Here is a 230770-nt window from a genome sequence, read left to right as displayed (position 1 = left end):
GTGAAGGTTTACATGACCTTTAGCAATAGGAAACCTCACAGATCTAGAACCTTTGTGCAGTAAAAGCAGCTAGCTTTAACAGTTGGCCTTTTAAAAGGACGCAGTAAGGTCAGTTTGGGTTTCGAGGAACAAGACTCTTACAGAACCCAGAAACAGCAGGAACGTTCAGTCCCTTGGGAACTCGTGTGGCTTGTTCTCATTCAGAGCTGGCCTTTTGCGTGTTTCCAGCCCCAGTGCAGCAGCAGTGCCACAGCCAGCGAGAACTCAAGAGCGAGAAGCTGGTGTTACTGCCAGAAACGCGGAGTGCTTGGGTCGCTTTCCTGGCTGCCCCTGTGGCCCAACAGAGGTGGAAAAGGGAAGCGGGGGCCCAGCGGGGCGACGGCGCAGCGCAGGTAGAGGTGGATGCCACCTTCAGGGATGGGCCTGGCGGCTGGGTGGCCGGCTGTTTTCTACGGGTGAGGTGCGCTGGGAGCAGCAGGCCGAGGAAGAGCGAGGAACCCGTGAAGGATGCTTCATGAGGTGTTCTGTACGGCCTCGGGGCCTCCTCGCCCGCCGTGCCATCTTCATCCCTTTGCCCCAACGCCCTGCTGCTCTCCGAGCCCCTCGAGGCCCCTCTCACCCAGGGCGCTGGAGCCCCGCATGCTCCATGCCGTTTCAACGGCGGGGTGCAGGGCCGTGAGGGGGGCACCCCACCCCTCAGCCCGGGCGGCGGGGGCGGGGGTGTCTGTCTGTGCGTGTGTCTGTGCGTGTGTCTGTGCGTGCCTCTCGCGCCGCAGCGGGAGGCCCCCCCGGACCGCGTGGGACTCCGTCTCCCCTCCCCGCCGCCCGGGGCGGGGCGGCAGGCGCGGGCCGCGGGCGGGGAGTGACGGCGCATGCGCCGCTCCCGGGGGGCGGTGGGGCGCGGGCTGCGCGTGCGCAGCCCCTCCCCGAGCGGGCAGCCGGGGGCGCTAGGACCCGCCCTGCCCGCGCGCCGCCGCCGGCGGGCGATAAAGGTCTCGCGGCGGAGCTCTGACGTCACGGCGAGTTAATTTTAAACCCGGACAAGATGGCGGAAAGGGACGCGGCGCGGCGCGCGGGTCCGGCCCGCCAACGGCCCGACCCGGCAGGTAACGCGCGCCCCTGGGCGGGCGGCGGCCGCGAGCCGGCGGCGGGGCCGCCCGCGGGGCCCCCGCGGGAGGCGCGGGGCCGGGCGGCGGGACCGGGCGGCGGGACCTGTTCGGCGGGCGGCGCCGGGGGAGGCCCCGGTGTCTCCCCCCTCCTCAAAATGGCGGGGGCGGCCGCCAGCCCCGACGCCTGCCCCTCGAGGGGCGGCGGGGGAGCCGGCGCGGCGGCCCCTCCGCTCGGCCCGCGGCTCGCTGCCGAGCGGGGTCACCCCGCTCTCCCTGCGCGGGCAGGGCCTCCCGCCGTGCGGACGGCGGCCCATACCGGAGCGGGGGCGGCCGGTGACCTTATTCCGCGCTGCGGCGTGGCCGAGCCAGCCCGCCGCCCGGCCGTGTGTACATCACGTGGGGAGCGGGGGGTGCGGGCCGGAATGCGGCTGGGGCCGCCCGGCGGGGCCCCCGCCTGGCAGGCTCCCGCGGCCGGGGCGAGGCAGCCCGGAGGGTGCCCGCTTCCTCGGAGCCGCCTCCACCTGCGACGGGAGCGGCACCGGACAGCTCGGGGAAGGAGGGGCGCTGACCCACGTTGGCCCGTCCCCCGTACGGACCCGGTGCGCTCCACCGTCAGTGCTGCTCCTGCTTGTAATATATCCTCTGGTGGTGATGGGACATGTCTCTGGCTTGGTGTTTAGCCTCGGATGTGCTGGAGTCTGCGCAGTATGTTTTTTTTTTAATAAGGTTATTTTTTAAGAAGAGCTTAAAAGCTGAGAACTTGTAACCCTCTCTCCGCCATGCTCCGCGTGAGGACTGCACTGACTCGAACACTAAGTTGAGTCTCCTGAGGTTTTTAGCACTGCACTAGGACGCTGAACTATTTTAGCATCTTTGTTGTATAACTCTCACTTAATTTGAAAGCAGAACGATTGGACTGGGCACGATTAAACAAAATCTAGCAGATGTCGTGTGCCATTATTGGTTTCAGTTGCTTCAATTGCTTCATTTGCAAGCCAACTAGACTGGGAAATCTAACCGTGCTATAAACTGACAGGTGTGGAGTGGATACTCTACTGACTTTTTTTTTTTTAATAGGGAGGAAAAGGCAATGCTTCTGAGCATGTGGAAATATTTGATTGTGTTTGGCAGCATTGCGATTTTAATAATTTAAGAGTCCTGAGATTGAAATTGAGAATATGATACCGCTTTACTGCTTGGGTACTGGTTTCTTCCCCGCCCCCCAACACTGCTGAATTTTCTTTGATGGTTCTCTGTGTTTTCACCACTATGTAGTTTAACAATCTCAAAGCATTAGATCATTGCATAACTTTATCAGGGTCATAAAAGTGCCAGCACACCTGTAATAAATGGCCTTCAAGGTAGCTGTGTCATCACTAGTGGTGGAAACATGTGCCATGTCACTCTTAAGTTGCTTGTGTGCTTTAGGCATGGAACAACTTAACTGATAGGGTCTGCCTGTACAGCTATGGATGATCCGTGCCTGCCTGCAGAGGAGCTTTCTGTGCAATGAAATAAAGCAGAATGGTACATTGGAATAGTTACAAGAACAGAAATGTAAGAACAGAGGCCTATAACTCCTCCTGTACCATTACTAAGTGTTGCTTAACAGCTGTTTTGTTCTAGCTTACCCTAAAGTCACTAATGATGTTGCAGCTCCTCCTCAAATAATAGCCATAGCTGTGCTGTTTCAACTAGAATTCTTTTGAAAGCAGGGAGTGGGGTTGAGGAAGGCTGTATTCTTTCCTTTTCATGTTTACCTGCCTGCACCTTAAAGACATTTCTGAAGTAGTTCTAGCACAGAACAGTTTTACTTGAACTATCATAAAAACATTGCTTTAAATACAACAGTCTCTCCTAGTTTAGGAGGCCAAGCAGCTCTTGTTTGTGTTGGATGGACAGGAATGCTTGAGCCAAGTCTTGCAGGAGTGCTGATACTTCTTAGGTACCTTGTGCCAACTGCAGTCCCTGTGTTTTGGTTAAATATCAGTGATTAATGTTTGCTTACTGACTATACTAATAAAGTACCACTGACTGGAGCAAGATACTATGATAGAAGAGGGATCGTTTTCTCTTCTTGTCCTAATAAGAACAGGGACACTATTTCAAGCTGGCTCGACTGGGTAAGAGCGGGTCTGTTGGAGGGGAGGAGGGCTGGGGATTTTCCTCCGATGTAATAGAAGAGCACTTATCTCCTGATGGCAGTATGATGTCCTCTCTGACTTTGAGTTTTGCCCAACTGCAAAAACAAATGTAATAAGCAGACGGAAATGCAGGTAAATTAAATTCTGTGTTGTTCTTGTTTTGGTAGTGAACCGCAGTGCTGTTAGTCTCCAGCACAGGCTGGATCTCAGGTTTCGCTTCAGCACTGTGATAAAACTAGTTTTAACTTTGTGCCTGTTGTAAGTAGACTGTTGTACATCTTAGCACAGTCTGTAAAAGTTTCTGACTGTTCCAAGGACTTTCATAAGGAAAACTGCCAAGTTTCCCTTAAATCTAACTTTTCTATGTAAGGTGAAGTTTGAAGTTGCTTTTGTTCCTGCACTGCAGTCATGAACAAGCCCTGTCCTGGGGATGATTTTTGATATCCTGGCATGGTAGTCTTTGAATGGGAAGTTTTGAACTTTAAAATCAGACTGAATTGTTTCCTTGTTTTTACTGTTGCTGCATGCTGTGCCTACAATGTGATCTGCAAGCTGCCAGTTTGAGTGCGGTTTTCCAACTGTTTGCTAAATCCTGCATTAACTTCTCAGACTTACTATACCAATCATTAGTATTTTTTTAAGGTTTTGTCTTTAATCTCAAACACAAAGTGAACAAGGCACAAAAATATTTTCTGAGCTTTAGCATAGGCAGGCCTGCTGTATTTGTCATTTGTAAACAATTGGAAGTTTTCAGAAGTACTTGTATACACTAGTTCTTAAGCCTTTACTCTTATTGGAGAATGACTGGGTCTCTTTCTCAAAACATTTTCAGCAAACTGAACTTCTTGAGATGTTCTGGTGGAAAGATGGAAGTAGCTTTCCTTATTTTTGGAAGGTTGTTCTTCACATGAAGACTATTGTCTTATCCTATAGCTGATTTTGAGGTCATAGTGCTGCGTAGGGAGTTGATTTACATGAATACATTTGTGGGGTTGGGATTTGTATCTGAAACACCAGAACAAACAGATGAGCAAGTTTGAAATATGTGTGAAAACATCGCTCAGATTGATGTCTGCTATTTCAGTTAGCTGCAAAGAAATGAGTGATATCTATTAGGACAAGGATTATAATCAAGTAATTTCTAGCAGCAAATTAATACATAATAGGGACTAATGTTCTGAGAGCATTAGTAGCTAACTTGTCTGGCCTTTAACTTTATTTCCAAAATGTATTAATTTATTTTGTGTAGCATTCATTTCCAGGAAAGCAAGATTTTATGTGCTTGCTAAGCATACTTTTTGAAACACATTCAATACAAAAGTCAGTGTAACTCAGAAGGCATTTAAATTTGGAAGTTGATCCTCTGCCCACTTAAGAAACTTGGAATGAAATTGGAGGGATTTGAAGATGTCTTTCCTCCCTCACTGTTAATTCTTATTTGACTTGAATTTATCTCAACTAAGACTTGAAGGTAACACCCATTGTATTCTGTAGCTGTACAAACAAGTTACTGGGAGATGATCTAGGGTATAAATGAATGCCAGGCAAGTAACTACCTGTCCGTGTTTAACTGGAGTGCTCACTCTGCAGCAAAGCCAGGAGCTTACCCTCCCCCTTTGCATTTGGGAGGGAGTGTACGTATGCCATTATAGTGCCATAGCTGGTAAATTCACTTAATGAATTACCTCCATAGCAGGTTGTTCACGCACTTAGATATCCTGAAGCTATCTAGTTAGTTTGCCTGGAGTCTACCACTGAGAATTCCAGCTGCTCCATGGAGATGTTGCTCCTTGAGGTAACAAGGCTAGTTTGTATCTCATTCTAGTGTGAGAATAGTAGATCTTTGTGCTCAGTATGATCTGTGAAGCTAAATAAGTCTCTTCTCCCTTTCCCGTTAAATAAACAGAAAAAATAGCTGTGCTAATTTTATCATGGTTAGTAGCTGGCTCCCCTTTAAGGCTGGAAAAACTTAAAGCAGAATGTTTGACGCCAAAGATGGCATTATTGAGCCACGTAGCATCCAAGGCAGTCTGACAAAAGTTAACTGAGTGAACACAGGTAAGCTGGGTATTGGAATTCCTCTTTGATGCTGGCTTGATGAACTCATGAACAGGGCTAATATGAAATCAAATATAATGTGGAAGAGAAGCCCATTTAGGCCTCTGCAGAAATGATTTATGAAAGACCAGCTTCTTTTAAAAGAATTGTCATGCTCTTCTGTATTCTGGAGGAATAGATAAGAGAACTATCACAGCTGTAAGACTGCACGAAGTGCCTTTTGGGAAAGAACTCAGCTTACAGCTCGGTTACTGGGCCTCTATTTACGGCTTGTGTACGGTATGAGGGATATTCTGATATACTTTTGCTAGGAGGGGAGATGTCTCATCTGATTTTTTTTTTTTTTCTTGTGCTAGATGTATTTCCAGCTTTATTTTCAGTGCAGACAATGAGCAAATGACTGATCGCCTTTTCAGCCCTACATACCAGTGATTTCTGCATGGCAAAGTGGGGTTTGTGTGCTGCTGCAAGTCTTGGTGGGTTTCTCTTAAAAGACAGGAATAGAAGCCAAAACCTGGAAGGCAGTGGAGTTGGAGCCTTAAACTAATAAAATGTTGTACACATTACAGACATGGAGTGTAGAATGTGATTTCCAGTAAATTGATATTTGAGAGTAGAAGTTAATTTGCTCTTATGCAGTTGTTGCTCAAGTGAGATCAGAATCAGGTTCCAGCCTGTAGTTAGTGTCAAATCATAATACATTTCTTTCACCATCACCTTAGAGATAGTCATGTTGAATTTGTAAGTTTTTATTGGTCTCAGTAAAATCTTTGAAGTGTCTTTTGAGCAATGTGTTGTATTCCAGGACAGCAAGGCTTTTTTTTTTTTTAAACTTGGATTGAAAATTATAGAAACCTGTTGGAGAACGTGTCGACTACTTGTACTGACATGTTAGAACTACTTCTTGTATGTTGTGTGTACTTGGAAAAGTTGTTCTCACCTCTTATCTTCTCAAACAGGGTGGTGCTGCTGAGTGGAAGAATAAGTGCAGTTATTTTAACTGTCTCTGTAAGGCCAATCCTATGATACCACTGCCTGCAAACTTGCATGCTGTGTCTTATTCCCCTCTTCAACACTTTCTGCATTTTCAGCTCCTCAGGTAAATGTAAGAAAGGGTCTTCTGGCTTTTTCTTGTGGCTCTTCATTTATCTTGGTCTGCGTAGTGTGATCTACTCAGGGAACCTTAAATAATTGGGAAAGGAAAGGTACCATCTCTATCCTCTGCCTAATATGGAAATCATCACAGTGCTGATTTCAGGGGAGGATCAGTCACTCGAAGTACATGAACTGCTAGGCATGGAGGCAGAAGCTTGGCTTCCTTTAATGTATTGCTTAGACATAGAATGGTAGTGAAAATGACTGCTGTAGAAACTCAGGTTAAGGTTCTTGATATAACCAAATCACTTTCTTAAAACAAGAAGTTATCTTGCTTTTAAGAGAAATAATTTCTTAAATGCTTCATAATTCTAACTAATACTAAGGAATTGTTCTTGTTAATAACAGCAGTGTGATTCTAAACATGGCCTTAAAGCTGCCCTCAAGGCAGTTCTCTTCCAAGCAACAACGTCTTAGGCTTGTCATGGGGATAAGGGAGGGAGTGCAGTACAAAATACTTAAAAGGAAATCTTTCTAAATGCTAGTATGTCATACTTCTTAGTACAGTAATTGTTTGCAAAAGTGCACCAAGTAATGCTTGTGGGGTTTAGGCACAGAACTGGGGTATTTTCTAGAGCTAATAGTACTGTAGAAATAAGTAGCTACTGAAAACTTATCACATGTTATGCTCTGAGATTTAGAAGGAAAAAAAAATATTTTTTTAAAAAATAAAATAATGGTGGTAGGAGCGTTAAGAAATACAACTTCTGCTATTAAGCTTAATTTTTTCAATGGGAAAATGAACGCACTGCCCACTATGACCATTTAGATAGCAGATGCAATTAAATACTTGTGGAACTTTCAGATGCTACTAGGAATCCTGCTTGTTTGAGAAGACCCTTAAAATGCAATCTGGTGCTTTGAACGAGGTTGGAAGTTGGCTTGTGATAGACTGAATGTTATTCTTAGAGTCTCAGTTGAAGTACTTTGAGTTGCAGACATATCACTATTTCCTTAATCAAATATCAAACTGAGCTGTTCTGTAGTCTAAACTGTTGTTGACTTCTTATTTCTGTAGTGCATTAGAACTGACTAGATTAAGCTTTTGTGAGCTTTAAAGAGCAGCATACTGCTATCTATCTCTGTTTGGGTTCATCTTCTAAACCTAGGCTTCTCTCCCCAGTGTTTGTCCTCTATACACTGTAAGGAAAGATTTCATGGATCCACAGAATGAGGGCAATAAATATGATCTACAAAGACTAAACTGTTGGTTGGAGGGGGATGTTAAACATACAGTCTTCAGACAGTTGTATTTCCCTCTTCCTTCTCCAGCTGAGTGAAAGACAGATATTAAACCATTTGTAGTCTCAGCATATGGTAGGATGTGCTGTCCTGTAGAAAAGCAGTTAGATTGGCTAGATGTATTCAGACTAGTCTGACAACTTGATGTAAAGAGAAGTAGGAACCAGCTCCCCTTTTGTGTTTGTTCCTTTCAGGAGGATGGTGTGGCTTGCCTTATGTCTGGGATTACTCTCGTCTTTTTCCCCTCAATGCTATACTCACCACTAGGCTTGACTGCCTAGCAGCTATTAGCATACCCATAACAATGGCATTTGCTGTCCCAGGAAAATGATGTTTAAAAACCAAAAATGCTCCTGTTGTTAAGACTCTCGTTTTGCTAGCAGTGGCTCAGGTTTCTGTGGTAACAAGTGTTGTGAATGATGTTAAAGAAGCTTAGGTAAGTAGGCAAGTCTTGAGTTCTTTGAACTGATACAAAGGTGCTTGTTGCGTGGAACTGACTTAAAGTGTAAGTGTTTTACAACGTCCTTGTGACAACTTAGCTGGTGATTTTGAAATCAAAATTCTTCTAACCTACTCTTCAGTAGAGACAGCTCTTAGCAGGTACGGTATATTCAGTAGGAACATTCAAGGGAATGCTTCTCTGGCGCAGAAAGGACTATGCCAAGCTCAAGGTCTTCCCACCATTTACACATCCTAGCCTATGTTATTGGCAAAACTGAAACTAGTGTTAACCTCCATTTGCAAAAGTTTCCACCTTGTTAAGTGAAGGTTAACAAATGTGTTGGCTAGCCCAGCCTGAATCTGAACTCTTTCAGATCTAGACAAATCCTTGGCAACACGCAGTCTGATCCAGTTACAGCCCAGTTGTTTACCCATCTTTGCAGTGTTATCACATATCACTAAGTCAGTCTCCACATGAACACGCTTCTTAACTGTACTTGAGAGTTCTGAGAGTCTGGAGAAGTTTTCCAGCTTAACTAGGTTGTAGTCACAAAGCTGAACTTTTCTTTTGGCACCAGTGCCCAGTCAAGCAGCTTGCGCCTCCCCCTCAATTGTGCTGGTGCAGCTGTTTCAGAGGCTGTAGAGTGCACACCATATCACCGTGTGTTTGTTCAAGGTAGGCTGGTGCCTGGACCTAGGACAGTGGTGCCAACACAGAGGGCAGCAGTCCTGTACTGTTGAACAGTACAGCTGAACTGACCCTTTGCCCTGCAGATGAAGCTGCGTAGCTCTGCTTTTTGTTTGTCTTCAGCTCTAGTGCTCATTGGGCTCTTACTGAGGTGATACAGTTTGTAGAAAACTGTTCATATTGGATTGCTTTTTCTGCTGGTTTGGTTTGTTTAGCTGACTTGACTCTCAGCAGCATTGGATATGTGGCAAAATTAGCAGGAAAGGCAGTGTGGTACTGCGTGGTGCTGGAAATGGGAAAGAGTGGGAGAGCCCTTGTGTGAGTGGGTGGTTAAGACTCAGCTGTGCTACTGGAACAGACTTGAAGAGGCAACAGGGGAGAGAGGAGGAGGCAGTTACTGGCACTGTCCCGTTGGCAGAATGAATGTACTTTGAGCTGTTGCCTTAGCAAGGGACTTTCGCGCAGCAATGGCAATGATGCCTGGCAAAGACTCGAGTTGTGGAGAATAGGTGCGGGGCTCTGAAGTATATGGACATGGTTAGGTGCTGTAGCAATTATTATGGGTTAATTCCAGGAAAGTGATATGGCAGCCTAGACCTCTTTCTCTACCTGCTTAGCAGCAGGGACTGTGATGGAAACTACTTTTGTTGTAGCTGTGTGAGAAAAATCTCTTCCTCCAGTGGAGATAAAGTGAACACATGCAAAATATGACTTGTTTTTTTTGGTTTCAGTTCTCCCTAAAGGTGACTTGTGTGGCGTTTTTCCTGTTTTGATTCACATTGTTGATGTGGGCATTAATTGTGTTGGCACATGTTGTGTTTCCCCTGGTCACGCTTTCTTTTCATCTGGTGGGTGTGTTAGTGATGCTACCAGGTTAAGAACAGTTGCGAAGGGAGAGGGAGGAGGAATTGAAATACTCCATGAAGGTGTCTGAAGGTAGTTACATTATCAGTTTTGCTAGCTACGTGATCTAGAGAAGGCAGTTTCTTAAGGTAAACCCAGTCTCTCCCTGTACTGCTCTTTATTCTTTGAAATGAAATGCAGAACTTTTTTTTTTTTTTTTAAAAAGTATTATGGAGTTCTGTTTTTAAAACAGAATTATGGAGTTCAGCTGGAAAAGCTGGATGGGAGGCTCTCTTAGCTGCAGGAACTTAAAGGGAAGTGGGAAGCTGAGTGTAAACTGGAGGTTGGGCTAAAAGATCACTTTTGCTTAAAAGCAAATTATTGTTAGAAGCATGGTTTGATCAAAAAGGAGAAATCAAAGCCTCTTCGGCTTGCTGTGTTTCCTTAAACCTGTTGGTGTTCCTGATTGACAGCTTGTTTATCCTGGAAATGAGTATGAAAACTGGCCCTTTAGCATACCTCCCTGTACAGCAGAAGTGAGGACTTGCTCTGCTTGCTGCTGAGCTCCTCTGTGGCCATGGGACAGATGCAGCTGGGTGACTAAACCTCTTCTGGCTGCTAATCTAAAGATCAAATGTGGGGTAATTGCAGTTGGCATCTCTCGCCTTATTCTTTTCTCCCTATCCTTCTCACTCAAAATCTTGGTTTGGGTTAGCTGATCATTGTTTAAATTATCAGCTGCTGACATGAGGAATACATAAAAGGTACGTAAAATGCAGTTATGGCCTAAACCAATTGGAAAATACTGACTGAATCCTCTTGGGTGAGCAACAACCTTAAATAAAATCACTCTGAAATACAAGCAGATCTGCCTAGGTTAAATCTGCGTGGCCTGCAAGGATCTAGTTAGCCCACAGTGTTCATGAAGAGTGTTCACTTGCCATTTCCAGAGTCCATGGTGAACTAGGGCCTTGTCAGATCTGGTGTATTCTCATTCCCATCCTCAGGAACCTGGGGGATGGGTAAGAAAGGGCAGAAAAGGTGAGGAAGAGGCCTTGTAGTGCTTTCATCTTCCTTAGTATTCTAAAGCAGCATTCTTTGAGGGGGCTGGAAAAGTACTGGTAAACCTTACTGTGGGTAGAGATCCTGTTAGGTCCTTCAGTGAGTGTGCTAATAATAGCTGTGGTTTTTAGGCAGAGTGGAAGAAGGATGAGAAGCATGCTTTGTCACTATCCCTACCCTCCAAGTTTTTCCTTGTAGCTATGGAGAAACATCTTTCTTGCTAAGTTCATGGTGTGCTTTCAGAAAAGCAATCCTTTTATATATAATTTGGGTTTTTTTGCTACTTACTAGGTTGTATCAGGGTTTGTGCTGCTTCTGTCTTAGTCTCTGCTTATTGGTATTCTCTTACTTGTATGCATTTGCTGAAAATAGCTGAATTTGAGGGTTGACTTTTTTGCTGCACCTCTTCATTATAAGGAAGTCTCCCTCTAGCTTTTCTGTCCCCTGCAAAATGCAAAATGCCAGCTTATTAGTGTTTTGCATAGCTGTGGGAGAGCTGTCTGCTCCTGCATGCATGCATGCATGCAGACCATTCAACAGAGAAGCAATTTAAAGCACTTAGGAGTAGACAGGCCTATTGTTTGATTAGTTATGACGCTTCATAGGTATCTAGGTCATCAGAATATCTTCTTTTTCCCGTTCTCTGGCAGAATTGTAGCTTCAGGTACTTCTCGCTTCTGCTCACAGTTTATTTAACAATTGTAGATCTGTCCCTTGACATCCCATTGCCCTGAAGGAACAGAGAGAGTTAAATGTGTCTTCCCCCCACACCCCCCTCCCCCTTATTGGATGTCCAAACAAGTCTTTGGAACTTAGCTCATCAGTCCTATTTATAGCTGAAATATTCAAAACATTTAATTATTTCTGGCCTTAAAATGAGCTACTTGGCAGTATTTGCTAGTCGGCAATAGGAAGGCAGTGATGCATTAAGGTCTGTGGCAGACCCATAACTTTCATGTGGGTCTTGCTGTGAGTTTATTGCATGGAGTTAGGACTGCTGGAGAAAGGGGAGGACAGTTTTGTGACTTAAATCTAGTGATTTTTTTTTTTCCCCAGTAGATGTGCCAGATTTTTTACCTTGTCCAAATAAGGTTTGAAGGTTAGCCTATTTTTTTTTTTCTCTACGCTCTGGAACTCAGTTCACACATGCCTACACTTTCCTCAGTTCACTACACCAAAACAAGAAACATTTAAACAGTTTGTCTCCTTTCTCTCTTAAGGAAAATTTCCTAGGTGAAGCTCTGACAGAATGGATTACTTTTAAATGTGGTGCAGCAGTTTCCTCATGATAATTTATTTTAAGCTTTTGATTCAAGCTGTGAACTCCCTCAGGCCATGGAGGTAGAGCAAGATTTCAAGCCAGATGGTTTGAGGTTAGTGTAGCCCAATTCAGCTTGCTTTACCATTCAGATGTGTGTGGGAACCTGTCATGCATCTGTATTGAACTATGAGGGGGAGGCTTAGATTGCTTTTGTATGGACACAAATGTGTGGTGTCTGTAGAGCACCAGCAAAAAGAGTTCAGGGAATCTGAGAGCTGAAGTATCTAGGGGTACGGGAAGTTTTGATTTGAAGTTGGACTTCTAGCAAAGTGCAGGTTTCTGTACAAACAAGGTATTAAGACTACCAGCTTGAAGACGTACAAAGTGAAGTCTGTAACTTCTTGTGATAGAGCAAATGGAAGGAGTACTGATGAGAACCATCTACACTAATGAAAGTGACTACTTCAGCCTTTGTTCATAATCCAAGTCTTAAGCCACTAAAAAGCAAATGGGATTTAAATTTATTTTAATGGTGTGCTGCATCTGTGTGCAGCTGTCTGTGTCCAACCCACTGTCCAGAGGAGCAATTACTAGTTGTCATTCAGTGCTTGTTGATCAAATGCATTTACTGTATCTAAAACCAGCTGAATTTAGCAATTAGTGTGTGCTTTTCTGGTCATGAAAGAATGTGAATGATGTGTTTAACGAGCTCAAGCTGTATTTGGATTGAAACTTAAAGGTAACTGCGTTGGTACTTCATTTCAATTAATGTGCTTAAAGGGAGGAACTTGCATTTAAAGCAGGCTGTCTCTGATTTTCGTAGCACGCAGGTTGAGCTGACTGTTCTTACACTGCAGGACAAATAGGTCATCAGCTGCTAGCTGTGTACTTAGAGGAAGCAGGAATTAGCTTTTCATTTTACCTCATACTTTAAGAAACTGGTTATTTAGTTGAGTTTGTTCAGTTGTAATATTGTCTGTACATACACAAGAAGCTACTGTTCTCAAAATCTGGCTTAGCATTTCAACAAACAGCGCTTGTTCTGGATACTTAGCTGATGAGTGTCAATAGAAGTCCTGCTGTAGTTGCTGAGTGGAGTGAAGAGCTTATATGGAAACTGGGTGGTAGTATCTTCTCTTGGCTATATTTGCTTCCATTCAAGTCTGTCTGCTCCTGTGGCTTGCTGTACAGTATTGCTTCTCTTGTATCTTCTAGCCTGTTTGACTGGGGTTAGGAAGTGATTATGCACAGTCAGAACTGTGCGTTAGCTTACGTGCTGTAATTAATGATTCAGGTTGGAAGAAGCCAAAGTGGAGTAGGGAGTGATTAGCAAACAGCCATAGTAATAGGCCTGAATGGATGGCAGACTTGAGGGGCAAGTCCAGTTGATGATCTTTTTGCATCAGCTCCAGCCAGAGTGGTAGATATGACTGTAGTCTGGAGTATGTTAGTTCAGTAGTACAGAAGCTTCAAAGGTCAGATGAATATCTTGAAAAAAGAAAAATGTAGCTATAACTTTCTGGGCCTGCAACACTGCACTACAAGCTCCAGCGCCATATGCTTTGACAGATGAGAGCTTTTCTGTATGTACTAGAAGCCTGAGGTCCAGTTGTCTGTGCGCATGGGGATTTCCAACAGCATTGAGACCAACCCCGTGAGTGAGTTGGATGAATCTACCGCCTGTCTTTAGTACTCTGGCAGGAGGCAGCGTTGCCTGGCTGTTCTGCATGCAGTGCAAGGAGCCATCAGCCATGCCTCTGAAGGAACCACTCTGAGTGTGAATGTACGGGGTGGATGTGCTGGGCCCATAGCCCCATTACTGGGATGGAACTGGATTTCTCAAAGTGTTAAGAGATGCTATAAAAAACAAACAAAGCCCCCCAAAACAACAGAATTCTGTTGCTTTGGCTGCCTCTGTAGCAGCACTGAATGTGTTGTCATGGAGACCTATATAGGGAGGCTGCCATGAGCTTTACAAGTCCAAATTACTGTCCAGTGGTTAGAGACACTTTGGCATAGGGGTGGTCATTCTGTGAATGCCACCTCTTGTAAAGCTAGTCCTCATCTGTTCCTATACTTCATTTGCTGGGACCGGACTATTGCAAGAACCTAGAGCAGTTTGTGGTCCTTAGACTCAGCTTTAGGACAAATCCACTTAATCCTGAGTTTCAAGTAGTACACTATGACCATGCTGGGGTGTGTGAGGAGAGAGGTGAGGGGGAAGTAAGGAGTAGGGCTTCATGTTCTGGAATTCATTAACTCCTGGCCTGACGTGACTTGAGAGCATCCTTATTTTATGAACTACTTACAGAACTTACTACAATGCTTCTGCAGCTTTTGCAGAAAACTGTACTGTGAAGTGGGATTTCTTGTCCTGACCATTGTTTTGAGAGACTGCTCTAAAAGTAGTTCTTGGAAGTCAAATGTGATCCTTCTGCGCAGGATGCCGAAGACTTCTAGAAAGCCTTCCAAAGTACTCCAGTGCTGCCTGAGACAGTGACTAGTCAGAGTAACAGGGTAAGCAGCCAGAACGTAGTATAAAGGACCAAAAAGGTGGTAACATCTGCCTAGGAGCACATGACAGGTTAGCATATGCTGATTATGCTGCTGGGACGAGCAGTAGCACTTGTTCTACAGTTAACATGCTTCACTTGTGCAATGTCTGTCCTCGTAATTGCTAACTAGTTCAAAATCTCTTGAAGGAAAGAGTGTTCTCTGCAACTCCAGTGTGAAGTTACCAAACCAGCTCTTCTGGATGGATCAAGTTTCCTTAACAGCTGTCAACACTGTAGTTGTCCACCCTCGAAAGTGCTTGATTCATGGCAATGATGGTCTTTTCTGTAGGTAGGTTGGGAGCTTTAAGATATATTAGGCTGGCTAGTAAAAAAAAAAAAAACAAACAAAAACCAAACAAACAAAAAAAACAAACCAAAAACCCAAACAAAAAAAACCCACCAACAAAAAACCAAAAACCCCGCAACAAACCAACCTGACCCAAAACAAACAAAAAACCCAACTTGATGCTCTGGACTTGACTTTCCAATTTCTGCTGGTACGTGAAATCTAATAGGAATTGAATAGGGACTAAGATGTATCTTCTCTTCTGTCCTCTCTGAGCTAAGTGAGCTCCAGGGGTGCAGAATACTATTAAGATGTTGTGAGCTTTTAATGGGCATATTGTATGTAAGCTCTTTTGATAGTACTATCTACTTGTGATAGGGAGAATCTGCTTGTTTAGAAATAACTAATGATAAAAGACCACTCTACTTGTTTGTTCGGAAAGCTTCTTGGCTCAAAGAGGCTTTGGGTGGCTATGCTCTGCACTGGCAGAAGGATGCTGCTACAACTTGTGCTTTGAGGTCTGCTGAGGTTCTGATGACTTCCAGGTAGGAAAAGATGGTTAATGTCAGGCTCCAAGTGAATGAAGAGAAGTTGCAGATGTTGCATCAGACTATTTTACAGTCTACCTTAGTTTACAAAACTGATACCTTACTGCAGCTGAAGTGAAGTATGCATTTAAGTAAAAAAATATAAGGCTGTTTTAAGTAATCAAGTTAAACTTGTTGCCTGGGGAGTATGTAGAAGCAGAGGCTTCAATACATTGTGTGAATATCTGTTTGCTAAAACACAGGCGTCTCTTCTTGGAGCTATCTAATCTTAATGCTTTTATCAATAGAATTATTCCCTTTATGTTTCTAGGCTGTGATGCTGAAGGCTTTCTTTCTGACTGTCAAAATCTTCGTACCTCACCTGGGCTATCCTCCCAAGTTTTGTGGCCTACGAAGGATGCTACCTATATGGGGCAAAACCTATTTTGTAAACGCTTTCAAAAAAGAGGGCTTGTTTAATTTCTGGGAATACAAAAACTTTAGGCCAAAGGTGAGAGTTTTCCTTCTGAAGTGGTGACCAGTATTGTGTCAATGTAGTTTGTATAGTTTGGTGTCCTGTTGACAACTTTTCTTTTTAAAGTTACTCCTTCCAATTGTCAGGCCTGCTGGTGCAATTTAATTTTCTGGCCTGCTTTGTCAGCCAGTTTGAGTTAGGGTGATGCTAGGGGCTGTTTTGCACACCCACTTGGATCACATTGGAGTTTAGTTCTAGCTGCTCAGGATTTAAGCATTCAAGTTTACTTCCTGTTCAAACCAAGTACTACACTAGCTTAATATATTCAAACCAGTTCTTTTTAAGGTTTAATGCCACTGGCCTTTGACGCACCACAGATTCAATGCCTGGAAATGAAAACGTCCTGTCTGATTTGCAATGAAGTGAAACGTTGTCAGAACCGGCTAAAGAGACAGCTGTTGGAAAAACTCCAGGGTCACTATGTTACCAGTTTTTCAAGTTCATGGTAATAACTCAAATGTCTCATTACATCCACAAAACGGTGCGTCGGAGCACTGTTCATAAGTCTTCTGCTGAGCATGGTATCTAGGATGCAAAGTCTGGCAGGAATGACTTGGCAGGTCCTGTGGGTATCGGCAGGGTCTCTGCCATGAGTGAATTAAACTGGTGCGTTCCATGGTGCCTCATGACACATGCTGCAAGAGAACGCTGCTTCTGGGCTGCTTCCACAGGGAGCATGGGGCGCTTGTAACATACTTGTGTGCAGTGCATCAAGTAGCTGGAGATGGCTGCTTCTTTGTCTTCGTTAAAGCAATGCTTGGAAATGCAAGTATGACTAGTAGTCCAGTGTACTTAAATTCATACAGTGATGTTCCTATATAAGTAACTGCTAGGAAGGTGCCTCAATTGGGTTTGTGCACATGGGGTTCTGATAGAATATGGCAAAATGTAAGTCTGGAGTTGGAGGCAATTCTGTAAGCACAAAACCGCTTCCAGATGCTTGATAGGAAAAGTTGAATCAGGCCAGTGGTAGAGTTTGTTTCTGCTGTGGGACAAACTTCAGTGTTGTGGTACTTGAACAAGAGAGAAGACTTCATCTTGGACAGGTCATTTTGTTTGGTTTTCTTTTAGGCCTCTCGCCCAGTAACTCCTGAATTCTGGAAGTTGGGAAAATAGGATATTGATACTATTGTGCTGTATGTCTGAAGGGCTATGTTACCTTAATTTATCATTCATTAGTAACTTAAATCTCATCTGAATTTATCGCTACTGGTTGATCCTGAAAGGATATTGATTCTTAAATTGTGTATAAAATATTCTCTTAACTCTTTTTGAAAGAGTTGGTACTTACTGTTGTTAAATCTGGCCTAATAACGTGTCATAGGAAGAGTATGAAGCCAGAAATGACTTCAATGTTTTTTGTTTTTCTTATCCCAGAAGTGTTAGACCTTGCACATGCTCAGTTTATCCTCTTGCAAGGAGTGAATAGGCACTCTGAAGTTTGTGCTGTATTGAGAATTAAAACAGGTGTAATGTGTTGGAAGTAGAGAGGAACTTAGTCATCTGCTGATGTATGTAATCCTGGGGTTACATACTAGATCAGTGGTCTTGCTTGTACGTGTTGGCAAGCAAAACCGACAGAAAACATTGCTCCCCCCGCTGCCCCCCTCCACCTTACAATAGTATAAGAAGGTGGTGATCTAAAAATGGCCTTTTTTGGTCCTCTTTGGAGCTTATTTTAAACTAATAAATTTTTTCTAGATAAGAGAAAAGGCCCTTGATTTTTAATGGAAGTTATACTTAAGAAGCCTTTAAAAGGGGTTTTGATGCTGAAAACCAGTTTTCTTTTGTGATTTCTTAAAACATAGAGAATGCTGGAGATCTGAAATGTAGACTATATGCAAAGCTGATGAAAACAGACAGGGAACTGCTGTTGATCGCATTGTCTGTACGTGTGCATTCCCAAGAATATCACTCTTGCTGCTGGGAATGAAAGCCCAGCTCAAGGCTTCACTTCAAAGAAATGTCTATTGCCCTAAGCTCTGACTAATGTGTTGTAACTTGTCAATTTCCAGGTAAGCATTATGAGGAAGAAGAGGAGGAGGATGCCCTACCTGACTCAGATGCCCTGCCAGACTCTGATGACGAGGTGGATTTGGATAAGCCGCGCCCCATACAGATTGTTCTTGCTCATGAAGATGACCATAACTTTGAATTAGATGAAGAAGCATTGGAAAAAATCTTGCTTCAGGAACACATCAAAGATCTTAACATAGTAGTTGTGTCTGTAGCAGGAGCTTTCCGCAAAGGAAAATCTTTTCTGCTGGACTTCATGCTTAGATACATGTATAACAGGGTAAGTAATTTGGATTTCCCTGCAGGAGAAAAGCAGTTTGGTATTTTAGTCATTTACCTTTGTATTTGCTGACTTGAGCACAAATATAGCAGGTCAATTTTTTCTTACTTATTGGGGGGTGGGGAAGCCAACTACTCTGTTTCTACTCTGAGGAAGTGTATTTGTGACAGGTGTTTTTAATATAAATTGTCCTGCAGTTATCAAGGGAACTTATTGGTGTCCCAGTGTAAATGTGCATGAGTTTTTTGGCCCTTAACTACAAGAAGGACATCGAGGTGCTGAAGTGTGTCCAAAGAAGGGCAATGAAGCTGGTGCAGGGTCTAGAGAACAAGTCTTAGGAGGAGCGGCTGAGGGAGCTGGGGTTGTTTGGTCTGGAGAAGAGGAGGCTGAGGGGAGACCTTATTGCTCTCTACAACTGCCTGACAGGAGGTTGTAGCGAGGTGGGGGTCGGTCTCTTCTCCCTAGTAACAAGCGACAGGACGAGAGGAAAGGGTCTCAAGCTGCGCCAGGGGAGGTTTAGGTTGGATATTAGGAAAAACTTCTTCACCAAAAGGGTTGTCAAGCACTGGAACAGGCTGCCAAGGAAGTGGTTGAGTCCTTATCCCTGGAAGTATTTAAAAGAAGGGTAGATGTGGTGCTTAGGGACATGGTTTAGTGGTGGACTTGGCAGTGCTAGGTTAACAGTTGGACTTGATGATCTTCAAGGTCTTTTCCAACCTAAATGATTCTATGAGAAGAACTTGAACGAGGGAGCATAGTGGCCACCTAGTTGAGCTTTGGGGAAGGGCTCATTCAAGTGGCGGCTTGGAAGAATCTTGCTTTGACTTGATCTCTTGAAGAAGTCATATTGTAGCACTAGCTTGCCCATTGTTGCAAAAAGAAGAGTCTTACTGGGTAGCTATTGGAGGGCTAAATCTGCTTAAATCTGAAGCATGGAAAAAGGGAGAAAGTCTCCTGTATGCTGCTTGGAATGTGTCTCTGAACATAATCCAGGAACTTTTAAAATCGTTTTAAGTCATTGGTTAATGAATGCCTGATCCAAAATTTAATTTCTTCTCTTAGTTCGTAGCTTTTGGCTGATATTGTCTTGTGTCTACTATACTTCAAACTCTTGGCTGATACGGAGAAGGTGGGATAGGGCCTCCTGTGAACATACGCATCTGCCTATCGCAGGTTGTGGTGTGTTTCTTTTAATCTGCATAGTGGATATTGGCAATTCAGTGTTTTGTTGATTTTTGAAGCTCTTAAAAAAACAAACAAACAAAAAAAACCAAACCAGAACTGATTCCTTTTTTGGTCAGTGTTCTTTGGAGCTGGAATTCATGGTAGCAGAAACTAACCATGACTGCATATATTTTACCTTTGTGCTACCTGGCTTGGGGAGAAATCAAGATGAGCCCTGTAGTTACAGGAAATATGGGAATATTGCAAAGAAGCTGATGGTAGTTGGCAGATGAAGATTCCCTTTCTCTCACTCCCAGTAGTGCCTGCTATTGAATTCCTCTCACTGATTTGCCAAGAGCTCTGTAAGAAAGACACTGAGGATATGGTAGGAGGAATACAGAGTAGCAAGCTGGTGCTCCCAACTTCTTAAGACTCTTTTAACCTAGGGCGGAATAAACATTTCATTGATGTAGCTGTTCAGTAGGTGTCCTTTTGTGTGTGTATATAAAACCTCTCCAGTGTACTGTTTATATTAAGAACAAAACAAAACAAAAAAACCCAACCCCCCCAAACAAACCCCCAAAAAAACCTGAACTCCCAAGAAGTATAGCGATCTGAGCTAGATGGTGGCTGGGTAGAAGTAGTGCTAGTTCCTTCCAAAAATAGAAGGGATGGGCTTTAAGCAAATACTCTAAGTTGGGAAATGAAACAAAAGTTCATAAAGTAAAATGGATTGAAACACTGTTTCAGCCTTGTGTAATACATGCCTCTCTGTTCCCTTTATTTTGCAATCACCTTTTTCAGTTTTCTATAGGTGTCCTTCAAAATAACATTTGTTTCACTTAAACTGAAGATGGAGGCGAACTTGGCCATCTACTGTAACAACTATCTCTTACCAAAAGCAGAGAGGTCTTGCTCTCCATGTGCAGCTTCTGGCCAAGCACTTGCATTCTGAAACTGTAATGCTTGTAGGCCCTTAGCTGAGCTGATCCAACTCAATGATGCATCAGAAGACACTGCATTTGGCTGAATTGTTTTCCTGCCAGCTCAGTGACGTAAACTGGCTTAGGGAAAGAGTTTGACAAGCATCAGAGCTGCTGCAAACTGATCGATGGGAGCTGGGGATGAGAGAAAAGTGCAACATCTCCTCTTTTGAGCACTGCTGAGTTGTATCAAGTCAAATGGTATCCTCTATGCTTATGCAAATTTCAGTACAGGAGAGGAGGCCTTGGTATAGTTTTATAGTACTCTTTAGTCTGATTGCTTCACCTTCAGTCAGGCTTAATTACAAGTCTGTATTTTTCTATGAACTAAATACTGGATCCAGCACAAAATACTAAAGCATCTGCATTCAGTTTGTACACTAATCGAGCAACTTTGGGATATTCTCCCCTGTGGTTATTAAAATGTGTGATGAAAAACTTGCCAAGATAGTCAGAATCACATGTTTTTGTCTTAAACCAAGAGCTAGAGGTCGTGTGAAAAGTTACTGTTCTAAAAATCTCACTTGTGCCAGTTGAAGTCCCAGGTAGGATTCTGGCATGGCTGAGATTGGCCACTAACTTCAGGGAGGTGGGCATCTCATTTCAAGCACTGATACGTAGTGTTATGATTGCTCATTTGAAATGGAACAGAATAATCTGCCACAAAAAAGCAGCAGTTGTGTACTCAGCAAGCTGCTGCAAGGATCCTGTGATCTTTGTTGCAGTTTAAGCCTTATTGAGAGTTGGGTGCAGTAACACTAGTAAATTTAGATTTGAAAGCTTTTGTACAGGGGTATGACCTTCTTAGCTTGTATTAATTGGCAAGGTGCACTGTGTGCTAATGGCACTATGCAAATAAGGCTGCATTGGTCCTTTCCTTAGTGTGGGATATATTTAGAGAGGTTATCTTTTAGGTGACTGACACAAAATAGTGGTGCAACTTCTAGCTTGATTTCATGTAGGAACGAAGTCTTTTTTTCCTCCTCCCATCTCTTCAATATCTCTCAAGCCAACTGGATGGATGGAGACTGTTTAAAATACTGAGTTTTAACTAAGGAAAGATGGAGGTAACAAGCTAGGAGTGCTTCAAACTGATACGAAGGTCAGTCAGAGACAGGCTTAAGTGCATCATCCACAAGATGAAGCAGCTTCAGCTGAAGTTGTGCCTATTAAGACACCAAAGTCTCCTTGTGACATGAATCACGTGAAATCAAATGTGGTCATATCTAGTCTTCACTGAGGGACTTGTCAAAAGATTTGTGTAGTTTTGGTCTGAATTGCTACAAATAAGGATAATTTCTGGACCAAACTGGAAAAAAGTATTCTTGTATAAATGACAAGTGGAACATATTGTTGAATAATGTAACAGATTCTTTTGAAAAAGTGAAAAGCTACAATCCATTGACATATACTGGTGAAATATGATTTAGCATTGCAAAACTGTATCCAGGAGTGTACTGAAGCCCAAAGCAGGCCTGTAGCTTTGATTTCTAGAGTGGTCAGTGGATGCATAAACATATTCTGGGATAAAAAACTCCAGGGGAAAGTTGTTCAGGTTTTGCTTAATCTCTCTGGTAGAGGTGTACGTACATGACAAAACAAAAACAAACACCCAAACAAACCTGCAACACCCCCCCCAACCCAAACGAAAAAACACCCCCAAAACATCCCCCCCAACCCCCAAACAAACCAAACCAAACAAACAAACAAACCCCCAAAAAACCCCAAACAACTTACCTGTAAAGAGCTGTGGTTCTCTCCACTTGGATACTTGTGTTCCTTTTCTGAATTTTTATCTTCTTGTTTACGTTTGCCATATCTGATCCAAATAGTGGAGTTGAATGCTGTGCACTTAGCATTTGGGAGAACGCTGATGCAGAACTGCTTGATTGCCTTTCCCTCTTAGTATGGTTTGCTCTGCATGCTGCTAGGTATGAGGAATGTGTGCAGATTTTTTCCCATCCCCTTTTAGAAATAAGCAGTTTTCACTTATTTGTAGTAAGTATTTCTATTCTGTACAGCCCCTGGGTGCTCATGCTGTTTTCTGAGATGTGAAGAGATGCATCTTGAGCTCTTTTCTGAAAACTGCAAGTGCAGAGTAAGCAAGGTAGAGACTGTAGCCTGGTGAGTTGAGAAGTCTCCCCTTTGACCTGCTCGAAGGACACACTTTCCTGGCTGGTAATCTTCTCTGGGCAGTCAGAGGCAAATTCATTTAACATCTCCTTCTGTTGTGCTGGCATGCTGTGTTCTAACCTGTGAGATAAAGGTTTTTCTCTAAGCCTCCTCATCAGTTAAACTATTGTCTGCCTACCACTTCTCTCTTGTAGGATTTCAGTGTATATAAACCTATCACAGTGAAGCTTCCTCAGGGTGCCTGTTCATACTCCTTACTTGCCCAGTACATAAACGACATTTCTGGGTTAAATGTGCTCATATAATGGCTGGATTCTTCTGCATGAGCCGCTACTCCGCGTGTTGCCTGTCCTTGAGGACCGAAGACCTTGTTACAGCACCATCAGCCAGAAATGTTAGCTGCAAACTGTACTTGACTCTCTGATAGCCTTTCTCAAAGTGGGCAATGTGCCAATAAAATTTTAATATGGATGGGTTGATTGACATGTATCAAACTCTCAGTGTGACCTTTTCTCTTGAGTCCTAAACACTTAGGAAAAAGTATTTTGTAACTGTGACAAATGTAGATTGTAGATCTTCTGGTCCTTGCCTGTTGTCTTTTGGCTTCTGCAAGCTGTGCTGCCCTCTGTTAGCGCAGGGGCTTAGATGCTTAGCTAGTTTGAACAGTTGACCTGTTTGTGAGGGGGAAGGGAGAGGATTAAGGCAAGATCAGGTTTTTTTGTTCCTTGCAGAGGTTTAGCTGTTCCTGTAGTTGAAATACATGTTGTTTACAACTGTGTTTGAGTTGAGTTCTCTCAACTGTGAGAGAAGAGCACAAGTGCAAAGTGGAATTGATGGACAAAACTGAGTTGTTCTCATTAGCTCTGAGTACTTGCGACTTGAAAGCTGTGCACATATATACTCTTCAGTGGCTGAAGATTTGTGTAACTGCTGAAATACAGTAGACTCAAACAACATTTCTTTGTGGATAATTCTTGAAACAGCAGAGTAGCATTGTGTTTTAATATTTTGTGTAGTGTTGTCAGTTGGCTTTGAGGAAAATGAGAGAACAATGTGGAAGTCTGCTAAAACATAGCATGTTAAAAAAAAAAAATCTCCTCCTTGGTTTTAAATGAGTTTCTCCTCTTGTTTTGTAGACTTCTCCGTGCTGGATAGGTGGAAACACTGAGCCATTGACTGGGTTTACATGGAGAGGTGGATGTGAACGGGAAACCACTGGTATTCAGATTTGGAGTGAAGTGTTTGTAATTGATAAACCCAATGGAACGAAGGTAAGTGCTTTACTTAAGTAGGCGTACATAAGGATTTTCGCCTCTGTGTGTATACCTTTTAATGCCATGGGTTTCACGGAGGCAGTTCAAACATCAGTTGCTTTCCTTTGCATTCAGTAGCTGCATAACATTTGGAAACCTTATATCAGTGCAAGTACGAATTTTCCTGCTGGGTTGTAAGATTCAATCTCCAACAATAGTCCCATTCTGAGAGTACTTTGCTTTGGCAAAGTCTACTCTGTCCAGGCTGATAGGTGGGTTATCCTGTGGATGTTGTAAAACTGTAATGGCTATAAATACAATATATAGACAAATGCTGTGGTAAGAACAGCTCTGTAACAAACACTGTTTTTTGAGAAGTGAGAATGTGTTCTAGCTTGTAGCTGTGTCCTAGTGAAATGTAATGCATGGCTATAAGTACTAGAAACAGCTTCAGTGTCTGGAAGCTGGTCCTTCCATATAGTTTAACACGTAGTCCGTAAAAAAGGACCAAGTCTAACAGTGGGATAAAAGGCACTAACTCTATTCTAATCAAAGCTGGTGCATCTTTTCTAACTCTAAGTCAGTTTAACTACAAAGTTTGGTTGTAGGTGTTCATCTTCATGCTGAAACAAAGTGTTAATGTTGTTAATAAATATTTAGTCTGCAATACTGGTGGTGTATCTTGAGCTATTCATGTTCTCCTGAACCATAAGCTCTTGGTTATTTAACTTTCATACCTTTTGCATTTGCAAAGGAAATATTTGATGGCCAATTAATATGGGACACTGATCTTAAACAGATAGTGGCTTAGGGGCGTGCAGGAATTTTTATCCACTTTCATAGCTAACCAAATGGTTCTCTGGCTAAAAAAACAATTAAGTTGTGAGGATCTCTGTGCTCTGGGGACGAATCACTCGCTTGTTCTTGCTTATCAGTCATCTCTAACTGAAAGAGAAAGGAATTGTAGTAGATCCTGGGAATGGGACAGATTAACTTTTATCATTAAGATCATTTAGTTCCTTGTCATTCCAGCAGACAGTCAGTATCAATTACCTTGTTTTCCTCTGAAAATGATTATTTTAAGAGACGTATTTTTAAGAGTAACCATCTCGCTCTTGGCTCTAATGAACTATGCTGGAGTGTCAGCTGAGCCTGAAGTTCTTCCAGTGAATAAGAGCTGTCTGTTACTTACCCTGCACTGTACACCTACTGGGCTGAGGGAGGCTATTTCGGTGGGAGTGAGTAACTACTGTAGCAAGGCTGAGGACTTAAGGCTGATGACACGGCCCTCTAGTTGTTGCTTACTCAGCTGTAGGTGTGTATAGGCATGTGCACAGGGAGCTGACTGAGGTTTAATAAATAGGTATGGGGCAGAGACTTGCTGTACTTGAAATAGAATTTATCCCAATGGCCTGGAGTTTGAAAGCCTTAACAATTTGGTTAACTGTTGCTGCTCTTTAAAACTCTCTAGGTTGCTGTACTACTCATGGATACCCAAGGTGCCTTTGATAGCCAATCCACTATCAAAGACTGTGCAACGGTTTTTGCTCTGAGCACCATGACGAGTTCTGTCCAGGTGAGAATACCTGTGCTGGCAACTAGTGGGAGCTATAGGAACCCTCTGTACTGAACATGCAAAGAATATCTCTCTAGCCATGCTTTGGAAGTTCACCTGCATATCTTCCTCCAACTATCATTTAAGCTTTCATACTTAATATCTTATTTTCAGTGCAGTATACTATGTAAGTTTCTCTGTGGAATCAAGGTTATCCAAGGCCAAGCTGAGTTAAATTGCTGACTGAACTGGGGAATCCCAAAAAAAGATGACAAAGTAGCAACCGCTTCTGTACAGATGTGTTACAGAATCTTTTTTAAGACTTTAGATACAGTTTGGAGTGAAATTACACTGTGATCAGCTAAACTTAAAATTGCTGCTACTGTTAAACTTCTGACAATTCTCTTGTGCTATGCCCAAAACTACTTTTAACCTTGTGCCTTAAATGTACCAAAAGCGAGCAGGTTTTTGAGGGATGACAAGTGACCTTCTTCAGACATGGTAGAACATGAAAGTAACAGGAGTATGTAGAACACTACTTCTTCCCTGTGGGGTTGTTTTTGGTGGGTAGGTTGGTTTGTTTGGCTTTGTTTTGTTTTGTTCCTGTGGTTAGGATAAGTTGTGGGTTATTGATGAATCTTTGAGTGTACTGCTGTTCAGTATTCATGCTATTGAAACAGTCATGAGCTCCCTGCATAAAATCACATTTCTCTGGGAAGATTTGAAAGCAAAAAAACCTAGTGAACTACCCACCCAGTCATTTCTGTGTCAGAGACGCAGCTGCTGGATCACTCAGTCCTAGAGCACTTAGACTTGAGGATGGCAAAGAGACATGCCCTTCTCAGTCCTCCTGTCTCACACCGATGTGGTAATTTGAAGCATTCAGCAGTCTTCTCTGATTCCTTTGTGGCTTGCTTCCTTGGAAGGAAGCTGTTCTAAGAAGGATTAGGGTAGTCAGCAGTGGTTTTGTCCCTAGCACTTTGTATAAGGAAGTGACTTTTGTTTGAGATGTGTTCCATGACCCCTTTCTAGTTGCTGACTTTTGGGTAGTTAGACTTTTCTGGAGGGGGTAGAAATAATCAAGATAGCTAAAAAAGACTACATGAATGTAAGGTAATGGTTTCATATTACACTGTAATTCTTTTACTGTCTCTTGCAGGTATACAACTTGTCCCAGAATATTCAGGAAGATGACCTTCAACATTTGCAGGTAAGAATATGGTGAATTTATATTAAGCTGCTTCTGAACTGATAGTCTTGACATTGTTCTTGAAGTTACTACTAATGTACCTGTGATTTGGGAGCTGCCTGCTACTTCATATAAAACACTGAAGCTGACCTGATGCTAAAACTAGTACTGCCTATAACAATATTATTTGCATCAACTCCAGGACGCTGTGATGCTTCTGCTGTGCCAATGCAGAAGTAAAATAGTACAGGCTTCTAATCTCGCTAAATCTTATCTTTCTAAAGTCTGTTCTCTGTATGGTGAGTTCTGAAATTCCTGAAAGGATGAGAAAGGAAAATGATTTATGGAAGTACTTAATGAGAAAATTCCGATGTTTCTCCTTTTTCCCTAAAATAGGAAACTGGATGGTATTTCATAACCAGTTTTGAAAGAAATGTGGGAGCTTGGGTCAGGGCAGAAAGAATATCTTCTACCCAGAAGCACTCTCTAGTTTTTCAACTGAGAAACTTCTACAGAGTTTTATTTCTGCTTAGAAACAAAAGCAGGAAAGAGGTGTTCTCTCTTTATTATGGGGCTTTCATCCTGTAATGGAACACTGTGGTCAAAGGCCACTGAATTCTGGCTTCATGTGAATGGTGCAAGAACATTATCTCCTTAACTTAAAACCTGTAGCTTTAAAGGCTAGCTTGTGTATTAACAAATGCCTGCCTGTGCTCAGGCCATGACCTTGTCACAGCTTAAAACTGTTTTACGTGTCTTCTGATTGAAAGGACTTCTGTCTTGATCAGTGCTGCAAAAGACTGGCTGCCAATACTGGAAGTAGAAGAGCACTAACTAAACATAGTCTTGTGATGCTGTTCTCAGTTAACAGAGTTGTATCACTGGGCCAACATCCCCCCACCCCGCCAAAAAACCCAACCAAGCACTGCAAACAAAAAAAGCCTTAGCTAATTATTTGAAAGCCAGGCTTTCCTCATGACTTTGGTCCTTTGACAGCCTCAGTGCAATCTGAATAGAGCAATCTCTGTCTGTTATACTGGAGGGTGAGATTTGAGGGAGGGACGGGAAGAGAAGGCTGATAAATATAAGCAATGAGTAGGGGACACCCATGCATTTAAAGCTGGGACAAGGAATCATGTGCTGAGGGAAAGTAATTCTGAGTTTCTGTTATAACAGGAATTTCTGTTATTCTGAAATACTGTTAGTCTCTGGCTGCCTTTTCCATGCAGCAGGGAAGTGAATGGGGTAGGGAGTTAGGATCAAAGGAGCCAGTCTCGTGTGGGTGCTTGGCCACTTCAGAGCTTCTTTTGCTCAGGGTTACAAGGGCTTGGAAGTTAACTTGTGTTAAATTAGTCTTCTAAGTTCTCAGATGCTCTTGTGATCAACACAGGGGGAACTGTCCTTTTAGCCATGAAATTTATCTGATATGTTCCAGGAGTTAGTTTTAATGCAGAAGAACAGTTGCCTAGTACTAGAGGATGCTGGTGTGCTTTCTTTATCTCGACCCCTAAGATCTGTAAGGGGCTAGCATGGATCGACACCTGGCAGTTTTGACCTCTGCTGAAACAGCCAGCACAATCCATAATTCGTGTTCTCGTGGGTTGTCTGGCCCATTCAGTCCAGTGAAGAATGCTGCTGCTGGTATTAAAGATGGTGAAAGCAACGAAAAGAAGACAGCTGACACTTGCCTTTATACTGGAAGGAAAGAACAATTATCAGTTAAGGTCATGGGCTGAAGTAGAGATCTGGGAAGCTGCTGAACTTGGCTTGTATTTAAATGTCTGATACACTGGCTCTAGCCAAGTTCCTTGAGATTTCCAGGAATAAATCTTTTGTGGGAAGTAAGGGGCAAATGTTAGACAGGCTTACCTCCTTAGCCTAGGAAACAAATGTTGGAAACTGCCTTGCTGAGAGATGCAGCCAGCTTTCCTCTGAGAATAGCCCACAGGCCACCCACTTAGAGCTGCGGTGCTTTGACAGTTATGGAATAGCACTGTGAAACCAGTGGAAATCATGTCTCCTTCCTGAATTTTACTGAGGATTGGTGCACTTGTTCTTGAAGTGCATTGGCCATTCTCAACCCATTAATAGAATTTAAGATCAAATGCTTTATTTTCTAGTGTCTTAGAATATTTTACAGTAGAAAGATGTGTTTTATATGTGGCACCCTTACACTCTTTTTTCTATCAGTTGTTTACAGAATATGGAAGACTAGCTATGGAAGAAATTTACCAAAAGCCGTTTCAGGTAACTATATATGTTAAATGGATCTTAAGCAATTGAATATGTAGAAAATGAGCTCAGGATAATTTATGAAGAGAAATTAGTTGGGATGAAGCTAGCCTGTTCTTTACAAGACCAATTTTCCTTCCCTGTCACCACATTTCTTGGCAAAAACACAATGGAAAAATGCTGAAATGGATCACATTTTGGGCAAGTACAGCTTTGTGCCTGAGTTACAAGGCATAAAAGGAATGAAAGTGTCAAGTGATGTGCAGATGCTAAGGAGAAGAGTTTCGCGCTGCCTTCTTGCTCATTACTCTTTGAGATATGGTTGGTCTTTGCTGGTGGTACATGGTTCTGAGTAAAGGCCATGTGGCCTGTAAGAAATAGCGTTGAGGGAGGACCACGTTGTGTTTCATTTACTTGAAGCGTTACTGGCTTCAGCATTAAAAGTGCTAGCATCTCCTGGCTGTTTGCTAGGCCAGAGAAGGGTTTGAGGCTTCGTTTGTTTAGTGGAGACAAAGACTGAGATCTCTCCCATCCTGAAGTATCCTCTTTAACCTATAAGGGTACTAGTCGACTGCTGTTAGTGGTGAGTTTTAAGACTCCTGTGTCTCTAAAATATTCAGCCTGCAAGTGTCAGTCCCCGATGTTCTTGCGATTGGCCTGGGCAAGATGCATTCTTAGTAAAGCACCTTGTCTGATGTAAGAGTAATGTCAAGGTTTGTTTTCTATCTTCAGCTGATGGGAGAGAGGACAGTGTAATCCCTGTGGGATAGCAAAAGGCAAACCCATGGAACAGGGAAGCTATCTTTTTGAGACACTTGGGTACTTCCTTTCAGATAAGGAGTGAGTTGCATTTGTGTGTTTGGTGTGTGAGTTTGGTTGTGTGGTTTGTTTGTTTTGGTTTTGTTTTTTTAACAAGCAAACACTTTCACCACAAAACTACAAGGCTACTTCATTTAGAGCAGCCAAGCTTAGAAATTTTTTTACTTAAAATAATCACGTGTGATAAGAGTTTTTGACCTTAGGAATGATACAAGCTGTTCACTGCTGTTGTTCTTCCTGTTACAGACACTAATGTTCTTAATTAGAGATTGGAGTTATCCTTACGAACATGCGTATGGCTTGGAAGGAGGAAGAAAGTTCCTAGAGAAAAGATTGCAGGTAGGTTATCTCCAGTAGTCCTAGTATGGTCTTCTAATTTGACATCTTGCTGTCAAGATAATGATGCATGATGAGCTAACTCTTTGTGCTAATAAAATATATTTGTAATGTTCCCACTCGTGCAGAGTTCTGGGGTTTAGAACTTGACATTTTTAGGTTCAGGAATGAAAACTTAAACACGCTTTTGTGCTCTTACTGCTTTTAAGCTGATATTTAATCTTAATTGCAGTACTGCAAAACTATTAGCAGTTCTTACTGCCTTTTTTTTTTTTCTTCAGGTAAAGCAAAACCAACATGAAGAGCTACAGAATGTAAGGAAGCATATTCACTCCTGTTTCAGTAATCTTGGCTGTTTCCTGTTGCCCCACCCTGGTCTTAAAGTTGCAACAAATCCAAATTTTGATGGGAGGTTAAATGGTAGGAAGCTTTCCATTGTGTGTTTCTTGATTCAGATCACTGAGTTTATTTTCTTTTATAATGGAAGTTAAACACTGAAATGGTTGGCTATTGAAATGCTTGACTGGAAAAATGTAGGGCTAAAAGGTGAAACTACAGAATCTAGGAATGTGCATTGTGTGTTCTTTTCAGTATTTTAAAGGTAGAGGAGTTAAGCAGGCAGAGGGAATGGATATCTTCGTGTCTAGCTGTTGATTGTAATCTGATAACTTGAGACATACTTAAAGGTAATTAAATAAGGATTCTAAAGATAAATAAGGATTCTAGAGGGGAGAATTCACAAAATTAAAGATTTGACTTTCTTAAAATTGAAAGGCTTTTCTCTAAGAACTTGCTAAACCAAAGGTCAGAACTCGAATGACTTTAAAATAAAAGCTGTAGGCTTCTGCTACTGCAGAATGAGAGGCAGTCAGGATTCCTTCAGTTGCTGCTTATCCCCCAACAGGGGGAATGTGTCAGAATGGCAAAGGCTAAAAAAGTGGATTTGCAATAGTGGGATTCCAGACACTTCTGTGCTGAGGGCACAGACCTGTGTGGGATTATGGTGTAAGATGTTGGTGTAATTAGGGAAATGCACTTTAAATATTACAAGGACTATGGAACCTTGTTCTCTCAGTCTGAAGTTAAGATTAAAGAGTAGGTAGAACTTACTAAAGTTATACTATGTATTTAAGCCTTTAAATATCTTAAAATGCAGTCAAGACTTGTGATGCTATGGATTTTGAAGGACCATGGGTTATCAGTGTTCCTTTAGGAAATGTAAGATTGAAAAGAAAACTAACCACTTTTTTTTTTTTTTCTGAAATTGATTGAATTTTACTAGATATAGATGAGGATTTTAAGAAAGAACTGCGGAATTTGGTACCATTACTGCTTGCCCCGGAAAACTTGGTAGAAAAAGAGATTAGTGGATCCAAGGTGACTTGTAGAGATCTTGTAGAATACTTCAAGGTAAGCAAACTCATACTAATTATTTCTGTTAATGGCTTAAAAGAAAGTATTCTAATTTTAGGGCATGTTGTTCCCAGAGAAGGTAAGATATCTAGGCTGATACTCACTGATCAGCTCACTTTTATTTTCATTTAATTACTCTGACTTTCAAGAACTGGCACACAACTTCCTATAACAGCATAGCTCTTAGCAAGCTATTATTGGCAAAATCGCGGTGTATGTTTGGTTGGTTTTTGGTTTTTTTTTTATTCTTTGTAAATAGGCTGAAATACTTCAAGCTGTATTAGAGATTTTTTTTTTTTGTACTTTAAAATCCTAGTTTGTGTGGATATGTTGTCTTTTTTTTTTTTTAAAGAGGGTCTCATGTAGTTTGTACAGATAGAAAACCAGCTCTTAAACTGCTAGGTATGCGGTGAAAATTTCAGATACTCCCCTCCGGATTTTTAACATGCAAGGAAGATGCTTTCTAAACACTTGCATGTGCAGCACCACTGTATGTTCTGAAATGTTTGTGTATGATACTTGCAGCTGTTAGACTCTTGAGCTGTTTTGGTATCATGGTGACACCAGCAGAAATGTGATAACATAATCCCTACTTCACCAGGAATTGATCTGGTGTGTGTAACCTTTTTTTTTGAATTGGAATGATTTAGACAGTTGGCTTGGTAGGAGAAAGTGGCAGTCATTCCTAAAGACATTAATTTTACATTTTGAGCAGGCATGTTAAAGGTAGAACAGAGTTGGGCTGGTGTTAAGAAAGAAGCTATGCAAGGGAGGAATCTGAGACCAGAACTCTTTAACACTTGTAAAATGAAGTAACTTTTTATGAAGGAAAGACATGATATGGGATGCAGAAGTCATGGCTGTTCTGACAAGCATAAAATCAACACTCTGGAGCTCGTATGTTCTGTCTCTGTATTTACATGGTTGCATGCTGCTTTTTGTTCCACTTTCTTCTGTAGTAAGATCTGATCCCATACAGTGTAGGGAGTGTGCATTCAACAGCAGTTTAGAAAGGACTGCATCCTAAAAACTGAGTGGAAAACCTCCTCTGTTGAAAAGCTGCCCGATTCACGTCCTGTATCCAGTCTGGGAGCAGTCATGCAGGGTGCTGCGGAAACACTGTGGTTATGTAACTAAAGAGGACTGCTCCCTTGGGACTGTGCATCTAAAGCTGAGATCGTGGAGTCCAAGTTGGAAACTGGAGGGCTTTTACTTGGAGGAAATAGCTACAGAAACAAGGAGGGTGTCAAGGGAACAGAGTCCTGTATAACTCTATACATTTTTGTAGGTTGTCCTACAACCTAGAGCATTGGGTATATAGGGACCCTGATAACCTTGTTCTCTCCTCCTTTACAGAGAAAAATCCTCAGGGTGGAGGCTTGTAGACAAGCTGGGGGGGAGGGCAGCAGTAACATGAAGAAGAATAACTGCCCAGTCTCTGAGGGGCTGAGAGTGGCCTTGTTGGTCTAACTTGCACAGCTTGTCCAAAGTGCTGAAATGGCTACTGCTGCCTGCTGTGCCCCCCTGCTGATCTGTCCCAAAGAGCTGTGCCACAGGCCATCTTGTGGGCTGGAGAAGAAGACATGAAGGATGTGTTCTCTTCCAGCCTTCTGAAACCCTGGTGAAAGAAAGGACACCTAAAGATTGGTGGGGTAGGGCACATAAGGATAGGCCTGCTTGGCTTCCAGAAGTATTTTGGCAGCTCAGCTCTGTCTGCGTTAGTGCTTTGATCTGCTTTTTTCCCTTCCCACACTTCAAGGGAGCAAGGCATGTGGGGAAATGTAAGTACTGGTTCTCCCAGCACTGGGGTGTGTTTGGACAGACCTCTTGCCAGAAAGGCTTTGTGAGATAGTCATCTTCACTCTTTTGTTTTGGGTGAAGATTCCCTGCCTAGCAAAGACCTTCTTATGTATTTGAGGGAGTCGAAACCTGCTGTCAAGCCTGTCACTTCTTCAGATAGTGGCCATGTCTTCTCAAGGTGCTTTGCTACCCTGCTAGGCACCAGCCTCAAGTGCACAGGAAAGTAAAGGGATTAAAGCACTAGGGATAACTGTGAGAATGCCAGACTTGTATGAAGAAATTTGCTTAACTGAATATTTAACACTTTTTTACAAAGAAATAATCTATGAGCTCTATCTTTATATCGTCCCTCTTTTCTCTTCCTCAATCACAAATGATTAGGAAAAAGAAACCTTTTTTCTTTCTCCCATTTAGGCTTATATTAAAATCTATCAAGGAGAGGAGCTACCTCATCCGAAATCTATGCTGCAGGTATTTTATTTTTCTTTCAAATAATCTGATAGATGATGTGTGCTCTTTAAGTTCTTTGCAATTGAAGATCATGACTGCTGTGGGTCTGAAGCTCCCACACACAGAGCTGTAGTTCTTGAAGGAGCTGTGTACTTTGAAAGCCATCTGAACTGTGTAGCCTGGGTACACATTTGTGTCTTCCCTTCGTTCCATCTACCAAATGGAGCAGGGGTATATATCTGCTTGGTTGGGTTTTTTAAGCTGCTTCAATTTCTAAGCATGTGTTTCCTGTAACTTGCTATTCTGTCAGTATCTTTCAGACTGTATTCTGAGGGCTTTTAGCATCAGATGCAGCAGATAAAATGGAGAAGGCTTATAGTAACGCAGTTATCACCACTGTCTTGCAGTGTTGGGCTACTCTGTGTGGGTTTGTTAGATTGGATAACTGCATTGAGGTTTCTTTTCTGGGTTGATCCAAAGAGGATGTAATCCGCTTTAAAGCGATCTGAACACAAACTGATTGTATAAAGCTGTGTGGTGAACCCTTGAATTGTTTGGGAGTGTGGGCTTTAGGGTCAGTTTTAACCATTTTGTGTTTGTAAGATTTGGTTTTTCTTAAGCTTCCTGTGTCATTCATTAAGACATGACTGTTCTGGGTGTTTTTTTCATCCTTCAAGGAAATCATTAGACTTTTGGGGGAGTTCAGAAAACTCATCACAATGAAACAAAGGCTGCTATCATTTCTTCTATTTAGCATGCCTTAAATGTGGCTGGGAGATACAGAAGATGACATCTTGCAGCATTAGCTAGAATAACTGTTCCTGACATGACACAGGTTGAAAATAGTCTTATTCTTACAAATTTTGACACCAAAACTGCGCATATATAATGCAGAAATAATACCAGCTTGCTTCTTTCCTCACAGGTAGTGATGTATCAGGATTAACATTTAATAGTTTAGTGATCCTTATTTGCTAATTAACAATAAAGCATTCAGAAGAGATTGCTCATGATGAAAAGCCTGTACAAGCACATGGGAGTTTGTCTGCAGCTGTGCTAGAAAGCTGAAGAAAACGTTCTCCTAGTCAGTAATCTGTTTTAATGTATATCGCTAACCTTCACTTGTTTTTGTGGGGCATTTTCCTGGCAATCTGAAGCTTTGGAGGCTGTGGGGGTATGTTGGGCAGTGTAACTACATGTCTGTAACTAGCTGGTAATGCTGTGATGATACATGGTGCTCAATGTTTTCTAGGCAACAGCCGAGGCGAACAATCTTGCTGCTGTGGCAGGAGCAAAAGACTTGTACAGTAAAGGCATGGAGCAGGTATGATGACGCAACTTTTTCTGACTGCCTACATGCAAATACAGGCCTTCAGTTTTAATGTTGTACTCTGTGTTGGTTGTGAGCATGTTAATGGAGAAAAGTAGCTTAGGGCCAGTACTCGTGTGTTTTCTGTACTCTGCTCTGAGGTTAGGTGTCTGATACAGCAAAACCAGGATTCTTTGAGACAGAAATTGCTGGGGGGGTATGGGAATGGGTGTGTTTGTAAGATACCACCTGTTAGTTCCCCATGCTGCTCTTGACAGACATCTTAAAATCCTGTAACATGAAATGGGCAAACAGGTGAGGAGACATTTGGTGGGCCAGGGTCGTGCAAGGGTAGAGTTCTAGTGTTATGCTTCTGAATTGTGGTCATTCATTAGCTGTAAAATGCAAGGATTAAAATTATTCTTGTATTTCAAGGGTTTTTTTAAAACTTTAGAATTATCCTGCCTGAAAAAGCTGTATATGTAATTTCCTACTTGCTGCTTCTCTTGAAGATAGTGACTTATACCACTCCAAGCTGAATGTCTGTTCATACTTCAACGTAGTGTTATGCAAGGTTTTATCATAGGAAATTCTGAAAACAATTACATGTCTCATAAGGCTTAACAGGACTATGGTTATTGTGAAACTCTACAACCAGAAAAGACCAGTAGGTGGGATAACATGCTACAAACATATCTCCCCATTCACTAATTCTGGTCTTAATAGCTGAAGTAGCTTTCCATTTTGAAATTAGAGTAAGACCTAATACTAGTGGCAGACTAGCCAGTTCCAGTTGTTAGCAGGCTGTTTTGACAATGCTCCGCTGGTGCAGCGGGACTCCTTTGTTTGTTCCCATTTTGGAAAATCTCTTGAAATAGTAAATGGGTTGTTTATAATAAATGCCAAGTCTGCCTTCCTACCTTGAATCTTCAATGTCTGTTGAGATACTGTAGTTGTAAATTTTCTTACTTGGGGCAAGGAATAAACAGGAAGAGATGTTCTCTTAAACAGACTCTGTTTCCATAGTAATGTTCCCCAGTCCTGTATATTTTTATATCACTGTAGAGATACACACAAATGTCTTGAATAGTTTTTTATCCAGATGTCTCAGATGATGTTCTTAATGTGACACAGCTCTGATATTTCTATTTTTAGGAACAGAAGTGGGAACTCTTTGGATTTAAGACTGGATTATGTAAAGATAGTTCTTACTGTAGCTTCTGAGTTCTCCTCATGAACCAAAGCCCTCCTTTGCTGAGTGTGCATAACCAAAATACCGTCCCCCTAATGACCTTAAATGTAAGGAACAACAGGTGCAGTCACACAGAGTATAAGAAAACAGTGGCAGTTATTTGTGTGGTGGTCTTGATGCATCAGCAGCTCCTAGCGTTTAACGCTCTCTGGGCAATGTGAAAAGACTGTTTTGGAGGATGAGACTAGTAGCCATTTTCCAGGGAGTTTTGCCAGATCAATATGGAAGAAGCAAAAGATGCTTGTTAAACTTGAGCAAGGGCAGAGTGGGGGTGTCAGGATCTCGACAGTGAGGTTTGCCTTGAAGAAACTAGCCAGTGAAGCCGTGCATCTTGTGAGGCAGAAAGGGGACGCTGGACTCTGAGAAAGTCATCTTCTATGTGTCCTGCTGAAGGGATAGCAGCAGGAGAAAGTTAAAATTGTTGCTGTACTCAAGACGTGAGATGACAAGCATTGTGGTAAGACTACCTCGAGGCAGGAGAGGGAAGGCTGTTGTTTGACATCATATGGAAAGAATCTTCAGTTTTTAGACATAGTCTGACTGTGAGGGTCTGGAGGAGTTGGAGCTGATCTGCCATATGTATCTCTGGCCTAGGTAATCTTTAATCATAGTCCTTGAGGTCAGAAATCAGTCTTACAGAGTCGAAGTTCTTGGAGTCTAACCATTTTCATACTCATGCTGATTCAGGGAAAGGAAGATGGTGGGTGTTCACGTCACAGGTATCTATTTGAATCCATGGTCTCATCCTTTCAGCAGAAACGTACTCTCACAAGTTGATCAGAATCAAGCCTAAAGGACAGTCTAGGGAAGAACAGGCTAAAGATGTCAGCAGCTAGTTCTTGTTAATTCACATCGCCTGATAAGTTCCATGGAGCCTGCTAGTGGCAGCAATAAACAGGAATGAACTTGTTGAGCGGGCAAAATCTACCCTGTTTGTCCAAGTTCTGCACTGACCTTCTTACTGAGATGGGTGACCAGGATTAGAAAGCTGAGGGGAGGGTTTGTGGCCTTCAGAGTTCTCCTTAACCTTCCTCAAGCCAAGCTTTCTCTGCCTCCTGGTGTTCCTTTATTTCACCTTTTCATAACAGGAATGTACGTGTAGCTGATGTCCTGTCCTTCTGGGCTTGCCCAAAGGGAACAGTTGAAAGTATGAGTTCAGTCGTGTGCTATAGCTCTGTATGTGATTAGACAGATAAGGCTCTTGCTGTGCCATGATGTGAAGTACCTTTAGCTGCTTCACTTGGGACAGGACTCTAGAGCTTACAGAGCCAAGAAAGCTGCAGGAGGTAGTCTGCTGGCTTGAGAGGGGGGCAGCGAGGAGCAGGTTTGCTTTCTGTATAGAAGATACTCTGGGTGTGATGACCTCATCTCTGATTGCTCTAACAGGTTTGTGGGGGAGATAAGCCTTACATTGCCCCATCGGACCTTGAACGCAAGCACCAGGATTTCAGAGAGTCAGCTGTCAGGCAGTTCCGCTCGGTGAAGAAGATGGGAGGGGAGGAGTTCTGTCGGCGCTACCAGGAACAGCTTGAAGTGGAAATCGACGAGATCTATGCAAACTTTGTGAAGCACAATGATGGCAAAAACATCTTTTATGCTGCTCGTACCCCTGCCACTCTATTTGCGGTCATGTTTGCCATGTATATAACCTCAGGACTGACTGGGTTCCTTGGTATGAACTCCATAGCTACCCTGTGTAATCTCGTGCTGGGGATGGCTCTTATATCGTTTTGTACTTGGGCATACGTTAAGTACTCTGGGGAATTCAGAGAAGTTGGAACAGCCATTGATCAGATCGCTGAAGCTATATGGGAACAGGTGGGTATCTGTTTTTAATGCAAAATCTTCCTTTCTCGAGCAGACATATCAAACAGTTTCTGTTCAGTGCTGTGAGTGAAAAGCTGGTCTAGACCTACTGTGGGATGCTAGGACTGCCGAAGGGAAAATCAACTCAGAAGTGTGACTGCTCTGTTCAATAAGAGATGTCCGCACACAAAGAATGTTAAACAAGCTTAGGATGTTGTCAAAAAAGTGTCACTTAAAGGCCTTACTAGGTGCTTGAACGGTAAAGAGTGGAGGGACTCTCTAAAAATCTTGTTAATTTTTCAGAGCAAGGAATTCTGCTTTTAAAGGTATGTTTAAAGTGATAAACTTGCCCTATGGATGTGGTGGATAAAATATCTCAGGTGGTGCAAGAAATGGGGAAGGTGAAACCACTGTGCCCTCCCTCACCTCACCTGGTGGTGCGACACTGGAGGGCTAATTAGACCTCAGAGAGAACTGGCTGATGACTCGCAGCAACCAGATTGACTTGCAGCAACTGCTACAAGAGGATGTACAGCAGGTTTCTTCCTTCAGGAAGACTTGTGTTGTCTGTGACAACTCCAGTTGGTGCAACTCCTGTTGCAAGGAATACTCGCCAGACTAAATCCTGAAAGAAAAGACGACATGAGTGTAAGAGTACCAAAGCTGGAAGAGAAAGCCTTCTGTACAGAGATTTTGCTGCCTGAATCCAGTTGACGCAGCTGTGTCAGTAAAGCCCATGTGGAAAATTCCTGACCCACTCTTACAAGTAGTGTTCAGAGCATTCTGAGTAGCTATGTCCAGTGCCAGCAGAAGGGAAACAGTTTGGTGCTGCTGTTACTAGAAATAAAGGGCTCGCTGAACTTACCTGGCATGACATTAAAATGGGTCCTACAAGGCACGAGCAGATAACTAACTGGAGCCTTCTATACGGAGGCTCTCTTCTACCTCTGAAAAATGACTCTGTTCAGGGCTCATCATAGGCAGTGGTACACTAGACCTCTCTGGGCAACCAGGTAAGGTTATGAGTTAACTGGAGTGGAAAAAGTGGATTTCTAATAATAGGAGGGAAATGAGCATCAGGGTACTAAATTTTGAGTTACACCCCTAATTAGTGATTAAAATTGAGGCTCTCCTGTACCACTGTAGCTTCTTGCTTTGGAGCTCGGGGCTGAAGAGCACTGCAAGACAAGTGGAAGGTGTCAGTTGTAGCGCTCCCTGAGTGCAGCTGCTGCCATAGGATACCTAGAGCACATAAGGCTTGATTTGACTGCTGACCTTCCCTGGAAGGGGGAGAACTTGGCTCATGCTAGCCGGAGCTGGCCTTTTGTGGGCTAGGGGAAGGTGGTCTCCAGAAGAGCTTGCTGGTGGTTTTGCTACAGTTGCACATCACCACTAACATGCAAAGCACCTGCAGGTCCTGTCTGAGTCACTCTGCTTATATACCATGCTCTTGCTATTGATTTTTCTGAATCTCTGCCTTTCTTTTCCCTCCTTGCTTCAGAGGAATCCCAGGAAGGTGAGAAGTTACTGGCAATCAGTTTCTTTTTCTGAACTTGATTGACTTTTTCTGCTGCCTTCTAAGAGCCACTTTTCCTAACAGCTGAATTCGTGTTTTAGGTGTTTTCCAAACTCTTTGAAGTCCTTAGACGCCGAACGATTCGCCGTGCTCTTACATCAGTGCCGCGACAGCGACTCTCATCCAACAATAACAAGAAGAAAAACTAGCCAGTATTTTTAACTTTCTTTCTGTATCTGAAGTGTTCACACTTACACATATAGGACAATAAGCTGGACCGTCTGGGCCGGTCTGCATAAATGCTGTAACCATACCAGACTGATGCTGCATATAGGGTATGGAATTGCACATCCATCTTCTAGGAACTGTAAAGTGGTTTGAATTCAGTGAAATACTGCTGTATAGGAGGGATATCACTTGTGTTTATAGCATGTGACTGATTTAACCTCATTACTGTAGCAGCAAAACTCATTTCTCTTTCAGTTCATGCCAGTTTGTGTCAGACTTCAGCATTCTAAGTTTTTTCATTATTTCAAGTCTCATCTCTTTGTATGTTTTTATATTTTTTATTTTCCTTGGTTACCTCATTTTTTTGTTTCTTTTGCACGTTTCTCATTCCACAGGTGTTGAAGCCCATGAGTGATAATTTGATGGAGGATCATATGAGGCAGTCTGTAAAAAACTCTATCAAAGCAGGCCTGACCGAGCAGGTGTCTCACCATGCCAGACTAAAGACAGACTGACAGTTCATCTCCTCTTCAACTCTGCCCTCTCATCCTAGACATGCTTGCTGTACCATGAGAACTCAATAATAAAAAAAATAAATAAAAATAAACCAAAGTTTACAATCAACTGTAGAAGTAGTTTAGTGTGACTGGCTTCACAGATTGCTGCCATCACCCGGAAAGAGTAAGTTTGTCAGTGCTCTGCTTCTAAGACAAACTGGTGCCGTGGAGACCGCTGGGGGTGGGAGGGAGGGTGTCTGTTTTACGTATAGTCCTGGTGAACCGTGCACGTGTGTGTTTGGGGGGTGTGGGGAGGAGGGGTCTTCCCCCAGTGTTTGAGTTGATGCAGGCTCTGGCTTACAGTGGGAATCTGTCCTCTGCAGGAGGTTATTTCAGGGAAGAATAATGATCAGACCCACATAAGGTGTGCTCTCACCAAACGTACCCAGCTCCACAACATCCCCTCGCCGCCTCTAACGAGCGTATCAAGTCGGCGAAGCCATTAGAGCCGCTACGTTACAATATGTATCTTGCTTTATTGCCTTTTATGCCAGTGTTACACAAATGCATGTATTGGTTCCTCACACCGCCGATGGCAGAACTGACTTGTGAGGGAGGCAGTGGGTCAGAGCGTATGGTGTCTTGCCTTGCACTTGCAGACCTGGTCCCGAGGGAGGTGCATATCAGAACTGAGCTGTCTTTTTCCGCAGTTTAGCCTTCATGTATATAATATTGCCATTAATTCTACTGGGGAGAAATTCCATCCAAAAATGTTGCCTACAGCTACCAAGCAATGAGTTAGGATTGTCTGTACAGTGTGTTTAGTTTTTATTTTTTAAGAAATCACAGATAGGGCATGTATATGAAATATAAATATATAAATACAATTTTGTATCAAAGTTTTGTAGTTTATGGCAAAACCTGGTTCTGTGGTAGCTAAGTGCAGTCCCTGTAAACGAATGTTTGTGGCTCATGTAAATGTGTGAATGCATCAACAATTTGAAGTTTTTTGATATATTTGTGATATTTACCTGCCTTGAGCACTGCAATCTCTCACCCCCTTGGGAAAATCAGTGGGAATGTTTGTTGTGAAACTCTTGTCTTCTGTTGCATTTTAAAGTTATTTCCTGTAATTTATTTTCAGTACATGATTAAAATCAGTTGTGTATATATGAAATGAAATCCGTGCTTATTTTTAAAAGATGTTTGAGTATGTATTCTACTACATAAAACTATGTCAAATACTTATCCTGACAATTATATGAACAAATTGTCTATTGTACTTCATAGCTTTCTGTTGAAGCTGATGTTCCTCTCATGCTTGTCTCTGAAAGATGACATCTGTCTAGCTCGTACCCCTCCCTGTATAGGAGAACTTTCTGGTATTCTAAAGCACGCTTCTTGACTTGTGGAGTTGCTCGTCAGCTTCTGCCCTCCAACAACTGTATCATTCTGAAATCTTACCGGCTCTATTTTCACTCTTGACTAAAGCAGTATCAACTAAGGCATTTTCAGATGTGTGGAGTGTAAAGGCAGCTAAATAATTTAACTGCTGTAGTTTCAGCTGGAAATGACTGTGTGCAATAGCTGGGTTTTTTGCATTCCTAAATGGTAACAATTTCCATCAACATCTGAGCTTCATCAGTCTCCCCTCTCTTGAGTGAGGGAAATCATCCGTCTAGGACTAAAGCAATTGCACTGTGACTTTTGTACCATAAAGAACTGCTGGGGAGTGGTGGTTACCTGCCCTCTGGAGATGAGGGCTCAGCTCCAGGTGAACGATGCTGAAGATGAGGTAGGAATGTTGCATTTTATGATATCTTCTCTCAAGCTGTACAGATTAAATACTGTTATTTAAACAATCTAACGCTTTGGTGATGAATCTCTTTTTTCTTATTAGTCAGATGACTGGAGTGATGCAGGGGGCTTGGAGAGGGTCACGCGTGCCTTTGCTTCTTGCGTCCTCCGGGAAGGTACGAGGCAGGGTTGAGGCTGGGCCGTGCCCTGCTTGCCCTGCAGTGACAGTGAAGCTGGAAGGCTTTATCCGGACTCCACCCTTCTAGCAGAGGACTGAAATGGGGTGTATAGGGGGAGAATTCCTGAACCCTGTGCCAAGAAGTTGCAGAATTAATGCAAACCCCCCTCTAGCTTTGTGGGAGGAATCAAAGGTAGGAAAAGGGAGGGGCCAAGGTGATTTTGGGGAGGAGCAAATGTGGGAAATAGATGATTAAGGGCATAAAAGGGGCTGGTTTTGTGGCAAAATGTGGATAAAATGTGGCACCAGGTTGCTGGTGAGCGTTGATGTCTGGCCATGTCTATTCTCTTTTCTCTGTTAACTCTGTTTCTCTTTCCCTCTTCCTGGGAGAGAGGACTCTGTTCTGTGTGCATGGAGGTCTCGGTGCCAGCCACTGGAGTGGGACCTTGGACCACAGGGGCTGTACGTTTGGAGCACCAGCAAACTGGAGGCTGGGAGCGAGTGGAAAGCCAGCGCCACAACGGCAGAGTGAGGTTGCGTGTCAGTGTATGAATACCAAGCCAGATTTAGCTAGCAAGTAGGACAAGGGGCCTGGGAGCCAGGTATGGAAGCAGCCGTAAGTCTGGGCTGGATATGCACTATTTCTGCATGAGGCAGCTGGAGGGACCAGGCGATCCAGGAGAACCGTGGGAGGGTCTGGGGTTCAACTGAGACCTGGTTCTATGTCTGTGCCTCCCTCTATGGGAGGCAACTAGAAGCGGGAGGCCCCAAGGGCCAGCTACAGGACAGGCTTGTGTAGGAAGGCAGGTTACTGAGGGCATCCGCAGGGTGGGCTGAACCAGCACCTGGAGCGGGGCTGCGGACCGTGCCCACCTGCCAGCTACCGGAGCAGACTGGTGATCCAGAGGCCAGCTACCGGATGACCTGAGCCTCCTTGCCCAGTTACTGGAAGGATCCACAGCTTGCGTGTGCGTGTTTTTCCCACTGACAGACCTTCATCCTGAGGGCATTGGTGCTGTTTGTGTGAGCATCTGCTGGCTCGGCCTTGCGGCTGGTTGCACGTGGGGGCATGAAGCTCTACTGGGCAACCCCTTACAATTAGTATTGTAGCTAAATAAGGTCAGTATTTCTCAGCTTTTGCCTGTGTACTGTTAAGAACATCAGGATTGCGTACAGAGCGGGTACAAGGGAACAGAGGAACTTCACTAGTGGAATACGCGGGGGCATAAAGGAGATAAACGCTCACTTTCTCTGCCCAGGGCTACTCTGCTACTGACTCAGGACAGGAGCTCGGAGAGCTGTTCCCGTTCCGTGCAAACTGGTGGTGCACTAAGGCTTTGCTTCCCCTGTCCTCCCTGAGCAAGCAAAAAACCAATCTAACAGAAAAAGGGTAGCATAAAACATGGTAACGGACCCCCGCACCAGCAGTACAGCTCTGGCCGCCTCCTGCCTCAAAGAGGACAGAGCAGAGCCAGGTAGGAAAGCTACGTGGAAGATACCACGGGTGCAAGGTACAGGGTAACGCTGCAGGGAGACAGACAAGGAGAGAGGACGGGGATGATGTAACAAGCCACAGCATCAGAAAGGGGTGGAGAAGGCAACAAGATAAAAGATACTCACTCTTTTTGTTACTTTAGGAAACGCTGATTAGAATGCATTTCTCCAGCTGGCATCAAGGTAAGGAGACATGCACCCTCACAAGCGCCTGCTCAAGCCCCTGGGTTCCTTGGGAGGGGCAATACTCACCCAGAGCACCAAGCGATGTCATTTCTGGCCCAAGAAAGGCATAAACAACAGGAAAGTTCTTTTCTGGCTATCTTGTAACTCACTTTTCTTAGAGCAGGCTAGGGCCAGGCCACAGCTTTGTCCTGTAGAGGGCTGATGCTTAGAGTCAAGTTAAGGAAACTAAACAGGACATCAGGTAGCATGGCACAGCGACAATGAAGGGGTGGGGAACAGGAATGAACCTAGATATACTGAATGTCAAATGTTTTTTCAATTCTGCTAGCCAAGTATGGCAGTATATCAAAACTGCCTGCCTGTTACCATCTTGGGTTAAAATAATTAAGCACAGGTTATGGTAAAACTTCCTTTTTTTATTGAAAAACATGGGCAGGAGTAAAGACATTATTTACACAAGTTCCCAAGTGCAGCTCGACTCAAGAACATATGATCAGCAATATGATAAAAGGATGTGGGTCCAAAACAGAATTATGGAGGCTACCAAATAGTACGAGTACAACTCCCTGGTAAACACGGACCTTCAGATAAGATCAGCAACTGAAATGAGAGAAAATGAGAGAATATTAGTATGTAGCAAGCATGCTGAGAGCCGCAGTACAGCACAGCGCACCTACTGCTGTTCCCAGGTTCCTCCCCCCAGGGGAAGCAAAGATGGGTCAGGCTTGGGAAGGAGGCACGTGGCATAACAAAGCATCTGGCGTTTCTCTTTCAGATGCAGCACACCAGTTCCCCACTGGAGGAGGGCAGCAGCCTCGCTGGGGCTGGCCTGCGCTCACCGTTCATGGGCATCTCATCTATCTGGGTGGAGTAGTACTGCTCGATGTCTCGCAGGATGCGGATGTCGTCATTCTTCACAAAGTTGATTGCTACACCTTTTCGGCCGTATCTGCCTGACCGGCCAATTCTGCGGAGGCAGAAGGAAAGAGAGAATGGAGCCACCTTGGGGAAGGGTAATCCAGCTGCACCCCCCCACGTGAAGGCCGAGCTTACCTGTGTATGTAGAGTTCTCTGTTGTTGGGTAAGTCGTAGTTAATGATCAGGGACACCTGAGGCACATCCAGGCCTCTAGCCCAAACATCTGTTGAAATAAGGACTCGGCTGCAAAGAGAAGGGGATGGTTACGGCTGTTCCACCCCAGCGAGGTGGGTGTGAGAGCTGAGAAGTTGTAGTCTCCAGTGCAGGGCATCCCCTGCTGTTCTGCGCTCCCCCCTCCCCACAGCACACTCTCAGCATCCCCAAACTTCAGTGAAGACAGATAGTACCAAGGCAGCTCTGATCTTTCAAAAAGAATACGATGCTCCTAAGAGTTTAAAATACAGGACAGAGCCCAAATATTTTTTTTCCTTGACTTATTTTAAATGCAGCAACTCCCAACCTCTTCAGCAAAATAAGAGACTAATTCTGTGCCTATGCGCATCCCTCCTTGGAAACTGGGAATCTCCCAACCCTGTGACACCACAGGGGGACAGATGGGACTCAGAGCTCTTCCTCATTTGAGCTTCAGAGGGGAGAGGTATTATGGGTTTCTGAGGCCTGTTCCCTTCAGATGCTGGAAGAAACCCTGCCCTGAGGTAGCAATTAAACACCGTTGAATGCATTTACCTTGCGCCAGATCTGAACTCTTTCATAATGGACTCTCTCTCCTTCTGTGGCATGTCCCCGTGCATGGATGAAACCGTGAAGTTGGCTTCTCTCATCTTCTCTGTGAGCCAGTCTACCTGCGCACAGAGCCAAGCAGCCCAGGTTAGCTCTTTGCTCACGAGAGCCAAACGTGCTTGTTGTGCTTGGAGACTGTTTGCAGAAACATATGCTGGTGAGGACTGAGAGACACTTTAACAAGCATTCTGGAGCTAAAGGAAGTAAATAATCCTTAGAAAGCATCGGCTATATGATACAGGGCTCCAGGAGCCCTGAAAGGAAAGGAATTAAGGGCATTTATTTAGAAAGTGTGGTTTTGTTTCAGGGATTATAAGCAATTAGAAGAATAGGCAGATTCTTACCTTATCAGTTCTACTTCTCTAAAGAGGCGACTGCATCAGGTCTGTGTCTAGCCAGTTATTTAAGCTAGGCACATATCAAAGACAAATGTTTAACGTCTGTTCTTACTAAACAATTCCCGAACAGGGTAACAACCAGACTTCTTAACGGGGTTTGTCTAGCACTCTCCTCCGAGTCACCCTCTAAAAGTAACATGCCCATCTGATGGCTGCTGTACCTTTCTCTTGGTGTTACAGAAGATGACAGCCTGGGTGATTGTGAGCGTGTCGTAGAGATCGCACAAGGTGTCAAACTTCCATTCTTCCCTCTCCACAGCCACGAAAAACTGCTTGATTCCTTCGAGGGTCAACTCATCACTGTAGGGAAGAACAACAGCTATACCACACCACAAGTAGGTGAATACATACAATGCAGTTAGGAGGGCTGGGTGTGCTTCAGCAGAGATCACAGCTCTGCGCTGTGGGTTGCTGGGTCTATACACAAGTCCAAGATGTCCTAGAAAGCCCCTGGAGAAGCCTGCTCTAAGAAGGGCCTCCAACGCGACCCACGCAACAGAGACTAGAGCCCCTGGGGCACCCTCTCTGCTCTAGACAGACAGCTTCAAAGGGAAACGTTTCTGTTCTCATCATTTTTACCTTCATGCTTCTTGACAAGAGAGACCGAAGAAAGGTAAACGGGGCAGTGTAAGAGGTCAGGCTGCCTACACTGACTCCTCTTGACTCCTGCTGAGTTCCAGTGCATGAGGACCTGTGCCACCACTACACATAAGCTACACTTTCAAGGGCATTCAGGATCAGTCAGCTAAAGGCTTTTTTGGCTTGCTATATAATATACCAAATTAATGGAGGAGGCCTAGAAAAATTCTCTGGAGGAGCACAGGAATTGGGTAGCTGTGAAAGATGGATTTCCAGGAGAAGAGGCTGCTCTACATGGGGAGGATAAGAGGGCTGGGGACAGTCAGGCTGAGCAGCAGCAAACAGAACTGAACAAGGATAAAGTCAGACAGACAAGTTGGCCTCTGCTGGAAAACAGGACATGAGGATGTCTGCAAACACCTAAACAAACTGCAGTGGTGAGAAAGAATGTGAGAAACTCTGTACAGTTAAATCAGTTAATACTGTGAACTGCCCACGGCTGGACCAACTCAATCTCCTGTTCTTTCCAAGGAAACTCACTCACCGTTTCACCAAGATGCGAATGGGGTCTGTCATGAATTTGTTGGTCATCTCCAGAATTTCATGAGGCAAAGTGGCACTGATCAGAACCACCTGTGTAGCTGGAGGCAAGTATCTGTACACATCATAAATCTGCTCCTTAAAACCTGAAAAGCAAATCAAGTTGCACAGAACAGTCAGCACATCCTTCTCCCCAGTACCCTGCTCTTTCACAATTTGATCTGGAATTCAGTACTGGGCCTATGCTACGAGATGAACATTAATGAGTGAATCAGTAACTCAAAGCCAGTGTCACATATTGCTCGTCTCTTCCTATTTTCCCAAACCCACTACAATGTGGCTGTGGTACACAGTAAAGTACGAAAGGCAGTGCTCAAGAATTTATAACTATTGAAAAGAATGCTACAACTAAATCAGACATGACATATTCAGTACTTTAACCTGTTACAGCCTATAATTAACTATAATTGTCTAACTTGGACAAAACCAATTGTTTTTAGAAGTGGGACTGCCAGCTGGGACACCTGGAATCTCAAAGAGGTGAGAAGAAAGGAATTCAAAGGGAGACAAATATTTTACCTTTATTGAGCATTTCATCTGCTTCATCCAACACCAGCATTTTGATGGCACGAGTCCTTAAACTTCGACGACGAATCATATCTGCAAGATTTCACTTTGTAAGAGGAAAAGGCTCTGAAAGCAAGCGAGCCTACACTGCTCTCAGCTGCTGTCAGGGCATTTCGGTGGAGGAGGGACAGGCACTTCCCCTACTGCCAACAGAGACTGGTGTTTGGTGATGGAAAGCACATCTGAGGGCCACAGCGTGCCCGCTGCACCCTGCAACCCAGGGGGATGTCTCTGCAGCCTGGCTAAGGGAGCACCGACTGCAGGGAAGCTCTGAGAGTCCAAGCTGTGGGATGCTATTTGCTAACTGCACAGGACAGGTGACCCAGTCTCCCACAGTAACTGAAGCTGGATGTAAGAAATGCAAAATGCTACATGAACTTTTCGTCAACAGACTGGGCAAATCCAGATCCTGTTTGAAAAAGCACATGGCTTTGTGTAATCCCTTAATACTGTGATAGAAAAGTATTTGCTGTTAGTGTGCTGTTCAAAGCCAGCCCAGTTCAGCAGCTGCTAATTTTTTGGATCTTTTTCACTTGTGGAGCTCTATGTTCTCCCAGTGGCAGGTGCTTGTGTAAGAAAGTGCTGCCTGTTTCTCAGACATCCAGAAGATGTGAGCTTGAAGGCTAACACCATTGCTGTGGTAACTGCCGTGCGCAGTAAGTATAAAAATCTTCATTCAACAAAACCACAAAGTACCAGCTGTAAGTGCACCTGATTTAACAAAGAGAGAGCAATGGCCAGCATGCAGAAAAATTGGACCTAACTTGGACATTCAGGTAGACCCAGCTCCTATCTCCTCCAAGATTCTGAAGTATTTCCTGGGACTACAGTATTTTGTGCTTTAAAAATACTCTTTGTTCCCATGCCATCATATAGAGAAACACTTTAACAATGAAAAGCAAAATATAAACAGAGAAAATCCAAGTACTATCCCTGTTGATTTCTCTCTAGTCTTTTCCAGCTATTGCTACAGTAAGTTGTTACCTTCACATTAATGTTACATTAACGGTGTCACGATAAATGTAGTTTTCATGCTATTTCAAATCTAAGCGCGCAAAAGTTGCGGGAGTTTCCCATGGCTCAGCTCAGGTCTGAACCTCCCACATCTCCTTACCAAACACACGGCCTGGAGTGCCAGCAACAACATGCTGCCCGTAATCCAGTTTTCGGATATCTTCGCCCACGTTGGTCCCTCCAATGCAGGCGTGACACTGGACATTCATGTAGTCTCCCAGAGCAAGAAGACCCTGTGTTGATACAAACGAATGGCTTAATTAACAGAGCTCTCATGAAGTTTGTGTTCATGAAGACGCAGGTCTCCACAGCCATACGGTGGATTTTTTTAAGGAGATGTAAGCATAAGCCATTAGAAGGATTTTTTTATGCCTGTTACCCAAACCTCCTCAACAGCAGGCTTTCAAACACTGGGAACTCAGTTCCCCAGTGATCACAACTGCTTTAAAAGTGCTGTCCTTAAAAATTCAGTTAGGAACGTGCAAAACCTTAGACTGCTAGACAACATCATCATGTAAGCAAGAATGGATATAATGCAGATCAGCAAAACAGCCCTTTATCAGAATTTCTTATTCCTTTCAGGAACAGAAACAAAAAGCAGAAGCTGTGCTTTGAGCTCTGCTGGAGAACACCTGAGAATCAGCCCCAGACCTTGCAAGTGCTTTACAGATGGCAATTTAAATGCTCCTACCTTCTGAATCTGTACAGCCAGCTCCCGAGTTGGTGCCAAGATCAATGCCTGGGTCTCCCGAACCTGATTAAAACAGGTGATCACAATGCAGTTAATCACAGGGCAGGTATCAACCAAGCATAATAGAGATTACAGATCCCAAAGTACTCTGAAATGTCACCTCTGAAGGATTAATCATAGAATTTTGTGCTAAAACCTAGTGTTTGCAAGGGTCAGTACATCTAGAAAGCTGCTCTCACACAGAGCATTTACACAGTAACAGCCTCTTACTTAAGTTACTTTTGGCAAGACAGCACTTAAGCAGTTCTTTGATAGCTCAATTTTCATTCCAACCTAATTTCTGAAAACAATTATAAAAGTGCGTACTTTTCTTGCAATAGAATAGAAACAAATTTAAATCACTTCAACTTCACACGTTCAGTTCAGATAAAAACCTTGCATTGCAAAAGGATTCCATGAGAATGTTTTGAAGTGTTACGTTTGAAAAATATTATGAGCACTTTACAGAAATGAAGCATAAAGCTGACCTTTTCATTTCAAACATGCAACGTTTATTTTTATGTCCCCAGGCACTGACAGGTGAATAACAATCTAAGCTTTACTTAAAAGGGTACTGGCCCACAGAAAATCATCATTTTATTCCACAGCATCTACACATTCAAGTTACACTTAAAAAACAATTGGATGGACACGATGCCCCTGACTAGAACAAAAGCAAACATTTGTCAGTCAAAAATCTAGGTTTGATTCCGTGCAATGTGCGCCAACTGTTCAGACAGGTTGCTGATGCTATTAGGCCTGTTTGAGCGCAATTCTGCCTGGTGAGAGATTAATTTAGCCCTCTAATGTATGTGAAAGAGGTCAGCTGTTAAAGCCAACTTTATAATTACAAGACTTTATCTGAACTTATTTTGCCAAGGTGGGTTTAACAGTTAAATTGTTACAGGGTAGTCTGGTTAAACTTTCAGTTGGAAATTTGTCTGAAGTTCACTGCTCATAACTAAAAGATTTCAATTCATTTATTCACTCTAAAAATGAAGACTTTTATGAGGAAGACTCTACCAATTTAGTTAAAAAACATTTTTAGCACGTGCTATGAAATTACCTGTATATCCAGGCACTGCAGAACAGAGATGGAGAACGTTGCTGTCTTCCCTGTTCCTGACTGTGACCTGAGAAACAGATGTTTGGTGAATACTCTGGATGTCTGGACAAACAACATAGGCAATTTCAATATATTCCGCCCCTCTGCTCTTTGCCACTCCTTCACTGCAAAGGAATCAGTATCGCCAACAGCGTATCTGACAAAAGTTTTGTTAGGATCACAGCGTGATCTGCAGACAAGCAGCTTTGAGAACTGCAGTATCAGGGATAGAGCACTTTGTTGCAGGCTCCCCGGCTCTGGCATATTTACCCCTTAGCAGATCAGCATTTTAACCTCCTGCAATTTGTTGTACATAATATTTTTCTTTTAAAGTAAATGGTAGTTGAGCCAATACAATTTGGAAGGCTAGCAATTCCCACTAGCAACCTAGAAAGGATGTTTTTTAGTGGGATGCATATCCTTCTTTGTCTCTAGAGACATAATAGATTTTCTTCTGCTTACTTTTTCCCTTGATTGAGACTGCAGTTGTCTCTACACTGCTCTGGCTTTGCCGGAAAACATTCCCAAGAGCCTCAGAGCCCTATTCACTGACCACACACAATCCCTTGGCTGAATCTTTATGACAGTGACATACCTAAACCTAATAAACTGACATTAACAACTGTCAGGATCACGGTCTATGTGCCAGTTAGCCAGTTTCACCCCGTATCGCTCGTGATGTGATCTCCCTAATCCTGCCGAGCAGCAGGCGAGGACCACGGGTGACAGATCTCGCTCGAGCTTCTGGCAGCGAGTGTGACTGACACACGCCCCCCCCCAGGGCCCAAAACCCCCTCCGGGCACAGGCCGCTCCCACCCGCGAGCAGGCCGCCCCCTCGCCGGCAGCCCCACTTACTGGGCGATCACGTCTCTCCCCTTGATGATCTGCTTGATGGCTCTCTGCTGGATGGCCGACGGCTTCTCGAAACCTGCGGAGGCGGCCGTTACCGTCAGCGGCGGCGGGGCAGCCCCGGAACCGAGCGGGCGGCGGCTACACCGCGCAGGCGCGCCGCCCCACATCCGGGCGCCGCCACCGGCGACGACCCCCCCCCCCCCCCGCCCCGCCGTCCCCTTCTGCCTTCCCTCTCCCCCCCCGCTGCCGCCCCGCCGCGCACCGTAGGCGTAGATGCCGCGCAGCAGGTCCTCCCGCAGCCCCATGGTGTCGAAGGTGGGCGTCACGTCCACCTCCTCGCTCGTCTCGAACTCCACCTTCGTCATGTCCTCCTCCTTCATCAACCGCTTCCTCGCCGAGCCGGTCGTCCCGCCAGATCCCGCCGACCCCGACATGCCTGAGGCCTTCCCTCTCCCGCCGCCCGCCCCTCACGCACCGCCGCCGCCGCCGCCGCGCACCGAGACACCGCGCCGCTGCGCATGCGCGGCGACCTGCGCGCATGCGCGGCGGCCGGGGTGGAGGGCGGGCGGGAGCGGCGTGCGCATGCGCGGCGGCGCGGTGAGTGAGGGTCGGGGGTGGCGGGGCCGGTGCGGCCTAGGCGAGGCCTAGGCGCGGCCTAGGCTTTGGCCACCGCAGGCCCTTGGGCGCCGCGGCGCGGGCCCCTCGGCGCCCAGGGGCCTGCGCAAGTGTGTGCGGAGCAGCCTGTCTTGCCCAGTGTCCAGACCCAGGAACACCCTAGGCAATTTGTAGGGGGAGGATGGGCTGGCTGTCAAACCGTATCACCTCTTCTGCAAGCCCAGGGGTGTCAAACGAGGGTTGATTTGCAAACCTGAGCTCAGAGCAGGCGGTTGAACGAGACTTAGAGGTTCTCAACAGAGACCAGAGGAGAAGGACCTATGCTTTGCTCTGCCTTTCCTCAGCTGATGCCCTTTTCATTTCTCTGTCCGTGTCATGCAGGCAGCTGGGATCCAGTTTTCACGGAGCTGGATCTCTGGGTTTGCTTTTGGGGCAGAGGGTTTGGATGTGGGCATGCTACACCCCCTTGTCCTCCGTTCCCACGTGGGATTTCAGCGGGATTTGTATCTTCCATCTTTTCCCTTTTTTCTCCTCCTCCTACGATGTTTTTTTCATCCTTGAACAGAGGGCAGATTTAACCGTCCTCCTGCCATGGGTACCCTGGATACTTGCCTGATCTCTGAACAAACCCTTAAACTTTTGTGGGAAAAGGCTCTCTCCTGCTTGGCAAGGCACTTTTCTGAGTCCTGAGCTAAAATGTTTGACATGGTAAAATGAAGTTGTTTGTTACAAAACCACAAAACATTTCCAGTCCTAGCATGTCTGAGGGTGCCTGAGTGAGTCAGGCTGAGTGCTTCACATGGGTTGTTCCCATTCTGGTTGTGAGGTGTGCCAGGATGTTTCAGCGGAGCCGGCAGGTTTGGGGTGTGTGACCCCTGCCCTGGGGCGGACTGTGACTGATGCTCTTTTCTCGTTTTTCATATTACAGAGCCTGAAGGCAAAGAGGCTGAAAGTGATAAAGCTCTTTTGTGAACATGATGCTGGAGGCACAAGGTATGATGGCTTCCTTCATCCTTATGTGTAATGCAATGGCAAGCCATCAGGAGAGGACATGGTACAGATCCTCTGGGATTTGCGGGGGAATGTAGGAGGGTGGCATGGTGCTAACATGCCTGGATTGAGTTTGTGACAGGGGAGTCATGCTGCTTGGTCCCCGTCATCCTTGTCGTGTCAGTGACATTGGCTGTGTTCTTCCATTGTCCTTACAGGGATGAATACAGATACAGGGGGTTTGGTCCTTACAGTATTCTTTCACAAATAGTTGTGGCGAGGCTGTTTTTAGGATGGCCGATGCGTGCTGTGTTTTCATTTGGAAGCCTGACCCAGCCTGCAGCTACCGGCAGGTGCCCAGCCCTTCCTGAGACATGGCTGAAGCTCAAGTCCGGGCCCTCCCAGAGGAGGTAGGCACTGGAGGCAAGGCTTTCCTCAGCCAGCGTTTAGCCGAAGGAGCTGAGGAAGGAGGTGAGCAGGGAAAGGCTGGGAGCTGGCTTGTTGAGAGAAGGATGGGCAGTGAGTTCTGGGCAGTGAATCTGTAGAGCCAAAGGAAGTGACTGTCAAAAGTAAGCTTTGCCTCCCCTAGACCACAGGCACTGGTCCTGAGCTGGCGTACCCCAGCACGGCTGCATTTCCCTGGGGACACAGATGGCTTCCTGTGGAGAGGAGCTGGTCTGTAGTGTCTGACGGAGGCAGGGTTAGGTGAGAAGGGAACTCTGGAGGCATCTGGGCTAGTCCTCTTCACAGCAGGGCTGACTTTCAAGCTAGACCAAGTTGCTCAGGGCTTGTCCAGTCTAGGATGGAGTATCTCCCAGGATGGAGACCCCACAGCTTCTCTGAGCCTGTCCCAGGGCTGCAATGCACTCAGGAGGAAGAATTTTTTCCTTATGGCCAGTTGAGGTTTCCCTTGTTGCAGCTTGTTCCCGTTGTATTTTGTCCTTTTGCTGTGTGTCTCTGCAAATAGCCTACCATTTCCAAAATTAAATTACAGGGTGACTGTATCTCTTCAGGGTCCCAGAGTAGGCATGGGGCCTTAGTCCCCTTCTCTCCCAAAACTGAAGCAGGATTCAAGTGGTTTTTATACCTGTCTGCATGCACTGCTGGGGCTCACATTTCAGGCTTTGTGGAGAGGAGTTTGTTCCTTTGTGTGTGCGTGGAGTGTTAATTTTCAAGAATAGTTTTTTAATTGTGTTCCATTTGTACTGTAAAAAAGATGGGATTTATTTTAAGAAGCTGTTTGGATGCTTTGAGCTGTGTTCCTGCAGCTGGTGAGTTTCTCTTCTCTTGTACTCATTTTTTAGGATCTCAAATTTATTCACTGAACTGGACAAGGATGGAGATGGAAGGGTGAGCTTTGAGGAGTTGCAGTTTGGCTTGTTCAGCCACATGACCACCTTTTTCCAAGGTATGCCAATGTCTCTCAAGCAGCAAGACTGTCAGCACTTCATGGGGTGAGCTGAAAGGCAGAAAGATTTCTTTGTAAAAAGGATCCTGGTTGATGGCCTTGATCTGCAGCTCCTTGGAGTTGATTGCCATTAACTTTGGATAAGGAACCATAAAGTCATTGCCAGTTCCTTACACAGGACAGTTCATTTGTGTTTGATATTTCTACAACGTCCTGCAGGGAATCCAGACACAAATCCAGCCGTCACACTTAGAAAGGTTTCTCCATCTGTTTCCCCACAAAAAAGGAGGCTAAAGAATGGGTTCTACTGAGAACAATTCAGGCCAAGATGTTTCGTTTCACAATGGGGTGATTTAATAGACATTAGTTGGGCATCTGAGAGTGGTGACTTGGGGAGAGTTTTCCACTTGTCAGTCAGTTTTTGGATATGGTCTGGACTTCACCCACTGCATGGTGACTGAAAGGCTTCCTTGGGAGCTGCCTGAGTAGGAGCAAACCCTGTGCAGGTGGAGTGGGATGGTAATACAGAACAACAGAGGGCTGTCGAGCCTCATCTTTTTACAGGAGGGAGAAGGATGCATATCCTAGCGGAGGGGAAAGATCACCCCAATTCATTGGCTTCAGAAGCACTGACATCTCTGCACCTCTTGTGACTCAGGTTGTCCCCTTTTTAGTGCATGGAGCAAGCTTCATCCACGTTTTCTTTGTCTGATGTAAAATACTTCTTTCTCCTTAGTGCTTTTCATTCCAAGGACTGGCAAGGCATTTGCAAATGCTTTTGAAGTAACTGCCCTTTAATGCACTAAGGTAGAAGTGAATAGCTGATTACTGTGACAGCTGGGACAGCTCCATCCAGGATTCTGAGCAAAACAGCTCCCTCAAAAAAAAAAGAAAAAGAAAAAAAAGAATTGTTTCAGGTTCTTTTGGCTTAAGACTTTGAGGTAACAGTTCTCTGAGGACAGGCTTCCTCCAAACCTGGTATGAAATTGGTGCTCTTGGAGGTGTTACCAGTTCTGTATCAGCTTTCTGGGTTCTGCTTTTTGGTTCAGCTTGGTTGAATCTCATTTACCTTTGAAGCTGACCTCAACCCAAATTTAGCTTCTAGATCAAACAAAATGTTGGCTGGCGGTCCCCATATGACAGTTTTCACAAAACCCTCTGATGCTACATAACTTTCCACGTTGGTCTTTCTGTGGATACTGAGTTTTCATGGGTTAGTAGGGAGACCAAAGTGCATGGTCTGTGCCTGTCATCCCAGACATTGTGGCTGCCTTAAGGTCAGCTCAGGACATCTCCCTCCTGGCAGCTTGGGGTTGTTTTTGGAACATTCTCCAATATTGATGGGATCCCTGGAGTTTCCTTTCAGTATCAAAAGCTGTCAGTTTTTCTCTGCCAATTTTGCCCCAGTGACTTATCTCTGCTGCTTTTTTCCTCAGTGTCAGAGGACAGTGCACAGGGAAGCAGTCCATCCTTCCGGCCAAGCTGCGTGGGCCCCCATCTCTTCTTCAGCATCGGCAACAGCACTAGATTTGCCAAGCCTGAACTTGTCATTGCCATCTGAGCCCTGGAAGAACCTAGAGGAGATCCTCAAGGTCTCTGGAGCTGCCTTGTCCGGTGGTGGTGGGTGAAGTGAGCAGCGAGGCCTTTCAGCAAGCAGCCATCCAGGGTGGAAGAAGCACTTGCAGTCAGGTTCATGATGGGGTGGCAGGGTTTGGCCACCCCAGGGCTGGGGAAAATCTGGGGTGGATGTGGTCTAAGCCTATCTGTGAGATGGGGGCGGATCTCTGAAAGACTGGAGGGTGGTCAGGTGGTGTAACAACAGAAGTCCTGTTGGCACTGTTAGAAGAGGGAGAAAGTGATTTCAGTCTGTGCTGTCCTTGCAGAGGCTGAGTAGCAGCACAGAAGAGCAGGTGAGCCTGGCAGAGCTGCCTGCAGCTTTGGACAGCGCACTCATGGTCCCCAGGGGTGGGCTTCAGCATGCAGCCATCACCTCCTACGGATACAAACTGCAGTGCCTCAGGTAAGTGTGCTGCTCCCTGTGAGAAGGGCCCTTCTGTGGGGTGCATGAGATGTCTCTTAATGCACTGCTTGCTGTGCCTGCAGGATCCAGGTGAGGCAGATCGCCAGGGAGAGGGACAAGGCGAGGCTGGACATGCAGGAAGTGGAGAGACGCTGCCTGCAGCTTGGCAGGGAGTTGGATGAGCAGTACATCACTCTTGAGCACACCCAGAGCAAGCTCAAGTAGGAGAGGTTCTTTTGGTGGGGAGGGAAAATGGTTTTCCTATGGGTGCCCACAGCGTCTCCCTCCCGTCCCAGTCTCCTTTTATGAATCTCCCACTTGTTTTGCCATTGTGTCAGTGGCAGAGAAGTCCCTGAAGACACCTCCCCCCTGCTACAGTCCCAGCATCCCTCCAATCGAGCTCTCCTCTCCTGCTTTGTGCATGGTGAGAGGGGGTGTCTGGACCTTGTGGCCATCTGAGAACATGCTCCGGGTGCCCCAACCATGTTGCTTTTTTTCCCTAGGGACGTTCAGGCAGAAATAGAGGCAAAAGAGCTGCTTTTGCAGCAAGCAATGAATGACCAAGCGAAGCTGGAGGCTGATACACAGTTCCTCCAGAGCAAAGAGGCCAGCCTGCAAGGGAGACTGAACTGCATGATGAAGGTAAGTAAAACTGCCCTGGGTGAAACATCTTCACTTCTTCAGAGGAGGCAAAGCAGAGGTGGTAACAAGGAGGGATGGTTTGTGTTGCTCTTGCTGGGAAGGGCAGGAGTTTTATGCAGAAAAATCATCAGCCACATCCATACTATTTAGTTAAATACAGAGCTTGTTCCCTTGCCATGACATTATTAAACCTCCATGTTGTCTGTTGGGAATGGTTTGGCCCTTGGTAACACCTGAACACCTGGTGGCTGCAGCTAAAATTGTGCCAGGGACCATGCCAAAAGCAGAGACGATGGTGTCTGCATGCCTGGGATTTTCCCAGGGCTGTTCAGTGTAGAAGTACAGATGGAGATAGCTCAGGACTTGCTGCCTTTGTTGGCTGTGAAGGGAAACCATAGTTTTGTGAAATAGAGGTCGAGATGAGCCTGTGGGGCTGTCTGGCTCTTATTCTGAAAAACCCAGTCCTACGTCTGTCCTTTGGAGAGATGAGCCAAACCCCAGCCCACATGGTGTCTATCAGCAGCATGCTGTCCAAAGCAGGGTCTCCTGTGAGCTGTGCTGTGTTCAGCATGCTGATGTGCCAGTTGTTTTGCAGCTTCATGCTGAAGGCCCGTGGCTGATGAACCTGTCTTGCGATGTGAGGACCCACAACATCAAGAGAATCTTCTCCCTTTTGTCTGCAGGAGAACACACAGCTGCAAAACAAAGTCACGGAGATGGCTGAAAAACTGGCGGCCTCTGAGAAGCTGGTGTTGGAGCTGCAGAAAGAACTCAACTGCGTTGTGAAGGACAAGGTAGCCTTTCTTTCTCTGTTGTGGTTAAATAAGAACTTTTCAGGAACTCGTCAAAAGCTTGACCCTTTTCTATGAAATCTTGTGTGTTTTGGGTCAGTTGTTATGGTCTCCCCCTCTTCGAACTCTCCTGCATGTTAATGACAACCTGGAAAGAAAAAATATTGGCTTTTGATTTAGACCTTTTGAAGTTTGAAAAGAAAGGAGGAGGAAAGTTTGCAATTGTAGAAGATTCTGCAAATCTGCAGTCTTCAAGTGGGAACTTTAGAGTTTGGTTTCCAGAAAAGAAAAGCTTTCTTTTTCACAAGTATTGAAGTAAAGGGTGAGTTTTAGTGTCTTCCACTCCAGTGAGGCACCTGGTAAAAAGGATCTGGGGAAAGACATGAGTCTGTGGTCTTGTTAGCCAGTTTGGTAAAGCTAGCCTGCCTGTGGTTTGGTGTCTCTCACACATGAAGAAAAATGTTTTTCCTCCTCTTTCTGCATCTGACCCATCCCACAGGTGTCAATAGGAACCCTTCCATTGAATCTATGGGTGTAGCACCATTACTCCAGTGATTTAGTAGAGCTTTTGCCTCTCCGTTTGGAGAGGTGATAATTTCCTTGATGAGAAGTGTTTCCCTGTGCTTGTGCAGCTGGGCCAGGTGGAGCCCCACAGCCCAGAGCTCCCGAACCAGAGCGAGTGCTTTGCAGAGATTGTCCTGGAGTACGAGCGGCAGTGCCAGGTACGGGTGGGCAGCTCTCCAGCCACGCTGTCGTGAAAATACAGCTCTCATCAGCACATCTGTTGGCCACTTTGGCCTGGGGGAGAGGAGGGAGTCAGCCCTGATCAGAGTGCAGAGGGGGGATCCTTCTTGCCTTGCTCAGTCCTTTGGCAGGAGGCAGAACACAGCTGTGCTATCAGTAAGGCAGCCTGTCTCCTTGCTCCTGCAGCCCTCCATGGGCTGGTTCCCTTGCTGGGATACTGGCAGGGGGAGTAGGGGTGGGTCGTAAATTCCTCCCTTCCTGCCACCCTGTAGCCACAGGCCATTTTGTTTGGGAACCATGTAGGTCTGTGTGTAAGTACAGAACACATTGGGCTCTGTTGCATTTCTTCTTGAACACAAGGAGAAAGCTGTTCTCCTTCTTTGGAAAACATGTTATCAGCCAAATTCTTCTATGTGTTTTTTTTTTCCTTCCTCCTCCTTGCCCCACTTTAACAACCTCGACAAAACTTGTTGCTGCTGGACTCTGCTAGAGAGTCAAGGTGAGCCTGTCCAGGTACCTGGTGTGTGTGTGTGGTCCAGGCATTGGTGCTGTGTGTGTTGTACGTCCTGCAGGGTGCTGTGCTCCTGCCCAGAGCTTTGGGCTCTCGGGGACATGAGCACAGCCTCCATTGCCCTTCTCTCAATTTTAAGTGACTTTATATATATTGCATGTTGTGAGTTGCTGGGTGCTCTGTTCCGTGGCTTCTGAGTCCTGTGCTTATTGCATTGCCCATTTGCTTCCAAGTGCTATGTATGACTGGGGAATGCCACTGAGTAGAGACGGTGACTTATCAGATCCCCCCATCAGGGGCTGAAATCTGCATTTTCAGCAAAGGCGTTTCACGGATGCAGGAGACAGCCCCTCTTGAAGCTGTAATTAAGGGCAAACATGCTGAAGCACTATCCAGCGCAGCATTGCTCCAGGTGGCACCAGAGGGTTGAAGATACTCAGTACTGCAATTTTTCCTCCCATTGAGCCGCCCCAGAGTTGCCCATGAGAATGCTGATGGATAGAGAGGTTCAGCCTTCAGGCTTCATCTGCCCCTGTAAAGGCACCCACTCGAGTTTATCCTTTACCCTTGTTGAATGCTGTCAGCCCCCCTCCTCCTCCTCTGCTCTCTTATTTAGAATGGGGATTAAACAAACTGGGTTTGCATTTGTCTAGATCTGCTCAATAATATTTATTAATTGGGATCTTTGGAAGTATCCTAGTTCATAGTCTCTTGCAGCCCATCAGTTTCCTGGGTGGCAGCATATGGGATATAATTTGATGTCTGCTCAAAGTGGACAGTACAGAGGGAGGCAGGATGCCTTGTACGCTGTTGCTTCCAGTATGGGATGGAGGGTGTGAAGTGAAACAAGCAGTTGCCCAGCTCCAGACACGCTCATGAACGTGGCTCGTTGCACTGGTGTGGTGGCTTATAGTGTGGTGTTCAGCCATGGGACTCCTTGCTGCAGGCTAATGTTGGCACTGAGATGGGATAAACTCCTGTGCTGGCCTCTGAGGATGTCTCTGTGCTAAGCAGGCAGCAGGACCTGCCTCATGCTCTGCTTCCCATGGGATCAGCACCTTCTCGCCTCACTTTATTCTGTCTGCAACCTAGAAATGTTCCCTTCCAGAGCCCTGTGGGACTTGCTTCACTGTAAATCCTGCTGTTGCTTTGTCTGTGTACAGTAGTGCTTGTTGGCTAGCCCAGTTGCCCACAAGAGCGTCTTGAGGATGTAAACGCAAACCTCTGGGCTGTGTGAGGGATCGTACTGAGATCATGGTGTTTCTTGTGTGTTGGTCAATAGCAATGGTTTTATTTAGGTCAGGAGGGGTCTCAGGAGGTCCAACCCTCCAAGGTGTCTGCAGAAGCCCCTGGTATTGTGTGCTTTTGCATGTGGGGGCAGTTGCTTGTGGCTCTTCGTGCTTTACAGTGTCTAATGACGGTTCTTGAAATAATGGTCTCAGTAATCTGGGCTTGTAGTTCTTCTCTGGCTCTTCCAAAATCTCTCATCTCTGCCTGCTTGAGACAGAAGAAAATCTTTATTCTCTGACTGTGGTGGTGAGGGGGCTCTGCTCTTCGTGCTGCAAGAGACCCTGAGTATAAATGGCTGCTGGGACCTGTGGGTGCTTGGCCCCCCACAGCCCCGGGGAGCTTCATAGCCATATCATGACCAGTCTCTGCTTCAGGTGCTGTGGGACCAGAATGGAGTGCTGCGGAGGGAGCTGGAAAGGCTGCGTCTCCAGCTACAGGAGAGCAGAGCTGAGAGAGGGCTGCCGGCAGGAGGTAAAATGCAGGAGGGTTCGGTGCCTCTCCATCTTCTCAGCAAGAACAAGGTTCCCTCTGGATTGGAGTTTTCATGGGAGTGTGGGGCGGCTTGTTGTGCTTGAGCTGCTGCTGCCAGTTCTGGCACTGGGCAGCCATGGGAGGGAAGAAGGGGGTGATGGTACTGAGGAGGAGGGAGATGGAGGGAAGGAGGCTCTTCCAACTCGAGAGCTGGTGATGGTGACCTGTGGACTAGGCAGCTGGGAGTCAACAGGCAGATTTTCGCTGTTGAGGATGTTGAGGAAACACAATATAATAAAGAGGAAGTAGCCCCAGACTGTGGGTTGGGAGGTTCAGGTTGTGCATTAGGAAAAAACTTCTGGCCCGGAGGGGTGATGCAGCCCTGGGACTTGTTGCCAGATAGATGGGGGATCTCCATCTTTTGGGGTTGTATGGACTTGACTCGATGAAACTGCAGCCATCCTGATCAGGACAGCCAGGCCTGTGCTATCTTGTAGGCCTGTCCTCACAGGGCTCCTCTCTGCCAGTGTGCCACTCTCCCAGCCCTCTGGTTCCCACTTCTGCGTGCACAGAGACGTCACTCTCAATGGAACAGCTCCAAGAGCAGCTGCGGGACTTGAAGGTGCATCTGGAAACCAAGGTGAGGAGGGCGGGGGAAGATGTCCTGACCTCTTGGCACAACTGCTTGCTAAGCACCCTGCTACAGCATGGCTGATGGGGCATCTGCTGCAGAATGGTGGCTGGAGAGTTCAGGCTGGAGAGGAGGGTGGTACCTCGTCTCTCTGCTGGGGTTATTGCATGTGCTTCCCCAGCCCATCGTAGCTGCTAGGAAGGTTTGGAGCCCTCACTGGCTGGGGAAGGCTTTGTGGAATCTCTGTCACCTTGCAAAATGTTTGTGTGGGTCTTGCTTCTTATGGGGAACCAGAGGTCAACTCTACTCAGTGTTGCTGTCGCAGTAAAACCAGTGACAGGACCAAGAGGAGAAGCAGCCAGGTGTCTCCTGAGGGTGTAGGGGGGTATCAGAGCCCTGTCTCCCTGGGATTGCGGCACACTTTTAACCTGCTTGCCCTAAGGTGACATCGTGAGCCCAGCCCTCCCTTTAGACAGCAGTGAGTGCTCATGTGAGAGGCCTCAGTTTCCACCTTTGCTTCTCCTTTTGCTACTGAACTGAGAGGTCAGGGATGCTTGCTGGGTTTCCGTTGCAGCACTGCAAGAGTAAATCCTAAACTGCCACACAGGTGATGAACAGTTCAAGGAGCACAAAGCTGCTTGCAGATCTTCTGCCTGCTTCACAGTCCTGCCTTTGTGCTCATCAAATCCTGGAGTTTCTAGCGTTTACAGGGGAGCCGTGGGGAGCAGCAGCTACTCACCACCACATCTTGGACAAGGGACCACTCTGTGGGGTGGAGGAAGGATATGAGGAGCAGTGGCGGATGATGCCCTGGCCTCTCCCTTCTCTCTCTAGGGTCCCTTGCAAACAAGTAGAAAGGGGAGACCTGTGCTGCTTGCTGAGAAGAGCTGGGACTCACTGATATCTGCTTGTTAGGGGCTGCTGTGTGAGACGACTAATTGCCCTAAGTTCAGTAGGGACCAGAACTGCCTGAAGAGTGTACCCTGTTGAGAGGGACCAATAGATCTATCTGAGTCAGAGCTATTGGAGGAGAGGGGAGTTCTTGGGAGCATGGTGCTAATACCCAAATCCTGTCTCCTCCCAACAGATAAATTATTACGAGGAGGAAATCAAGTTAATGAGGAAAAACATTGAGAGATCGAGGAAGGACAGTGAGGAAAGCTTCAAGGCTGAGATGTGCAAGATGGAAGACCAGAAAAGAGACCTGGAAGAAACAGTTGCAAAGTACTGGGCTGTAATTGATAGCCTGAAAGAGCAAAAATGTGTGCAGCATCTGGAGCTGGAGGAGAGGTTTGAGATGGAGCAGGCCAGGGTGGGACAGCAGCACACCGAAGACATTTACCATCCAGGGCAGCAGCTGGACCAGGAGGGAGAAGAGCTGAGGATGCAGCGCAGGAACAGAGAGAGCCTAAGGTCTGGCACCATTCTCTTTCTGGGGCTAAGCGGGGGACTAGGGGTGCATCCCCTGCTTGTACCAGAGTAGGTTGGGGTGATTTCTCACGGGGCTGGAGAGCTGCTTTAATTTGGAAGAAAATCTGGGCAGTATTACAGGGCTGCAGCTGTTAGAAGTGAGATGTCTAAACTCCCCTTACATGAGTGCTTTTATTTCAAGACTTTGCGTTTCCCTGCATGTTCTACAAGCTTGTGTCAGAGGCAGTGCCCAGCAAAGACTGTATCTCAAAACAGTGAGAGAAATAAGGGAGCTTTCGTCAGTGTTTTCTTATTATCTCTCTTTTTCTTAGTCCTTCAGCAAAACTGCGTCTACTTGCTAGATCATCACAACCTGCGGTCTTAAAAGCAGCAAAAAATGGCTTAAATTTCTCTGTATAGCCAAAACAGACTGGCCTGTGGGAGAGTAAGGTTGTCACTAAATGGCTGTTCATCCTCCCTTCCTGTGCTTGTGGTGCCAGTTCTGCAACTTCCCCAGGGGCCAGAATGGCCTTGCAGAGGAGACGGGAGAGGAATTGGACAGGAAACTGTTGCCTGTCCATGCCTGCCCCCTCCTGCTTCCCAGCACACCCCACCACTGCCCCCAGGCTTTCCTTCTGCCCCTTCCCTGCTGTGCCTCCCTTTGCTGCCACTTGTCAGGAGCAGAGTCCCGTTTGGCAATACGCAAGCGGAGCATTTTGCTAGGTCATTATCGCTGTTTTGGGGCTGAGGAGCTGAGATACAGGGTCGGTGTGGGAGAAAGGAGGTGACTTGGCTGAAGTCTGTAGCAAACCAGGGGCACAAACCCAAATAACAGGAATACAAGGCATTTGAGCTGTGTTACCGCCATCTCTGGTGAATGGTAGAGGGACTGGCTGTAGTGGGGAGCTTTCAGAGTTGTTGGAAAATATCTGATGGATGAGTCTTTGAGAAGTGCAAAATGGTGTGGGAACTTTCTGCAATGTTTAAGTAATTGCATTAACTTTGCAACCTAAAGAAAACTTTGCATTGCCTCTCCAGCAAAAGTATGTTCTGAGGCTGGCTGAGCTTTTCAAGCTGTGTTACCAAATCCAGGTCAGCAAGATGGTTTTTATCTTTAAGAAAGATGCAGAATCAAGAGCTGTCAGGGAGTGAATCCCAGCGTGAGGAGAGCTGTAAGGCTTTGTTGCAGCAACATGGGTGTGAGAGGAGGTGATTTCCCAATGATAAAGGCTCCAAGGGGAGACCTTCAAGAGCAGTGTGCCCAGGAGAGGCAGCAGTGGAAGTGGAAGGAAAAGGACATGGTCTCTCTGTGGAAGAGGCAGCTGAAGTTGGAAGAGAAGGTTAATGAGGAACAAGTCAAGATGTGTGAGATACTGACTGTTGGGAAGAAAAAGAGAAAAAAAGCACCAGGATGAAATGGGAATAATGCTGAGATCATGGGGCTGAGGGCTCTGGTGTTGGAAGGGATAGGGTGTCTGGAGAGCTGCCCTCTGGGGGGAAAGGAGCAGGTCCCCAAGACTCAGGTGAGCAGGTAGACCAAAATCTCCTGTTGCAACCTCAGCACCGAAGGAACAGAGAAGAAACGAAAAATTGTGTGATGGATGGACCAGTGCAGACGTCTGTGGCAGCGAATGGCCTGCTCAATCTAGAAGCTGGAGCCAAAGCTGAAAGCATTTGTCAAGGAGAAATGAAACCTTAATGGACAAGGGGATGTGCCTGGGAAGGAGGCAGAGAGAGTAAAGTTATATGGTTTGCCTTCACACAGCAGACACAGCAGCATGTCAGGACATAGACAGACTTGATCTGGAGAGCAAGAAGAGGGGAAAAAAAAGCCCTGGAAGAGGGTGGCACAGCAGCATAGGAGGAAACGTGACATTCAGGCTGTTCAAAATGGAGCTGTGGAGGGAAAGGAACAGGGTGAAACTGGAGCTGATGCAGCTTAAAAATGTCGTGCACTGGCTTGAAAATGAACCCAGAGCTCAAGAGGGTGGCAGGTTTGAGCACAAAGGCAGTTTGCAGAACTAACACAGTGCTGCTGCTGCAAAAAAAAGCAGATGCTTTGTGAAACACAAGGCTGCTTAAGAACATGATGGTCCAGGACACTCTAACAGCAGCTACGTTCTCTCTTGACATTCTAAGAGCTATGTTCTTTCTTGACACTCTATAACAGCAGCTATGTTCTGTCTTGCTGTTCCCCGCATGTCTTTTACTAACTGTGGGAGTGTGGTCAGAGACCTGGGATGTGCTCACGTGGCTGTGGCTGACCACGCACTCATCTCCTCTGCTTTGTACAGCTGTACGTGGGTGTTGGAGATGCCACAGGAAGCACAGCATGTGAATCCTGATGTAAAACTGACTCAGAAAGCTGCTGCTGTGAGGAGCATCCTGCCAAGCAGGGGGAGCAAACGCCACGCAGCCCATGCGTTAGTCCTCTTGCTTGCTTGCTTGCTTGGAGAAGAGAGGAAGAACTTCCCCCCTCAGCTACTCTGCCTCCCACATGCAGTGCCATAAACTGCAATGCTGTCCTCCCTGGCAGGATGGACAGTCCATTCTCCTGCACCCTTCCCTGAGGAATTTGGGTCCTGTGTGGACCTGGGGTTTAGCAGTAGCTATTGGATAGGACTGTCTGTTTAACACAGGACTGAGCTTCCTTCCCACAAGTGCTAGTATTCACGGCCTCATGGGAGACTGGGAGTACCAGTAAGAGTGGAAGGATAATGAGGCAGAGAGGCAGCCTTGCATTTGGGGTCATAGCTGTTGTGTCACTGTAAAATCACAGAGGCCTCACAAGGAAGCTGACTTCTCCAGACGTGGCTCTACTGCAGTTGAGGGATTGGGCTCACCACATGGTTATCCTTTAATGAAGTCCCAGTGTGTCTTGATAAGCCAAATCACTTTGTTTCCACTCCTTGGCAGGCCTGGAAAATAATTTCAGCCAGCTGGAAGCCACACAAATTCAGGGTCTGATGCTATTTGTCCTTATTCCCCTTTATTTCCCTTCCCTTGAAGACCTACTCCTTCTCTATCAATGTCTCTTGATTGTCCCCACGTTTTGTGTGAGTTATTGGATGGTTGTTTCTCAGATTTCTTTAGTTCTTGCTGTCCTTGCAAACCAAATGGGAATAGAGCAGGGAGCCAGCGTAGGATGCCAAGAGCAAACTGGGCTTTTGCATGGTTTTCTCACTCTGCTGTCTCTCCCTGCAGAGGAGAGCTGTGCCGGCTGCTGGAGGAGAACAGCTTGCTGAAAAGTCAACTTGGGAGACTCCAGCAAGAGCTGAGGCTAGCAAAGGAGAAGGGCAGTGAACACGATGAGTAAGATAGGAGCCAACTGTGGGACGCTGGCAAATGGGTGGATAGCTAATGCTTGTAAAAGGAACAGCTACTCAGGTGCATTTACCAGATTTCAGCTGGCTCAACCTGCCTTTTGTTTTCTCATTTCTGAGCAAGCCAGCACTCTCACACCCTTCGCTCCACGCAAAACCCACCAGTGCTGGGATGGGCTTGCCCAGCCAAAGGCTTGGGCAGGCCAGAGCACGGGGTCTGGAGCCGGGTTTGGGGAAGGCTGTGGGGATGGGTGTGCTGAGGGAGGAAAGGATGGGCTTCTTTGCTACACAAACCTTTTGGCCTGCTGCTGCCTGAGGAAGCTTGTGACAGGTGCTGGGGTCACCCACTGAGCCGTAAATCCAAGGAGAGCCAGGTTTCTGGTGCAGATGGTCCCAAGAGTCTGCTAAGCTGGCTCTCCCACTGTTCTTTATCCCCTGATTTTTAGGTCTCTGACAATGTTGCAGGACTTTGGATGTCCCTAGCTGTCTGCCCTGGGCTGGGCTGAGTCACCTGTTGGGACAGAGACACCTGACCCACTGCTGAATCAATTCAGGACCATATCTGTTTTGGCCTGGCTTTGCTTCCTGTTGCAGGCCAAAACCAGATGTGTGGCTCCCTGAAACAGGGCCCTTCTCTGGGGGGCTGTGGTTTGCTGCTCCCTGGCCTGAAGCTGATCGTATCCCTCTCCCCAACAGGAAACGCGTGAGCAAGTTGGGCAGAGAGAAGGTGGAGGAGCTGGCTGAAATGGCAGAGTTAACAGTGTCGGTAAGAAGCCATTAATGTTAACTGACAGGCTCTTGGCTGAAGGATTTAGGAGGACAAAACCTGCCTGTGCTTATAGAGGAGAACAGGAATGTTTGTTTCAAACATTCAAACCCAGTCTTGCTTTGAAGAACCAGCTTCATTTTATAGCTTGTCAAGTAGGGAAAATTTGTGTGACAAAAGCCAGTGAAGGTCGTACAGAAGGGAAGGTGTTACTACAAAATCTCGAATGAGGTTGACTTTAGCTACTTGCACTCTTCCTCCCAGAGGTTCTTCTCACACCCAGTCTCAAACCCACATGCTCACGAGCCCTGGGATATGTATGCACACAAGGTTTGGCCAGGATTGCTTGTGTGCAACATGCACACGGGTTGCGGGCTTTTAGTTCCTCACCCTGTTCCTGGGATTCCTCGTGACTGGGAACCACAACCTGTTTTTTGGACATGTCTTTTGTACTCTTCAGGGCCATCAGCCGCAGCAGGGTGGCCTTTGCTGGCCCTTGCTGGCTTCAGGTTCCATTAACCTTCAGCCACAAAGCTCGTTGTCTGCTTTTCCTCCTTCGGAGTAAAACTCTGTTGGTTGCCCACTTTTCTGGGAGGCTAGCAGAGAAATGGGATGTGAGGTGTGTTGCCACCCTGCTGTTAGATGCAGGCTGACACATGTTATCTGTGCTGTGGTCTGGTCAGAGCACGGGCCAGAAACTGCACCTTGCTCAGCATTACTGCTGGGGACGGTGTCCTAGGAGCAACATCTGGGGAATGGTTCCCTTTAGGGTCGATGCAGGCTGCTCTTGTAGCCCTTACTCTGCTCTTTCCTCTCGTACTTTCACATGTGCACATGGACACGTTTCCATTCATACTGTATTCTTAGCAATCTTAATATTTCTGTTACACATCTGTACAGTCACCCCCCGCCACTTCCCCTAGTGACCTCTTCCAGGGCTATCACCTGTGCGGGTTTTCTTACCTGGGAATGCTGTGCTTGAACTCGGCTGCTGGGCTTTGGTCAGGCTGGGAAATGAGGGCGCTTATCCTGAGTGCCCACAAGGCCCTGCAGCAGCAGCGGTGTTCCTGGGTGAGAGCCCAGTGGGGACAGCGTGGGACAGGTTAAGTCTCTATTGCCTCTCTTCCCACCCCAAGCCTCTGTGCATGAATTGTTGTTTTTTCTCAACCTTTTCCAGAGTGAGAAGAGCAAGGGGGAGGTCTCCCACCTGAATGTCAAGATGCGTCAGCTGGGCCTTGAACTCACTAAGCACAAGGCTGGCCATGGTGCTGGCCCTGGCACTGTCCAGCTGTGGAGCCAGAGGCTTGTGGAGGCTGAGTGGCTACAAGGAGCAGATACGGCCGCAAGGCTGGAACACCACCAGCAGCATGCAGCATGTCGGATGGAGACGGAGCTGCTGCGACAGCAGCTCAAGGCCTCGCAGGAGAAGGTGGGTGTCATTCAGTTGGTGGCAGGCTGCTGAATGGTCCCTGTGATGTTGGTATTGCCCTGCTCGGGGCTGTATTGGACACCTTCCCCAGGCAGAAAAGACTGTCCTATTTCTCTTTATGGGGGACAAAGGACTCGCCCTCCCCCTCAGGTATGTCTGAAGCCAGTTCAGGTGCAGCTTGGGACAGATCCTTGCTTACAGCTGCCCCTGCGGTGTCCCCTCTGTCCTTGTCCTGTGCAGGCTGGCTGGGCAGAGGAGATGGAGGCTGAGTGGAGGTGGCTCACACAGGAGTGCTAGGAGCTGTGGTTCCCCATGGCTCAGCTGACAACGGAGCTAGAAGAGTGGCAGGATCGGGTAGGGGCTGGGCAGGGATGACAGGGGCTAGGCAGGCCATGTCTGAGGGGAGGGCAATGAGGTGATCAGAGCAGGGGAACAAAGACCACTAGGACAGAGGAAAGCCGATGTGAGAAACCAAATGTGTTAATATCCCTCTCCTGCTTTCCACCCTGGGGACAGGCTCAGGGACTGGCTTTCCAGAGTTACAGCTTGCTCATACCAGCCACCCCTAGGTAGACCTAGGGCAAAGCTGGACCAGACCTGCTTCCCAGTACAAGGTTTGCCCTTCGTTGGTGGCAGGAAGCAGAGGACATGTGCAGGCAGGGACTGAAGCCAGGCTTGCCTGGGATGTATCTAAGAACAAACCCAGGTGCACAACCCTCTCTGCCTCCTGCCATTGCAGCCCTTGGTGCTAGAACTCCCTCCCAGAGATTCCCTCCAGCAACTCCTGCTCCTTGCTGCTCAGCAAGGGGAGCATCTCTCAGCAAGGGGTCCCTCTTTCTCCCCCTGCAGCTCTCGGTGCTCTCCATCCCTGGCTTTGTAAGCTGTCCAGCAAGCACCCCTCCCATGGTCGAGCTGCTCTGCTGTGGCCTTGCTGGTGTGAGAGCTGAGGCAGCGGCTGAGGGTGCTTCCTAACCTCTCCGCTCACCCGCAGCACACCCTGGGCCTGTCCCATTGCTGGCACAAAGCTGTAACCAGCTATCGGCCTTTCGGTGTTACAGCTCTTAGAAGCCAAAGCCAGCCTGAGCCTGACCCAGACTCAGCATGCTTTGCAGTTGCAGCAGGCCAAGGCCCAGATGAACAACATGGTGCCAAGGAAACAGTTGGAGCAGCTGCAAACCAGCCTGAGAGAGGAAGAGTGCAAGGCTCAGCAGCTCCAGGAAAACCTCCACCGGCAGGCTGAGCAGGCATGCAGGCAGCTGGTCAGGACCCAGGTAAGCAGGGAATTGCGGGAACTCAGTCAAGGGTGCCAGGGAGGGAGCACTGCCAGCCTGGAAAGCAGCTGTGGTTGAAGCCACCAGAGGTTTGGGTAGAAGATGCTATTTATCAAGACCCCATGTGGAAAATGCACTCGATCTTCAAATTCAGCTGCAATTTTCATTCCTCATGAACCCAGCCACCGCCCTGCACTCAAACAAGAGCGCTCCCCACTCTAATCCACCTACCCCAGACCAGATGCCTTGTGCCTAGAGGAGGAGGAGTTAACCAGGAAGACACTCTATGTTGGCTCAGGCTGGGGAAAGAAAGCTTGGGCCCTCTACGTGGAGATGTAGCCTGCACAGAGCGGGGTGTTTTTATCTCTAGAGCACTGGGCAACAAGATACTGGGTTTTTGTGAGTTTGTCCTTTGTTTCAGGACACTGTGAATCAATTGAACTAACCTGGGCAAAGATGGAGCAAAATATAACCTAAGGAATTAAAATGAGCAGACACAAAAACTGCGTCCAAGGAAACTATGTCTCTCCCTGGGCTTTTCTGGACATGGCTGAGAGAGAGGAGGCCATTGGCTTGTTTTTATAGAAAACATTGCTGGGAAATCTGTGCCTTGTCTTAAAACTGGTTGGTGCTAACCTAGGGAAGGTTGTACTGCTCTAGACACTTGTCCCACTGCTTTTTGCATCCTGCACCACCTCCACTGATCCCCCCACACTCTCCTTCAGGGAGTGTGAAGGTCTGTGAGCGGCGCCCTGGGGAAATGCATGGTCCAGGATTGCCAGGGGCCAGGTGAGTGCTGGGACAACCCGACATTAGGCTTTGTTGCCTGCTGCAGGAGGAACATGAGCGTTTGCTGCAGGCAGCTGCGGAGCAGGCAGAGGGGTTGGAGCACAATCTGAGGAGTGCCGAAGCTGTGCTGGCAGAGAGGGCGGCTCAGCTCAAAGACGCCCAGGTGAGTGCAAGGGCGGGTTAGTGCTGCATGTCCTTGCCTGGCTGGGACCTCTGCGTGGGGATGCTGAACCTTAAACCTCCTGTCCCTGCTGTAGGCCCAAATCTCCAGGAACAAACTGCTGATCGAAGACCTCCGTGAGGAGAACAGGGGGTTTGCAATGGCCCTGCAGGCAGCTGAGCTGAAGCAGAAAAGCACTGAGGAGAAGAACCAGCTGTTGGAGGAGCAAACCTCAGCTCTGAAGGAACTAATTGGAAAAATCACGCCAGCATCACTGAGTGGGTGATGTGGCACCTGCTGCGGCAGCCCTGCCCCTGGTCCTGGCCGGCGTTTGTCAGGTGCGGAAGGGGAGGTGTGGCTGGGTTGGGAAATCGGCTTTGTCCTCCCTTGTCTTGCCGGGATTTTCCTAGGTAGAAAGTAGAAAATGGAGAAACCAGACAGCGTCCTTTAAGGAAATTGGTCCTGTGGATAGCTGAGTTTTCCTACTCAAAGCACCAGCTTTGGTGCCTTTCTCAGTGGCAGTGTGCTGTTGTAAGTCAGGTCTGTCTCAGGGCAGCCATCCCACAGGAGCTGCCTCTACTCTGGCAGTGCGTTTGGTGGTGCTGCGGATGCTCCCCCTCTGTGGAAGTTTGCTGGTGGGGCCATGCTGTTACGGCTGGAAAGCCAGGGCAGGAGGGCTTGCAGGTTCCTGCATCTGGCTCACTCTGAGCAGGAAAGCTGTGTTGTGGCATTAAAATGTTTGCAATATTACAGCACGTCCTGCCATCCTCTGTCTGCTCTGTATTTCAGTAGCCTTCCCCAACTGTTGCTGAACTTTTATTCCCTACAGCTCCTCTTGGGCTCTAGGAGACTCTGGCCCTCCTAAAGCCTGAGCCTAGGATCCAAGCCAACGTATTGCCGGATTGTTGCCTCTGTGGTGAGCAGGACAGAGGGGCTGAGTGAAGGGCCTTCTTGCAATTTGAGCCTCCAAGGCTTGGGGCAGGGTTGGTGACCCTACTCAGAGTAGCACTGCACTTCTTCAAAGGAGACCAGGAGACATGGTAAGTGAACTGTGTCATCTTGCCTTCCTCATTGCCCTTCACACACTGGCAGTGAGTACTGCTCTTGCCAAAATAAGTTGTCTAAAAGGCCACGAAGCCAAGCATTCACATCAGCAAATACCAAATTTATTATCTGCCCAGGGTGTTACCCTGTGCATGGAGGATGCATTGTTGTCACAGTGCCCTGCCTTGCTCTGTACAGAGCAGAGGGTATTTACATGGGGGCTGTGGTTGCCACTAGGCTCCTAGGATTTTGGGGGCTGTGGAGACTACTGTACCAGAGAGACTAGATCAGGGTAACAAAGCAGAGGCTGGACAAAGTCAATACAAAGAAGAGGGCTTAAAAATAGCTCAAGCTGTTGTTCAAGAACAAAATGGGATAAATTGGCTGTGAACTAAAACTCAGCCACTGCCTTTAAATCCCAGCCTGCCAGGGCAGAGGGGTTCCCTGGCCCTGGACAGTGCCAGGTGATGGCTGGAGGCTGTGACTGAGGCGGCCTCCTTGGTCTAGGTGTGCTTTTTCTGCCCTGGTGGACAACAGCTGAGTCCCCTTTCTTTGCCTTGGGGGCAGCCCTGATTACAAGGGCCATGAGGGAAGCTGGGCTGCTGTAGGGAGGGAAGCCCCACAGAGGGTGTGGGCTAGCTCAGGGAGGTTCTTTGGCTGGGGCTGGGAGAGCAATGCAGTAACACCCCGGGCATTTATCCCATTCCTGTATTCTTCCCTAAGTATTTGCTTTTTGGCTCCTGTCAGAGATGGGGGCTAGCCAAACCTCTAGTGTTACCTAGGGCTTATGTTTTTGGAAGCGTTCTCTCTCAGCCACTACTCAGGAGTGAGCAGCTCCATTAGGAAAACCAGACAGGGAGAGCAGCTCTTCAGCCTTGCTCTAGTTTTACGCTAACTGGAATCCTTAAAACCCTCTGCTCCCTTTCCCACCCCTACTCCAAATAGTCCCTAGGCACTGCCAGACCAGTGCTCTGGGGAAGGAGACTCTTCATAGAGGGACAGTGGCACAGCCCAAGCATGCTGGGAGAAACCTTGGCCAGGCCCATGACCCAGACTGCAGTGCTCATTCACTCAGCACCTTAAGAAACAACATTTATAGGACTCTGCTGGGAGACAAGGCTTCATGTCTAATCCTAGAAAGAAGCTCATGCGGCCTTATCTGACACTTGGAGGAGCAGCTCCACTGAGACACCTAAATAACCAGTTCAGCATCACCCTGCAGGGTCAAGATGGGTTGGGCCAGAGAGCCAGGTCAGAGTGTTTAAGAAACACAACGTTAACTCTTGAAAAACACTAAACTGAAGGGTGAAGCAGTTCTTTATTTTGCAACCATGGAGCTCTCCGGGCTTCTGGAGCCCAGCCGATTGGCCTCTCACTCCCACATGCACAGTGTGAACAAAGAACTGCTCCAAACAAAAATGCATTCACAAAACCTGCTTGTAGCTGTGGGGCTTGGATAACACCCCCTTCCCACCCCCCCACCCCCCACTCTGCTGGATTCCCAGGATCGCTACATTACCAGCATGCACCCTTTGGTCATGAAGAACTGGCCAACGCGGTTTGCATACTTTATAAACTGAGGGCTGATCTTCATGTCAGGTATCAAAGGCCGTTAAGAGGAGTGGCAGGGTGTCCACTGCAGAAATGCTGAGGTGTCTGAAGTCCTGCACACACCAGAGTTCAGTCCCCGTTGTGGGCAGGCCACCAAGCAAGGGTTGTCCCTCCTGTCCTGCATGCTTATGACAGAATGTGCTCGAGGACTCCTTGTCTGATTAACTGCTCGCATTTCCAGCGGGGTAAAAAGTGCTGCACAGAAACACAGACAAACTTTCCTTGAATCCCAGGCAGACTGGATTTGTTGCTGCACACAACCAGCTCTGTTTGTTGTGCTCTGTGCCCACTGCATTGTAGTACCAGATCAGGCAGAGCTGGACCGCAGTCCTGGGCCATGCAGACAGCTTGCAGCACATGCAAGGAGCCGTGTGTGCAGGAACTGTGACACACTGCGAAGCTGGGATAAGCAGGGGGATGTCATGGGAGTGAAAGGGAAGGAAGAGAACAGACCACACTCTCGTCACGGGTACCTGGCTATTCTTCTTCAACAGGACGGTGGTACCATCATCAATCTCAAATTCTCCATAGTCTCTTAAACACCGCACCTGCAAAGTGGAAACGCAACTCAGATCATCAGATCTCCCATAGAAAACACTAGACATCACTGCTGACAACACATGCCCCAGAACTGAAAGTATGGACACATTCCTAGCCGCCTGCTGGAGCCTCAATATGGAGCAGACCTGGAAATGCAGAACTGGACTGATCCCACGGTCTCTGGACTCTGCCTGATGACTCTACTCTTCCTGCCTCTGCCTGGAGCAAGAAGCACCAGCGAACAGACCAGCCCAGCCCTCTACAGACTAGAGGAAGAGCAGCACAAGAGACAGGGTCTGGGGAACGGCAGCAGCATTTCCAGGAGAACCTCCCCACACACATACCAGAAAATGCCAATCTGTTAACAGTGAAACTGTCTTAAGGAGCAGGTTGATTGTCATTACATGTTCTTTTGAAGAGAACATCAGAGCACTTCAGCTACTGACTCTGATTTCTCACATGCTCTTGCTTTGTCATATCAATTGTGTAAAATGATTTATAGTTTCATCTATCAGAGTCCATTTAAAATAACAACAAAGAAAACTAGTTAACAATCCTTACATGGGAACAAGGTTTCTAGTTGATCTGAGAGTTGGTTAAGTTTCTGCAAAATGCTGCAAAAACTTCTCACTGGGATTCAGACCACTCACCCCACCACACCAATTCCCTGTGGACTAGAAATGCCGTCTTTCCACATACTTTGAGCACTCAGTTAGAAGAGGGAGTAAAACGCTGACAGGCAGAGTGTAAATGGTAAAATGTAGATGCTTGTGGAAGCTTTGGTGGTCTCAAAGGCTTTGCTCAATGACCTTCTGACTTGGGATGGGGGTGAAATTCTCTAAAAAAAGATGGTTGGGCAAAATGTTTGTTCACAGACAGAAACCACCAATCTTGCACTTACCTCGATGTAGAGGCTTTTAGGAGGTTTTATGTCCTGTGTAAGGTCCAGCCCCTCCTCTCCACCTACTGACCTCATGTAGGTAGCCAGAGACTTTTTGTACCGATTGAACCACTCCACCTGCGGACATTAACAGCAATCCCTCAGCAAAGCCAAACAGCTCATGCTGAAAGATAAGTCCCTGATGAGTGAGATCTAGTTTATTTGTGCTGTCAGACCACTGTTCCCAAGCGCATTCACACCAGCCAAAGGTGAACACAAGCTGTTCTAAAGGGAAAAACTGCCCCAGCGGCAGAGCAATCTGGAGTCAGGGTAGGACACGTGCTGCGAACGTTAGCAGCTCTGTGCATTGGTCCAGAGGTGGCATTTGAGAGCAGCATGTGAAGACTTCGATCTGCTGGCTGCGAGTCTGATCTAGTGAAGACCACCTGATCCTTAAAAGTGCCAAGCATCACCTGCACTCAGTATCCATTTGAGATTGTACGCATAGACAATGAATAAACAAACCGGTATTTGCAGAAAGGCACATAAGGGTCAGTTTATAGCGGGGGAAGAGAAGTCTACCCTATTTTGACTCTACTAAATAGATAATCGATCAGGAGGAATAAGGGGAAGGAGGGGAAGAGTTTAAGGCGAGGCTGACTCACTTCCTCAGCTGACATGTGAAACTGGATGGTGTTTGGCAGGACACTGCCATACTCCCACCGTAGCGCTCTGATCCGCAGCAACCGGTCGTACCTGGGGGAAGAAACAAGGGGCGAAACCAGCATCTTTGCTGAGGTGAGTGCTGGCAATATCCCCCGGCAACACCGGTGCCCCAGGCTGCCCTCAAAGCAGAAGGCAAAAACTTGGGTCATGCCACCCACTTTCCTTTAAAGGATGTGGTTTTTGGCCTATCCAGCCATTAAAACTTGTCAAGAGCAGGAGGGAGCCGGGCCGCCCCTTTGTGCTGGCGGCTGGCGGCACCGGCACTGCGCACAGAGGCAGCTGCCCTGCTCCTGCGCCTCGGGAGTCCCAGCGCCTGGGGACCCTGTCCCTTGGGGGCTGCGCCCCTGTGCCGGCGGGATGAACCGGCGCTCGCTGCCCCCGCCGGGCCGCGGCAGCGCCCCGCCTCCCCCGCCGCACTCACAGGTAGGCCAGGACGCAGCGCTGGTTGCGGAGCAGGCAGCAGTGCCGAAAGCGGATGAGGAAAATCAGGTCCGTCCGTCCCGACTTCGCTTCGGACCTGGCGGAGGAGGAGCCGCGTTACAGAGCTGCGGGGCGGCTGGGGGCCACCGCGGGACGCGGCGCCCGGGGACCGGGCGCGGCACTCACACGTCCGCCTGGTTCCGCTCGTACAGCGCCCGCATCTCCTCCAGAGCCTGCCGCAGCCCCTCCGCCTGCAACACGGGACACGGTCAGCGAGAGCGGGCCGCCGCCGGGCCCCGTCCCGCCGCCCGCGGCCCCGGCCGGCCCCGCTCACACGGAAGGGCGGTAGGTGCCCGCCGCCGGCGCGGTGCAGCTCCCGCACCAGCCCCGCCGCCCGCTCCCCCGCCATGCCGCCGCCCCGCGCGCGCGGGAAACGCGGCCGCTCCGCAGCCAATGGCGGCCGGGGGCGGGGCCCCGCGACGCACGGGGGCGGGGCCGCGGCCGCCGGCGGGGCCCCACCCGCCGCCATTACGTGCATCGAGTTGCGCCGCGTCTCGGCGCCGCGGCTGCGGCAGCCGGTGCGGGGGGGTCTCCCGCAGCTGAGGGCTGCGGGCCCGGGCGGCGGAGCCAGAGCAGCCCCCCGCCCCCGGCCGGGGGAGGCCGCGGCGGGGGCTGACCTCTGCCCGGCCCAGCGCCTTACGCCAGTGACCCCCGCGGTCCTGGGCCGTCCCCCAGCACCCCTGTCCCGGGCAGGCCTGCGCCCTGGCCTGGAGACCCCCACGGGACTGCGCAGAGGGAAGCGCCCACCCTGCACCGAGGATGTCCTCTTGCACGCCCGAGGGTGTCCTCTTGCACGCCCGGGGCCTTACAAGGAGCGAGGGTGAGCGGGGCCCAGCGTCAGGACGCTGGAGGAGCCCACCGACAGCCGTGGGGTCTCTCCCTCTCCTGCCAGACGGTGCCTTCCAGCAGCAGCGATGAGAGCGGGGAATGCGGTTGTTACCACAGACAGTTTTAGGGTCATGCTGAGAGCCCCCGAGTGGATAAGGCAAAAATTAGCAGTTTCACCCCGCGCTTAAAAAAAAAAAGGGGGGGGGGGCCCTCTAGCAAAACCACTTTCCTGTTTTTGGTCTTCTCTGGGGTGCCGCACAGAGCTGTCTCTCTGACAGCCTCCTCCCTGTACTACCCCAGCACTCCCTTTCGCCAGCAGCATCCTTCAAACCTGAAGCGTGCCAAAACTAAAGGGAGGAAAAGAAAAAGATGTGAGGTGCGTTTCTGGATGGGACAGGAAACTTTTTAGCGCTTGAAGCCCTGGAAAGGGAATCAATAACTCAGGACCACAGCTTGTCCCGCTCCAGGAATTTACTTCCCTGACCATGTGTTTCTACGGTTACTAGACATAAAAAATGACCAGCGTTTCACACAGCGCAGTTATGCAGCAATGGTCAAAAACTGGAAGATGCCATTTATGCCGCTTATGTTTAGGATGATGTGGCACCTGTACAACTGAGCAGGGACTGTGGCTGGCTCTGGCAAGAGTGTTTTAATGCCCTCAACAACTGTTTTATTTGGCGTTTTAGGCATGCAGGGAAAATGCCCAGAAATACTCCGGTCAGCTGAGAGGCGGAGATGGGCTTCTGGGGGTCTGTTCCCCAAACGGACCCGTTTCTTGGCCGCACGGTGCTGCAGCCAAGAGGCACAGCAGTTGTGTCTGGGGGGGAGAAGAGGGGTGACACGGCGGAGCCGGTGAACCCCGCTGCCGGGGGTATCGGGTCACCTCTTGTCCTTGTGCCGCCACTGAAACAGATTTGTGCCTACCTTGTACTGCTGCCTTCAACAGCGCGGCATGTTTTCCAGAGGATCTGACCTGTGGGTGGTATACTGGTGTCTAGGTGGGGAGCGCAGTGCTGTTAGCCAGCCGTGGAGTAACGCGATCCCATGGCTGTAAACCAAAGCTAGAAAAAACCCTACGTGCTGCTTCAGCAGACGCTGTCGGAGGGGGGATTTTGCACAACGCAGCGTCAGGACGGGATGTTGGTCTTCAGAGACGTGCTGCAGCTGTGGGGTTAATGAATGGACAAGATGCAGTTTTATGGCCGGGGTGTCATGCAGGAGGGCAGACGGCATGGTCTTGGGGTACCTTGTGTAAGGAGAAAAAGCACCTTGGAGCTGGGATTACTAAACAGCATCTCTCCCCCCTCTGCTCCCGGCTGTCTGGCTGTAGCAGGGACATCTACCCTCTCCCTCCCCTCTCAACCCGCGGCACAGCAGAGGTGTGGGGCCTGAAGAAGCCGCTGTAAAGCGCCTGGTCCCCAGAGGGCTGTCACTACAGAAGCATCACGCGTGGTTTGTCATTAATCATTGTGTTCTGCAGTGATAATGGCCCATCTGAGCCAGAAAAGATAATAGCAATAAACATACGTCCCTAATTCCAATTGTAGCTGCTGAAAATTGGTTGTTGTATCTTGCCGAGGGATAGAAATGTAACTGAGCCTTGATTGAAAAATTCAGGGGAAGCTGCCTTATCTTACTCCTTTGCCAGATTAAAAAAGCCTCATACACAAAAATAGACAAAATGAATGAAGAATTTACAAACATCTATATTTTGTGATAGGAAATGTGATAAAATTAGGAAAACAGCTGAAGACACTGATTTATACAACTCTGACTATTTCAGGCAATGAGAGGTTTACATATCACAGTTTAACAAGATAAAAGGTCTCCCACAAAATACACAGATGACAGACATCTCATCTGAATTTGACATAACACAGCATCAAGTACACATGTAATGTGATGAACAGTGCCAGGTCATTCCCCAGTTAAGTAACATACAACCTTTTGAATAAGGCAATTCAAATATAACTCTTAATTCAAATCACAACATACCCAGGCAGCATGCAGGGAAAAGTAATTTATTTTGTACATTGGAATGACACAACTTGCAACATGTTTCCATTTTATGTAGTTAGAGCAACAGGATATAAACCATTCAAATAATATATATATATATATATATATATATATATATCTCAAGTCAACAGTTGTCTTTACTGGAATAGAGATTATCTGTTTTTGGTAAAAATAAAACTATTTGAATTCACTAATTAACAAAATGCACAGTGATCAGGAACCCAATTCTTCTCCCAGTTGTCTTTCCAGGCTCGCTCGCGTTTCCCTGTGATGCAGCAGCTGCGTAACCCCAGATACAGAGAGCTCATTGCACGGAGGAACAAATATTCACTGGCACGTGGTTCCCACGGCTGCAGACCGTGCCGCGTGCTTTACCGTGCGGTTGCACGACACCCGCACCTGATGGATGGCGGTGCTCCCGTCACACCCATACGTACCTCATGGCTTGAAAACTGCATTTCACGTCTCCATTTCTGGGCACCTCTCCAATAAAGCATTTATTTACACACGTGCCTGACCTTCGGTGAGTCAAAAGTTGAATTGCACGTGGAAGCCTGTTCACTGGAACAGGGCCCTCATTTCTTTATTACCAATTAATTCCTCTGGATCTTTACGACCAAGAAATTTAAGAAACTGTGAATCTGCTCAGAAACAAAAGCAAAAAATCCTGAGCCAAAAATCTCTGATATGGTGGAGCCTAATGGATGTGGCTGAGGATGTATTTCCACTGCAACAGACTTGGGGATCACAAAAGATAATGAAGGTTTTTCCTAGCATTAAAAGCTCTTTCAAGAGGAAGAAATGAAGAAGGGAAATAAGATTTTTCCCTATTAAAAAAAAAGGTTTGTAATTTCTGAACAGACTAATCTGGGCAGCTTCTCCCTGGTAAAGGGCCATACATCCCCCTGTTTAACAGCATACCTGCAGGGACTGATCCTCTTGCTAAGGTATCGCATCCCGTGGTGGCTCGGTCTTTCCTAGCCCTGTCCCCATGTGGGGAAGGGGACAGATCCAGGCATCAGTGGGATTACTTCTGCGGCTGGGTCGGGGCTGCTGCAGGTGCTGGGTGTGTTGTGGGAATGGCTTTGGAGGGGACCAGACCTCATCAGGCTGAAGACCCGTAAAGTCCTGGGCAAGGGTTACCCACGTGCCACAGGGCCTATTAAGGGTTAATAAAGGTATCGTGCTTATAAATAGTGAAGAGGCAGAAGTTACCCGCAAGGGGGTCCAAATGCCCCGAGCCTGCAAATGGGTGGTTCAGACATTTCTTTCCTTCAGGTGAGCTACACAGCAGCAGCAGCAGCCACAGCCGAGACCTTACTGCTAGAGAACTGTCTGGGCTTCAAAACCCATCTGTCCACGAGAGGAACTACAGGAGAAACCGGATTGTCAGAGTGATTGTTACTGAATCCTGTTTATCGCCATTATAAAGTTGTCTCGTGCCTCCCTACTACTCTATTTGCTGCTCCGGTAAAAAAAATCATTGGCATATTTCTTTGCCCTTAAAGATACAAAAAAGCAAATCTTCAAAAGGTAGTGGGGAGAAAGGTGCTTTCACAATGACATTCAGAGCAAAAAGAGAGAAAATGACATTTTACAGATCATTAGAGAGCTATCTTTGGCAGAATATTTCAAATAAATTATTTTTACAAATATTTTCTGCAGTCATATATTTATTTTTAGTTCACTTTCAGCTATAGGGTTACTGATTCACTACTCTCTATTGATAGGAAAACACCACAAATATAAAAATATATGAGCTCAGCACAATTTTTAGGCTACCACAACTGTCTCCAATGATTTCAAAAGTTGTAGATCGATACCACAGAAAATATGAAACAGATTTTCTAACAGCGTGTGTCAGGTTAGAAGATCACAGCTCGTTGCTGTTGTAAAACGCGCTGGGGAGGGCGGCTGGCGCCGTTGCACGGAATTAGCATGGAAACGAGTCGGAGGAGCCAGATGCTCAGAGCCAGTCTCTGCCGCTGCCGGACATCCCCCCACAGGGAATTGTCTCTCTCTGACCATAAGGCTTAGAGATGTCGCGCTGGGTGGTGGCCAAAGGGTTTCCACCCTGGGTAGGAGAGGAGGGAAGTGGGTGGGCGATGCCGGGCTCACTGCGCTGAGAGTTTCTGACAAACAAAGCCGTACCCAGTCCTGCGCTTTACCTCCAGGAAGGAGATCAAGCGCGGCTGCTTTCGCTGCAGAGTCGCCTTCTTTCACCTTCGCATGGGGAAAAGCACCTGGGGAGCCGCAAGCTTCGCCCTTGCACCGTGGCCAGATCCTGCCTCAGGCTTTGGCCAGGACCCCAGCGGGATGGTGATTCTGCTGGGGACCCCGAGCCTGAGCCGTGGTGACCCAAGGAGGGGGCTCGCCTGATCCCAACCTCCCCTCCAAGCATGTGCCACTGAGTCCACTGAGCATTTAGCTTTAAATATTTTGCTTTGTTTATACAGCATGTACAGAATATACAGCATCAGATAATTATTTCCCAGTAGACTACAAGTGTCTCCCAAGATGACCTCTTTTATCAACAAATATATATAAATCGACGGTAATAAAAGAGTCGTACCAACAAATATTATGGCTTTTCAAATAGTGTAGCTGCATTGTGCCATTGAACTTATGAGAGAGACAGAGAGATCGGGAGTCTTCAGCTGCTGAGCCCCGGGGCGACCCTCAGCTTTGACCCACTGGCGCGGGGGCTTTGCGTTGCCAGGGCAGTGCTGGCTCACAGCGCCGTGGCGGAAAGAAGGTGGGGTTGAATTTATGACCCATACTCTGGTTTCCATCTCCAGGCAAGCCAGTTCTTCTTCAAACTCGCCTTTCAGCCCTGCTTTGGAAAAATTTGGCTCTGCCCAGCTGGGGTCTGCCTGACCCATCCCTGGCGGGGGGGCCAGGTGGTGCGTCAGGCTGTTGGAGATCTCTCACTCTCTCTCGGTCAGGGTTTGCACAAGACATCTGTCTGCTGTAGAGCGCCCTGTGGCTGTGAGGGGGAGGACACACAGGATGATGGGTGACACTGGACGTGGGGGGTGACCATGATGGGTGGCTGGGCTCACTGGTGCTTCGGGTGCATCATGAAGGCTGGGCGCAGCCTCCTCCCTGCCTGCCTCCCTGTGCTGCTCCTGGAGCGATGGGGAGCTCCCCTCGGGCTGCTGAGCAGGGGGACAGTGGCTGCTGTCAGAGGAGAGCAGAAAAGCATAAGCCATCATTTTTGCACGTCATTGATGTGCTCCAGCACATCAAAAATACCACAGGACACCCTTGCCTCGGCAGTGCCGTCCCCAGCCACTGCCCTGGCACAGGGTGGCTGTGAGGTGGGTTACCTGTGCCCCAGCACCGCACGCCTGCTGTGCCTTACGGGATGCATCTAGCCACTAGCTGTTCCCCTCCCTTTTTAGGACCAGTGGGCCATTTTGAGCTCTTTCTCTCCTGTGCCCTGCCGTTACAGGGGGCCCTGGGCTGTCTCACCCATGGGGAGCATCCAGCATCCCTGGGACAGGCTGCGCAGGCAGCTGCCAGGTCCCTGCCTGCGTGTCCCTCCACTCCTGAGTGGGACAGTCGAAGAAGCTGCTGATTTGAATTATATCTCTGCCAAGACAGATGCGTTTCTGTGTCCTCTCATAGCAACAGCCTGTTTTCTACTCTAGAAAGAGGACCAGTTCCTTCCCCCATGTTTCAAGTGTACAGAAATGGCTTTTGAGAACTGAAGTGGTCACTCAAGCATTGAGATAACTGGATCCCTTAATTACAGTAGAAAATTAGTAACGGTTCTAAATTACTGCTACTGTCAGTTTTTGACTAATTCCCATCTCATTTCCCTCTTCTGCAGGCCTCTCTGGCTGAAATCAAGGCTGATGCTGACATGAACAAGCATGGTCAGCCCAGGCCTCTCCTTTGGCTCTGCCTGCAGGATGCTGAGCTACGAGCGGCTCTGCCCACTGTGGCAGCGATGCAGAGAGCAGCGTGGACAGAGTCCCATGGGGAACCTGCTTCCTTTGAGACATGTGAGCTTTCCTGGCAACAGCTTTGCTCCCTGGCAGTCTGACTGCTTCTTGCTGGGAATATCCCGTTGGCTTGTTTGTTGGGGTGGGGGGGAGGTAGCGTGTGGTGTCCTCTTGCTTGATTAACAGTGATGTTCACACCTCGTGAGCACCAGGTGTACCAGAGACCTCTCCAGATATCCCAGGGACAGTGGTAGGTATAAAGATGCCCATCACTGCTGAGTGGTTTTCAGGAAGTCACGGTTTTGATTTTACAGCTTCATGCCATGTCTCTGCCAAGGCGCAGACACCCAGGATATAGAAGAGTGCATTGTACCAAACTCGGAATTTTGTGGCTTTCACCAGCATGTATGTGTTTCTTCCAGCAGGAGCTAGGAAGCTGAGGAGAATTCACCAACTTCTCCCCTCCATCCACAAATAAAACCGTTTTGCTGGATTGCTGAACCATGTCCTCAACAGGTAGTCTTGAAAGCTGGGTTATTTGCAGAGCTGTGCCTCCTAATGCTTAATGCATTATGGAAAAAAGAAGGTGGACAAGTGTTGTCAAAAGTTGAGTTGTCATCAGGGAAAAAATAAATAACGTTTTCTTTCTTGCTAACATAGTGACTATAATGTAAAAGGTATTATCACAATCTTTTGCTCTCTAGAGCTACTAGAAGTAGCGCGTGTTTCCTGATTAAGAGCAAGACAAGCAGGTCTCCTGCATGACTCGCTGCGTGAGCACATTTTCGCAAGTGCTCGGAAGATGAAGGAAGCAACATGGGGCAAACAAATGAAGACACAACAGGCATCGGTTCATTTTCATCTGTACAAGGGGAGTTCAGCCAAGGGGCATCTAATCACAGCTCCTAAGGCAAGGCAAGACCAGGGCAATGCACAGGGCTACAGCTGAAAGCAAGGGGCAAGGAAGCCATCTCAGCATTATACCGAGCAAGGAGAAATCCAGTTGTGCACCTCCCTACATCCTTGGGAGTCACAAAGCCACTAGTTTGCAAAAGCTTTCATTAACGCTCCCAAATAAGCCCAATAGCAACCTGGGACACATTTGCACCACCAAGGATCCAATCTATCCTGTGCTAGTACAGCAATTTTACAGTCACTCAGCAACTCTTCACATTTCTAAATATCTCTGCAAAGAAGCTCATCTGCCAGAAACTCACGTTTCTGTAAGTGAGGAGTCTGCCGGGGGCTGTGGTCTGGGGCAGAGGGGCACACGCTCCTGGTGATGGCAGTGCCACCGACTGCCATGGCAATTTTTGTCAAGAAAACAGAGCAAGGCTGTACTCCATGCACATCTCACCCTGCCGTCATCTGTAAGGGGCTCCTCTGAGTTAGAAGTAAAGGAGAAGAAATAAATCCAACCTCAACGGAGAGGTCAGAAGGTGCAGGGAGAGAACCCTGTGACAGTCCTCCATGTCCTGCAAGGATTTAGGAGCTCTAAGTGTGGATAAGCATCCCAAGGCATTGCAACTTGCTTGACTTAAACTCTACCCATTTTAAGCTGGGGCAGGAAAGTTTTGTAGGCAGGTAGATAAGTTTTAGAATATTTAGAGCACCAAGAACAGGCTCCATTTTGAAAGAAAGGAGTTGAGGTGGACCTTGAACCCTCAGTTAAAGCAATTAGTTTGCTCTGGAAGTGTAGAGGCAGGGTTGGGGTGGGGAGTGGAGTTGGAGCATGTGTGGGACTTGATAACGGTGGAAATTCAGCACAAATGTTTAATCTTCCAAAAACTCATGAGTGAAGGACAGCAGCACAATAAAAACAGTGCCATGGATAGTGGCTGTATCAGTGCCTGAGTGATGAGCAGGAAGGGCTCAGCATGCTGATGTTTGCCTGTGCTGCGCAGAAACTTGCATGGTGCTTTGCTTGCAGGGACTCAAGTCCAAGACATGTTTTGGAGTGGTTAATCTTTGCCCTGAGATACAAACAACAAGCCTGAGCGAACATACATTGCTGTTCGGTCCAGTGAGAGAGGAGACTTGTCCCACATAGGAAGCCCCCAGTTGTGGGGCAGGAGGGACAGAGAAGGCTCCTCTGCAGGGAGCCTGATGGAAGAGGGCACGCAAAGAGGCTCCACAGGGGGGACCAGCACAGATCAAGCCTCAAGAAGGATTATCACCGTGTGCAGATGTCCATCTTGGGGCCTTGAGATGGCTCAAGGCGGATGCTGGAGGACCCCAATGTCAGGTAGCATATGCTCCTGGTGCATTGCTAATGCTCCTTCCTACCGCTACCTAGAACTGCACGCTGTTGGGGGTGAGGTGTGTGTGCTGGGAGGGGCGGAGAGTCACAGTACAGTACAACAGATCAAGGGCTATTTTGAATCAAATAGATAAAAATACTGCCTGGGGTTGGTGTCCACAGACAGCCAAAAAAGCTGGAGGCTGTGCTATAGCTGTGCAAAAATCAAGATACGTGTCCGTAGCCATGGCAGCTGGGGCAGGCACATATGCTGTGGCAGTGCCTAAAAGGGGGTTTCCAGGCCTGGGTGGGACCCCACGGCACTTCTCCCTTCCCCATGCCCTCTGATGCTGGACATCCCACTGGCAGCACCTGGCTCCACTGCCCAGCACTGCTCTGTAGCACCTGCTTTGGGACCAGCATCCAGACTTGTAGGGAGGGGAGCCCCAAGCTGGCATTCACCTTGGGGAGGAGTGGCTGGAGAGCTGTCTGGCGGAAAAGGACCTGGGGATGTTGGTTGACAGCCGCCTGAACATGAGCCAGCAGTGTGCTCAGGTGGCCAAGAGGGCCAATGGCATCCTGGCCTGTATCAGGAATAGTGTGGCCAGCAGGACCAGGGAGGTGATAGTGCCCCTGTACTCGGCACTGGTGAGGCCGCACCTCGAGTCCTGTGTTCAGTTTTGGGCCCCTCACTACAAGAAGGACATCGAGGTGCTGGAGCGTGTCCAGAGAAGGGCAACGAAGCTGGTGAAGGGTCTGGAGCACAAGTCTGGTGAGGAGCGGCTGAGGGAGCTGGGGTTGTTTAATCTGGAGAAGAGGAGGCTGAGGGGAGACCTCATTGCTCTCTACAACTACCTGAAAGGAGGTTGTAGTGAGGTGGGGGTCGGTCTCTTCTCCCTAGTAACAAGCGATAGGATGAGAGGAAACGGCCTCAAGCTGCACCAGGGGAAGTTTAGGTTAGATATTAGGAAAAACTTCTTCACCAAAAGGGCAGTCAGGCACTGGAACAGGCTTCCCAGGGAAGTGGTTGAGTCCCCATCCCTGGAGGTATTTAAAGGACGGATAGACATGGTGCTCGAGGACATGGTTTAGTGGTGGACTTGGCAGTGCTAGGTTAACGGTTGGATTTGATGATCTTAAGGGTCTTTTCCAACCTTAACGATTCTATGATTCTATGAAGGAGCCAAGGGAGGGTGCAAGGCCTGCATAAGAGAGTGATGAGCCACCCTGGGGGCACTGGGTGCTCAGGGGCAGGGCTGGCCATTCTTGGGATGCTCCAGAGAGACAGCAAGACCATGCAGAGACCCCTTGGATGCTCTCAAGGACATGCCGTAGAAAGCAAATCCTGCTAGTAACAGCAATCTTCTGGCTATCTTTGCTGATAACAGCTCCTGCTTGACCAGACAGGCCCCTTTCCTTTGCAGCGACCCTTCCTTCTGTGTGAGGGGTGTTGCTGGCTGGTGAGAGGCTCTTGGCACCTCCAGTTCCAAAAGGAGGACGGCTCAAGTCCTTAAAAGGTGAGGAATGTTATTGTTTTTATTGTCCCTTGGTGCTTTTTGCAAGAATACAGATGCATCTGGATGCTTTCCTGCACAAGTCAATTTTTTACAAGATAAACAGGCTTTTCTGCAGCTGTGCTGTGCATGTGTATGCATGTGTGTGGTCGATCATTGCAGGCTCAGAGAGGCCAGAGAGGTTCCCAGTGCTCTGCAAACATGGTTCCCCAGATGGGCTCGGGTGCCAAAGCCTACAGAAAAATAATGCAGGGGTTTCTACTGGAATAACACCCTCTGGCATTAAGTTTTCCCTCTTTTCTCTCTCTCTGTCACTTTCTAGCTATGCCCAGCTCTGCCCCTCCAGGAATGCAGCTGAGCCTCCTTCTTAGGTATGTGTATGGCCCCCAATACTGTTGCACTTGATTCTTACCCAAGCATTTAAAAATAGCTGTAACAATAACACACGGGCTCTGGTTCTCCCCTCCCTGCCTGTAGCAGAAATAGCACGATGAGGTTATAGACTGCATCCAGACTTGTGACCAGAAAGGGTTCAAAGCCTCCCTTTTCCCTTTTGTCCTTTAAGGAAATGATGAGAGAGGGGAAAAAGATGCACAAAATGGCTCTTGCAATCTCCCCTCGCCCCAGAGCCACCGCAGGCTGCCTGGAAATGGGTGACACATGGGTGGGCGCGTTGTTTGGACGTGACGGATTTGCATCTCTGGAGCGAGCGGTTCCCACGCTGCCCTGGCACAGGTGCAGACGAGGGGTAGCAGTTCGGGTAGGCTTAGCTGTGAGATGCTGCATGTTTGCGGCTCCCGCTGGCACCAGGGACCTGCAGAGTCCCTGGCTCTTTTGCACCTTTTCCATGTGTTCAGGTTGTGGCTGGGATTTGCCTCCTCTCCTGTTGGCCCCTGAAGAGCTGGGGATATAGTTTTGCTAAGGTGCTCAGGGCTGTAACTGCTCTGTGAGCTCCTTCCCTTTGTCCCCAAGCGCTTTGCAGTGGCCCGTTGAGTTATTTGGATGTCTGTTTCTGAATGTCCTTTGCACTGTGCTGCATCCTTTTCCATGGACAGGTTTGCCTTTGGCTAGTGGGGTGATGAGAGGGGTGAGAGCGGCTTGGGCAGGCAGATGGATGGAGGCCAAGGGCTTGAATTGCTGTTTCTGGCAACCTCCCTGAGCCCTGGACTTTATCAGAGATGCTTGATGCCCTTCCCTTGCGAGGGAGGGTGGAGAGGCTGGCAGGGACGAGGAGGAGATGAGAAAGCACTGGCACCGGACGGGGGACCGGGGGAGCTGGGTTGTGCCCCATGGGGTGGGCAGGTGCGAGGCGAGATGTGCTGCACTGGGGGCTGTGCTCCCTCCTGCTGCCCCTGGCAGCGTGTGGCTGGGCGTGGGTGTCTCGCAGAGGAGGGCAGTATACTTTTGGCTTTGGAGGGTTTGATTTAAAGATGAGCTTGGTGCAGAGGAGGAGGCATTACACCCTCGTGAACACAGGCAGGTGGCTGGGGCTCGGTGGAGCAGTCCTTCCCCTCCTTGGTATGGCAAGGCAGCAGCCAGGTAAAAGGCTCGCTGCTCATCCGTGGCTTCTCAATGAGCAACTGGGCAAATACATGTCACGCTTTGCATAAGCTTGTTAAAGATGCCAAAAAGCACACAGCTGTCAGAGAATAATTGCATAAACAAGGCTGGTGTTTACTGTGTGATTTAGGCCTTGTCCTAAGCAAGCAATGTTCCATCATTCCCTTTGGAAAGCTCTGTGAGAAGAACAGTTATTTACTGCCTGTTAAACCGAGCTGCTACGCAAGTCCCATTTGACTTGTTAATGACTTCAGTGACTGCAATTCATTCTGAAGAAGCAAATGATGAGAGTAAAATACCAACATCACCTTTCAGTAGATGTAATTACTGGGTCAGGAGAGCTGCTTTGCTTTCATAATTCACTGCCTGGGAAAAGCATGCGGATGTGACCTGCTGCGTTCGCCTGGGGCTTGATGAGCATTGGAGCTTGACCCGCACTCATCCTGGAGGGTGCTGAGCACCTGCAGGGAGAGTGGGACCAGCAGCATAGCTGGCAAAAAGCAGCATAGGGTGCGGGGAAGGGCCAGGTTTGCATGAGAGCAGCCCAGAGATCATGTTAAATCCTCTGGCTGCAAGGGTGTGTTAGTTGCTTTGCTCTGCCACACATCCCCTTACGTCAGCAGATGGTAATTTTACTGCATCTGGGCCTCCACAGACACAGTCATGCTGCAACAAAATCAGCCACCTCCTACCCTCTTTCTTTTTACTTGGTGGCACGTTTCGAGCCTGGAGCTCGAAAGCCAGACACTGCTGTTGGTGCCAGTCTGACCGGCTGTGTGGCCCCATCCTGACCCTGCACAGCAGATGGGCAGGAACGTGGGCAGGAGTGTAGGCAGGAGTATGGGCAGGACCCCAGGAACGGGCTCCCCAGGCATGCGCGCCTCACTGGGAGGAGCGGAGAGAGCCCCACCAGATGAAGGCAGTGCTTGCCTGGGCTGCGTCTCCAGCGCTGGTGTTTGAGTTCGGCTATCAGAGCGGCACCTTGGAAGCTTCGCAGGGAGGGTTTATTTGGGGACAGCTGGATGAAACACAGGGAGAAGCAACATCCCTGGGCATGTAGAGACTTTGCTCTTCCTCAGTGCTGGCTGAGCTCTCTCGAGCCACGTGGGTCAGAAATGGCCCATGACGCCTGGACTGGGGCATGGGCAGGCAGCTGCCCAGAGCAGCTTGAGCTCCCGGTTTGCTTGGTGACCTCATGGGGTATCTCAGATCTACTTTTGCACTCATGGACCCTGCCCTGGTAATGCATCTCTTGCATTCCTACTTGTCATTAGCTAGTGGCTTAACCTAGCACAAGTCACCGTGAGGCTGGAACAAGAGCAGGAGCAGTTCTATATAACTAGAGGACACAAGCAGAAAGAGCTGCAAAGTACCTTGGGGGCACATGCATGGTTCTCCCCGAGTCTAGCGCAAGCCAGCACTGACAGGGGATCCAGCACAGGAGCGGGTCCTGGCCCCAGAAGGGTTGCACTGCAGCTTTGTCCCTGGGTGGTTTCCTGCTTCCCCCTGAGAGCTGGGCGGGCTGCGAGCCCAGGCTGTACCCCAGCACACCGAGTCCGAGGCACAATGGAGATGGAGCAGGAGGAAAGCCATGAGATGGGGCAAGAGCAGGCGTGCAGAGGCACCGTTGTGCCCTGTCAGCAGCAGAAACACAACGAAGGGAAACCAATGAGTAAAGAGATGGGTACACCATAAGGAGAGACAACAGGAGGGGAGGGAAGGGTTTTCCATAGAGAATATGCAGGAGCACTACTGGATCCATCAGGAATCATTACAAACTTTATTTGTCTGTGCATTGTGTGCCATTGATAAGGATCATCACAATTAGTGGACTCACTGCCTATAGTGGTGGGCAATACACACAAAGAAAAATCAATGTAGCCAAACAGATGAAAATGAAATAATTGTACATAAAGGTAATCATAAACCTGAACAACCTGCGCCTGTGTTTGATTCTTCCCCCAAAACAATGAGAACAAAGGGAAAACCCCCAAAACCCATCAAAAGTGAAAAAAAAGGCTTGAGAAGGAAAAAAAAAACCACCAAATCTTCATGCTCCTAGAGAAAATCTTACAACAGGTTAAGATTTCCACAGATTGTTCAAAATGAGCACAAATATCCCCAGCCAATCAGTTATGGTACAAGCGTCAGACGTGGTTTTCAGCTGGGTGGGAAGAGCTCACCAGTGGACGTGCAGGCTGGGCGTTTGTGAAGCCCGGCGAAGGGCATAGGGTAAGAAGACGCGTCTCAACACCAGTGCACAATGTCATCCCTGTGCTGCGCCCAGGGGAGCCCTGCGTTCACACCACCCCGGGCTCGGCTCGCTACCCCAGCCTGCCCTGCTGGAGTTGGGGGGTGATGCTGAATTACACCTCCCTGTCTCATCCTTTCCATTGATTTCAGATTCAGACAGTGCAAAATATGGCCTTTTTCCTTGGGGGACGCTTCCCGGTTATGCTCAGCGGCGTGGGAGATCTTGTTATGGCCCTTCAGCTCTTACGCTGTATTATTCTGCCTCCAAATGTCTGTGGGAAAGGACCAGCTTTGGGGACTGATCCCGATGGCTTAATGCTCAGAAACAGGGGCAGTCACTAGATCTCTGGGGACACAGGGAATAGCAGGGAGCCAAGGGGTTTTGAGGCAGCCACCAGCTATAAAGGCAGAGGCAGGCGAGGTGCTGGGAGCCAGCTGTACTTGTCCCCCTTGGGCTTGGATGCTGTTCATCCCACTCCCTGGGACCTTGTGTAAAACCTCCTGCGGACGGTGGAGGCCTTCACACCGGCTTCAGCATGTCCCGGACTGGCCACTGTGGGGGGGGACCCCAGCCATGCAGGGGGACGGAGCCTGTAGTCTCTGGGGTGTAGGTTTTCCTCCCCTGAAAACCTACATCTGTGGGGCTGTTATTGCTTCTCGTGGACCCACGCACGGAGCAATAAACAGGGACAGCTTTCCCTCCTTTTACCCCCACTAAGAGGAAACAAAAAAATGAACAAAAACCTATGGCGAAACTAAACTAACTAAAATAAATAAAACCCAGTGAAAAGAAAACACTTGTATCTGCAATGCTCAACCCACATGGCTGAAAGGACTATCGCTATAGGATGCTATATACAAATAGGGTTCATTTCATTCATGCAAATGTTACAAGTACCACGACAGCATGCCCAAGGAGGCGGATGAGACGGGAGGAAAGCCCCGCCACTCCGCACAGCCTCGGCTTAGGACACCGGACATGAGGGTGCGGCTGCGCATCCCCGAAGCACAGAGGGGGAAAGGCGAGGGGCATGTGGGGGGAAATGCTAGTCATACACACACCAAAATGAAAAAAAAAAAACCTGACCCCAAATCAATGACGAAAACGGTTTGTGTTCTATCCTTAGAAAGCTCCCAATTTCCCCTTGTCTTCAGTCCGGTCTCTCGCTTCTCTCCAACAGGGCCAGAGGGGACGTTCCCGAGTGGCGAAGGCAGGCGGATGGTGGTCGGAGATCAGGACCCTCGCTTTCCTCTCCATCCCTTGCCTACTGCTCTGTTTCTCATCAGCTACTCTGGCCTTCCCCGTACCGACGTGCCCCAGTCGCCTTCACATCCATCCTCCCAGGGGGCCGTGGGCAGGAGAGAGCGATGGGAAAGGGCTCGGTGGCTATCAGCCGCTCTTGTTGGTAGAGTTGCAGAAAGGGCCCTGCCGCCAGGCTCCTGGCTGGGGCTGCTGCCCGGGGAGGGGTCCTGCTGGCTTTGGGGTCCTGCCTAGTTCAAAGGATGCTCCAAAGCCGCTTTCCGTCAGCAGGTATGTGAACATGGCAAATCTCTTTTATTCTTTCTCTGTTCATTATACACAGCATTATATCTATATCTATACCTATATATCACTCTATATAGATACATATAGATATATATATATTTACTATCTCTGATTGTCCCTTTAGAAGCCCTTTATGTGGCAGTAGGCTTCCAGAGATGAGAAGAATATGTACAAGAGCCAGAGGAGGATAAAGAGTGAGGATGTGAGCAGCTTGGAAGTCCGCGGCCCGCCCAGCTCACCTCCAATCTCGGGTCTCCGCCGGTAGAGCAGCACGCCCACACTGATAAAAGCAAAAATGGTGAAGAGGGTGACGGAGAAGGCCAGGGTGCCAGGAGAGACTTGGAAGGCTTGTCCATGCGCTGCGTGGTAGATGGCTGCGATGGACCAGGCCACTCCGATGCCCAGGAAAACGTTCACGGCATTGCTTCCGGTGACGTTCCCGATGGAGGCATCTGCGTACTGGTCCTGTGTCGCTGCTACTTTGCTGGCAAACGTGTCTGCAAAGGGAAGGTGGAGGGAAATCCTCAGGAAACAGCCAGGTAAGGAGGGACAGCAGCAGGCAGCTTGGGGCCAAATGTCAACAGCATCACTTGGGGAATGAAGATAGTGCATAAGGGGACAGGGTACGGCCCCGTCTACGGGCACTCCCAAGGAAGGGCGCATCTGGCCAGAGCCAGAGTGACAATCAGGGTCCAGAAATGCCCAGGAGGGAACTCTCAATGTCCAGAAATATTGGGCTTCCCCCAGTATGGGCCCAGATGCCCCACAGTGCTTCAAGCAAGAGACAACACTTCCCAGTACTACAGTGTGCTGGCCCCTTCTCCCGCATCCACTAATTTGTTGACTTGCAAAAGAACTGAAAAGGTTGGAAAAGCTTTGTGGGAGCCAGAATGATTTCTATCTATCCTTCAGGTCCCCTGAAGTTTTGTATTTGTGTTTCTGTGTTTGCTTTTTAATGATGTCTCTCCGAAACTTTTGCCTCACTAAAGTCCAGTGTCTTGTGCAGATCCTGACACTTTGGTAAATAAGTGGTCATCTTTCACCCCTTAGGGAGAAAAACCATGCAGGTGAGTGTATGCTTGCCCAGGTGCTCCACCAGCTTTAATACCGGTGGCAAAAGAGCTGTAATAAAACTCGGCTGGCCTTTTACAGGGCAGATCTTGTGTCAAGTAGACCAGCATGACGCTGCTCTGCACCATAGGGAAGTGCTGATTTTACATCCAAACCCACTCAGGATCTGTAGGAGGGGTAGCAGGAGGGGGGATTAGCATCTGGGTTTTGTCCAGGTGAGCACTCTCAGCTAGTGATGAGAAGATGAATCCTTAACACATCTGCACTCCCAGATCACCTTGGGTACAGGCAGCAGTGTGTGGCTCAGAAAAGGAAAATGGTGAGGTCAGATTTCATGTTTTTTAATTCTACAGTTTCCTTTATGCTCCTTCCCAGCAGGGCTTCAAGGTGAGACGGTGAAGAGCAACCTGACATGAAGACCCAGTTTCATGTAACAGGAGGGGCTGGGCACCTATAAGCACAGCAAGAGCGGGCATGTGCAGCAAAGAAATCAAAAGGCTGCTTTATTTTTTAAAAAAAAGCTCCCATGGAATTGCATCTGACTGCTGAGGGAAGGAAAAGGCATTTCCCCTTGTTCTCAGCCTTGGCCATGGTGCAGTAATGTGGTTGTGGGACAGTGCTGATGCCTCTGAGGTGCTACAGCTGCCACTGTGGGAGAAGGGATGGGGCACATCTGGGGCATGCTGCCAGCGCCAGCCAGAGTGTGGAAACAACCACACGCACTTCTGCAAGCTTGAACGGTGCTTTTAATGCAGGGAAGGCCCCTGTCAGTCTTGATTTCACTGCACGTTTGTCTGATGCCTGTCCGCCTCCTGGAAAGCACCCTGCACCTCCCTGGTATGGAGGAGCCCAACTAGCACCCAGCTAACATGACATGGTCTCGACCATCTGCTAGTTCAAACAGGAGTAGCCAAATGTATCCTAAAAAGAACTTCTTAAATGCCACCTTTTGTCGACTAAAGCAGGAGGGAAGATTTTCACTGTCAAAGGTGTGAGACAGCCCTACAAACCTCATGCCTAGAAGTGCCAGAGGTCTAAAAAATGCTCCTTCTTCTGTTTCTCGCCCAAATCTGTTCTTCATTTTGGTTCTGCTGCTTCTTTTTTGGGCTCTGATAGCATTAGGACCATATCAAGATCTTCGAACACCTGCGTGCTGATCACTGGAAGTCTGGGGTTGGCGAGGAAAGGTGTAACAGACGCAGGGGGGTGCTCGGGTTGGGTTAGAGCCCCTTGTCTGGAAACCAGGCCGTGCCTGGCCAGCACAGCCCATGGAAGAAGGTAAGTGAAAGGCCCAGGCCCTCTCACACAAGCTGACATTGGACTTCCCAGAGCAACCATGTCATTGGGACCATACTCTCCAGTGCACCAGCTCATCCCTAAGAGGGGCGCTTTGCTGAGCCGGCAGAAAAGGAAGCTGGGTTGCAGCAAGTCAATGTGCATTGGGAAGACAAAGTGGCATGTAGGTATGGAGACTCGTGTTTTTTTTTCTCTCCCTGGTCAGTCCTCAGTCTCTGCTGTCTTCTGAGGCTGGGTGACCACTATATCAGAGGTATGTCTCCAAACATTTGTGGGGCCAGGGCCTTCTAGGGACTTCACAAGTCACATTTTGAGCAGCTCCCCCAGCTCAGCAATGTCACCTCAATCCATCTGACCCAAAGCTGAAACTGGTCTCACACAAAGGTGTCCGCACTGGGCAGAGCACCCTGAGTATGGACTAGCACCTAACTCACCTGGGAGGCAAGGTTAAAGGAGCAGATGTTCAGAAAGAAAATGCAGGACTGCCAACACAGGCAGCATTTTAATCAAAGACCAATTTCCTACTCTGAGAGTGGATGCCATGGAGGCTGTCCACAGAAATTGATACTTCACAGTCTTGCAAGGGGAAGGTCCTTGAAATAATTTCCAGGGAACTGAATCCACATCCTGGTTTGATCCTCCCGACCCATCTGAAACTGAAAAGCAACTTCCAAATACACTTCAAATCTGTCCTTGGGGGTCCTGCAAAGCACAGCCAACGACCTTGCTGTGCCCAGCTTTCCCAGCCCAAGCCCAAACCCAGATTGGGCAGTGATGGACCTTTACAACAAACCTTGCTGTTGTCCTTACCTGGCACTGATGTCCCCAGTGCGACAAACACAACTGCGGTGACTGAGTCCTTCAAGCCGATGGTGCAGCCAAAGTGGGATGCCAGGTCGCCGATGAAAGCTGTCAGGAGGCCGATCATGAGGATGGAGACAACGAAGCAAGCCCAGCCATTCCAGTAGTCTGTTGGGGGTACGAAGGCAAAAAGGACCTTCCAGAAGACAGTCAGAAAGTGCATCACATAGTCGAAGCAGGAGGGCAGCTTCTCCTCCCCACATTCATCGTCATCGTCATCTTCCCCTGGAGAAAATCACCAGTGCCTGATTAGACTCATCCATGCTGGGGGAGGCTGGGCAAAGCTCCTCTGCATACTGCAGCCCCCCCCAAATGCTGTGTCTCATGATTTGGGCCCTAGAAGGCCTTGACTTCCAAATATCTTATTTTCTGGGCAATCATCAGAGGGGCTTGAAGGCTTTTCCTGGCCCCTTCCCACGGCACAGAGAGACCCTCCAAAGGCATCAGTCTCAAAAACCAACCTGCACTTTAGAAAACGCAGAGCCTCATGCCAGCACCTCTGCCTGGGTTTAACCACCAGATGCTTTCTGGGACTCAGCCCCTGCTCAGGAGCCCTTTCCCCAGAAGACATGGGAAACGACTGGCCTCACGCTGGCTGGAGCCAATTGGAGCAGGTGAACCTACCAAGAGCAACACATGCCTCATGGAGACTCCCTTAAGGAAGTTCTTTTTAAGCCACTTTTCACAAGTGCCTGTGATTGCTTCCAGCTCTCTGGAAAGACAGATGGTTTTGGTGGCTGCTGAGCTGCTACCTCTGGTGCTTCACCTTTTCTGCAAACCAGCCATGAAGAATATCTGCCCTAAAACCTTCCTGGTCCGTCACTGCTGACTGTCCTTCCCTGTTGCATTTCCCTGCCCTTTCATGTGCCTGCCTATGAGCTCTGGCTGCCCATTCCTTTTGGCCTGGTCTGACCAGGACAGTGGGCACGCCCTGCACATGAAAATGCTTCTCCATTTGCACCTCTTCCAGGTAGCTGTCAAGCACCCCAGGCCATGAGCCAGCTATGGAGTATCATTTGTCACAGCAAAAATGAACTTTCCTTCTTCTCTTTATTTTCTGTCCCTGATCCAGGTCAGCGCTTCACTTCTCACCAATCTGTTGTTAATGCCTCGCAGGGGTCATTTTTCCCAGCATGAGCCTGCCAGCAGTCCTGGCTCCATCTCTGCTCACCAGGCACACTGTGTGGGTTGGACCCTGCCTGTCCTGGTGCTGTCCTGGTCCTGAGCGCTCAGCCCCACACAGCACACAGCTCGCGGCTGTGGCCCCTGCAGCACCTGCAAGACCTGGGTCTCCAGCACAGATGGGGAGTTGGGGATGAGTCCTTGTGCCCATCCTGCCTGATGTCCCGGGGACTCTTGTACCCCAAGTGCCAGCTTGCTGCATGCCCCCAAAGGCTCTTGGGGAGTTATGCATCCACAGCCATGCCTCCTGGACATGCAGGCTGGCTTGTGCCCACAAGCTCTCCTGTGGGTTGCAGGGAAAGAGCTCAGCAGACATCGGACTGTCCTGGCCCCCTCCCCTGGCTCTTTGGCCCTTTCCTCTGGCACTGGCCCAGCACATCTTCATCTTGCCGGTCCTGGCAGGGCCATGGGGATCCAGGCAGGTGTCTTGGTTTCTCCCTTCCCTGCTGCAGGCATCGGCACCTCACCTGTCTCTCCAAAGCCACTTGACATCCAGCCTCCAGGGAGTCCCCATTGTGTGGGGCTGACCTTGCCAGTGAGCCCCTCGGGGCTGGTGACCTTCTGCCCGACTCCAGCAGCTCTGATGAGGCACCTCGCAACCCTGCCAGACAGCCTGTCCTCTGGGCGGGCCGTGTGGCGAACACAGAGCTCCCCCAGCCTGGCACAGTGCATAACGCCAGAGTTGTGACACAGTCAAAAACTCCTTCAGCTTGTGCTCAAACCACCCCCAGGCATGAAGGGGAGGTGACGCTTTCCCAGTGAAATCAGTGGGAGCCTTCCTTCTGCCCTCAAGGAACAAGGATGTGTTTCTAAGTCACAGATGTCAGGGATTCCAAGGGCATTGCAAGTTGTGTTAAAGACATCCCTTGCACTTGGGTTGGTGATTTGTCATTGTCTTTGGTGCATTTCTTTCCCTCCAAGGATGTGGACCACCAGATCTCCCTGCACAGCTGTTGGCAGAAGCCCCTTACCAAGGGGAGGACGCAATGTGCAGTCCATCCCCACCAGACGGCATGAGTGATCCTGGCTCTCCTTCCCAGGAGGATACCTCGGGATGGCAGAAAAAAGGCGCCAAGTCCCAGAGCAGCCAAAAGCACCCAATGAAACCTGAGTCTCTGCTCTGCTCCACTGCAGTGGGCAAGGGGACAAGATCCCACCTCGCCAGATGCTGGGTTTAAGAGGATGATGGCTCTGTGCCTGGGAAAAGCTGCTTCTCCCAGCAGCCACAGCACTGATCAGGCTGGCATAAGCTTTTGAATGAGACTGTGCTGTTTTTATCTGCCCCGCTGCTGGCCGGGGTGAACATTCCTCCTTTCACATCTTCCTCCACAATGTGGATGTTTGATTGAATAACAAAATGTATAAAGCCTCCCACAGGAAGAATAAAATGGTCTTGCTGTACGCTGTGTACCAATACGTGGGTATCAATTAACCCCACATTGGAATGGTGGCTCTGTGCCATGAGAACAGAGTTACTGGGGGAAGCTGCTGGTGAGCTGCTTGCTCTGTTGCTGCTCATAACAATAACTGCTTTCTGCCTCATTGCAGAAGAGGTGATGAAAAGCCAATTGGGGGATCAAGACACGGCATCCTTCCTGGGAAAGTGGAGGCCAAACCCTGTGCACTGAAGTTTCACCTCTTGGCTATTCCCCTTTGTGGTCCCACAGAGAGCACACACAGCACATGGGAGCAAGAAAAGGAAAAGGCCCAGGGATCACCCAGATTGTGATCGCCCTCAAAAGATTTGGTAACCTATAAGGGGAGTCAACCTGCTCTTGGTTTGGCCCAGCTCCAGTATATGTAAACTTTGCACTCTGCTGGCATCCTTGGGGCTCTCAGCAGAGATGCGGCTGCAGGGGAGAGGGTAGTGATGGAGCCAGTGAGAGCAAGGCAGTAGGGAACCTCTAATGCAGATATCTGTCTGTACACAGGGGATATGGCATCCCACATGAGGGCTGGGGTGAAGCTGGAGGGGATTCAGTGGGGCCAGCAAAATGATTGGAGCTTGGAGGATGTTGCCTATAGGGAGAGGTGGGAGGAGCTGGCTTGGTGAATCAGGGAGAGAGAAGGTTGGAGGGGACCAAGCAACAGCCTACAGCGACTTGGAGGGCATGTACGGAGAGGATGGAGCGAAACTCCCCTCTGCATTGACAAGCGATACAACAAGGCGCAACGGCCACAAACTGCAGCTTGGATGGTAACATCAGGAGAAACATCTCCTACAGGAGGGTGGTGCAGCCCTGGGACACACACTCTGGCTGATGGACATCATCTTTGGAGGTTTTCAATATTTGGCTAAATAAAGCCATGACCAACCAGGGAAAAGTCCTACTCAGCACCCTGTTGGGGTGCAACTTTGCACACATTGTTTGTCTTCAAAGCACCTTTGCAGATCAAGGCCAACACATAAGATAGAGGTAGAGGGAAACTTGATGTCTCTACAATAACTTGATGGAAAATTATGTGTTGTTTGGCTTTAAAGCTTCAAACTCACTATGGCAGAAACAGTAGCTAAGCAGTGGCATGGTGTTATTATTTTGGCAGATATAAATACCCTATTCCTGTGCATTGTCGTGGAGATAAGGAACAGTTTTTCAGCCTGGGAAGCCTATGCTGGCCTGTTCTTTTTGCTCGTTGCACAAAGGCTGGTACTGGCAGGATACACTATGCTGTGCTCACACTGTAATTTTGCAGCAGGTATTTTAATCCTCTCCCAAGCTGCACGGCAGCAGGACTGTCATGGATCTAAATCTTTACGGAGATGATAAAACAGACTGAAAAATGAACATGAGTGCCACTGTCACAACACCCATCCAGATCTGTCTATCATTTTGTTAAGTAGCAGTAGCATCTCTCTTTCGAAGAGCTGGCCAGATCCTGTGAAGGTGACTTGAAACGCAGAGCGAGGTCAGATGGTGACCCAGGGGTGCAGTCAGGAACAGGCTCACAAACCGCAGGATGTTTTTGCTGTGGAAGAAACTTTATGGGCTGTTGGGTGCACACCAAAGAGCTGTGGGCGAGAGGCTCCAGCTCAGCCCCACGGACAGCATGGGATGGCAGGGCATGGTGTGGCACATTCTTGCCTGCACCTGCACTGCCCTTCCGCAGACCTGACCTCCTGCTGCTCCATTGCTCTGCCTCCCTGCCAACATTGCCACCAGCTGCTCATTGGGTGGGACACAGGGTTTTAATATTTCTTTTCTCAGCTGGCATGTTACGTTTTGAAGTGGGAATGTGTGACTTTCTACTGCTCTCCATGGTGGGCTGCAGGGAAAAACTCAACCCCAAACTCCAGTGTTTGAGGCATTTTAACTTGCTTGGCACAAAGCTTGAGGAGCTAAATGCTTGCAAAATAAGTAGGTCCAGAGCTCAGAGACAAACTACTGTTCCCCAACTGCAAGGGACAGCTCATGTCCACCAAAATATGCCACATTTATTAAATCTTTGTTAATCATCCTGCTAGCACTGATGGTGGCTGTATATTCAAGACGCGGTGGCAACGGGGCTTTCAAATAACTGCAGTCTTTACACATGTCACAGAGATGGGATCCAAGTGCCAGTGATTATCTTTGCTTTAATATGGGATGCAATTAAAGAATTGATTCTGGCATAGATTAGTTTAGCTGTATTAGCTGCAAAACCTGCAGCAAGGATTGTCTTGTATGATATGTTCATGCTATATCTGAAATAATGGGAGGCTCTTGGCTGGAGGCTCTAAGAATAACTATGCTACAAGAGGAGGGAACACAATTTGAGGAGATAGCTGCTGCACAATGTCCTGTCCTCATTTTCAGAGGCGGAGGGTAAATGGTACGGCCATCACTTTTAATTACTTTGTGCTGGGCAGAGGTTACCATATACAGCAGAGCTCGAGGTAGGAAATGTGAGTGTTCCCCCATGCATTTCAATGCACAATTAGCCAGATGAGCTCAAATTGCCTTCCCCAGTGATTTAATTTAAGCTGGTTGATTTTGCCTTAATGCATGCACACACGCAGCCCAGGCTGGGCTGTGAGGTTGTAACATCCAGCCAGTGAGTTATAGCGTCTCCAGCTGTTAAAACCACATCTGGAGGAGACCTTTCTTTCATCTTCCACAGATGTGGGAATGCTAATATATCCTATACTGGGCATACTGGTAAACATGGCACTGGTGCCCGTGTGAACAGTACAACAGGGCATTTCTGAGGGAAAGGCAATTCTCCAAGAGAGGGAAGATATGATCAGATATGATCTGATATGACCACAGATATCACATGCTGCTGCAGCTATTGGGCTGCTAAGCTACAACCTCCAGCCACAGCTGGCTGGAGCAGCAGGAGTTCCTGAAAGCAGGGGGTCAAGGGCAAATTTTGGGCCACAGAGAGGGGGACTCGGTAGTCGTCTTCAGGGCTTGGCACCCTCGCTACCGTATTTTCCTCACCACAGCAGTATGGGGAGTGCCAGGGATGGGGAGCACTGCTGCTTTGCACCAACATCATTTATGCCACTTTGAATTTAAACACTGCGTTCACCTCGCAAATCTCTCTCACTGAAATGACTTTTCCCCTCTGCCATCTGGTAACAGCCAGGGTGTTTCTTTGCCAGGTGCTACAGACACACTTAATTCAGGAGGTTTCCTACACATCAGACAAGGTGATCTCACGAAAGGGTTTAATCAGCTGTCTTATTTATGCAGACGCTGTAAATAACTCCACCACCTGTTTTACCTCCCGCTGCTCCACTACGGTCTGTATTACTGATACAGCCAAGCCGAGACATAAGCGAGGTTGATCGTAATTCACCTGGAGCTGTGGTCCAAACTCACCTGCACTGACAGTAATAGCCTCAATAAACTGCTCCCTCCAGCTGTTTGTGCCAACCACCAGGGCCAGGTTCGTCTTCTTAATGAGCTTGTCCACTGTGTTCTGTGGATGGAGACGCAGAGGAGAGAATTAGGGGCTATTGGGCTGGAGATGCTGGGCTAAAGCCCACCAGTGCTAGTGCTTACAGCCATGCACTTAAGGAAAAAGCTTAGTAGATTTTAAGCTCAGGTCAAGAGCCCCAGCAGCGAAAGCAAATGTAAGTACTTGCAATTCCCCTCTCTGCCGCTCAAAAAGACCTTTTGAAACCTGCTCATGATGGGAGTTTGAACTATCTCAGTGGAGATTTAACAGCAAATAGTGCTGAGGTGCCACAGCTCCTGTTGTTCCCAGTGCCTTGGGAAGAATTTTTACCAGGCTGCTTCAAAGCACTAACTGGGACTTGATCAAGGCCCATTTGTGGAGCTGGGCTCTACCTCTCTGTGCTGCCTGGGAGCCAGAGCTCAGCATTGGCAGGGAAGGTGCTGCGGCAGCAGTGTGTTGGAGATGCTCCTGGGCAGGCAGCCTGCGGGCTGCCCGCACACTGTGATGCCTCAGACGCACGCTATTGGCGGGCAGCAAAACCATGGGAGGGAGGCAGCCACCACTGCGACACAGCAAGGGTGGTCTGTTATTTTTTATACTACAGAGAAATGGAAAAGATAATGGAATGGCCAGTTTTCAGCTCTTGGTCTGGCAAACGCATTCACGGCAGCTTGGCTTCACAACCATTACTTGCATTTAGGGTATCAGGCCTTTGTGCTGGGAGTCCCAGGCTCAGGGCTCACTCAAACCCACCTGTAAATAGGACCTGGGTATAGCACATCACTGTGAGAACAAGGTTATATTTTAAAGCAACCTGCAGCATTTTGGAGCCCAGTCAGCTTTTAGGCTTGTCAGATTGATGTGCTTGTATAATAATAACAACAGTCTGTGAGTGGGACAGAAAGTCTGGGATCATCCCCCAAGGACCATGGCTGTGGGCTAATGGACAGAGTGAGGATATAGAGTGTATTTTAACCCACCGCCATCTCACTGGAGTGACCTTCACCCTTTCATCCTGCCTTGGCTCAGCCACCTTTCAAAGTGTCCCTTGGTCCTGCTCTGAGACCTTGTGATGCCAGGAACTGCCTTGCTTTGCTGCGATGCCATTAACATGTGCTTGCCAATGCTGTGCAAACCCAAAAGGAGGGTCCCCAGCTGGAGGGGAAGAAGAACAGGGACAGGGGCCATGGACAGTACCTTGAACTCGTAGGATTCCTCAATGATGATTTCGAGCTTGGTGTGCTCCCCCAGGACTGGGCGCCCCATCTCTGCGATTCGACGGTCTTTCTCCTCCTTGCTGGTCAGTGGCTGCTTTTCTTCGTTCTCCTCTGCAAAGCAAAGAGCCGGTCGGTGAGCCAGGCCCAGCTGGTCACTCTCTGGAGCTGGCTTCCCGTCAGAGCGGGAGGGCAGGAAGCCTCCGGGTGGGAGCATGAGCGACAGAGCAGCTGAGGAGGAGGAGGTCATGGAGCCGTAGACAATGTAGTTTTGCTGGGAAATGCTAGCAAGAGGTTTGCAACTCATCCAACCTCAGAAGGAGTCCAGTTCACCCTCAGGGCTGGGGAATAGCTTACCACCTGGTACCTGCTGCCTCTCCCACAGGGATGCTGGCAGTGGACAGATCACCACTAAGGCTGCTCTATTTCCCAGCTCTCCGGGTCTGCACTGTGGCATGGTCAGGACATTTCCATCAGCCTTTTAACAACCAGAGAGAGCTGCCGGCAGCCCCAGGGCTGAGATGGGTATGAAATCTTGGCTCTGCCTCCTTCTCAGCAGGGCTTTACCTTCGGGAGGAGGGCTGGCAGCCAGAAAGCATGAAACTCCTGCTGCGATGGTGGGGCTGGAGGAAATAGTGCCGGGCCATACAGGTGCGAAGAGCCATCCACAGGGCATGGCCTGGCCCCAAACCCTGATAGAGAAGGCAATGGAGAGACTACAAGAGCAATGGAGCAGGTCTGCACCTCCACTGGCATCTGTGCAGCCTTTGGGGCATGGGGTCCCCAGGCAGCATGGCTTTTGTCACTATCCCTGCGCAGACCCACACTGAGCTCCCTTCCAGTCCACCCCAGGGACGAGCAGAAGGACATCAGGGCTAAAAAGGGCTGGATTCACGAGTTAAACTGTCAGTAGGCAAACACCCTAATCACTACATGTTAGACCGCCATGGCCCTCAGGTGTTATGCTGTGGGTACCTTGGATGGTGACCACGGTGAAAGGAAGAGGATGATCTCTAGCCTGGACCTTCCTGAAGACTGGTTTGCCTATCAAAGCGATCAGCAGGAGATCAGCAGGAGGGACTGTATAACCCCGTGCAAACCGCCGCCACGTGGTTAGTAAACTCTACTTCCACTTCACACGGGGTTAGTGTTGCTCCCTTGCCGGCTGCCCCTCATCTGCACAGGCAGCACATTGCTGCAGGAAAGCCCTTCTGTGGGTCAAAGGGACCAGCCTTGCAGCCAGAGCCTCGTTAGTCTGAATTATTATTTTCAGGGCTCCTGAGGGGCTGCTCTGCAACGTGCAGGACCCGGGACCTTCTCCCCCTGCAGTGCTCGACCGAAGGATGGATACTCAGCTGGCTAATGATGGATGATCAAACCCTGCTGCCAGGTCTTGCTGGTAGGAAGGGCAGGGGCTGCATGCCTGAAGCAGCCATGGGGTCTTGCACCTCCCACAGTGCTCAGGCACCCTGGCTACTGCCTGGGGAGTGAGGGCAGGCTCCCCGTGGCATGCAGAGCCCTGTGCACACCTCCCATGCAGGCAGCAGGGAAGGCTGGACCAAGTGGAGAAGACCCCCTGCTCCAAGAGATGGGGGAGGCTGCCTGTCGCTTCAGGAGTGATGGCTCACCCTCCCCGAGGTGGGGTTAGGCATGTGTGGCAGGCTGAGCACTCCGTGAGAGGACGGTGTTAGTGTGACCGGCCGGGGCAGCGGGGCTGCGGCACGGTGCCTTCTTACCCTTCCAGAGTTTCCCTCCATGACAGAACAAAAGCAAAGACGAAACGAAGAGGAAAGAGCGGGGTGAGCATATGGCCATTAAGGGGAGGGAAGCGGGGGGGGGCAGGGGGAGAGCAGAAATCCATACCTGTGATGGTGAAGCCACCTAGATGAAACCAAAAATGAGAGAGAGAGAGAGAGAGAGAGAGAGAGGATTAGCATCAGCACAGCAACATAGACACCCTGCAGCCCGCAGGGACGTGGTGGTCCTTCCCTTCCCCACGGCCGGGGACTGTGGACATGGGGAGCTGCTCCCCGACACACACCCCAGGGACAGTGCAGGGAGACCTGAACACAGGCTTTTCAACCCACATCTGCAAGCTGCCACCCCCCACTATAATATATGCTGCATAGTGCGTAAAATCAGTGCCAAACTGCCCTAGGGCTGGGGGTGCTTCAGGGAACGAGGGTGGCTTTGCTTCCCTCCCTAGCCACCCTATCCTGGCGATGGCCAGCAAGGAAATTCAGAGGCTGGGTGGGCTCTAAATCTCCCCGACTGGAAGCAAAGTTTGCACCATCTCTTCAAAAAGGATTGGCCAACTTTCCTGTCCAGCCACAAGCATCCCTAAGTCGCCAGGCAATCCTATTTCTGCCACTCCAGTGTAAGAGACAATAGGTTAATTTGCACAGCGCAGGTTTGTAACTCAGGGTGTTGGCGGGTTTACTATGGCTGTAACAACGCCACTCCCAAAAAATGCTCCTTGCCACAGTGGGTTACTGCTCATTAATGTTAGTGACTTTGGGGCTCTACTCCAAGGAAAGATGTGGCATTAGATACCTGAGCTGACTTAAATAGTGCTGACCATCCTAAAAGAGAATGTCGTGAGGAAATAAAAATGTAAAACAAAATCAATTGTCTTCTGAAAATATGCAGACAAACTGGAAAAATGGAAAAGAAAAACAAATGCGTGCTTACCAAGCTCATTCAACAACAGGGCTGTGAAGGAGACAGACAGAGACAAACACAGAAGAAGAAAAGTAAATGAATAATGAAATCAAAAGGGATATCCACAGAAAGACTCCAGATCCCAGGGCAGAGATTTCAGATCTGTAAAGCTGCAGGATACCATTAGTGTTGAGAGAAAGGCACTAAAAATAAAGGAACAGAAACATTTCACGGGATTGTGGATTTAAAATAAAAACTATTGCAAACATGAGGTGCATATGGGATTAAAAGGCACACTCCAAAAATTCATTTTTCCCCTTTGAATTGTATGTGCAAGATCTTCCATTGGTCTCGGAGGCAGTTCTGCCCTGGGGGAGGACACAAGACGTCCCATGTGCAGCGGCTACTGGCTTTGACCTCCTCCAGCTGCCTAATGGGGAGCAATAGCTCCAACAGGCAGCTGTGCTTCTGGCATATACAAGAAGAGAAGAAAAGTCTGTGGCAAGGCTTGGCTCAAGGATCTCGTCGCTCAACATTTTAGGTCTCCAAAACAAAAGAAAATGCCTCTCCCTTAGTGCACCGGTGGGTCTCTGGCCCCTGAGGCGCGGATCCCACCATGGCTACATGGCCCAAGGGTGACATTTTGGAGATGCTATCGTCTCCAGAGTGCTCACCCCCCGTCTTGCCGCCTCTCATACTAAACCAAGCACAAAGAACGAGTTAAAAAAAAATCATTGCATGGCCAAAGCAGCAAATAGCATCCTTAAAAATCTTGACTTCCCTTCCAGCTAGTGAGTTTGCAAAGCTGAGCTTCCCTCAGGTTTCCTCAGTTATCTTTGTGATCAGGAAGACGAGGAACTTACTTTCCTTTTCCTTTTATTTTTAATTAAAAATTTCATCTGGGATCTTGTGAGTTGGTACCACAATTCTTGAACCTGGGGCCTGGAAAGCATGTTTGCTCTCGCTGGACTCGCAATGCTGAGCCCGTGCTGGTCCCTGTCAAGCTGGGCGAAGCCGGAGCCGCTGAGTTGAGTTGTCCATGTGTCACTTTATCCTGGCAACACTGGCTATGCTCCATAGATGCCACCAGCACCATTTAACAATACAAATCCCACCTGCAGAGCCTGGGCCATGCCAGTGTGTCTGATTTTTTAGCCCTGCTTCAGCTACCTAGTCAGCAGGAACTCTGATGGAGGAGACAATGCATCTGACCTAGATGGCACCTGCGCTGAAGGGGAATGCGGCATCTCTGCCGGATGTGTTTTTAGCCTGAAATACAGCAGCATGTCCCCACTCAGCATGGGGACCGCTGGGGGCCCTCTCTGTCCTGGACAAATAATATATTACAACTCCATGCCTGCTGAAGGGAGAGCTTATGTCCCAGAAATTAGAAAGCAGCTCCAAGGCAGACAGACCAAATGCTGCTGTCAATTTTTCACAAAGACTTTAATAAGGGTCTGTTGTAGGGCAACTAATTATCTTAAGTAACTAAAACTGCTTCTTGCTCAGCCACCAATAGTGCACAGAATTAGCTGTTGCCATTAATTTTCACTTAATTTCCTAGCAGAAAAAAATGAATGGAAAGATAAGTGAACTCTGTCTTTTTGGGAAGGTTTGCAGTTGATTTAGAAATGTGATGAAAGAGGAAATTGTTTTTATTATTCCTATGAGAAGCTATTATCCAGTGCAGAGTCATGAACCTTTATTTGAGTATAACCTGATTTCTCCTAGACTGATCGCATCTTATGGTATTACCTGCTTGTGCCGTGATTCTCAGCTATTTTCAGATCCTAGTGCCAGTATAAAAAAGCTAAAATTACTGCTCTGGCCATGCCTTTTATTTCAACTGAAGGCTATTTTATCTTCCGATAAAAATGATGCAGCGTTGCCTTTTTACTTCTCGAGACTGAATTTTCTACTTGATTAAATGAAGGTGCAGCTGCGACGTGGCAGGGCAGCACTCTCAGAATGTCACTGGGGGCTGGCAATGCTCATCGTCCCCTGCCCGGGTGCTCCGGGGCCCTCCCAGGAGCATGCCTTGCTCCCGGGGGGCACAGGTGAGTGGACGGAGTCCTCCAGAAATGAAAGAGGAAAGAAAACAGAGCAAAAAGATGCAGTGGCCAAGCTTTGAAGGAGGGAGGGCAAAACGGCCGGGAGCCAAAGTGCGAGGAGAAAGGAGTGTGAGAGTAGGGAGACACAGAGAAAGCGGACGGCAGCGTCTCGAGAGCTGGTCTGGTTTTACTCTCACACCTTTCACTCCTCGTCGTAGCCACACTGGATCCCCAAGCACAAGGAAGAAACTGCACTCTTTCTCATACTCCTCACGGTCAAGTACTCTAAGGGTAATGAATTTCCTGTGGGAACACAAGACAAAGGCAAACACATGATTGGCATCACACACGCATGCAGTTCACGTCCACCCAGGTGCTGTGGTGCCGGAGATGGTTGGGTGGGGGGAAGCAGCTCCACATCCCCCCTGGGGCGTATGGGGAAGGGCAGGAGCATCCCCATCACCTGGCTGGGGTGGGACCTTGGTGGGCTGGGGAAAGGCTGAGTTCGGGTGGATGGGAAATGTTCTTGCTCCTGCCCTTTTCCATAGGCATTGGGGATGTGAGCTCAGTGTTGCAGGTGCCAGGCATGAGTGAGCCAGACAGGGACACACAGGCTGGGCTCAGCCCCGGAGCACGTCCCCCACCTTTCTTCTCACTCATCTCCACCAGCCGGGGCTCCCCGATCTCTAGGTAGAAGGTCTTGTTTTTCTCATACTCCTCATCATCTATCACCTTGATTGATATCGTTTTGCTGGAACAGAGAAGAAGAAATAGAGATTCAAGAGTAAGGGGGGAAAAGGAAGGAGAGGAGACAGGGAGAGGAGGAGGAGGGTGGAAATGGCAGGAGAAGAGGGCTGTGGACAGAAAACAGTGGGTTTGGCTGGAGGGGCAGCACAGACGAAAGCAAAGGGCAGGAGCCAATGGGCCGAGCTTGCCTCAGGATGAGCGCAGACCACAGGGTCAGAGCACCAGCAGCTTGCAGGGTGCCATCGTCCCCGGCATGGCCAGAGGCCATGGCTGGACATGATGCAGCCTGGACCAGCCTCCCCCAGAGGCGAGGTGCCTTGGCCCAGGGACAGCAAGATACACCCCTTTCCAAAACTTCAGGGTGCAGAACGGCCCCTTGACAGTTTGCATACACTGCATAGGCTCCTGGGGGCACGAGCACTGGGAACCAGCACAGACCAAGCCCCTGAAAGCATGACGCACTGCTTAAACCAGCCCCTGAGCATGGAATAGGCTCTGTCTCGCCAGGCACAACAGATCCATGCGCAACATCATGATCGGCTGCTCAGTTTGGGCTTTGGAGGCTCCAATTTACAAGCTCGAAAGGCATGTTGGAGTTAGGACTTTTTCTGTGGAAGGAACATAAGGGAAAGATGGTCTATTTGGTTACGGCATAGTGAAGGAAAGCTTCACTGACGGTGAGATTTGACTTTTTTATTTTCCTTTGCAAGCAGCACATCCTTCCCCAAGACCCGAAGATCTGGTTCTCTCCTGTCTGGGAGTCGTGCAGCAAGCCTCTCCTCTCACATGGCCCAGGGTTGCTGAATTTGCCCCTGCTGCATCAGCAGGGCAGGTCCAAAGGCAGAGCCCCTGCTCAGAGTGCAGCCACAAAGCATGCACCATGAAGGGCGAAAGCCTCACAGGAGGCTGTGGCCACCAGCAGAGACATTTGCTCCCTGGGACACCCAATAGAGTTAATGAATTGCTTTACCAGGGGAAAAAACTAGCATGAAAGAAATTTTCCAGCTTTTTTCAGGGACTCATGTTAAGCAGCCCAGAAACACCCAGCCGAAAGCTGCTCACCAGAAGGTGACCAAACCCTTGGAGTACAAGGGGCTAGTGCATGGAGGGAACTACTGTGGTGTTTCCTACAGTGCAAAGCCCTTGCAAAGACAAGACGGGGGGCAGAAATCCAGCAGCCCCTGCTCCCGCCTGGAGTGCCCTGTTCACTTTCATGTGCACATGGCACTGCTGCCAGGATGGGACCTCCTCCTGGCTCTGACCTTGTCCCAGACGAGAAATAAAAAGGCAATAACAACAAGAAACAAAAAGGCAATGCAGTGACTGCCTGCAGCACTCTGCTTGCTGCCGACCTCCTGGCTGGGTTTGCTTTTTCCCCATGCTAGATGGCACTGCCCTCCTGGGAAAGCTCTTGCTTAAACAAGCTTCCCAGTTGCTCTCCCCCACCCAAGCCTGTCTGTCCCATCCTTCGAAGAAACGCTTCTTATCCCATCCCCGTCTTCTCTGCGCTTTCTATGGGCAGCCAGCACAAGTCGGAGCAGCCCCAAGGCGGCTCTAATATATGATCACAGAAGATCTGCTGTTCCTGGAAGGTCCCAGCACTGAAACCCCATAAACATGGAAGAAAGCCACGCTCTAGGGGAGTGAAATTCAGGCGACACTGCCATAATTTCTGGCTTTCTCCCCTCCTTGCATGTCTGTGCTGCCACCCAGAGCCCCTCTGTTAAGCTGACAAGTATTTGGCAGCAGAGTCGACATTTTATTCTCATTCAGAGCAAACACTGCCAAGCACTTGGAGGAACAGTCAGGATGATTTCTTGTGCTGTTTGCTATGAGTCAGAAGTGTATTAAGTTTGCCCTTCATGCTTATAATGAAACCATTTACTCAAGAGCAAGCAATAGCTGTGAAAAATGTAACAATGCAGCATGGCTCAGTGTAATTGTATTTTATAATGAATATCTGTAATAATTTGTTCTGTTTATAATTATTGCTGCAATAGGTTTGTACATCGGAAAAATGGTTACCAAGCATGCAGCTGATCTTGCTTTGCATTGATGAGTTAGGGGAAATTATCATGTATTAAAAAACTAATGAAGGATGCAAAAATGCTCTCAGCCAAGCTATCAAAGAGGACCTGACAGAATTAACAGAACAGCACAATTTCAAAAACATTACTAACACAATCAATAATTTTCCTGACAGATCCCATTAAAATGTACGCTTCACCCTGTCCCCATGTATGAAAAAAAAGCGCCTTTCTCAGGAAAGTTAATTAAAAAAACTGCCTTCATCAGTTCTGAGGGCAGCAGAGATATCAAGACGTAAACTTCCTATAGGTGTGCTCTGTCTTGCCGTGTGTGGCATTCCTCAAAGCCCCATAAAATAATTCTCTCTCACAAAAAGAAACCTGGGTGCCAATTAAAAAGGCTGTTCCTGATGGAACACCAATAGGACTTTCTTGAATAATGCAGCCTTGGGGCTTAAAGTGCCACTGCCAGCAGGTGCTGCTATTATGCAGTTTTCCAAGTGATCTTTCTAGGGTGCGAGCAAGTGCTCTGTGTTGTGTAGACATGTGCGCTGCTGCTGTTTCTGCTGTACAAGGTTGTTGGGAAAAAGGGTGGGAGGAACAAATGGCAAGTCCGCTCTCTGGATGAATCTCCAATCAGCAAGAATTGCTGAGGCAAATTTGTCCCTGGAATGAGACTGCAATCCTGGAGAAAAGGATTTCCTCCTAATGGTGTTCGAGATCACATCTGTTTGAGAAACAGCAAGTTTGTGAAAATAACACAAGCTATTCTTAGAACATGCCTGATCTCCATCACACTGCCTTTTGCCTGCTGCAAAGCCCCTCCACAGGGTCCCACATGCATCTGGCCATGTGGCAGGGTTTGATCAGTGGAGAAGGAGGAGGATGAGGCAACTGCACAATTTATCCTGTGTTAAAGCAAAGACTGCTTTCTACAGTAATCTGGGACGTGCACTGATGACACCTTGGTCTTGCTAGACCCTCTGACATGACCTCTGCTTCCTACTCCTCTTCCAGGCAGAGATTTGCTGGATAGCACAGGCTGTGACAATGTGAGCAGCATCAAGCTAGCGTGGGGCTGCCTGTGCAGGCTGTGGATTGTAGCCCATGTTCCTGGTGGCCTCACCTAGTCCTGTGCTCCTGCTGCATTCAGTGTCCAGTTTTGCAAGCCTGCTGTCTGCAGTCCCCTTTTTCAGAGGTACGTGTTGCTGTGTGAGGCTGATTTTCTTGCATGACAATACACGGTGTGAATGAGGCAGACCAGGAGCACCTGGCAGAGCCAGGACAGCTTGCTAAGGCTCACGGAGCAACGTGGGCTGCAGTGCTGAGCACAGCAGCTGACATGGCTGCCCCTTGGTTTCTCTAGCTGAACACACTGCGATGAAGTATGCTGAGATCCAAAGTCCTGACAGAGCAAGTACGTGCTGAAATTTGCATTTAAAATCTTTCTCCTGTGGCTCAGGGGCTCTTTCAGCACAAGACGTGATAGTGCTTGTGTAAACAGAAAACAAAAGGGACACTGTATAGCACCCTGAAACCCCCACTGCTGAGTCACTGCAGGGCCAGACACCAGGAGTCCCAAATCCATGAGACAGAAAAAACAGAATATTAAACCAGAAGATTAAAGCAGCCTCTAAACCATTACACATTTTCTTCACCTTGTGCGAACCTCGGGTCAATCTAGATGGAGTTTCCAAGCTGTCCCTCAAATCCTCACAGAGTTCTAGAATGAGCTTTGATTTGGGGACAAAAGTGGTGTTTCTGTCATAATCTAACGTCTCCAGGAGCTGGGTGTTTAAGCCAAACACTCAAGGTCTTATGAGTGTGCGCAACACCACAGCCCTTGAAAAAGCTAGAATATTTTTTTCCTGCCTTGTCCCTCACTCACACTGCAGAAGCAATTTCTGGAGCATCTCTCCAACAGATTTGGGTGCATGGGGCTAGAGGTCCCTCTGCCGAGCCAGGCTGTGTGTTGGCTTGGCTCCTGCCTTCCTCCCTGCCTGCTGCAGGGAGCTCCAGTGACACCATGGGGCGACTTTGCAGCAGACCACTGTTGCTGCTGGAGTTTTCCTTCCATTGGTGTGGAGTCCATTTTGCCTGAGCTAAAGAGCCCTGGCTCTGGCATGAAGGCTGAGGGCATCCATGGCACACCCAACTGTCTGCACTTCTGTACCAGAAATTGCTCTTCCCTGAGTCTGTAGCCAAGGCAATTGCTGAGGGAATGAATTTCATCTCATTTCCATGTACCGGAAATCAAAGAATAAAACAAATCTTGCAGAACTGCAGCTCCAGCTCTTCTCCTCTTGCTGACTTTCAACTGCAGATTCATAGTTACAACATTCAGGGTAGGCAGTTGGGAGCGGAGTCCTGTTGCCTAAGCCTGGTGCTGCCAGCTCTGACCCCCCAACAGCCAAGCACTTCCCACCCAGAGGGTCAGCGATCGCAGCAAGAGAATAGCCACGAGGCGTGCATGTTCTGGAGGTGACATTTCAAAGCCACAGCCATTGGTGCTGTCCGTTCCAGCACACATTCTCAGACTCCCGCAGAAAGCTGCCACATATTGATTTCTCATACATCTGCTTGTCAGCCAGTCACTTAATTAGCTGCCATGAGAGACAGGCACATGGCTTGGGAGACTCCATGCCTTGTGCAGCTCTGGTGAGTGCTGGGCACCGGGCAGTGCCTGTGTAGAGGGGCAAGCAGGCTGCTGTAGGGGACCAGGTGCCATGGGGGAGAAAGGTCCCAAATGATCATCAGGGCTGGGCACCACCAGAGCCAGCAACCAGGGCCACGCAAACTGGCTGTGGTCACAGCAAGGAGCCTGGACCAGACCCCAGGGCATGGCTGGAGCCAACCACCAAAAGCAAGGCAGCTCTTTCTCTCCCCATCCCCACCTTCACTACACTTTGCTCTCCATCTCCCTGTCTGTCCTTATCTGCTTGGTGAGCCACCCCAGAGGCTGCGGGGGCTCGAGGCCCTGTCCATGCTGTTAGAGACACAAAGAGACCTAGCTCCTCCTGTGTCTGTCTCTGCAGCACACAGCTCTTCTGACCGGGGCACCAGGGAGTGCTTTTATAGACTTAGCAGCTTCATTGCTCAGATTTCTGACAGCTGCTGGAGGAGGGAAGTTGTCTTGTTGCTGGGAGGGAAAAGGAACAGATCAGGCTTTTCTTCCACCAGTTGACAACAAAATTGCACCTGATGGTAAGGAGACGACAGCCTCACATGCAGAGAGACGCCCAGGTCTGTGGTGGAGGCATTCGTCCCAGCTGCAGGGGATGTGTGCCTGGCAGGGGACATGCGAGAGGGCAATGCGATACCTGCTCAGCCAGTGCAGGGACACACCTTCCTGAGGGACAGAAGATGCCAGATTATGTGAGTGACCTTGTGTCACACATGATTTTAGCTGTAACCCAGTGGTCTCTGACAGACAAGAGGGTTCATTAGAGTTTCTGTCCCTGCTGATAGGATCCCATCTTTGTAAGATGTCCCATGAGTCACCCATGCAGGGTCCTTTGCAGAACCAAGCCTTGCTGACATGAAATGTCTGTACTTACTGAAAATTTTGCCTGAAGCATGCTGCAAACATGTCATGGAGGGCAACTGAAGCTAAGCCTGACGCATGCTTTGGGAAGTGTGGATGTGAGCTGATCTGATGTGGCAGCTTGGTTTGCTGGTCCAGCAACCCAAATCTGCATGGGGCTGCACAGTCCAATGCCTACCAAAACCACGATCGAGCACAGTAGCCTGGGTGGTGCAAACAAAGGGAGGGGGAACCGGTCTCTCTATCCTCCCCCCACCTCTGGAGCCAAAATTCATCTGGCTGCTCTTATTTCTTGGTTGCCCTCCACCTCCTTCTCCAAGGCTTGCTGAATCAATCTTTGCAGACCACAGTTGTCATTTCCATGGCTGCATAAACCAACTGCTCCCCTGGCCTCAGGATGCGGAGTTTAAATGACAACATACAGCTCAAATACATAATGCTGGCCTGCTCCAGAGCATCACTACCAGGAAAATCCTGGAAAAGGATCCAGCCTGCTCTTCCTTGGCCTTGCGGAGATACAAGACGTAGGAGGTGGTTTGCAGAGACAGGAGGACTGAGAGCTGTTGCTGCTCGAATAGCTGGGAGATGACAGGCACAGCTGATGCTCAGTGCCTCAGAAAACACTTTTCAGGAGCGACGATTGCCAGGTAAGATGATTTCACATGCTAGACAATGCTGCTTGACTCTCTGCTGGGGAAGACCATATTGGGCAGAATTTGTCAGACCAGAAATGCTTTTCTGGGGAATCCTAGATGTTTGCTCTGATCTGATTGTGAATTTTGCACTCTGGCTAATGCACTTGTTCATTTGTCTACCAATGTCACATTTTGCAAGGGGCCAGCTAGGCAAAGATGCATGGCACTCTCTTGATCTGCCCCAAAACAGGGCCAGAGTCCTTGGTCATGCTTAAATCTTTCGCTGTCCCAGGACAGCTGAAGGTGTGGCCTCCCCCTTCCCATGGCTCTGGATGTGGTAACACCAGGGCAAAACAGTGCTTTGCTGTTCTTTCCCAACCCCATTGCCGTGCATGTCTAGTGATGGTGATCCATAGTCCTTAAAGCTCCCAGAGTGCCTGCTGGAGGCAGGATCACTGAGGGATCAAACAGGAGACACTCCATCTAGATCAGTATCTGGATCTCCAAGGACAGCATGCACAACAGTGCAATACAAGTGCCAACAACTAGGAGGGAAAACACATTTGATGTGAATTTGATCAAAAACACCCCCAGCAGCAATTGCTTAAGGCGCCTGGGAAAGCTGACAGAGCAGAAATAACTTCTCCCCTGGCTTTGCACAACCCTGCCCATGCCAGAAAAAAACTGTCATTAGTTCCTAAAAATTCAGCCCGCGCTGCAACTAAAGGATTGACTGCCCAGGGCTCAGCCCAGCTCAACAACCTTGTTCAGTATAAAACCCTGCAAATCCCATTTCTAAGCCTGCAGATTCAGAGCCAAAATCTGGCATTTCCCCCTTTTCTGCCTTTCTGGGATTTTCTCCTTGTGCCTGGCTGGTCAGTCAGGTCTGTGGGTAATGCAGGCAGGTAGCGAAGGGGAGAGAAACTCAGCTCCAATGTTTTATCATGGTCCATCAGCAAAATTTGCCCCAGTTCACAGGGAGGTGGGTGACGGGGGTGGTGTGTTGTAGGGAAGAGACATGTGCTGAGCTGAGAAGGGGTCAAGGCTGGATTTGAAATCCCCACTGGAAAACTTGAAGTGGAAAACAAGCATGGTGAGGAATAAAATCGTGAAGGGGTTTGGGTGGGAGAGGACCTCTGGGTCAAACCCCCACCCCTCTCCCTGATTGTCCTCATGCATGTTTTCCCCAAGGAAAGCAACTGGAAACTCATAAAAGTGCTTCTTGCTTCTCTACACACCCAAATACGCATGTGGCTTTTCTTTACAGCCAGGTCCCCCCTTACAACAATAATTGCTCTAACCTTTCAAATAAATACAAGTTGCTCTTCCCTGTGTGCACCTGGCATAGTTGCCATGACAATGCTCCTCAAACAGGAGATATCACTCTTATTGAAATGGCTCTGGCACTCCCCAAAATGAATTTCAGTGAGCAACTGCCAGCAGAGACGACATTTCTGCAACCCTGTAAATCATTTAGCAAACTTTGCTGAGTTAAAGCTGACTAAACAAAACAGTGGGGACCATGCGAAATAATAGGTCCATGTCTAATAGCATGGCTTCAGCATCAGGAATTGGGACTCAAGGAAGATCAAAAATACGTCTGCTGTGCATCAGCTGCTCCAGCACCGCAACTGCAGCAAGATTTTATATCAGTCATAGCAGTGCTTTCCTCCCAGCGAAGGCACATTTCAAATCCTGCTTACCTGGGTTTCAGGGCAAGGGAGAATTTCCCTTGTTGTTTGGGAAGACACTGGACAAGGGGTCTCGATTGTGCCCTGCCACTCTGCCAGGGCTGCTGACAGGTAGCTCTGCTGCTGGAAAAGCAGCTGTAGGTGGGAGAAGAAGGAGAGGATGAGGGGATGCTCAGTGACAGCAGAGGGCATGCCACAGAAATTCAAATGGCAAACATCAATATCGAATGTGCAGGCTCCCTTTCAGAAGCAGTATCCAGCTTCATTTTAACTCCATGCTCAGTCAGGGATGCACCTGACTGTTATTTGCTGGCCCTAAAGATCAGCCCCCTCTTTTCAAGACACTCCCCCAAAACTCTTGGAGTTGTGACCCAAACACAGGATCAAGGCCTCCTGATGGTATTGCAGAAATAAGGACTTCACCATCACTACGTTTATCCTCCTTTGCCTAGCGATGCAAGTGACTGACTTCAAGACTTGGGAAGTACCTGTGACTGAGCCATTTTGTGCCGTGCTGCTCACACCGGCATGCCCTGCGGCTCTCAACAGCTTCTGTGCCAACTCAGCAAAACACGTGTGCATGCACACACACATGCACGCAAGTTGCAGTCAAACTGCTGAACAAAATGACATCTTCCTCAACACGTGGTGTGTGCATGTGTGCAGATGTGGTCCATATTTGTGAGTGCAGCACACAGCAAACATCCTACCTGCTCTTCCTGCTGGGGTCCTGCTGGTGCTAATGGACTCCTAAGCTACGGAAAAGCCTTTTGATCTTTTATGAGCTTGTTGCTAAGTGTCACACTGAACTTTCCTTAGAAGAAGTTGTAAGTAATCTCCTGTCAAGGGAGGTTCAAGTGCAATGCTTACAATTTAGAAATTTAAATGACTAGCTGCAGAGTTCACCCCTGGTCCAGACACCCTTTGGCAAGTCACCCGTGCTGGACCAGTATCGGACGTTACCTGACTGTAAAAGACATGAAGCCTCTGGGTACCAGCATATGAAACACTGTCGTTATGCAGGCGTGAAGCATCAAGGATGCTCACTTCTGAAGACCATAACCCAAGCCGTGAGCTACAGCCCAGTGCCACGCAATGCCGTCACTATGCCACGAGGCAAGCCCTGTGAGGGAGGCGATGCAGAGCTGCCTAGGGATAAGGCCAGCAAACTCAGAAGAGGCCCTGTAAAATACTTCCCAGCCATCCCCAGAGAGGGGCTGCTGCTACAGCAATGCTGCCTTAAACAGTGACAATGTTTGGAGCATTAAGTCAACAAATGACCCCAAAATATCAACTCTAAGTTCTGCACTAAAGGTGCTGCATGGTATTTTCACACTGCCATTTCCATCTTTTGGGAATGGCTCTGGCCAAGAAAGGGTATGTGCTGCAGTTGAGTGCCAACAGCGGGTTCCTCTCTGCCCTGACCCCAGCAAGACATTGCAGGGAGGAGGCAAACTTGGCCACAGGGCTTGGCTCCGTACACGGCAGAGCAATGGGGAAAGCTGGTCTGCCTCTGAAATTTGTGTCTCTGGACACCACTTGTTTTCAGAAAGAGGGAGTAAGCGCAGGAGCTGATTTTACCTCCCCTGGTTGGAAATGCAGCCAAACCTTCAGACAGTTTGAGAGTTGTTTTCATTTTATTTTTTTCTTTCTCCTTTCCTTTCCAACAAGTTGCCTCTCCAGAGGGCAGAGGAAAAAATCATACCAGCTGAGAGCTGAGACGGGATTTTTTCCCTGCCTTTTCAAACACCTTCAGGTCTTTAGGAGCTGCTAGCGATTAATGCCCATCCCCTTGCAGAGAGCTTTCTGACACTGCCCCAAGAAGACCAGAGGACTCTAATGCCCTTGGGCTGCTGTGTCCCGGCAGAGGCAGGTGCTGGAAGATGTGCGGGGCTGTGGTACCCAAGTGGAGGGTGCTGCCACAGCAAGGAGCCATTCCCCATCCCTGCTGAAGGGTTTTGCCATTCCGGTGGCACCAGCATCCTGACAAGGGCCACTCCAGTGGGGTCCCCCTGCTGCTGGACACACTCGAGGCTGGGAGCACATGGGCAATTTCAAGAGCCACTGTTCACACTGTGTGACTGACACGCTGTCTGTTTACTGCCAAACAAATTAAACTGTGAAATACAGCCCTCTCAACTGAAACTCTGTATAAAAACCCTTTGAAAGAGACACCAGGTCTCCCCAGTGATACATGGGGTTACAGCCTGTGGTGGGAGCACAAAAGCAAATGCATCTTTGCTAAGGATCCCTCCCAGTGCCGAGATAGGCAGGAAACCAACCCTACGAGAAGGATGAAAAAATTCTGCTTCTGTCTCCAGTTACCAAGGAGATTGTTTAAACAAAGCTAAAATAAGAGGAACTGAGTGGCCAAGAGAAACGTGAGCGTGGAAGAGCACTCGAGTGTTTTGTGACAGCTTGCTGCCTTATAAGCTGGGCAGGGTCCCTGCGATGGGCTCGAGCTTGGCTAGCAGCTCTTCCCCTCTTCCTGAGGGAAAAAGTCCACGTTTCAGTTTACATGCACCTGGGTGAAAATGGCAAGGAGCGTTTAAAAATGGCAATACAGAAAAGTCCCTGCCCAAAGAGGCCTCAGCCGTGTGTCAGCCCCATTTATGGCAATTGTGGCAGCAGGACACAGCATTTGGTGCCCTCAGCCTAGACCTGTCTTTGTGTGTTCAAGCCATCAGAGGAGACGTCCCTGTGGGAGCAAACTAAATCCAGCTGTATGTGGGGCCAAAAATGACTCCCCTTTGTGGCCGGCTCAGCAGCTCCAGTCCACGCTTATAAGCTCCGAGGACTGGTGGATATATAGAATGCCGGACGGAAAATCCTACTGCAGAGCCCCGTGGACACACACATGCTGGATTTGCTCCTGTGACAAAGGTGAGAAACTGAAGCCCACCAGATTGTTTGCAAAGACAGGGCTCTCTCAAGCCCCACAGGCTGCACACCCCACGTCAGGAGCTGCACGGGGGCTGCCCTTAGGTCCAGCTACACATTGCTGTCATGCTGGAAACTGCTGATGTTACGTGGAAGCAGTGATTCCCACACAAACCCCAGAGCCTGGGAGCTGGTTTCCATCCCTCTGCAACCCTTAGTTCAGAAAACAAGAAGGAAAAGTTCCCAGATGCCGTTTCTCCAGCTGATTCCCATATCTTACACATGCTCATCCGGATCTCTGATGCCCTCAGGGCTTTGAGTTTAAGGCAGAGCATGTCAAAGTGCCTGTTGTTAGACTTGCCCATGACTTTCCACTGTTTTAGAGTCTGTTTTAGTTGCTTGATAGTTTGCCAGACTTTAGCCATTCAGACCGAAACTTTCCATGTGAAGTGGCCACTGCTGAGAGAGTTACGAGAAGCCCAACCATCTTCATCGCTGAGGACTCAGTTTCAGGAAAAAAATATGCTGCTTTGCCCATGCAAACATTTTTTTTCCCAAACACCATATTGAGTAATTCTCTCTTTCTTTATGCTTTGCTGCAGAGGATGAAACTTAGCAGAAGGATCTCTCCAGTGCTTAGGATGTGCCAATCCCATAAAAATTTGCTTAAATTAGACCAAGTTCTAAGACTCTAAAAACTTGCAAAATGCGTAGGCTTCTTCAAACTGGCAGCTCAAGGTCTTGGAAGATTTCATCTGCTCTGGAAATGCTCCATCCTTTCCCAGTGCCAAACCTGCCTTTGCACAGGCTGTGCCCTCAGCAGGGCTTTCCCTGTGCCTGGGAGCCGCCGGGGAGCTGGGAGCTCTGGCCATGACACGGAAACTGGCTGGCCTGGGTGCCCGCAGTAGGGGCAGCTGAAGGGCGTGGGGAAATCCCACGCCCATGCCTCCCCTCCTCCTCCTTACTGTTGGCCTCTGAGCTATGAATGTCTCCCATCACATGGACTCCCGCTTGCTGTGAGGATGACAGGCTTTCAGCAGTAATTTTGGTAGCCCTCCTCATCAGCTTGTGCTAGGTAAGCAATGATGCTTGCTGGGGCGTCTACATCTGCACCCTCGTGCTCAGCTTGGGATCTGTGGGGGATGATTCTTCTTTTTTGGCTGTCCTGATCCTGAGCTCGACTTAGTGAGCCAGGGCTGCTAGGGAAAGCCAGAGGCACATGGCTGGAGTTTAACTCTGGGCCAAAGCGCTTGGCTTGGTAAGACCATGCTCCCACCTGCACATCATGTTGGCTGGCTGCAGATGGAGTGATACCACAGAAAAAAACCTGCCACTCCTGGGAAGGGCAATTTAAAACCAGAACACTTAGAAGTATGTAAAGCACAATGAGATAAAAACACACCTCAGTATTGTGCTTGGGAGTTTCTCTCTAGCCTTGGCCTGGTGGGAACCACAGGGGTGGTTTAGGAGCTGTTGGGTGGAAGGAGGGCAGGAGGGAGGCCAAGGGAACAAGGGCTGCCCAGAGAGCCCTCCCAGTGCAAAGCCTGGGCAGAGAAGAAAGAGGGAGAGAAACAAAGCTAGCATTAATTGCCTTTGGCTCCAGAAAGCCATGCTGGTGATAGTAATCACACTGTTAAGAAAAAAGGTGCTTTTAAGAAGTGCTCCAAAGACACTTGTCTGTCAGGATTCAAGGAAACCGTAGCAAAGTGTAGTAAGAGGAAAACAAATTGACCAAAACAACCAGCCAGGAAATAAAGGCTGCCTTTTGTATTCTGCCCTTTTCCTCTCTGAAACTCATTAGCTTTTCCTTCAAGCAAGGATAGGTGCTGTTGTGGGGATATTAGTGCTTTCGAAGAAGAGAATGAATCTCAGCAGGAGACTCCATTCAAAGAGCCTGTTTCAAACAGGCTGAGGTGCCCTTCCAAATGCTCTGTGATGCAGCCCCCACTGCTGTCATTCCAATTCACACCATCTCAGCATGATATCGATTTTTTCACTCAATATCAGGATGCCAAACTGACCATGAGCATGTTTGTTTATTACAGCCAGGTAGGGATCCTCTAGTAGCCACGCACAGTTGCTGTTCTATTTTCTCACCAGAGCTCACATTTTTAAAGCTCTTTAGGTATTTAAGGTTAATTTAAACCCTAACAACAACAGCTGTAGCAGGGCTCAAGCATGGTCAGGGTTTCTTCAGTCTCCAGCCTGAGCCTGACTGGCTAGAAGCTGCAAGCACCCGTGGCAGCACAGTCCCAAAGACACGGCTGATGGTACCACCATGTGCAGCAAAATGTCTGGGGATCTGGACGAAATCTGGACAGAAGGGCCCTGAGGCTGCACAATAAAGTCAAATTTGCTCCCTTGCAGTTTTCAGCATGTTTTGACTGCATTTCAGAACGAATTGGGAAAATCTAGGCAGCAAGCAGTGAATGAGCCTCCAGAAGTCCTCAGAGGACGGCAGCACCGGGAGAGCCAGGGTAAGTCCCAGCTCAATGGGCACGGGGCTCTTACCTTTGGCCAAGCCAAGGTGCCCGGGCACAGCTGCTGCAGCCTTGGACTCGGGAGCCATCTGCAGAGGTGAACATTTGTTTATGGTTGCCGTTTCCCCAGAGGAACCTTTGCAGAGTACATTAGCAAAAGTCTGTAATTTTATTGGCACTACTCAGGGAAGATGTCAGGGCATGGAAAAAGAAAAAGCTTAGGAATTTGGAATGGTGCTGCATGCATTTGCTGAGAGAGATTTTTAATTTGCTGCCTCCTTTCCTGAGAGATACAGTGTCTCAAAGAACGTGTATTTTTTTTTTTTTTAAAAAAAACCCTCTAGTAATGGTCTTTATTGTTTTCCAATTCACAGCTGTCAGAGAGCCTGGAGGATTATTCTGCACAGAGCTATAAATGATGCCCCATATTAATGATTGCTTTCACTGATCTTTGGAGGAAAATTCCAGGGTGACTTGTGAAGATGAGATTTCCATTTCTACACCTCAAATAAACAGCTTCACGTCAAAATCCTAGCAGATAGGCAGAAAAGTGTGCTTCCAAGCTCCCAGAAACCCAGATAAAAATGCCCAAGGTGTATTTTAAGTGGATGACAATTTATGTGCAATGGGCCCTGCCAGAAAAGCAGCAAACAAAAACAATCTCCAGCCAAAGAGCAAAGAGGACCCTGCACCACATCCTTGGGCCAGGCAGCACGCTCAAGCATGAGGGAAGACCACAGCTTTTCCTGGGGCCAGAAAATGCCATTGCTTCCCAACTGAAACAGCTGTGCCATAAAAAAATATCAGAGGGAGGCTGGTTTGAAAGCTGAAGATAATACAGATTTATGTCCAATTCACACAAGATCTAGGTATAGGCACCGATTCCTCTGTGTTTCCTAAGAGGCAGAGCAAGTCACACGTCAGCCTGGTTACTCCCCTGGTACGCATATGGTGTCCTACAAATAGCAGGGCCATGTATATTTAATAGGCACTGGGCACACACACATGCACAGCCTAGAGGCACGCAGACAGAGCTGCAGCAGCCTCAGATGCAGCCTTGATGCTGGCTTGTGTTGGTTTTGCCTTTTAAAGTCCAGAGCAGCCCTGCTTCCCTTCTGCTACTCCTGTTTGCAGTCATCAGCCAGCCACAGGTAAGGGTTTGTTTTTCAGCTGATGGGCACACACAAACCCTGTAAACGTAGTGTGTCAAGAAGGGAGGGTAACGCCACAAGCAGCACAAACCTGTTTGCTGACGTGATGGGAGTTATATTCACCATGAATTTTGTCCTTTATTAGGCCTCCTGTATACACTCTATTATTCATGAATCCAGCCTCATTTCCTCAAACTGCAGGGGAAGCCAAGAGCTAATTGGGATGAATAATTTTTGGGCTGGCACCCTTCACCTGGCAGCACCCTATGGGGATGCACCCGGTGCCAAGGGAGCCAGGATTTCCATTCCAGGGCTGTTATGAGCACTAGGAAAATGAGCAATATCCACGAAAATCAAGACCAGCTGCAAAAGTCATTGCAGCCATTGGGAAAAATTTGACCAGCCCATAGGGCTTCCCTTTTTCTAGCATGTTGATAGCTACAGGAAACAGACACTTTTTAAAGTTTTCACAACTGGGTTTCAGGAGGACTCGTCAGCCTTATTAAATATAATATTTCACTCTGCGAGCCCTTATTTATTTATTTGTCTTGGCCCTGCTATCCCCACAAAGCTGCCTGGAAGCAAGGAAACATGGCCTCACTGAATTTCAGACTGAAGCAATGCTCTGGGTCTGCAAGTCAAAGAAGAACAGAAGCCAAGTTAAAAATATATGTGCATATATATGTATATATATTTGCAATTATTCTTTGTGGCAAGGGTTTGGGAATTTGTTTTTTGCTTTCATTGTGTTTATAGATCTTCTTTCCAAATCTGATACTTAGAGAAACATATTTTGTTACTATATCCAGCAACCATTATGGCATTTTGATTTGCAATGTGACAGGCTATTCCACAAACAGGACTCCAGCCAGGCCCTGGTAAACAAGAGAAACAAGGCTGGGAAGCGAGGTATGTGGAAGGCTTGTTTGTGTGGTTTGTAGCTGTTTATTTAATAAAGATCTTTGCATAAGCTGGATTCCATGTATCAATGCAACCAAAACAGATGCCACTCAGTAAGTGCATCCAGGCGGTGGTTGATTTTTCCCACTCCCTCCGCGTTGTTTGCTTCAGCTATGTGCTCAGATCACAAGTGGGTTTGTCCTGTTCCTCCATGTGGATACTAAAAGAGCCCAAATGCCTCAGAGGAAATGAAAGTGCCTGACTTTGGAGCTGGCTGTGCACACCAGCCATTTGCACCAATTTGCATATGATTTGCATTTCATCACTAAATCACTGCACAAATGTGCGGAAAATACCATTTTAATCAGCTGACTGTGGGCAAACAAAGTAATCTCTCTCACAGCTTGGAGCCATCGATTTCCTGTCACGGCATCAGAAGTGATGTAAATAGCCACTCAGATGGCCTGGGCTTTTCCCAGGCAAGCCAAGCTGCCAGCCCGTGGCCATCAAGACACCCTGCCCTGCCCGTCTGCTCTCCTCTGGTTCCCTCTCCCTGGTAGCGATAATTTCTTCTCGGAAAGTGGTGTGATGCTCTGTGCTACCCATGAAGTTCTTACTGTCAAGTATATACCAGCATCCCAAAGCTCACGCCTACAAGCAGAGGCTGGAGGCACTAAGGCACAGGACTCCTCCCAGCCCTGCCAAAACTGATGGACTTGCTCTCAGCAATCCCCTCCATCACTGGACAGACAGATATCTCCAGGGGACACCATTCAGGCTATAGGGAAGCCAAACATTGCAGAGAAACCTGCTTTCACACTTGGGGATGGGCAGTTCACGGGAGCACCAGCAGCTTCTCCTCCTGACCCATCATTTTTCCTGTCTTTGCTTTGCACTTCAGCTCTTTCTAAAATCTGCATGTGGCTTTCAAAACATGCCATATGAAAACCTGGGCAACTCACAAAGCGCTGTGCCCTTGGATGGGCATGGAAAAAGGAACCACAGCTGCAGAGAGCTACTCGAGGAAGATAAAGGTGGGTGCCCATCACCAAATGGGCAGTGAATTGCAGTGATTTCATGGGGGTAACTGGGCCTGTCTGTCCAACTGCAGAGGCTGTCAGAGTGACACATACACTCCTTAAAAGCCAGCTACATTTTGAATATGTATTTTAAAAGTTTTCTTACCAGAAGGAAATAATCTAGCAGTGATTTACAACTCCTGTTGCTTGGAACTGCGGGAAAAATCTCCTTTCTGCTACGGCAGTGAGAGGTGGGACAAAGTCAGGAAAGATGGCTTTTGCCAATGCCAACTGATCTCAGACACACAGCCAGCACCTGCTGCAGCCCCTCTCACCAGCACGGCTCTGCCCCTGCACCCTCGGAGGAGACAATGCTCTAGGACCTGCACCACTGACCTGGGGGACCGTGGGGTGTCTGAGGCGAGATTGTAGTCTGCTTGCTGGGAGGGTGAGGCTTACAGGATCACCAATGCATACTCGTTTTCCTGCCCTGCCTCCCTTCCCTCCCTCATCAAGAAGTCCATGACTGCTTGGACGTTTTTAGCCATCAAAAATGCATTTTGGCATAGTGTGCTTATTAGACATTAGAAAGTTATGGCCTGCCAGCAGGCTTTCTGCTGCTAACCATGTGCAAACTCCACATGCAGCTTTTTCTGCAGCAGGGTCATGCCTGATGTCTCATTCCTGTGTGAGTTTTCAGGTGTCTAATACAGTGTTCAGCTACTCCAGCCTCCACATAATTCACTCGAGACATCAATCAGCCATAGGCAAACCAAGTCTCATCGATCAGCCAAATCACAAACCAAGCCTTATTCATGCCAGCACATGCAGAATGGCTGGTTTTCCTTCCCAAATCTCTCAAAAAATGGCAAACCTGTTCAATTCACCTTTTAAAGGCTTGCTGATGGGTCAAGACAGAAGATGGGAAGTTCTGACCAAAAGAGGAAATTTCTGGGCAAGTCCAGTGTGACTGGGTTTCCTGAGGACAGAAGCGGATGTTTGTGAGCCTGGGGCTGAGATATTCAGCAGAGAAATCCCAGCTCTGCTCGTGACCCACTGTATGAGGTCTCAGGAGAATGAGCCAGGCCACATTTCAGCGCAGCCTTTGGAGGAGGATACTGAAGTCACCCAGTCAAACTGGCTCAGTGCCCAGTGGCCAGTGTCACCCCAATGGGCAACGGGCCAGTTCAGGAGCTCTGTAAATACAGCCTTTTTAATGAAAGTACTGAACTGGATCTGGATGTCTGGCCTTAACAAACCCAGATTAACCAAGGACTGACTCCACTCTGCTGCTATTTTTAACTTCCAAAACCAGTCTGACCATGCGCTGCCCTACACCCTCTGCCTGTGAACCCTTTCAGCTTGATTTGACTCAGAAACTGATTTGACACAAGCGTCCCTGTATCTGTTACTCATCTCCAATGTCGCCTTGGTGCTGATCTTCCACCTCTTTCCACGTCATGCCCACTTTGGGCTGTATTTCGATCCGCGTGAACCAGTGGGTGTCTCCAAGCATTGGTGGATGGGTTCCCCAGGAGTTTCCTTGGAGCAACTGGGCTGCCAGGCTCAGTGGGATTCTTTCCAGCAAAACCACCTGAACATGCAGGTGGTGTCTCCTCTGAGCCTTGAGTGCTTTGCTAATCTAACAAACTGGTACATGCCCTTCCTATCAGGTTCATTTTGCCACTGACAAAACACACCTCTGGAAACAGCAGCTGTTTGGGCTCATGCACCAAAATCACTCAGCAGCTTTAGGGAAGGGGGACCTGATGGGGCCAAACTGGCCGTGAGGCAGAAATGGCTTAGCCATGTTGGATTTGATCGAGCAATCTTGGTAGGTGCCAGCTGAAATGTCCCAGCCAGCTGGTGGCATGGGGAGGGCTGCTTGCACATCAGGATGTCCAGATCCGCTTGGAGCATGCTGGAAAAGTGATGTCCTACTGGCTCGAAGCCAAACAGATATGGCCCCAGCTGCCTTTCTCTCAACACCTCCAGGGCTGAGTGCAGGCACTCCAGGCAGAAATACCACATGCCTCTTCACAGATAGGTAAGGCACTGCACAGGCAGAAACTCACTGATACGGAGGTGTGAAACCCAGCACTGAGCTCATGCTTAAAAAAGGAGGTCCTGCAGGACTCCTTATCTCTCCTGCTCCATGAAATGCAGTCAGATGAAGCTCTGAAAAACAAGTCACATGTCTTTTCCCCCCACTTGTGATTCTCATAGGAAGATGGGCTCTTTAAAATCATAGGCAATTATTAGTGGTCTGGCCCTATTGTTTCCCAAATCCCAGACCACCAGAAAAGGACAATTAAGTTTGGATCTGGAAGTCAAAATCTACTCAAAAAAACCACACTCAACCCCACCCCAAAGTCCTTCAATGTGAGCTACAAATCCTGCTGGACTGGGAGCTGCTCCTTTCTAACTACTGGATTTTGTAAGTGGAAGGAGAATGTTTTTTCCACTGCAGTTCAGTGGAGATTTCTTTTTTTTTTTCTTCTTTTTTTTTTTTTTTTGTCAAAAGGTGTAAGATGAAAATTTATTAAAGGTAAATATTTCCTGGAACACAGATGGGGCCCTATTGCGAGATGTGAGCGTTAAGCCTTATCTGCATCACAGTTTCCAGGAAGCTGCTTAACTCCCCAGTCAGCAGTAACACACAGCCCACACCTCACCCATGGACGCACGTGGTCTCGCCTCACTGAGGACCGTGGTCACCAGCAGGCCATCCACAAGCAATGGTGGGGAGGACGGCTGCACGCAGAGAAACTGAGCTCGGGCTCCGCCTCAGCCTGGCAGTGGTGGCAGCGCCTGCTGCCAGCTGTGGGGGAGTTTGGTAGCACAAGTGAGAATGCCTCCGGTGACGCTCGAGGCTGGACTGGCTCTGTTACCTCTCCCGCCATCAAAACCTCCTTGCCCTGAAGGAACAAGATGCTGAAGGAGGGGAGGTCACCACAGACCCATTTCTCAGATATGCTCTTTATGACCCCAAATGTGTAGTTTCCATTTTTATTAAAAATGACGCATTGCAATATGTCCTAGGATCCATTTAGCATACCTTATGTTATTGGTTAAATGCCAATTCATTTACAATCTTACTTTCTATGTTAATAACATAAGGGTCACAGTGCCCCTACAAACACCCTCATCAGATCCTCGGTGAAATGGCTGAAGCTCTCACTTGTTGTATGAAAGCAACCTCACCATCCTGAATCAAGATATCCTTACCTCCCCATTTAAACACACACCAGTCCAACAGACCAGCAGATTACAAAAGCTGTTTGGCCTTCTGGCTCAAATCACAAAACTCAAATGCCTTTCCCCACGTCAAAGGCAAACCATGGGACTCCCATTTGTGTTGCACCACTCATCACAGTTTCCAAGCAGACGGGGCCCAAATCCATCCCGCTTACATCACTCCAGCTAACCGCAGATGGACTCAGCAATCCCATTCAACAGACATCATGAAATGAACTCCATGATAAGACCAATCCTCTAAAAATACTGCTGTTTTACAAGGGGGAGGTCCTGGGTGGGAAAGCGCCAGCATTTCTGCTCTGGCACATTTTAGTCTGGCCCTACTCGGTTTTCAGCCTGTTCAGCATTATGAAACAGCAATCTCACATCGCACAATTAAATAGAAACCTCTCCTTCCTGCACGGGGTCATCTGTCGTGGGGAGAATGTGTGTGAGATGGATCCCCTCCATGCTCACCATCTCCAAGGAATCTGCAAAAAGACTTTGCAAATCTCTTTTTCTTCCCCGAGTAGTCATTCCTGTCTGCTTTCTGCTAACAACCTGGCTTTTATGTGGGAGGATAGGGAACTGGACGCAGAAGGTTTGCGGAGACCAGGCAGAAATTTCCATGCCGCTGTGAAGCCAGTGGGAGATGTGCTGCTGGTGCCAGGTGTGGCAGTGCTTCGTCCCTTCCCCGTCACTCCCAAATCCTTCCTCACGCCCTCTCCTTGTCAAATGCACCCATGCCATTTGGCTATTCATTTAAACTCAAAAGCAGCTGTACTGAGGCTGTTGTCCCTCTCCTTGCACCATGCTCCTGCCCAAGGGGCAGACCCTCTCTCCAGCCAGGGCTGTGGACAGTGTGCAGCACCTGTGCGTGTCTCAGACCTTGGCAGACCTGGGCATTTTTCCCCCCTGAGCATGCAGGATCAGTCATCTTACAGAATGCCCATCCCCTCGATTAAAACATCTGTTTATTATCCCTTTCTGATCCCTGCAATCCATGCAGGGAGCAGTGCCACTTGCCAGGTATCATTCAACAGAAAGCCCCCAGGGGCAGGGTAGCCCCTGTTTGATGCATGCTCTTCCCCAGCGTGTTCACTGTTGAGCCCCGTGAGCTGGGTTCGCACTCACCCCTGCTCCCCGTCACTTCTCCTCCCGCTGCCTCCATCCCTCCCTCCCCAGCAGCAGGGGCTGTGGGGCAGCCCTGACACCCATCCCAGGAGGGATGCTGAATTACGCTGGAGTCAGCAGCGAGAGCCGCCTCCTTGGCTCATCCCTGAGTCTTGATCCGCCAAGACAAACCAAGGCCGGTCACAGAGGGCTCCTGGCAGCGTGCCCAGGTGCTTCTCTCGCTTAAGTGCATTTCCTCTGAGTGCATGTCTGGTGGAAACAGAATTAAGGGAGACCGTTGCTGTCCCTTCCCTCACTCAAGGAGCCAGGTACTTCCCACGTGCTGGCCTGCCACAGAAAGGATTATGAGCTGTAATTAATGCCTGGCCCGTTTCCCAGGGTCGTCTTTTCCTTCTTGGGAGGAAAGGGAAAGTGAGTTGTGTGGTCGCTCCAGCCCTGCCAGCATGATGAAAGTGCTGTTGTGCAGCCGAGCCCAGGGATATTTCCTGGAGTCCAGCATCAGGCAGAGGCAGGCTCCAGCCCAGGCTGGCAGAGCAGAAAGCAGTGCTCATCCCTAGCCTTCATCTCATGCTAGGCTGCAATAACAGGGGACGCCCTGAAACACATGCTGGGAAATGCAGTTGCCCCTGCCCTCTGCCCCAGCCCTTCCCCAAGGCATGGCCTTGGTTTTGGGGAATGTGCAAGATCACCGGGGCAGTGGAAACACCTGACTGGCAGCAGCTCTTCAGGCAAGGATACCAAGGGTAGAGGAGTTGTCGGGAATCAGTGGGAGTTATTTCTGCAGTAATAAGGAAGGTGGACAGTGCACGGGGACGTGTAGAGGATTGCCATCTGGAAGATGGCAGGGCATGCAGCTGTTTTTCTCCAAACCCACCCTGAATGCTACACGATACCTTTGGAAAGATGAAGGTGACCTTGAGATGTGTTGGAGGACGTTTAAAAAGCTCAGGAGCGGCCAGTCATGGAAGAAGAAAGTTTTCCTGAGAAAAACTCAGGGTATCAGGGTGAAAACACCCTGTCTGTTGGGCCCGGGAGGCAGTGGTGCTGGTGGTCCAGAGGCAGGTCAGGCTGGCTGGCAGGGAAAATCCATGGCAGTGTAGGCTAGAGACACACTGCTGTGCAGCAGAGACCACGCCGCAGCCTCCACCACACCAGGGGAATGCCTGGAGTTACTCTTCGCCAGATCTCCCAGCTTTCCTCCCTATTTTCCCCCAATTGCTCTATCCTTTTTTGCAGTGAGGGAAACCTTTTCTCTGCCTGTATCATAGCTGCCCTATGAGCGAAATGAGGCCAGAGTGAGGTCTGTGATGCTGGGAGGTTTTGGCACAGTGAAACCTGGGTGAAACGAGCATGCCGCAGCCTGGCCCTGAGGAGGGGATTATAATGTACCTGTTGCGTGCGGGACTTGACGTCCAATATAGTTAATGCCTCCTTAATCACTCGTAAGCCACTCTGCTCTGAAAGAGTAATAATGATAAAAAACCACTCTTTAGTCTCTTTGCTTTCTATTTTCCTGTTTGTAAATCCCAAGGCCTTCAACAAAACACTGTCGCTGCTGAGTGAACTTAACCGTTAACCTACAAAGAGCCACTGATGATTATGCCTCTGAAAATAGATTTTATCCATTCCCTCCACTCCCCTTTACTGATCTAGACACAAATGCTTAGTGATTGTTACTTGGCAACCACGGTAAAAATGTACTGAGCCACAAGTGGCTACAAAGGATGAAATCACTGTCATGAAATTTCCAAAATAAGTACTGTAATACCAGAACTCTTATTTCTAAAAGGAACAAATACATCTCTTCCTTCCCTATATCTTTTTTTGTTTGTTTTAAAAGAATTTATTTTTTTATTAGCAAGGTACAGTTTTTCTTCTTGCTTCTTTGTGAAGCTTCTTTGTGACTTGATTCAGCTTATTTTGCTGCAGTGAGCATCACATACATTTCTATGCGTATACGGGCACATGGCGTTTGGGAAAGCACATATACCCTCTCCTGAAGTCTGGTCAGAAGTACACAGTTGTAGAGGGCTTCAGGTGGGCAGGGACCTCTGGACGTCTTTGGTCAAAGCAAGGCCAATCCCAAAGCTACGGCTGGGTGCTCATATATGTCTCTGTATAGATGTGTGCATGTGCACACACACCATCTGGCATGCTTGCCAGATGCTCAGAAGCACATAATAAGCTCAGAGCACATAATAAAAGGTTAATCCATCTGAGACTGCTTTAAACTAGATATCACTAGTGCAATGAAAAGCTGGGATAGATACCAGTTATTGATTAATCAACTGTCTGAACCTACAGTTGTCAAACGTCCAACTCACATCACCATAAATCCATTCTTCTCCTATGGCTTAGCTCCTGTATTCAATGCTATGTAGCCCCAGGGACTACCAAAAAGAAGATGCAACTTGTAGGAGATACTTTTCCAGATAATGAACATATGAGCTTTAATCTTTGATAAAATATTTCAGTGAGAAAATGTTTGTGTTGTGGCTCTTCTATGGAAAACTCTGTGCCTTTATATCTGATTGAAAGCCGTCCTTGGTAGCCTTTGATTAATACATGTTTCTCTGTTGGTCTCTCAATAAAGCAGGGAAGAAATGAATGTTTTTGTTTTACTCAAAGGTCCGGAGGCTGGCCAGCTTCTGGACAGACTGAACTCCACACAATCAGAGAGATCTAAAACCAATGTACACCAAGCTTAATTTTTCAAACAGGAGCCTCTTGAAGTTGTCTAACTTCTCACTAGGGAAATATTTAATTCCAGAGATTAAACATTCTGTCTGGAGACTCAGAGGCAAAATGTAATGCTGATTAGCATTTGTCTCAAAGCCTGATTATTCACACTGTTCCCCTTTTAGGGAACATACTTCTTTCAAGCTCGCACATAAATTTGTGCCCACAGATCTGCTTTCTCCTCTGATCAATACCCATTAGTTGCAACTTTTCCTAGATCTGACTTGCAAGGGCGTCTGTTCCTCTCCAGACCAGTGCTAGATGGGATCAGCAATCTGAAATCAGATTCACCCCAGTTTTCAACCCAGCCCAGCCCCAGAGCTCTGCATGCTACGCTGGTGCTTCGGGCGAGGACAAGGAGCACAAGGAGGTGCTTGTCCATCTCTGCCATGCTCCCCCTGGGAGCAGGAAAGGCTGCAAGGGGGTTTCAGCTCCTGCAGTGGTAATATCTGCTCAGCTCCCTTCTGCCTCTTAGGGTGGAATTTTATTGGCAGTGAAGCAACCCACACCATCTCTTCTTTCAAGAAAGGGCTTAGGGAACAGGGTCTGTCACTTCTCTAGGATATTTACAGGCTGATGCAGGCATTCCAGCATGCTTGCAGTGTATGGTGCGTTGAATGCCCTGGTTTGCAACAGAAGAAGTCTTTCCCTGCTCTGCTGCTGCAAAGGAATGAAAAATCCTGGTGGCAAAAGCCATGCTGTGAGCCCCACACGTGGTCCAGCGTGGCTACCCATTAAGGATGCTCCCCGTGCAAAGGCAGCAGCGCTTGTTCAGCCCAGCACAGCCAGTGCTCTCTATCTGAACCCACTGGCATCCCTGGGCTCTTCCATGGCTGAAACTGGGCCCCTCTGAGCCACGCATTGGTGGTATGGCCTGAGCAAGGAAACCCATGAGCCAGGAAACTCATGAGCCTTAGATGGACCCTAGTCCCTTGCTGACATCTCCAATCCACTCTCAAATGCTGCTTTCCTATTTTCCTGTCTGGCTATAACACAAGCACAAGTCTGGAAAAGACATCTGCATCTCCCCAGCCTTCCCTCTGCCAGGGTTTGGCACCAGCACCCAGAAAACTCTGGGAGGCCCTTGCAGACAGTGAAATGGTGGAGGAAGCAGCCTAACTGTGCGAAATGAGATGATGCCAAATAAACATGTTCTTCCCTCTTCTCTGGATTCATCTTCCCCACCAACCTACACCCGCCTTACACCTAGCCAGGGCGTTCGGGCTCCTGGGCCAGGCAGGCTGTGGGACAGGGCTGCTCTGATGGACATAGCGTTGGCGTCTGGCCCACCTTGCTGGGATTTCATCTTAGGCAAAGCCAGGGAGGAGGCTCCCCAGCTCCCTGAGGTTATTTCATGCCTCCTCCCCAGAGCCTTCAAAAAGCAACTGCCAGAAATCCCATGGGCACAGGGAATAGCTCCGAGGCTCCCTAGCTCAGAGGGAGATGCTTTCATCTGTAAAGTAGCCTGAAACAACACTGAGAAGGTAAGAGAACCATGCAAACAGGGCGAGTTTTTAACTAACCTGCCCAGGCCAGTGACACAAAACTAGCCTTAGAAAAAAACATACTACAAAACCATCCATAGCATTTTGCATCTGTTTCCTGAAGCCTGTGTTCAGCTGGGCTCTGAACTCCCCCAGGAAACATTTCTGCTTCCTACTAGCACTTTAGAAATGGGTTTGGACACTGGCTTTTTAATTGGTGAGAACTGCCGAGCCATATAAAATTTCCCATACTTAAAAGCTGATTTTTCACAAGTGCACTTTCAAAAGATTCTTTCAGAAAAATCCCCTGGCCTGCTAAATTGTACCTGCTTTCTAAATGTACAGTGCAGACATGCAGAGCTATGGCTGACTAATAGGTATTTAAGCTAGCTGCTATTTTCCTCTGCAAACAGTGGCAAACCACAATGCTAATCATATGGGATTTCATTATCTCACATGCTGAAGACTTAGCACTCCAGACAGCTGATACACAGGGAGAAATTAAAACTCTGCTTCTCAAAAATGCAGGTCCTAAATGAGCTGCTCTGAAGAATGATGACCCAAACCCACCTCAGCAGCTCTTCTGCAGGGTCAACTTGTTAGCATCGACTTGCTGGCAAATTCCCGGCACAAGTGGTTTGTGGGTATTTAATGCTTTGATTGCAAAAGAGGTGCCCAGCAGCAGGGTGGTGTGACCATACAGAGACACAGCATCGTACCTGACCCTATGGCTTTCTCAAGTGCTGTCTTGCCTCAAGTAAGTGCCCTTATAATTTCACACCATATTCTCGGTGTCTTGGCAGTAGCTGCATTGCACTGAGGAGACGTGTGGAGAGAGCTACATGTGCACAGAAGTGCCTATGGGCAGGAAAGCAAAGATTGCCCATGTAACCTTAATTCTGCACAAATGCACGTGATCGTACATCTGAAGTTCAGTGTTCACGAACTACAAATGTAACGATACTGCCTGTGTAAATTGTTCTGACCACACAGGAACAGGGCCAACACACACACACCTGAGTGCTCCTGAGAGAGCGTGTGTGAAACATGCCTTTTAAACCATTTCCACACCGAACTGCCATCACTGGGAGCATTCTGAGCTCAGCAGCACTTTTAAGATTCAGCCACAACTAAACCCCATTTTCTGGCCGACAGACGATCTTGGCATAAAAGCCAGGCCCTGCCTGCCCCTGCCCTGCACTCCAAGGCAGACAAAGAGCAGGAGAAAGGAGGTATTCCTTCTGTCTTACAGGCAGCAAAAGGAGCCGTTTCTGTGAGATTTTAGAAGGCTGAGTTTTGTTTTTTTTTTTGTTTTCCCCAACACCTGGAACAAAAAAAGGATTCCTATTTTAATCCCCCAAAAGCTAATGACCTCTCTGTCTCAGGGTCAGCACATTCCCCACCTGCCAGCAAATGACAGATTACAACAGCCACCTTCACTGCAGTTCTCCAGTCTGGGAGCTTTTTGAATCAAAATGAGACAGGCTATTTGCCAGTTCACTTTTAAATAAAATGTGGCTTTTCAGCAGGGCAGCCTCCCCTGCCTCCTGTGCCATGCTGGCAGCCGGTGGCTTGGCCATATCACACCAGGGCGAGAGGCACAGCAGCAGGGGTGCGGCAAAGGGATGACCAAGGTACCAGTGCTGTTGGGGGTCCTGTGTCCACTTTCTCCTTCCACCCCTCCATCCCACTCCCGTTTGGCTCATCTCTGCCCTACTCTCTGCCTGCCTCAGCTTCCAGCTCTCTTAGGGACCAGAATGCCAGCAAGCCACCAGGGCAAGCAGCACAGCAGCAGCCATTGGCAGGAGGGGACATCTGCTTAGCTTGGACAAGCGAGGATCAAATCCCCTCAACAGCAGGGAACAGACACAGTAGCCTGTCCACTCTGTGCAGATGCCTTTCTCCATTGCCCTGCTCCTCTCTCCCTACCTTTCCCTCTCCCTCTCCACTGAAGACAGGATCAGTCCAGGCAGGGAGCTTAATAACCTGTCCCCAGCCTACAATAAGCATAGCAGCCCTTAAATAACTATTAGTTGAGCCAAAAGAAGACTGCCTGTTCCCTCCAGCCTCCCAGCCAGCGAGAGTGGGGATTGTATTGGGAAGCAACAAGCTCCCCAGTGGCACAGGCAGTGCTGGGGCTGGGCTGGCACCCCTAACCCTGGCCCCACCGCAGCCTCATGTCTGTGGCCGGGTGGAGAAGCACAGTGAGGCCAGCTGCACCATCGGTGTGCAGCAGCGTTTGAAACTCTGCCAGCTGCCAGAAGAAATCGATTATATTGACTAAATCAATTATATTTTAGCATGGGTTATGATTCCCTCCTCTCTCTTAAGAGCCCAGGGGCAGCCCAGCAGTCCACCAGGCTCTGGCCAAGGCCAGTTTAGCAATTTATCTTCATGTCTGGGACAACATCCTACAACAGGTGATGAGTTGCCCCTACCTCCACAGGCATCCTGGGACACACGCAGACACCAGACGAAAAGAATGTGTTGCCTCAGTGCCTCTAAAACTGCTCGGAGAGAAGGAAAGAGGTAAAGGAAAGAGGTGTCAGGAAGGCAGCAGCTGTTGGAGGAGCCAAGGGATGGATTAGTTTGCATAATTCATTCCTGCACTTCAAGGGGAGGCTCAGGAGCCAAGGTCTCCTCTTGCTGAAGCTGCTCTCTCCTGGGGCGTGCAGCGGAGACGTGATCAATCATGGCCACTGCAGCTCCCCAGTGACATTTCTAAGTGCTCCGCTGAGCGGAGATGAATTAGAGATGTTCGTGGTGTAACTGTGGGGTGCCCAGGTCTCTCTCTCGGGCTTCTGCAGCCACTGAGCTCCATCCTCGCTCTCCTCTCAACCACATTTCCTGAGACAGATGGGATCAAGGAGATAACGCTTGTACATAGCAGCACCAGTCCTGATAACAAGCTATTAACAAGAGGCGTTTTCAGACTGTACCACTTTTAACAGGAGACTGACAACTGCGGAGTAAATAACATAAAGCAGATAAAAGCCAAGTGTTTTTCTGTATGAAGTGCTGCTCACAGCCACGGGGCAGTGTTCAGACTGCGAGCCACACTCTGGAAAACTCAGCCATGTGGTCTGATCCAGCACACATCACCTCTGTCTCAATCTTTCTGTGCCTCAGTTTCCCCTACCTCTACGACAGCATGATACCAGTCAGGCTTTGTGAAGCACCTGGAGATCTCTGAGCTAGAAGTGCTGCATAAGACTCTAGATGTTGCTGCAAATTGCTAAGCTACTGCAGATTTATGCCCCAGCTTCCTTGGGTTAAGTATGGGACGTGTATAGCAGCATGACCAGTTGGGATTTGGCCTTCAGAGCCTAAGCATGCTCTCGATTTCTTGTGTGACCACTTCAGCCCTGTCAGTATCAGCTGCCCCTCTGTAATCAAGGAGAAATCCTTTGCCAGGCTCATCCTTGTGCGCAGTGTACTCCCTGGGGCTGCAGCTGCTCTTCACTCTCTGCTTGTCCAACCATCTTGATCTCAAAAAGAAAGCACTGAGCTATGACGCATTCCCTCTCAGCTTCTTTGGAGCCTCAGCTCCTGCAATGAAAGGATGGGAGAGCTGTGTGTGACCTTTGCTCCCACCAAGGGCAAGGACCGCTCCATCCTGCAAGCGCCTGCTCGCAGCGTCATGGCCTTTGCCCAGAGGGATGCTTCCCCTGTTGGGGCTTTGCTCCCCAAAGCCAGGCACAGCTCCCAGCTGCAGCTATTTTTTACTGGGTTGCTATTTTTACTGGGTAATGTTTCTGCAGATCACTCTGCCTCTGCCCAAGGAGCCATCAATCTGCTGGGCAGCTGTTTCCACATCTGGGAAGGAAGGAAGGAACCCCTGAGCTGAAGCAGTGCTGGAACAGCACAGTTTGAACGTGGTGCCCTCCATCGCCTGCTACATCTGCTCCCCCAGCAGCTTGGGGGGCCTTTATTTCTCACCAGCATTACCAGGGCCACAAGCCTCCCACATGAGGTCCAGAGCAGCGTGCAGAGGCACCCGAGGAGTGCGTGGGAGCCCCTCCAGGGCATGAGGAAACCAAAGCGGCAATTCGGCACCGCTGATGCGATGGCTGGATCTAGGTGTGATCCCACCTTGCCACCCAAGCTCACAACAAGCACAGACTCACTCCAGCCAATGCAAAAGACATCCCACAGCAATTTAGGTGCCAGTGAAACCCTGAAACTGCTAGGCTGGACCAGAGGGTCAGCATGGCAGGGGTGAGCAAGAAGGCAGATGTAACCTCAAACTGCAGGGCAAACACAAGTGGCTCTCAAAAGCTGATGGAAGGAAAGATCGCTCCTGAAAGAGGAAACAAGGTGTGAATTAATGAAGCAGCTGAGCGAGGAGACAACAGCACTGTTCGTGCCAAGCGCTGCAGAGGCAGCTTGCAAATGGAGAGCAGCAGATGTGGTGGGAACAGGCAGCGCCCGGGGAGCCAAGGGCCCCGCCGCCATGCAGACACCCAGCCCCGGCACCGAGAGCTAAAAATACACCGCTCCCAGCATGACGCCTGGGAAAGAGTGGGATTCCCATGGCACGGCCAAAAAAGCAGGGAGCATGCGGGGGGGTGCAGCGGCACCAGGGCTGCTGTGCAAACCCACCATCATCCCTGAGAGGGAGCTGGGCTGGGAAATGAAAGGCTGTGGAAGGAAGCAGGAGGAAAATGTGCAAGTCATCAGTGATTCCCATCCAGGGGACAATCCAGATGCATCAAAGGCAGGTCCAGCTCTGACACTGCAGCTTCAGTGGAAGACCCTGCCTCCATTGCCAAACTTTTACTACCGTGGCTGACATCTGTCCAGGCTCAGCGTCAGCCCCTCATGGACCCTGCTGGGTCACTTGGCTCGAGCAATGCACCAGCCCTCCCTCTTCACAGGCATATGGCACTGCACTGCTGGCATGGTAGAGCAGCCCCTCGCAGCCTTCCCACCCAGCTCTGCTGCCCACCCGAGGCCGATGCAGATGGGAGCATGCAGGCAGGTGGGCAGCGGGGCAGTTGCTGCCTATAGGAAGTCAGTGTGTTTTATATAGGGCCTGGGAGATGTGGTGTGCATGAGATGGGGCTGGACAGGGGGAGAGGGGAGCCTTGGGGACAGCTCAGCTCAGCACTCCCAGGGAAGAGCACCCAGCGAAACCAGTAGCTCCACTCTCAGCTCAGTTTGGGGGGCAAGCCATTGACAAGCCACAAAGCCACCCGCCCAGCGAGGAATTTAAGTAGATGATATCTATTAAACAGATGAAGGGGATGTTACTTATCAGTGCAGGGGGTGAGATCTAGTCTCTCCACTGGAAGAAGCACAGGTTTGAGTCACAGGCAGTGGCATTTTTGAGGTTGCCCATCTACCCACTTAGGTTGGCACGAGGGCGTGCATGCTGGCTACGACTCACTTTGTTCAGAGGCAATGTTCTTGCCAATCTCAGCAATACAGAATGATGTAAGTATATCATCCATTATTACTATTTTCATTCTTGACACATGGAAAAATTAATTTTCTTTTAAAAAGTGATGTATGAAGAACCCAGATTTGCCTGAATAATATACGAACCTATAATATGGCTGTTACCCTTTGTCTGAAGCATTAACATTAGCAGAAGGCAATTTAGGATGATTGCTTTTAAGTTGTAAAGCCAATGTTCAATTAGAGCATGAAATGAAAGACTTATCACTAGCACTGGCATAGAGATTTATTCCCAAAGTATTTCTTTTCAGCCATAAAGATGCTGGTTTTGTCAAAAGTGACATGTTTAGAACAAGCCACTTTTGTCTAATATTACTATGAAAAATGGTTTGGAATCAAACATTTTTATATTTAGGATAATGACAGCATTTCGTTAAAAAAATTCAAGATCATGCTTTGAATTTCAGTTACTGAGTTTGGTTTGAGGAGATTTCCATTCCTCTGGTGGGTCCTGCTGCACTGCAGGCTGTAGAGGATACTGTTCAACTTCTCTGACACCTCTTTTGCTAGGGTGGTGGTAGTAGAAGCTGCGGTGATATCACAAATGTTTTAATGACCAAACAGAGCTCCCAGCAGTCTCCCACAAGTCTGAAGCTTTGTGGGATCCCAAAATGAACTTTCTGTGAATCAAGTTTTTGTGAAATGCTGGGGACCAGAGCTGTAGGCAGCCTTCCTCCCAGCAAGCAAAGAAGTAACTGCAAATTCGTGGCTTGTAAGAAAAAAAAAAAAAAAAAAAAAGGATAAGCGTGCCTAAGTGTGGTGTCAGAGGGGTACCCACAAGCCAAGCTGGCCCTTGGCTGCACGTGGGGAGAAGCGCAGGAGTGGGCAGCTGGGCTGAACGGAGTGAGGAAGCCCGGGCTCTGCCTTGGTACCTGCCAGCACTGCCAGCGGTGCCCCCAGTGTGGCAGGCACAGCTCGCAAACTCCTGTCTGTATGCAAACCCTGGGGCTTTCAGGGTGCTTCGAAATGGTAATTCCCATTTTGTTTGCACCTTTGGATGGCCAAGACACCAGGCTTTCTAGTGAGATCTCAAGAGAGGCATGGAGAGGGATGGATTTTTGAAGATCCGGCAACTACAGCAGGAAAAACTGTGCACGCAACACATGGAGTTTCACTAGGGAAATAAAAGAGAAAGCAGTGACAAATAGCCTGCTGGTATATAACGTCGTTATACAGCAGCGGGTCTGCACGCTGCACAGGCTCTTCAAGTGATTGCTTTGTCCCAGATACTGCTGATTTTCTGCATGCAGTACCATTTCTTTGCTGCATGCTCCCCAGGCCCCAGTGTCCATTCGGCCCCATGCTTTCCAAAGGGAAGCAGTATGTGGTCAAGCCACTGGCTGCAGACTCGGGGTTTGTGCTGGACTAGGCACAGAGAGCAACTGCTGCAGGAATAACAAAAAAACAGGGCACTTTGCTGCTTGCTGGACTATCAGTGCTTGGCAATATCTGGCGGGCACTGATGGGGTGAGCAAGCCCCAGGTGACATGCAGGGGACAGCCATCGTCAGGGGGGCTCAGTCCACCCAGCACTGGTGGTAGGGGAATGGAGGAGGTGCACACCTGTGTGCAGCCTGCCTCTCCCTAATTCCTCTCAAATCAAAAAGACCCCTAAGTGGAGCTTAAGGAACCCTGGGGCTCCCGGAGCTGTGAGAGAGCATGGCCATCGGGGCTGAGCTCTGCCTGGGAGACGGGAGCCCTCCGCTTTGCTGGCTCCCATGGGGGGCAGCCACAATCTGCGTGGTCACAGGGAAGCTCGCCAGTACGTCTTGTTCCCGCTCAGCACTATTAATTTGGCTAAGCGGTCAGAGCTGGCAACTCTCCTCCAGAGTCCTGCACTGAATAATAAGCGCCGATGTTGAGACACAAGGTAGGGCCAGGACGGAGCAGCCAGCAAGCTCTGTGAGCTGTTCCTCTCAGTCTGGCGCTGCCCGCCATGCCTGGGGGCCTGGCACTACCATGCTTCTTGCCCCTCCAAAATGCATCGCTGTCTCCCAGTTTCTTCCCCATTTACAAGGTCTGATCCAGATGCCCACATGCCTGCTCTCAGCCTAGAAGCACAGTACAGACCAGAGTTTAACTTCCTGAGATTGCAGCTCACATTTTTCTCTGATCCTCTTGCAACATTCACGTATACAATATGCATGCAAGCAATAACAGACACAGCAGCTCTCTGCTGGCATAAAATGGCCAAGTTTGTCACGCTAAATGGAGAGGCACTGATTTCTGCAAGGCAAAGGTCTAGACCTGGATTGCCACCAGGACTTTTTGGTTTTGGTAGAAACATTATCCAGCCATGCTTTCATGTGCTCAGGTTGGCAGTTGTTTACTTTAATGGTATGATACGGCTAGTTAGAGCAAGACAGCTGGGTATCTGCAATTAATCTGTGCCTGAAACAGACTGAAAATGAGCAATATAGTCATCTTGGGTCTTAGGGTGATGATATGGAAACCCCAGGGAAAAGATTAAAGGAGGAAAAGGACATAATATCTCCAAGGGAAGTTTATTCCCACAAAAGAAATTGCTGGATTCATTTCTACAAAACTGTTTCTCCAGGCTGTAGTGATTATCATCTTGCTGAGATATTTTCCAGCCACACTTTGCAGAGGTTTGGATGGATCAGAATTACACCTTGGTTCTGGGCAGCCTCTGGTAAAAGTTTATACAGCATCAAGAAATGGAAAAAAAAGTACTAGAAAGTTTCTCGCAGTGAGAACATTTGTCACTGAGATGTTTCACGGAATAAACCCTGGGCATGGGACCAAGAGAAGTAATTGGACTGGCCATGCTCCATGTTTAAGATACTTGTCTTGGGCTTTTCAAATGTGAAAAGAATATCAGGTGTTTCTTCCAGAGAGCAAGGAAGAGAGGAGTTGATGGCATTTGTTTCTCAGGCTCACATATCCCTTAGGCCTTTACCCCACAGCCATGCTGCTTCATCCCTTGAAATCCTGCCAGCATGAAAACCTGCTGTTTATTGCTGTCCTGAAAGCCCTGCAACACACCAAGCCACCTGCACAGTGTTGCCAGAGCAGGCAGGAGCAGGCAGGAGCAGGTAGAAGCATGCCCATGTGGGAGCATGCCATGTGCGAGTCATGCTGCAGCACATAGTGAAATTAGCCCTGGAGTCGTGCAAGGACAGTGTCTCCGGGGAGGCACCTTGTCACATGCCTATGGCTCAGGAGAGCCAACAGAGATGTTTTTAGCATGCCTTTTGCTGGCGGCTCCCCTAGGCTGTCCATCTGCTACCTTGGTCCCGAGGGTGCCTCCAGACTGCTGAGGAGCAAACAAAGCCCAGCCCTTTGTGCACAACCCCCTGTCCTTCCCCAGATTCCTGATGGCTGGGAAAGGGAGGGAAAAAGATGGTGTGAAAAACGGTTTGAACACTGGCAGGGTAGAGAAGACTGTGGCTGGAGCTACCACCAAGGATCAGGAGATAAGGATACCACAGCTGGATCTGAAGGAGCTGGGGACAAGTGGCCAGCTCACACACTGACAGCTCTGCACAGGGAGAATCTAGCTTGTAAACGCCTCTGCTTCTTGACTCCATGCTGTGGGTTAAACATTTGGGCTGGCACATGTGATGGACCCTGCTGCCTTCTGAGCTGAGCACCAACCTGTCTCATTTCAGGAATGACTCTTGTGAGGAGCTCGGGCTGCATGGGCAGGCCCAGCGAGAGGCTGGGAGGGAGCTGGGGGAGAAAAAAAGCAGATCCACGGTTCACTTGGAACAGCCCCAAATTTATCCTCATGCAGGCAGCCCCTCTTGGGCTTGCGGCTGGTTTTGAGGATCCAGCTCCTGTTGCAGGGGTGAGGTGGCCTGGGGGGCCAGGGGTGGGATCTGCCTGGGAAATTTGGGGTCCCATGGGTCCATGTGTTTGGAAAGACTGAGTGCGGCTGGCCTGGGCAGTAGGGGAGAGACTCTGCCAGCTGCATGCAGCCTAGCCTGGACTTGGGAAGCTGCTTCTCACTGTGCTAGTCCCTCAACCCAGTGACTCCTCAGGCTCCTCTGGCATCACACCACCTTTCTCAACAGGGATCTGTTGATTTGGATTTTTTTTAACTGATCCTCCATACTAATATGATCCTGGCAGGTTTTGAAGTAAAACAACAGCAACCGGAGCCACCAGTTATCCAAGCAGTAACACAGACCTAACAACAGCCCTGTGATTACAGATTGCCCGTGCTTCTTCGGGATGTTGTAAGGATCAGCATATTAAAGACTGCAGCTAGCTGTTGCTGTATTGCCAGGTAGGTAAGTACTCAAGCACAGATTAATTGCTAGCTTCAGGGGTAATTAAAGGGACTCTGAGCCCCTCTTCCACCCTAGGCAGCACAGACCACATGTCTCAGCCCATGCGGCTGCAACTGCAGAAACCCTCTGCCTCCTGAACTGTGGCAGCGAGCTGAGACGGATAGATTTACACAATATTTGTTTGCCAACAGGCGATCCGCCATCAATATTTAAAGCTGAATGAGTCTCAAGAGTGGGATGAAGAGCCCTTCATAAGGCAGCATCCATCATTTTGGTTTTTAATTTTGTGCTTGCTCACTTGCTGCACAGCATTATATGCACATCGGGTAAATGAATAACGAATAAATAATTCACCAAGTTGCTCAACCTTTTGGTCCTCCCAGTCATCACAGAGCTTGGGCACCTGGCATAGGGATCCTGGAAGTACCAAGTGCAGGGAGGTGGGTTTCGGGGGTAGTACCACATCGATGCATTACTCAACACTTCTGAAATCCCTCTGCTAACAGCTGTAACACCACAGCTGTCCAGCTGGCTCTACAGAGGCACGTCAATGCCTTATGTCCTCCTAACACCACTCAGGAGCTCTCAGGAGTCGCAGCAGCCCCTGAACCATGGCTTTGCTTGCTCTGCCTGTGTGGTAAGCACCGGACTCCCATGCCTGCCGTTCCCAGTGTGCTGCAGGGGTGCCAGCAGCACCACGGGCAAGTGCCTGGGACTTTTTGCTGCACAATCTTCATGCCCCAAGGGAAGCCAGAGGAATCCCGATTCTCCTGAAGCCTGTGCTGAAACTATGCTGGCCAGGCAAGCAGAAATGTCAGCCTCTGCCGCCATTGCTGAATGGGGAGGATGGGCTTTTGTTACCCCCCTGGGTTGTTTGGCACAAGGGCCTTGGACACTGCACTTCACAGCCCTCATCGACACCTTTTAAAGTGGCACTTCTCGAGCTGTGGGTAAAAGGGAGAATGCTGCCACTGTCTCCTCTAGGAAGGGCAATGAAACCAAGGATGCAACAATGCTGCGAAGCCCTCGCCACACCCCCTTGCAAGGCTACGAGCTGGCTGCACCCCACTCCACAGCCATAACACATTTATTTCTCCCATTCCTCCTGTGTACTGGGCTGCTGCCCAAGGTTTGGCAGGTCCCTTCTGCTCTAACGCAGCTCTCCGCTCACCCTTCACTTTCCATAAACAACGTTGAGGTCTGCAGGCCATGCATGCCAGGTTCAAATGCTGCAGGATCATTTACTGGAGCACCCAGAAGTGTTATCTGCAAGAAATGCTAACAAATGTGTAACTGGATGGTAAGAGCGTGATCGGCGTGGGAGAAGCTGTGGAGCGGGGACTTACCATGTGCAACTTTTCTGTCAAGCTTCTTCAGGGACCAGACATTCATCCTCACCAGCCAGCTCCCAGTCACACTGACAGCATTCAAGAAACCTTCATCTGCTTCCACCCTGTCTCACCCACATAGCAATAACCTCTCCCAGTGCTCAGCTGCGCACAGGTATCCTGCCATTGGACTGGGGCATCTTGAGCTCTGCTGATGAACAATCACAGCCTAACCCCAGGGCTGGGCCACCCAAACAGGACCTACAAGCTGTCGGTGGCCAAAAGCAGAGCCATGAAACCCCCAGAGCCCTGATGTCATGGCTGGAAAGGCTTCATCTTGCCCGTGTTTGCTGGGCGCTGCTGTTCCCGCAGCAGGGAAACCACCACATGACTGCCTGTTTGCAATGTTGGCATGGCCAGTGCAGCAGTCCAGCTCTGCCTCTCAACCATCAGCACAGCATGCACCTCCGTTTTGAGGTCTTAGCCTTAGCCTTGGTCAGACGTCCCCAGTGCACCACCAGAGAAACTCAGCTCTGCTGGGAGAGTGCCTCGAGACACTGGGGGAGAGCAAACCTGCCAGAAGTGCTGCAAAGCTTCCCTGGTCCAGCTTCTTCTGGCCACCAGACACACAACTGAGCTGGTTGGGACAACCTTGGTCCCCAGCCCTGCACTGGGACCTGTCTTAATTTATGGTGGCAAATAGAAAATCAAGTCCATGTGTTTGGTGCAAAGGGCTCTGCAGTTCCTGCTGGAAGACGCTGTATACACAGGAGCTGATTTTCTCCAGCAGTGATCAGTAGGCTCTGAACCTCTGTAAAGCAGCTTGCTTTGTGCCGAAAGCTTTGCAGCTACACCATGACTTCTGCAACCTCTGGTCCCAGGGGGGTGTGCAGGTGGTGTTACCTGGTCCAGAACAATCTCAGCCCCTCTCTGCCTGCAGAAGCGCTGATCTGATGTGATAGTCACGATCCAGGTCTGCTTGGCTTCAGACCTGGTTTGTGAGAGAGTTGCCTCCTTGTAGCTTTGTGCATTTCTGGGTCTCCAGATGAGGTGTTGGAACTCACCAGCTCCACCTGGTCAGAGCGAGCTAATAGGATATACAGCATGTCTTAAAAGTTTAGCAACCAGATTCCTAAAACATGGATCCCGAAACACGGAAACCAGTTTTGTTTTTCCTGCAACACGGTTGCAGTAAACAGTCATTTCCCAATCCTAAACCACTTCAGCACACCCACAGTAATGCTTAGCTGGTGTTAGCAAAGGTATTTTCAGACTGCAGGCCACCAACGTACAAAGCCCATGTACAAGTATCGGTCATAAGTACTCTGTAAAATAAGGCAGCACAAGGGATGCACAGAAATGCTTTGGGCTTCCCCGGGGAGCTTTCTGCTCCTCTCCTCACCCCTCTTCTCATGGGTTTCTCCCAACTGCAGCTGTCTCACAATGCACACATGGAAAGTCATTGCGGCAGCGAAAGTGTTGCTCAGCTTCAGCAGGAAACACGCACAGGAAATCCCTGGGAAGCCATGTGCACCTGAGCGGTGGCAGGGGCTAGGAGAAAGCCTTTACAAACCACCCCACCAGGAAAAGCCACAACTTTGCTCCAGTACCTGCTGCGCTGCTGCAGTTTCAGCACTAGTTGTCACAGTGGATGCAGAAGTGAAATATCCAAGGGGTCAGTGTTAAGGCAAGGAGCAAGCTAGCGCCATGGCAAGAGGGGATCTCTCAAGCTCTGGTACAGCCTGGCAGTAAAATTTGACTTTTTTTTTGGGACAGTTTTTATTATCTTGGTTTTTTTTTTAAGAAACAACAACAACAACAAAAGTCATTCTTTTGGCAGGCGCATGGATCAGTGTTTTGCCCTGAGAAATGGTTCAGCATGTGCTAGCTGAGTTCATGAGCAAGTGGAGCAGTGTCTTTAATACACTGCATGGATACCTCTTTTAATGGGAAAATTCGTGGAGGTGCAAATGAGCAGAGAGCAGAAGGCAGTGGTGTAAGAGACCCCTCACCAGCTGCCAAGGACAGGGCTCCCAGCAGTGACAGTTGAGCCCAGGTCTCTGGCCAGCACTGTGCCCAGGGCAGACACACAGGGATACAAGCAGAGATAGGGCAGTTCACTCTTATTCCTTCCCCCCCCGCCCTCAATCCAAGGAAGAGAAACAAGAGCCCAGCATCAAAGCAAAAGGTGACCAGATCCCTCTGCCTCCTTGGTTTGTTTTGTGCTGACCTTTAATAATTGCAGAAGGGGAAATGGCCGGGTCAGTTTGCGTTAGAAATCCACTGAAGTGTCTGCTGCTTTCTTCTGCTTATCAAATCCAAGCCTCTTGGATGAGCCCAGTGAGCAATTAGTGCTACAAGCTACAGCCAGAAATTTTAGAAGGCCATTTGCATATATTTAAGAAGGAAAATGTTGATTAATTTGTTCTGATACACTCCAGAAAAAACTGCTCAAATAGCGTCAGGGAGCTCAGGCAGATTATAAATTGCCTTGCTCAAGATTGTAAATATTGCATCCGTGCCTCCCTGTGTGTTTTAAAGACATCTTCATGGGCTGTGCCTGTGTGGAAGAGATTTGTTTTAATGTTTTACCAAGGAATGCATATTGCATCTGTGTGGTGCTTGCAAGGGAGGGATTTTTTATTTTGAAAAGCTTCTTCAGCTGTGAGGAGAGCAAGTGTGGACGATACACAGACATGCAACTTCAATAAGCCAGGATGCTGCAGCTGCCCTGAGATGTGATTAAAAATGCACAGAGCAGGAGTGAAAAAAAAAAGACAAAAAGGAGAGCAAGAAAAATGGACCAGGCAATGCCTCAGCGATGAGGGAAACAAGGCTCAAAGCACAGTGCTGAGCCTTGAGCCTCTCATCACCACAGTTGTGAGTGCGCCAGGGGCCAGCCGAGTCCGGGCAGAGAAGGACCTTTTAACAGCGGCTACTGTTAATTCAAAGCGACCACCTCTCGCCATCAATATCCAGGCATTTACCGATCAGGGCTGGCATGGCATTAACATCAAGGGATCTTATATCTGTATTTGCATCAGGGGATGGTCAGCAAAATATGATGAACCCTCCAACACAGGATGACAAAGCTTTAAGGCACTTGGACCTCCTGATGGCCTCTCATGCAACATTAGCAGCTATTAGCACATTTTTTCTTTTTCTCTAAGGCAGAAGCTTCAAACTTCCAACAACTTTTTGACCATGAGGGTAACAGATTCAAACTCCCTGCCTTGGGAAGTGATCGTCACAGATCCCTTAGAGGTCACCCATGGTCCCTCACAAGTCAAAAGCAACAGTGCCCAGTGCAGGATATTGCCCAGGATGTGCAGGGCCCCATTTCTAATGCGCAGTGCTGCAGCGAGTGTTTGTTTGCAGGGCTTTGTGCTGTGCTGGCTGATGTCTCCTCGAGCCTGGGGGCTATGGGAAAAGCTACACTTTTCTTCAAACATAACCAAGTTTCACCCTATACACTTGCAGAGGAAAAACTGAAAGTGTGAACTGGGTACAACCTAGCAGCTCCCATGGCCAATGCAAGAACGCTCCATTGTCACTAAACCAGCTGTCTCATTCAGGGATACTCTGACCCAGGAGGTTTCTTGCAGCACCTGCCTGACTTGATACTCCTGCACCGAGCTGTGAAGGCTGGCTCCCCTGGAAAATTTCTGCCTCCTGCAGCTCCTTGCCCTGGTGGGCTGTAGCTACGTGTGCTCAGCAGTGGGCACAGCCAGCTCCCAATAAGATATTTGCTGGGGGAAGCAATGAGACTGGACTCTGATGCATTTGAAGACCAGAAAGCAACCCCCCTGCCTTGCTGGAGCCAAGGATCTACCTGAACAGAGGGCTTCTCTTCTCAAACAGGCAGCAGAAGTGTCCCTGGGCCCTGCACTCCCAGTGAAACCATCATACTCACGTGGGAGGGTGACAAAACCCCACAAGACCCTACCACAGTGACTGCTCCAAATACCAGCAAAGCTGCAGACCTCAGCTGCAAGACTGGGAGAAAACAGGGCCCATTCTGTGCAACAAGTGGCATTTTAGGGAGACAGTTAGGAAGACAGACTGAAAGAGCTGCCTTTTAAAGAGCTGCTAACATTTAAAGGATGCCTTGAAGAATTTCGTCTATTTTTGTGCTGTGAGCTGAGCTCTGCTGATCTAAATCCAGATCGGCTGCACTTCACAAACACAGCAGTTCTGAGTTCAGCCTGGTTAGCTCTGGCCTTTTATCCTTGGGAAGCGTGGCCCACTCCGAAGAAGGGAGGAAGCACACAGAAGAGAACAATGCTATGAAAAACACCAGGAGTTCAGTCCTTGAAGCCAAGGAAACAGGCAGGTGCTTGCAGGGTGTAAAATCCACGTGCAGCTAACTGCAGTTATCCTGAGACACTGCAAGCAAATGGCTAATTCAGCAGCCATCCCATCCTTCCAAGGCAGCTAAGAGTGGAAAGACCTAATAGAAATTATACTGTAACTCATTTGCAATGCTATGAGGGATGGATTCGGCTTGGATGGTGATACAGTTTGCCAGTGTTCAATGTGACACTAACAGCAAGATGCAGGGCATGCTGAAGACCCATGCCAAAAAAGGGCCCCTTTGCTCCTCTGAGACGTCTCCAGCTTCCAGCACCTGATCCTCTCTGCCTTGCCAGTGATATCTGTGCACGTTGCAGAGACAGTTGCAAGCCCTCTGTGAACTGGGCTTCGCAGAGGATGCCTGCCACGTGTCACGGCGGTGGCTTGGCCAGGACGGTGACTGTGCTGCAGGGTCTTTGTGGAAAACCAGATCTGAGGGCTGGGATAATACAGACAGAGGAGGCAGGGTTCCCCTGCCAGGCTGCCAGTGGGTGGATGGGGAGCACACAGCCCTGCAAGTTCGCACTGGCACCTGACCTCTGTCAAGGCCTTCAGCCTGGCTGTGCCGGGTACTGGCAAGGTTTCAGAGCAGCACGAACACCCAGCAAAGCCTGTATGCAGCTGGAAACAGCCCAGCACATTGCTCCTTGGTGCTTACCCAGGCCTTGCACTAAAACTCCGCCATGTTTTTATTGCACGCTGCTGTGAGGTAGAGCAATGCTGTTGTACAGAGAGGAGACGAGACACAGGCAACACTTGTCTTCTACAGGGGTCAGAACAGACCTCAACAACCTCAGAGCTCCCTCCTAATGCAGCCTCAGACACATCCCTCTGGTGAGCTGGTGGCCCGGCATTCTATTCTCTGATTTCAACCACAAAGCACCAAACAAGGGAGAGCGTTGCTCCATGTTGGAGCATCTCCAGGCTTGGATCAGTATGCAGTGAAAACCACTGCTCTGAATACTCAGCTGCACCTAAAATCAACTGTTTGTATTAAGTGGGGCCAGAAGACCCAGAGTTGCTTTCTCGGGAACAGTGGGGGAAGAAAAGGTGTTCTGCCCCTGCACAGCAGCTGTCCTGCAGTGTGTCTTCCACATACTGACAGCTTATCTAGCAGGCATAATCTGCCTGAAATTGCCTGCATTCATCACTTTTGCCATGGTATTTGAGTGCTTTGCAATCTTTACCAGCTCTCTGCAATACAGGGAGCTGCTGCTACCTGCTGGGAGCTGGTGGGGAACCACTGGAGATGGCGTGCATGAGTCCTTGGGGTGGGAGATGTCCACTAACGTCTCCACCCTGGGGTAAGCAGCAAGGACAAGGAACTTGGTTTCCACTCCTCTTTTCTCCTAATGTTCTCCATAGTGTTTTAAAAGCTCCTGCTTCAATCTCCTCTCCTTGGCTGCCAGCAAAAAGCCTGCAGGGCATAAGAGAGGTAGCAAGCAAGTGTCCTCAGGCACCCACTTGGAGCCTTTTGGGGACACCCGTGATTCCCCCAACTTCTGGCCATCAGCAGGAGGCCCCCAGCCCAGTGGACACTGGCAGTGGGTGAGCTTGCTGCTTCCTCTGCTGAACGCAGCTGGCCCCGGGCTGTGCTACCACAGGTCTCTTTTTCTGCGAGAAACAGTGCATGGCATCTGGCTGCAGATGTCTGGGTGGCCACATGCCCTGCCTGGCCTCCAGCAGCCAGCCCCCAAGGGGAAAGACGAATTGCTCTCCCAAACACATAACCTTGTGTCTCGATGGGCAAGGCAGGTCTCCAGCAAAGGCCAGGCATCGCAGGCAGGGCACTGCAGTGACCGAATATTTAGTTGTTGTATCTGCCTCTGGTTTCATCCCTGTCAAGTGGCATAAACAATCAAATCAACATTAATAAGGGCATTTGGTGGAGGCTTTTAGGTTCTTATCTTGCTTTTAATGATTCATCCAGCTTTGCTTGGCTCTTGCAACCCAAGCCCTCTCCATCTCCTCCTTCCTGAACAAAACCTGCCGGGAGCCACCCCAGGACCTCTCAGCAAAGCCTGGAGAAATTAAAGGGGCTTGGGCTATGTACTAGCTGCGAGGACTAAAGGACTCATAGGGGGAGGATGATTTCTCTATAGAGGCACACAGAAAAGTGCCACGTTCGCTTGAGCTCATTATTCTTAATTAGCAGCTCCATGGACTGGAGTAACCAAGATACTCCTGCTGCCACCAGGTTCAGCCACACCGCGTTTCATGATGGCATGCCGGGATCATCCTGCCAGCCCCTGTCCCACTCCCACCACAGCCACGGAATGGGGACATGCCACCACACCGTGGCCCCGCGGCCAGGCTGACGCTCTGCTGAAGCAGTAGCCACCATGGAGGGGACAGGGGAACACAAGTGGGAGGTTTTTTTCCCGTGTTGCCCCCTCCATTTTCTTTTCTCCACCAAATCCTGGTGGCACAGTGGGGAGAAAGTCCCCGTGGCTGGGGGGCAGGAGCCAGGGCGTGCCCCACACCCCTTTGCCCCCCACATGACTGCAGCAAAGCTGGGAGGGAGCTACCTTCACCTCTGCGCCATGTTGGCCTGAGCAGCTCTCACCCCAGTTCATCTGGAGCTGAGAAACCCTCTAGCACATCCCGCATCCGTCAGGCAGCTCTCCCTGCTCCTCAACGCTGATTTATGGTCTTCTTGTCCAGCTGCCAGAGGAACCCTTTATACCAGATAGCTTTTATCTCAAAATAAGCCCTGGAAAAATACCACAGGCTTTATTTGTCATTCGCTCTGGGAAAGTTTTGAGCTAATAAATAAAGCGAAGTTATTTTAAAGGGCAGCAGCTTTCCTGAAAACTTAAACTCAGGGCTCTGACAGAAACAACAATACCTCCATTGCCTAAATACCCATAACCTCAGCTCCTGCAAAATTAGGTTTCTCAGGCTGAAAAGAACAAAACTTTGCAAATCAAATTGCTTCACACTCATGTAATTAGCAATTATCTCCCTGGTGGAAAATGATTCCCGCACACAATATTTGGGTGAATCATACCCAAGTGGGTTTTTTTAACTTGTTTTTTGCATGTGCACACACACAAACACAGAGGCACATCAGGATCTTGGCCAAGTTCTCCCCTTTAATCTGCCATTCATTTCAGTGCAAATCAGACCACAGGTCTCAGGTCTTAAAACCACAGGAGACTTCCAAGTGTTAATGTTGGTACTAGCAACCCCACTAGGACTCCTGAGGACAGCCGAAGAGTTCCGACAGTTTTGCAGAGCTGTTTACAGTGCTTGGGCAAAGAGGTGGGAGCGTTAACTCCCCCATGGAGGTGCAGACATGCAGGAGGCACACCGTCATGCAGGAGAAGGACCCTTCACCCTGGATTTTGCACCCTCATTTTCACATGATAGATCAGGGCTATCACATCCTCTGCCAGGACTCGCTTTTGCCTAAACCTCATTGGAGCAGCAGCCTTGTGAGACACCCCTCCAGGAACAACCGTATTTTCCTTATTCTCCTGGTCTTGTGGGAGCAGACGTGGCCTTTCATCACTTTCCCAGCTGGAAAAGTTGGCAGGATGATGAAAAATTGAATGGACTTCTGTCAATTCACCCAGTGATGTTGGCCAAGATTAATTGAGTCCCCCTGCTCGGGACACTAACCATAAGCACTCAACGCAGCCATTTGAACAATGTATATCTATGCATGTATCTATATTTTGATGGCAACTCATGAAAAGCTGGGCTTCAAAGCCATTTAAACTCTTGAATCTGTTCAGCTCCCAAATGAACAAGAAAAACCACAAAGAATGAGACCACGTGCTAGCATAAACCAGCACTGCCTCCACCATCCTCTGAAAAACACAGCCTTAGGGCTTTGCCCTGATAGAGAGGGTTTATATACACTTTGGATCTAATCCAGGAGTCCTTAGTCACCTCAAAAAAGCAAAATCCCTGTGGCCCTGCAAAGCATCATGGCACTTGTACCCATGGGAGAAATGCAGAACAGGAGCCATGGGAGGGTTTTTGCTTTCTTTTTAGACTGGCTGAGACAGGGACCTGTGGGAGTAGTGAAAAGCCGCCTGCACCCAGTGGATAAAGCTCGGGCAGGCAGGGCTGGAGGGTGCTTGGAGCAGGATCACATTACATGTAGAGCTGTCCGCATTTGTCTGCAGCCTGCACCGGCCCTCTCCTATATTATTTCAATATCCATCTTGACAAGGACTGCTCACTTTAGGTTGCTGTTGGCATTTCTGCTCGCAAAGTGAATGGTTCATGGAGTACCTAGAGCTTTTTTGTTGGGACTGATTTCCGCGTTTGAAGGGAAACGTGACTTTATTGAAATGTGAGAATCCTGAATTCCACCCCCAACACACACATTGCATTGCTACTCTGGGATAAAAAAAACCTTGTAGTCTGTTTTTATGTTCTCTTTCCCCTCTATACTATTTAACATCGTTTCACAACAGCTCAGTAACAGCATGCATGATACACTCCATTTCTCCCAGCATGGTGAACTAGAATTTTATCTATGAAACTATTAAGAGAGCAGCTCCTTGTGCTGAGTGAGACACCAGACCTCACTAGAGCAAAACAGTCTCCCCTTGGCTTGTCATCGGGTAATTTGTCACAAAGGGACTCACTGAACATGAAGTTAGCTTAATTTTTTTTAAAAAACTTCATAATCTGAAGGAATCTGGCTCCTCTCAAGGTGGGTCTAAAGCTGAAAGGCTACAACACAAGGCAAGCAATGCAGCAACCCTCATCATGTTCACCGAATGGGCTACCACTCATCTTAGACACAGAGTGGCCAGACATCCCCACTGCTTTATGTAAAACTTGCTTGTGTTGTTCCTGGCCTCCTTAAGGATTCCCAAAGATGCTGTCCACCCTCTGCTGACAGAAGCTGTCTGGATCTGCAGTGGTGGTATCACTTCATGGCCCACCTGGAAAATGGAGAGCCTGGCCCAGACCCTCCATGGACAGCTTCATTGGCTTCAGCAGGCAGCGGTGATTTACACCCCATGAAGAGCTGGCTGTTTGTGCCTGGGTGGGTTGCTGGAGGGGAGTTAGATCTGATTGTGTCCTTGCTTATTCAGGTTTCAGTGCATCAAGCGGGGTGGCTGCCCTGTGGGACAGGCAGCCGATAGCCACATGGGGCGGTGCAGTGCCGAGCCCTGGATCTGCTCAGCCTCATTAGTCTGCTGGCAGAGCAAAAACAGGCCTTCGACATTTTGGCTTCCTCCCCTGCCCCCAGCTGACACGTGGCACAAAAATTTGCAACTTTTTTTTCAGTGTACCAAGTGGCTTTGGGCAGTAACCAGATCAAATTTGGAGAGTGAGCCATCAACTGGAGGCGTCTGGTGTCAGAGCAGGAAACTTGAGGATAAGCATCTAACAGCACTCTGTGCAGCACTAACTCATGTGTAGTTCAGATGGCTTCAACCTGGTCCAGGCCTCACGAAAGGATGGCAACAAAAGCCAGTAGTCAATAGTTAAGAGATCTGAGAGAGGTCGCAGCTTCGGAAATAGCTCAGAAGTGGAAAACAAGGAGGAAGAATAAATGGTCAATTTTCAAGAGAACAAGCTCACCAGCGGGGTGCCATACAGTTTCATGGGAGGATATACAGTGTTTTGTAAATTCTTTAACAGTCTGAGAAAAACACCCATACACACACACACACACACTTGCCTCCATATATGTACACATATGTATGCACATACAAATATGTATATATACATGTATATGCATATTTGACTCAAGCTCAGAGAGAACTGCGGGAATCTTCAAAGGCACCCAAGAAGGGAGAGGGAGTGGGAAGATGAAGTCTGAAGAAATTAATGCAAAGCAACGCACACATCGATGGGAAAAAACCCAAACTACTCCTACACGCCCTACATTGTAAATCAGCTGTAGCTGCTCGTGAAAAGGACTTCGCAGCAGTCAGCCCAGTGAAGAACTCCTCTCTGACATCAAGAAAACAAAAGAAACCCTTGGACGTGTAAACAGTAGATTGAAAGAAATAGTATCAAACCAGCACAGTGACATTCAGTAAATCTGCAGCGAGGGCACATACGCGGTTTCTGTCATTCCACTTCAGAAAGGGAGAACATCAAGTAACAGGGTGACAACTGATAAAGGGGTGCAGAGATTTCCATAGTAAGCCAGGCTGCACACAGTGGATTTGTTTAGCTTCAAGATAAAGCAATATATAAAAGGTCTGCCTGACACTTCTCATTTATCCTTCCTTGACACAAGAACAAGTGATATCTTGGTGAAATTAAAAAGCAATGGATTTAAAAGAAATAAAAGGATTTTTATATTCCCACATAAAGCACACCAAATTGTGGCACTAATTGACAAAGTATTTTTGAGGTCAGGAAATTAGTATGATGAAAGACAGAATCGGACGTTTAGGTGGAAAATACAGGTACTTTAAATGAAAGTTTAGAAAAAAGCATGCAAGCCCCTGTGTTTTTGTCAACAATATGCTTTCTCATTCAGTTCAGGTCAAACAACTAGGAATAAAGAATTGGTCCAAAGGTGCTGGAGGAAGGTTTGTAGCCCCAAAGCAGTGACCCTGGAAATGGCGCAGCTCTCCCACCACGGCGCTGTGTGTCCTGAGCTGGGTGCATAGAAAAGGAGATGCCAGCTTATGGCAGGGAGTCGGGGACACGACAGCCCAGCACCAATGAGACCATTACTGCGATATTTTCCAACTCCCATGCCCACCTTTCAGTATGGTTGTTGTAGGGCCTGATAAAGGCTGAAGGCTGGTTGAGGTCTGGAAAGCTCACCTGACAGAGTGGACCCAGAATAGGCAGGCACCCTTCTGCTCATTTGCGAGAGACTGATCTAACTTGAATGGCCAACAGCGTTATTTGTGCTGAGAGGAGCCTGAGGAATCCAGATGGTTATTGAAACATGTGTAAATGCATGCAAATAAGTAAGATGAAAAAAAAAAAATTGCTATGTCTACAAACAGAAAAAAGAGTTGAATTTATTGGATAAGGGGAGTAATGTAACTCCCTTTTCTCTGGATCACGTAAGAGTCAGCATAACCCCCTGAGGAGGGTTTCCCCAGGCACCCCGTGGATAGGAATTCATCCATCAGCTGTTTTTATCCTATGGCAGCCTTATTTCTCCATCCTCCCTCCCTAGCTTGACTCCTCTCAACCTTGTGCTTCACGGCTGCGTGCTTTGGTTGGAAGAGATGGGTTTGGAAATGAAATTACTGCAAGATGCAGAGGCCAAGCAGGCAGCCCAGGGTGCACTTCCAGAGGTCACGTTCTCCTGGCCTTTCCTATGGGAAAGTGCTCTCTAACCCTGCTCACACCCTTCTCCATCAGGTTCAGAGCCTGAAGCTGACTGCCCAGTTACATGCCTGTGATGCCTTTCTCCAGCTGGGTTACCCTGGAAGGACCATTCTGCTGCAGGGAGCAAAAGGCTTTTTCCTTTCTCCTTGCTGGAACCCTGATGGTGTTGCTCAGAGTCAGAAAGCGACTCTCCCTGGGGAAACATGAGCAAAGTGGCTGCTCCATGTCATGGGTGGGGATACACAAAGGGATGAGATCTCCCCATGGTGGGCTCAGCTTTGTGTTGGGAACAAAACTCCAGTTCCTGGCTGCTGTGAGGCAGAATCCGCAGACCGAGCCCAAGCCCAAGCAAATCACTTACTATGGTGGGGGACGTTTGCAGAGTGAAATAGCTTCATTTCTTAGCTTCACGTGCCCTTGAATACATCAATATTTTCCTCTTGTGCCACAGAAGCATGGATGGCCTTCATATGGAGTGGCTCTGAGATGACAGACAGGCGAGGAGCAGCATCACAGAAACAGTGTGACTCTGCCAAGGTCCTTCTGTAGCTCGGCACCTGGACTGGGCGCAGGACTGAATCTGTTGGTGCTCAGTGGGCTCTGCCCACCACGCCATGCTACCTCCTTGCTGCAAAGTCCCAGGTGTGCTCTCCAGCAAGAACAAGTGACTGTAGCTGGCTCGGGACTTCCCAGCCACGGAAACAAAATTGAGTTTTGCCTGGTACTGTACAAGTGCAGCCAGGGCCTGGGCAAGGCGATGCCTGCAGCAGAAGAATGGGTACACAGAGGCCTGCTGGTCACTAGAGTTGCTTTCTAGCTCCCTTTCAATGGTCCCACCAAGGGGAAAAAGACCCTAATGCTATTCCCAGCCTCTGCCCTGACCTTGGTAACCCTGGTGGGCCACCATCTGTGGTCCTCTTTTGTTTGTTATGGGATGATTCAAAGAGATGGGTGACATGTAAAAGCCAGCCTTCTCCTGGGACTGCTTGAGCACACGTGCCTGCAGGAAATCTCCATTGCAGATCTCCCTTCAGCCTCTTTATACTCAGAGAAGAGTGGAGTGATAAGATTTATGCACAGTTTTCAGCTGCTGCTTTGTTTTTGAAGGCAGCATGGTTCACCAGATGGAGGAGATCTGCGCTTGGCCTGGCTCTCTGTGAGGTGGTTTGTTTGTGGGAGAACCAGCAGAGTCACCCGTCATGGTTACACCATGACCCTGTGGCCTGCAACTGGTATAGGGACCATCTCACAGGGGACCCGTGAAAAGTGATGGAATGAGCATGTGGTGCCTTCCTGCGTTGGTGCAGGGGCTACCACATGCCTAACTTTGCTCACCTTTACAAATAGCTTTGCTAAGCCTGAAAGCTCCAGTGCACGTTTCCTTCTGCTTATCCTCTCCATCCACATCTCTCGCGGGCAGGTGCGGGGCAGCCAGGTGGGACAGTGCACTGGCCGCACCTGACAGACAGCCTGGTGCTGCTCACAGCCTTACCCCAACAAAGGGCTTTTCAGCGTTGCTGGAAACAAAATACTTATGGAAGCCAGAGCTGGAGGGGAAGGTGAGTGGCCCCTGGTCCTACCAAGGCCCTGCTCCTCCAGTGCCAAAGCCCAGGCTCCCCACACAGGTGGGCAATGTCTAGAGGGAAGGGGGAACTTGTACATCCTTGATTTCTTCCTGTTGGACCCTCTTCATCCTGTTCAGCATCAACAGGCTTAAACTGGCTTTCAGACAATTTGTGATTTTTCCCAAAGGTGTCTCATGGAAAACATTTAGAGGTCTTCAGCCCCAAAGCAGCTGCCAAACACTACTACAGAGAGGCTGGGGGGTCTCCTTCCTCACCCCCCATCAGGGCTGTTTCACCAAGAGGCAGTGGGAAAGCCTCCAAGCCTCACCTTGCATTGCCTCTGTGAGACAAACAGCCCCCCCAATATGGGAGCGGCTTCACTGTTGGCCACACGAGGGGAATCATGCCTGGCCAAGACTTGGTTCCACCACTGCACTGGGGCAGGAAGAATGGCTGCAACATGTCCCCATGGAAGTTAGTGGGGCCTGGGGAGGCCTCCTGCTCCCTGGAGTATCCAAGGAGAGAGACTGGGCATGGTTCATAGTAAAGGGAAACTCAGAGCTGGAACACCACTGAGAAAGAAAGAGAGCTCTGGGTTTTGCATGGACAGAGAGGAGGCACACAGACACACATAACAAGAGGCAAGCTGGATAGTCACACATATAAAAACAGGCAGAGAAATCATTGCCACCAGTGGCTGCAGGGTCCTCCCCATCCCATAAAACCCTGTCAGAAAAGCATGGAAAGGGGGGTGTGTGTGGCAGCTGATAGGAGGAAAGTGCCAGAGCTGTGTCCAAGACACTCACCTGGGATGTACAGAAGTGCAGCTGGCCCTGTCTCTGGCACACCCCCAGCAATTCCCCCACAGCTAGGGATCAGATAGGTTTAAATATAAGGTATCTTGATCCTTATACAAGTTCTAACCCTACACTGGAGTCCTTTGGGAAATAAAACCTACAACCACAAGTCCCTTCCCTTTGGAGCAGGAGCAGGAGCTATGGCTTTGCATCCCTAAGCACATCAGCACATATTGGACATGCTCTCCTACAGCCCCAGCTACTATTTCTGTCCCTGGGTTTCTGCAGCTTCTTCCAGAGATGCCAGTGTGGTGTCCAATTAACTCATCAGTCACAGCTCCATGAGCTTTGTTGGGTGCAAACTCTCAACAACATAAATAATAAATAGGAAAATTAACATCTTGTCTCTGTTTCTCTGCTCCTTTCAATTGCAAATGCATCTGGTGCAGGCACCTTAGTGTATACACACACGCGCGCACGCACACACACACATACACGCACATGGAGAAGCTAAGTGCCTGCACTCCAGTTTGATTAATTCTGTATTTGGTGATGAGTTCAGTTTGTGGTAAGGCTGTACACACAACTAGAAAATAACACTGGCTTTAATAGACCTAATTTTCATTAATCTTGCTGCTTCCCTCTCTGCCTCACCGAAGAAAGGAACTGAGGTTAATCAGAAAAAAGGAGTCTCCTTTGCAGAGCTGGTGGGAGTTCGCAACAGGGCTGCGTTGGTTATTTTCCATATTCCCCTGAGGCCCATGTAGGAACAGACACTTAGTCCAAGCTATATTACTTGGCTAATAAGATTTACAAGCAGTTTGAGATAATGCAATCATTTCCAAAATGAAGGAAAGGCATTCTCTAAAAAGTAAAGCTGGGAGGAGGGAGCCGAGGGCTCATTTTCTCAAAATCCATTATGTGCAGCTTGGGTGTTGCATGTGTGAGTGCATGTGTTGCTTTCAGACTATGAAGACTGAATTAAAGGCCAACTCTGTATATTCACCGCTAGCCTTTATCTGCAGCATCATTTTTCATCTTCATCTGGATTTTTTTCCCTTCCTCTGCCTCCCATGAATCTATACAAACAAACAACGAAATCTAATCAGGATGCCCAACCTCGCCTCATCGCCGCTGCGTGTTACTCCACACAGCCTTCGCTTGTCAGCAGCAATGCAAGAACAGAGCACGTATCAATACAAACAGGAATGCTTAGCTAATGCAATAACGTTCTCACAGACGGATGCCTGCTTTGCAGTGTGTCAGATCCCTGGAGATCACGCCTGCTCCTTATTCACCTGAAACTGTGGAGTAATGTGATTAACTCTCAAAAATGATCGATGGTCATTGAATCATAGAAATCAGAGATGGAAAAACCAACTGCATCATACTGCTGTCCACCACCTCACCTATGTATGCATCCATGCATGTATACACAGGCTCCCTGCTGCCGATGCAGGATCTCTCCCTAGGGCTGAGTACAGTTGGGTTTTAAATTACTCTGGTGATGGGGTTTCCAGCATCTCCCTGGGAGTCTGTGAGCTAACCAGGCAGACATCACGCACTGTACTGAGAGTCCTTCCTCCCCAAATGACTAATTTTCACTTGCTCCATCATCCTTGCTATGCATCCTGCTGAGTTCCCTGCCAGAAAGCAATCTTGTCATAGTTCCACCAAGCTCTGCACACACATTTCTGCTGTTTCACTACAAGCGAATTCCTCAGGCTTTCTCCACCCCCATGTCCATGGTCCTCCTGGGGCTGTGCACTGAGCCGTACCCATGTAGGCAGCTGAGGTTTCACTGCAGAGGGATGAGGAGATGCAGGTGGTCGTGGTGCAAGGGGCAGGATGGCCAAGGCAGAGGAACTCCAGGATGAGTCAAGGACCGTGGCTCAGCACAGGAGAGGATGCACTGAGGTGTGGCTGGAGGAGTAGAGGGAAGAGCAAGGGAGCAAACCTTGCCCCCCCCCCCCCCAAAGGAAGGTGGCACATTAGAAATCCTGCGTGGCTTTAAAGACAAACTACCCTCATGCACTTCATTTGCCAGGTTTCACGTGCACAACAAGGTCTGGTAAGTGCACAGGCTGTTTAATATTAAATGTACTATTTATTATTTACACAGCAAAAAGTACATGCTAAGGAGCTCTTTAAAGGCAGACGCGCCAAGCCTGGCCCCGAAAAACCTCCCTCGCTCCTCCCAGCAAGGCCAAGAGGAACAAACTCTTTAAAAGTCTGGGAACACATCCACCGGCAGCACGGGTGTATGTAGGTCATGGCAATGCAGCGCAGCCCGGGGCTGCAGCCAGGCTGGGCCATGCTGCCTCGGGCCAGCGCTGTGGCTGGGCCTCTTCCCCCAACCTCTTCCTACAAACCAGGTCTGCTCACCGCACTGTTTCCCTCTGTGCCTTCCCTCCTGAGCTACACCACGGGGGCGTTGTCCGGCCCTTGGTATTTTCTGATTTCTGACAAGGTGAAGGCAGTCAGAAGAAAAATAAACCATTTTGAAACAGGACAATGCTGTACATCGACAAAAAAAAAGGAAGAGTGAGGCTAGACTTGGAGCTCAGCAATCCAGGGTGCGAGTGCAGGGGGAGTTTCTCCGGGGCTCTGGGCATGAGTGTGGGGGGACGGGACTGCAAGGCTGCAGGGAGGGATTCTTGCCAGAGATGGTGGGAAAAGCTCCAGATCTCTTCGGAAATCCCTCTCATTTCAAGTGGTTACACAATAGTGCCGGGTTGCCAATTAAATACAAGAGACGTTAAAGCTAAAGGTACCTGCAACAGCCTTAGACCAAAGCCCAGGCAGTGCTGCTTTGAAAGAAAAAAGGTTATTTCTCTTAACTGGTTAATAGTTCAGACTCTGGCTAGATTTGTAGCAGCCTACAGTAAACCCGGGGGTCAGCTAACATCACTGTCTGCCCGCCATCCTCGTGCCGCTGCTGGGAGCATGGGACAGCCCCTTCCTGCTGCGGCAGCTTTCTCCTGGGGGTGCTGGCTACGCCTGTCCAAAATCACACTGCGGCTCAGGGCCAGGCAGGCAGGCTGCCTCCCCCCCCCCATACCCTTGAAAGTCCCGAGTGCTTTATTTCGGAGATGTTGATAGCAGGAGTCATCTTCTGGAGCAAAGAGTGGGCTCCTTGATTATGCCACCAGCAAGGCTTGTCTCCCGGCGTGCCACCGAGATGGCTGTGACATAAACGATCTCAGTGGCTTCGAGGGGGTTTCACATTGATGCATTCCGAGTACCTCACTGCCTGCCTCCGAGACACGGGAGCCATTTAGGAGGCATGACTTTTTAAAGAAAGCAGCTGCGATATTTTCCCCTTGCACAGAGCAGTTTCTGGTAACTTCTAAAGAGAAAAAATTAGCAGCAATAGCTGGCACACAGTGTAAGAGACTTTCAGATGACCATACCACGATGAGCCAAAGTTTGACACTTTCATATCAACGTTTCTCCCATGTAGCTTCCATCAGCCTCTTTGCCAGTACTTCAGTGCTTTTCATTCCTGCACAGACTTGTATTTGTTGATGAGAAAATGGAAATCACAGCTCCAGAAAATCCATGTAAAATCCTATTGCACCCAAACACCCTGCAGATCAGACAGAGACTGTGCCTCCACATGCATGTGTGCTTAGCCCCAAAACACAGACAGATAGCTGGGGAAAATTTGTTGTCCAAATCCCACCATGCTGAAAATTTCTATGTATACATGATGGAAGCCCACACCCTTTAGCTTCCAGATACCCAGTGGCTTGCACAATGCATCTCAAAACTGCTTACTGCTCATTGGCAGGGCTGTGTTGCACTGGGCCGGCTGAAGCTGCCTGATAAACTAAAGCAGCCCAGAGTGCAAAGTGATGGAAGAAGCAGCAGGCAAAACACTGTAACTCATCAGACAATGTAAGATATCATAAGTAAGCAGCAGCAGCAGCAGTCTACAAAGTGGTTTATAAAGGGCTTGATGAGTAACTCAGCTGAGCCTCTGGATTACACACAAGACGAATCGTTTCATTTCTGTCCTTATGCAGCAGCCCATTTGCAGTGTGCAAGGAACCATCCCTGCTCCTCACATCTCAGGGGATTCAGACAAAAGGGTGAGAATAGCTGCTAAAACCAGGCAACACAAGGCAAATTTTTCACTTACTCCTAAAAGAGCTGAGTGATTCTGCATGCCCGATCTTTATAATTGGGGAGTACTTGATACGCACAGATGTGCAAAGCCCTAAATGGACACACAACTGTGAAAAGTTCAAGAAGCGAGCCATGCTGGCTGATAGCTGTTCCCAAATTCAAAAACAGATTTGGCCAGAGGCACTGACTTACGCCTTATAAAGCTGCACTGATTTCTGCCCTGTGCAATACTGTTGAAATTCAGCAAACAAAATATCTGCAAGGGGACCCATGGTGAACCTGCATACTGTCAGGTGCAGAAGCTACAAGCACCCACTTCTCTGACCCCATCCAGCCACCACCTCCAACGCATCAGTCCTGCTTCCTTGACAGATCCTCCCTGGCTGTCTGCCAAGGGGGATCCTACTGCTTCAGCTTCCCTAATCGCCCAGGATTTTTCCCCAGGCTATCTCCATTCTGGCTTCTCATGAAGAGTCCCCGAGTAACCTATTCTCTACTTTGAATTGTGTGAATCATGCAGAGACATGGACAAGTCAACAAAGAACTTGCCTTATTCTCCTGAGGGATTTGGGTCAGCATCTTTGAAGTGTTTCCTCTACTTGCAACAAGGAAACTTCTGCCACACATGCAGCATGCATGTGCAGGACACATTACATCTCAGGCATCTGCTTCCTCGCAGGTTCATCTACAAATGCACAGCAAGGCTGATGTGGCCAAAAGGCACTTGGCTCCTTGCAGAGCACTCGTATGGTCAGACCAATAGTGAGCTGTGTGCATTCACCCTGGACTGACAGGCCTCTGGGACTTCAGCGTCGATAGCCCTATTCCTCTGCTTGCACAGAGCCGGTGTATTGTGAAGGTCCTGTCGGGGGAGAAGCAGATTCCTGCAGCCTGAGCCTAGCACCTGGCTAAGAGACAACTGAGGGGGATGATGGCCTACTGGAAATGGTGTCTGTGGTTTCAGAGTCACACAGAGAGACCAAGCATTTGGAGTGTAACCACCCCCAAATGTTGCTCATCAAAGCAACCTTAATTGCATTTGCAGCAATATGTACAGGTGTGTTGATCTTGCCAGGGGAGCTGGTGCATTCTGGAGGGTGTTGAGTTTGGGATATATGTGCAGCTCACTCACTAGTGAAGCCCAGGCTATGCTGCACGGGGTCCCACGGACACCCTTCCTTTCCCCCTTGCATGATGGGTGGGTGAGCAGCTCCTGTCCCCAGGCATGGGCTCTGCCAGTGAGCTGAGCTGCCAGGCGGAGGAGCCTGGGGCTGGGGGGGCAGCTGAGCACGAGCCAGCTCATCGCTGTGCTCCCTGTGAGGCAAGTCCTGCTAGCTGTTATCAAGTGACAATGCAGTTCTGGCTCTTGCCAGGCGAGGTGGGTTCACATCAAATGGGAAAACATCAGGAGATAACGTCTTCAAAATGCTTCAGATCACTGCCTTGTATTTCAGTTCACTGCGCCGAGGCAGAGTAACCCCAGCCGCCCTTCGCTCTGCATCCCCGTGTGCAGTGGCACCACTGCCACCACCTGAGAAAGCCCCCAGCCGGGCTTTGGCATCTCTGATATGCTTCAGGCATGGGGACAGCAGGTCCCGGCTCACGCAAAGGAGAGCCATTCCCCGAAACTCATCTGTCTCTCACATAGGGCTCTGCTGCTCGATGCAGCATGGACAATATCCTTTGGCCCCCGCAAGCTCACTTGGCTCACGCTCGGCAGCAGCAGGCAGGCTTTCGGCTGCAGATTTCACCAGCAGCCCCAAAGTGGAGTTCTCCATACCATGACATTTCAAGGTAGCCCTGCTGTTCCAGCACCTCTTGCTCTAGATGCTTCAGCATTACTCAGAGCTGATTTTAAGCCTTAAAGGGTTGGTTTTCACCATGCCACAAAAAGCCATATAGCTGCAACCTCGGAATCACCCAGTTGCTAGAGGAGAAGGGTTTGTTATGAAGGAGGACAGAAGTGCCTGGGAGCTTCTGGTAAAAAATTAACTTTAAAACCCCCACAGCCATCAAATAGTTAATGCTGTTTTTTTTAAACCCTTAGGCTGCCATTGTTCCTGGCTGGTTGCATGTAGAAGCCCCTGCAGCAGCCAGCTGTCTGGTCCTGCTGGAGCGTGGGGTGTGGGAGAGGACTAAGCAGAGCTTGTGCCGTAGCTGACATTTCCAAGCGCAGTTGCATCAGCAAGGCTGGCTGGGTGTGAGACCAGGAGCACACCGAACTGTACCTAGGGAGCAGTCTGGCTTCCCAAAGCATGGCAAAATAACAGCACAGTCCAGTCTTTCCTCCAAACTCATGACCGTGAGACATCTGTGCTTTGCTGCCTTCATCCATCTGCTTCAAAACAAAGACCCACATGTCTGATGGCAAAGAACAGTTCACCTTCACCTAAGAACCCCAAAACTGTCAGGGGAAGTGTGCAAACCCCACTTTCTCCTGCTCTACAGCTGGTGGCTTGTCAGTGAGGTGACGGGAACAAACCCCGTCTGGCTGAAAGATGGCTTCCAAGAGGGCTGTGGTGAGGGAGAGTGTTTCTATTCTGAGCCACATCTCCCAGGGTCTCCAGCGCCCGGCTGCTTTCCCAGAACTTGCTTTAATTTCTCAGGAATGAAATGAGGGAGGGGCAGGCTGCAGAGACCCCCTTTCTGGGGGGCTGCCTTTTGGCACCGTGACAGTGGGCTTTCAGCTTCGAGGCGGTCACAGGGAGGCAGGGGCATGTGAGTATGCCAGAGCGCCATGGGCTCTGCTGTTTGCTCAGTTAGGTACGCCTAATCCTGCACCATCAAACATGTCAAGCTCTCCAGCTCTCTTTATTTCCTAATTTATTCTCCCAGGCAAAGACGTTGGCTGGTTCTTTCCAGTGTAACTCCTCTCCAAGGCAGGTTCGGAGACTATCCCAGCTTCCACCAGCTGGGTAATAAACCAGGCTAATAATGTGTTGCGGCAGAGCAATTAGCAGGGGGAAAGGAAAGCAGAGCAAGGGAACAAGCATGACTGAGAGCTGGCGTGAGCCACCACGTTTGTGGTGATTTATTTTCAATTTCACTTATTAAAACTGCTCTGGGTACAGATTGCTTTTCCCCACTTTGTCTTCGTTATTGCTCCACCTGCCTTGAGCCTGGGCAACATGGGCGTTTTGATAGACTAACTGGAAGCCTGGCTAATTTCCCTGGTGCTTCCTCTGCGATGTGATGAAACGACCGCTCCAGAGAGCTGCGGCAGCCATGCCAGGCAAAGCCCTTGCTTTCTCCAAGACAGGTCCGTGCTGCAGGACCCTGAAGCACAACTGTGTCCCCGCCCTTGAGGCGATCTCTGTTTGCACTGGCATGCACAGGCCAAGAAAACAGCAGGCAAACATATTTCTCCTCTCTCCAGATGTCCTGCCATCAGGATCAGGGGACAGGAGGATACAGGTGGGCCCCTCTGACTTGCTGCTTCAGGTATGGCACAGCAGGCTGCCAGGGCGATGGAGAAATCAGGCTCCAGGAGATACCTGTGCCTGACACAGAAACTGCCCAACTGGCAGCAAACCCACACCGTCCTATAAGGCTTTGCCTTGACCAAGAGGCTCATGCCCGCATGGACCTGGGGTCAGCAGGACTGCCTGTTCTCATGGACACAAACGATTCCCAAGGTGGCTACTCCAGGTGGATGGCTTGGGACATTACAGCCCACATGTGAGCTGATGGTTGATGTAGCACAGATTTTTGCTCCACTTAAGACCCCCATTTCAATACTGCAGAAGAAATGAGCTTTTGCTACAGTCCATAACCGGCACTCCTTCCAGCTTGCGGGACCTCTTCAGAATAGGATATGGGATGCCCAGTACAACATCTCCTACCAGTCACAGTCATACCCTGGTCTTCAGCATTTCCTTGAGTCATACTCGGCAGGCACCAGGGCTTGCTCTGTGCTGGAGGAAATTCAAGGCAAGAACACTTTGCAGCACCAGAAGTCATGGTGGTTAAAGATATCTTTCCCTTTGTATGGGAAGCAAAAAGCAAACAGGGAGTTTCTCCCCCTTGCACTGATGGAGACCACGAATATCTCCCTTGCAGGCAGCAAGCTGCCGATGAGTCCCAAACATGCTGCAGTCTGGACCATGCTCAAGAAACCATCCTGTCACATGAGTAGCTTCATCAGTTATCAATCACCTTTTTTTCGCTCCTGCCTTTAGGTCACCAAAGTGTTGAGGGCTGGTGCTGCTGCAAACAGATTGATTTCCTTCCACAACTGTTTTGCACCCATCTCTTCTCCCCAACTTGCTCATGTCTTCCACATCCTCAAGGGTCTGTGAGACCTAATCAGCCAGTTCAAAGGTGTTCATGGCCAGATCCAGCAGCATTTGCCATCCTGCATTTTGGATCCTGAACAGAACATGCTGCAGCAAAACCAAATAAAGCTCACTGGTTTCACAAGTCAAAGGTTTCTTTGGAGCAAAGGAAAAACACCTACTTCCCATGCTAAACTAGGATTTCTGCATCTGTCTACAGTGCCTTGCATAAGGAATTATGGCTGCCTCATTGGCAGGATTTAGAGCTGCAGTCAGCTCAGAAAGATCATGAGGCTGTATTTACTTTCTGACAGATGTATGGGTTTATTACATCCTCTCCCTTGAATATATATGTCCTTAAGTATATATACACCCAAGGTGTCTTTGGAGAACTCCGAGAATACGACTGAGGTAAGATCCTGGCCTTTTCCTGGGCAGTTAAGCTTCCTGTCCAAGAACAGCAGGATTGATAGCACAAGGCATGCTGGAGAACAGGTTTCCTCACTTGTGCAATGTACCAGTTTGGGTCTAATTTGCCCTGGCTGCCAGCTACTAATATGACAAGTGCTTTAAACGGACTTGTTCTTAGAGTGCTCCCCTTGCTCCTGTGCGCTAGGCTATTTGGTTGCACACTGTGATTGTGCATCTAAAATTATGGCAGCTGATAAACTGAAGGCAGAAAAGGAAGTTAGAGCTCAAGCAAAAGTCTGCCAAGTTTCTAATAAAATACAAAACACAGCAATATTTAAGAGCGTACATGAAGCCAGCATTTGTCTGTGTTTCAGTCTGCCTTAAAATCCCCTGAGCAATCAACCCACGTGGAGGCAGCTTAAGGAATGGAAAAATCAGTCACTTCTATTTCTCATGTCTTTTTTAGTCTGCAAAGTACAATATGCAGTGGGAAAATGAGATCCAAACCACTTACTCGGCAACAAAAGCAATTTTGGTTGTTTTCAACTTGAGAAAACCAGTGATACCTCTTCCTAAGGCCTCTTATGACAGAAGTCCATGGATGCTTAACCAATCACCTATCCTCAAACGTGAAAGTTTCTCAAAAGAGTGTGCTTATTCACTAGCTCCCCAGATGTTCCTTGTCCCTGGGCACCTGTGTTGTGATCCAAGAGACTTGTTCACGAGTCTAAGTAACAAAAAAATCACTTCCTCACACCATTTCAACTGTAGTTCTAGCTATTTAGTGCTGCACTCCCAAGCACAGGTTTTTAATTAGTTCTTGTGAAATATCCAAAAGGGCATTTGTGCTGGGTCTGTGATTGTGTTCTCCATCTCTTCAGACAAGGTCTGGGAGATCCCAGCTGCCCAGGTCCCTGTTCCCCCTAGACTTGCAAAGAAAAAAGTTCCTCTAGTGGTTGTAGACACACACAGATACCCTGGATGAGTCAGGAGGAGGTGAGGGTCACATTTATTGCTTGCGTATCACTCTGTGTCAGCACATCCATGTGCTTTGAGCTCTGAAAGGAAAGTGCAAATGTGATTCCCTGATGGTTTCCCATCCTGGAAACACCTCAGCAAGAAAATTTCTCTTCTCGCAAGTCCAAGTGAGAAGACAACGCTGCTTTCTCCAGCATAACCAGTGTCTCTGCAGGCATTGCTGTGGTCTGGAGCTGGGCCAGCATGAGCCACAGGGCCACCTACATGACTTACTGCTGTGCCATGGACACCACTGGTACAGCTGAGTGAGTCGAGAGGGAGAGGCCAGTCTGGCCTGGGTCACCTGCGGAAGTATCCTAAGCTGTTCTCTGGGTGAAAGGAGGGGACAAGGTGTCCCTACCACAGCAACATGCAAAACAGAGTGCAAGGACTATGCTATAGCTAGCTTCCCCTAGGTGGAAGGGAAAGCTTCTTGTAAACTCTTCATTCCAACCCTAACCAGGTTATGGCTATGAGGAGGTCCACCCTACAATATGGGGAACAAGCTCCAATCCCAAGACAAGGTGGGACACTGCAATTGATAACAACCTCATATTGGGGTCAAAGGAGACCCAGGTCTCCTAAGTAATCTAACCTAGATGAAGGTAAATATTTGGTGGGTGGAGAGGGACAACCCTACAGCTGCAGAGAACTAGGAACTTGGAAAGAAGCAGACGGGGCTGGAGCTGCTCATGGCTATGCAGAGACCCCCTGTTTCCCTTTCCATCTGGGGCAAGCTCTTCGCTGACATTTTGACTCATATCAACATATTTGCAGCTTTCTCCACTCTTGGAGAAGAGGGGAAAGCTCATGAGAAACAGCTCTCAGCTGCAAAAAAATGTGCCTCTCAGAGGCCTTAGCCAGGCTGAGGTGGATCGCTAGAGAAATCCTTATGAAAGCTTTCACTAAACAAGATGCCAATGGCCCTGAGTTGCAGCTGATACTTCCTGAGCTCTGATGATGTTAAGTCGCATGCCGGTGTTAAGTCACATCCCGCACAACCCCTTAAAATCACCACTTTGTGCAACAAGACCAGTTTTCTAAATACCATAGCTCATGTTTTAGCTGCCTGTTTTATTAACTGTAATAACAGCTCACATAATGTAAGAAGTAGTGCCCTACAATCAGAAACACCTTTGCTTGTGACAGTTTTGGCCCTCAATTTTGTCTCTGAAGTACTAATTGCCCTTATGGTGGGAGCTGTTCACAGTTTTCCTTTTGAATATAAGGGATCTCAGATCCTTAAACAAAGCAGAGTAAATCACTGCATCTGAGTAGAGGCAATGTGCTGCTCTGGCTTAAGGAAAATTCCTTTATTTCCTCTAAATGTCCACAATTCTCTTTAGAGGAATAATATTTACTGTCAGAGCTGTCCAAAAATGTCTTGTTAAAAGATTTTTTCCCCCCACAAAACTTCTCTTGCAATTCTTTGCTGAAAATTTCAAGCCCTCTTTATCCTCCAAACAAAATGTTTGAATACCACATTTTCCTTGCCTATTTTTATAATATTGTTTTTAATATTATTATTATTATATTACTTTTATTACTAATTTTATTATTATTATATAATAGGAAATACCTATTTCCCTGCCATTTCTTTAAGTCCTTGTTGCTGTTTCCTACCCATTTCTTTGACTTTCCTTCCAGCATTTCATTAATCTTTCAAAACTGTCAAAAAATGGAGGGGAAAAAAGGAAAAACTAGTCTCTCACTTCTTTTTGCTAAAGCTGATGAAAATTTTGAAATGATGACTTTCTAAAGCTGATGAAATTCTGAAATGCTACAAAGTTACCATAGCCATGGTTTTACTTTTCATTTGCCGTATCAGAGATTTCTTCCCACAAACCCAAGGAATTCTGGAAAAGATGGAGAGTAGAAAAAGAGAGAAGTTTAAGAAAGAAACAAAGTAAAGAATTTCTTCCCCAACCCTCCCTGTGACTTGACAGTCACCTATAGTCCTGTTTGGAAAGATGGAAAAAGAGACAGAAAGCAAAAAAGGTGAAGATTCTAGGTTTTGGGTTGGTTTAGGGATTTTTCCTAGATTAATCTAGCATTTTCTTATTTCAATACTGTGAGGTTTTGTATTTTTTTCAATTAAATTCCTTTTTCCCCTCTTCAACCAGCTCAGACTATGTAATAATTTTTCCTGTTTAATATTTCTCTAGCTCATCTTGCATTTGCTTCCAAAAATAGGGCTCGGCACTAATTATTTTTGGGTCTGGGAATAATTAACTCAGACAAGAGCCCTCCCCATACGCAACCTGCATCACTCCTGCCCACACAGCGCATTGTGTCTACATTTATCACATCCAAACACAGTTCTATAATTCTTTGTGCAAAGAAGATTGTAAGACACAGGGCACTATCCCCTGCCCTGGTATTTTGGCTTCCCTCCACTCAAGATACACCCCAAAGCCTTCACCCCGGCAAACTGCTGTCTCTGAGGTCACGCTACCTCCAGGATGTCTAGGGACAGGCAGTTTCCTAGTTACGAGGTATTTGTCTTCCGCACCAAGTGTCCGTTTACCAGTGGTGAGATATGGAGAACGAAAGCTCTGGGGCATTATCAGCCTAAGTCAACACATATTATTAATAATCATTACTTATGCACTGCATATTGCTTGGCACCCTCAGCCAGATTAGCTCTGCTTTTTGCATCACAGCTGTACACATGCTTATTACCACACAGTTTACAACCAATGCAATTACTTGGGTGATTACTAAAAGCTACAGATACGGTAGAAAGACATTTTTTATCTCTTGAAGCATCAGAAAACCTCCAGGGCTAAAAAAAAACAACAATAAAGTGATTGTCACAGGGATTAAATGATTTTTTTTCCCCCATACTTGCTTGAGTGTTCGCTTTTTTTCTGGTTTACATGCAGAACTGTCCTAATCATTCTGGCAGTATCACTGCCAGGCCCCATTTCTTATGTTGAGAAGAGAAGCAGAGGAGGACGAGCCTGGGGGAAGATCCTCTCTGTGGGTGCAGTTAAGCTGGTGGAAAGCATCAGCTTGGGGCAGGATGGGTGAGAGGTGCCCGAATGACCAGCTCAGACAGGGACAGAGGGAATCGCTGCCCCCAGAACTGCAAATTTCTGGCTATTTTCAGAGCATGACCGAATAAGTTTGTCTGCTTTTAATTCTGAAGCATAATACTTACAGTCCTTTAAACTGTCTGAATTAAGAGAGAAAAAAAAAAGGAAAAGAAAACCTGGAATAAGGACAAAGAAAACAGAAATTATGTTCACAGAAGCCTCCTGATACCTGTCAATGTCCCATGCTGGAGAGAAAGATAAATACTAAAATCTTAAACTTTCCTACTTCCAGTGTGTGTCATAGACAGAAAAACCTCGCTTTGCAAGGGAACACCAGGGACCCACACTGTTTTGGCCAATTATACCCTCTGTTTCTGCTGTCCAGTATCCTGCCCGTTCTGCGTGATACTGATGTGCCCTTGTGTGGACCAGCAAGTCAATGCTCATAGGTTTTCGGAAAGCCCCATGTCTCCCAGGTACACAGCTCAGGACCTCTAAGCCGCGAGCAGCTGCCCTGGTTTTGTCCTTATAATGCACATCAAGAGACATAGACTGACTAGGAAGCAGGGGCTAAGCAAGATGAAAAAACCTCAATGAATTATTTCAAACAAACCATGCCCAAAACCCATAAGCTTCTACTCCAGGTTTGAAGTGCGGCATGGAGAGCTGAATCCAGCCTTCCAGTCCAGCAATAGCTAAAGTATATTAGAAAACCTATGAAGGTCTGTTGGTTTCCCTCGAGAAACGCTTGGCGATTGAAGCTGGCAGGAGGAGGCTGTGGGCAGGGCACGGCTGCTGTTTTTCTCCTCCCTGCAGACTCAGTCCCACCTGTGTGTTGCTGAATTGCAGAAAGCTCTCGCCAAAGCCCACCGGCTGGCAAGGAAGGGAGCTGGAGCAATGATGCACACCAGGAGGTTCCCGCGGGCTGGTCCCAGACCCCTGTGCCTCCATTTCCCACCTGCAAGGGCAAGATTTATGGTTTTTTTTTAGGCTTGTACAAAGTCTGCAAAGTCCTTTGGGCAGGATGTAGTGCTGGCATGGCAGGGCCCTGCTTTTGGTCCCCAGTTGTGGAAATACTGCTCCATCATGTGAAGCAGTAAGCTGCTGTGGGTGCTGGGAGAGAGTGAGTGAAGAGGTGGTACACAGGAGGGAGAATGCTGCAAAGGTTGGGGATGGGGTCAAAGCACGTGGCCCACATGGTGACAGGTAGAGGCACAGCTGTGGGGCTGCAAATAAGGTGAAGGACAGCAGAGACAACATGGGGGTAACCCATCTCACCTGGGTGCTCTCAGGAACCTGCATCATGGTTAAACTGCCCGAGGGCAGCCAATAACACACCATGTATAAAGGATCCTGCATGCACCAAGAGGACTGGCAAGCAGGGGGGTTCCCAGCACAGGCAGGATGATTACACAGCAAGGAGAGCCAGGCTGGGCTGGATAGATGCCAAAGGGCCACTGCTGGCTAGCACGGGAACACAAGCAGGAGCAGTCTGGTTTTCCCTGCACGATGCCTGAGCTGGAGGACAGGAGCTGAGAGGGGCAATTTTGGGGCAGCAGCTGCCGCACATGCAGGTTCCTATTCACATAGTCTCAGGCAAACAGGAGATGCTGGATGCTGGTTCCAGCCACACACAGCAGAGCAAAGATTTTCCTCACTGCCCTGAGACATCTATTTTTAAACTATTGCGTATGTTTTCTTTCATTACCAGTCATACGCATTTGCTTTGAAAGGAGGTTACAAATAAGGAGAAAGCCCCTCGTTAATTAAGTGACTGGATGGGCCCATGCCTTTGGCTGAAGTGATTTATTGCCTCCTTCCTCTCTTAGCAGCCACACAGGCTTAAAAGCTGCATGAGGAAGAGCTGCTCAGCTCTTGTTTGGAAATGAACTGGGTGAACACCAACGTGGAGATGGGATTGACTTCAGTCATTGGCTGCCTGTCTTTTAATCTCTAGACAGTTCTTTGGAAAGGAGATCCCCAAAAAGGGGACTGATCACAGGTCAAAAACTGCCCCCAGCTCTGCCAGCACTGAGTTTGATGTTATTTACTCTGGAGCATCAAAATTTGCTCCTGCTTGGCATTTCTGAAAGGTGTAAATACAGACAGCATAAATGGACAGAGATTTCCTAAAATCTCATCCACAGGCATTTTTCCATGCACAGAAATACCCCTACTTATCTGCTAACCCAGAGGGCAACTTGTGCCATCCTTAAAGTCAGTCCCAGCAACTGATTTATCAGACAGGTTTCTAGCTGCCTTCAGAGAGAAGGCCAGAGAGTACCACTGGGAATTGGGCTTCCCTGGGTAATGAGAGAGGAAGGAAAAAGATTTAAAAGGCTTAAAGGAAAGGAAAAAAGGTATAAGGAATAACATAATGTAAAGGGGGAGGGAAAAAAGAAGACAAAGTGGAAACAAAGTTTAAAACAAGCTTCAACAGCCATCAAGGAAGCAGAAAATAAAATGAACCCCTGGCCTCCAACAAGGTGTTCAAATGCCTTGGTTCTGGGTATCAACAGAAGAACTAAGACAGGCAAACCACAGGGATGTTATTTGGAGCAGCTTGCTGGCTTTCCCTAGAGTTTAATAATAGCAACTGTATTTATACGACTAAAATGTTTTTGTTAAAAGGCTAAGTACTGGTATGTCACACTAGTCACTTTAATTTAAAATAAATTCTAAAAGTTCTCACTGGAAAGGCTTGCAGCTAACTATAAATATATGCAATATGCAGATGGATTTTTTTGAAAGCAGATTTATTCTTCTTCGGAGGCACTAAACTGCACAACAGTGCAGCATTTCTGTGGCACAAATTTCCAGAGGCCCTGGGAGTCAGGATTTCTAACTGATATTGCTGCATTTTTTTTTAGCCCTTCTGCATGGAGCGGCAGCTCTGGCTGGTCTGATGTGGGGTTTTTGATGTGTGAAGAGATTTTAAAAGGTAGAAGAGAGAGAGAGAAAGGGGAAAATGAAAAAGGAAGAGTCCTGGACAGGGTGACAGCCCTCATCCTCCCTGTTACTCTGAGCGTTGGAGGAAAAACCTGGTCAGTCAACTATGAGACTGAAAGCAGCTACCCAGACTCCAGTCCTGGGGCTTCTCTAGGTGAGTGACAATGGCCCCAAACGCTCACTGCATTCATTACTTTTCCCTAAATGGAGACTGCAGAAAGTTTCCTCCAGGAATGTCCAGCCCGTGCCCTCCGCTGGCTGCACTTAAGCGAGACATTACCCCATGCAGTAAGGACAGCCGGATGGTGTGCTGGATGGCGCTGACTCCCCCTTCCTTCCCAGACACAGGGAGCTCTTTGCTGGCAGCCAGCAGAGAGCAGAGCCCAGGTGAATCCCTTGATTCCCTCAATGTGGAGAGCACCCAGCCCCACCTCCCATCCTCTGTGAGGCCACACCAGGAGAAACCACAGGAGGATGCAGGTGGCCCTTTTTATTGAATGCTTCCATCTCCTTTGCAAGCCTCAGGATGGGGCAAAGGAGGTTCATCTGCATTTCAAACCCCAGCTCCTGCAAACTGGCCCAGCCCTGGCCACTCCACCACCCCCTTATCCAGACTCTGGCCAGCAGCACCCTGCCAGGAAGGGGAAAGCAGCCAGGCAGGTTTGAGCCTGCGAAGGGAACAGTAGCTTCCCCTCTTTTTGTGCTTGCAGAGAGTCTAAAAACATCCCCGATGGTCTTTGCATGCACTTTCTGTAGCTTGTAAACGTTGCCGGAGCGCGTGACATCGTACATTTGCGTTGCCCTAGCAGCGGTCCCACAGCAAAGCAACAGAGCTACAGCACCGGTTGCAGAGGCCAGCAGCACCGCAGCAGGCTTTGCAGTAGAGCTCTGCCCTCACCTGAGGCTTCGGCCCTGAGTGAGCCCTTCAACACCTGGTGTAGCCCCCATCCCACCGGGGCAGCTGGAGGGCATGCTCCCTTCACGGCCCTTTGCCAGGAGCAGAGTTTTCATTGCAGCTGTTACAAAGGATAATTATGGTGAATTCCTTAGAAGGGACTGAAGTCAGCCTGCTACCAGATAGCAGGAAATATTTATAACAATCACTTCCAACTGCAGCCTTTCATCTAAAATCTAAACAGAAAGCTGAAATCCCCAGGCCTGTAAGTTGATACCTTGGCTATATATGGTCAAAGAACTACACGGGGGAGAAAAAGATGCTAAGTCCCTAGCAATCCTTGTACACGCAGCACCAACGAGATCCATTAACCTCTGTAAAATTAACAAGCCTGTACTGTCAATCAGCTTTGAAGTATGATTGTCATGCTGTTGCATTAAAAGCTCTGCTCTCCTAGGGATGTCTCAGCATGCCACACTCACAGCCACGTGTATGACAGGGCGCAACATGCTGGAAATGAACAGACGTCCCCTGGCCTCACACGCCTGTGACAGCAGGTCTGAATTATAAAGTGCTATTAACTATTACAAAGTCATCGGGTGACCCACTGCACTCTTGAAGTAAAGCACTGCCAAGCAAAGGCAGGGCATTTTACAAGACGCTCACTGGCAAACAGGGGAATGGTGTTTTCTGGTACTCAGGCTTGCAGAAATGAGAGCAAACCCAACTCCTGCATGAAAGCAGACCTAGAAAATCACAAGGCAATGAAATTCTTTGCTTCAGACACTAGTAGTGACTACAACTTACCCTTTGTGGAAAAGTTCTTTTGATAGCAAAAGTCCACATTTTCCACTATAATTTAAATTTTTTTTTTTTAAGAATCCCCCACATGCCCTCCTGCAGCAGCAGGAAACGAGCTGCAGAGCTTTACTTAGAGAGGTGCTTCATGTGTCACACGTGTTCCCACAGCTGCCTGGCCCCCCAGACCGTGAGCAACAGTACAGGGGTGGCACAAGGCCTGACACAAGGTCCTTCTTCACTACCTGGGGATTAACAAACTGGAGCCTGGCTGGGACAGCGGTGTTTTCTTGTCACCTTCCTCTGCTTTTAGCTGAGCATTTGCTAACCTAACACCACAGATGTCAACTCTGTCCTCACTTCCCCTTTGGCATGCAAACTGTTGCCTATCTCCCAGCTTTCAGGTTTACTGTAATGCTGGAAGAGCCACTATTTCTGGCTTTGCTGTACGGTTGGGAGGGCAGGGACATTACCTCTTATGTGAGACACAGAGTAGGGATGTATGCTCACAGAAACATGGGCTTGAAAGCCAGCACTGTAGGTTTTCCTTCCACGGAGGAAGAACAGGTTCATAGCCCCTGAAGAATCAACAGCTTTGGCCCTGTGATATTAAGTGTTTTCTTTTTCCAAGACACTGCTGTGCACATGCACTCCACCATGGAGATGGTCTCATGCTCAAAAGCAAAGAGCTGGCATTCCTGCCCTCAGTCTGCTGCATGTAGGTTTTTAACAGCTCATCCGTAACATTAATCGCAAACCAGTCAAGTGAATTTGCCAACACACATAAGCCTTGAGCCAGAGCTCACAATGCTTGGTCCTCATCAAGAGATCAGCCTCTGCACAGGACGTATAAAGCAGTCTGACAGGCAGATGAACCCATGTGCCTCTGGGGTAGCCTGTTTCTTTTTCATTGCAGTCGAATGCCTTCCTGCCCACCCCCAATTCATTACTTGCAACTCAGTTTCAAGAAAACAGCAGTGAACATCTGAATTAAAAAAGCAGAGATTATAAAAGAAAAGTCATGTTTCCTTTTGTGAGATCTAACATACTGTCTCAACCTGCTTATTGTTACTAGGCAAACAGCAGCAAATTCATTTCTGCAATATGTCCCTGCCATATGTGGTGACAAAACCACGAGAACCATTTCTATTTAAATACAAACCCTCTTTTGTTTCTCTTTCTGTAACTCATGCTGTATCTCAGCAGGGCATGGTCACAAAACCACCAACCAACCAAATCTTGGTCTCAGTGCCAAAGCAGCAGCACCGCCAGCTAGGTACACCACAGCAAATGGTGAGTTTGCAGGGTGGAAACAATCATCAGACACAGCAAACCTCTTTGCAGTGACGGCAAGTAAGAAGATGCAGGCTTGAGAACTGCAGTTTGAAATACATACCCCAATAGCTTTTGCTGGTAGTTATTATGTGAGCTCTATCACAGTGCATATTTGGCTTATCCAACCAGTGCTGGTGCATTCGCAGCAGGAGCTTATCCTGCAGACAGCACCAGGCTGTACGCACATGCACCACCGCGCATCCGGGTGCAGCCTGGAGCACGTGCCCAAAGGGCACCGAGGCATCCTGATTTAGATCCCATTAAAACACAGCTCATTTATTAATTCTTGACACCTGAGGACTAAGCCCACCAGACATCAGTTCTCTCCGCAGGGAGCCTGTAAGGCCAAACCAGGAGCAGCATTATGCCTGTGTAGGTACCCACAGCATATTTTGGGGCAGGATGACTCAGGCCCACCTGGTTTGAGGCAGGGTACAAGCCTTCTTCCCCTGAGCCCATGACACTCAGAAGACGAGCAGAGGAAACTGGAGGAAACAGGACAGAGGGGAGGCTGGGGTGGGAACAGGGACAATAGGTCTCTGTGGGAAGAGAAGGGGGTTTCCAACCCCAGAGGAGGACTAGGTGTGGTGAGGAGGGACCTTGATGCCTGCTGACCCTTCCCACCTTCCTCATGTACTCCAGAGCCACTTTGCTGTCAGTCTTCATTCTGCATGCCTCAGAAGCCTGGTTACCTCTGACCACCAGTCTGCATTGCTCCCTGCCTGCATGCCACAACAAAACATGCGGTGCTTTGCAAACACCAGATAGGAAACATGGAAGGACAGATCTGAGAAGGAAGGTGCATCTGCTAGACGTTCCCAGTCACAAGGTTGGAAAGGAAAAGGACTGAACCCCAAAACAGCAGCGATATTTGCATGCAGACTCACGTAGTTGCAACCCAGCCAATTACATTCTCTAGCTGACAAGCAAGAGCTGTATGCACTCTTTCAGGTGAGTATGCAGCATCCTCAGTAGAAATCTGAGTGTTACAAATATTTGTTGGATCTTCTCTTAACAATTTCAACAGATATAACCCAGGGGTTTAGCTACTGGGGAAAACTCTTCAGGTTTATCTGCAGTCTTTTATACTCCCCTAGACTTTAAAAATGTGCTGCCTTTGTCTGCAGCTGATAGCTTTGAGATTTGAAAAGAGCTCCTTTGCTGAAAGAGCAGCTGTGGACCCTACCAACAGGAGCAGTGGCCAGATGATTAGCCCTCCTGCTTCAAGGCATTTTCGGCCACAGCTGTGGCTGAGCTGGCTTCCCTCTACCAGGCTGCAGCCACCCTTGCAACTCTTCTGGCAGAAAGGGGAATTATTCTCCCTTCACCTGGCAGGAGCTGCTGCTCAGTGCCCACATCCACAGGACAAAGACAATACATTCTCCTTCCTCCACTCGATGGAGTCAGTGCAAAGAAAGCTCCCATTGACAAGATAATGAGAAGGAAGAAGTACAAGCCTGAAAAACACATCTCTGATGGGAGCATTTCAAAAGGTAGCCAGCTTCCAGAAGGCAAGAACTGTTCTCCACCACATCAGTTATCTACAGAGATGTGAGAAACTGGTTAACAATGAGAAATTAGATAATAAAAGTTCTGATTTAACTCATTAAAGGTTTCCGTTATGGCTCCAGGTTTGTGTAGTCCTAGTGCATGCTGAATTTTATTTACGCCTGCATTGTAACCATCTTTGGAGAGCACTGCTACAGGGTACAGAGCGACAGGAGAAACTGAAGGTAATTTTGTTCTGCAGCTCAAGAGATGTGAGCCATTTCCACTGTCACAGTATGCAAGCAAACCTCCACCTTCCTCACAACTGAACCTCAGCTAATGAGACTGCACCCCTACAGCAGGATCGTGGCCCAGGGCCTTCCCAGCCCAGTGAATCTCTGCAGGCCACTCAGTGTTAGTGTTGCGACGTGGATTTCTGTCATCGAGGACTGAAGTAGGCAAGGGTGACATTTTATTTCGTCCCAGGTGTCTTCTCTAAAAAGCAAGCCAGCCTCCCCTCTAAATCTATGTGGTTTCTCCTCCTCCAGCTTTTTAAATGAAAAACAGGTATACTTCTGTGGAGTTTCCAATTTTCCCCATTTTCACTGAGACAAGAAAATGCAGTGAGGTACTTCTGGGGAAAAATCCTCAATCAAACATTTCCCCAGTTCCAGCTGTTGTAGGAATGACAACCAACAAGCCTGTAGAACCTCTGTCACACAGGGAGGTAAACCAAATGACCTTTACAGGCCATCTCTAGCAGCTTTGACACACGTAGCTACGTTGTATTTGTAGTTTAGACCAGCTGTGAGATGAAGACTTTCTTTACATGCTATCATTTATGTTTAAAAATTGATGGTCTCCATCTTGACCAAAATCTGCATGAAGCCAGCAGAGAGATCCCACAGAGCAATGAAGAAAACCTTGCTCGAATGTCAAGGTCACCCGGGCTGCTTGGACACACCAGTAGGCAGAGAAGATCCTCAGGAGATATAAGCCGGGTTTTCCTGGGAGGGTTTTACCCTCCTGGGTTTTGCCTCTCTTGGCGAAACCTGGACAGAAATCCTTACACTGGTTCCTCCTCACTTGTTAGCACTGGGGCTGTGTGGCCTGTTTTGTAATGGGACTGATGGAGAAACCAAGGGAGGAGCAGGAGAGAGCAATGCATGTGCTGGCATGTCTCCAGACCCACTTTGCTCACCCTGCAGCATGCCCCCATGCTTGGGAGGATGTCCGTGCAGAAAGGGCTTCCCCTCATGGGCCAGCTGCCAGCCTCCCAAAGGTTTAAACTCAGCCAGTTAGTCTCAGGTTTGTTACAAGCTTATCATAAACTAGTCTGTCTCAGCCTCTCCTTTTCATATAGTAGCTTCAGACCACGCTATTGTGTTAATGACACAGTGTTCTTTCTGCATTAGAAGTCATCAGTGCAGTGGTGCTGGGGAGATAACTGCTGCCAAATCAAGGCCCCTTGCTCACAGTAACTGGTGCAAAGAGAACATAATTTTACTTCATTTTTAATGATCCAAATGCAAGCCTAAAGCTACCCGTGTTCAAATGCGTTAGCAGAGCCCAGCAGTTCTCCTCTAACTCATACATGTGCCTAAGCTCAAAAAGAAATAAATGAATAAAACTCATGCCACAAATCAAAGAGTGCTGTACCCCAGCAAGGACTGGAGGGTTGGCACTATGTCCCGCTCCCATGGTTGCTGGTGGAGATCACCATCACACTGAGCTCTGGGTCCAAAGCTGGCACGTGTCTTTGTGACTCCCACCTGCTCCTTTGCAGGACTTTCTGTCACATAACTAGGGTGCTAGAAGCAAATCCCTACTTGCAAAGAGCTGTTGCACAGGTTTCCTGACTTAATATATACCTTTTCAATGTACTGGCTTTCACAGAGAAATTGAGATGCTGAAGTGTTGTTGCTTCACCCTCTGCCACAGTTGCTGTTAGCAGGGGTTTTCAAAACACTTGGCCTGAAATCCATCCCCTGCTTAAGTTTCCAGAGTTAATGAAGGAAAGTTTGGTTCAAAAATTCAACTCAAATTTTCTGTGAAGCAATAAATAAAAAAACCCAACAAACCCAACTCCAAACTTCAATTAATTTCTTCAGGCTTCCAAACTAATTTATTCAGCTGCAACTTTCCTGAAAGGTAAACTTTTATTCCCTAATTAAATAATGTTCACACAGATCAGTACATTTCCCCTCATGTCCAGCAAAGGAATTTTAAACCTCTGCTCTAGCTAGGAGGGAAGGGATTAACACAGTATTAAATATGGAGCTCTTCATGTTACCTTTTTTCTTTCCTTCTCTCACATGCACATACCCATCCACAGAGAGTGTGACTACCTTGGCACCAAAACGCTGACCAATAGCAGGAAAATTCAGATCAATTTAGTTCTCCCTTTCCCATGCGCAGTGATTTTTCTTGGCAAGGCCAGAAGAATTCTCTTTTCCTCATTGCTTTTACCTTTGCTGCCTAGTGCCAAGCCAGGGCTCTCCCTGAAAGCACACTGAAGCTGAAACTTGTGCAATATCAGCTCAACGCACTGAAGACATGGATGTCAAACTCATTCTGTAGCAAGAGCCAAACAGCTTTTTCCAACTAGCTGTTGCAAACTTGAGTAGCCTAACCTTGCTCTAAGCTTTGATTGGGACTAGGGGCCTCTGAACATGACCCTGAACATGTTGCAGCTCTGGAAGGGCTCACCAGCAGCTGAGAGGAAGCACTCATATGAACCATTGTGATTTTGGCCCCCCTTTCATTTTTCCTTCCACCCTTCCTTTTCCAATTTTCATCATGCCTTCAGCTCTCTTTTACTTTATCCTGCCTTATCCCCATACATGCACTTCCCTGGTTGTTCTTTCACCTATTCTGATTGCTGAGGCATAGGCATATGCAACCCTTTTAGGTATATGGGCACCTTGAGGTATATGCATCCCTTTTGGAGATGGCTACAGTTGCAGCATGAGTAAGTCCATTTACTCACACTAAGAGGAAAGGGCAGTGGTGCAAATTAGCTTTGCAGCTGATCTGTGCAATAGCTGAAGCTGACAAACGCGCTGTGCCTGTGAAGCAGAGCAGTGGCTGAGCAGTGCCACACTCCCTTTGATGTACAGGATTAAGTGCCTGGTTTTTAAGCCCTGAGAGTCTGACTGTATTTTCCATAAGATCTCTGTTTTATAGCATGTGTGTGGCTAAGTGTCCAAGTAGGCTGCTGTGGCTCTCCCTTCTCGCTGGTGCTGGACTCTGCTCTCCTCCACTTCGCACCCCAGCACAGTACCAGTGTGCCTATAGCCCGGCCATGAGACAATTGGGGGTGGAAATCAGTGCCTCTCATGCCCCACCTGCACGGCCTGGCTGCCTTGCCCCCATTGCGAGCCAGACCCGTGCTTGCACCGACCTCTCACAGGTTTCCTTCCAGTGCTGCCAAGCCTCTCACCCTGCATCACAGCCAGCAGCTAACAGCTTCCCAGCATCTCCACTAAAAATGCACTACTTTAGCAATGTAATGAGCTCCCCAGGTTGAGTCTTTTACTGACTCCCCAGAAATCACTGAAAGGACAAACTGCTGTTTTGGTTCATTACCAAGTGCTTTGTAGAAATCTGTTTTTATATTTGCAAGAGACCAACATGCTCCTTCATACTAGGTCTAGGAAGACTTGAATTGAGAAGCAACTTAAGCCTCCCATCTTCCCTTCCAGCTCTGCAGGACTGACAATAGAGAGCAATTCTCCCCTGCACAGCAAACTCCCCCCTGGCACACCAAGGGCCAGACGGGGCACTCTAGATGCTAGTCAACATTTTTCTTAAAACCCCAACTCTTGGAGCTCTGGGATTCAACAAGAAATTTAATTTTCACCTAAAACACAATGAGGGAAGAACCCCCTGAGGCTTTAGCTCTTGGCACAGCAGAGGAAAACATCACTAGCAAAGCTCAGGCAAATAAAATGAACCTCAATGGCATTGGCATCACTTTCTGGTCTTGTAACATTTTAAGCAGCCGAATCACCAGGGAAGCTATTCCTGATATCGTAGATGCAACTCATGGGTTCTGCGTGTGGACCTAGAAGAAAGTGGGGGCAAAGACCAGGCAAAAGAGGAGTACCAGGAGACAAGGATGCAGGAAAAGGAGCTCTAGGCTTTTGCTTGTGCTTTTCAAAGTTACAGCCGTCAGGAGGTAGAAGCCCTCTGGCACTTTATATTTACAAATTAAAATAGGGACCACCTCCTTTGGCACCCAAGGCTGAACTAAAGCCTTCCTTAAGGATTTGAAGTTGCTGAGGAAGAGGAATTTTGGAAAACTTCAGGCTGGTTCTGCAGTTCTACTCTGCCAGATGATATGAATCCATCCAAACTTTCCCTCATTGTGGTTTTACTACATTAACACGCAGAAGCAGCTATGGGATAAAAGCTACTGCTGCAGTCCACAAAGCTTGCTGGCTCAGCTGGCACAGAGTGCAACAGTGAATGTTTGAACACAAGGCAGGCACTTTACAAGGAAATCAAACAGCCCTCCTCGCTTGGAGAGGGCAGGCTAAAGGATCAGAAGTCAGGGGCTATATATATGCTGTGGCAAAGGAGCAGGGAGGGGAAGTATCTGCTTTAGTGGCTAGACCAAACTTGTGGTAAAATAACCTAAGATAACTTTGAAGCATTGCAGAGCAAAGGAGAACATTGGCATGGTGCTCCTGGGAGATACCAGGAAGCCCCTGGCTGGCAGGCACAGGGGCAGGAGCTTTGTCTCCTGTGCTTTGGGAAAGAAGGGGACAAAGACTGTTTCTCTTCTTCAGGTCAAGTATTTACAACCCTCTCCAATTTCCCCTATGTTTTCAGGATAGCCTCTCCTTGCATAGGTGTCTGCAATGGCCTGTGCCCAGCTGCATGGAAGAGTAGAGCAATCTCCCTTTCAGTGCCAGAGCTTTGGGTTCCCATTACCTGCTCTGGGAGAGGGAGGACACCACACAGAAATAAGGAGCCAGTGGTCCAAGGGAATTTTCCTAACTCTTCTCTTCAGATGTGTTTCCCAGATGAGGTTTAATAAGCACAGCCCCTAGCCCACTGCTGCCTTCAGATCTGTTCATTAGCACCTTTGTGAGGGCCTTCCAAGACTGCTAGTTCTCAGGGGTCTGAGATGCAGTGTTTTAATTGTGTGTAATTAAATATTGCTCCCTTATCTAGATTTCAAAGTTTACTGTTGGGGCTGCAGTACGAATGCTCTCTTCCCCTCTAATTAGCTTCCTTAATCTGTGCAGCCTTGCTTCTTCCCCCATGGGGACAGGGCCCTCCTGCAGGGAAGCTTGGATTGCATCTAATTACTAGCAAAGGAGACAGACGGCAGGCAAGCACTGGCCCTGTCCCAGATATCGGTTGTGAGCAAAAAGCCCAGATTGGGTGGCCACAGGAAAGCTCTGAAGGTTGCATATGTATGCATGCATTTGGTCTTTCTGCTCCATCTGTAGGTTGCTTTGCATGTTACCCCATCATACATTTGTGGCAGAAGACCATGCAGGACAAGAGGCCACCTGACTGAAGTGCAACTCACATGATGAACGCTTTTGCCTTGCTAGCACGTAACAACAGGAGAGGAAGAGTTCCCAAGACCTCATCTGACCCAATCCTGTCCTAAAAGAGACAATACACCCAATATCTTCAGTAAATTTTTGAACAGTGTCTCTAAGCTGTCCTCTGCTGTTGACAGAGGTCACCCACTCCCCCAAGCTACTCCTGAGTGGACCCATCTGTACTAGGAGGAAATTTTCCCTCCTGTGTAATCTGAATTGCCTCTGTTGCTTCCTTAAGACCCCGCAGACACAGAGAATATCTTATTGCCCTTTACATAGCTCAAGGCTTAGACCTTCCCTACGCCTGTGTCTTTCTAAATTCTTTCCCCTGCTCTCACAATCTCTCACCTTGGGTCACATTTCTCAGACCACCAGTCATTTTCTGTGCTTCCCGTTGGACTCTTCCCAGCTTCTTCTGGAGTCGAGTGCTCAGAGCTGGACACAGCTGGGCAGAGAGAGTGTAAGGATGGCTTGTGAATATCTTCAGGATTACGTCTCTCTCATTCATTGAAAGAGCATGATGTTGTGAGCTCAGATTTGGCTGCCGGCTCACAATGGCACCCCCTGACTCAATCGTTCACCTCTCACTTGAATTTGTGCTTATGACTATTCTTGCACAAGCACTTTACAGTGTCTTCCTTCTGCTCAAGCTATTTCCCAGCCCATCTCTGTAAATTCCCATCTTACCTTTGATAATGCTTCCAGCCTCTCCACTCTCTATCTGCAAGTTTAAACACCAAACTTCTCTTTTCCACATCCAACAAGATCCAGTTCAGGACAAGCACTTGCTGAACAGCTTTTCACTCCCATCCAGTGGCACGTTTCTCTTTCCAGACAGGTTTGACCCCATCACCCCAGTGTCCCATTTATCCAGTGATTCCTTATGACAGGACTGAACAAGGCAACATTAAAAGCCCTTCTGAAGCTCAGTAATATGACAACCACTGTTTCTCCCTTACCCAAAAGGCTGGCATAAAAGGAAATTAGGTTGGCTTGATAAGGCTGTTATTAATCTCCTTGTTATCTTTGAGGTACTTACAAATAACATGTTGATTTATTCTAGGCTCTTTTAGGCACAGAAGCAGTCCCAGTCTGGCTGAGCTGCTTTTGAATGCAGCTCCTGAGCTTGCCTGCAGATCTCACCTATCACCCAGGAAGAGCCCCTCAGGCATTCCCTTAACAACATGAGGCTAGATTTCAGTATGCTTGCTGGGTCTGAGGACAGGTAGGTTACATCATTTGGGTCACAACAACGCCATGCAACGCTACAGGCTTGGGGAAGAGTGGCTGGAGAGCTGTCTGGCGGAAAAGGACCTGGGGGTGTTGGTCGACAGCTGGATGAATATGGGCCAGCAATGTGCCCAGGTGGCCAAGAAGGCCAATGGCATCCTGGCTTGTATCAGGAATAGTGTGGCCAGAAGGACCAGGGAGGTGATTGTTCCCCTGTACTTGGCACTGGTGAGGCCGCACCTCGAGTACTGTGTTCAGTTTTGGGCTCCTCACTACAAGAAGGACATCGAGGTGCTGGAGCGTGTCCAAAGAAGGGCAACGAAGCTGGTGAAGGGTCTGGAGCACAAGTCTGGTGAGGAGCGGCTGAGGGAGCTGGGGTTGTTTAGTTTGGAGAAGAGGAGGCTGAGGGGAGACCTTATTGCTCTCTACAACTACCTGAAAGGAGGCTGTAACGAGTTGGGGGTCGGTCTCTTCTGCCAAGTAACAAGCGATAGGACGAGAAGAAATGGCCTGAAGCTGCGCCAGGGGAAGTTTAGGTTAGATATTAGGAAAAATTTCTTCACTGAAAGGGTAGTCAGGCACTGGAACAGGCTGCCCAGGGAAGTGGTTGAGTCCCCATCCCTGGAGGTATTTAAAAGAAGGGTAGATGTGGTGCTTAGGGACATGGTTTAGTGGTGGACTTGGCAGTGCTAGGTTAACAGTTGGACTTGATGATCTTAAAGGTCTTTTCCAACCTAAACGATTCTATGATTCTATCACCTCTGTCCTACATCTGCCAGCCTTGGTGGAACCTGTTGTTCAGCTCCCTTCCCCTTCTCCCTCTGCACTGCTAAGGCATGGACAGGACATCTCCTTCCCCTCTAATTCTCATCCAGTTCATGCTTGGCCTGACTCTGACCCAACTCTCCCACGCCGCTCTGTTACAATCCTCCCTACTAAACTGACCCATTTTCAGGTTTTTTTATGATTCTTTCTGAGTTCCAGGTCACTGGAGAGCCTATGAGTCAGGTAAATCTCCTGTTACACTTGCCTCCCTTTCCCCTGTGGTAGGATCATTTGTGCTTGAGGCATTAATACTGACTTTGTTTATATTATTTTTACCCTATGTAGGATTGATATCTTATCCCCCTAGGTTCCATCACATATCGTTGCTAAGGAGGAACATAAATTTAAATAACCAAACCTAAAGTGTGAATGCAAATCTACTGAACTAAGCAAATACAAAGCCCTGTGCAGACTCTCGTGCCAGGTAAAACCTGCTCCCCACCTGCTGGAGCCAAAGCAACAGGTTTCATCTCAGATCCAGCCTCCCGTTCTCAATGAAACCAGTGCATCTCTCCCCTGCTCATCGCAGCTGTATTTATTCCAGACTCCCTGCAGAACAGACTTTTTTTCTGCCTCATATGCTGTGACAGGGCTGCGCATTCATGTGAGAGCTGTGCAGTATTAGGACAGCAGAGCCCGGGCTGCAGAATGACATGGCCAAGAAGGAAAGGAGGGCTGCGTCTGAGGATGCACAACTCCTTGGAGCATAATGCCCGCAGTCTCCAGACAGGTGTGTTTCTTGCCCATATCTAAAGGCATGCCAGGATAAGTCATCTGTCACAACACTGGTGAGAGGAGCACTCAGGCTGCACAGGTAAGGTCTTGGGTCAGAGGACAGCAGAGCCAAGGCTACACGAGCGGTGCAGAGATGGGAGGGTGTGTGCTGGGGAGAAGGGACAGGCAGGGGAAACTCCTGCATAGGCTGAGGAGCTGAGCCATGAGCACTGTAAAGCTGAGAGGCTGCCTGGGCAGTTTGAGGGGCTGATGAGCGCTTTAACGGACTGATATATTTCTACTCCAAAATTGTTTGCAAAGGCCCAACGTATAACTATTTTGTTCTCCTGGAAGCAAGCAACAGACTTTGGAAAAGAACTCAGAGCAAATCAATCCTTTTTTTTGTTTTGTTTTGTTCTGGACCTAGCAAGAAGCTTTATGTCCTTCTCATGTCCCAGCCAATGAGACAACAGCTTTGTCACCTGGTGATGGTGCATCTGGCCTCTGAGACAGGGCATACTGGGCCTGTGGTTAATTTAGAGCCACATCGCATGACCCCAAAATAGCACAGTGTGTGACTACCGCACACGAGTGCTGTAACAGGAACAAATAACCAGAGGAATCACTCAAGCACTTGAAAGAGTGAAGAAGCTTCCTGACAACAATGCCATAAAATTTAAATCACCTCTAGAAAAAAAAACAAAGGTAGTATCTCTGCACTGGTCTCCACTCAGGCCATCTCCATCCCTGTCCTCAGCCATCTGAGAGCATCTGCACTCAGAGGACCTTCCCCTGGAAAGGACTTTGCTCTGATGGGGCAGGCGTATGCCATCAGCTTCATGTCTCTCCTTCCAGCACCCAGTTCATGGGGATCCAGTCTGTGCCCCCATTCTTCGTTATTGCTTTGTTTCTCATTGCCAGACTCATTTTATTGTTACTTTGATTGTGTAGGAAGGAGTCCAGACACTATGGAAATGGAACCATATAGGGACTGGACGGAGGAGGCACATGCTGGTCACCCTCTTACTTGCACAGCAGTGGGAATATTTTCTCTCTTACACTAAGATATTTTTAAAACAGAGAATGCCGTTATTATTTGTTGTCACCCAGGATCCAGCATTGCCATTCTTGGAAACCAGAGCAACGCCTCCAATGTCAGTGTCAGAAACATTATTAGCAGAGTTTTTGATATCTCCCAACATGTCCTCAGGCTAAATGGCATTTATGACTTGGAGAGGGCTGACCTTAACTCCAACCATGCCCAAGACTGCAAAGCAGAGAACATACCCACTAGTACCAGAGCAGCTAGGCCATGCTCCCGGCCATCACAAACACTATGGCTGTGAAAGACTAACTTTCAATCAGAGCTCCTCATCTGAGAGTACTGTAGAAATACAGATTGTTCAGCAAGAGCAGATTGTGAAGGTTAAGCTAACACAGTTATCCTATGGTGCTGGAGAACAGGGGAAGGAGCAGAGAAAAGGGATAGCATAGGTGTCTTTCCCCTTGCACAGCAGTGATGTGCATGTCCCACGAACATGCAATTTTATCCCTGGTGTGAGCAAAGCCATTAGGGACACATACAAGGCAGATCCAGACATGGAAGACTGTGCATCACCTTTGGTACGCCTGCCTGCCAAGGGACATCACATCGCCCCCGCCGGCACAGAGCCAGATGACAGCACTCCATCCGCCTGCAGCATGCGGGATGATGCCTCTGGGCTCAGCCTCTCCCCCCCCCGGAAGGGTCTGTTTCTGACTCAGTCAGTTGTCTGCCAGGTCCAGCTTCTCCTCTCTGTTTGGCTTTGGATGACAGCAGATGTTTCTCTGCCCATCTGCACAGATGCTTGGATGCCGGCTGTGGTCAGCTGTCTGCTTTTTATTCTGTCGCTCTCGTTTTAAGCCCACAAATGCAGCCCTGCTGCTGGAAGAAAACTACTGAGTGCCATCCACTGAGGTCAAACCTGGGGGCAAAGTGTCAGAGGAAAGAAGCCTGTTCTCAAGGCAGATGCACAACTTGAACTCAGCACTTACATCAGGGTCCTGTGTACCAACTATTTACCTCTCCCTGCTCAAGGACTTGCCACAGTAAAGGATCCCATGTGCACAGGAGGGAGAGGGATGGATCCTTGCTCTGTTGACAAGACCTGCATATCACAGCTGGTGCTAGTGTTGCTGCCAGCAGTGCTCAAGCACATGCCGGGGAAAGAAGAGAATCTGCAAAGGGGGACAGGACTTCTATGCCCCACTCTAGTCTCCCCAGCAAGGAGCTGCAGAGCAGCGCTTCACTCCAAGATAACTCTTTCTGACGCCAACAAGCTTCGCTAGGGTTGCTGCTTTAATTTCTTAAAACAAGCGTAGATCCTGTGTTGTATAAATTACTACAATGCATTTAATAGGTAGCCTTTTCATAAAGGAGCACAGCGGATGTGTACACAGGCCCTGATGAAGCTAATAACTGCCTCTCAATGGTTTTCAGAGAGTTATTACATATTTAAGATCCAAGCTCCCTTAATCAACCACAGAGATGCAGCTGGCAGCAGTAAATTGCCAACAACAGCTCATTACAAATAAGGAAACATTGGTTTTTCAAGGACAAAAACTGTGTCAGTTCTTCAGTGAGAGCTAACCACTCTTGTCCTCACCCTTCTCCCCCCCGTTTCCCCCAGTGATTTGCTAGCACAACTTGCTTCATCCAATAACACAACCTTGCTGCCTAATCCCCTCCACAGGGGACATCATCAAATCAAGTTCCTAGATTTCATGACTTATTTGGGCAAACGGCACAGACTGCATCCCGTGCTCACTCTCCCCAAGCAAGCTACGAACAGGACTTGTCCCACAACACCATGACGACATGCCACAGGAGCACACCCACTGGCCTTACTCTGGAGAGGAGAGGACCAGATCAGGCCATAAGACACTTAGAGACACAGTTGCGAGTATGTGCTTTGCAGGCTTGAGACCTGACATGGCACTTGGAAATGATTTTTTTTCGGTACACACCATGTCTGTGTCACTCGGTGCCCAGTCTGTGTGCACAGGACAACAGCAAGCACCTGCAGGCACTTGGGCACAGGAGAAAGGGGAGGGTCTGTGAACACCACATGGCCTTATTTCCTTGCTGTCTCCTAACAGAAATGTGGGGGTTGTCCAGTGCAACCAAGACAAGAGCACGCAGTTTGAGATGCACATGGCTGGGAGACATTAAGGCTAACATTTTAGGAGTGTTCAGGAAAGACTAAACATTGTGTGAACAGAGCAGAAAAAGACAGCTCACCCTGTTATAGCTGTATCTTCCCCCCTGCAGCAGGGACAACCAGCTTTTGGCCTTCAGGACCCAAAGCAATTATACATTTCAGCCCCAGGGAACTTCTCCTCCCCAAAACTCCCCTGGAAAGGCCCCCATGCCATGCCTCAGCCTGGAGCAATACATGTGCTCAGCTCCCTGCTGTGGGCCACGGCCAGGGCCACCTCCCATAAGATGGACCCAGGGCACTGTGTGCTCCTGCCAAGGACTTGAGACCTAGATCCTGGTGGCCGTATTTGAACTGCCTGCACATCCCACTGGGCCAGGCGAGACTGACAGTGGTGAGGGGAAAACATGCTCTAAAACCCAAGCTGGGCACTGGAAGCAGGCCAAATAAGAGTTTAATCTTTGTTTCGTGTGTTTTGATATCTCGCACTATGCCTCCAGACATTAACCCTGCGCAAGCCAGGGCTTGTGAGGGAGGGGATGCACACTGACCCACGCAAACAAAGTGGGATGGACAAAGAGAGAGAGAATGTGTTCAGCGATGAAAGGTGAAAAGGGGAATGTTTGTTTGCTTCACCTTAAACCTGGTTTACAGCGGTGTCTCGGCCACATCAGAAGACTGCTCTTTGACTGCATCCTACTGCAAGGCTGACCATGCTGGAGGTTTCATTTTCTTCTCTGAAGCTGCAGACCGTGGATGCAAAACTGAGCTAGACAGGTCCCAGGGCTGAGTCAGGATTTTATTTTTACTGTTTCTTTAGAAATACTTCACCCAACTTCTTTTGGAAAAGAGAAGAGGAATTTAAAAAAGCAGTAACACTTGGTTCCCCCTCTGCCACAATCTATGTTTATTGACATTAACATTTTTAAAGGGCTCTTGGCATGGAGGCTATGTGGTCTCTGGGGATACTTTCCCTAAAAAATCAGAGGACTTAGCTGATGTTTGTGTCACTGTTAGCATTTGGCTCCTAGATTTATGCTTGCAGAGAAATGCCAAAGCTGGCTTGAACAAGTCAAATTCAATGGGCCGAGAACGTCACTTCCTAAACCTGCAATAGACACCTTTTATGAAAACAGCTAAACTATATATTATGAACAGCAAGATCTATTGACATAAGATTCTCCATGCATTTACAGGTGTAAGTGCATAAGCGAAATAACAGTTTATTCGGTTATCCATATAATTGTGTGTACCATCTTCCTCACTGACTTATTAATGCAGTAAAATCTTTTCTTTTGGGGGGGTGTGGGTGCAGACATCTGGAATGCAGATTGTAATAGATCTCCAGTTGCAATGTTATATCTAGGAAAACTACTATTTTTTGAACATGAAAGAACACACAGTTTTCATATAGCTTTGTAGTCACATCTGGAAGAGGTGTCTCTCCCGATGTTTCAAGACAGCAAGAAGAGATCCCATCAGCTGGGGGAAGGATTGCTTCCTCCTCTAAGACAGGAGGCTAGACTTCTTTTGAATTATTTGGCATTTGGTCAGGAGATAAAAATACACTGGCTCGATGAGCCAGTGACCTCTTCTATGATCACAATAGCTGTGGTAGAGGGGTGGGCAGGAATAGCCTGCAACTACGTATCTTCTCCATGTTCTCATCAAGAAAGCTTTAATCATTAATGGGATGCAAGACAAGGCTGGAGTCACTGTGTTGAAGATGGCCTCAGAGGGAAGGCTCTCTCTTACACTTTAAATCTTAGCACCCTGTCCTACACCGATGTCTCAGAGCAACAGGTACCCGTGCAGCATCACTGAGACTGACCTTGCTGAGACCCAAGTCAGACATCTTTAGCTTTCCCACACAGCTTGGAACAATCTGTTGTGCAAACCCAGCTAACCCTCTTGCAAAACACATTTAAATGCTGTTTCTTTCACTTGCCAACATGCACCCATTGAACAGATAAGCTGCACTTCAGGAGCAAGGAGCAGAAAAGCATCATTGCAAGAGGCTACCAGGCAGGGCTGGGATAAAATGTTCCATAGGAGGACTAACATGTTCTCCATTACACATCTTTTTTGGTAGCATCGGAATGAGATCTTTGTTTAAATGCACAGAAGTGTCATGGCTTCAGCAGTTACATAGCTATTTTGCGTGCTCTGGGAAAGGGGACATCAACAGATTGCAAAATGGGAAGTCTCTTTGGGCACTGCAAATGAACAACATGTTAACGTAATTGGGCCTTTTGGGAACCAGAGGAAGGTCTCCAGAAGATCAGGGCCCTCCCAGCGCTTTCTAATTTTACTGGGACTTACCAGCAAGCCAGCCCTCTAATAATAGAGGCTTGTACACAGTTTTCTTTCATCCTTGTGTCCCCCTGCACTGCCCTACCTTTGTTGTTAGTGCCCTAGAAAAACACATCTTACTCTATTTTATCAAGCTGATTGATACAGCCTAGAATGGCAGAGCTGAAGAGGCACTGAGGACCTTTAGAAAGGGCAGCAAAACCATCTCTTGGCCACCAAAGCATGGGAAAACCTGAAGTTTTAGAACTTTATTGAATCAAACGTGCTGGGGAATTGCACCATTCTACATAGCTGTGATTTAGCTGAAGCACAGCACTAACAAGCAATGACATAGCAAACAGGCTTTAGCTCTATAATCCACACATTGTGCTAGCACATTGTCTTTACTCCCATTACAGCAAGTTTTTTCAAGGGAGGATGCCTGTAAGCAGCACCTCAGCTTCAGGACCACACTGCCTTTGTGCTGCAGGGCTGTCCTAAACTTGTGCCCAGGCAAACACGGACCTGCAGGAAATCTGCAAGTCAGATTTTACTGTCCAACACCTGAACATGGACTGTAGCAGCTAAGTTTTAGATTGATACCTCCTGCCTTTCAGGCATATGAATAGACTGCAATTTGTACAATCAGTTTCATCCTTCTCTCAGAAAAATAAGGTATGTACATGTCCTCTCCCACCTGAATGGAGCAAGCCCCTTGGTCAACATGTGGCCCTGCAGTTGCCACCTCCTCCCACGCCATTGCCCAAGCCCTCACCTGTACCAGGCTGCAAACTCCTAAAGTGGTGCTTTCTATGTACTGTCCCTCCCTGCGATTTCAGGGAGAGATAGTTTAAAGGCAATAGAGATATGATGGCAATGCCCTGGCTTCTGCGCAGAAAAAACACACTTGGCTTTCCAAGAAAGCTGTTTTCCCCCATTTCTTGCTGGCTGTGCACATGCTGACAGCCAGTAAGAAAAGGAAGGAGGAGGCTTGCTGCTGTGGCGAAGGCACACCAGCATGCCCCGGGAGGCCAGGCAGCAGCTCCGACAGGATGCGGTCAGTCCGTTTCCAGCACACCCCTTCATTACTGGGCTGTTGGCAAAAGTCAGCAGTGAACAGCTTAGTGGAGGAAAGGCCACCAGCAGAGGCAGTAGGCACAGCACAGCAGGCCCTGGCACAATGCTGGGGAGAAGGCATCACCATTCCGCTGCAAAACCCCACGTCACAGACTTGAGCACCAACAGGCAGCACAGACACAGGTGACACTGTGTGTCTTTGATGAAGGACAGCACAGAGATCCTGGCCAGAGTGATGAATCCAAGACAAGGGGGAAGCCCAAGCCCCTCTGAACGCAGTCGCAGAGCCTGTGGCTATGTGTTTGTCCTGCCATGTAAACATGTCACATCCCAGGGGAATAGAGATCAAACATCAAAGTATTCCTGCCAGTAGCCCAGTTTTGCTAGTGCTGAGTGACCTGGTTAAAAAGTAAAGAGCCTTTGGGGGATATTCTTATAGCCTAGTTCATTGCATCTCTGCAGACAACTCCCTGCTTCTCCCAAAATGAAAAAAGAAAAAAAAAATCAAATAACTGCATTCCTCTTTGCTACAGTTATCATTCAGGAGCCAGGAACAACGGCATATCATGTGCTCTTGACCCTTGTGTGAGCAACATGCGTGTTCTGGCCTTCAGGTTGCTGGAGCTGTTAAGTTCTTGCTCAGTTTTTCCTGAGAAGTCAAAACCCCAACTGGTCTCATACCCTGCCTGAGAACTACAAATCACTTTTTTCTTTCCCCCTACTTCAAGAAGTTTTATGATTCTCCCGTTTGCTTCACTCTCCCTGTGCACGTGGAGCAGATACAAGCAACAGACAGAAGGCCCACTCTCAGCACTCACCATGGGTCTGTCTCAGCTCCTAAGAGACCAGTTGTATGATAGGCCACACCCAAGCCAACATTTAGCTCTCCCTTGGCATAGCAGTGCCCTTTATCAGTGACTGTTCTAAAAGTTCTACGCAGAGGTTTTGTGCTACAGAGTCTACTGTTGGACGGGACTGATCTACAGACACAGACTTCACTGTAGGAAGAGCCTGAGGCTGGAACAATGCAACTCCCAACCCTTGCTCTTCCCAGAGCCCCAGCTGGGCAAGGAAATGTCTGCATGACATACTCAAGGGTAGATGTTTTCTACCATGATTTACTGTGCTAATTATATTCTCCACATAATGTAATAAACAAGACTAAAGCACTAACAATTTTTCCACCATCCACCTAGCCACACTCAGGAGTAGCCTCCAGCAGCTTTCAGACTCTTCTTTATTTGCAAGCAGCCAAGTGTGGCTGCAGTTGCATCCTAATCATGACACTTCTCTGCATGACAATACTTTTTCAGGACATGCACTGGACAATGACCCAGGCCTGCAGCCTTTAGAAGACGAGGAAGTGAAGTGACCTTCACCAAAGCCCTGAACAGAGCATCAGTGGAACAGGCTGTGACCCAGTCCTGGATGACCTGACCCTCAACAGGCAAGGGGAAGTAGGTACCACAATTCATACACTCAGTTTAGGCAAAGGCAAGACAGGTATTGTGACTGAGCGGTAAGAGCCAGCTCAGTTTTGTTATCTGCTCCACTGTAGAGCCGATGCTACAGAGATCTGCTCAGCACATGTGTAGGGAGCGGGAGGCTGGGCTTACAAACCAGTCCCACCTCCCTGCTGCTGGAAGGGTGGAGTGCCCCTGAGCAGGCATCACTCTCTGGTCTGTTAGCAAGGCAGGAACGCAGCATTTGAGGCTCCCCAAAGCACATAAGACCATTCATGGCTTATTGCAATGCGCTGGCACCCAAACACCTCCAGTGCAGCTCTGGGAGCCATGCGCATTTATTTTCAGGAGAACCAGAGACTGAAAGTAACAAATGAAACCTTCACTTACACTATCTCATCGTTCTGGAACTCCAGCTCCCCACAGGTGTCTTCAAAGTCCTCTCCTCCACCTTTGGCTGAGCCTTCAATGGTTTTGTAGGGCACAATAACATTTCCTCGAGCACCAGAGGTTCGCAACACTTTCACTTCCATGGTCCCCACACTTTCACTGACATGCGTTACTGGCTCCTCAAAGGTGAAGATGCCAGCATGGTCATCATCAAAGATGGTGACGGTGGCAGTAGATGGTGATCCCAGGCAGGCAAGTGTTGAGACATGACTGGCCTCAAGAATGCCCTCATCTGAGGCCTCAGTGCTCACGCGGACGTTGCTGAGATGGACCAGGAAGTTCTCATCCTCCTCAAATATGTCATCGTCAATTATGCCAACTCGGATTTCCTTCTGGGTCTCTCCAGGCTTGAAGACCACTGTCCCTTCAGTGAACTCATAGTCAGAGCCAGCATTGGCCGTCCCATCCTCTGTCCGGAAGTCAACGTACACTGTGTTGGTCAAGTCACCTCCCCGGCGAATGATGGTCAGGGCGACAGTGCCACAGTTCTCCAGACACTGGTAGGTACCCTGCTCAAAGTAGAGCTTGCTGATGGGATCATTTTCTGCCACCTCACTGTTGACCTCGTGCATGCTGACAGCTTTGCGGGCCTGGTCTGCAGCATGTCTCTTCAAGATGTTGCCAGCTCCTGTCATGAGCCGAGTGGCCTGAATGCGGTAAAAAGCCCTGCTCTTCTGCTGCTGGCTCAGGACCTGGTAGTTAGCCAACTCTATAAGCTGTTCAATTTCCTTGTCAGGGTGCTTTTGTTTCAGCTCCTTCAGGATCCGAGCCATTTCCCTCCTGGCTTCCTCATCATCCTGGTCTTTCTCATCCACCTCCAACACCAGTGTCCCATCCAAAAAGTTTTCCACATGAGAATTAGCAACCTTTCCGTCCATCTCGATATCAGCTTTGGAGGAGGGCCGGTCACCCTCATGCTCAATGATCATGCCTCTCTGCTTGCCAGCTCGGTATTTCTTGTAGACGTACTTGTAAAATAAAAGCCTCCTGTCAGCTATCCAGGCAAACACCACACAGATGGGGAAGAAGAAGAAGGTGAGCAAGCCTTCCCAAACCTCCACAATCCCAGGAGAAGACACAGATAAAATAATGTAAAGCCAAGTGTAGGCAAAGATGCTCCAGGCCGCTGTAACAAAAAACACTCGCAAGTGCTTGATCTTCCTTATCTCTCCATCTGGAACAACGTAAACACAGATCGCAATGATGACAAACATGTTAAATGCAGCACTCCCCACAATTGTGCTTGGCCCCAAGTCCCCTGCTGTGAAGCCATGGCCACACACTTCGATAACAGACAGGAGGATCTCGGGAGCAGATGAGCCCAAGGCCATCAGTGTGAGGTTGGAAACGGTCTCGTTCCAGATCCTCACTGTGGTTTTGCTGGTCTCTCCATTGGGCTTCTTGATGGTTATTTCCCGCTCTTGGGATGTAATGACTTCAATGGAGGACATGAAGCGGTCAGCTATGATAGATACTCCCAGGAACATGTACACCATCGCTACAAAATACACGGTTGCCCGAGCGATTTTGTCACCGAATGAGGGGTCTTGGGGTTCCCATATTGGTAAAATCACACCCTTTTTGCAGATGTATGAGCCAGTGCACTCCTCGGTGTCGTTCACAGGCAATTCACTGGGGCTCTCCGCATGTATGCCGTCTGCATGGAAGAGCAACACCAGCACAACACTCAGGAGTTGGAAGCTCACTGGGAAGGTGGGTGGGTGAGTTGCTCGCGACATGGCCGCTTCCACCAAACAGGTCCCAAATGTTCTCAACCTGCAGAGACGCAAGGAAAGATGCGTTAAGTGAGGCTGACCAGAGATAACAGATTTTCCTCTACACCCTGTTTATTTTCCATCTTTCCCAAATATATAATCAAGTTACCCTGTTATTCAAGAAGAGCTATCTAATGACCCCATTTGTGTCATGATTACTGTAGCTTTCCATGTACAAATCATCTAGTTCAGTTATCTAAACAAGGAGAGATTCAGATGCTACCAGTGGGCTAGCACCTACCCCCTTTAGCTGCTATGATGTTTAATGCCACTTTCTTTCTCTTCGCTGAAAGCTATTTGTTCAATTGCATTTTCTTGTTTCTCATCTAATTAAAGCCCATCATTCTGCTTCACAGCTGGCAGAAGTGTTTCCCATTTCAAAATTGCAGTGCACTCACTCACTGGAGTTCAGGGTAAGAGCAAGAGAGGACAGGGAAATCTACTATCCCCTCATCATTTTAAAAAAAATATTTCTATACTTGCCATTTTTAATCACTGTAAACTACATATTTCACATCCTTTTCTTGCTCACAGTCCTCCCAAGCATCTACAACACATCAGAAATCTGCACGAAGTGAGCTCAAGCCCTGGCAAAACCTTATTCTTAACAGTAACTTGGTCATAAGGTGCACCAGAAGGGCAGTCTTTAATTAATGATTTTGGAGCCATTCCTTCCACAGTGCATCACTTTGCACCTTCCCAAAACTGGAAAGAGCCCCATATGCATCTAAGCCTGGCTCTCTTGGCATGCTTTGAGAGGAAACCTGTCCCTGCACTCTTTTCCCACTAGGTCAGCTTTGATGGCTTCCCCTTCAAGGGCCTTTCTCACTCCATTTACAACATCAGTCATCTGGCATGACAGCAGTACTTGCCCTTGTCCTGCCTCAGGATTTTCCAGCAGTGTAGAGGAGCTGTTAAAGAGGTTTGCAGTTAGTTAACAGTGCATAAACTGACAGAACAGATGCCTTTAAGTACATAGAGATGCTTAGTGCAAAAACCTGAGCATGCTCAGTGTTACATTCTCAATTTTACTAGCCAATAAAAGCCAGATTCCTAGTTATTAAAGCTATATTTTCTCCTCAAGGAGAGCCTTTGCCATATTACACTTCTCCATTCCAAGTTAATTTAATCGCACGGTATTTAAAAATGTTTCTATGAAGAGAGGAAAACGCGTATGTCAATACCTTTACTTTGCTGGAGAATACAAAAGGCTGCAGTGGTTTTGCTCATAAAAAACCCACACCCCAGAAAGAAAAAAAAAAAAGGGCCCAGCCATGAAAGGTTTCAACTTCTAAGAGAAGGATGGTATTCCCAGGCCCATATCGGAGATGGGACATAAGCAGGAGATCCAGTCAACGCCTCCCAAAGTCAAGCCTCTGCAACGCCTGGCAGGTCTCACCCTACCATTTGCCATCTGCCTGGTATCCAGCAAACACAACGCCAGGTCTGACAGCTGCACAGCTGCATGTGCTGGGAGACACAGACCAACCCATCCACGCTAAAGGCTGCATCCAGGGACAACATCCTAACTGTCACCTGGGCCCAGTCATGGCAAGTGTGACCCAAGCAGGATGGCTAAGCACACCTTCCCTCTTCCTCCTGAAAGAGGGCTTGTTTCACAGCGCAGCTGGGAACCAGGCTGGCTCTCCAGCCACACAGCACGCTACACATGTTGCATTGCTGACTGCAAAAGTACAGCCAGGCAGGCGTTCCTGGGGAGAAACAGTTACCCTCCTAAGCAGGGACACACCATTGCGACCTTGAAGAAAAGCACCTGGTCACCATCACCCATCTCCTTATCCTCCATGACACAGAAATCACCCCTCCTCATGAGGGCAGGAGCATATTACGCAGGGACAGGGATGTGTGCAAGTGAAGAACTGGCTGGAGGAAGCAATGGGTACCATCCTGCACCCACGTTATGGGATCTGCTCCACAAAGAGACATTGTGATGGTGGATCAAAGTCCTCTCCTCCATTTGCTTTTATTTAAGAATGCTGTAGTAGGATTGTTGGGCTGGAAGAATAATACTGAGAATTTATCAAGACAGCTTTATATAAATGGCATTTCCTCACCAGGAACTGTTGGTCTGCTTTGCACGCCCCCCCCCCTCCCCGCCCAGTCCTCCCAATTTTCTAATGAAGAAAAGAAAAAAATACACAGAGCAGGAAGTGAGCAAGTCAGAGAGCTTCATGATAAGAACAGATAAGATGAACAAGAAAAGCAAGTCTCCTGTATGAAGACAGATTTAGAAGAAAGAAATGAGTTGTTTGCATTGGAAATCCTGCTAATGCTACAAAAAGCTCTTACTGCTGGAGTCAGAAGCCCTGAACATCGCTCCCCTGATCACAGTCCCTGGGTACCTTCTGCTTCCCAGAATGCAGGCTGTAGCCACCACTTACAAATCTGAAGTAAAAAATTGAAAACATGATGTCTGTAAAGAAGCACACCTTGTTGCAGGCCGTTTGGTGGATAGCTAAGTTGAAACAGATGTGTGTTCATGGTCATTGAAGTTTAGCCGAAGCATGAATTAGTCACCCAACATCTGTACTCCTGTGTTTCACACTGCTCCAAACCAAGTCTCGGAGGCACTTGATAAAGGGGCTGTCAAAACACAGGCTGACTTGGTATCTACTCTGTTTATCCCAGATAGCTCCTAAGTGCAGTTTTGGGTTTTTTTTAAAATATGTAGGCTTAAAAAAACTTTAATGTGGGCACAAAATAGTACTCAGCTGCATGGTTCTTCACCCTCTCTTTCTAAAGGGTAGTAGTTTCAACAGAAAACTCAAAAGCATCCACCTGCCCTTGTTCAGTTAATTTTCTCCCTGTGGCAAATCATATCCTTGCACATGTACAATTATTCAGAGCAACCAGGCATTGTGAAATCCCCTTGGCAAGAAGAGGAAACAGATGGTTCTAGAGAAAATATTATGCTTTGGGTCACTGATTTAGGTCATAAAGAACAGAAGAGTCCCATCACACTTTGGACAAACTCTACAGTCTTAAAAGGATTTGAGCACTGGAAGTCTCAGCCAGAAAAAGACGCCCACTAAATCAGATTAATAAGTCACTTGAACTTTATTTGCCATGTTCTTCCCTTTCAAACATTCTAATATAAGTTGGTTTTGGTTTGTTGTGTGTGTGTTTTTTTTTCTAAATCAAGTCCCATATTATGTTAAACAGGAGGAAAAAAGGCCTAGAGGCTTGCATTTGAGCAATCCATCTTCCTGGCCTTCCCATCCAGCTCTCCATGTACAAACAACATTTTTCCCTCAGACAGCAGGAGATAAGAAACATGGAAATTTTCTGGAGAGTTCAGATGGGTGGGGAAAGGCTAGAGCTTTGGAAGAAAAACCCACTGGCCTTGGCAATGTGCCAGGACCCTTCTTTGAGAGGCAGTAGCATCCCCCAACTCTATGCTGGACTTTCTCCAGCATTTTGTGGTGTGGTCATCAAGCAAGATTCACAGACCCTCACCAGCTTTCCTACTTGAACCAATTCACAATGAGTGTTATTAACACCAGCCTCAGGAATTATGGAGGGCTAGAAAATGCTTAGCCACAACATGCTGGTTACACACAGACAATCAGAGCCTGACATTCAAAATACCTCTGAGAAGCAGCTGCTATAAAATTAGCAGCATTTGTTTATTTGTACAATCCAAAATAAACAGCTTGGTCCCCAGAGACCCTCTTACTCTGCATTTGCATAGGGTCTCAGCCCATGGTCAGCACACTGCTGCAGGCGCAGTGGTAGGAATATTCCCAGAAAAATCATTCGTATTATTCTATAATGAGAAGCAAGGCTACCAGAATGCCAGCCCTCCCTCCAAACCCAACTTTGTTAGCTTTTCATTAAGGTGTCTCAATTGCATTTCCCATCCCGGCCATCAACAATAAAAGCAAATGCGGTAGCTGATTCACAGCACGCCAGGTTAGCGGCCCCGGCAAACCTTGCCTGCTGCAGTGCTCATGGCCTCGGCATCACTCCCCAAATGCCTCTTGTGTCAGATTTATCACAGCAGCACCGGGCAGGGGTGCAAGCTGCTCTCAGGCTCAGTGCTAGCCATACGTGTGTGGTGAAGAGCCCCAAACCACCACCCCAGGCCAGCACAACCCTGCCCATAAGCACAACCCCATGCCCAGGGGTAGCACCCAGAGCCCTTTTTACCACCAAGGGATTGGCGCTCTCCTGAGGCTCCCTGGAACCAGCTGCCTGAGAGCTTTCAGGTAAAATCATAGAATCGTTTAGGTTGGAAAAGACCTTTAAGATCATCAAGTCCAACTGTTAACCTAGCACTGCCAAGTCCACCACTAAACCATGTCCCTAAGCACCACATCTACCCTTCTTTTAAATACTTCCAGGGATGGGGACTCAACCACTTCCCTGGGCAGCCTGTTCCAGTGCCTGACTACCCTTGCAGTGAAGAAATTTTTCCTAATATCCAATCCAAACCTCCCCTGGCACAACTTGAGGCCGTTTCCTCTCGTCCTATCACTTGTTACTTGGCAGAAGAGACCGACCCCCCAACTCGTTACAGCCTCCTTTCAGGTAGTTGTAGAGAGCAATAAGGTCTCCCCTCAGCCTCCTCTTCTCCAAACTAAACAACCCCAGCTCCCTCAGCTGCTCCTCACCAGACTTGTGCTTTAGACCCTTCACCAACTTCGTTGCCCTTCTTTGGACACGCTCCAGCACCTCGATGTCCTTCTTGTAGTGAGGGGCCCAAAACTGAACACAGTACTCGAGGTGCGGCCTCACCAGTGCTGAGCACAGGGGCACTATCACCTCCCTGGTCCTGCTGGCCACACTATTCTTGATACAAGCCAGGATGCTATTGGCCTTCTTGGCCACATGAGCACACTGCTGGCTCATGTTCAGGCGGCTGTCAACCAACATCCCCAGGTCCTTTTCCGCCAGACAGCTCTCCAGCCACTCTTCCCAAGCCTGTAGCGTTGCATGGGGTTGTTGTGACCCAAGTGCAGGACCCGGCACTGAGCCTTGTTGAACCAACCAGGTAGAGCTGGAGCTAACCAGGAGAGCCAGATTCCAACTCAGGCTCTCCTGAAGTTGCAGCTGTGCCCCTTTGTGGACATTCTCCCGCAGGGCACTAGCAGTTGGTTTTGCACTGTCATGGAGGAAAGCCTGCTCTTGTAAGTGCATGGTCCCTTCAAGGCAAGCTCAGTTTAGATGCACCTCCCGGCCAAGGGATGCTGGTCCAGCATTTATTCTAACCCTTGGTGTTGTGAAACACCTGGAGGGCAGTTGTTGCCCACAGCAGGACTAGGAGGGTTGTGGAGATATTTGCCTCCCTGCTGGACGTGGGAGCTCTAGGTTTTACAAATTGGTGGCAGAGCTCCTGCTGCCAGCTTGTGCTCCAGCCCCCCAGCTCAGGAGCTGCCAGATGGGGCAAAACTAGCCTTTTAGACTCTGCTCTGACCTTTCCCTGGCAGCAACGCTCCTTCAGGCAGGATGGTTGCTGTGTGCAAAGTGAGCCTGAAAGCTGCTCTTGTGTTTCAACAAGGCACAGATTTTCCTTTGCAGCAGCCTCCCAAAAGTCCCATCTCCATTTGGGCACTTCACCCTTGAAATATTCACTGTAAGATCCTTCCTGTTATTTTCCTACACCTTTGTATCATACACAGGTTTATGAGCATCTGCAACCAGCTGGTAGCATCATTATTTTTCAGAGTACTGAAAAAACACTGCTAGCCCAGACACTTTCATTACAGAAGGATTGGGCAAGGAAGGAAATGGCCTGGGCTCACAAGGAATGAGTGGCCACACAAAGAGAGAGTGAGACTTTCCATGGGGATTTTTCCTCCCAGCATTTGACAGAAAACCTGTACAGAGTAGCTGTAACACAGCAGCGTTCACACCATTACAGCCACCACTGACACTACCCAACGGTGCCTACCCCACTGTGACATTATAAAAGCATCACTACTGCGAATTCACTGCCAGCTCGTATGGGAGAGGGTGTCCCCACAGCTGTGTCACTGGTGTACAGGAGGTGGGAGCAGCACCCTCTCCCACAGGGTGACTGGTCACTTGCTGGGGGGCAGTAGGAAGTTTGCTCTTCACACGAGAGTGGCTGCTTTTCGACATGCTGGAGGGACACAACAAGAAGTATGTTGCAACACCACGGGGACTCCCAGTCAGCCCTTCATTATCCCATAGTCAGAGCTAGACAGAGAGGAGCTGTTCCTAGTGAGACTGCACTACTGCAGGGAGACAGGGAAGGCAGCTCAAAACGCCCTTTGCTGGTGTCAGGCGCAGGAGAAAAATGGTCTCTCTCCAGCCAGAGGGGCCAAAAACTTTGACAAAGCAGCAGCTAGTAGCTACTGCAAGGCACAGCTAGCCTGCAAGCTAGAGAAACAGAACCTCAAAACAAGCTACTCACTCCCCTGCCAGTGTCCCTGGTGAAAAGACAGCAACCTCCAAAAAGGCCTCAAGTGAGAGGACAGGCTCTCCTAGCTGACAAGTGCCACCCCCCCACCCCCGCAAAAATGGCTGTTTCAAGTTATGTGCCCTACACTCCTACCCCAAGGTCAGACCTGAAGTCTCCAAGTCATAGCACCCCTTTCCCAGTTTCTCTTGCAGGAGAGCAGCACTTAAGAGTCTACTGCAAGCAATAACCAGCCTTTCCTGGGGAAAGCGCTGCACACCTCGCCTCCACGAGTGGGACTCATACCCACTGCCCCATCCCCGGAGGGCTAGCAAACCTCTCCTCTCCTGCTGACCCTTCCTGGCCATGCTGAAGCCTGTACACCTGTGCCTCATTGAAAGCAGCAATCTGCTTCACAGCAGGGCAGCTCGAGCAAAGCTTGTATGGGGAAAAGACATGACTGTAGAAAAAAAAAGCCCAAAACAAGTTGTCTCATCTCTGACCATCAATCAGTCAAGAGCCTAGGTCCAGCTTCCTACAGCCAAGGGACACAAAACAGATGCCAACAGCCCTGCAAGGTACAGGGTGCTTGGAGATGTGTCTAGGCAGCCACAGGCTCTGCTGGCTTCACTTCTGATCTTGACGCTGACCTGTGGCACAGCTTTGGTAAAAAGTAGCTACTGCCAGCTGTGATTTTTACCCATCAAAGCAGGAGAAGGACCCTACTGCCATGCTCGCTGTACATCTGGACCCGTGAAGGAAAGCCACTATGTCCAAATATTGTGTTGCCACTCACGGCTGCACAGTGTGACAGCACTTTCAACACAGCTTGGAAAACCTCACAGCTCACAGCTCTCACAGCTCTGCTCCGGCTCTGCCTGGCTCCTTCTCCCTTCCACCCAGCTCTGCCATTCCAAAACAGGCACAGCCTGTTGGCAACCCCTGCCCATGACCCTCCAGATCTCCACATCAGGAAAACGATTTCCCGGCCATCAGCATCCTGATTGCATCAGTACAAAAAAACATCAAAACCTTTCCAAATATAGTCAGAGGCACAAGCCCTCCATGAAGCCAATCAAGTAAAATACACATCAGGCCACCCTGTTTTCTGTAAAGGACATTAAAAAGTTAGAACAATTATCGGTCTGCAACTGATTTTTCCAAATATCCTATCTCTTCAATGAAGCATCCAATCTCCTCCCACAATCTCCCCAGCAACTTTCCAAAATAAACAGATAAATAGAGGAAATAAAACATCCCCGATATAAAATTTCAGCTAGATTGCATGAATTTGGGGGCAGCTTGTAGAGACCGAGCTTGGAAGTGTTTGTCAGGGAGATTCCAGCCTTGCCTTTTAACACATGGAGACCAAGTGGCAAGTCGTCCCTTTCCCCCATGATTCAAGATCTCAGCAAGGAAAATGCCAGGAAATGAGAAGCAAGGGAGAAATACTACATTTCTTTTGGGGTTGTACTTTTTTTTTTTTTTTTTTTTTACATCTCCCCTCCTACTTGCTGCTTTCTCCAGACCATTCCTCTATCTCTACCACCTGCTTTTGGTCTCTTTTTTATCAAGCAGCATCAGGCTCTTCCCCATTATTCCTCCTGGGCTATTAATGCTTTCCTGTGCCTGTGGATCTCCCTCGCTGATTTAAGCACAGTGCTATCTGCCTGGTCTCCATGAGCTGGCTTTGAGGCTGCCTTGCAGACAGACTCCCTCTGTGATCTCAGGGCAGCCCTTCACCTCCCTGTGCTCTGTGTCTCCCTCTGTAAAATGGGAAGAGCCCCTCCAGTGAGCATTGGGAGAATAAAACACTGCTGATAAGCCTGAGGCTCCTGGGTAGCCTGGGGAGGAAACATCTGCCCAGAGATGCCCACAGGGGCCAGGAGAGAGGAATTAGCAGGCCTGTCACTTTCTTCTCTGTCTGCCCGTGTCCTCTCTTCCCTCCGGGCCCATTTTTGCACTGGTTTTGTAGCTGTGTGTGGGTCCTCTGTGCAGCGGGATGCTCTCCTGGGCTCTGTGGGAGGAAGGAGCAGAAAGCTTCAAGGGAGCAGAGACAAATCCGCAGCCCCAGCTCCCTGCGCCCATCCAGGGACGAAGAGGTGGGAGACATCCCTGGGAGCGTGTGTGGGGAAAGGCTGAGGCGAATGCAGGTTGTGGACCTAGGTGATTTGAACACAGTCCTAGATAGGAGCTGGGCAGGTTAGTTTGGGCTGGAGGCCCACCCTGGCATGCTCCATCCATCAGCTAGGTGCCTAGCCCTGGCTGGTGAAGGGTGGTAGCATCTCCCAGGAGAGTCACCATCCAGAGGTACAGCTCTTGCACCGCTGACTCTAGAGGGAGCTGAATGCTAGTGCCGAGCAGATGCCCAGTTTTTAGATCACCAAATCTCGGGAAAGAGAGTCTAAGCCCAGGTGTGTGCCAGGCCTTTGTCTCAAAAGCAAGGTTAACCACCCCTCCCTCCTCTCCAGTCTCCCCCACCCTCTCTGCCTCCCTAGGAGCTCTTTGCAGCAGCAAATCTCACTTTTATTTGTAGCCAGGTTTCCTTAGGAAGCCAGGCATATGAAATCACAGTTTCCATGTCTGTCTGTCTGTTCACATCACTCCCCCCCTCCCAATTTCAGCTAAAATCACCAGAGGGATAGAGATAGCAGAGAAAGCCAAGTTCCTACAAGCTTCCTGAAAATAGCTGGAGAAATACCACTCACACCCTTGGCAAGGGAAAGACTGGTCAGTGAGCTCAGCCCATATTGGATGCCAGAGTCCCAATGGCACAGCACCCTGAGCACCATGAGGCTGACCTAGGTGCAGCCAGGATCTGCATAGCTGTGGGCACCAACATCCATGAGCTGGGAGGACATGCAGATCACGGCACTCTGAGCTTTAACAGAGCTCCAGGTTGTTCACTGTACTGGTCAGAAGGAGAGCCAGTATTGCATGCCATTTGTGTTGTCTATGACCAACCTGTTGGTTGGTTGTCCAGTGATGCTCGTGCCTTGGGGGACACTGGGCTTTATTATAGGATCTGAGTTTCATTAGGATGCTGGAGAACAGTGGCTTTTCCCTGGTAAGCCAGCAGGACTGTATCCCCCCAAAAATACAGCAGAAAACCAAATTCTGTCCTAGACACAATGCTGGAACATTGCAACCCTGACAGCCCTGAACAGATCAGGACACTACCAAAGGCCTAAACAGGCAGAGAAATGGCTGTGCCTATATGGCATCATGCAAGGCGCTGTGGAGACTCCCAAGAGCAAGAACATGAGCCAAGTTCATGCTGTGTCATGTACAGCAGTGCTAGGAGAGAAAACTAGGTGCAGCCTGGGCAGCTGCAGGCCAGTGAATATTTAAGTCTCAGGAGCAATTCACAGCCAAAAGATCACAAAAAGCTTAGTGAAAGTGGGGGAGAGAGAAGCAAGCAAAGTTTCATCAGTTTAAAACTGTGGTACTTGGTGTTGGCATTCAGGGACAATAGGCATAAAGAGTACATCCAATCTCCTCAAATATCTTGAACACAAACCCTGGTACAGAGGAAGCTTTGAGCAACGTGGCTCCCCAGCACTGGCTTAGGAGTTGTTTATGCCTCCAGAGAAACAGAGCTGGTGGGGTATAAGAGGAGTCAGGCAACTTTCCTGGGGAGACAGTGGTGGGGGTTCATGGCTTGGCTGGTAGGTTATGGCTCTAGAAATGCTACATTGTTTCCCTATTTGGGCTAAATGCCTCTGCTGGAAAAGGGGCAAAGCTGCTATTGATGAACCAATCAGAAGGGAAACGGGAGAAAGAAACATCTATCAGATGTATTCAAGGGAATGCAAATGCCTTTCTTTGGTGATGTCCACTGCTCCAGCCAAAGCCATACAGCACAGCTCTTTTTTTCCTGGCTGCCATCATCACATGAACATGCAAGTGTCCTAGCTTCCCTTTTGTAAATACAAGTGCACCTCTTCTTTTTGTTGTGGTGAGAAAAAGCACATGAATGCCTACACAGGTGTCAGGAGAGTGCACAGAGAACCCCAGCCTCTCTCAGCCCCCATTTCCATTGCCTGACTCGCGGATTTCCAACATCTGGGACTGGAGGAACAGCTTCCTGCGAAGCGCAAGCAAAGAGGAGCCCTGAAATCAAACACTCGCACCCACATGCCTGTGACCTTGTGGTTTTACTACAGCTTTCATTTTTAGACTCCAGTTCTCCCTAGTGCTTGCTGCATTTCTACAACGTTTTGCCAGTTTGCTTTCGCCCTGGAGACAGAGCTGAATGTGGGGTTGCTTAGCATGGGTTGGCGGGGAGGGAAGCACCAAAGCTACGATTAAAGAATTAAACTCGAGATGACGGAAGAGCCCCAGCCATGCTTCCACCTAGACAAAGCCTACGTGATGAGCGCTGCTTAATGCCAGCCCTTAATAACACACGCTGATCGAGATGAAAATGGGAATTTCATTGTGGCTGCAGGTGCCTCCGACCACTCACCTCGGAAACCGTTTCACGGCAGAAATCGCCGGGGCTGGAGGAAAAGCAGCCCTGCCCGGAGGCACGAACAGCCCCGCCGGGCGGAGGCACCGCACCCCCGCCGCCGCGCACGGGGGAAGATGCCCGTAAGCCCCCCGCGGGGAGGCGGTTTGCTCCAGCCCCCTCCCCGGCCCCACCTGCTCGGCAATGCCCGGCCTTTGGGGTAGGGGGAGGCAACCCCTCGTCGCAGCCGCGCCTCCCGTCGCGACATGTCGCGATTGGCCGGCGGGGGAGGGGGGCGAGCCGCCCCATCGTCTGCCTAAAGGTGCCGTGGCTGGCTTGCAAAAAGCATTCCCGGGGCGGGGGGGGGAGCATCCTACCCCCGCCTCCCCATCGGCTCCCACACGGCTTCGGGCCCCCCATCCCGCCTCCCCCATCCTCCCCCGGCACCGAGGACCCCGATGTAGAAACCAGTCTCGGGGCGGCAGGGGACTCGCCGCGCTGGGCAGGGTTGGGGCCGGGGCGGGGGCCGGTCGGTCGCGGTCCTACCTGGCGGGGGGGCAGGAGCGGGCGCCGCCGGGGCCGGCTCAGCAGCGGCGGGGCATCGCGGCGGGGCGGGTGGCGGAGCCCCGGTGCGCGGCTGCGGCGCGGCGCGGCGGCGGCGGGCGGGCGGGAGGGAGGGAGAAGGGAGGGAGGAAGGAAGGGAGGGATGGAGGGGTGGATGGAGGGAGGGAGCGCACACACACACACACACACGCACACACACGCAGCGCCCCGGGGATGCGCTCAGCCGGCCCGCCCCGCAGGCAGCCTCCCCTCCCTCCGCATCCCTCCGCGGCGCTGCGCGGGCAGGGAGAAACCCGCCGTCCCTCCTCCGCGGTGGCAGCTTCAGCCCTTCTCCTCCTCCTGCTGGAAATATTTCCCGATTTCCTCCTCGGAGCGAGGGACTTTGAAAGGCAGGGCTGGTTGCGGACCCACCCCCAGCAGCCCTGCCCGCTCTGCCCGCCCTGCCTGGGGGAGCCCCCAGCCCTGCCCTGCCTGACCCCTGCCCTGCCTGACCCCAGCCCTGCCTTGCCCTGCCCTGCCCTGCCCGAGACAGTCCCCGTCCATGCTCTGCCTGCCCCAGGTCTGCCTGCCCTGCCGAGGCAGCCCCCAGCGCTGCCCGCCCTGCCCTACCTGCCTTGCCCGCCCTGCTCCGTCAGCTCCCAGTCCTGCCCGCCGCCAGGGCAAGCCCGACTCCGTTTGCACCCTGCAGGAGGCAGGGAGCCCTGGGAGAGATGTCGAGAAAGGAAGCAGGAGGGGGTTGCAAGGAGTGCCTTGGTATGTCTGTCACCGTGCCCCACAGTGTTGCCCATGGCTGCTATGGGGAGGCAGGAGGCCAGGAGCATCCCAAGGGGCCCTGTGTTGAGGTTCACTCCCCTCTCACATCGCCAATGTTGTGGTGTTTGCAGAGGACAGCGGGGGCCATGGGGTGACAGGCAAGAGGCATATGGGTCATCTAGGGCCCTCCTGGGAACTGCCCCTGCATCTGGCTATGTCCAGGTCAGCTCCTGAACCCACAGAGCCTCCTGTCTCCACAAGAGGGTCATCAGGGTTGGGTAGGTCCTGCAGGAAGCCAGCAGCCTGGCACAGAAGGACTTGCTGCACCTCAGGCTGGGCCAAGTGTCCTTCCTGTGGGCAATTCCCCTTTCATCATGCCTGAACGACTGCTCCACCCTTTGCTGGCTCCAGCAAGGAGCAGATGAACCCATTGTCCCACCCTCTAGGCAAAACTCTGTGGCTTTAGGAACTTAAAATAGGACCAAAGCTAATAACACACACTGGTAGTTGCTAGTACCCAGCGACCTTGAGTAGCCCTCTACACCCAGATCCTCAGGTGCAACAAGAACCGTGGAGAAGCAGAGCCATTATTCTAGCTCCTGCACCCTCTTACACCTTCTTCCTCATATCTTGTTGGCAGTGTCTGTAATTTTTGTCACTACTGGCAAGACAGCAAACCTGAACTTTACCTTTGGATTTACTTTGTCCTTTCCTTTCCTTTCCTTTCCTTTCCTTTCCTTTCCTTTCCTTTCCTTTCCTTTCCTTTCCTTTCCTTTCCTTTCCTTTCCTTTCCTTGCCTTGCCTTGCCTTGCCTTGCCTTGCCTTGCCTTGCCTTGCCTTGCCTTGCCTTGCCTTGCCTTGCCTTGCCTTGCCTTGCCTTGCCTGATTTTTGCATCACCACATCCTTCAGCAGAGATGGAAAACTAAATTTTCTGTTCAAGATGAGGTGTAAGACATGGACAATGTCACAAAACTCCTTCGTAAAGCACTTTTTGTGATGAACTGACCAACCAACAAACCAGCTACTGGTTATTAGTGTTGCAGCTGTTATTGATATTATTTAGTTTTGGTCTCACTTTAAGAGCTTATTGCCTACACATGGGATGAAAGGCATTTCCAAATAAGAATTTGGTTTAGAAAAACCACGGTTTTGTGTCCAGTAGCTAACTCTGATTGTCTGTCTCACCTCTTTTGGTTTAAAACTCTTCACAGGAGGGATAAGGTTGCATCTGGCCATGTGTGGTACTTTGATGGGATTCAATTCTCCCAGCAGGGCCATTGACATAAAATGAGCACAACTAAATGTGTACAGCATGCACAGTGCTGTGCTCTGATCAAGACCTGAGCAGAGCAATGGATGTGTATCAGTGGCGTTCGGTTTGGCAGTGGCTGCAGGATGCAAGGTGCTGCACAAGCTGGCATGGCAAACAGATAGTGCGAGCAGAAAAAATTGGCATGGTTGCAGCAAACACAATCCCTGCTGTTGCTTTTCACCCCGCACACTGAAATCTAATCATTGCAACAGTAAGCAGTGGAATTCAGATTTTAATTAGCTGTCAGCCATGAAGTTCTCCCTAAAGCTCCCTGTTTCCCTCAGTTATGTTGCTGACCTACTTCCCAGCTCTTTCACTGAATATGGTATACAACTCCTTTGGAGCACCAAGACATTAACTCTGCTAATGGGGATCCACTGGTGAGCTGCTCTCTGAAGAGCCAGGCACGTCCCCAATTCGTCTCAGCCCACCTCTCTCTGCAGCCTGCAGTACATGTTCCTGTCTCTCCATGCCTCCTGCTGAGACCCTCAGAAAGGTTTCTTCAGCTGAGGGATTTTTGAGCCATTTGAGGGGAGCTGAAGGAAACAAGAGTTTGTCAGTTTGTGGTGATGCTCATTAGTCCATGAAAATGAACCCTTTGTATCACCCTGCCTTAATGGCATTGGGAGAGAAAAGGTGAAGCAGAGCTGCAGCATTATCCCACCTGCACGTGAGAGCAGCTTTCATCTGCTTGAAAAGTGACTGCTTAGGAAGGATATGAGGCTGGGCGGCTGGGAGAAGATGCCTGCACTACCCAGTCACTCACACATCCCTTTCCAGGCACATTCAGACCGTCATCTTTCACAGCCTCCAAAAGAAAGGTGGAGTTGGGCTCTGAAAGAAAGAGTGGAAGTCAGGGAGCAGGGGAGACAGTGAGCCCAAATGATGAGAGGAGATGCTATATTATAGGACTGCACCACACTGCAGTGGCTATGGTTCACACTGCTTTTTCTCAGCCAAGCTAGCTGAAGTGGTAGCTGTAACAGCATAGAGCTCTGCATGGGCTGTGAAATCTGCTGGACAAGCTGAGCTGGTGCCTGGAGCTCCAGGCAAAAATGCAACAAGACTGCTCATGTCCTGACACAGCAAGTTTGTCATGGTGTGGGCACATCCATGCTTCATCAGGATTGCAGCCTGGGCTGTGCTAGGAGAGGCAACGGTTTGCTCCAGCTACTCTGTCTCTCTTTGCAGTCATGCAAGTGAACACCTACCATTGCAAACGTGCTTACAACCACTAATTAGTACTCAAAATCATGGAGATTCTCATGCCAATGCTAACGGATGGTTCATTCATTCATTCATTCATGCACACCCACAGTTCTCTCCGACAGCAGCTTGCATCTCTCTGCAGTAAACTGGAGGAGGTTTCTGGGTATTGTCTACATATGCAGAGCAGAAAGACAATTCCTCCCTGCAAAGAATGGGGTTAGTGGCCTGTGGAGTCTTGAGCACAGGACAGAATGGTTCAGGCCAATTCTCTGCTCAATGTCTTGTCAAAAAAGACATCTGAGCTCCTGCACATTTTAGAGGAGGGGGACACAAACCCTCTGGTATTTCTTGCTTGAAAAATTCCTGCCTTACATTCCCTGTAAAGGAGACAAGTGGTCAGGGCAAGGTGGGTCTTCAGCTCAGCCACAGCATGCTCAACTCTGAGCAGCTGTCCTACCACCCTTTCTTGGCCCTGTCTGGAACATCTCCTCAGTGGGATGCTCTAGTCTCTGCTCCAGCTTTTGTGGGTTCAGATAATGCTGGAGGATAACCAGTGAGTCCTCATTGGTTAGTTATCTCTGGTCATGGTTTTCCTTAAGTCCCTCAGGAGATGTCAGAGAGATCCTGCAGGAGCAGATGGGATATCACCTCTGGCTTGCCATCCATCTGTCTTTGCTCCTCACTGCAGCAGACTTGAGTGTGCGCCCACTGAACCTTCTCTGGCTCTCCTCTGCATGTTCTTGGCAGAGGCCTGGAGATCCCTGAGAGGGGTGTTTCTAAAAAAGATGCTCAGAAACATAGTTTCCAGCAATTTGAGCATTCACTTTCACTGTCACCTTCAAACCTGCCTTTGCTGTTGGGAAGATAAATCAGGCATTTAGAAATGTGGCAGATGGAATGGGACACAGCAGTGAATAGGAAGGGCAATTCTGTGTGCTGGACATCATATGTTTGTTTTTGAGCTCTCCAGGCAGTGCCTTCTTGGCTGTTTTCAAGTCGCTGGTACAGTCTGAGTACTGATGATCCCAGGGAGGTCTGAGCGCATGATAGTTGTCCATTGGCCAGTCAGAGGTCTTGGATGTGGAAGGTGTCTTCTACCCCTGGAAAACCAAGAGTAAAGACTGCCCAGGGAGAAGGCAGTGCTCAATGGGATGTTTTGGCATGCCTCTGAAAAATTGGCAGTGTATAGTTTGCTCTCACTGCAATGCTTTGGGAGCCTGCAGAGGTAACTGGAGAAACCATGCTTGTGCTGCTTTCGAGCTCTTCCCCAAGTAGTTGCTCTATGCTGTGTTTTACACAGGTTTAAACAACAAATCCAGAGCACTAATTGATGAGCATAGCATTTAACAGCTTGGGAGAGAGTCTTCCAGGAAGAAGTACTGACTGGCCAAATTCTACAGAGCACTGCTTGTGTGTGGCAGACACAAAAGAGTATTTGCACTGGAAACCACCGGCCGCATGGGGGTTGAAAGCAGAACTAGTTATAGGGGCTGGGCACGAATTTAGGGAGCTTGGAAATGGCGAGAGATGCATGTATTTTGCAAACATCTAGCCCACAAAACAAGCCTCACACTATTGTCTTCAAATTCTGCTTCAGAATCTCACTTTTCTTTTTGAACAAAACTGCTTTCTGGTCATCAAGGATATACAGGAAAAATTCAATATGAGCACAGAATGACTTCAGTGCCTGGGCTTAATGTAAGAGATGTACAAGATGCAAACTGTCTCCTTACTCTTCTCAAAGGAGCAGAAACTCAAAAGCCTTCTGACAGCTGTCATTTGTCTCAACAGCACTGCATGCTAATACTAGCATCTCACTCCCATCCCTGTTTCACAGGCAAAAACCAGTTCCTAGCCTGAGTCACTGGAAAATGAAGGACCAGTTGTCCCCTTCTGAACTGCCTGTCCCTTAACATCTTTTCCCACCAAAAAAATGAAGCTTTGTTTTGCTGTTACAAAACTGCAGAATACAGGAACTAAAAATGCAGATGCAAGGTCAAGTGCAATGCGTTCCCCAGTGAAAGCAATAGCCTAGTGACTCTGCTGCCTCAAAATGAATGTCCTGCAAAGGGCCATGGAGCTGCAGTGTGCCAGCCCTGGGGCAGCACTACAACCGAGCAGGCACTAGCACTCTCCAGTTGATGCTCCAGCTCTTTTCACCATCATCCCATGGCTGCCCTGGCCTGGAAAAAATTTGTCTGGAAAAAAAAATAATCCCCCCAAATCCAGAACTAAAAAGCAGCAAATGTTGTGTTCTCTGGATTTGCCTTCTGCTTTTGAAACCTTGAGGTTTGATGTTTTCCAATTTACTTGGTAACTAGAAGTTAGGAAAATGAGGGAGATGAAATAGTGATATGTAATCACATGACTCCAGGAACTGGGACTTTAAGAAAAAATAAAAATGCAAATACCATGATAATGTGGCAAGATCTGGGATCTGTGTCCTGCAAACTGAGGACTGTGATGCTTCCTCAGCAGCTCTGATGTTACATGAGGCCATATCCCTCATTTGATCTGTGTGCAAGGTTCCCATTGCTATCAGTGGGAGACGCAGGGTGAATCGGATGTAGTGCATGACTCCGGCTGCAGGCCCTGGTTGTGAAGGTAATTTGGCCTCCTCTGTACCATCTGTTTGCCAGCCCTGAGCGAGGCTGGGTATTCCAGGGAAAATAGACTTTTTTATTAAAAGTGAGAAGTGATTGACCTCAGCTGCATAAAGCACCTTATTTATATTTTATTTATGTATTCCAGGTCAAGAAAGCTGCTGGAACACCTTGCAAAAACCAAGCCCATTAGGCAAGAGGATGTGAAATGACTTCTTTTAAAGGGAAACTTGTCTTCACTACAGTGGGCTCTAATCTGTGCTGTCCTTGCAGGGTGGTCAGAAATCTTCCTTGCCTCTTTGCTGCTTTGACTTTACCAACCTCTGCTTCAGCTCTACCTTGTTTCACCTCCAAGTGACCTTGCTTGGCTAGGTGTCCCCCCAGCACTGACCAGCTCTGCTGGAGATTAGCCCCTAAGTCCTGGGGATAGAGCGGAGCTGAGGAACATGCTGTCTGCTCTTATCAGCATGCGGCAGTCAATTTTAGGCCACAGGGACCCACGGGACTGGGAATTTCTGTGCTCCTCAGTCTTCCCCAAGGCACCTTGGAGAAGGCATGTGCCCTTGCTCCTGGCTGACTCTGTCCCTGGAACAGCTGAAGCAGCAGCACGGTTCTTATCCCAGTTTCCTTCTCTCCCCACAGCTTAGACGCTAGTCCAATGGACAGGGACTCCCACTGGTGCACACAGAGATCTTGCTATTTTGGCACAGTTTGCTCAATTTACACTTCTGAAGATGTATAGACCAAAAATGCTTGTCTTCTCTGTGTTGAACGCCCAAGCAGCGGTGAGGCAGTAACCAATGCTGCATGTCCTAAACACAGTAATTGAAGCCCTGCATGTAGAGACAGTTTAAAAAAAAAAGAGGGAAACATAAGAAAACCAGATTTAACTTCCGGATTACTTAATGGTTATGGGTTTGTTTTTTTGCTGGAGATTTTGGAGAAATGAAACTGCACCATTTGTGAGACCGGATTCTCTTTTCAAATTCCCTGTGTTGTCATGTGCCAGTCTTTCCCCCCACTCTGGAATTTCAAACACAGCCTGTTTGAAAGCTGCTCTGAGCTGAATGGCTTTTTCACAGCTTTCTGGATTGCGATGATGCTTTAAAATAATTGAAGATGCTCCTTTGCCACCTGCCTCGTGGTTAGAATCCCCAAGTCTCTTATAAAAAAATCTTATGCTTTTATGGGAATCTGATCCCAGCTTGTGGCAAAACTGTTTAGGTTCTGAGGCTGTATCCTTGTGTTTGTATGTGCAGCAGGGACATGGGGGGCTGTGTGTGTGCATGTGTGCAGATGTTTCCTAATGCAGATTGTGCAAGCTCTGACTTCTTCCCACTGTGTTTCTGCTTATTCAGATGAACTCCTGCTCTTCTGCGAGTGCTCCCATCTCTTGAGCGGGTGAGAAAATTTCCTGAGAGTAGCTGTCAGTCCAGGAACACGGGCTGCTGTTGTGTTTATATGTCTGTAGGCTGGAGATCAGGGAGACAGGGCTTGGGGATTCAAGCATCCCCTGGCTGCTGCTGTGCCTTGTGCTCTAGCAGTGCAGACATTGCAGTGGTAGGTATGAAGGGAATGGCAGGGGTGGGAAGGCATGACTGTATGGGGAGAGAGCAGAGATCTGGCAGTAGAACCAGTCCACTGGTGTGTAGACAGCTCTATGTTTAGCTGACCAGTGTCTTAGCAGGGCTGATGGGAATACAGACTTTCCTCTTTCATTCAGCTCCCTTCCATGTGCACCTCAGTCACTAAGAAAGTTTCTGGCCCCTGCACCTCAAGACACCAGTGTGATATTTTGGTATTTGTGCCAGGGCTGTTAACAGTATCTGGCATTTTATTTGCCATCAGTAGACTCCACAGCTAACAGCTGTATTTACATGACCAGTGGCATCAGGAAGGCAGGCAATAGCTGCAGGGCCACCAATGGGAAGAAATAAGAGAAGTGAGAGGTCTAGAAGACATGCTTCACAAGGAAACATTGCAGGAATGCAGACATATACTTGCACATTTGAAGGAATAGATGTTTTCCACTCCTACTGCCAATAAGATAAGAAGTCAGGGGGTTAAACTACAGGCAGGGATACTGAAGTTTGCATGAAGAAAAGCTTTCTATAGCCATAATGGTGCAGGCAGCTGGATTGTCTGCAGAAAGGGAGAAGTCTGTGTCATGGAAAGCTTTTAAGATCAGGATGAGCAAACCTCTGTTGAGTACAGATCAGGTGTAGGTGACCTAGCTCTCAACATCATTTCATCAGGAAGATGTATCTGAGAGATGAACAATCAGGAGACATTCAGCACATCATAAAAAGGAAACCATTGCTGTAGTTAGTAGGGTGAAAGTAAAGAAAACCTGCCTTTAGGCTTTGCACAAAGATTTGGTGTAGGAAAACAGTCAGAGCACTGGAAATTAGGCCATGCTGGGAGAGCAGATCTAGGCAGCAATGCTATCCGAGCTCATGCAACCTGGGAACAGACCAACCTTGGTTCCAGGCTGACAGTCAGTTTCTTGGGCAAATGAGCCACTTAGCCAGTGGGACACTGGGGAAGAGAGCTTGTTGCTGCTCCGAAGCCCTTGTCCTGTCAAGGTTTGTTCCAGGCTCATAGCCTCTTCTGTTAGTTTTTTGTGCTCAGCCATAGGAACCTTGAAGCTTACCCAAATGCTCTCAGGAGCTGGCAGCACAGGAAGGCTTGTGTTGGAAACATTCGTCCTGCTATGGCAGTCCCTTTCACTTGCCCTGCTGGGAGCCTGTCCCACTGTGAACTGCAAGTTGAGGTATGCAGACAAATGGCCTGTCCTGACCAAAATGCAACACTAATGAGACAACAGCACAAGGGCACACATGGGCACTCCCCATAGCGAAGACAAAATGATGTGTTTGATTAACTCTGACTTATGGCTATATAAGATTCAACATGAAGTAAGGGCATGAGAAGCTACCAGAACCTGCAGATCATAAGGAGTAATGTATACGCAGCTGATCATCCTTGCTGACCAGTAGTTACACTAACTGGACAGCAGCATGAAAAATGGTAGAAAGGAGAATCATTGCATATAACAAAAGCAGGATACTACCTTAATTGCTGACTGAGGTAGAAATTACCAAGACAACCGTATCATGAGTACCAAATAAGCATATAAAGTCAGGAAACTTGGGGCCAGTGAGGGGAAAGTAAATACAGGTGGGTGGCTTGTCTGGGAGGAGAGAGACTTGGTAAAGAAGCAGAACCTGGGAAGAATAAAAGGGGCAAAACCAGAATATAAAGTAAAGCAAGTGACATACCCAGGACTGATTGGGGGCTGTTGGTCAGCCCTGTGCTTAATTATGACAGTTTGAAGCAGGGCAATAAACCTGCTGTTTCCACTTTTCTTGTGTTGAGCTTGCCTTGATGGTCCAGAGGGACTTGGTGTGCTTTGGGATTAATGAGAGCTGTCTCCCTGTGACTGGTGAGCAAATGCCTGAAGGCTATTACCTAACCACATGACCCTTCCCTTCCTTGACAGCCTGACTCTGTCTTTCAAGTTGCCATTTCTTCTGACTGACTCTACAGAGGATCTTAAGTGTAGACATTGGCACTGTAGGAGTTCAATAGCTGAAGACTAATACAGGGAGCCACACGACAAATGAACTACACATGTGCATGGCTGTACCTGGAATCAATCAGGCCACGCACATCTGCCACGTTCAGCACACCTCCAGCTCTTCAAAGAGCCCGACTTGCTGCAGTGCCTTCCTGCAGATGGTTTTGGGGGGAAAGAACTAGCTAAAGTGAAGTCTCTGCACAAGTCATATCCACAAAAGAAAGGACACGCGTCAGATAAAATCCACTCCAAAGACAAGAAATGAAGTTGCAACTCAGGATGAAGGCAGGGAGTTTGTGCTGGCAAAACATCAGCTTTATTAAGGTTAGAGTCTTCAAACTTGTCTTGTTCTGTAATTTTCCGTAGGCTGCATACATCAAGGCACGTTTCAAGATAATCAGACTGTCTGTTTCAAAGAGAAGAATGTTAAAATCGGGTATGTTTTTATCAACAGGGACAGAAAATGTCTAGGAAACATGAGCAGTGGCACAGCTTGTAATGCTTACAAACTTGTGCTGTTTTGTAGCATTCCTCTAGGTCTGTGCATCAAAGCATGCTTAAAAATAGTCTGCCTGGTTATTTTTAAGGTAAGAACATTGAAATTAATGGTCAAGGGCCAAAAGTTTTCTAGTGCATTATTGTGGAGGTACAACTTCAGGCATTTTAATACATTAAGGCACTTCCCAGGCACACATGAAGCAAGGTGCACACCTAGACAGGCTTGCCCCAGCCTCTAAAAATGCAAGGACTGTCACTGAATTATGGATCCTCAGGTGGGTCTTTGGTGATTTATGATGGCGATTCTCAAGTGTCTAGAAAGGGACCGACTAATTTTTCTAAAATACTCATGATTTGTCCTGAATCTTACCCAATGATTGGTAGCTGAACAGACAAATCATTGCCCAGTAAGTAGATTTTCAATGGCAGGCAGTACAAAGTTTTCTCTTCTCCGATAATAAAATGTGCGTGCTCTGTACACACTGTTCTCTTCCACAGGATCATAGAGATCCTCATACACACTCACAGCAGAGAACCTTCAAGATTAACTCTTTTGTCTAGGTTAAGTTGGAGATATGTCACTTCAGAGGAAGGATGAGATTGTCAGCAAGGCTCTAAAATGCTCTAAGTATTGGTTACTCTTGTTCTCAAAAATTAACTTCAGATTAAATCAACTCATGCCAAAAGGCAAATCTCTCAGTTATCAAGAAAGATGCTTCTTGGAGCATCTATTTTCCATAACCAGTGGCAAAATGTATTTCAAAATGAGAGAAACTTTTTAATGCATTTGTTTTCCAAGCTGTGCTGTGAACTAGGCCCAGTACAACAACATGGCAGGAACACAAGTGCAGGACATCACACAAGGGTCCACTGTGGTGCTAGAGCTCATTGTGTTAAACCTTTGAGTAATGTAGCCAGAGAGTGCAACAAGGACACCTTTCACAGCTGCATATCTCTCTCTTTGCAGTATTTTGCCCATGAATTAACACTACCTGCTAGAAGGTTTCCACAAAGATTTGGCTCATCAGCAACTTGGAAAAACACACATGGGAGGTAAATGCTAGAAGTTAAACCTATATTAGCTCCTCAGTCAGGATATGGCTTCTGCTCTGTGCCAGAACATTGGTATAACATGTGGCTTACATCTGAAAGGTGTCACAGCAGGCAGTAGAGCAGCAGTAAACAGCACTATTCTGGACAATCAATAAAAATGGAGACTTACTTATCCAGCTAAAGATAGGACAATCCAGAACATCTGTCTTGCTCCTGAACTGGGCATTTTTCCTGGACAGGAGATGCTTTCAGAGCCTTGCTTCAAATAGCTATGCTCTGAAAAGCTGGGTAAATCCAGGAGGTCATCTTGAAATAATAGTTGGCAGGCCAAAGTGACTTAACATTTAACATGCTTTAAAGGACCATATGGAATAAGTTACACCAGAGTAAAACAAACACTTGTCTCTCACGTTCAGTGTTATTGTTAGCAACTTATTCGACTGTGTGTATTTCTCAGCAGCGACAATGACTCACTAAATAACAGGATAACACCACGGATCACTAGCATGTTGTGGTCTGTGGCCACAGGAAGGATTTACTTTTACTGTGTACATGTTGGCAATCTCCACACGCTAGCAGCAAATCCAAATGTTTATTGCTGCATCTAGGGCAGAAGCACAGGATCTCTGCTTGGAGCCTTTCTGTAAGCCAAAAAGATAACATGGGGTATTTCTGATATCATGATTGCCAAACTGCAGCAAAACCAATGAGCTGAGAATGAAATGTTGGGAAAGTAGGTGTCACCTTGGTTTTGCTTCCTTGTTCCAGTGTGAGGATATGGCAATTGCTGATGCTGGGAATCAGCATGGGGGGCTGTTTCAAAGAGATGGGATCCCTGTTCCTATACTAAAGCCTAAACCTTGATGCATGGTTGCTACTTTTGGAAACAGGCATCAAAGCAAGCTGAAGAGGTTGCAGGGCAAGAGATAAGACTGGTCCATCAAGCCCTAGGCCCCTGCAGAAAGCCTGAGAGTGGTCAGAGCTGCCTCAGGTGGACAAGCACATCCCCTCTGCTGCTTCAGAACCCTTCAGGCTTCTGCCTGAGGCCTGACATGCTGAAGCCCTGCCCAAATCACTGTGGGCCAGGCCCCTTCATCACCTTCACTAAGATCATGTCCTGTCCTTTGTTTCCTAATGCTTGTTGAACATTACACATAAAACTCAGCACCTTGGTGAGATCTCCCTGTAACCTGGGAGACCTAGCTGCCTGGAGGAGCATTCCCAGCCCACCTCCCAGTAGGTTAGGGGCTGTACAGGTAGCCCAGGATGGCAGCATGACATTTCTCTCCTTGCACATTGCTGTCCAGGCAGTCTGCAAGGACCCATCTAGATGACAAAGAGGAGACCACAACCCTGTTCTGGCCATGTTGCAACAGAAGGGTGTCCAATACACCTCAAGGTAGAGAAGAAAGCAAAAAGGGAACATTTCATGTGCAGCAGGGACTCAAGGAAGCCTTGGTGGGGGGATAGAAAGGCAGCAATAGTTTTGCAGGCCACATTCCTGCACTTTCCATGTTTCGTTGTTTTTTCATTTTCACATTTTCCTCTAGTTTCCTGCTTTTGCTTATATAAAAGGGAAAGAAAATGCAATTTGATGTTCTGATGAAAGGAAGGACAACTCTCTGGAGCAGCAGGAAATGGTGTGCGACAGTGTCATGCGGGATTAGTCTGCAACCTCCAGGGCATGCTGCGGTCTGTGAGATAACCTGGGAAACATACCAGGGACAAAACTTCTGGTGAAACTCATCCTGTACAGGGAGAGGGGCTTGAAAACACTGAGAGACTGAGGATAGGAAAAAGGCTTTACACACCCTTTGATATAGTATGTTCCCACAGGGAGTAAAACAACCCAAGCACTGAATCTCCCAGACTGGTAGGGGAAAATCTATACCCAAACAGCACTCCTTGGCAGAAGAAGTTCTGGAGTGTTTGTCATCTTTGTGTATTTACAGACAAGTCATTAGTCATTGTTAAGCTGAGTGGAACCCAAACTAGTCTGGGGCATATGTCTTCCCACTGTACCTTTGCCCAAATCCTGACATTTTCCAGAATTCCAGTTCTGTGAATATCTTCCTTCTACTTATGCCTATCTTTCTGCAAAAGTAAACTGATGCGGAGTTTTCCAGAGTGAAATGCATGCCTCCTCTCCTCTCCTCTCCTCTCCTCTCCTCTCCTCTCCTCTCCTCTCCTCTCCTCTCCTCTCCTCTCCTCTCCTCTCCTCTCCTCTCCTCTCCTCTCCTCTCCTCTCCTCTCCTCTCCTCTCCTCTGCTCTCCTCTCCTCTCCTCTCCTCTCCTCTCCTCTCCTCTCCTCTCCTCTCCTCTCCTCTCCTCTCCTCTCCTCTCCTCTCCTCTCCTCTCCTCTCCTCTCCTCTCCTCTCCTCTCCTCTCCTCTCCTCTCCTCTCTCACATGTCTAGAAAAGGCTCGGTTAGATCACAGACTGAAACCTGCATTTTATGTTAAAAACGTCAGAGTTCAGCATTCCAAGGATTTGGGAATGATCCTAAAAACAACATCCCAAACTCAGGAGGAAGTTCAACATTAAATATAAAAGAAATCCAATATGCTGAAGTATGGAAATCAAAACAACTTCAGCTTTGCCCTGCAGTGACCCCATGCAATAAGAATACATTTATAATTAGATCACAGTGACGGTTGGAGCCCTAAACAAGAATAAACTGAGTTTTGAAGCCCTCCAGATTTACTGTATTGTTACTATGTTTTCCCCCCATGTGTTGCCAGAATAATACTGAGTTTCTTAAAGGATCAACTCCAAAATGAATGTCAACTCATAAATTGCCTGCCTTACCTGTAAATTGGCAGAAAACACCACCACTGCTGAAAACTGTCATGTTGTTGCCTCTTCCCATAGCAGAACAGATCAGCAGATGGTGGGTCTGAAGAGTGAGGCTTATGGCTGGAATCTGTCTGAAGCACACTGGAACAGCAAGAGATCTCTGCAGCCATGTCCCTAGTCAGCCTGCTGGCACACCTTGCTGACTGCCTAGGGAAAACATCCTGGGCACCTCTAAAACTGAGCTTTTTAGCTCAGAGACATGTGACTCTGAATTCAGCTTCTCTTTTCCTGAATTTGTAAAAAGGCTTTCTCCATTTGCTGAATGCCTTCTCTGCAAACCCCATCATCAGGATTCCTCTGCTATGAACACAATTCAGCAATAGCGTGGTTCAGTTTGCTAGTGAGATGCTGAGTACCTGAAAACTTAGTATCATCCAGAGCTATTATATGAGAGCTAGACTCCAGCTTGGCTTTAGAGGCAACTTGTATCATGGGATGGAAATTTATGAGTAGTTCATGTCTGTAAGTGACCAAAAATGACAGCTGGATTTAGACCAGCTGAGGCCATTGAGGGTTATTTACTCATCTCTCCATGCTGTGCAGTCAGTTATTATACACAAAATTTTTACAAAGAAAAAGTTTGTGAGGCTGGATGGCCCAGAGTTTAACACAGTGAAACAAAAATGGCAGCACAGTTTCCCTAAAACACAGGCTATTTTCACTTCCCATCTGAAGTTCTACTTTATTCAAAAGGATTATGGCCACGTGTGCATAGAAGACACTAGACATATTTGTGCTGCTACGCATGAGATGATTGCAAGCAGCGAGCACCATGGTACATGCTGTAGTATTTACATGTGGTTCTTGCAGCCTGCAAACACAAACTTTTCCTAAAATGCCATTCATTCTAGAAAACTGTCTTTGTGAGTCCTCTGGTAAAACGCTCCCCAGGTAGATCATTGTCCCTTACCCTGAAGGAGGAGAGACAAGAATAGGAAGATGATGTTTTGGGAGCAAGAAAACCAAAGAAGACAGCTGTCTATTTTCAGATTTTTTTGGAACATCATATTCTTCAGGCCTGAACTCCTTGGGCAAACCAGATTTGAACTGGCAAATGGGTCTGCAGGTTTCTAGTCTGGGAACAGGCAGAGCTGCCACATAAAGCCCATTTCTCTAGAACATAGGCAATAAAATGTATGTGTCCAGAGAAGTGGATCAGTCTGTCCATATGTCCTCAGAATCTGCTCCAATCTTCTGATTTACTAGAGAAAAGAGAGAGATGGTGTTCAAACTCCATCCTTCAGGAATCACCATAAAAATATTGAAGTTGTCTGAAGGAGGAGAATATACAGTATACAATATATTCTTGCTTGCTCCAAGTTCCACTGGTGTGAGGGCAGCTTTACCCTTCTCCATGGCTAGTGAGAAGAAGCACTGAGCTCAGCTTTGCCCTTGTTACTCGACTCCTGGGTTTTGTGCTGCCCCGACTCAGCTCGGCAGCCTCGCTCTGTCTGGTTGTGAGAAAGAGCAGAGCTCCCCCTTCCCCCTCTCCTCCCTGCACTCTGGCAAAGAATGGTGCGTGGGAGGACCTCGTGGCGGATGCTCGGAGACTGCAGCACTCATAATGACTAGTCACTTATAAAAGACATGTTAGCGATACTATCGCTAATGCTTTATATGACTATTTCTATTCAAGTCTAGGTCTCTGAATGAGATCCCATCAGCTTTGCACAAGGGACCAAACAAACACTAGCAATACCCATGACTAATCAATAGTAAATATTAATAATAGCTAGTACACTGATAATAATAATAAACATTAGTGATAACACAGCCTGCCTGAAAATGCTTCTGACAGAGGGAGGGAAGGAGGGGGGCACAAAGGATGGGTCATTCACAAGGTCCCTGGGCAGGTCTGACCTGGGGCTTGGAACTGAGTGATGACTCCTGCCACCAGGGCTTTGTCTACTGGGCCACACTGCCCCAGCCCCTGGGCCAAATGGGAAGATCAAATTAAATAGGTCCCAGCTTTCCCAGCTCCATCCTGCCATCTTCTTCCTGACCTGCCTAGCACAACTGTTGGGTAACGCCTTGCTCAGGGACCATGCACATCAGCTAGTCTTTGTCTCGGGGGAAAGGGAAGCACATAGCCTCGGAGAGATGGGGGAAAAAATAGGGAAAAATTGTTGAAAAGCTTTTATCCATCAGTAGGCTCACAGCAACCTATAAAACAGAACCATATCCAACAGAAAACTGAAGCAAAGTAAGTGTGAAATGCAGAAGTGTTCTTTCATAGCAATAACAGCAAAGAAGTTTATTTGTTAATGATTCAATAGCAATTAAAAAGCTATCTATTGACCCCAATTACTTAAAGATGAATTTCTGTGCTAACATCTCTATAGACAAGCGATATGTATTTAAAAGGTGCGTGTCAAAAAAATCAAAGTTTGCCTGACACAGACAAATTTCAGCCTCAGCTTAATTTCGAGTATTTTCTTCTCAGCATTTGAGAAGAATCCAGACATAGAGAAGATTTGTATTTCAGTGAGTATAAAAATGAGGAATGTGGGAATATCCACGGAAATAAGGGGAAAGGAGGGCCATGCGCATGGGCCCTCTCGACTACAGAGTTTTCTATGGAGTTACAAGCAAACACTTCCTTTATATTCTTCTTATGTAATGACAAGGGAAAGCATTTTCATTCATGAATGGAAATGTTTATGACATTTGTGGTCTAGTAATTTCCCTTTACAATCATCCTTCATATCTCTGGAAATCTCCTACAATTTCAGCCATATTCCTGATATTATTTTCAGTTCTTTCTGTATAATTTCACTTCACCTCCTCTAATATTTTTTTCCAGTATATTAACCACCTGAAAAATGAGAAAGCTTTACGTAGCACTTTGCACTGGGAGTATGAATACCATAACACCTGAAAGCACATGAACTGTTACCCAAATGCCATTCTGTAGCATTTAAAGAAAAATCTCATATTTAGCTGTAACACTGCAAACCAACAAGATTTTAAGCCAAGGCTACAAAAAGCTTTTTTTTGTGTTCTTTTTAACAAAACACTTCCGTGGAGAAAGCCTTTCTGCCAAGGGTATACCCTGCTTTTTTGACAGTGCCCAGTTCACAGAGATAACACATTTCAGTGCTAGTTTGAAGGAGAGCTATTACTTCAGTGCTTTGGAAATATTCACAATAGCACACAGCTGTTTTCGCTGGAGTTGACTTTCACAACACTGTAATGGCAGTTAAAACTGTACAAAAAATCCTTGCACAGGATGTAATCAACCTCAAATCTACAGAGAAACATTGAGAAACTGCTTTTCAGTGCCAAGAAAAACAACAGTCATTTACAACAAGCTCTTCCTAATGTCCACTCAGCTCAACCCAAATGAGACATGTTTCTCAAAACGAAAGTAGAGCAGACCAGAGAAGAAAAAACCCTTGACTATTTTTATGAATTTTTCTAAATAGAAGCACAAAAAGACTCAGACACTGGAAACCATCACCGATCCCTCCTGCCCCTCTGTCTGCTGAAGCTCTATCATCAGTCAGCCTGTAAATCCAGTTCATGAGTGATACAATGCTTGTTTTCCAACATTTTTCTCTTGCCTCTTTCAGACATTTGGAAAATTTCTGTCCCTCCAGCGGCAAAACTGTTACATGTCATGTTCCTTACTCAGAGAGCTTAACTGCTATCCAGCTATTGGAGTCATCCTGTAGCCCCAGATTTACAGCTTTTCTCAGGATGTCAGTCTAACTGAATACCTAGGTGTTCCCAAGAAATTCTTGAATTGCTTTTCACTTACCCCAGCCGAGGCTCAGCAGTTGTGGGTAACGCAGAATGGAAAAAAGCCCTCATATGATAGCGTCTCTAAATTTACCAGAAAGAAAGGAGCTGGGGTGCTTGTCCTTTAAGTGTCTCTAAAGATGGTTTGCATAGCTGGATCTCAGCTTATCTATGCTTTTCTGCTTTTGCTTCCATACATGGATCTGTTCCCAACAGTAACTTCAAGCTGTCGAAAAGAAGCTATCTGGCAGCTTTCAGCTTCATCTGACACATAAATGAGTGAAAATAAATAAATAATGATCTTTTCTGCTGGCTCCTTTTATTTTGATTTGCACCTCAGAACACCTTTTCTTTTTTTTCTTCTCCCCAGAGTAACATTTTGCTGTTTTCTTCAAAGTAACTCCTAGGTGAGGGCAAACAGAAATGACCAGGGCAGATTTCTCTTCTCCCTTTCCTGCAGGCTCATATAATTTTATTCTCAGAAACATATATTTTTTTTTCCTTTGCTTTGCTTGTAGGTCAGGGTTTTGCATGTTTGCTACTTGGAAGCATGTCAAGGCAATATACATCATGTCTGTAACGAGGGAAGGTTAAGAGTCAAATTTTTGGAGAGAGAGAGAGATTATAGAAGACCCACGTGACTGTTCCCAGATTAGCAGCAGTAGCAGGAGTAAGCATTCCTCTGATGTTACAGTAGCCACTGTGGGACATGCCTGAAACACTGAAGAGTGGAAGCTGCAGTCTGGAAGCTCCTTGCAGATGCATTTATGAATAAATCACTCTTCGTTCTCCTTCCTACCTACCATACTTCCTAGATTTCAGTTTCAGAAAGGGCTGATTAAAGACAAAAATGTGCACAGGGAGCCCTGCGTCACAGCTCAGGAAGGTAGTCGTATAATTAACCTTAACTCTGCTCTTTGTTATCTCTGCTGTACAAATGGGAATGTTAAGGGCTCCAGTGAAAGAGCAAGATCAAATATATATCGTTATTATTGCATGTTATAGTGGCAACTGGGAGTAAAGAAGATATTAGGGACCTAATCGATTGCTTCAGACTGGGCTCCCTGGATGAAAGAAAACTGGTGAAAGACATATTCAGGCACTTAGATATCTAAGGCTGAATGTAGGTGTCCATATTCAGGCCACTTGCATTGGAAATGCCATCCTCAAACTTGGTGTTTTTGATTTGTTACAGGAGAAGAAAACTCCTTGTATATTCCTACACACAAATGACCTTGTCTGTTTGAGATTTTTCCTAAACATCTGTTGAACACTTGGCAGAATAGAAGTTTTTTTAAGGACTCACCAGCTCCACCTCTACACTTAATGATAAACTGCATTATTTCACTATTATGTTACTAATTACCCAATTAGAGATACCGCTTCAAATGGCATTTGACTCCTGCTGTTTGGTGTCTCAGAAATTGGAGGGGATGTGTGTGTGTATATAGATAGGGATTCTGGGAGGTCTCCAGCATCTACCCAGCATCCAGAATGAAGACAGCTGCCCTGGGAGCACACCCCTGCATCCCAGAGCAAGCAGAAGCCCTATGGAAGCATGAAACAGGCAGCAAAAGGAATCAGCTGCAAAAGATGAGTAAGTATGAAGGGGACTCTCCAGTTTCTAGCACACCAGCCAAATCATCAATGCCTGTCGTTTGGGGTGGTGGGAAGTAATGGGAGGAGAAAAATCCCTTCTGGAAATCTGTCCTGCGGTTTCTCCAGCCTTTCAAGAGCAGGAGCCAAGCTCATCCTAGGAGGGTGCTTGAATCGGAATATATGCTGCCGTTGCCTGTCAGGCACCCTTGGTGACTCAGGAGGTCTATGCTCTAGTGCAAATAAGAACATGATTCAGCAAAGCATCTAAATTCCTGCTTAATTTTAAATATTGAGTAATACTTTTGACTTCCCTGGGGTTATTAATGTGATTTTATTTCTATGCTTTACTAGGTTGTTCAGATATGGACATGAAGCTGCCACAAAACAGCATAAAAAAGAAACAAGATTTGACACTAATGTGAGTGTATTTGTGTTTCACAGGTCTCTTGACTTCCATGAATTGCTCCTAAGAAGTCCTAGGGCTAACCAAAATGGGCTAATGAAAGCAAGACTGTTGCTTCAATTCATTGCATGTGTCCTCCTTCCTATGAAGGAAATGTTGAAAACCCCAGGTGTGCATAACTGAAGAAAAACTTATGTGGCTTTGAGAATAACATGATAATGCTGCACTCAGTTTTGGTAAGCACAAGGCCAAGGAGGTAGGCTGTGTTCTGGCTTTGATTTGCCCTTCTGCACAGCCGCCACGTGTCACCCTCTGGATGAGTGACACCACCCCCTTTGAACTCCACTTCCTACACTGAGTGGCCAAAGAGCTTCTCATATTTTCCATTGAGAGCTTTTCCATTCGTCCATGCTGGGAGAGGTGAAGTCTGTATCAGGGCATGTGGATGATAAGGTGAAAGACATTTTCCTAAAGCAAAAGAAAAAATAGGCAGCGGTGTTGCTGAGCACTGAGTGGGGCACAGGGAGATGGAAATAAGATGCCACTGACCTTCATGCCCACTGACTTATCTCCTCCTCCCCAAAACAAGCAGGACAGAGGGAGAAAGTCCATCTTTGGTGGTGAGACACATGAGGACATCAGCATCTCTGCTTGGTCTGGCACCAGATTTGCAGAAGTGCTGATGAGTGCAGCCCTGGGATCAGGACTGGTGCCTGCACCAGAGGAGGGTGGTTGGCCTTTGACTGCTGAGACCTGGTCCCCCTACAGGGATCTCCCCATCCACCCTGGTTCCCTCCCAGGGCTGCACACTCTCTTGGGGAAAATCCTCCTCAGCTTTTTACTCAGCAACTAGGTGCTGCATCTCCAGGATTTTGTTGCAGGAGGTTGTGCTTTTTTGTGCCATCCGTCCTGCCTGTCACAGTCAATGCTGTAGCCTTGAGATGAAATGGGGCCTTGGTCTTCAGAACCACTAGTGATCTTTCCCATGCTGTATGCTGCAGTTTCAGGCCACCAAAGAGGTGTTGAAGTGTCTCTTATGAATATCAATGTGAATTTCGCAAGAGTGATTTAAATATAGCTGCCTGCTTTCCTGGGAGACCCTGTAGCTGTATTCTCACTGCAGCAAAAGCTGCACCATATGCCCAGCATTTGCAGCCATTTCCCAAAGACCGCCAGGGACTTATTATTCTGCATTTGGCTTGCACAGGGTTCCAAAATGCTTGCTGGGGAGAAAGGGTGGAGGGGCAGACTGCAGCTGATGTCTTCAACAAGTTCGGATGTGCTGCTCAGGTGCATTTATGTAGCATTATGTGCTATGAAAGCTGGACGCACCTCTGAGCAACCTGATCCCATGTGGAAGTCAGCCCAGCTTTGAGCAGAGGCTGGACCTCCAGAGGTCCCTCACAACCTAAATTATCCTGTGATTCAGTGAGAAACTCAGTTTAGGATATAGTCATATGGCAGAGGAATAGCAAGGAAATCTGAACTCGTAGGGCACATGGGTCATTTTCTGTCTTCCTGTTGTTTTTTGTGAATATCTTACAAACTCTTTGAGCATGGTCCATCTCTCATTCCACATACACAGCTTGTCTCCAGTGTCGCTTGGACCTTACTGCACTGCAAGTGAAAATCCACTATTTCCCCCCTTTTTTAAAGCAAAGTGATTAAAATGCAGTTGGGCCTGTGCCCAGGTAAAGTACAAGAAAGTCAGGCAGCCATTCTTTCCTTGTGTTAAGTATGTAAAGCTTTGCAAGTGAATAAGACTTTTTCTGTTTAGGGTAAGCAAATACGCCTCAAACCTGGGGAGTGTCCAATTCTTAGTGATCACTAAGTGATTGTTTATTTCACCAACGCATAAATTATTGTGCCTTCAGGACAAAGCTAATAGAAAAAATGCTAATTAGTGCTGGTCAGAAATTTTCCAGTGGAACATTTTTCTGTCAGAAACTCTCTTGATTAGTCAAAGTGGAAATGTTCCAGAAGAACATGTTGATTTTGCTGAATCTCCAGTACCACATGGTGAGCTGAGGTGGGGTGGGAGTAAGGAAAGAGGGAATCCATCAAAACCCTCTTGCTGATCCCCTGCCAATTTATTTTGTCTGTCTGCAAGCCTTGTGGCAGCACTAGGGATTGGAGTTTGGGGCAATCTACCATGCAGACAACATCCTGGTGGATAAGTCCTGAAAATTCCTGGTTCCTGGATGGAAGCGGTAAATACAGAAATCAGGGAGCCTGCCTCATCTCCCCAGCTCCCTGTCACTGGACACCAGCCTGGGAACATGCACTCAAAATGGCATATCAACATTTCCAAATGAGATACTTCAGTCAGCTAAATCGAATCTTCTCCTTGGCTTCCAAAAGAGAAGACTTGAATTTTCTTCTGGGATTTTTGCTGGAAGAGAAGGAGGAGCTGGTCTGATACTAGCTGTGTTCATTTGGACTCAGGTTTCTACAGGTGTAGCTTCTCCATCCCTGACATGTAAAATCTGCATGCAGTGCTTTTTTTCACCTCACACTTTCCTGCCTTCTGACAGAGCTGCCTCTGAAGTTGAAGAGATGAGGATCACAGCAGCCTGGTCCCCATGATATTCCTAAATTCAGAAACAGACACATGGGCTCCAATCTGCATGTAACCTGAGGCACTTGAGGACTCTATGGTCAGACTGGAACTGAAAAGCCCATGAGCACTGGGCTTCTGTGGCGGTAATTGGAGGAGTCTGCTGATATCAGCTCACCCTGGACCTGCACTGCAGGACTTGGAGACCACACATGCAATCAGCAGCATGCTTAGATGGTGCATGCATCATTGTATATTTGCTCCTGGCTCTGCTTGTGCCTGCTAGCTCCTTTGCTCCATTTCTGCTGAAATCACCCTAGCTCTTTGGACTTCCACTTTTCCCTCCTGCAAATAACACCCCTGGAACTGAGCACCCATGGGGGCAGTGGACATGACCCTTCCCTTAGCTAGTACCACCCACCTCTTCAGATCCTAGGGCTGGAAGAACATGGCTCTAATGCTGATCAGAATACTGCAGTAACCAGGACTAAGGATACCCTGAATTGCCAAGCATTAATATTTGATGCATTTCAATATTTAAAGAGCTTG

At 48.2% G+C, this 230770-nt stretch overlaps 5 protein-coding genes and 1 long non-coding RNA gene across 21 annotated transcripts; 2 read left to right on the top strand and 4 right to left on the bottom strand.

Moving 5' to 3' along the window:
- Positions 1-953: 953 nt before the first annotated feature.
- On the top strand, positions 954-42003 carry ATL2 (atlastin GTPase 2). 4 transcript variants are annotated; one of them, XM_087773842.1, is made up of 14 exons: positions 954-1106; positions 17922-18202; positions 23619-23753; positions 25207-25311; positions 26450-26500; positions 28670-28726; positions 29777-29869; positions 30148-30286; positions 31149-31276; positions 33494-33550; positions 34782-34853; positions 37477-37908; positions 39398-39412; positions 39514-42003. In XM_087773842.1, the coding sequence occupies exons 1-14, from the start codon at positions 1046-1048 to the stop codon at positions 39619-39621; spliced, it is 1734 nt and encodes a 577-aa protein (XP_087629968.1). In that variant the 5' UTR covers positions 954-1045; the 3' UTR covers positions 39622-42003. The 4 variants fall into 4 exon arrangements, with proteins under 4 accessions (XP_087629968.1, XP_087629969.1, XP_087629970.1 ...); XM_087773843.1 differs by lacking the exon at positions 39398-39412 and having other exon boundaries at positions 40036-41932; XM_087773844.1 differs by lacking the exon at positions 39398-39412 and having other exon boundaries at positions 39514-41932.
- Positions 42004-44187: 2184 nt separating this feature from the next.
- Positions 44188-51853, bottom strand: EIF4A3 (eukaryotic translation initiation factor 4A3). Its single transcript, XM_087773847.1, has 12 exons — positions 51620-51853; positions 51361-51433; positions 50466-50532; positions 49361-49423; positions 48770-48902; positions 47608-47688; positions 47033-47174; positions 46071-46209; positions 45458-45573; positions 44846-44953; positions 44632-44759; positions 44188-44392 (listed from the first exon to the last, which is right to left on the bottom strand). Exons 1-12 carry the CDS (start codon positions 51789-51791, stop codon positions 44376-44378), a joined length of 1239 nt encoding a protein of 412 aa, XP_087629973.1. The 5' UTR covers positions 51792-51853; the 3' UTR covers positions 44188-44375.
- A 229-nt stretch (positions 51854-52082) lies between these two features.
- NINL (ninein like) lies at positions 52083-91240 on the top strand. Of its 7 annotated transcripts, none has more exons than XM_087777519.1 (21): positions 52083-52680; positions 52901-52965; positions 54267-54370; positions 55807-55962; positions 56254-56390; positions 56474-56611; positions 56894-57032; positions 57716-57826; positions 58456-58545; positions 60743-60839; positions 61367-61479; positions 62558-62883; positions 66085-66192; positions 66900-66969; positions 68147-68398; positions 69457-69669; positions 70505-70621; positions 70716-70956; positions 71448-71658; positions 77417-78182; positions 78987-91240. In XM_087777519.1, the coding sequence occupies exons 5-18, from the start codon at positions 56323-56325 to the stop codon at positions 70902-70904; spliced, it is 2031 nt and encodes a 676-aa protein (XP_087633645.1). In that variant the 5' UTR covers positions 52083-52680; positions 52901-52965; positions 54267-54370; positions 55807-55962; positions 56254-56322; the 3' UTR covers positions 70905-70956; positions 71448-71658; positions 77417-78182; positions 78987-91240. The 7 variants fall into 7 exon arrangements, with proteins under 7 accessions (XP_087633645.1, XP_087633644.1, XP_087633647.1 ...); XM_087777518.1 differs by having other exon boundaries at positions 61337-61479; XM_087777521.1 differs by lacking the exon at positions 58456-58545.
- GINS1 (GINS complex subunit 1) lies at positions 72962-76297 on the bottom strand. The gene is made up of 7 exons (XM_087777522.1): positions 76174-76297; positions 76026-76090; positions 75841-75936; positions 75359-75449; positions 74715-74831; positions 73747-73821; positions 72962-73468 (listed from the first exon to the last, which is right to left on the bottom strand). The coding sequence occupies exons 1-7, from the start codon at positions 76246-76248 to the stop codon at positions 73400-73402; spliced, it is 588 nt and encodes a 195-aa protein (XP_087633648.1). The 5' UTR covers positions 76249-76297; the 3' UTR covers positions 72962-73399.
- On the bottom strand, positions 89770-225816 carry SLC8A1 (solute carrier family 8 member A1). Of its 7 annotated transcripts, none has more exons than XM_087777511.1 (11): positions 225682-225816; positions 194824-196659; positions 107676-107782; positions 105011-105031; positions 104183-104200; positions 104056-104070; positions 103295-103363; positions 102303-102433; positions 101027-101126; positions 94989-95264; positions 89770-92308 (listed from the first exon to the last, which is right to left on the bottom strand). In XM_087777511.1, exons 1-11 carry the CDS (start codon positions 225732-225734, stop codon positions 91932-91934), a joined length of 3003 nt encoding a protein of 1000 aa, XP_087633637.1. In that variant the 5' UTR covers positions 225735-225816; the 3' UTR covers positions 89770-91931. The 7 variants fall into 7 exon arrangements, with proteins under 7 accessions (XP_087633637.1, XP_087633640.1, XP_087633638.1 ...); XM_087777514.1 differs by lacking the exon at positions 225682-225816 and adding an exon at positions 208040-208107; XM_087777512.1 differs by lacking the exon at positions 104056-104070.
- LOC148053118 (uncharacterized) lies at positions 217809-224527 on the bottom strand. The gene is made up of 3 exons (XR_015708475.1): positions 221874-224527; positions 220786-220849; positions 217809-217921 (listed from the first exon to the last, which is right to left on the bottom strand). It is a non-coding gene; the product is annotated as an uncharacterized LOC148053118 (long non-coding RNA).
- Positions 225817-230770: the final 4954 nt, after the last annotated feature.

Source organism: Nipponia nippon, unplaced genomic scaffold (assembly GCF_047370975.1).
Source record: "Nipponia nippon isolate SJK-2023a ecotype South Korea unplaced genomic scaffold, ASM4737097v1 scaffold_4, whole genome shotgun sequence".
NCBI lineage: Eukaryota > Metazoa > Chordata > Aves > Pelecaniformes > Threskiornithidae > Nipponia > Nipponia nippon.
Note: the sequence above shows the minus strand (reverse complement) of the source record. Positions and strands in the feature narration are given on the sequence as shown.

What these genes read in the sequence shown, in the direction of transcription:
- ATL2 (XM_087773842.1), top strand. Translation starts at nt 1,046, where the DNA reads ATGGCGGAAAGGGACGCGGCGCGGCGCGCGGGTCCGGCCCGCCAACGG. An exon ending in CCAACGGCCCGACCCGGCAG is followed by an intron (nt 1,107 to 17,921) that starts GTAACGCGCGCC and finishes GTCAATTTCCAG; the next exon opens with GTAAGCATTATGAGGAAGAA. An exon ending in ATCCGAAATCTATGCTGCAG is followed by an intron (nt 33,551 to 34,781) that starts GTATTTTATTTT and finishes AATGTTTTCTAG; the next exon opens with GCAACAGCCGAGGCGAACAA.
- EIF4A3 (XM_087773847.1), bottom strand. Translation starts at nt 51,791, where the DNA reads ATGTCGGGGTCGGCGGGATCTGGCGGGACGACCGGCTCGGCGAGGAAG. An exon ending in GCGCGGCATCTACGCCTACG is followed by an intron (nt 51,434 to 51,619) that starts GTGCGCGGCGGG and finishes CCGCCTCCGCAG; the next exon opens with GTTTCGAGAAGCCGTCGGCC. An exon ending in AGATGAAATGCTCAATAAAG is followed by an intron (nt 47,175 to 47,607) that starts GTAAAATATTTG and finishes TTTGCTTTTCAG; the next exon opens with GTTTTAAGGAGCAGATTTAT.
- NINL (XM_087777515.1), top strand. Translation starts at nt 56,323, where the DNA reads ATGGTCCCCAGGGGTGGGCTTCAGCATGCAGCCATCACCTCCTACGGA. An exon ending in CACACCCAGAGCAAGCTCAA is followed by an intron (nt 56,612 to 56,893) that starts GTAGGAGAGGTT and finishes TTTTTTCCCTAG; the next exon opens with GGACGTTCAGGCAGAAATAG. An exon ending in GAGAGGGCTGCCGGCAGGAG is followed by an intron (nt 60,840 to 61,318) that starts GTAAAATGCAGG and finishes CAGGACAGCCAG; the next exon opens with GCCTGTGCTATCTTGTAGGC.
- GINS1 (XM_087777522.1), bottom strand. Translation starts at nt 76,248, where the DNA reads ATGGCGGGGGAGCGGGCGGCGGGGCTGGTGCGGGAGCTGCACCGCGCC. An exon ending in CTAAAAGCCTCTACATCGAG is followed by an intron (nt 73,822 to 74,714) that starts GTAAGTGCAAGA and finishes TCCACTTTGCAG; the next exon opens with GTGCGGTGTTTAAGAGACTA. An exon ending in TGTTGAAGAAGAATAGCCAG is followed by an intron (nt 73,469 to 73,746) that starts GTACCCGTGACG and finishes GTTTCTGTGCAG; the next exon opens with CACTTTTTACCCCGCTGGAA.
- SLC8A1 (XM_087777511.1), bottom strand. Translation starts at nt 225,734, where the DNA reads ATGAGGGCTTTTTTCCATTCTGCGTTACCCACAACTGCTGAGCCTCGG. An exon ending in AGGAATCCTACGAGTTCAAG is followed by an intron (nt 101,127 to 102,302) that starts GTACTGTCCATG and finishes CTCCATCCACAG; the next exon opens with AACACAGTGGACAAGCTCAT. An exon ending in ACTGGGGACATCAGTGCCAG is followed by an intron (nt 92,309 to 94,988) that starts GTAAGGACAACA and finishes TTCCCTTTGCAG; the next exon opens with ACACGTTTGCCAGCAAAGTA.